Source organism: Clavelina lepadiformis, chromosome 4, assembly GCF_947623445.1.
Source record: "Clavelina lepadiformis chromosome 4, kaClaLepa1.1, whole genome shotgun sequence".
Lineage (NCBI taxonomy): Eukaryota > Metazoa > Chordata > Ascidiacea > Aplousobranchia > Clavelinidae > Clavelina > Clavelina lepadiformis.
The window spans coordinates 19,539,398-19,789,859 of NC_135243.1; the positions used below are offsets into that span (position 1 = coordinate 19,539,398).

General features: G+C 35.6%; 29 protein-coding genes and 1 long non-coding RNA gene across 46 annotated transcripts; 18 read left to right on the plus strand and 12 right to left on the minus strand.

Annotated features, from left to right (window-relative positions):
- Positions 1-3,413: 3,413 nt before the first annotated feature.
- On the minus strand, positions 3,414-10,442 carry LOC143453352 (uncharacterized). 2 transcript variants are annotated; one of them, XM_076954648.1, is made up of 14 exons: positions 10,104-10,442; positions 9,865-10,026; positions 8,871-9,351; positions 8,074-8,701; positions 7,739-7,930; positions 7,521-7,625; positions 7,031-7,216; positions 6,839-6,935; positions 6,026-6,388; positions 5,842-5,962; positions 5,507-5,627; positions 5,336-5,432; positions 5,003-5,177; positions 3,414-4,838 (listed from the first exon to the last, which is right to left on the minus strand). In XM_076954648.1, exons 1-14 carry the CDS (start codon positions 10,153-10,155, stop codon positions 4,019-4,021), a joined length of 3,600 nt encoding a protein of 1,199 aa, XP_076810763.1. In that variant the 5' UTR covers positions 10,156-10,442; the 3' UTR covers positions 3,414-4,018. The 2 variants fall into 2 exon arrangements, with proteins under 2 accessions (XP_076810763.1, XP_076810762.1); XM_076954647.1 differs by having other exon boundaries at positions 5,842-6,388; positions 10,104-10,438.
- A 7,681-nt stretch (positions 10,443-18,123) lies between these two features.
- Positions 18,124-20,352, plus strand: LOC143452387 (uncharacterized). Its single transcript, XM_076953338.1, has 6 exons — positions 18,124-18,189; positions 18,566-18,644; positions 18,766-19,034; positions 19,174-19,389; positions 19,536-19,698; positions 19,802-20,352. The coding sequence occupies exons 1-6, from the start codon at positions 18,162-18,164 to the stop codon at positions 19,893-19,895; spliced, it is 849 nt and encodes a 282-aa protein (XP_076809453.1). The 5' UTR covers positions 18,124-18,161; the 3' UTR covers positions 19,896-20,352.
- A 1,190-nt stretch (positions 20,353-21,542) lies between these two features.
- LOC143453522 (zinc finger MYM-type protein 6-like) lies at positions 21,543-22,494 on the plus strand. The gene is made up of 2 exons (XM_076954879.1): positions 21,543-22,229; positions 22,343-22,494. The coding sequence occupies exons 1-2, from the start codon at positions 21,626-21,628 to the stop codon at positions 22,384-22,386; spliced, it is 648 nt and encodes a 215-aa protein (XP_076810994.1). The 5' UTR covers positions 21,543-21,625; the 3' UTR covers positions 22,387-22,494.
- LOC143453521 (zinc finger BED domain-containing protein 5-like) lies at positions 22,390-24,123 on the plus strand. Its single transcript, XM_076954878.1, has 2 exons — positions 22,390-22,524; positions 22,701-24,123. The coding sequence occupies exons 1-2, from the start codon at positions 22,506-22,508 to the stop codon at positions 23,744-23,746; spliced, it is 1,065 nt and encodes a 354-aa protein (XP_076810993.1). The 5' UTR covers positions 22,390-22,505; the 3' UTR covers positions 23,747-24,123.
- Positions 24,124-24,253: 130 nt separating this feature from the next.
- On the plus strand, positions 24,254-30,614 carry LOC143453518 (cytochrome P450 3A25-like). Its single transcript, XM_076954873.1, has 15 exons — positions 24,254-24,412; positions 24,542-24,653; positions 24,845-24,894; positions 25,041-25,137; positions 25,368-25,447; positions 25,630-25,764; positions 25,894-25,960; positions 26,182-26,266; positions 26,573-26,709; positions 27,290-27,362; positions 27,444-27,604; positions 27,703-27,791; positions 28,006-28,143; positions 29,360-29,516; positions 29,850-30,614. Exons 1-15 carry the CDS (start codon positions 24,342-24,344, stop codon positions 29,934-29,936), a joined length of 1,539 nt encoding a protein of 512 aa, XP_076810988.1. The 5' UTR covers positions 24,254-24,341; the 3' UTR covers positions 29,937-30,614.
- Positions 30,615-34,386: 3,772 nt separating this feature from the next.
- Positions 34,387-47,626, plus strand: LOC143453519 (cytochrome P450 3A14-like). 4 transcript variants are annotated; one of them, XM_076954876.1, is made up of 15 exons: positions 34,387-34,545; positions 34,857-34,968; positions 35,146-35,195; positions 35,358-35,454; positions 36,148-36,227; positions 36,401-36,535; positions 36,648-36,714; positions 37,005-37,089; positions 37,200-37,330; positions 37,587-37,659; positions 37,741-37,901; positions 38,000-38,088; positions 38,293-38,430; positions 38,500-38,656; positions 38,939-39,604. In XM_076954876.1, the coding sequence occupies exons 1-15, from the start codon at positions 34,475-34,477 to the stop codon at positions 39,023-39,025; spliced, it is 1,533 nt and encodes a 510-aa protein (XP_076810991.1). In that variant the 5' UTR covers positions 34,387-34,474; the 3' UTR covers positions 39,026-39,604. The 4 variants fall into 4 exon arrangements, with proteins under 4 accessions (XP_076810991.1, XP_076810990.1, XP_076810989.1 ...); XM_076954875.1 differs by lacking the exons at positions 34,857-34,968; positions 35,146-35,195; positions 35,358-35,454; ... (9 more) ...; positions 38,500-38,656; positions 38,939-39,604 and adding exons at positions 43,146-43,257; positions 43,435-43,484; positions 43,652-43,748; ... (9 more) ...; positions 46,759-46,915; positions 47,199-47,626 and having other exon boundaries at positions 34,395-34,545; XM_076954874.1 differs by lacking the exons at positions 34,387-34,545; positions 34,857-34,968; positions 35,146-35,195; ... (10 more) ...; positions 38,500-38,656; positions 38,939-39,604 and adding exons at positions 42,713-42,875; positions 43,146-43,257; positions 43,435-43,484; ... (10 more) ...; positions 46,759-46,915; positions 47,199-47,626.
- Positions 47,627-49,335: 1,709 nt separating this feature from the next.
- Positions 49,336-59,765, plus strand: LOC143452210 (uncharacterized). Its single transcript, XM_076953081.1, has 14 exons — positions 49,336-49,690; positions 53,696-53,845; positions 54,056-54,208; positions 54,311-54,376; positions 54,750-56,063; positions 56,304-56,402; positions 56,610-56,699; positions 57,040-57,118; positions 57,363-57,420; positions 57,534-57,588; positions 57,679-57,768; positions 58,005-58,258; positions 58,404-58,592; positions 58,842-59,765. The coding sequence occupies exons 1-14, from the start codon at positions 49,492-49,494 to the stop codon at positions 58,914-58,916; spliced, it is 2,871 nt and encodes a 956-aa protein (XP_076809196.1). The 5' UTR covers positions 49,336-49,491; the 3' UTR covers positions 58,917-59,765.
- A 694-nt stretch (positions 59,766-60,459) lies between these two features.
- Positions 60,460-65,013, minus strand: LOC143453250 (ketosamine-3-kinase-like). Its single transcript, XM_076954498.1, has 3 exons — positions 64,761-65,013; positions 63,209-63,363; positions 60,460-61,741 (listed from the first exon to the last, which is right to left on the minus strand). The coding sequence occupies exons 1-3, from the start codon at positions 64,904-64,906 to the stop codon at positions 61,122-61,124; spliced, it is 921 nt and encodes a 306-aa protein (XP_076810613.1). The 5' UTR covers positions 64,907-65,013; the 3' UTR covers positions 60,460-61,121.
- Positions 65,014-68,256: 3,243 nt separating this feature from the next.
- LOC143452680 (angiopoietin-related protein 6-like) lies at positions 68,257-69,739 on the minus strand. The gene is made up of 5 exons (XM_076953732.1): positions 69,713-69,739; positions 69,467-69,563; positions 69,183-69,331; positions 68,828-68,959; positions 68,257-68,748 (listed from the first exon to the last, which is right to left on the minus strand). The coding sequence occupies exons 1-5, from the start codon at positions 69,721-69,723 to the stop codon at positions 68,562-68,564; spliced, it is 576 nt and encodes a 191-aa protein (XP_076809847.1). The 5' UTR covers positions 69,724-69,739; the 3' UTR covers positions 68,257-68,561.
- Positions 69,740-74,807: 5,068 nt separating this feature from the next.
- Positions 74,808-76,934, minus strand: LOC143451894 (solute carrier family 22 member 4-like). The gene is made up of 7 exons (XM_076952662.1): positions 76,900-76,934; positions 76,654-76,822; positions 76,160-76,387; positions 75,693-75,907; positions 75,432-75,614; positions 75,194-75,329; positions 74,808-75,088 (listed from the first exon to the last, which is right to left on the minus strand). The coding sequence occupies exons 2-6, from the start codon at positions 76,746-76,748 to the stop codon at positions 75,232-75,234; spliced, it is 819 nt and encodes a 272-aa protein (XP_076808777.1). The 5' UTR covers positions 76,749-76,822; positions 76,900-76,934; the 3' UTR covers positions 74,808-75,088; positions 75,194-75,231.
- Positions 76,935-77,585: 651 nt separating this feature from the next.
- On the minus strand, positions 77,586-78,869 carry LOC143451895 (uncharacterized). The gene is made up of 2 exons (XM_076952663.1): positions 78,605-78,869; positions 77,586-78,500 (listed from the first exon to the last, which is right to left on the minus strand). The coding sequence occupies exons 1-2, from the start codon at positions 78,785-78,787 to the stop codon at positions 78,231-78,233; spliced, it is 453 nt and encodes a 150-aa protein (XP_076808778.1). The 5' UTR covers positions 78,788-78,869; the 3' UTR covers positions 77,586-78,230.
- Positions 78,870-81,300: 2,431 nt separating this feature from the next.
- On the minus strand, positions 81,301-83,497 carry LOC143452681 (fibrinogen-like protein A). Its single transcript, XM_076953733.1, has 7 exons — positions 83,301-83,497; positions 82,968-83,133; positions 82,709-82,872; positions 82,461-82,557; positions 82,160-82,256; positions 81,754-81,888; positions 81,301-81,680 (listed from the first exon to the last, which is right to left on the minus strand). The coding sequence occupies exons 1-7, from the start codon at positions 83,370-83,372 to the stop codon at positions 81,494-81,496; spliced, it is 918 nt and encodes a 305-aa protein (XP_076809848.1). The 5' UTR covers positions 83,373-83,497; the 3' UTR covers positions 81,301-81,493.
- A 2,534-nt stretch (positions 83,498-86,031) lies between these two features.
- LOC143453561 (uncharacterized) lies at positions 86,032-89,569 on the minus strand. The gene is made up of 4 exons (XM_076954946.1): positions 89,447-89,569; positions 88,804-89,168; positions 88,256-88,322; positions 86,032-87,879 (listed from the first exon to the last, which is right to left on the minus strand). The coding sequence occupies exons 1-4, from the start codon at positions 89,520-89,522 to the stop codon at positions 86,417-86,419; spliced, it is 1,971 nt and encodes a 656-aa protein (XP_076811061.1). The 5' UTR covers positions 89,523-89,569; the 3' UTR covers positions 86,032-86,416.
- Positions 89,570-101,705: 12,136 nt separating this feature from the next.
- Positions 101,706-106,515, plus strand: LOC143453562 (ketosamine-3-kinase-like). Of its 3 annotated transcripts, XM_076954948.1 has the most exons (7): positions 101,706-102,158; positions 102,263-102,384; positions 102,649-102,789; positions 103,464-104,066; positions 104,447-104,630; positions 104,866-105,020; positions 105,301-106,515. In XM_076954948.1, the coding sequence occupies exons 5-7, from the start codon at positions 104,485-104,487 to the stop codon at positions 105,918-105,920; spliced, it is 921 nt and encodes a 306-aa protein (XP_076811063.1). In that variant the 5' UTR covers positions 101,706-102,158; positions 102,263-102,384; positions 102,649-102,789; positions 103,464-104,066; positions 104,447-104,484; the 3' UTR covers positions 105,921-106,515. The 3 variants fall into 3 exon arrangements, with proteins under 3 accessions (XP_076811063.1, XP_076811062.1, XP_076811064.1); XM_076954947.1 differs by having other exon boundaries at positions 103,464-104,630; XM_076954949.1 differs by lacking the exon at positions 103,464-104,066.
- Positions 106,516-107,171: 656 nt separating this feature from the next.
- LOC143453560 (amyloid-beta A4 precursor protein-binding family A member 1-like) lies at positions 107,172-110,807 on the minus strand. The gene has a single exon (XM_076954945.1). The coding sequence runs from the start codon at positions 110,735-110,737 to the stop codon at positions 108,266-108,268; it is 2,472 nt and encodes an 823-aa protein (XP_076811060.1). The 5' UTR covers positions 110,738-110,807; the 3' UTR covers positions 107,172-108,265.
- Positions 110,808-115,856: 5,049 nt separating this feature from the next.
- On the plus strand, positions 115,857-122,229 carry LOC143452670 (uncharacterized). Its single transcript, XM_076953723.1, has 8 exons — positions 115,857-116,243; positions 116,512-116,639; positions 118,001-118,089; positions 118,978-119,096; positions 119,736-119,780; positions 119,986-120,130; positions 120,313-120,482; positions 120,911-122,229. The coding sequence occupies exons 1-8, from the start codon at positions 116,186-116,188 to the stop codon at positions 121,357-121,359; spliced, it is 1,203 nt and encodes a 400-aa protein (XP_076809838.1). The 5' UTR covers positions 115,857-116,185; the 3' UTR covers positions 121,360-122,229.
- A 446-nt stretch (positions 122,230-122,675) lies between these two features.
- On the minus strand, positions 122,676-125,024 carry LOC143453020 (uncharacterized). The gene is made up of 6 exons (XM_076954172.1): positions 124,966-125,024; positions 124,817-124,896; positions 124,617-124,661; positions 124,231-124,372; positions 123,575-123,729; positions 122,676-123,344 (listed from the first exon to the last, which is right to left on the minus strand). Exons 1-6 carry the CDS (start codon positions 125,022-125,024, stop codon positions 123,007-123,009), a joined length of 819 nt encoding a protein of 272 aa, XP_076810287.1. The 3' UTR covers positions 122,676-123,006.
- A 6,524-nt stretch (positions 125,025-131,548) lies between these two features.
- Positions 131,549-134,923, minus strand: LOC143452812 (3-oxo-5-alpha-steroid 4-dehydrogenase 1-like). Its single transcript, XM_076953927.1, has 3 exons — positions 133,833-134,923; positions 133,438-133,650; positions 131,549-133,215 (listed from the first exon to the last, which is right to left on the minus strand). Exons 1-3 carry the CDS (start codon positions 134,037-134,039, stop codon positions 132,829-132,831), a joined length of 807 nt encoding a protein of 268 aa, XP_076810042.1. The 5' UTR covers positions 134,040-134,923; the 3' UTR covers positions 131,549-132,828.
- Positions 134,924-135,883: 960 nt separating this feature from the next.
- LOC143451881 (cytochrome c oxidase assembly protein COX18, mitochondrial-like) lies at positions 135,884-139,227 on the plus strand. The gene is made up of 2 exons (XM_076952645.1): positions 135,884-137,856; positions 138,273-139,227. Exon 2 carries the CDS (start codon positions 138,377-138,379, stop codon positions 139,187-139,189), a length of 813 nt encoding a protein of 270 aa, XP_076808760.1. The 5' UTR covers positions 135,884-137,856; positions 138,273-138,376; the 3' UTR covers positions 139,190-139,227.
- Positions 139,228-139,383: 156 nt separating this feature from the next.
- Positions 139,384-141,646, plus strand: LOC143451882 (proteasome subunit alpha type-7-like). The gene is made up of 6 exons (XM_076952646.1): positions 139,384-139,529; positions 139,833-139,959; positions 140,064-140,188; positions 140,276-140,398; positions 140,831-141,013; positions 141,322-141,646. Exons 1-6 carry the CDS (start codon positions 139,431-139,433, stop codon positions 141,421-141,423), a joined length of 759 nt encoding a protein of 252 aa, XP_076808761.1. The 5' UTR covers positions 139,384-139,430; the 3' UTR covers positions 141,424-141,646.
- Positions 140,778-141,345, minus strand: LOC143451883 (uncharacterized). The gene is made up of 2 exons (XR_013114917.1): positions 141,217-141,345; positions 140,778-141,113 (listed from the first exon to the last, which is right to left on the minus strand). It is a non-coding gene; the product is annotated as an uncharacterized LOC143451883 (long non-coding RNA).
- A 4,447-nt stretch (positions 141,647-146,093) lies between the features above and the next one.
- Positions 146,094-164,684, plus strand: LOC143452259 (uncharacterized). Of its 5 annotated transcripts, XM_076953152.1 has the most exons (30): positions 146,094-146,221; positions 146,536-146,784; positions 152,098-152,192; positions 153,248-153,356; positions 155,691-155,830; positions 156,837-156,985; positions 157,146-157,330; positions 157,538-157,681; positions 157,766-157,924; positions 158,441-158,520; positions 158,593-158,780; positions 158,906-158,999; positions 159,158-159,516; positions 159,696-159,824; positions 159,947-160,009; positions 160,153-160,278; positions 160,539-160,752; positions 160,973-161,054; positions 161,148-161,252; positions 161,377-161,570; positions 161,767-161,884; positions 162,133-162,232; positions 162,486-162,633; positions 162,865-163,027; positions 163,170-163,308; positions 163,550-163,674; positions 163,763-163,892; positions 164,007-164,139; positions 164,263-164,392; positions 164,531-164,684. In XM_076953152.1, exons 1-30 carry the CDS (start codon positions 146,211-146,213, stop codon positions 164,637-164,639), a joined length of 4,170 nt encoding a protein of 1,389 aa, XP_076809267.1. In that variant the 5' UTR covers positions 146,094-146,210; the 3' UTR covers positions 164,640-164,684. The 5 variants fall into 5 exon arrangements, with proteins under 5 accessions (XP_076809267.1, XP_076809268.1, XP_076809266.1 ...); XM_076953153.1 differs by having other exon boundaries at positions 158,441-158,780; positions 164,492-164,684; XM_076953151.1 differs by having other exon boundaries at positions 158,441-158,780.
- Positions 164,685-165,377: 693 nt separating this feature from the next.
- Positions 165,378-167,627, plus strand: LOC143451941 (uncharacterized). The gene has a single exon (XM_076952727.1). It carries the CDS (start codon positions 166,305-166,307, stop codon positions 167,412-167,414), a length of 1,110 nt encoding a protein of 369 aa, XP_076808842.1. The 5' UTR covers positions 165,378-166,304; the 3' UTR covers positions 167,415-167,627.
- A 6,146-nt stretch (positions 167,628-173,773) lies between these two features.
- LOC143453021 (uncharacterized) lies at positions 173,774-181,341 on the plus strand. The gene is made up of 8 exons (XM_076954173.1): positions 173,774-177,330; positions 177,629-177,737; positions 177,933-178,030; positions 178,121-178,186; positions 178,674-178,796; positions 178,856-179,062; positions 179,110-179,215; positions 179,316-181,341. Exons 1-8 carry the CDS (start codon positions 176,201-176,203, stop codon positions 180,495-180,497), a joined length of 3,021 nt encoding a protein of 1,006 aa, XP_076810288.1. The 5' UTR covers positions 173,774-176,200; the 3' UTR covers positions 180,498-181,341.
- A 654-nt stretch (positions 181,342-181,995) lies between these two features.
- Positions 181,996-200,680, plus strand: LOC143451728 (uncharacterized). Of its 2 annotated transcripts, XM_076952448.1 has the most exons (32): positions 181,996-184,306; positions 184,604-184,742; positions 185,433-185,585; positions 185,793-185,851; positions 186,031-186,088; positions 186,333-186,485; positions 186,625-186,692; positions 187,327-187,468; positions 187,720-187,796; positions 189,924-190,052; positions 190,684-190,723; positions 190,899-191,211; positions 191,372-191,492; positions 191,709-191,875; positions 192,334-192,516; positions 192,879-193,017; positions 193,254-193,511; positions 193,813-194,047; positions 194,287-194,338; positions 194,512-194,615; positions 194,760-194,957; positions 195,116-195,163; positions 195,553-195,682; positions 196,042-196,197; positions 196,684-196,880; positions 197,919-198,119; positions 198,497-198,658; positions 198,865-198,996; positions 199,318-199,464; positions 199,625-199,747; positions 199,906-200,090; positions 200,374-200,680. In XM_076952448.1, the coding sequence occupies exons 1-32, from the start codon at positions 184,188-184,190 to the stop codon at positions 200,477-200,479; spliced, it is 4,494 nt and encodes a 1,497-aa protein (XP_076808563.1). In that variant the 5' UTR covers positions 181,996-184,187; the 3' UTR covers positions 200,480-200,680. The 2 variants fall into 2 exon arrangements, with proteins under 2 accessions (XP_076808563.1, XP_076808564.1); XM_076952449.1 differs by lacking the exon at positions 195,116-195,163 and having other exon boundaries at positions 181,998-184,306.
- A 2,249-nt stretch (positions 200,681-202,929) lies between these two features.
- On the plus strand, positions 202,930-206,228 carry LOC143452037 (3-oxo-5-alpha-steroid 4-dehydrogenase 1-like). Of its 2 annotated transcripts, none has more exons than XM_076952858.1 (5): positions 202,930-202,970; positions 203,258-203,333; positions 203,613-203,844; positions 205,126-205,335; positions 205,547-206,228. In XM_076952858.1, the coding sequence occupies exons 3-5, from the start codon at positions 203,629-203,631 to the stop codon at positions 205,931-205,933; spliced, it is 813 nt and encodes a 270-aa protein (XP_076808973.1). In that variant the 5' UTR covers positions 202,930-202,970; positions 203,258-203,333; positions 203,613-203,628; the 3' UTR covers positions 205,934-206,228. The 2 variants fall into 2 exon arrangements, with proteins under 2 accessions (XP_076808973.1, XP_076808972.1); XM_076952857.1 differs by lacking the exon at positions 202,930-202,970 and adding an exon at positions 202,998-203,132.
- Positions 206,229-210,625: 4,397 nt separating this feature from the next.
- Positions 210,626-213,737, plus strand: LOC143453023 (uncharacterized). The gene has a single exon (XM_076954174.1). It carries the CDS (start codon positions 210,705-210,707, stop codon positions 213,735-213,737), a length of 3,033 nt encoding a protein of 1,010 aa, XP_076810289.1. The 5' UTR covers positions 210,626-210,704.
- A 5,229-nt stretch (positions 213,738-218,966) lies between these two features.
- On the minus strand, positions 218,967-220,404 carry LOC143452414 (uncharacterized). The gene is made up of 4 exons (XM_076953375.1): positions 220,181-220,404; positions 219,903-220,073; positions 219,572-219,718; positions 218,967-219,345 (listed from the first exon to the last, which is right to left on the minus strand). Exons 1-4 carry the CDS (start codon positions 220,290-220,292, stop codon positions 219,176-219,178), a joined length of 600 nt encoding a protein of 199 aa, XP_076809490.1. The 5' UTR covers positions 220,293-220,404; the 3' UTR covers positions 218,967-219,175.
- A 3,552-nt stretch (positions 220,405-223,956) lies between these two features.
- LOC143452903 (heparan sulfate glucosamine 3-O-sulfotransferase 1-like) lies at positions 223,957-228,700 on the plus strand. 2 transcript variants are annotated; one of them, XM_076954044.1, is made up of 6 exons: positions 223,957-224,562; positions 226,148-226,277; positions 226,369-226,499; positions 226,582-226,757; positions 226,910-227,084; positions 227,967-228,700. In XM_076954044.1, the coding sequence occupies exons 2-6, from the start codon at positions 226,160-226,162 to the stop codon at positions 228,519-228,521; spliced, it is 1,155 nt and encodes a 384-aa protein (XP_076810159.1). In that variant the 5' UTR covers positions 223,957-224,562; positions 226,148-226,159; the 3' UTR covers positions 228,522-228,700. The 2 variants fall into 2 exon arrangements, with proteins under 2 accessions (XP_076810159.1, XP_076810157.1); XM_076954042.1 differs by lacking the exon at positions 223,957-224,562 and adding an exon at positions 224,610-225,143.
- Positions 228,701-239,405: 10,705 nt separating this feature from the next.
- On the plus strand, positions 239,406-246,032 carry LOC143453270 (uncharacterized). 4 transcript variants are annotated; one of them, XM_076954541.1, is made up of 7 exons: positions 239,406-240,221; positions 241,455-241,540; positions 242,549-242,690; positions 243,554-243,698; positions 243,781-244,040; positions 244,108-244,171; positions 244,240-246,032. In XM_076954541.1, exons 1-6 carry the CDS (start codon positions 239,510-239,512, stop codon positions 244,167-244,169), a joined length of 1,407 nt encoding a protein of 468 aa, XP_076810656.1. In that variant the 5' UTR covers positions 239,406-239,509; the 3' UTR covers positions 244,170-244,171; positions 244,240-246,032. The 4 variants fall into 4 exon arrangements, with proteins under 4 accessions (XP_076810656.1, XP_076810655.1, XP_076810658.1 ...); XM_076954540.1 differs by having other exon boundaries at positions 244,260-246,032; XM_076954543.1 differs by having other exon boundaries at positions 244,117-244,171.
- Positions 246,033-250,462: the final 4,430 nt, after the last annotated feature.

Sequence of the window (250,462 nt, forward strand, 5' to 3'; positions counted from 1 at the left end):
AGCGAGCCGTAATTGCAACTTCCTAAATGGTGATACCAATGTTAATAATTTGGCAACATTTTGTAAATAAAATAAAAGATATATAAAACAACCGTTTTTTCTGGAAATCGAATAAATCATGTTAAGTCTATATGTTACCAAATTTACCGCACACTACAGTTCAAGTCAAATACGAGCTTTAGATATACAGACAAGGTAAGCCATGCAAACTTTGCACAGTATTGCCGAGTTAAAATATAAATATAGGTTTATAGAAAAAAAATTTGAAAAAATTATATAAGGAATTAAGTCCTAGTTAAATTTAGCAACAACATATAAGTGACTTGCTTTGAAACAGAAATAAAATGACGCTACAGCTTAATCTATTACTTTAATCGTCATTAAAAAATTATCAACGCACCAGAACCACCAAAAAACCATTTGCTGAAATATTATAATCTCGCCAGACAAAGGTATGACGTCAGACGTTTTGCTTACACTTGTTCAATCGTTTCAAGTTTTAATCGAATTATGGTTTTATTTGTAGTGACTTAATTGTATTCACACTATATCCAGTTATAGCGTGATGTTATTGTCGCAACCGACAAAATCTGTAAGAACTTAGTAATAGTCCTACAAATAACTTCTATAGACTTTTAATTTAGAAATAAATAACTGTGAAATTGCGTATACAAAGCTTGGTTTCAATTTCCTTTGCCAGTTTTATAGTTTGGCCGTTACATTTTAAACAATTATGCCCAGTATAGTGTAGTAGGTGATATGTTGATTTTTGCGAAATATTTTCCGAAAAGACTTACGTAGTGCGTCCACCAAATCAGCTTGCGAAATATTGGGGTTTATTTTCAGCAAAAACTCTTGAACATTCCGGTCTAATCCTTGCCAAAGGTCATTGAAGTCGATTTTGTTTGAACGCACTTGCAATGAAGTAACAAACAAAGCAAGCAACAAGATGTCACACTTCATATTTCTCACCTACGTTAACATTTGAATTTTGATTAAACCTACAAATCCATTTGTATGACTTGCTTATTTCTTACAATGTCGCCTTTTTAAATAAAGTAATATTTTTCACACGATATAAAAATAGCATTTTATTTCAGTGTGAAAAATTGTTTGAGAAATATAATTTTGCTATGCAAAACGTGCTGTATGCTCTAATTAAAAAAACCTTGTTTTAACACAACATATCAATGTATCTCTGATGATAATCCAATTGGTGCATTACAAGATTATTACTGACCACGCGGAAATGAAGAAGCATGTTTTATGTAGTAACTTTACTATATTAATCACTTAAGAATTTAGACGATGACTTCGATACGAGCTCAGGTGATAAGATCAGATCGTGCACTAACAAGTATGAATAATTACATGATATTAAACACGTTTCAGCTTACTTGGAGAAGACGACCTTTTACATCAAAGATTGACTACAAGACGCTCGTTACAGTTGTAAATCTTAATGTTATTTCTGAACTCTCGACCTGAAAGAAGCATGATAGATATAATATATATATCTTATAATAGGCGTTATATCCTTTGCTTTAATGACTGGTTTATAGGTCATCGGTTCATGTTTCATAAGTAAGATGTTTTGTGTCGTTTACAGCAACAGTACACTATACATGTCAGCTATCGGGCCTTGGAACCACCTATACAGCAAGATGTGCGTGATACCAAAAACCTTAACATTTTTTAAAGATTACTAAAAACGTATTTTTCCCACTGTGCTTTTGTATTGTAACGTTTTAAATATTGATTTTATTGTTGATGTAAAATATTTTCACGTTTTGCTCTTTTCAGGTTTTTATATTTTGTATGTTACTTAATGTTTTTGTCTGATGGCTGTGAAGCCCCACTGATAGCGTTGCATAAATTTTAAAGTCTGCCGATCCCACAACAAAAATTCGAAATTATAGTCTAGTTATTTATTTTTTCGAACTGCGGTTCATAACAGAAGTTATACAATTATACAAAAAAAACTATACAACAGCCAGTTTTCATCTACAGTATATTTCAAAAAACTTTTCATTCGTTGCAATATAGCCATGCCGTAGCTACATTGAGGCAAACGAAGCACTTATTACTGCTGCAAGTTTTCTATAATTCTGGCACAAAACATTTATATTGTTAAACCATATTTAACAGCACACTTAACCAAAGACTTACTTGACCTGTTTGCCTCTGTAAAAAATTATTTACCCCGGCTACGGTCTTATTGTGCTGCACAACAAGTAAAATGTAGAACCAAACCTCTGGTCATGTTTTGAAATAGTGTAAAGTACATATGGCCAATGCGTTTGGCAATACAGTAACGCATAAACTAGTTACTGACGTGTAATATGTTATGGAATAATAACTGTTCATGTTTTGTAACCCTTGGGACACCTTGAGGAGACAACTGATTGTTCAAGCTGGTTCGTTGGACCTGCGACTCTTCGAACAACAGCTCTTGGAACTGTATACTTGAAAAAAGTAAGATTTCTCTGGTTTTGTTAGACTCTTACGTAGGGTTAAGACAAATGTTTTTAAATAAATCAGAGTGCAGCATGGTTGGTGTTTTTAGCTTAGAAACTCCCCGAATAGTTAGTACGTTTCAAAGTTTCAGGTCGACTGGAATGAAAACTTGGATAGAAAATGGCACGAAAAAGTAGGAATGGTGCGCTTTTAGGTTGAAAAATGCACTTTTGACTTGGGCCTATAACGGAAAGTATAAATATGTAATTTTTGCATTATTCGAATGCGAGATAGTATCAGGCAATCCTAGTCCACATGCAATAATCAGATTTTTGACTAATTGCATTTTTAGTAATTTTACTATACATAAAGAAAGAAATTGACCCTTTTTTGAAATCCATACCTTCCTCTAGCACTACCCTTCTACCGATGAGCAATGCGCACCTTCCTTGGGCCCCAGCATCACATCGACACTGCCATAAGTGGCGTCTTGCGTATTCCGACTAAATTCTTTATTTCCATTGGAAAATCTTCCCTTCTCGCGGGAATTTTAATTGTTTTGCTTTAGGCCGGTTAACTGGCATCCTACTTAATTAGCAATTCCGCAACGTTTGATACACGTCCCTGCAATTTTACATGTTTTCATTTTATCTTGCTGCTCAAGTTAGTTGCAAGTGTTATTGTGTACTGTAGACTGTAGATATGTTGATTTTGCAGTAGCGTTTATTTAAGTTTTGCGTTTAATTATGTCCATGCCTATATAGCCTTGTTTAACTTAAATAGGCCCAGTTGTGCTGTATTAGATTATATATTAATGCACCGGTTGTAGAGCTAAACGGATCTGTTTTTTACCGTTGCAACTTTCATTTGTATCGGTGTTAGACCTTAGATCGGTGACCTCAAGCTTGCTCTCCCTGCAATGATTTACTGGATGACTCGATGCAACCCGGACAGAGAAGTTGTAAAAGCACTTGCAGTTGTATTTGCTGTCACACAACCTGCGTCTTTACACAGACAGCAACACGCAGCCAATTCATTTTAATACAATCTACCAGCAGTTTCCTCTCAAACCAATCTTCATTTCTTCATTGGTATGCCCAGTGGCAGGTCACAATGGCTGCAGTCATGAGCCTAAGCGAACTTCTTCACCTGCCCAGTGCCCATAGCCATTCCAAATATTTAAAGACTTTTCGATGAAGATCAGTTGGAAAAGTTGTTCAATGCCATTCAACGTGGCTCAAACATAAGCCTAAAGAGCATGGGAAGAAATGCCCAGACCTTGTATGAAGACATCTATCAGACATTATTACTTAAACATTTACAGATTTTGATGAAAAGTAGAGATCTAGTTACCCGGCGAATCTAAAATAATGTCAGCAGTACTTAAAATGACGAACATTTTTAACAATTTTGGTTATGCAATCGCTTTTCAAACATTACGTTTCGAAACAAAGTTAATTTTTATCGATTATTTTTCAGGTTGCAAGCAATACTAGACAACTCGTGGTTGAAATATTATCTGAAACTTTTTGCTATAGCAAATTACCGTCACTTGTTTCACTTAGCCCCAACAACTTGTATCTATACAGAATGAGCTTAAATAGTCGGCATTGTCTTTCTGTGCAACAACCGTTAGGGTTTCTTTGACGTACATATAGAATCGTTCTGAGTAAGCCTGACAAAAACATTCGGCTCGTAAATTTCCACAAATGTAACAGATTTTGTCAGATTCTGCCAAATGGTTTCCTTTTAGGCTGGTGATGTAGTCTCGCATTCTATGCCATTCATCATTACAAACACATTCTTCACTTTTGCCTTTACGACAAAAACCACAGGGTGAATCTTCCCCAATGAAGTCAATTTTACATTGATGTTCTATCATAACCTCATAGAGATTGCTGATTTGAATGAGAAATTCACGCTTACAGCAGCATTCTTCTTCGATGCGTTTACAGCGGTAGCAGGTAGGGAGACACGCTTGCAAGAAGCCAACTCGTTTTTCAAACTCTTCAAAACACCTGCAATCTTGAGGTAACTGTTTGCACCTGAAGCAGGATTCTACAAACTTCACAACCGGAGGTTGTTGAACGTTGTTTGACTGAAACAAATTGAGAGATCTTGTAGAATCTGCTTTGTGTTGTTTGTGCAGTTTACTCTTTGTTAGATTAGCCATGTCGTTCATTCCACGTTCATGCGAAATGTCCTGTTTCAAACTGTAATCGAGATTGACAGTATATTTAAAAAGTTCTTTCACCCTTGACTTGTTCAACCGATTTTTCTCTTTTAGGTTAACTAGATAGCTGTAGAGGATATCTGGGTCACCATCTAGAGACAGAAGGCTACAAGAAGAATCCGAACTTGTAAGTTCATGACAGACGGTCCTGCAAAACATTTGACAAATATTAGGCTAAATCTTGTATGCTGTTTGTACAAAAAGGTTTGGTGTACCGCGAAACTTGTGTTTATTGCAAAGTATAGTACTACATGTATATATATATATACTGTAACAACAGTGTTGTCGTAATATTTATTTGTTGCAACGTACATGTATATATCAATCAAGGGTGTGCTATCAATTATCTGCTGGCTTCTTCTGCCAGCAGCAGTCCTTTGATCGGCATCTTCTATGACTTGAAGGAGGTAGCTAGTTCTGTAGGGCCACTGATCTGCAAGTATCACCCAGAGAACAACGTCTTGGGCCAGATACACATTTCGGGCTTCTGTAGTTTGTCAATATGATAAACGACAAAAGCATTTGCGTGTAGTAATTCCGAGAATTACAGTATTTTGATCAGTATTATTATTAATTACAAGTACAGTATTTTTATCAATATTGATGAAATGAATATTGATTCGAAAGCATATGGAAAACGTTAACCTAAAATTTGTTGTTTTTGTTCATCTTCTTCGTGATCTGCAGATATTCCGCTATGTTCTCCTTCCGATATCTGACGGAGAAAAGTTTCTTTTTCTCTCTGAAATCGAAGCAGAAAACTGATAAAATGACCGTGAATGACCTTTACAGCAAAAATATATCCTTGTCACTCACCCTGCGTTGATGACATTGGATAATGGAAGCAGTCACGGATATGACGTTAAATATTCGTTTGATATTTCTTGGATTTCCCTGAAGGTGTTCTACAACCATACTGTTTTCCAACATGAAATCCCTTTAAGTCATAAACATAATGGCAATTATACACTATTAACATTGTCAGACTTGTGGTTTAATAAGGATTACTGCAACATCAAATGCTAGTATAATGCGAGCTAGTATCATTGGATGTGTTGCTTAGTAAAAACAGTATATGCTGCGTCGCTCGTTCTTAGTGCAATGTGCTTGTATTTTCAAAATTAACTGTAACTGCATCAAGAAAATCTTACCTGCATGTGAAGAGAAATCGATGGAAATTGATCGGAGCTTCAGCGACTTCCTGTTGGTTGTAGCTGTTGGAAATTGTTTTCAGGGCACTTAATGGAACATCACCATGAACAGTCTTTTTGCCTGCGGTCGTTGAAGCCAAAGAAATTACTGGACTAGAAGTGGAATTTTGAATGGAGAGTGTACCTGAGAGTGGCGATCCATGTGTTATGATTGGTTCTGTTGGGGTTGGCAAGGAATCCGAAATAGGTGTTTTAGGTTTCTTTATAGAAGATCCTGAAACTGACGGTGACTTTTGGACAGGCGATGAGGGTGGCGGCGTTGAAGTAGTCGACAATGTCATTGTGTTTCGGGACCACGAGCTAGACGATGACAATAGTGTGAACGTAGCACTTGGATCTGACATAGCACCTTTTAATTCAGGTTTATATGACGAAAGAGATGAATTAGATCCGGACTTAATATTTCTCAATTCACCGATCTCCTGATCATTTTCGGTTTCCTCGTTACCCTTAAATGCAACATTCTCGTCCAGCCACGATTGCTCATCTACGTCGGAAAATTGTCTTTGTTAGAATTGAAAAAACTTAAGAATAATTTAATGATGTAAAGTTACACGAAAGTTAACAAATGAAGAACAATTATGTTTTAAGGGTTGCATGTGTGACATTTATTACGGTAACGATATGCGCAGAAAGTATACACAAGAAACCACAATAACTTGGAACAATTGTATCATGTACAGACTACCGAAAAATAACGTTAAGTAATTCCCGCGTACTTGGAGCCATGGCATCATTTCTCTGATCTAAAATATCTGACATAAAAATACGCTTGTGCTTACAAAAAAAAGTATCGGAAATTTTGAGTGATAAGAAAAGCATTTCACCCAAAAAATCGCAAATTTGTTACAGACAATTGAAACACTACATCATGACAGTTAAGAAAACACTTCTTATTATGTGAATATTACCAACAGGTATGGTAAGCGTACTATACCTTCCTCCAAAACGGTCTTATAAGCTACGATATCTTTCGTGTAATCTGCTTCGTCCATTAATCCAGCCAAGAACTGAATTTTGTCTCCGGTATCTATCTAGAAAGCAGCAAAATAAGAATAAATAAACAAACATATTTTTTCATTGCAGTTCACGGTTGTACTGAGGTGTTTATTAAACTTCTCTGACTCACTTCTGGCAAACAAAAAGGTAAATTTATTATCTTTTTCAAATATTCGTATCCGTTAGTTTTTGAATTTTCCTCGGTTTCTTCCTCGAAGCAGCGAACAACTACTCTAGAGTCGACAGCGATGAGACAAATAAATGGACTGTGACGATCACTGAGAAGAATGCTGACCGCTTCCAGAACTGGCCTTACCTGAAAATCGTTTTTTCAAAAGAAAAATATTGTTTACAAATGTCGTTGGTAACAATAACGTTTTAAATAAATTTATGGCAGGTAAAATACGAGCAACTTAGTTACGGTACATTGACTTGAATCAATGTTGTATCTAGGCTATAAGTAAAAAGGCGCAATCAGCTAAAAAGTTTACAAGATAAGATCATGATTTTTGAAATATTAATATTTTCGTGTTGTTAGTTTTGCCTGGGCTACAGATTTAATTGGAGATGAATAAGAAAAAATTAAAAGCATATTAAAGCTTTGTTCAATATATTTGTACCTTTGACAGCGGTATGCGGTCTAAGTCGTCAATTGTTATAACCACTTTGTATTCAACATTGTGAGCAAACTCTATGCTGTGAATGAGGTCGCCCATAGCATGTACCTGTAAAAACAGGGTTCAAAAACATTTTACACATAAACTCACTATTTAGGTTTTTAAACCAAACAATTGAATAATCGAATCAGGTATTTTTATAACTTTAAAACAATTTTTACTTCGCTTTTTATTTTGTCCATGAATCCGAGTTCTCCTGCCAAATTTCCTCTAACGCCCTCTAGCGCTTTTTCGACACGGCTTCTTTGTGAGTTGAACATCGCCCAAATAACCTTGACAAATCCATAAAATATCCCAACTCCAGCAGGTAGCCACGACAAAATTTGTGTTACTATTGCAGCACTGCTGGATAGCTTTGGATTAAAAAGAAAACTTAAGTTTTTATAGGATATTCTTATAACCTAATCAGATTTAATTACACGAAACATATGTGAAAACACATCAAACTGGAAGATAAAGTTTGCCATAGCTTGGTCCATGTATGAGATATCCTTACCTCAGTTTCACCATTTTGATAGGTAGCTATGACGTACGAGCATATAGCTGGCACAAGCAATAACATTATTGAGAACAGGACAATCCAGGCTAAATTTGAGACCTTAAACGTTACTCGAGGGTGCTTGAGATAGTGTTTCCAAAACGATCGTTGGTTCTGACTTTTACCTGCCAATGAAGAATCAACATTTGGTTTATTTGCTTGCGGCTTATCTGTCTGAGCCTGTATTCCAAGGATTGATAATGTCTTTGTAGCAGCACTTGCTTCCCTTTCGCGATTGTAGCCAATTTCCCACCAATTACTGTCATTGTTTGTTTTTTTCGTAAATGCTGTGTGACGTGCTGGGTTGAAAAGTTTACAATGCCTCACCACTCCGTATTCTTTCATCATATTTTTCACGTCACATTCTTGCTCCAGTTTAGCGGGAAGTCGAACAAATAACTTAGACGATGTTGCTGTATTAACTGCAGTCTCTTTGTCTATCACGCTCAGATTGATAGTACGAAATAGTCGGGCTGTTAATTTCCCAAACTCATTTTCCACGCTGTCTGCCAGGTTGGTGACAATCCCTGCCCACAAGGTGTCACATCCAGCGTATTCCCAAGCGTTAAAGTGAACAAAAATGTATCTGTGTATGTTTGTATATAGTACTGTAGCTAATGGTTTGGTTAGCTTGTAAATACTATTGTAATACAATTATTTGTATTAAAACACTAATTATCATTTTGCGCAGTGTTTCTTTCCACTGTATGTGAGATGTTTTAATAAATTTTTGCTTAACATTTTGTCTGTCTTACCGGCGACGAGTTGAAGACTTTTTGGTTTCTGTATTATCCGTTTTGCTTTCCACATTTCCAAGAAAAGGCGACTTCTTTTCGGGCACTTCCCTCTGTCGTAACGCTATCTTTTGCTTTGGTGCTACACGAACTACAGCAGTTTTCTTTTCGCAAATCGGTAACTTGGTGAAAAAAGCATAAGGTAAAATATCAAAGTAACTGAAACTTCCTTTTTTAACCAAATCACTGCCCAATCTTTGAACTGCTAAAAGAAATAGAAAGAGGCAACATATCAAGCAGATCAACGATGCAGTGCGCAAGATTCCAACTGATGCGTTGGCAGTCACAAATTCCGGTCGTATGGATAGTATTGTGAAAAGGACGACAAAGCACAGCATAAACACAGCGAACACCAGGCTTGTAGAATGTATAATTCGATGCCCGTCTGGTGAATTATTTTCTTGTTCAGTTTCTTTTTGCATCTGCTTCATAGCTACTAAATCTGGTGAAAAAATTTGGAAAGCAATAACTTCAAATTTTATTTATTCAGAATTGCGTTTCGATATTTTTATGCGTAATGTCTATTATACATCCAAAGTAAATTAGTTTGTTCTTCTTGAACGTTTTTTACCGGTCTCCAGACAACGTTTGCACTATCAAACTGATTCATTATGACCTCATTTTATGAAAATGGCTATTTGCTGAAACTACGGCAAAAGCATAGCCAACATATACTGGCAACGTAACTAAAATGTACGGTTTTAAATGAAAATGTTTTATTAATTTAATTAAAATATTTTCGCAAAGACAGCTCATTTACAATTTAATAGACACCAGTTCTTTTTTTCCAATAAGTTGGTATGTTATCTTCTTTAACTTCACTATTTTAAATATTTTCTTCAAAACATAAACATTGCCTAAGCCCTAAAGTGTTCAAAGTTTCATTTAGGAAAACAAGATGTAAAACATTTGAACAATCAATTGCTTTAATTTTATTTTAGAAAAGCACATTTACTTGCGACTTGTTTCATAAGAAATGATTTCCCGCTGCCCCATTTCGCGAAAATTCCAATAGTCATTGGTGTTTCGATTCTTTCAATTTGTCGAACCAGAGCTTCAGCGTAAACCACATGACCCAAATGGTCGACGTCAGTACCATTGTCGTTTAGTATGTTACCTGTAAAAATTTTTATTTACTTTTACAGTTGACTTGGATTACAGTTGACTAAGCTTATTATTGCCTATTATGTTTACCTTGTGGTAGGATGGACTTAAACACTTCCGACGCATTTTCCTTCAGCGGCATCTTTGTAACTATACCTTCACTATACTGTACTTTTCACGTTTTATCTAATGCTTATATTAAATTACAGATAAGCATTAAATTACATATGCTACTAAGAACATCAAATACTTTCCGAAACGTATAAACAGATTCTCACAACATATCACACTTTTTCTTGCAAAAGCTGATTGATTGTTAAACCTAAATAAACACTCGCTATATCTGGTTTTGTACTCCCGTATATACTGAATACCACGTGCAGTAGGCAGTGTGGTGACAATCTAAATAAATTGATTGATTAACTAAATAATTGAAAAACTGATTATCAAATAAACTGAAACTAACCTATTTATAGATGTTATAGGTCAACTACAACGTTGTCCATGTAGTCATGTACCATTACTGTCCACACACATTGTCCACTCACCACACATGACGCTTCTGTTATAGCAATAGATTTACCGGGACGCCAATTGGGGTATTAAAGAATGAATGAAGTAAGCTAAGTTGGTTTCCTTTAGTGTCGAAATACTTTATGGATCCTGAAACGGATCAGGTCGATGCTGAAGGCAACGTAGAATGCGGCTTAGCAATCTGTTTCTAGAGTGGCATTTTTTCTGGCACCAAAAGCAGATGAAAGCAGAAGAGAGGACCCTTTTCTTCTTTTGAGCTTTTAAGTCTTCTCTTATCCTATTTACTTCTAACTGCTGGGTTTGTTTCTTCTCATATTCCAAGCAAGCGCATACGTCTTCACTTCAGCCTGTACTCGTCCACTGTACATTATAAAATCATCAATTTATTCAAGAAAAGCAGTTTTTACTTTATCTTGCCACTAGATGCCAGGAATACGGCGCATGCATAGCATGTGGACAGATGTAACTCATATTCATGTCGATGCTTGACACAAATACAAGCCTGCGATTCAAGCTCACTGTTCTTACTTAAAGCCTCGCCCTTATTGCGGCTTTTTAAAAACTTTTCCTTTGTTTGCTGTTGTTTCGTTCTCTATATTTATGCAGCAAAACTGTTCGAAATTCAAAAAATATCTGTCGGGAATTTACTACGTCTTGTTATATATTTTAATATATTTTTGTTGCCGTACGTTTAAAAATGCAATAAATCCTAACGAAATCAAACTTTTAATGTAATTTGACTGAAATAATCGAATTTTAACTTTTACTGTTTTGTAGCTTCAGTTTCCACTACACTGTATCGGATCTACCATCACTTGCATTATGTCTTACGTTCAACACAACCTACATGATTGCTATCCACTTTCTTTCTCAGGTTGTCACCTCGCAGAAGACGTGATGTGACTTTATCCTGAACATACGCGCAGAATATTGTTTTGCTGAATCAAAAAGGTCAGTTGCTAAATTTTAGTAGGGCCATTTTTATATGACCTTAAAAAATCAATAATATGACTTTATTTTTTTTTTGGAAATTATGACTTTATATGACTTTATGTGAAAATCGTGTATTTTTACATGCGAACAACGTCACTCACGGAACTAAAGAGTAAAACATACGCAACACAACAGTAATACACATCCATTTTTATTTTAAACCACTGTTGTAGTACAGTTTCATGTAGTGTGGAATGTTAGAGTCTTTAAAGTTACGATTTGGACGTAAAAATGACTTTAGTAAGGAAAATGAGCACTCCACAGACGCTGATGTGGGTTGACACTTCTGCAGTTTTGCATAAAGCGCTGGTGAAATGTCTTGTCTTTGTAACTCCATAATTTGTTTCACATCGTTTTTGTCCAATCGCTTCTTAATGTAATTTTTGTAGAACAGATTGTGTTGCAACACAATGCAATGTGTGACCTCATAAAATATAGGCCTGTGACTGTAAGTATTATGTAGGCTAATCCTACAGTTTGCCTTCGATCAATCAGAAATTGCCTTACTTTCTTAGTGCTTAATTGCTTCACCGCTTAAATTGGTACTTTTTATTTAAAGTATACAACGATATGACTTTATAACTCAAAAATATGACTATATAACTTAAAAAGCTGATTTATGACCTAACCAGGAAAATATGACTTTATATGACTTCATAACTTTCTTAATATACCTCATAGGGATGCGGTTTTTGCGTTAAAATTGATTTCACGACTTACTGATGCATAGAAAAAAATATGACTTTAATGACTTTAAATGGCCTTACTTATTACTCATGCCCCACTATCACTTTTCATATGATGATTACAGCATAGAGGTTAGAGGTTGTAGTCTACAAGCGTACAGTCTAGAAACTAAATGACTGGGCTATATTGTACTCCGTTTACGAATAAAAGGGGCTTTACGATGACCTATGTTGGTAGAAAACTATTTGATGCGACGAATATTGGTGTTGTTTGAACAGAACGGGATTATTTGCTCCGCTGATCACACGGCCACTGCTAAACAAATGACCATTCAAGTAGATAATCCCTATATATGACTCTATTTTTTAACTAAGAGTGCCGCTCTGTGGTTCTTTTTGCAACGTAAATGGACAGCTCTCACTGCCATTTAACTCACTGCTTTGTTGTATGGGTTGAGCTAAATTGTGGGGCTTACCATAATAATCATAATAGCTCTCCTATGAATGGTTTAGGCTTTTCCTATCGTGAAAAGATACACCACCTTACATATATTTAAAAAAATTATTCTAATACTCTGCGGCGCTACTCTAGAATATCGTTTTGAATTTGCACTTGCTACACTTCATATAAGATGAAACTTATCACGTGAAACATAGTATTATAGTAAGCATACCTTCACGAATTTAAAACGATGCAATAAAGGCGCAAACGTTTTATAGTTAAGTGAAATAAAGTGAATGGACAAAAACACAAACAAAAAAACAACTCTTTACAATTTAGAGCAAACGCGAGTCAGGTAAAGGATTAAAGCTTGTATTGTGTTTGACGTTTCTTTTATTTTTGTTTACACTTAAAGAGTTGTTTTACGTCAACCTGTGATTTCTGTCTGGTATAACACAAGCTCGAATTCACTGCCCTTCACGTATAACGGGATGCATATTTACCGCGATAAACACTGGTATTTCGCAAAAACCTTCAAACGCAAAATCCAGATTGTAATGAAATACGCAAAGATCGTGTTACAACGTATTTCAGGGGCAAAATCGCCCCAAGCAACAAACCGTTACGATGAGAAAACTTAAAAAAGATTTACGGTTAAAGACGTAGACGTAAAATTTAGAATGGAAACTGGCGCCGATGCCACATTCATTTCGAAGGATAATTTTAGGTTTCTGGCTGATACTATACCCTCATTCTAGCTGTAGATTATTTATCGGATCCTTAAAACTATCCACATTCGATAAAGGGCAAGTTCAAAGCTGAAATAGGATGTGGATGCGTAACAGTATAAGATTGTTCAGGATATCTGCGTTGTTCAAGGCTTGAACGAACCCTTACAAGGGTAGCCAGCAATTAAAACGCCAAGTATACTTACATTCCATGACAATCAATGCGACATGCCTATACCAAAAAGTATTTTTTGAGATGTAAGAAATTTTGTGAGGACACAAAACCACACTAAACCACACTAACCCCGAACGTTAAAATCTTCTGCATGAAAACCTTCACGTGTACCAATACTTCTTCAAATTAAAGTTAAAATACTGAGGGAGGCAGTTTATAAAGCTCAAATGGAAACAAAAGACTCAGCGACCTCGTATAAATCATGAATCGCATAAATCGAAAGTAAACCTTGAGAATAAACTGAATTGAACCTTGAAAATAAACTGAAAATGAACCGTCTGTAGTTCGTTTTGCTGAATTTCGATGATGACACACCATACATGACCGTTGGGAAAATCTTTTCTTAAACATTGAAGGGGAAGGTTTTTATACAGTCTAGTGGTTTGTAAGACAGCTTTGAAATAAGTTAGAAATTTGCGCCCTTTCCACCAACAATTCAGTAACGGCGAAGTACCCAGTTTGCATCGAGATGGCATTCAGCACTTGCACAGAACGTTCAATTCACATTTTTTGGAAGTGGAACAGAACATTGCAAATCGGTTTTCACTTTAGTAAAGCAATTCTTAACCTGTGAGAAATTTTGCAAGTTTAGAGGGGAAATTAATTAGTTATACAAAATTTCTTTGTGAACGTAAGTTATACGCACAAAAACTTTGTTGTAAAAGATGACTTATAAGCAATTAGACAGCTACGGAGAGCTAAACAGTGGCTCCAGTGGTGGAGTACGAAAGGTTACTGACAAAGACGAAAGTTTGATCATTTTTAATAGGTTTTTCACATTTCTCTGATTCCTCTTCTCGTGCCTGAACTTCCGCCTCCGCCAATTCTATTTCCTGCTTCGCCGAGGTTCGGATTTAAAAAGAGCTTGTTGCCTGGCATTTTGCTTGTTGAGCCAAACGTAAACGTATACGCGTTCAGCTTTATGACAACTCTTTGAGGAGCTCGTTGAAACTGAATCTATCTGCGAGCACTCTGAACGTACCAAAAGTTTTTTAAACCACTTTTCTTGTCCGTTTTTCGGTTCTAATTTGGTACAAAGACGTTCATTCCGACCATCGGCGGATTTGTCGTTTTTGCAAACCTAATGCCCATATGATCGAAGTAAGTCGGTGTAAGTCGTTTCGAGCAACGACAAATATTCAATTGTCAAGACAACGTTTACACCAATCAAGCAAGGTTATTGTCATCTGTTAGTGTAAGACAATAATAGCAAGACTGCGATGTCTTCAAACAATGCTGTATAAAGGAACTTCTTGCCGGTGTAAGTCCACGGGTTTGTTTGTGCAATTATTTTCTGAACAACATTTTGGTACCCAAACGGAACCGTATGAACGCACGACAGGCTAAATGACTGAGTTCGACAGTTAGCAACGAACTATCCCAGCTCAAAACGTTGTTGGACTGCCTCTCCTTCGGAGAAAGACCTAGCTCCAGTTCTCGGGAAATGCAACTGCAGGCAGCTCTGCTGACTACACGGGAATTATTAGTAACGGCCTTCGCGCACTGCTTGGATAATTGACAGTCGACACTAAACTCGCCAGGAGATTAAACAACAATCGAATGAAGTTTCTTAAAGCCGTGACACCAAGCGGCGTTTAAGACTTATGGTATTTGCTCTTTCCTACACATGATACAGCATCAGTATGGTACAACTCATGGACACACAAAAATTACACACAATTTATGAAGCCTTAACGAGTTATTCCGGGACCTGAAGTCTGTTGAGATTAGCGAATTCAAACTATAAATTAACATGAGATATCAAACATAAGAAGTTTGAAAATATACATGATTCTTTTTTTAACTACAAACGCTTTGGGCATTGGATTGTCAAGATTTCGCTCAGGTGAGTTGCATATGAATTCCTTTACGCGATAAAACCATTTGAAAATATGTTGCCTAGTTATTGTTTTACAGTGCATTGAAATCTTTACAATCCAATGCTCAGAACGCTTGTAATTTAAAAAAGGATCAAAGTGGGTCGACATCCATTGTTAAGTATAGGCAATAGAAAAACTCTTGCCACCCAGACAATAACTCGGAAAGGGTCTACAGCCCACTGGTTCCCAAAATTTTTCAGCTTGTGGCACACTTATAAAACGTTCGCGGCACACTTACAGAAGAAGAAAAGTTGCTTTAAAAAAAATTAATTTCACGTGTTAAGGCGATGGATGTGCTTATTTATCAGCTATTGAAGCAGTTAGAGCGCATTTTAGTCGCATGTGCTTGTCTGCATGCCTTGTTTTAAATATTCATACGGTTCTTTTCCCCAATTCCAAAAAGCTTCGCGGCACACAGTTTGGGAATCACAGGTCTATAATCTATAGTCTATACCATAAAAACTAAGTTTAAGCCAAATTAAGTTCGAGTTATGATTAAACTTTCTATTGTATTACTGTCAAAATGTAAAAAATTTCTATGGTTTGGTATGCTTTTGTTATATACATTTTACAAAGACCATGGGTCAGTACAGTACAAAAAGCACTGTTCAAATTAACAATCTCAAAAAACTCCCGTATATAAGTGATACATAGACGATGGTTTGGTGACACTTAATCACGCGACACTTAATCACGCGACGTTTAATCACAGACACATAATCACTAGGACATTTAATCACGCGACATTTAATCACACATTTACAATGTATATTTACATTTACAATTTACAGCAATGTTATGCATGGGAAATGTAAACAACTGCACGAAGATAGACTAAAATCTCGCTTGACAGATAACGGTCAACTGTGTTTTGCACGCGCAGTTTCAGTGCCTTGTACCGCATTGGAATAGAAGGTTGAGTACCAGCAATTCCTTGCAGAAACGTTGCACGTTGTGACAATAGAATAATGATAGATATTAATATTACATATAGGTTATACGTAGCAATACAAAATGACATGTTATTTCATGATTGGCTAATGTGTTTGTATAAAAACTAAGGTTTGGTTAAAATCTCTCCTTCTTGTCTCTACACATAATATCAGTTTTACCTTCTGGACTGTTCATTACTGAATTGGAGTTATAGTTTTGTTTAAATGTGAAAAGATGATGAAAATGTTTCTATTGCGATACAACTTACTTCGGATAATATAACAATTAGACTTTATGAAGCTGGTGTTGATTTAAAGAAACATTATAGAGAAAGCCGGCGCAACGGAGTCAAAGACAATTGTCGGGGAGTTCTAAAAGAAAGACTAATAGCCTTTGGCTTTAGGCCAACCTTAAAAGCAATCCACATCGCCATCCCCACAGAGAGATGCACACGAGCTTGAATTACTGAATTTTCCTCACGCTTTTCCGACATCCAAGTGATTATGTGTCGCGTGATTAAATGTCGCGTGATTAAGTATCGAAGTCGCGTGATTAAATGTCCTAGTGATTAAGTGTCGCGTGACTAAGTGTCGGTACACCATAGACGATAATGATTGAATACATTATTTAAAAATTAGCTGTGTGATTAGTTTCTCTATAAGAGAACAGAGACACACAGAGACATAAATTTAGTTTACTCCATATAAGTTTAACTGCACATAATTGCAACCAATCTTATGTAAAGCAAAGTGTAGGGAATAAAGACAACCGATCTACAGTACTGCAGTATTATACTCAACTTGGGACGAGTTCAATAAGTTTGTGAACGCTTTTCTTACAAATGCTACCGCTGTATTCAACTTGCTTTGTCGGCAGCACATATAGGCCTACTGCTCTAAAAGCTTGTTTGTTGCGAATCGGACTTAAAATGTATCTGTGCATCCAGTTTCATCTTCACAAAATTTCCAAATCATCCAGTTTGAAGACTCGCTCCAAAAGTGAGAACTAAATTTACACTGCTCTGTAAAATACAGTTTATGCCAAATATTTCTGATCTTTGAAATTATAACATTATTTCAAAACTTTTCATCAAAAGTACAACATTCAAGGATTGATAGTGATAAACCATATTAAAACACAGATTGGCCAATATCTTGCAATAATCAAGTAAAAAATTGCGCGTTAAAATATGTGTGTAGCTGTATACTGACATGAAACACCAGTAAATAAAACACCTAACGCAACACAATATTCCATTGCTCTACTTTTATGTTAGTTACGAAAATCCTTTTTTATTAATTTTATGTTAAAATAATTAATATATAGGTATGATGTTTCATGAGACTGAAATGTTGAGATTAATTTTGGTCACATGAAAACGTATAATCTAGTTTGGTAACTCAAAATATATAATCATTGTTCGCTGCAAATCAGTGTAAACATCGAACTCACAAGTGGGCGAGTTAGAATAAAGACGAGAGATAAAAAATTAGTTGAGGTGCAATTTTTCACCTTTCGCCCATGCTACGTAAAAGATAGGAAAAATTAGAAGTGCCATAGATAGATAGTAGGTGTAAAGTATAACATTTACTAACTCCAGGAAGCGCGTTCTTTTTAGACACAGTTTTCCTATAAATACCCTGAAAACTGGATTCGACCTCAGACACAATTATAGAACCACTTTCGTGATACACTTGTTGAATTTTACTGGAGAAAGATGGAAAGTCGTCGATCAGAATTTCAAGGTAAGTTGTGGTTTTCCTCAATAAACTAGTCGTCATGTTTGTCAATGTGATTTAATAACTGGATTGATTTGAACCAAGGTATCAATAGATATAGCAGCTGAGTAAATTTCAATAACAACCTACAAATGTAGAAATTATTTGATGATGTGTGTGATGAAAAGTTGAAGTTTTTCCTCAAATTATTACTCAATCAAAAATAAAGTTGCTAGCTCTTGGCTCACATAAACATTGCAATATAACAGACCGCCAAAGAGTTGTTTTAAAACGTCATATAACACACTTATTACGTTAGAGTGTTAGCATAGATTGTTAAATGACAAAGTCTAACTAAATTGGTCGCAGGTTCTCGTCAATTTTAATGACGTTTTTGTTATAGATTTTCCAGTCACATCGTTTGAGAATACGCATACATATTCCTCTGGTTGTAAAGTCAAAAAAAGTAAATTATGTCCAAAGTAAGTGACAATGACTTCATAGTTGCATAAAACTGTCATTAGAGTTAAGTTAGATCAGGCACAAGTCATGAATGAGTTAATCGACATCACGAAACGACGTAAATTTGTTTATATTTATCAGGTATCACGACGAAGGTCTATGTGAACTTGGACCGAACTGCAACCTAATTCATGAGGAAAAATATAATTACGTCAGTACTTTGGATCCTACAGTCCCCGAGTTTTTACCTCGCACAGCACAAAAGTCTTTTATGCCGTCAGAAAGCTTTAATCTTTGCGACGACACTTTGTCATGTGACGAAACTGATCTCGCATTACCAACAGGTCTTAGTAAAAGTTGGATTTTAATTGGAAGCTGCAATTTTGGCTCGGAATTTTACTTCGTCTATAGTAAGTTTTTAGGTAGTGCGCCGTTATATTTTTGGATAAAATATTTGTTTCAAACTAGCTCTAATTTATAACTTTGAGTTTGGAATGTTTCCGGTAATTATTGCTTCATCTATAATGATGTTATAATGTGCATGTTTAGGTAATAATGGAAGACGTCCTCCTGCAAGCGTCCTTAATTTTAAAACGAAACCGTGCACTAATATGTATGCATTTGGCAAATGTCCTTATGGGGACAAATGTACTTTTTATCACAACAAAGAAGAAAAGAATTCTCCTTTCTACAAGAATCGTCTTTGTAAAAATTTCACTTCAAATGGAAACTGCAATTTGAGATACAAATGTGTATTTGCACATAGTACGTTCTTAACTTTTGTATTCTAGCAGAGCGTAGGGCAGATTTTTGTGAGTGAATATTTACTTTAATGAAACTTAACAAATCATGGGTGTCATCAGTCATTTGTTCTATCGCAACACATTTCAATGCATTTTTTGCATTTTCAGGCGCAGATGAACTTAGCATGAAATTCAAAACAAAATTCTGCAAAGATTTACTTATAACAGGAAAATGCTCTTATGGACCACAGTGCAACTTTGCACATAACCTGTTTGAAAAACGGAAAGATTATTCGACAGTGTTCAAGTTTAAAACCCAAATTTGTGAAGGGTAAGTTGCCGCTTGCTTTAAAAGTAAAATAGATACAAGATAACTGTATGATTATGTTTTAATTGAAGTTATCAAACTAATTGAAACATTATGCTGAATTTAGTTGGATCAACGGAAATTGTCCCAGAGGATCGATTTGTACTTTAGCCCACGGACCAAGCGAACTTCAAGCGCCCAAATATCTGTCTCAACCATAAAAAGACATTTTGTTCAATGTATTGCTGTGAAACTGTTTGTTATTTCTGCGTTTCTCAAGTGAGTTCGTTTCATATTTCACGCAGATGAAAGTATCTCATTCTTTTAAAAGTCGTTACTCCTATACTTTAACAGTGGGTGATATTCCATATTTCATTTGGTTTTTTATGTCAAGAAATGCTGTAATCGCTTCTGTCCTTGTTTCAACGATCTTTCAGTTTTGAATTTACTGATTTACATATATGTATCCATGCTGATCGTATTGATGTTAACTGCTCATGGTTAACTGTAAACAAATATCGGCATAGCATTGAATAATCCCATAAATATATCTTAGTATTGCATAACCGGTGCCGTTGTAATCCGTGTACAATGTTCCCTCATCACGATTTTAACATTGTGCAAATTTTCCATTTGTGATTTTTATCCTGGTCGTAAAAAAAAAAGTTGTTTCTGTGACGTGATACTTCATAAATTAATTAGTAGTTAGTTGCAGAATTTTACTTGATACCAGATTTAACTAAAAACTGTAATTAAGTTCAAGTGCATACCTTCAGAAAATAGCGATAGGAGCTAATGAAATGACATTGAATACTTACCTACAATGTTTCATCACATTTAGAAAGGAAACACGTTTAACCTAAAATCTTTTTTTTGAAATTCCTTAGCCATTGTTAAAGATTAGCGTAACCATGTAACGTTACGTAACCATGGACGTCTTGTGACGCCGGGTTTTTCTCCAAAAAGACAATAAGTGATAGAAGGATCACGAGGTGTTATTTTGAAAGCTATAAACCCGTTGATAACTGCGACCATGATATTGTGAGCGAAAGCGTTTCAAACTTCTTTATATCGTTCTTTCTCTTATTTTCACGAAACAAGATGACAAAGTTCTGTAGATTTTAATCTCAATGGTTACCAAATTTGGTCATGAGCCTAACTAGCTTTTAAGATTACTAAACCAAAGCTGGTGTTTTTAAAAGTTATCTAACTTAGTTCAAACAAGTTGATTTGATCATAAGTTTAAAATAAGCGCAACTTTCCTCGCAAATTCTTACTGCCAATGTTAAGTATATTTTGTTCTAGCACTTGCTGAGTATAAGTATTGATTAGGAAAAAAGTAAGACTCAACCCAGTGAAATGTAGGCCTGGTAACAACTAAAATAAATTCATAAAGCTTTCAGCGTACAATGGACAGGTTGACTTTTTTCAGACTTTGTACTTTAATCAATAAAATCTTCATATAGTACCTACTTTTGCAGCGCACATTGCAATTGCTTTGTAGGCTATGAGCTGCTTTGTGATATGCTATAGCAAGGTTGTTCAAATGGCGGATCGCGATCCGGATCCGGATCTTTTCAACTTTTTATATGGATCTTTAAATGTAGCCTTGAAAAAAAAACTTTTGAAACTTCCTTTTTTTTTCAAAAAAAAAAGTTTTTTTTTTCAAGAGAAACTTTTTTTTTCCAAAAAAACTTTCACTTTTTATGTGGATACTAATTGCCAGGGTTGAAATTAATTTTTTGAATTTATAATAGCATAATTTTGCTCCCTCTCAGCATTAAAGCGTATCGTTTTTCGTTTACTCATTTACACACCACTAACTCGACTAACTATTCTCTTGTCTTCTCTTCTCGCGGTCAGCCGGTTTTCTGCACAGCGGGGGGCCGCGGCGAAACAAAAAACTTCTAGAAATGTATCACTTGTACAAATCATCAGAGTTATTATCAACATGGCCAGTAAGAAGCGGAAAATTGATCTAGAAAACAGACAATTCAATGGTGAATGGACTGAAGATTACTTGTTTGTGCTCAACCCAAGCAATAAACCCAAATGTTTATTGTGTGACTGCACTCTAAGCATGATAAAGAGTCAAAACATCAAACGACATTTCTTTACTCATCATAAACATTTTAATGAGAAGTACAAGCCTGGCTCATGGGCCAGAAAACAGAAAGTTGCGTGTTTAGATAAGTCTGCCAGCTCTCAGAAACAATGCCTCTCAACATTTGTGTCTGAGCAATCAAAAGCCACAGAAGCAACACTCAGCATCAGTCACATTCTGGGCAAGCGGATGATGACATACAGTGATGCTGAAGCTGTTAAAGAATGCATTGTTGAAGCAGTAAAAATCATGCATCCAAGTAAGAAAGAAGTGATCACCAGCATGACAACTCTCCCGCTCTCCAGATTGACATGTACATGGAGATGCACTGATATCGCTGAGGATTTGCATGACCAGGTGTTGATTGAAGTCAAGGACGCTGATTGCTATGCACTAGCTTTAGATGAATCAACAGATATTACAAAATTGCCCAGCTTGCAGTATTTGTTAGGTGAGTTGATATTATAAGTATAATATTGGTTGTAAATGGAAAATTTCATTGCAAGTCCAGTGTCAAAAACATTTTGTATATATTTTATTTTTTGTACGCAAATTTGCATGCAGGTACTTTCACCACGGAGTGTTCAATGAAGAACTGCTTGCACTGATCACACTACATGGCAATACTACAGCAGCTGCGATATATGATGCACTCATAAGCAAACTTAAGGAGCTTCAGTTGCCAATTCAGAACATTTGCACACTTTCCACTGATGGTGCACCCGCCATGATAGGAGCATGTCATGGTATGTCATTACTCATTACAGTTGTATGTATGTCATTACAAATGTATTAAGTCTAATAAATATTTCATTGCACAAAATCTAACATAGCATAGCGGCCATAGCCTAATTATTTGTATTGACATACCTCAAGAGGTAATATGACTTTACAGTAAATAACTCTTCCAATTTTTATGTAGGTGTAGTCACCAACTTGAGAACCGAGTACTGTCCTGATCTGATAGGAATCCACTGCATCATCCACCAATCCGTACTATGTGCCAAGCTGTCCGGAGACTTCCAAGAGCTAATGACTGATGCAATGAAACTAATCAATAAACTGAAAGCAAACTCATCTCTAAAGCACCGGCAACTAAGGAACTTTATAGATCAGCATAATGCTGAATTTTGTGACTTACTCACGCATAATAACGTGAGATGGCTAAGTAAGGGCAATGCTTTGAAAAGGCTGTGGGACCTTCGTAAAGATTTGGTCATGTTTTTAAATGAAAAGGGTCAAACTAGTACTCTGCTTGAAGGTACCAATCTATGTAACTTGGCTTTCCTTGCTGACTGTTTTACCCATCTAAATACTCTGAACTTGAAGCTCCAGGGCAAGGGGCACACTATCATTCAGCTGTGGTCAGCAGTGAAATCTTTCAAGCAACAGCTGTTGCTATTCGTTTCAGATATCACCAAAGACATGCTCCACTTTCCATGCTTGAAAGTGACTATACAAGAAGTTAGCTGTGATAATGATTGGTCATGCTTTGTCGAATTTCTGCAAAATTTGGACACTGAGTTCTGTAACAGGTTCAAGGAATTTTATGAAATCAGTTCAGTTATAGAACTAATTTCACATCCACTGTCTGCTGATGTTAATGGCACATGGAAAACACAACTTTCCACTGAATATGCATTGCTGGTGTCTAAAATGCAGGTAGAACTTTGTAATCTTAAAGGAGATGAGATTTGTATCGCAGATCCAAATGTGTTTTGGTTATCACTTGTAACCTTGGAAAGGTACCCAGTTATAACCAGGCTGGCTAGAAGAATCCTTACTTGCTTCGCTTCTACGTACCTTTGTGAGTCGTTGTTTTCATCAATGAATTTTGTAAAAAACAAGCATAGAACGAGACTCACAAATGCTCATCTTCATGAGCTTATGAGGATATCAGTAAGTGACAGAAAGCCCCGATTCGACGCTATTGTGAGATCTAAACGAACTCATCATTTTTCTCACTGAAATAATCTTGGAGCTGTAGCACACTTCACTTTTGACTATTACAAAGTTATTAATATGTTGTAGGGTACATTTTCATGAATAAAGCACCATAAAAATTAAAGCATGTCCAATATATTTACTATTCATATTTAGTGGATCATCATGTTGTCAGGTTTGGTTGTGGTGGATCATGGCAGAAATCATTTGAACACCCCTGTGCTATAGCATATGTTCATCGAAATTTGCACAAAGACAAGCTAAGGGGTAATCGGGAAACAAGCAATGAACCAATGAGAAATCGTGTCATGTAAAGGACTGCATTCTAAGAATAAAGACTGTGACACCAAACGATACCATGCAGCTTAATTCTACATTTATGATACATCATAGTTATTGTTTCCAAGCATAGTATCTGCAGCATACCGGTACTGCACGACCATATTGAGACGGGATTGCATTTTATATCGCAGCTAACCTATCAACAAAATAGATTATACCATACAGGATATAGCCATACAATACGAAAGCTAAACTGTAAAAGCAAATATTTTTGGTATTCATGAAACAAACAGGAGTTTAACTTCCAAGTGTCTGATTGTGTTAAGCAACTGATAGCATGTTGTCACCTCTTGATATACTATCCATTGAAACATGGATGCTGTTGATATCTGTAGTTGTCTTAATAAGGTAGAACAGTGTGATTTAGATATACGATAATAAAAGTTTTTGTATGGTGTTGAAACATTCATGGATTTGCATAATACAGTAGGTTACCATAATTTTTTAGTGATCAGATATAGTTTTTCTTAAATCTAGATTCTACATTCACAAGAAGTGGCAATTCTTCAAAAATCGTAACATCCCGCATGATCAACCTTCATTACTTGGTTTGGGAAGTTACATTGCGTTTACGGGGGACCCAGATGCTGTGAGTGGGATTGTAATTACAAACAACTTTAAAACCTAATTCATGTGGAGCATAGTGTTCATTTAAATCACATGAAAAAGAAGTTTCACATCATGATGTAAAGATGATTAATAACGCAAGAAGCTAATTAAGCCTATATGTACGTCATATACATTTTTAAATCATGCAAATCAACTTTTCACACTCTACAGATGGTTACTTATGATTTGGAACATAAGCAAAAGTATGGACCAATATTCGGGTATGTTAAATAATTCTATAAACATTATCTACTGTGATAGACATTTGAGACTCTGTTCAAATGATTGTTAAATCAATATCATATTCTGTTACTTTTAATTAGATAATCTAATGATATATGGGTAATGTTGGTAAGTTATTTTTCAGGGTATACTTTTGGCTATCTCCTATTCTTGTCATTTGCGATCCTGAAATTTTAAAGCAAATATTCATCAAAGAGTTTTCCACATTTCCTGACAGACAGGTACAGAACAAGACACTTTGTAATGGATTTTGTTGACACTTTGTAATGGATTTTTGTTGACCACTCAAATCGATATTCATTAAGTGTTTATTCCTAGTTATACTATTTTTGTCAAAGTATTTTATGTATGTTAATATAACTGTTGAAACGTTTGCAGCAAATTTCAGGTACGGTCATGCATCATGATAAATTACCTTATTAAGAAACATAATGTTAACATGTTTCGACAGAATAAGTTTCTAAAAGTTAATGGGAAAGAATTGAATGCTTCTCTGATTAGTACGACAGGTGATCAGTGGAAAAGAATAAGGTGGCCGATTATTGTGTATTTATGCTGACGGTGAAATGTAGCAAGATCACACTGATGTGTGAAATATATAGTACTTATTTATAGTAAGCTGGTTTTGTTTATCTGCTAAATTGCAAAGTTTTGTCAATGCTACCACATACATCTTGTGTGTCAAGTCAAGATTTCATGTAGTGCTTTGATAGGAGCACACTGACCCCAACTTTCTCCAGTGCTAAACTCAAGGCGATGATGGGAATTATTGAACAATGTTCTGATAAGACCGTGGAAAGTCTGAAAATGATTTCTGATACCAGAGGCGGACGTTTTGATGCAAAAGAGTATGGAAAGGAAAACTTTGTCTAAACTTTAAGCCCGTCTTTTGTTATTAAATATTGTCACTTTTTTTTGTAGTTTTCTGGTTTAAAGTTATGTTTTGTGTTATTTATTATTATCTTTGCCTTTGACAGAACATTTGGTCGTTTATCACTTGATGTCATCTGCTCTGCTGCTTTCAGTGCTAACGTCCACTCTCAGGTGATGAGGTTATTTCTGTATGTTTTAAGAGATTACCTTTACCCGAAGTGTTGATTTTATGTAATTTCTAAAACCATTGTTATTTCATTCTATAGTTAACTGCATTTATATGAATAACATTAAGAAATGTGTATGCTATATGCAAATTACATATTGAGATCGGATGGTGAAGGTCTTTTGTAGTGCGTGCATTGATATTAAATACAAACATTTGCTTTTAGGAAGGAGAAGAAACACCCAAAATTGTTCAAATGGCAATGAAAGCGTTTGATATTTCATCCACAAACCCAGTTATATTGCTAATTAGTATGTATTGTTAGCAAACTTGATACTTTAGCATTATATGGTTTAAATAATGTGAAAATTTCACTATAAAATAAAAATATATCTCTCTCGTAAAGTTATACCTTGGAATTTGAACCTAGTTCATTTCTGGAGTTCATTTCCCTTTCATTGCAATTTCAGGCTGGGAATAAAATTGTCTTTTATAATTGCTCAGATTTCAGGATGTGCAAGTCCTGGTGTATCAATATGCCTGTTAAATAAGAACTTGGATGTTGCAATGCACATCTCATTCATGTTATCATCAAAATTTCAAATCTTTTTTTTCAGTTATGTTCCCCTGGTTGGAATCGATTTTCCATAAATTTGACTACAGCATATTTCCCAGGGACATGCTGAATTACTTTAAAAGTCTTACTGAAGTATTAATCCAGAAAAGAAAATCTGGTAGCAGCAATCTGAAACAGGTAAATTCATTCATATATAATTTAATCAATCTCACATTTATTGGGTTCGTTCCAGGGACAAGAAAACTTGGAGAGAGGTACAAGCTAGTATGAAATAAATGACAATTTTTTTCCCTTCCACTGATGTACAGCATTGAAGCGATTTTACGCTTCTATGCCTATAAGCCAGTACATACCAGCATGCAAGTACTAGCTTAAACACACCACCGTCAGCTTAATTTCGTTTTTTTCAGCTTATGTTTTACGAATTTAACTAAATATGGGTTTAGTGGTAATTATTAACATAATTATTTTTGAGTATGTTTTAAGCCTTATCTACTTTGTCACTTTTTCCTGTTCATTGGTGTGTATTAGTAACAACTGGCTTGATTTTTTGTCCCAATCGTGCTTTTCACGAAAAATAGATTGACTAACAAACTATTTATATTATTTTTGTCTATTTGATCAGCTAAAATGTTTTTTCACCTTTACAGTGGTGTAGTTTACAAATTTACATTAATTTTACTACATTGCTTTTATGTTTAAAAATGTTATATGGTAAGCTATCCACTTGTGACAGTAAAATATTTTTATGTTCCAGAGAGTAGATTTAATGCAGCTGATGTTAAACGTTAGAGTATCTGAGGAGGATGTTAAGAATGGAGCAACTAAAGGTAACATTTCTTCATGATTCTGAAGTAAATTTTCTGGTTTGCAATATTTTCTTTGCTCTGAATAAATCTTGTTTTTTCCAGGAATGACTTTGAATGAAATCATTGGAAATTCAATGATCATGATATTGGCTGGATATGAAACTACTGGAAATGCTATGTTGTTTTTGGCATACAATCTCGCCACACATAAAGATGTCCAAGAAAAAGTTCAACAGGAAATAGAAGAAACAATAAAAGAATATGTTAGTACTTAAGTTAAATGTTTGAAACTATGCTGCACATATATAATATATTTAGTTTGTAATATTACTTTTTTAACTTAAACATTGTATGTTTCAAGGGTGAACTTACATACGATGGGATTAACAACACGAAATATCTTACCATGTGCATCAATGAATCTTTAAGGCTTTACACTCCTATTGCAAGGTAAGTAGCATCACCTCCTTGCACTGATGATTTGTTTATTTATGTATCTAGTACCAATAGTATCATACAATCCTTAAATAACAAACTGATCAAAATAACAAACTACACAAAATAATCAGTTTTTGGTATATAAACTAAAACATTGTCCTGTCCACTGTCAGTTGCTATTGGTTATTATTAATAACAGTTGCATTGACAACCTTTGTACTGACAGAAACGCCAGAATTGCTGAAAAAGATATCACAATCAATGGTCTGAATATAGCTAAAGGGACTGAAGTGCAAGTACCATTCTATGGAATGTGTCACGATGATGAATACTGGGATGAACCATTTGAGTTTAAACCTGAAAGGTTGGTTGGTTGTTTCAAAGTAAATAGAAACCCCAAAGCCTAAACTGTGCAAACAATTGCTCCCATTGTTAGCTCCACAATGGGAAAAAATTGTCACGAAAAGCAAGCATGCCTATGTGTTACAAAATGAAAAATACCTCATTTTTAAAGACACCTTACTTTCTGCTAAATAACTACTTGTGATTAAATCCAATTATAGTTGGATACAAAATCTTATTTCTTCTGAAGTCAAAAAATTTTTCCAACCCGACATATGAAAATGATTTTTTTTAAATGTTTTATAACTCATTTAGAGTTATTCAGAAACGATGTTATGCAGCTTTTAAATGAATTACAACGGAATATTTACACTTAAGCTTAAGACGCTAGTTTTCTGTTGCTTCATTTTCTTTGTGATCCGATGAGGTGATATTTAAGGCAAAAGGTTTCACATTACCTTTGCTTGCAACTGTGTTATACGACAGGCAGCAATGTTTGCTTGCTTTAAAGAGACCTAGTAAGCAAACAAAATTAATCTGAAATTGGCAATAAAACCATAAAAATGTTTTCCCCTTCAAATTTAATTATGTTTATGCACATAAATAAGTCAGTTTGGTTTTTTTAAATTCCACCATTGAAATCCACAACTAATCATGATTGCATGTGTCAATATCATACTTTATCTGTATGTAAGCCTCATAATATGCAGAACTTGTTTTCTAGTATATCAAACAATATTCCAAAAACCAGACCACGTTTACACATTACTGTGATAAACAAACACACTTACTTCATAATGTCTGGTGTAGTTGCAAATCTTGCCAACGTTTGTGCAAACTTGAATTACAAGCAGTCATACTATACCACTTGCATGTGATGATAACTTATCGTTTAAGTAGCAGTTTATTTTTGGGCTTAATAGGTCCAATCAATCATTTTAGCCAACTTCTTGCTGCAAAACTTAATTCTGGAGAACAGTAATTGTTGAACAGCATTAAAAAATATCAGACTTTTTTTGCAGATTGTTCCTCCGTTGTTATGCAAAATCTGTGCAATCAAGTTCATTTTTGGTTGTCACATAGCCGCACATCTTCACACAATTTGTTTTTGTTGTTATTTTTTGGTTGTTTGTTTGCTGTAGCCTACTATTTTTAAATTTTATACCATGACAAATTTTCACTTAACTCAACAATTCTGTGCTTACTTTAACTGTGATGCATTCACCATATTTTAATAGAATGGAGGACATGAACAAAATTGATCCAATGGTTTATATGCCATTTGGAGCTGGACCTCGCAACTGCATTGGAATGAGATTTGCATTGATGGAAATAAAAATGGCAATTTGCAAATTGCTTCATGAATTCGATTTAGATGTTTGTGAGGACACACCGGTAAGTTATCTAAATGTTCTCTTGACTCTTAATGATTTAGTATCTATATAAGTTGTTTGACTAGTATCGAAAAATATTTAAATTAATACTAAGGTCTGTGTGATAGCAAGAGAATTTACTTTTGATGATTTATGTTAAATCGCCAGTAAGTGGTACAAAAAAAGTCAGGTTAATTTATGTTCAATGCTGCGTTCAATGCAGCTTATATTTATAATCATAAATAATTTCTTAAACATTTTTCTGCATTGCAAGTGTTTTTAACAGTGCTTAGTAAGCACTGCTTACCCTTACATGTTTTCCATGTTTTATCTTAAATTTTTCAATATTTTACAGCCTGCTCCCTTGAAAGTGGTCTTTCGAGATACTATACAAGCGAAGGATGACATCTTTTTGAAAGTTACTCCAAGATGCAATCAATGAAAGATTTTCCAGCAAAGAAGAATTCATGGATGTCACTTTTTGTATCTTAGCATTTCTGTATTTTTTCGCTTCCTTTTTATCATGGTAAATCTGTAACTTTCCCAGCACATGCAATCACCTGTACATAGATCTGTAGTGGCTTGGGAGCCACATCCAATACCATTATATCGATTGTGGAAACGTATGCGCCATTTAATTATTGAAACATTGTTCATTGATAAAACTGCAGCTAGCATTTAATATTTGGCTGCAGATGTAATTTGGCTGCAGCTGCAACTTGATAAAACTGCAATCGTGATGTAATATTTGGAAACTTGCCCTAAATAACTTTATGTGAAAACGCCGTTTAGTGCGTTACCAGGTGATTTCATAACATCCTAGTTTTAACTGAATGTAATTCCCATTGCCAACGCTTTGCTTTTATCGTTCACACATTCTGAAATGTTCGTGTATATTGTGTTGAATATTTCCGTTCACATCGCACCGCTTTATAAACTCGAACTGATACGCGAGTAGCGCCGCAGACAGAGAGATACTGAATCGTACGAACGTATTACGTTAGTCGTGTTAAAATGTAATTCGTTAGACTTGTTTTAATTGGTGAACGCTAAGTTTGTGATTGTGTAATATTAATCGGAACCTGTACAGTTCCTACAATAAAGGATTGTTTCTGATAAACTGTATCTGTTAATCGTAAGAACTTTCGGCTAGTAACCGTAGTAACACATTAAGGTTAGAGAATTCTAACCGCACGCAACCACGGAGTCAGATCATTAATTCGGCAGGTAAATTAAGTCCGAATAACATAAGTTAAGACAAGCAGTGTCTCCGCAGATCCACACATAAAAACTCTACAAATAATTCTCACATTGATTGGAGTTTTAACAGAAGTGCAACATATTGTACAGTACAAGCTCTTTAAACTAATTAAATTTATTTAAGGGACTGAACAAATTACTTCGAAATACCTAAAGTTTGTGAGATTTCCAAGTAATTTATGTTCTTTAATCGGGTTATTTAATGTTATACACAAGTGTTCATGTGATTCTTTGAAGGTGAAGAAACAATAAATATCGCAAAACCAACGATTTTGCATTGTAACAAAGCATATCGTTATAAGGTTCACGTCACAATAAATGACGTTTCAATTAATTTCGAGATAACTGGCGCTCTTTATTCTTTGGAACCACAAAACCAATTCGGCCTAAACGAAACTTTAAGTTAGGTAGCTTGAGTTACGCGTAGTAGTTTTCATTCATTTTAATAGGGATTTGCTGGGAATGGTGAAACAACGGTGGCCGCAAACGTATTAGCAGTTATTGACAATAATTTCCACATTTTTCATTGCAATGGGCAATTGTGTAATAAATAAATGGACTATAAGTCACTGTTTTGTCGATCTAGATCAGCTTGCATCCCTTGATATCCTTTCGAGCTAAGTTGGGGAAAAATTATGCGTTCAAAGAAATACCGAGACAGGTCAGGTTAGAAATGCTCCAAAACCAATGATTACACATAAGAAGGTCTATGAATCGTTTGTCGCGCGGGTTAACAAGGAACGCGTTTGTGCTGCAGAGAGCTCGTTCAAACAAGAAATGAAATTGTCAGCCAAAAAAATTTTTGCAAAAGCGTCCCTTAGCAATTTTGAACGCTGCGCTACAAAGAAAAAGAAAGGTATATGCAAGAGACGCTTTGTCCTAATAAAAATGCTTATGGCAGGGGTATTACAGCTGGTAGTTCCCCTAATCAATTTTTTTGTTTTACTTTTTGCGAGGGTAATGAATTTAATTTATAGCGATAATATGCTTTTCCTTCCAATACAATAAGTTTTTTCAAGAATTCATCGGTAGAAGCGTCTGTACAACTGCCAAGAATAGTTTTTTAAATTTTTTATTACAGTATAAAATAAAAGATCATCAGATCAAAAATGACGCTATTTGTGTCGTGTGCTTTGTAGGACTACCACTACCTCAACCGATAAAATCGTACGTTGGACGCTACTTTTCACAGTTTCTTCTTTATCTAACTTAAATGTTATGATATATTTACATAACCTAAATCTTCCTTTCAGTTTAAATTTAACTTCAATTAAACCCTGAATAAATAGAATCAACTTTGTTCATAACGATTCTCCTAACCTAACTGGCTATAATCTCTAGTAACGGGCTGCGGCTACTTTCATTGAAACCCCTCTCATTTTATTGATATGGATATCGACCTCGTTTTGTTTGCAGTCGGACTTCAGACCAGTTTAAATTGATAAATATAAGCTTACCTGTAAATAGGCTAAGTTCAAGTGCATAGTTTCAGAAGTTAGAAAAAGCGGAAAATGGAAATAAAACCTTACTCAAGCAAAACGCATTATTTTATCAGAGAAAGAACTTAGGAAGCACGTTTGAGCCCAAAGTGTTTCTTTTCATTTGCATCAGCCAGTTTCATACAGACAAGAATTAACTCAAAGGTCACGTAATTAATGATGTCATATGCCGGATTAATGTCCAAAGAATGACGTGATGCTGTGAAGGTGACTTTTAAAACTTCTTTAAATCGCTCTTGCACAATTCTCATTTTCATGAAACAAGAACGCAAAGTAACCTAATTCATTATAAATCGTCACCAAATTTGGTCATTAAATAGTCTACCTACGCTTTAAAGTTACTTAACCTAACTTTTCGTTCACATAATAAGTTTGCTAACCTAACTCAAACAAATTTGTTTGATGATAAATAAATTTTATCTTAAAGCGCAAATACATCACCAGGACCGTATTAGGTAATAGACGCTATAGAATTTGTTTAGCCTTTTGTTTTATTGTCTTAGGATTTCAATTATTTTTCTGTCACAGGTTTATTATACTGGGATAAAGCTTTTCCCTCTACACTCCTCCCGTATTAGTTTATTGTCAATGCAAGCCTATCATACACTTCTCAATAAAAGTTGTCAATTGTTAAGATTTGTTTTGCATATGGTAATATGGTGGCAATATAGCAATATGACCCTATATAATTTAGGGCAGCCTATAGGTTAAGCCTTAAGGTAAGAAGGCATGGAAAAGTAAGCAAACTGATGCTAGAAGGCAGTCCCAGAAAAGAAATTTATAGGAATAAGCTAAACAAAATGCGTAATTTTTTCTGAAATAAAACTCTGCTCTATCAATGTAGGCCTATGGTACGCAGCCTATGCACGAATTGACAGTAAGAGTCAACTCTATTACATTTGATAGGCAACAAAACCGAGGTCAAGAAAATTCTCGATGAGTTTTGATTAAACAAATCAATTTTTCCTGAACATCGTTTTGTCTTGCTTCTCAAACCCTTTTATTTCTTGTAAAACATCATCTATTGTTTAAGGACCTATCTGATTTAAACACATATTGAATATTCGTGAAATATGATGCTAAATGGCTGGATATGCTTTCGCCTTGTTTTAGTGTTGTTTATATGACGTAATCGTCAGAGGTTTTTCGCTACTTACAAAGTCATATAAAGTGAACTTAACTGCACAATCGCATTTCTTCCTTATTTGGAAAGGTACGACGTGTGATGCCAACTTTTAAACGTAAAATATTGCGTCGTGAAATTATACTAACATAAGGGAGAAAACCAGTATTACTGTAATGTGGTTGTAGCACATTTTGATAGTTATGTCAACATCACAATGTTGGTAAAAAACAACAGTTCAAAACGGCGCTGTACTATACTAGGGACAAAAGCAAATAGGCTATGCAATCGCCGAAACGTTATAAATAGAATTAGGCAGAGGTGATCTTTCAGTAGGGAAAGTCGCGAAATACTGATGACAACCATAGCAAAGTGTAATTACGCTTATTTCGTATGGCCAGTGCGGATGATGAAATTTGTTGAAATTATGACCGATTACAAGGCTGCAAGGTTAGGTTGGGTTATTGGGATAAAAAAATGATTTGGACTATTTAAGGTTTTATTAAACATAGCCGAAGTTAATCCACACAACCTGCTTTTAAGAATAGGGTGGTGTAGGCTATGCCGGTAAGGTAATTTTGATTTCTTAGACGTTTAGGGTTTAGTTTAAGTTAGCTTTTTGAATAGTCAGTATAGACATATAGGCTACCGGTAGCCCTAGGATATACGTCTAACGTACATTTAGAATATTGCTTGCCCGTTTAACAGAATTTATTCTGATTTAGATTTACAGTGATAACCTAGTGCTGCCATTGGTGCGTTAATTCTACTATATTTCAAGCTTGCGTAACTTAGCCTATGATACGTACAAACTACTGACAAGTTGTACTGTTTTTATTATACAGTATAGCCTAGCTAAAAGCTATTATACAAATGTGCTAACTTTTCCAGATGTGTTAGGCCAATGTGGCCTTATGGAGGTAGAAATGCTTTTATATCGCATATTCTGCTGTATACATGAACAATACCGATTGCACCATATCATAAAAATGTTAACTAAGCCTAGATGTAAAACAAGTGTTTTTTGTTAGTTATTCAGAAAAATACCTTAAACTTTTTTCATTGAAAAAGCTGTTGCTTGTGTAAGAGAACGATATCATGCTGACACCTCTTGATGTACTGTCAGTTGAAACGTGGATCCTGGTGATATCTGCTATTGTCTTGTTAAGGTAGCTCAAATGTATACACTGTACAATGTATACACAAAGTAAACACCCCTATGCACTGAGTTGAAACATTAACGGGTTTGAGTAGTTCTATTGACATACAGCCTACTTTTATAGGCATTGTTCATTATTGGAGACTCTTTTACTTTTGCACTCCGACATGAAAACCTTAATGAGAAGGTGTTATGAAGTAACAGAAAATAAATTATAACGTAATAATTCCTCAACATTCGATACTGACATAGGAGTGCAAAAGCAAAGGAGACTCGTTGATTAATTATTAATCTATACGCAAGAAATATTTCTAAATTTAGGTTCTACATTCACAAGAAGTGGCAGTTCTTCAAAAGTCGTAACGTTCCATATGATCCACCTTCATTACTGGGTTTGGGAAATTTAGTTTCATTTTTGAAGGACCCAGATGCTGTAAGTATTATATTACTATAATTACAAGCAATTTCAAAGTTTGATTTATATAGATCCTAGTGGTCGTTTAAAACAGCTGTAATACTAATAATTTTACTAAAACTTACTTGTAAACTATTGATAGTGCAAAAAGGTATGTGATACTCAAACATTGTTTTAACTTCCTGCACTTAACAGATTTTTACCCACGATTTGGAATGCAAGAAAAAGTATGGACCAATATTCGGGTATTAATGATTTTCTTGATTCTGCTTTAATTTAAATACTACATACCATGAGGAACATGGGTTTACCATTTCTTTTAAATTATTGTTGTCGATTATAAATAGTTTAATACTCCTTATAACATTTATTTGATGTATATGCCAATAACACTCGCATTTTTTTAGGCTATACTTTTGGCTATCTCCTGTACTTATCATTGGCGACCCTGAAATTTTAAAGCAAATATTCATCAAAGAGTTTTCCACATTTCCAGACAGACAGGTACAGAACAGGACGCTTTGTAATGGGTTTTTGTTGACCACTCAATCCATCGATATGTATATATATATAATCAGTATATTATTTGTACATAACTAGATTACTGTAACCTGAAAACTCATTATTAATGAATCTGATAGCTAAACCATTTACTCATTAAATACTTTTAAATCAGTAACAAAGCTTGTTGGGATATGATGCTAGATAAACCAGGAATTTTCCCATATAGGTAGGCTAAGTTTATCCCAGTACAAGTTTAAGTGGATGACCAGACTGGGACAGGCAAGCAAATTTTAAGTAGTGGTGGCTCCTAGCTCACGTATTGTATGGGCTTAGGTGTAGCTAGCTCCCTATTTTTATAAACTGTGTTACCAATATCGATACACGCCCAATTGCCCATTTCATGAGCTAACCGTGTAACATACATTACAGTATCCTGAACTCACTCATGTAAAGGTTATTTCATACCATAACACAACTCATTCTTATGCATTAATCGTTAACTGATGAAGTGACTCAACTCATCCATATTTATACTGTATACTTATACATAAATACATTACTGTAACCTGAGAATTTTCCTTATTAATAATTCTGATAAAGAACATTTGCAGACCTTTATGTTTTTGCAACAGGATAAATTACTCTGTTGACAAATACTATGTTTATATGTAAACAATGGACATGTTTTGACAGAAACAATTTCTCAAAGTCAATGGAAAGGAAATGAATACTTCCTTGCTTAGTACGACTGGTGATCAGTGGAAAAGAATAAGGTGGCTAGTTTTTATTTGATTTTGTTGTGCTTGTGATTTGTAAAGTACTCATGCTAATGTTTGAAAATTGTGCTGTTAAAATGCAAATTGGTTTAGTTTATCTGCTGTGCTTCCTTAATTTTTTCAATATTGTCAACATTAGCAGTCAATTTAACTTGAAACTACCTTGATAGGAGCACGCTAACCCCAACTTTCTCCAGTGCTAAACTCAAGTCAATGATGGGAATCATTGAACAATGTTCTGATAAGACCGTGGAAAGTCTGAAAATGATTTCTGATACCAAAGGCGGACGATTTGATGCAAAAGAGTATGGAAAAGAAAACTTTGTCTAAACTCTAGCCCATTTGCATCGTTAGATATTGTCACTTCTATTTGTAGTTTTCCGGTTTAAAGTTATGTTTTGTCTTTGCCTTTGACAGAACATTTGGTCGTTTGTCACTTGATGTCATCTGCTCTGCTGCTTTCAGTGCTAACGTCCACTCTCAGGTGATGAGATTGCTGTAATTTTTTTGTTTAAGAAATGGCAATTTTGTTTATTTTTTATTACAAAGTGCTAAGCATGTTGATTTTACTTGAAAGCAGAAATATATTACTATTTAGGTGCCTTTTTGTGTTCAACTGCCTGTGTTAATAAAATAATTGTAATTGCCTTGTGCTTCTTGCTAGATATCAGACAATATGCATACATAGCAGCAAATAATAATGCCAATATATGTTGTAAGTCTACGTCTAGTGTGTTCACTGGCAGTATATTGATAACAGACTTTTGCTTTCAGGAAGGGAACGAAACACCCAAAATTATCCAGATGGCAAAGAAAGCATTTGGTATCTCTTTTTCCAGCCCAGTCATGCTGCTAATTTGTGAGTGTGCAACCACACTTAATATTTTGGTGTATATGCTGTTGTATGTATTGCTGTTTTACTTTATAACCGCACTTTATTGTTTATTAACACTTTCTTTTGTTTTTTAGTTATGTTTCCATGGCTTGAAACAGTTTTGAGTAAATTTGACTGGAGCGTATTTCCCAGAGACATGTTAACTTACTTTAGAGGTCTGACTGAGGCATTGATTGAAAATCGAAAGTCTAATGACTTAAAACAGGTGAAATAAATCATTTTTTAAATTACGCCGATTTTCCTCAACTTGTTACTTAAAGTGAGGGCTGAGGCGCAAGTCCAAAAACGAGTGACTTAAAACTACACTGATTTCAGGCCGACTAGTTTTTGGACTTGACCCTCATTTTATGGACAAAAAAGTACTTTAAAAGACACAAGAAATAACACTGATAAGAAAAACATATAAGAAAGTATATTAGTAAACAATCAACTTATCACAGAAAAAAAATTTTGTGTTCCAGAGAGTAGATTTAATGCAGCTGATGTTAAACGTTAAAGTATCTGAGGAGGATGTTAAGAATGGAGCAACTAAAGGTAACATTTCTTCATGATTCTGAAGTAAATATTCTGGTTTGCAATATTTTCTTTGCTCTGAAGAATTCTTGTTTGTTCCAGGAATGACTTTGAATGAAATCATTGGAAATTCAATGATCATGATATTGGCTGGATATGAAACTACTGGAAATGCTATGTTGTTTTTGGCATACAATCTCGCCACACATAAAGATGTCCAAGAAAAACTTCAACAGGAAATAGAAGAAACAATAAAAGAATATGTTAGTACTTAAGTTGAATGTTTGAAACTATGCTGCACCTATATAATATATTTAGTTTGTAATATTACTTTTGTAACTTAAACATTATATGTTTCAAGGGTGGACTTACATACGATGGGATTAACAACATGAAATATCTTACCATGTGCATCAATGAATCTTTAAGGCTTTACTCTCCTGTCGCAAGGTAAGTAGCATCACCTCCTTGCACTGATGATTTGTTTATTTGTGTACACAACACGAATATTGTTTTACAAACGTTTGATACATAAGTTATCACAACACTATCAGTTTAAACAAACTTTTGATTGAACAAGAGTTGTGTTCTCAAATAATGTTTGTCATTGGTTATTATTAATAGCAGTTGCTTTGACAACCCTTGTAATGACAGGAACGCCAGAATTGCTGAAAAGGATTTCACAATCAACGGTCTGAATATACCTAAAGGAACTTTGATTCATGTACCAGTCTATGGAATGTGTCACGATGATGAATACTGGGATGAACCATTTGAGTTTAAACCTGAAAGGTTGGTTGATTGTCACGACTAATACATTTGCATATGCTTAATGTAGATGCATTTACCATATTTTAATAGAATGGAGGACATGAACAAAATTGATCCAATGCTCTATATGCCATTTGGAGCTGGACCTCGCAACTGCATTGGAATGAGATTTGCATTGATGGAAATAAAAATGGGATTTTGCAAATTACTTCAAAAGTTCGATTTAGATGTTTGTGAAGACACACCGGTAAGTTATCTAAATGTTTTAGGGCCATACCAATTATAGAAGTTGTAAGCAAGTATGGAAAAATTGTTTAATACCCGAAGTGTGTTTTGAAAATAAAATTTAGTTTTTGAACTAAAATTATTTATCAGTGGTATAAAAATCAAGTCGATAAATGTTTGTTGCTTATAATTAATTTTTAAATGCTTCTTTTGCATTGCGAGTGGTTACAGGATCACTTGCTTTTCATTGGTGTGACTTTTTGATGATTTTCATGTTTTATTGTAAATGTTCAATATTTTTCAGTCTGCACCTTTGAAAATGCTTTTTCGAAACAGTATACAGGCAAAAGATGACATTTTCTTGAAAGTTGTTCCAAGATGCAGTAGATGAAAGATTTTCACTAAATTAGCAATGAATAATATTAGCACTTTTTAACTTGTTATTTTGTATCTGATCGTTGTTTTTTTGTACTTTATTGTGTAATTCCGTAAATTCTACTTTGATTGCAATTATCTGTTCAAGTTTATATTGTGTACACTGTAGATCCAACTAGATAAATATTGCTGTCATACATTTTGTAAAGCAGTGTAGTATAATCCCGTAGCAACGTTTATAATTTTTTATTCGCTTAATTTTGAATATAATCGATGGTAAATGGACATGATTTAATTCTCACACAATATCAGCATTGTTGGTTGAAAAGTTAAAAATTAATGACGTTTTTTAATAAAGGTCAATATCGTTACGCTTTCTGTTTCATGGGTAGAAATTATGATGGTTTAATACACCATTCATATGATGAAATATTCATTGAAATGTTTGACCGTTTTCATCAAGTGTATGTCAGATTGCAGCTTTCTGTTCTACTCAGCAGTTTATGTCTCACTGTTTCAGCATTTTTTCTGACGTTGCAATTCTAATCATTGGTACTTCCACTCATAGCGCACTATTAAAAATTGACTTTTATAACGCCGTGTTGTTATTTGTTTGATTTCAGTTGATCAGCTCAGCAATATTTTATGAACGGGCTATTTAAAGCTTGAGATATCTTGGAAAAAGTTTGAAATGTTTAACGAACGGCTGCCACTGTTTCGCCTGAAAAAAACTTTCGTTTCAAACTTTTTTCACGATTTCTTGTTAACCTTGTGACGATGACGTCACGATTCATGAGTTGTTACTTTTCTCTCTCACTTGTAAAGACAGCGCGGTGACGTCAGATAAAGTAACTCGCTTGAGCTGGTGTCGATATATACTTTTGTGTTGTTCGTAATCTACCCCTTTATTATGCTATTGATTTCATTGGTTACTACTACGCAATGTAACATGCAGTAAGCTGTGCCCGAAGGTGAAAGCCTTCGTGTCTGATAATAAATAAAATGGGAACTTTATAACTTAGTAATTTATATAACTTAGACATAATTAAGCAACTAACAGCATAGTGACGCCGTTTGAGAAATGAGAACTCATATCATCGAAGCAGAAGTTAAACAAATTATTATCAATCGTCCTCGCTCACATTCTAACAATTACCGCCAGCATACGCGGTCATTATGACTGATATATTTGTTGCGTAGTACTTTACACAAGTAATACACAAACGAACAAAAGTAATTTGTCATAACGACTCATAACCTAACGTAAATGTTATGACAAACCAACCTAAAGTTGTCTTCTTATTTCACTTCAATTAAACGTTAAGTACAGTAGATGAAATCAAATTTTTCCAAAACCTCTCGAATTTAATTATTTGCAAAACAATTATGGGGTAAAACTTCGTCAGAGGTGCCCTTTAAGATATTTTTCTAGGGGCAAGCTTGCTTCTTTTATTATTGAGAAAAATAGGGACTTCGAATGTTAGTTGAAATAGCTAGGCCTATTGTTATTTAGCAAGACTGCTTGACACTCTATAGTCCAACAAATATGAAATAAGTTACAAGGAATGTGACTCATCGAACACGCTTCCAAATACCATGCACATTTTGCACAAGGAGGCCATCGGATGTTTTTATTATTCTGACGAATACAAGTCTGATGTCATTGGAAGGGCGGTAAATGGTACTTACGTGAGAATTTTCCAGTCTCACTTCAAACCGCTTTGATTTTGTACTATAATTTAGGGATGGGCCGATACGAACCCAAACCCGAATAGATTCGCCGAATATCGTCTTTGTAGAAGATTCGGGACAACAGGAATGCCTACAATGCCGAACCTGAATACAATTTTACTTATAAATTTGATGACTTTGTTAAAAAATGATGATCTAGTTTCCTGACGAAGCTAAAGTAAAGTCAGCTATAGCCTACTTACAATGAAGGTCGTTTTCCTAACGATTTTGCTTTTTCAATGGATTTTTAAACACTGTTTTTTTTTAAAGAAAGCAACTTGTTTATCGATTACGTCATGTTACAAGCAAGACTTGACAACTTTCGGATGAAATTTTATTGTTTGGTTCTAATACGAATATATTCGGGATTCGTTCGTGTCGACCTTCATAATATTCGGGTTCGTACGAACCCGATATACTTCCTCGTCGCACATCCCTACTATAAATACACGAACTTGACGTAAAGACTGGATAAAAAATAATCTCAGCAAACAACAAAAACTAAGAAAATCCGTACACCTGTTTCATGCAAATAACTGATGCTGATATACATTAAAGTTCGTTAATTCTCGAAATTAAAGTTGGCCATATGCCAGAAAATGACATTTCGGAAACAGTTGTTAAAATTGGAATGGACATAACATGTAACCGGCAACATTTGATTTTTGTCGTAACGTCAATGTAGCTGATCAGGAGGACGCGTGGGATGTGGAACCTCTTGATCATTCACAGGAAGGAACATCATCTTGTAAAATCGCATTTAGCATGGAACAACTTAAAATGTCATCAACTTACTACACAAAGACTATGCTTACAACAATAACAACAACTTATTACTTGCTATGACAACTCACAACGTAAAATGAACTTTGCACCACATTTTTTAAAGAGTGCAATAACAAAGAAATCGAGTTGTTGCTTATCAATAAGTGTAAAAACAATTTTGTTTCTATATTTAGGAGAAATTCTGCAAATTTGTTTATATGACGTAATCGACAGAGTTTTTTTCCTACTTCGTAAACCATGTAAAGTAAATCTAACTAACCACCCAAGACCAATCGCATTTCTCCCTATTTGGGAAAATACGACTTGTGACAAGGACGTTTAAACGTAAAATATTGCGTCGTGAAATTTTGTTAACATAAAGCATAAGAGCAGTCTTATTGTAATGTGACTGTAGCACATTTTGATAGTGATGTTAACATCACAAAGTTGGTAAACAACAGTTCAAAATGGCGTTTTACTGGAAGTGGGAAATAGGCCTACACAAATAGACTATGCAATCACCAAAACGTTATAAATAGAGTTAGACAGAGGTCTTCTTTCAGGTATTGAAAACGTAACACAATGCCTCGCTAAGCAGACTTGAGAAGACAGGGAATCCTTCGGGATGCTATTTATAGCACACCTGAAAACAAAATACAGGAAGCATGATACATTATATTCAATCAGTATGATATAATATAATCCCATCATCACAAACACAACCCGCTTTTAAGGATAAGGTGGTGTTTCCTGGTATGGTAAATTTGATTTCTTAGACGTTTAGAGTTTAATTTAAAATAGCTTTCGGATTAGTGAGTATAGGCTTATTGGAGAGCCTTTTAAGCTAAAGGTTCAGACAAAGGTATGTAAGTAGATTTTCGTTATTAGGGCTAGCCCGTTTCACAGAATTTATTTTGCTTTAGATTTACAATTTTAGTCTAGTGGTGCCACTTTTGCGTTAATTCTACCATATTTCGAGCTTTCATAACTTAGCCTATGATACGTACAAACTACTGACAAGTTGTACTGTTTTTATTATACAGTATACCTAAAAGCTATTATACACTTGTGCTAACTTTTCTATACATGCTAGGCTAATGTAACCTTATGGAGGTAGAACTGCTTTTATATCGCAGAATCTGCTGTATACATAAACAATACCGGTTGCACCATATCATAAAAATGTATAACTATAATATAGGCCTCGTTGTTCAACAAGGGTTTCTTGTTGGTTTTTCAGAATAAGACCTTAAACTTTTTTCATTGAAAAAGCTGTTGCGTGTGTAAGAGAACGATATCATGCTGACACCTCTTGATGTACTGTCAGTTGAAACGTGGATCCTGATGATATCTGCTATTGTCTTGTTCAGGTAGCTCAAATCTATTATCATTAATGTGAATCATTAATGGGTTTGAGTAGTTCTATTGACATACAGCCTACTTTTATAGGCATTGTTCATTATTGGAGACTCTTTTACTTTTGCACTCCGACATGAAAACCTTAATGAGAAGATGTTATGAAGTAATAGAAGTAAAATGTAACGTAATAATTCCTCAACATTCGATACTGACATGGAAGTGCAAAAGCAAAGAAGACTCGTTGATTATTTTCTATTCGCAAGAAATATTTCTAAATTTAGATTCTACATTCACAAGAAGTGGCAGTTCTTCAAAAGTCGTAGTATTCCATATGAACCACCTACATTACTTGGTTTGGGAAGTTTAGTTTCATTTATAAAGAACCCAGATGGTGTAAGTATTTTATTAATATAAGTGCAAGCAATTTCAAAGTTTGATTTATATGGATCCTTGTGGTCGTTTAAAACACTTATAATACTAATAATTTTAATAAAACATACTTGTAAACTATTGATACTGCAAAAGGTATGTGTTAGACGTAAACATTGTTTTAATTTCCTGCACTTAAAGATTTTTACTCGAGATTTGGAATTCAAGAAAAAGTATGGACCAATATTCGGGTATTAATGATTTCCTTGATTCTGCTTTAATTGAAATATATACTACATACCATGAGCAACATGGGTTTACCATTTCTTTTAATTTATTATTGTCCATTGTAAATAGTTTAATACTTTTTATGACATTTATTTGATGTATACGCCAAAAACACTCGAAACGTTTTCAGGATATACTCTTGGCTATCTCCTGTGCTTATCATTGGCGACTCTGAAGTTTTAAAGCAAATCTTCATCAAAGAGTTTTCCACATTTCCTGACAGACAGGTACAAAACAGGACACTTCGTAATGGATTTGATTGACCACTCAACACATCGATATGTATATATATAAACAGTATATTGTTTATATATAATTAGATTGCTGTTTACTGAAAACTCATTATTAATAAATCTGAAAGCTGAACCATTAACTCATTAAATACTTTTAAATCAGTAACAATGTTAGGATATGATGCCAGATAAACCAGGAATTTCCCATATAGGTAGGCTAAGTTTGTCCCAGTACAAGTTGTTTAAGTGGATGACCAGACTGAGACAGGCAAGCAAATATTAAGTAGTGGTGCCTCCTAGCTCACGTACTGTATGGGCTTAGCTGTAGCTGGCTCAGTGTAACACACATTACAGTATTCTGAACTCACTTGTGTAAAGTTTATTTCATTCCATAACACAACTCATTCTTATGCATTAATCTTTAACTAATGAAGTGACTCAACTCATCGATATCTATACTATATAGTATATACTTATACATAAATACGTTACTGTAACCTGAGAATTGTCCTTATTAATAATTCTGTTAAAGAACATTTGCAGACCTTTATGTTTTCACAACGTGATAAATTACTCTGTTGACAACCGGTATATTTATATGTAAACAATGGGCATGTATTGACAGAACCAGTTTCTCAAAGTCAATGGAAAGGAAATGAATACTTCCCTGCTTAGTACGACTGGTGATCAGTGGAAAAGAATAAGGTGGCTAGTTTTTATTTGATTTTGTTGTTCTTGTGATTTGTAAAGTACTCATGGTAATGTTTGAAAATTGTGCTGTTAAAATGCAAATTGGTTTAGTTTATCTGCTGTGCTACATGAGTTTTAATATTATCAACATTAGCCCTCAATTGAACTTGAAACTACCTTGATAGGAGCACACTGACCCCAACTTTCTCCAGTTCTAAACTCAAGGCAATGATGGGAATCATTGAACAATGTTCTGATAAGACCGTGGAAAGTCTGAAAATGATTTCTGATACCAAAGGCGGACGTTTTGATGCAAAAGAGTATGAAAAGGAAAACTTTGTCTAAACTCTAAACTTTAGCCCATTTGCATCGTTAGATATTGTCACTTTTATTTGTAGTTTTCTGGTTAAAAGTTATGTTTTGTGTCATTTATTATTATCTTTGCCATTGACAGAACGTTTGGTCGTTTGTCACTTGATGTCATCTGCTCTGCTGCTTTCAGTGCTAACGTCCACTCTCAGGTGATGAGATTGCTGTAATTTTTTTGTTTAAGAAATGGCAATTTTGTTGATTTTTATTACAAAGTGCTAAGCATGTTGATTTTAGTTGAAAGCAGAAATATATTATTATTTAGGTGCCTTTTTGTCTGTAACTGACTGTGTTTATAATCTTAATTGCCTTGTGCTTCTTGCTAGATATCAGACAATATGCATACATTGCAGCAAATAATAATGCCATTGCATGTTGTAAGTCTACTTCTAGTGTGTTCACTGGCAGTTTATTGATAACAGACTTTTGCTTTCAGGAAGGGAACGAAACACCCAAAATTATCCAGATGGCAAAGAAAGCATTTAGTATCTCTTTTGCCAGCCCAGTCATGCTGCTACTTTGTGAGTGTGCAACCACACTTAATATTTTGGTGTAAATGCTGTTATATGTATTACTATACTACTTTATAACCGCACTTCATTGTTTATTAACACTTTCTTTTGTTTTTTAGTTATGTTTCCATGGCTTGAAACAGTTTTGAGTAAATTTGACTGGAGTGTATTTCCCAGAGACATGTTAACTTACTTTAGTGGTCTGACTGAGTCATTGATTGAAAAACGAAAGTCTAGTGAGTTAAAACAGGTGAAATAAATCATTTTTTAAATTGTTCAGCTTTTCCTCAACTTGTTACTTAAAGTGAGGGGCAAGTCCAAAAACGAGTGACTTAAAACTACACTGATTTCAGGCCGACTAGTTTTTGGACTTGACCCTTATTTTATGGACAAAAAAGTACTTTAAAGACACAAGAAGCAGTACTGATAAGAAAATATATTAGTAAACAATCAACTTATGACAGAAATATTTTTATGTTCCAGAGAATAGATTTAATGCAGCTGATGTTAAACGTTAACGTATCTGAGGAGGATGTTAAGAATGGAGCAACTAAAGGTAACATTTCTTCATGATTCTGAAGTAAATATTCTGGTTTGCAATATTTTCTTTGCTCTGAAGAATTCTTGTTTGTTCCAGGAATGACTTTGAATGAAATCATTGGAAATTCAATGATCATGATACTGGCTGGATATGAAACTACTGGAAATGCTATGTTGTTTTTGGCATACAATCTCGCCACACATAAAGATGTCCAAGAAAAAGTTCAACAGGAAATAGAAGAAACAATAAAAGAATATGTTAGTATTTTAGTTAAATGTTTAGAAATATGCTGCACATATATAATATATTTAGTTTGTAATATTACTTTTTTAACTTAAACATTGTATGTTTCAAGGGTGCACTTACATACGATGGGATTAACAATATGAAATATCTTACCATGTGCATCAATGAATCTTTAAGGCTTTACACTCCTGTCGCAAGGTGAGTAGCATCACTTCCTTGCGCTGATGATTTGTTTATTTGTGTACACAACACGAATATTATTGTACAAACGTTTGATACCAAAGTAATCACAACACTATCAGTTTAAACAAACTTTTGATTGAACAAGACTTACAAAGCTTTGTGTTCTCAAATGACGTTTGTCATTGGTTATTATTAATAGCAGTTGCATTGACAACGCTTATACTGACAGGAACGCCAGAATTGCTGATAAGGATATCACAATCAACGGTTTGAATATACCTAAAGGAACTTTGATTCATGTACCAGTCTATGGAATGTGTCACGATGTTGAATACTGGGATGAACCATTTGAGTTTAAACCTGAAAGGTTGATTGGTTGTTACCGCTACTACTTGCAAAATTGTTGTCACGACTAATACATTTGCATATGCTTAATATGGATGCATTCACCATATTTTAATAGAATGGAGGACATGAACAAAATTGATCCAATGCTCTATATGCCATTTGGAGCTGGACCTCGCAACTGCATTGGAATGAGATTTGCATTGATGGAAATAAAAATGGGATTTTGCAAATTACTTCAAAAGTTCGATTTAGATGTATGTGAAGACACACCGGTAAGTTATCTAAATATTCTAGGACCATAACAATTATAGAAGTTGTAAGCAAGTATGGAAAAATTGTTTAAAACCCAAGGTGTGTTTTGAAAATTAAAGTTGGATTTTGAACTAAAATTATCATTGGTATAAAACTCATGACGATAAATGTTCGTTGTTTGTAATTAATTTTTAAATGCTTCTTTTGCATTGCGAGTGGTTAAACTAAAGGATCACCTGCTTTTCATTGGTGTGACTTTTTGATGATTTTCATGTTTTATCAAAATTGTTCAATATTTTTCAGTCTGCACCCTTGAAAATGCTCTTTCGAAACAGTATACAGGCAAAAGATGACATATTCTTGAAAGTTGTTCCAAGATGCAATAAATGAAAGATTTTCACCAAATTAGTACTTTTTAACTTGATTGTTTTGTATCTGATCGTTGTTTATTTGTGTTCCTTATTGTGTAATTCCGTAAATTCTACTCTGATTGCAATTATCTGTACAAGTGTATGTTGTGTACACTGTAAATCCAACTAAATAAATATTGTTGTCATGCATTTTTTAAAGTAATTCAGTATAATCCGTAGCAACGTTTATAATTTTTTATTCGCTTGATTTTAAATGCAATCGATGGTAAATGGACATGATTTAATTCTCACACAATATCAGCATTGTTGGTTGAAAAGTTAAAAATTGCTGACGTTTTTTAATAAAGGTCAATATCATTACGCTTTCTGGTTTATGGGTAGAAATTATGATGGTTTAATACTGGGTTGTCCAAACTTTTTTCACTGAGGGCCATCTGCTAAAATGTGAACCAGTGTTCGGGCCACTCACTATGTGTGAAGATCGTTGCTTGCCTGCAACGCACTAACACCGTGTTATCAATAAAAACAGTAAAAATAAGTCGCAGTTGCAAGTATGGATATTTATTTTAATATAAAAATAGTTGAATACGAGTGTAAACTGGTGCTGGTTTGACTCTTGCCACTTTTTGGTGATAGTTACTGAAATAGCACTTTACTTACAATGTTTCAAATACAAGCAAACTAAGCTTTTAAAAGTAAAGTTAGTGGTATAGAATACTCCAAAAAATCTCGAATTTAATTACTTGCCAAGACATTATCGAGTGAAAATTTCATTAGTTCAAATTTCATCATTATTTCAGTGCCCATTGATTTCTGGGGGCATCTGAGGACAGCTTGCTTTTGTTAATGAGATAATTAGGGACTTCGAAAGTTGGTTTAAATATTTATTGTTATTTAGTAAGATTGCTTGACACTTGATAGTCCAAGTCCAACAAATGTAAGATACAGTACTAGAGATGTGACTAACCTTATACGCTTCCAAATAACATGCACATTTTGCACAAGGAGGCCATCGGTTGCTTGCGCTATTCTGACGAAAACAAATTTTAACAGCAGATTTTGTTGAACTCTTTAATTTGCATGAAATACAAAAATAACAGCAGAACATTGACTTTTCTTTTGCATTAGCGGTTGTAAAGGTGAGGTAGCCTATTAGTTACGAAAACTTTTGCAACTCTGGTACAAACTAAGATGAGGTTGATTTGTTCTCATTCGTCATCGGAGTGGCAGCTTTCGGCAAGACTGCCTGATTGGCTTGTCAGGTAGCCAGCTGTAGTTTGATTAGACACGTTGAGCAACGGACTCTCACGAATTTGAAAACGTATCACTGGTATTTCTATGAAATCCAATCCTTTTCAATGTGGCAAATCCCTACTGCATTCGACTGCAAAGTTTTCGTCATCGGTTTTGAAGGTGGAATTGTTCTATCAAGTTGATTTTTGTGTCGGTGTTTTGTTGGCCACACTTTACCGAATCAACGAAATCTCTTATTCTTTTTTTCTCAGTACCACTTTATTGTCGTAAACTGTAGAGAATATACAGTATACTGCAGAGCACTACTGTACGTTATGTTGTCGCACGGCTGAAGCTACTATACCATTAGATTTACATGAAGTTTATCATCGAATATACAGTATACCGCAATAGAAACCAAATTAATTGATCTAGCGATAAACTGCAGCTATGGTTAAGGAAATCCTTTAGTTTCAACTGCAAGTACAGTATGTGAAGTAGGTTCGTGTAACAGTGATTTTGCTATATGATATTGCTACTGTCGCTTCTACAGACCTAACAAGTCAGTCAGAGTCAGCCTATTACAAGATCGAGGAGCTGAAACCGGTTTACCATTAGCTTGAGCTATGCTTGAATGAACTGCAGCGTATGAAAAAAGACGACAGACTATGACGTAATAACTATTTTAAAACCTAGCGGCACGAAGGAGCGCATATGATTTCAGGCTAAGTAGCTACAGATTGGCAAGGAGTTGCTCACTAGCAGCATATACTTTCCTGAAGTAATTTATAATTATCTCAATTCAGTCGTTCCGATAACCGTTTATTGTTATTTTAGCAGTTAAGTCACCTTTAATGCGACGTGATAGATAAACTGAAGTGGATAACCGAACTAAAACTAGTTTGGTTTGGATAACACGTCGGATTCAAAATTAAGTTTGATACACGGCATTGTAAAGTCTATTTTTCCAGGCTTGACATTGCGTCTGTAGTATGAATGATGCTGAATTTGACACTGCTGATGGTTTATCTGCTGTAAGTAATTCGAACCAAACTCTGGACGCAGCTCGAACAAGTTTGCCTGCCAACGAAAATAATGGTAATGGACCGAGCGAAGTTAGCAACTTGGTTGAGAGGACCATGCAGCAAGATCAACAACGTATGCTGACGCCCATGCCAACAGACCATGAAGGTAGGCTATGGAGAAAAGCATACGGTTGTGCAATTTGTTTGTTATTTAATTCTGTTATGTGTGATGACTGATGAGTCAAGTGGAAGCTTTTACTTTTAAGATTTGCTATGGGCTGAAGTGTGGTTTTGTAATTAAATGCTGATTGTTTAGTTTCAAGCATTACATACAACCAAAATATTTCTAAACATATGTTAAGGCAGTCGTATCGTTTCTGTCCCAAAACATTTTTCTGCCACATTTGTAACGTCTGTTACAATCTCAGAAATGTGTTACTTCTGCTATTCCTGGTTCGAATTAAAAGTCGCTGAAATATTCTTTATCGTTATTCCCCAAGCCATTATCGTTTTCAGTGTTTTTGTGCGTGTTATGTCAGATAGGCATTACACAAAACTAAATGGCTGCAATAGCAGATGCTGGGAAATCTCAAGGGTGCAATGTAATATGATACAGAAAGTAAATATAATACTGGGATGGCTAAATCGAACACATACATAACGTGTTACACAAATCCATTTCCAAACACAGTACATTTTTCATGTCATAAAACCACATCGCTATTCACAGATGTATAACAACCGAGAATATTCAACGGTGTATTCAACATTCAAAGCGAAATAGATACGTCATAATATGCTTCGACGAGTTGGAAAAAGTGTTTTGTATAGAGTATTGTGCTGATTTTGTTTTTGATGATGCGATAATATTGCACAACACGCTTTAGTATGGAGAACTTTGACCAGCTATTGTAACTATAGAATTATACAATCCCGGAAACACGGTCGTTTGTCTTTGCTTGGTAGGAGATTATTTTTCATTTTGTTAACTGTCGTGATTTGACCCTAGGTGACACAGCCAGCATACTTTTCATTCAATATGAACATAATAGGCGAATATAGAATTCTGATGTCATTCTTAAAGGGCGGAAGATGGAACTTACGTGGAAATTTTCCATTCCCACTTCAAAACGCTTTGGGTATTATATTCTTGATAACAAAAATTCCGTCGCAAAGCATGGGCTGTACTGAGCGAAAACATGTGATGCGCTTGCGCATTAAAATTGTTTGAATCAGCGCATGCGTGACAGCCCTGTCTTTCGCAATATTTCGCTCACGCAAGTAATAAACATGTTTTTCCTTCCGTGTGGGCCTAGGTCTTACGACACTTTTCAATAGCATAGCCTGATAGGCTAAAACGTGTTTACAGTAATCAAATTCCCCTGCTAGCTTGTCGATTTGGTTAATTTTGATGCCAGGATTTAAATTCTTTTTTTTAAAACGAAGATATTCTGGTGGAGGCTACACAACATTCAGATATGAAAGATGCGTGCCCTAGAACCTAAAATTCACGAATACTCCACATTCAAACAACTAAAACGCCTATGTCTAGCTCTTTTGAGACTCTAACATTAACCGATAATACTTTATCAAATTCGTCATTATTTTAATATAATGTAAATGTAACTTCCACAGCAATCCATGATACGAAGCAATCAGTTAAGCATAAGTTGGGCTAGAGCACTTTTGCAAAAAATTAATATAAATAAAGTCTACAATTGTGACGCATAAATTATATATTAGCTTTCAATAAATCGCTTTTGTGTTATTTAAACAATTTTTGTTGGAAACAAAGCGAAAAAGATGTCATGGTAGCCATTCAAAAAAACAAAATTGATTTAAGTGAGGCATTGTTTAGCTTAGCATACAAGTCGAAATAACGCCCATGGCTATACTTAGCGCATTGTTTAAGTAAGGAGAATTTGTACTATAAATACAGGTATGTGACGTAAAGACTGGACAAAAAATAAGCTCAGCAAACAATCAAAACCAGTACACCTGTTTCATGCAAATAACTGATGTTGATATACATTAAAGTGCGTTAATTCCCGAAATTAACGTTGGCCATATGCCAGGAAATGAAATTGGAATGGACATAATATGTTACCGGCAATATTTGATTTTTGACGTAACGTCATCCGGTTTGTAACAACATATCACTATATAGACCAGCGGTGCCAAACTCAATCGCACCAGGGGCCAAATCTCAAAACTTATAACGCCGCGGGCCATAAGGATGATAACTAGGGCCATTTTTATTTTGACCTAAAAAAAATTTTTTTTGACTTTATTTTTATCAAATTTTGACTTTATTTTGACCTAACGAAATTGCTTATTTGTAGAGGCCACAGTTCTTCCTCCAGTTACCCAAACATAATATTTTGTCGATTTCAGACCCAAACGTAATATTTTGTCGAAAAGTCAAGGTGTTTTATGGATTATAAAAAGTGCGTCGTGTTTTTTGGCGTTAGATTTAGGTAGCTTGTGTTATTTTGTCCTTGTGAAAAGGGCACTTTGCCTCGATTTTCTCCGAATGGTAAATTCTAATAAACAGCAAATTAAACAGGGAAGAAGTAATGTAATCCCCTTCACGCGGCATAAGGATTAATTTATTTAAATACGTAACAATGAATAAACAATGGACAATTTGCGATAAAAGTTACTGCTGATCCAAGTGGGCATTGTGACTTATTTCCTGCTTTTATGGGTTAATATGGTTTAATTGTGTCGCAGTTCCTGATTTACAATGCTTACACGAGGATTTTTACAAAAATTACTCTCAAGAAACACAAAAACTTTGTCAAAAGTCATAATTTGACAAATTTTGACTTTATTGAAAATTTTGACTTTATTGTAAATTTTGACTTTATTTTGACCTATAAACTTCTTAGAAACAATCCCCTAGGTGCTGAAAACAATTTTATTCTTTGATTCGTGGTCAGACGAGGTCCTTAAAAATTTTTGACTTTTGCGGGCCCTAATGATAACTGATTGAACGTTTCGTAACTTGACGTGACTTGATTGACTGTATCCCGACACGAGTACATGAATTGGAACAGGCAGCGAAACAACACCAAGTTTTTGATGTTTAAAGCTCGGTGTATCATTCTTCTTCGAATACAAGTCCAACAAATATTGACGAAAAAAAGTAAAAATACATCGCACTCGATAATATACCCTGCCAAGAAGTAGAATAAAAGCTTACCTACCACGAAGTAGGCTTATTATTAAAAACAAGACTTTGGGAAAACCAGTGTATTTCACGGAAATTGGGCCGTGCGATCAGTGGGAACAACATGAATCAAAAACTATTTTGTTAAGTTTGTGCTGCATTGTTTGATGTTTAAAGAAGCCGCTCTCAAATACGAGCACGAAGTAGACCGATAAAATGAATATGTAAAAAATGAATGTATGCGGTTTACGGTATGCTATAACTATAAGCTCATACGCAGAAATGCAGTAATAAGATTCTGTCAAACACGACCGTACTACAGGTAGCCTGCATCAAAAAATGGAAATGAAACCATGCACAAGTTAAAATTAGAAATTGCATTAGATAGTTTGGCCATATTGAAAGGTGCCGTACTATTAGACTTGCAAAAATTAAACTGAGGCTGCTGAATAAGAGCAGTTTTAACTGGGCTGTTTTTAATTATTCTTATGTTACGAGTTACGACATTATGTTTCATTTATTGTGTCATTATTTTTCATTTGCAAAAGCATTAAAGAATTACCAAACAATAAAGAAAAGGCAGCCCAGAATACAAGCGATAGAATAAATCGATTTATTCTATCGTATGTTGAGGCAACTGCTGTGCTACTGTATTGTGCGATTTGTTGTTTACTGATCCGGGTGTTTGACACGTATGATATAGACAGAGCTTTTGACGACGATTATTGTGTAGCCTAAAATCGCATCCTGTGTTACTGAAAGTAAAATAACTTGAGAACAACATGATGAATGTTAAAATAAAAATGAAACCAAAAGCGATTTCAAGCATAGCTTTAGCAAAGATACGTCAAGTTATTTTTTTCTGATGGAATCGCTCAAGTTATTCGAAACTTATTGCGGTGATGACATTATTGTGTTATTGACGGAAGCTAACCCCCAGTTTAAACCAGTTGCTGTATGTGTGATGAAATTAATCCATATACCGTACTTGATTTGCAGATAACTCGCTTTCGTCGTCCGCACTTCGGCTTCCCAATGGAAACACCCAGATTGCACAAAACTTCATGAACAACGAAAACAATCTGACTGTCGCAAATGCGGACCAGTTTGAATTCAGAGAAATTGTACGGGTAGCAAGTCAGACTGGTGGTGAGTTGTGAATGATTTCGTCCATCATACAGGCCTGAGTGTTTTTTTATCAAAGCACAACGCTAAATATTGTGACATAAAATACGCTCTAACACAAGCATTTCTATAAAACTATAGTTAATTATGCCTTTAAATGTGTATCACATTGATATCAGGTCTTATTTGTACGTTATTTCCTGATAGTAATAAATTAATATGTCTATTATGCAGGCGCGCTGAGTATAACTTACGCGCCTCATTATGAGCAGCGCCACGATAACAGACAGTTCGTTGATCAGCGACAATTTCACAGAACTGATGTTGAGAATTGCTCCGATTTGAATTTGGGTTCGGGTAGCAGAGTGTCGAACGTTTATAATCCTGGTAAGCTGCATTTGTTTTCTCAATGGTTGTAGGTATTTTGTCGTTTTGGAAAACGTTTTGTTCGTTTTACTTTCGTGCTTTATGATTTTGCATTTTGTGTAGGCGGCCCAAGCGATACTGCTATGAGCAGTGAAAGGCGATCGTCACAGGAAGAAATCAAGAAAAAAAGTGAGTTACCGTCGTTTGTTATGGATATAACTTACAGTATTCATTACTTGAAAATCGTTTAACTTTAGTTTATATAGTAATCGTTAGTAGCTAATTTCATTTTTGTTACTCACGAATTGGTAAATGTGAGGCTGTATATGTGTCCAGGTTGTAGCCTATACCATTAAAGAGTAGTGTTGGGAGTTTCTACCTCTTTAATCTCTGGAGAATCTTTAATAAACTTTAAAAATTTTTAACTAATTTTAACTACATTTGTACATTTAATAAATTTAAAAAATTTGAACTAAAATATTGTACAGCGTTAATTAAATTTAGTAGGTGTAACAAATACCACGAATTGATCCAATTCATCATTACTTTTTGCGTTGCGCAGATGAGGAACTTGCCATCAATAAAGTCCTGGAGTTGCAGGAAAAGTATCGTGAGGATGACATTCAACTTCAAGGAATTGATGTTGCTGGGAGCGATATTCCTGAAGTTCATCCCACCTATGTGAAGATATCTTTTTATCAGGGAGAAGCTGCTCCAAGGACAGAGGAGTATTTGCCTTCAACCTCCACCCTTACAATCCGGGAAGAGCTCCAAGTTGATTTCGAAGACTTGCTGCAGAGCGAAAATCAACCTCATTTTATTTGTTTAATTGGCATCCCAGGATCTGGAAAAACTACCTGTGCCAGAAGACTTGCTAAGTCGGAAGAATTTACTTGTTTTTACATGAAGTTCATGGATATGAATTACGAAACTGATCTTACTCTTAAGGATCTGTTCATATGTAAAGCCTACCCAGATTTGGAAAAGAAGGTTTGCGATGAAGCTTTTCAATGGATCGTCCACAACCAAAAGCAGTGTGCATTTATATTTGATGGAATTGATCAAGCAGAGTGGACTTTAAAGGAAAAAGTGCCAAGACAAGATTACGACACCCCGTTGCCAGTGGCTGATCTTGTGTCCAATCTCTGCAACAAACGTTTTCTGCCTGACGCTCACCTGGTTTTCACATCTCGGCCTCATAGCGTCATCTTCCTTCCGAAATCTTGTAGACCAGACGCAACTTACTTGCTGGGCGACTTACCTTACGATTGCACGAAGGAGCTCTTCTATTCATATGCTGGTGATCAGGCAGGTTCCATGTGGGAAGCACTTGAATCTCATGCCCCTCATCTCATCAGTTTGTGCTCAAATCCACTCATGATTCAATTGGTTGTTGCTTCTTGTCTCAACCCATCAAGCAAGGTCGGTGACATCCTTTCATCTTCTGACAAAGCCTTCACACAGACGAGGGTGTTCGCTACTGTTCTTGACAACCTGAAGCACTGTGACAACACCAGACATGAGAATATCGAAGAACTGTCTGCACAGATTGGCAGAGTTGCATTTCAGGCAACGAGAAATTCAACCGTCGTCATCACCATCCACCAACTTCGTAACGAGGGTCTCAGTTCAGAAATGGTTCAAGACATCATAATCACTCTTCATGCTCACAAGGGTATCACAAGCAAGGTATTTGAGGGTGACACGAAATTGATCTTCTGTCACCAAACGTTCCAGGAGTACTACACTGGCTACCATATCACCCACAGCATATCGGTTAGAGAGTTTAAGGCTCTAGTGGAAGAGGAGCTTTTTACTGATCGCTGGGCAATGGTCAGAAGATTTCTATGCGGGCAGCTTGTGGATTTGACGTCTGGTGAGCTTTTTATGTATGCCTGCAACAACGTTTAGGTCTCTTTGTTTTGTGAGTATATTTTGTTAAGTCTTGCATTAGCTCAAGGCACTTGAACATTTTTAATAAAATATTCCAACTTACAGTATCTTATAACATTTACCAGAATGACAATTACGTGCCGGTGGCACTTGAAATATTTTATTGTCAACTTTATTTTATTTATTTGCATAAATCTGATGTAGTTATGCGTTTCGTTTGTAGATCAGACCCTAGAGCAATCTGAGACCGATCTTCCTGTTGAAGAGGAGGAAACATCGGATGTGGAACCTCTTGATCATTCACAGGAAGGAACATCCTCTGGTAAGATCGCATTTAGCATGGAACAACTTAAAATGACAACAACCTACTGCACAAAGACTACTTACAACAATAAAAACAACTTATTACTTGCAATGAAAACTTACAACGTAAACTGAACTTTGCAACACATTTTTAAGAGTGCAATAACAAAGAAATCGAGTTGTTGTTTATCAATAAGTGTAAAAACAATTTTATTTCTACGTATAGGAGAAATTTCGCAAACCAAAAAGGGGCGTTGTGTGGGAAACTTTCTCCGCAGTATTCGCCGAGCCATCGCCCATCCATTGAAAAGAAAAGGTAATATCGTGAATTGTTTAACTGTAATTTGGAAATTTTAAATAACAAAACTGATCGCAAAATATTAAGAGCCACCTTTAGCCTGAACATTTGCGTTAAAATGATTGTGTATTGAATTGGTATACGCACTGGGTTACATGTTACAGCAGTAACGGACGGCTTTTCTAAAAAAAAATGTCTTAATGTTTACATAAAATTGAAACTAAAAAACGAAGCCAAAAACGTTGGACATCTTTAAATGATGACTTTAAAATTTTTGCCCATATTTCATCCAAAGAAGCTTATATATATGTGACCATATATTGAAATGTGTATTTCAAACACATAAACATCCTTTCAGGAAACTCTACAAAATATGAGTGCGAACCGAAGACGTCAAAAGTTCAAAATGCAACGGATAACCAGACATCAGCGGACAGGTATACTTGTGTTATTCAAGGCACATAAATATGACAAGCCAGTAGTGCAGATGGCAAGGTTTTCTGTACATTAGGCTGTGCTAAGCGCAGCAAAATATTAATTAAAACAATCTTATTACGATGCAATGTAGATTTTGCAGCAACAAACCAATAATATCAGTATAGTGCCGCACAACTGTTGTAGCGTTATACTATTCCCATTCTATGGTAACCTGATTTTATCGTTTGTTTTTGATTTTTGCAGCCATAAATCAAATATGGACAAATTGCCGTCAAATGGGATCATTTCTGCCCAGAACCAGGTTAATACCATTTTCAGCTCATAAAGTTTATACGTGATTATAACCTAAACAACTTAGACATTGGTTTCATTTCCCATGGCTGCAGCTAAAACGTTAGTCTTGCATGTTTTTAGGAAATATGCCTACAAGTTGCTGCGCGCAACGAGCTTGACAGCGACGAAGATCCAGGTGACTTGCAGTTTTTACATAGTTGTCGTTTTTTCATATAATCTTGATAAAATACAGTGCATAACTTTGATTCGGCGTTCTTTTTCACAGAAAACACTCGTGGGGCGAAGAGGAATATCTTGGTTGACAGCATCATCGGAAAACTGGAAGAATTTTCTTCGAAATTCAGTGGCGATGCAGGTACAAAGTTTATCGGTTTAATAACGAAAAGTCGCCAGATACGCTGGTTTCTCCTGCAGTTTGAGATATCTAAGAATACCGTATCAACGATAGGAATGTGTTATAGTCTAATTAATAGAAATGTACTTATGACGCAGTCGACATTATACGACAACAATCATATTTGTGAACACGTTGCTTTTATTCGTAAAACATTTTCGTTTCTACTTCTTTTACTTTTAACACGTCCTATTTAGACAGCAAACGTAGATTGCTTGAGCTTTGGAGTGACGTACGCGAATGCAACAACGAGTTCGTTCGAAAAAAGGCAGCAGGGTATTTCCCCGCAAATACCAACCTTTGGGGAATCCCGCTAAACACCAGCCAAATCTTGTCGTGCTGCTATGTGCTGTCATTGGTGCAGAATATTCAATTTCTAAACTTGTCTAACTGTCATCTTGACAAGACCTCTTTTCGGCAGTTTTGCTCGGCAATCAAGCAAGTACCGTCGGTAAGTTTTTATCTTGCCGGTATTGCTTATTATAACTTACCTCGCCGTTGCTAACCTACACTATTATTTGGGGCGTAATATCAATTTATTGGGCTCACCATTAAGCCCTGTTTACAAATGTAAAACTTACTTTTAAAATTTCTAGATTGGCATGTTAAGTATCGTTGGCAATTACTTGGAATGTGAATCGGTGAGCGACATTTGCGAAATCCTTCCAAATATCAAGCACGAGCTCGGAATGGGCTGGTGTTTTTCTGGCGTCTACGGTCGAAGGACAGCGAGCGATGAGGAAAGGGCTCTCATACAACGAACACTCGACGGTTTGGACAACTCGGTAATTTTATTGTCCATTTATGCAACGTAATTCATGGCGGTTGAGTAAACCAAGACGGTCGTATTAAACGTGAAAATAATTCACGATGTGGTAAATACGAATTTGAAATACGTTAATCACATTTTGCTGAGTTTCTAAAATTAACAAAGTCGTTATTGCTTAATAAGCAATACGATATGTTTTAGAAATTCTCGTAGTTGTACATTCCTAACAGTCATTCTATAGATGTATACTTTGAAAACTTTTTAGAACTTGCAAGTTCTTGTTGAAATCGGCGTCGTCTTGAGACCACGGAAACCAATCACACCGTCCAATGAAGAATAGTTGCTTCAACGGACGTTTAAGAATGCACTTTCGTGTTTCATTCAACTCGAAGTTGCGTTTCGTGTCAGCAAACAAGTTTTTAGTTATAAATTGCCAACATTTTTGCAATTTCCAGTGGTTTATCAGTGTCTGATAAACGCACGGATTCAACAGGCGGTTTCAACTCAGTTAATTGAATGAACCGAACTCTTGGAATAGTAGCCTGATATTAAAGCAACTACTAATAGTACTATTATAGCAAACAGTATGACTATTATAGCAAACAGTATTTTTATTGAAGCAACGTTGTAGTTACAGGCTTGTTTGATATGAAACTTCAAAATATCTAAATTAACTTGAGTAGGGTTGAACTACTAATGAATGAATTATTTTATTCCCTTCTTCCTTTAATATAACACTATAGGGTACTTAAGTCGATGATCAACTGCTGTAATTCATTCAAGCTTTGATAAAGAACAAATGTTATTCGAAACATGTTACCGCTTTTTTAATAAAATGTTTATACCTGCTTCTGTGGCTTTTATTGAAACCACTTGGTATATGTAAATTAGTTGATTTTTTTCTGGATCTGATATATCTGCTGCAGAATACAGTCTTCAAAATCATTTGTCAAGTCCCAACCAGTTTATCTACCATGTATGTTTGCTCATCGACTTTTGCCGTACCTTAGGTGTAATTAAAGTACATTTAATCATCATAAATCATTTAATTGATCATCGTGTACATGTGTTATTTCGATGCACATGAGACTTTACATTACCTGGTTTGCTTTGCACGTGTTGCATGGATAATAACTAGCTAAGTTAAAAGGCTTGGTGATCAGTTGCAAAATAAAAATAACTTTGTACATCGAAAACTTGTTGATTTGGCACTGAAGCACCTATAACTGTAAATAAATTTAAGCTATCCGAAGATATAGATTGAGTGGCTTGAAACACCAGTGATGGAAAAATTATTGCTGCTATTGTGACCTCATGGAAGCGGTTGCTCAACTTCTTTGAATCCTACCATTGGGTTATATTACCCTGTAGTTCATAACAATTAATCCACACATGCAGCCAGACGAAATAGGATATTGTAAGCCTAAGCTTATAGCAGGCGAAATAGGGTATTAGTAAAAACAAGACTGGACACGTAATTGACATTTTGTTAACACAAGTCAAATTGCTTCAGCACAACTAAAAAGCTTGTTTGCACGCTCGGCGATGGCTTGAGCGTATGATAGTGATACGACCAGTAGCTTATATTTGAGCGCTGTTTGTGCTTCGGGTCATACGAGTTGACCCAGGTCTGTAGATAGTGACATTTTGCTGGGATTCGAGTTCAAGGTATAGTTGGTTACACATCAATAAGTCTTTTGCCACGATCAGTTACTCATAGTTAGCGAAAATTTAGTTAAAAGATACAATTCATTTAGAAAAGAAGGTTTTACTGTATATAGACTTTGCAATCTTTAGATTCAATAAGTGACTTAGGGTAGATGTTTAAGGTTTACTCTATGATGTACTACGTGTTTCTGGGTATTTACCATTCAATCAGATCACAAGAAACAATATATTACAATTATTCAGCTTTAGGTTTGCGTGACAAATGACCCATGTAGATGTTATTTGTTGCAGATGTGTTGTACAAGTAAAAGTTTGTTTCAGCTATGATAACAAAGTTTAATTCGCGATCTAATCCATGTATAAAATAAGATGTTGTTGTACAAAATTAGTAAAAAGACAAAAGATAATTAATCAGTAAAGTTTTGCGTGAATAATAAATACAAAATACGACAACAAAACATGGGAAAGATAACATCATGTTATAGACAACATACATATCTTAAAAAAAAGAAACATGAAGTGAAGCTCTTGAAGAATGCAGTAATATATCTGGAAATGCAAGCAAAACTATTGCAACATACGAGAGGCATAAGACATGTACTGAGGAAAGAAGGCAATACACTCACTATAATAAAAAATCACACAAGCAAAGGTGGAAATAGTTAAAAAAACAGATACATTTTAGGACAGAAGAACGTATCCTGGCTAATATATCACAAAAACACAACAAGTACTAACATGTCCAAATGTTTACAGTACCATTGCTGGATGCACCGTTCTTGATAAAATCTACATTTGTATGGAGGTAAAATGATATACGTATGAAAATAAAAAGAAATACATCGGAATTCTAAATGCGTACACGAAATAGTACTAATCACAGTTTCAAAATTTCATGCATTAATGAAATTGATGAAGACTTATATCCACTACCAAAATGATTCCAGTGATTAAGGTTATAAAATAGCTTGTACAGTTTAATGCGATTTTGAAAGCCTTCTCGTTTAGGTAGGATCTTGTGGTAAGCATTGTGAAAATCAGACGGAAAGCCACCAATTAAGTGTGCCAAGGCAAGATCAAATTCAGAGTGGCCATAACTACACGCAGGGTCAAACACACAAGGTTCATTGCCAACTTCCCCAGTGTTTCCCACCCAAAAATCACCATGAAGTAAAGACGGTATAATTTTAAAGTCATTTGGAAAAAAATTTGGTAACTTTGTTACGAGTTCATGCCACAAACTTAAGACTTCACGATTTTGATATGTGGCAGTGACTTTCTCAATTTGTGGTTGTAAACGATTAATAGCATAGAACTGCAGCCAATCTTTCTTCCATTCATTATTCATTGGAATGAATCCACAACAGGTTGTCACATCAAACCCAAAGCTATCAACGTATTTACCTGATGATTTACCAACAAATGACTGGTTTTTGGTTACTGTATTCTTCAAATTTTCATTGTAAAGATGAAGCTGGGCAAGTTTAGTTCCAAGATCTGTCAACATACGTTTGTAAATGGGTTTAGCAATTTCAGACAATTTTAAAAAGAGTTAGAGTCATAACATGCAACATCATGAAAATATGTTGTTTACTAGTTAAAAGCTATTGATGCATCAAATTACGTAAATCATATCTAAGAAGTACCTTTGGCCAGCCAATAACTATTGCAATAAAAAGTAGAATTCAGTAAGGGTTGAATGAACATTGGCTGCATTAGAAACAACGGTAATGTATCTCTCAATTCTATCTCTTACCCAAGCCATGTGTGGAGCCTTAATACGAGAAAGTTTGAAAGTGATGGTTATGTCCTTATGTGATTATCATGTTAATAATCAAAAATAAATTTGAATGCAATCTGAACATGACTGGTGAGCATTTTCTAGCAAGATTAAGCAAAAATGTTTAACAAAGTCAACTGAGATAGTTGTTGAAACTTGTGTGGATTGCAATTACTAGGTTTACTGGTATTTATTCATTAAGTTAAGGTATATGTTATAGTTAAAAATAAATGTTATAGTCTTAAATGGTAAATATTTAAAATGTTATAGTTAAAAATACAGAGTTATAAAGTGCTAACTACCATACTTCCTAACTGTCAATTGTTAAGTCCCGAAGTCAAGTGTGTAAACTGGTATGAAATCATGGCCAGAATACAATGCCCAAATAGCCTATTTTTAAACACACAAGAAATCTGAATTGGAGCTTTTAGAAGCTAATCATTTTCTATACAATCGCTTTAAACCACTGTTTAATGACAAAGAAGTCCCTTTCATTCATGCTAACGCACAATGAAGTCTTTGTGTCCTATGTGTTCTTTGTACACTAATTGGCTTTGTAGCAGAGCAGTTAGAGCACTACAGTGAAACTGAGGCTCAAGACGTGTATTGTATTGCAATAGTATCATAATGTCCTGGCCTTGGGCATCGCATGAACGATGCTTGCCCAGTTGCCCTTGCTCAAGAATCCTGGAAAACGGTTACAAAATCAAGTAACATGATATAAAATTTCTTAGAAGTGATCTTTCAGAACTTGCACAAAGAGATGTTCATTAACTGGGACTAAAACTGTGAGGAATCAAAGTTAAGTTTACGTCATGCACAGTCTTTCTACGGTCTGAGAATAAAAATTTTGATATCGTACCATACCACTACGTTCCCTAATAAGTACTCTGCACATTGTGCATGTTAAGCCAGTCGACATGGTTACTCTTGTTGTGGGTTAAGCCTTCAGTTTTCACCACGACGAATTTTTTGGCAGGAAAAATAATGTTTTTTTTTAAATACAATAACCTAATGAGAAAAAATGCTCACAGACAACCCTTGTTACCAGGGTTCGAGCAGTGGCAAATCACTATGGAATTAATCAGGCAAAGACTTTCATCTGTGTGTGAATCAAGAGTCGGATAAGCGATGCCATACTAAAACCAGTACAGCAAATATTTACAAATAGCAAATTTACTAACTTGATGCTTGTTTGTGAAGTGAAGATATTGCAAGGTGTTCCATAACAAGAAAAGATCGTTCGGCACGACTAAACACTTTGATGGGATTTGGAACTCTAAATATATTGGCCTCCGAATGCTTTACGAGACTCGCATATTCTCCATCAAACATTGTTCTGTGTAAAATGGTTGCATTACAATAAGAAATATGCTATTTATATATAAACATATTTATACAAGATTGACAAAAATGAAATCACTGGGAAAAATTTGTTTTTACTTCTACAGACTTAAAATGAAAGAGACTTTAAAAGAGAAATATTGAACTTGAATATTTGCTTAACTATGATATATACATATATACTTTTTTAATTTGTTAGCTGCCTAGAAGTTTCACTAAAGTTAACGTAAGAAAAACAAGCCCAAGTGTGGTTTTAAGCTTCACAACCAAACAGACAGAAATCGTTCACATCAGAAAACTTGCAATATTTGTAGGCCTAGGCCTGTACATCAATTGCTCATTTTGAATGTGCTCAAAACAATTAGGCAACTCTGACCGCAAAGTATAGCAGTGTTTGCAAAATTTGTGCATGCAATGAAATACATTTTGCTGTGATGAAGTGCAGTGAAGTAGTAATTCTACTCTATGCAAGTAGGTTACGTACAAACATTTTGAAACACAGCCAAACGAATGTCATAAAGAGTAATATATCATACTTTGTTTATCTGTTAAATTAGACATGTGAAAGGCCTGCATGCCGACACAATGGCATTAGGCTGACCGTTCTGCTGGCTATTTTTAGTAACTGATGGTGGTTGCACTGCCATAGACCCTTTCCGAGTTACTATCTATGTGGCAAGGTTTTTTTGGTCAACTATACTTAACAATGGAAAATGTCAACCCATTTTGATTCTTTTTAAATTACAAGTATTCTGGCCATTGGATTGCAAAGATTTCATTCAGGTGAGTTGCCTAAATTATCAAACTATGTTGCCTGGTACTTAATTTACAGCGGTTTGAGTCCTATGCACTGGACAAGTTCGATATGATGTCACGTTACGTGGTAAGCATAGCATGCGTTGTAAAATGCGATATGAGTTTGCATGATACCTGTGGCACGTTTGAATGTGCAAAAATAATTTGGTTTGTATTTACTTCTAGTTGATTATTTTAAACTTTGCTTAACATGCCAAAGAAAATTAGCGTGTGTTGCGCCACAGATAACACACAAACTCTTATGCATTTTATGTTGCATTCTTCGCTAACCACGTATCTAGATGTCATATCGGACCAGCCCAGTGCGTAGGATTTAAAGCACTATAAAAAGAGCAAGGCAACATATTTTCAAAACTTATTTTGCGTAAAGGAATTTATGTGAAACTCAACTGAGTGAAAAATTCACAATACAATGGATAGAACGTTTGGAATTAAAAAAAGAAGCAAAGTATTTCGACAGTTCACATTGTTAAGTATCAGCGATGAAAAAAATCTTGCCACCCTAAAAAAAAGGCAACAGTATCTCGAAAAGGGTCTATTGTTATCGAAAGTAACGTCCCAAGATACCATCTTTACCTTGATCCAACAGAAGGGTTTCTTTTAACAAACACTTTTCTACCATCCAGTGAAAAAACGCTCCCACTACTGATGCAGCCTCCAGAATCAGATCCACAAGATCTTACTTCACGACATTTAAATTCTTCTATGAGCAACTGCTCCATTCTGCCTGGCTGTCATACAAAGTAATGATACAATAAAACAGCAGAGATTTTTGGAAAATTTTTTAAAGTTTAAGGCTTCTGTTTGGGTCTTGTTTTTCAAGACAAAATCCCCTAAGTAGCGAATACACAAAACCATTTGCTAATGGGTTGAAATTGGATATAGCAATGCTTTCATAGAAATCAAATGTATGTAGTCAACCGTTTTTTTTACATAATTAGGTGTACGGTTGTACGCAGTTACGGTGATTTACTTGTTAAAGTAATATTTGGTCAGGCTATGAAATAAAATTTCGAAATTAAAGTTGTGCAATAAGGATGGAAATTTTTCATTGAAATTAGTTAGTTATACCTGTTCTTATTTTAAACGCAACACCCCCGTACATATAAACAAATGTTTTTACTAAAAACGCAAAACGACAGAGTAAGAAGACGGAAAATAGACAAAAAGTAAACAAATGATATACACGCATTCATGAAGTATCCAGTTCCTGTGATAACCATTTAATAGTCGTAGTTGGTTGCTTCGTTTTGCTACTTTGACTTCTGACACGTGGACATTATTAATTAACCGTACAGTAGCTTCTACGTGCGGTATTATTATTGGTATTAGGCCTATTTACTTTCATCAGGAAATGATAAAGCGTGCACATAATAACATAACTATATCATTTCGTTTTTGCACAATTGAATTACATGCGAGGGTTTCCAGGTCTATTTTTGCTCCGCCCAGCACCATGCATTTAGATCGAAAGAGGTCTTGTATAGTATTGCACGACGTATAGTACGTTGCGCTTTGGGAAATATAACTATGCGACTGTTGACTGAAAGTCAGCATGTTATATATCAGCGGATAGGATAGGAAATTTGCCTTTCAACAATTGCGTACGGAGCGTATGCAACGCCAATACGTCTGCAACCGTTTGAAACATTCAAAGGTTGCCCATACACACACACACCAATTTTACAGAATCAGCAAAACAGCTTCAGGTCACTGGTTGCCCTATTGGCTGCATCAAAAATATACAGGTTCGCTAGGATCGCCAAGTTTGCTTGAACCGCTTGGATCACTTAGATAGCTTAGATCGCTTGAATTTCTTAGATCGATTGAATCGCTTGGATCGCTTGGATCGCTTTGATCGCATTGATCGCATTGATGGCTTGGATCGCTTTGATCGCATTGATGGCTTGGATCGCTTGAATCGCATGGAAAGCTTGGACAAGTTTAACCGCTTGTTGACGGCTTGATAACAGTTAATACCACTTTTAAAGCTGTAACCTAATCAATAATCATAACAAAACTCAAAGAGCCGCAGTTTTTATTTAAGTTTAACTGAGTAACCTAGTTTAACTGCCTAATGTAATGCCCATACACACCAGGGTATTTGAAGGGGGTATTGGGACATGGCCCCCCTCTCACGTCCCCTATTTATTTAGGGACCATAGGCGTTTGTGCGTCTTAATCTTCTTCGTTTATCGTATTTTCGCGACTCTTTGTGGACCCTGACCAAAATGCGGTGCAATTGCAATTGCACACATTCCATAAAGCCCTCCTATTAATTATTTGAGTTTCCTTTTAGAAGAAACACACAAACACACAAACTTTGTGGCGCCGCTGTCAACTTCCTTTGCCCTAGTGCACCATAGCGCACTGTTTGAGAACCACTGCCTAATTTGATTCAAATATGAAAAATTTAATTATCTTTCTTAAAACTAAGTTATTTCAAATTTCAAATGGCCATTGTTTCAGCTTTCTCATGGAATACAGTTATTTATAAAAAGTTTTCGCAGATAGTAACGATTCGATTTCAGTGCATTGAAGTCAGTTATGAAGCAAGAAACAAAAGCTTATTTTTCAGTGTCAAAAAAGTAGAAAAGTTTGTTAGTTTCCGAAACCACCAAGGCTGTAAAGTGTAAACCGTGATATAAGTAACAGAAAACGATCAGAGTAACGTTCTCTGTTCTACTAAAAAGAATACCAAATGTTTGTCGGACGCAGAGTGGCAATTTGACAATGGACATTTCATTGACACTCCTGCATTACATGATTGAAAGCGTCTTGTAATAGCTGTTTTTTTATGAAATTAAATTGTGTGTATATTTTGTGCTGACCTTGAATTTAATAATAACAACATATAGCCAGAGTAATAATAAAATTACCTTTTCGTTTCTGGACGTTTTTTAGATGTAAAACAATCAAAATTTTTCGCTCTGCGCATTTTGACAAAAAGGACATACCCGAGAATTTTAAATCTAGCACTAAAAATTTTGCTTGCCCGGAAATAAATTTATAAACCTTTAAATGTAATGGTCATAGGCGCCCGCAGCGTATAGGCACAATGCACACGAGCTTATACCATTTTCAGCTGTGTTACTTACGCTTGTTTGCATTTGAAAACTTTCAGGCACTCGCCGAGTTGATTTCAAAGTCATTTTTATCACCACTGACGGGATAAATCATTCATAATTAGGCTACCACGTTTTTATAACTTGTATCACATGTACGTTACTCGTTCTATTTGATTAGTTTGTTCTAAGCCAAAATCTATAAAATCAATAGAGGTTTTCTTGCGTAATAACTAATAAGCTAATACTTTATAATTAAAACCAATACCGTATAGGTCCCTGAACCCAATCACGAACCCATTGTTTGGGAACATAGACCTTTTAACGTTTGCATGGGACAACTTTTAATCTTTTCGTTTCTTGATTGACCCCAGAGAGGATTTAGCATAACAACAACATGCACCGAACCATCAACAGCTACCAGCACCTCGCAGTTTCTTTAACTGCAAGAAAGCCCAACGTAAGAAATATGTTATGACACAAATTACGTCAAACGTGAAAACGATAATCATGCTAACTCACTAGGAATGGTCATCTCTATCTTGCGATGAAAATGGTTGATTGTTATGATAAGTCAAAGATTCACCAGCTGTACCACTTTGTCGTGTTGTGTTCAAAATGACTAAACCCAGGTAAAATCCTTTCACCCTGACGCTGATAAACGTGGTATTATTTAGTTTAATGGCATGTTATGTTCCGCAGAAAGCTAATAAGCCAGGTAAAATAGGCTGTGATAATTATTCCAACGTAACATTTCTCTTATCATCGCACGTAACATGAATTTTGAATTTTGTGTTGTGGAAAATTTTTATAGCAATATCTTTGCAATGATGCTGTTCTACACAAGTGTGACCTGTAACTTAGACCGACACTGAACTTAAAGGAACGACATGTTTTGCGAAAAAAAAGAACTTAGAATTACAATCGAGCCATCAGTTCGGAAATGTCAGCAAATATCTCAGCGTGACTGGTCGCAGTTACTGTACAGCTATTATCACAGTTCCAGATTACAGTATATACATCATTTATTGCGTAGAAGACAAATCCAACACTTTTCTCCGGATAAAAATTTTACACAAAAAAATGTTTTGCAATAATTTTTTTTATCTCCAGTTGAACAAATGTTAGAAATTTTCATATGCAACGCAGCGCTTTTCAAACACAACAAATCAAAAATACAAACGATAAAGGCACATCTAAATTATGTACATTACAAGGATAGTTTACAGGACGGTCAAATATGTTTTATTCACAATTATATGTTTAGAATGTTATATTCGAAAATACTTCAGAAAAACTTGTTTCAAACAACTTAATTTCCATCGCATCGAAATTTCATTTTGGTTGACCTTATATGCATCGAATTGCTCCAGTAGGTCCAATAAATCATTTCGTTTTGGACTCTTGATTGACCCCAGAGAGCATTTAAACTAGAATGACGACATGCACCAAACCACCAACCGCCGCCACCACCTCGATAATCCACGCAGTTTCTTGAACTGCAAGAAAGCCCAACGTTAGAAATATGTTATGGTTCAAATCACGTCAAACGTGAAAAAGATAATTATGCTCACTCACTAGGAATCGTTATCTCTATCTCGTGATGAAAATGGTCGATTGTTGTGATAAGTCAAAGAGTCACCAGCTGTACCACTGTATGAACCGATGTGAAGACGAAAGAGATTGTCTTCATCATCAACTGAAAACTGACTGCAATGGAAAATATTTCGACGTCAGATTGACATTTAAGAAAGCGATATCTAAGAAAGGCTTATACATAAGATTTCACGGCGTACTTAAAAACTTGGCTTTTGTTTAGTTGATTAAGTTTACTGTATCATATTAAATTAACGGTAAGTAATACTAAATTTTAAAACACTAAGACCTGTATAACGTAATAAAATTTATCTCATATAATCAAGCTAATTTGTACTCATAGTCTGCATATTTGTAAACGTCATCAAAATTCCAAAGTTCGATTTTCAATCTACATTCTCCACTCTGAGTAAGTCGATGAATCTTTTCAAGCCCTGTTAGTGATGATTCATCATTGCCATAAGTTCTCGATTCAAAAAATAAGACCTAAGTTTGTATTTTTAGCGATAGTTACAAAAGAGATATAATCAGCCCGCTTAGACACCTGGGCGCGTCTTACTTAGAAACTTCAATACACTTAACATATAGCTTTATAGAAAAATAGAATAAATTAACATGCACCAGTCCAAAACTCTCCATCCATTTGCCCAAACCCAGATCGATAATTATTCCAATCTCTTCGAAAGTCAACACTTCCATCGATGCGCCTTTGGAAAACCTGTTGCAAAAAGAGAACTTGCTTAAACATATTCATAAATCCAAACAACGTTAACTTAAACGAACTACTTGCTTGAGCTTCTAAGCCGAATAAAATCATTAAATACTGATCAGATATAAGGAAATATTAATGTTTGAGGAAACTTATACCGTCCAGCCATCTTCGCAAAACACTTGGTCACCATTTTGCAAAACTTGGACACCAGTTGTTGATTACGTGACACATGACGTCGGGCCAGGAGCTAACTTGGTCGTAGTTGTTAATGACGTGGGAGGAGCAGCGGTAGTTGTTTGAGTCATCAACTTCTCCAGACCTATCGATGGCAAAGAATAGGTTTCTGCACATTCCTATCATACCTTTAAATTTTATTGTTGCATCGCTGTAAAGAGGTGTTATTTTCATCTGCTGTCTATTCAAAGCCAACTTACGTGTTAGCTTCTCCATAATTTCGACCCCAAGTGACCCGAGAGCGCACGATTCTCCTTGGATCCCTTTATCACCATCTTCTCCGCGATCACCTTTGACTCCCTTGCTTCCGGCTTTCCCGCGACCTCCGACATCTCCTTTTTCACCTTTTGTGACGTCACCATTGATGGCATTGTCATTACACACAGTAACCTTGAAATAGAATCACCTTTCATAATTGTCTTGTCACCAGCCAAATCTATATCAAGTCCGACAAATTTAAAAGCGGAGTCGCAAGCAAATCTTTAAACTCGATTCGCAAGTCAAGTCCAGTCATTTGGCAAATAATAAGTCTAGAGTTAAGTCGTGTGATACCTGAAGCCAAACCACACAGAAAACAAGAAATCGTTTGTGTCAACAAGAAACATTTAAAATGTCTGAAAATTTCCTTAGTTTTGCGGCTCTGGACGCGTTCGTAAAGACAAACAAACTTCACTTTAAGTTAAATCAAAAGTTCGGACAAAAGTAAAAACAATAGTTTCATCTTAAATCTGAAATCTAATCAACAAGGAACGACTCGAATCAAGTCGAGACTTCAAATATTTACTCGAGTCAAGATAAATGTTTAATGTTATTTTCTAAAACGAGACTCAAGTCAAGTCTTTGCAAAAACTGAATCACAAACCCGAGTCATTACCATTCTAGTTAAAAGCTTTTATGAATGTAAAATATTGAAAGTATCGTTGAATGCTATTTACCCAAACATTACCAAAACAGTCAAACATTTTATTGTAAAACTCACCTGCCTACATTGTTGCGAAGAGGTCATCTTATAACAGAATGCGAATAAAATCAAACAGATTGCGAACTTCATAGCTTCAAGACTTTGAGAACTCTTTTCAGTGATATTACACCCACCAACCTGGCAAAATGTCTCTGCCTAAACTGTACGATTTCAGACTGATATATATAGCTAGTAGGTGGAGGAAAGTTTTGTTTCGGGTTGTATTGCTTATCAGTCAACTGGCGTCAGCAAAACCGCAAATTTCGACAAAACTGCTGAAAAACAACTTCTTTGAGCAAAATAACTTCTTTACGAAGCAATTGTGATAAATTTAGCAACTACGCATCTGTTTTTCTTTTGGCTAATATTCATGGAATGAATGAATGCATTCATAATATGTGTTATGTTTTTAGTGGGACAATGGGCTATTATGAAATCCTCTTGTTGTTTTGCACGAGCATGAAACCAATGACGAGTTTGCGGCGAGTATTCTGTAATTATCAAAACAACTTCACTGATTAAGACAAGATTTTTCAAGGAACTATGTGTTTGTGACATAATCAAGTTTGAACTTTAGTTAGGCGTACATCAGCCAAATTGATATAGTTATTGTTATTGGCGTAACATGTGGTCGCACGACTTCCAGTTATCCATGCACAGCAGGAAATAAAAAGTCATGTTTGGTATTAGCGGTTTTCATGAAAATATCTGCTGACCTTTGAAAAACGTTCAAATTAATTTGTAATTCTGCTCAATAAACCATCATTGTCATCATCATTGTCATCATCATGTCATCATCATTGTCATCATCATTGTCATCATCATTGTCACTTTTGTTAGCTAATTACCGTATATTCCGCTTGCGTTAGCACCAGGAAGTTTACGTTTTAATTTGTTGCCGACATGGCTGATGGAATGACGCATTATGGGTCGCCCTTAATGGTGAAAATTTGTTTCAACTGATGCTTCTTGTTCACAAACCATTTAATAATATTGATATCTGTGTAATGCAATGACTACGTTTAAAAAGAGTTTTTCAATTAAAGTGTCAACCGACAATTTTAAACTACTTAGCTCGCATACCTACTTTTAACACGCTCAGGTCTTTTTGTCTAATTTGTTGCTAAAACTGCACAACATCTGAATGTTCGTGGAATAATTAATCTAAAAGATCAAGGAAGCACAATTTTAACCGTACAAGCACTTCAAGAGAAACCGCTTCACGTCGGTTGTTACTTGTCATTGCGTAAGTAGACAATGCTTGCGTTAATGAATCAGCTCAATCAGCTCAATCAGCTACTGTCTTTCAATCGAACCAAACACATTGACGGACTAATCGTCGTTAATAGCAAATGACAGTATTTGCTTTAAACTTCCAGACAGTTTTGGTGGAAATGAGCTTATTATAGATTAAAATCTTACAAACTCAATGAACACGCTTGTGACGAAACCAGAATCCTTGAGATCTTCAATTTTCCCGAATTGCTTGGAGAAGTGAAAGAAGTTAAAAGACTGAAAAAATATAGTGATTTGTGTAGGTGACAGAGAAATTCATGCTTTTGCAAAATAGCTTTGTGCAAAATTAGTTCTGTTGTGAACTTTACAAATGAATTGATAAGTATGTCTAAACTTATTTCAATGATAATAGTATAAAACTGAAACCCTTCCCATGTCTCATATCGCTAATGGCCAGTCGCATCAGCCAATGCATACTAAATCGATCGGCAAAGAACAGCATATCAACGACCTCCTCGGTTGAGCACGAAAACCCAGGCTAAAAACTTAATTACAATTGCGTCATTTTTCTTTAGGGAACCAAAGAGCGTCGGTAGGTTAAGTTCAAAATGAAGTGCTTTAAAAAGTATACTAATAAACACGACACATGGCCTACGATGTGAAGCACTGAAACATCTTATATGTACCGTACAAAATGTTACATAAAATGACAAATCTCACATCGATATGTATATCGGCAATGTGTGGCGTTACAAGGTTTTTAATCTTGCGTGGGAAATAATGTTACCGGTTGAAAATATATTTTTGTATTATGTGGCGCAAACAATAAACTATCAACAAAACAGCTGGAAGTAACTTTAACTTTACAATGAAAATCTGAGTGCAGTATAGTGCAACATTTCGTCACAATAGTTTACTTTGCGTTACAAATCTTTCCCTGAGGACTTGAATGGGGAATCGTACATATGCCGTGAACGTGCTTGAAAGATTTTGATAAATGCAAAACTTTATTTTAACTCTTTTTTATAAAAAAGTATAAGTGTCCAAAGCCTGAACGGAGTCTTATCGAATTGTTGATAAAAATTATATGCTTCTGATGTTTTTGCTTCACATACTTCTGTACTAATTGAGGAAACTCCTTTGCTGTTAGTAGGCTACATCAAATAGAAATTTATTTCTAACTAACGAATTTCTTTCTAACTAACTAATCTAGGCTATTTCTATTTCTCTATCTAATGCTTTAACTTGTAAAATAAACTTAAGCAAAAATACAGCCTAAATCTATTATGCTTGTAAACATAAGTAAGTTAGGACAATCATTTTGATATTGAAATATTAAAAATGGTTCGCTTGGAATTGTACCCATGCGAAGTTGCATTCATGTGAAATTTAAGAACTCACTCACTTGATAAACTTTATTTTTGATAATAAATTATAATCAGTTTGAGGGACAATATTTACTCTTAATGTGGTTGCAATACCGTGGTTATACCATTAAAAACTTGTAGTGTGCGGTCTAACATGAGTTTGCAAATTTTTTTTCTATTGAGTTAAAGAAATGGGATTTCAGGTCGTGCACAGACTTGGACAACTAGATAATTCTAGTTGTATAATTAGACTAATTAGAGCGAAATGCCGGTAATCTAATTCTAAGCTAATTTTTGAAATGTTTCTTTGCTCTAATTTTAATTCTAATCTAATTTCTGGTTTTCCTGAAAATGCTACTTTGTCCGCGTCGTTTTCCAGCAAGTTATACAAGAATATCCCTCGCGCAGAGAAAACCAGTGCCAAGCCGCCATCGCATTGCTCACACCATACAGTCTTGGTAGTTATTGTGACGAATAGTAGCCATAGTGACATAGTAGCTTGTAGTGAGGTATGATATAATGCAGGCGGGCAACGCGGCAATGAATGGAGAGTAGGCCTACCGGTACCGGTACCTACAATAATCTCATCCTGCCAAAGACCTTGTAGTTTCGACCACAACCAGAACAGCAGCTCGTCCGACTCCGAAGAAAAAGAGATGGTTAACACAGACTTGTTCTCTTTCATGCCGTCAACTACATCAAGAAAAAAGAGGAAGATTGCTTCAGGTCTAACCAAAGAAAATATTCAAAGTGATGAAGTTGAAAGATGTTTCGCAGCAGAGCGTGAGAACATGAACTGCGATGTTTTGAGTTACGCGAAAAAAGAAAATCGTTTTCCTCATCTCAAGGCTGCTGCTCGAGAACTCTTAAGCATGAGTGCAACATCAGCTCCATCGGAAAGAGTTTTCAGCCATGCAGGAGAACTGTATAGTGGTGTACAGAAATTTGTCATTCTCATGCTTATGAGAATGAACTCTGATTTGATATGAACTGAACTTGATTTTTGTTGTATTTCTTTCTAATTCGGAATTTAATTCAATTTCCAAGTTTTTGCGAATTCAGTAATTCTAATTCTAATCTAATTTGGAAAAAACTGTGTAGCTATAATTTTAATTCTAATCTAATTTGGAAAAAACTGTGTAGCTATAATTCTAATTCTAATCTAATTTGGAAAAGCTGAAAATTTTCTATTTGTCCAACTCTGGACTCGTGCAGTGATCAACTTGAAATGCAAGTTTCAAATAACTTGTACGCCAAATCTGCGGTTAGAGAGAATACCACAAAAACATTGATGTCATAATAAAATTTTATTTATAACTACAGCATATTGCTGCATCATTATACATTTTGCGGGAATTTTGTAACTAACTGAGCTTTTTCCATTTAGTAGCGTCCGGACGTTGAGATTAGTATAGGTGCAAAAAAAAAAAAAAAAAAAAAAAAATAGCAAAAAAGGAAAACGTTCTCGCGTTCTAAATTTTTTCTCGGAATAAATCCGTCAACTGGAAAAAATTGGAAAGTTTCCGCTTCCGCGTAAATGTTAAAATGATGACAGCACACTTCGGGGTTTACGTTTACTTTTACACAGAATTTCTTCTAAATACAGTTCTATAGAAACTGAGGCAGGTTAGAGTTTTGTCTCAACCAGATATATATTGCTGGTTGACAAAGAACTTTCCTCCACTTTCTTTTCACTTTCACTGCTACCACCACAAAAGCTCCTGGGCAACAACCTGCAAATTTGAAGTTGTAGGCCTATATTTTATCAGAATTCATTATAAGGAATTTAGTGCGCAATTCCGAACAACATACGTAAATAAATTAAGAAAAATCTTAACCCTTTCATCTGCAAAGCATCTTCTACATTTTGTGGGAGTTATTGGTCACATGTTTCAGGTAGGAAAACATTTGATACGACCGAGAGAAATATAACAGCTGCCAGTCCGAGACATGGGGCAAAACTTTCACTTTCTCCTTTGTTTGATTAATAAAATTTAAGGTAGATTTTTCTAATTTGGACATATAAATAATCTTGATAAAAGCATTACTTGTGAGTACAAGCATACAAAAGTAAACCTGAGTGCAAGATAAATGGTGAAATAATTCCTCCAATTCTCCCGCAAGCCGAACAGATTCTCATCACCGTTTGCCTAGTAGGTGTTGGGAAGAATTCCACGTGGTAGACATAGACAACCGCAAAACCGATGCTAGCGGTAAATTTGCCAAACATGAAAAGAAAAACGACAAACTGCTCACCCCCTGTAGTATTAAATGAAGACCGGACACTTGACAAATAATTAATTTTCATACAAAAAAAATCTTATGTATTCTTTTTACAGATCGCTGCGGAAGGTGTTAGAGCAATGCCCGATGCGCAACACGTCATTGCCGCCATGTAAGACTTCCTTCGTCCAAATGAATCGATGATGATGTAAAATACACTGAGAGCCAGAACTTCCATGGCGCCACTAATCGACAGGTTCACAAATCGGTTTCCACTTAAATTGTTGACATTAAGAGAAATAGCGTAGTACGACATGTTTACAACGCACCTGAAATAGGATTTCAAAGCAAAGTGACATCACAGTAGCCTACTACAAATCTAATATGTGCGACTTTAATGCTTGAATTCTAGAATCTAATTTCCGTACTTTTCATTAACAAGTTACAGTATATACTCAGTGTCATAGTTATGTTCAGCATCTTAAGCATTTAAGCGTAAAAAACGTGTTTAAGTGAGCCCAGTAGAACATTTAAAGACATAAACATTTCTCCTTAGCTTGTATGCAAGCGTCACATGTTACCATGAAATACCGGCGACTAGAAGGCGTCCCATCATTGTACGATTAGATAATATTTCCAGGCCAGATTTGTAGCACGACTTGAGAGCAACTGTCTCGGATAGCAAAAATTTTGATTCTATTTTAGTTTTCTTATTCAGCTTGTTAATCCTGGCAACTTTTAGAAGAACTTTTTCAAGCTCTTCTTCTCTTCTCTTTGAAGCCAGCCACAATGGACTTTCATCAATCAACCTGTGATGTTTGGGCCGAGAAATGGTCAAGCTGGTTTAGTACAGGTTATTTTTAAGTGAATTGTACTGGAAAATGTTTTGCAAAGCAAGTTTTATTGAACTCATAGTCAATTCAATGTATTTAATGCTTTACAAGCGCAAGCAAGCTGAGTTTTGAACGTTAACTTATAATTTGATTTTCAGGATATGTTATAGACAGAGCGTTTTTTATGCGTTACCAAAAATTAGATCCAGGCTAAGAATACAACCATATTTAACTTGTTTTACCAATAGTAAGCAATATATGGAATTCCAACCAATCCTATAACACCCATAAACCAACGCCAGTTACGAGTGAAATGCATTATCGGCCCAAGCAGCATAAACCCAACTCCGATTCCAGAGCTCAGACAAAAAGAAGTAAACGATCGATAATCTGGAGGAACGAATTCCGAACCTATTTTTTGAAAACAAAATTATTTCTTACAGAATTTGCGAAGCTTTTCGCAAATATGGGTCACCATGAGAAATTACCAAGCAACGTTGCTGAACAGTAGTTCACAAGACTGGTCCATACTTCAGTTTACTTACTTCAGTGACTGCGCTGATTTCTACGCCATCGAAATGAAATTTCGAGCAGGAGACGATATCTTGGTCATGAGTTTTGTTACCTGTTTGCACAAAACTAGTAATGCTTGTATATTTTTAGTAATTTTCATGACGTTTCTCGTGCAAAAACATTTGCAAGTGAAATATGGATACTTTAGGTTCCGCGTATTATGGCGTCACAACGGTACAGTGATGTGGTCACTAGCGTTTCGTTTTCCGCAGACACAACTTATTGGTTTTTACCACCGCCCTGTAACTAGATTGTCAGCTTTATTGAGAAGTGGCTAGACCAATTTTTGTGGAAAACTACTTATACAGTAAGTGATAACAATTATTACTTACCTTTTTTTTGATGTCATTTGTGATCGAAAAGAAAACAAACATTATTAGCAATGTCTTTCAAAATTTGCGGAATGTGTTTTAGTTATAAAGAGGCATCATTCTTTTAACAATTTTTTTGTATATATATATAACATATAGTCAAACGCAATCTATAAAGATGTCCAAAATATACAAGTGAATGGAAGAAGCTCAGAAAATGACGAGCACGCAGGTTTTATTCAAGGGTTGATATTGGTGATCGTTACGAAGTTTTAAGACACCGCATTAAAGTTGTCTAAGTATGTGAAATTAACCATCGCTGCTTAAACTAATTATTTATTTTTAACAATGCAGATTTCACAAAACTCCTTTTAGCGGTGTAAAATTTGCCGCCAGACATGAGTTAAACCAAACGACAACTCACCGATAACGAATTTTTAGTAAGCGGCTTGCAAATTTACCGAAAACTAAAATATTTTCCTTCAAAATCGGCACCATTTCAGGCGGTACATTCCTTTCGAATAGAAAGTTGCTTTGAAACACGTTTTCCCAAAAAATTTCAAAATGCTTAGCCAAACATTGCATGCCAAACGTCATAACTAACGCCGACGTTGAAACATTTGGCAGGGAAACCTCCAATATCGCAACCCTGTGCACGATGGATCGCCTACTCTCATACGTCATCGCTTTTTTTCCTCTCTCAACAAATGTTGAGCTTGACGTACAGTGGCACAGTTAGTTTTAGTTAGGAAAAAATGTATGTAATGATAACACCAAATCACCAATACATTTAATTAGAACAAGGATTGAGCTTATACGTCAGCATACATCGTACAGGTAATTGCTATTTTTCTTCTGTAGGCTAATTGCTGAAAAACAATTTTTGGGAGACCGTTGAAAAACTTCAACAGACCTTTTCAGTCCCTCAAAACGCCTTAAAAAAACACTGCGCGCACGTACGAGCATATGTACAAGTACCAAGTTGCCGGTGACTGGGCCGTCCAACCACAAAGTAACAAACATTTGTCAACGATTCTATTCTTACTGAGTTTAGTCAAATTTTGAAAATATTCGAACGACACGTTGTATCTTTTGCAGGAACTCCTCTTGAAGATTTCAGTATTATTTTGTTCGTAAGGAATTGTCAGGTTCAAGAGATATTCGTTTAACTGTTCAGAGGTAATATTCATCTCTCTGGAAATCGCCTTAATTGAAGTAAAGCAATAAATTTTAAAATCTTGGAATAAACTCAACGGTAGTCTCATCAATAGAGATGAAAATTTAGAATGATTTAATGTTTATTGTTTACCTCTTTATTCACGTTATCCATAATCGATGATACATCACATCTATAAGGTGGTGTGTACTGGTTGACCAAACTTTGAAGTAATGGAAAAGCGTTTGGAATTGCTGACAAAAACAGAAGAAAACAAAGTCTTTTTTCATAATAACCAAAGTCATTGCTTCTGAAAAGTTTTTTCAGATTCTTCATGATGCGCTTGAAAATGATTGGCTGATAACTTAAGCAAGTAACGTCAAACTTTTAAACGATAAATCCATTTTTTAGTTTACCTGAAGACTTGAAATCAAATTGAAATTAAGTTGTGTTGGAAAAAGTCTTATTTTGGATTAATACAGAAACAAGTCTGTTTTATTTTCATAATTTCACCACAATCATTTCTATGTATTTCGTTAAATAGTTTTGCCTTGGTAAAGCTTATCTGTTTCCTTTAACGAACATAACACTTCTTTCGTAGAGTTGAGAGCAAGTCTAAAAAGAAGCTGATTTTAAATCAAAGAGTAGTTGTCAGTAAGTATACCGGAATTCGTCTTAAATAAAGGTTGGTGATTCAGTCAAAAATGCGTCGCATACAACGCAAATTCATAGCTTAAGTAGGACGTGTAATACTGTGTCAAATGAAAAAAAAACAAGCATGACTCATTTATTTGAAGTAGGTATGAATAGAATGCTTGGGTAGAATACAAGAAAAATACTACCATTATAGTCGCCAGAAAAAATTTGTATGTTCGAAGCAATTTTTCCATGTTTTGCCTAATTTAAACTATAATAAAGTAGCCTAAACATAATGTCAATTAAACCCTGACCCTCTATAATTCCATATTAAATTGAAGAAAGTGACTATTTCACCGAAAGTGGTTAACGCAGAATCGTTCAAAGATAGGCGGTTGGGTAAGAAGAATGAGAATGCGAACAAGTAATTTAACTTATTTCGGTTGTTATTTTAGCCGTTTAAGTTATCGAAGTTAGATTAAAATTAGAAGGTAGATTCAGATTAGGTTTAGGTTTCTCTCTTATAACATTGACGTCCGGTTAACTTGAAACTGTTAAAAATAACTTCAAATGCACGACATTTTCCGGTGAAAATAGCGGCAGCCGGAATTGAAACCTCAATCATCAAGCATGCTGCTGTTACATTGTGATGTCTGTATGGCTCCTACTCCGTCATAGTTATAGCCATGAATTTGCGATACATTTTGTGCTATAATTGCTTAACCCTTCGATAGTATTCCAAACTTTTTTCCGGGTTTCTTCCTGACAAATGTTCTTTGATTAAAGGCCTATTTGTTTTTCTACTCGCCTCTCACTTCAACCTTAGACCTTTCCTTTTGCTTTGAAATCTATTGGATGCGATATTGAGCAGATTAAGCGACAAAACTGAATTCTAACTGAATTCAAAATTCAAAAACGTTATCAGCAGTTAAGTTTGTTTTGCGTCTGCAGCTTTGCGGTTTCCTTTTCCGTTTTGCATATGTTTTGCAGTTTCCTGATTTCTTAAAAGCATTGCTGCATGTAGCTCCAAATTTCAAGGAAACGATTTTAGTTGTTAATTTTGCGAAACGTGCTTAATCTTGTAACAAAAATTAAACTCTTAATTCTGGTTAAACGATTTGTGAAATTTCTTTGAAGAACCTGTTTACGTTTTGTCGGTTTTGGGTCTTGTATAGTTATTGTTATATCCAGTAACTTAGGCAAATAAAAAAAAATCTTGAAAAAATGTCACACACCTTTTCAAAACCTCACTCTAAAACTGCATGGACCACTACCTTTTCGTAGCAGATAACCTTGAATGTCTCCGTAAAGTTTCTAGCTAAACTGGAGAAAACTTTGTTTTTAAAGTGATACCCATGCCAAGCCAGGCTAAAAGTAAAGAGTCAAACTAAAAGTTGTTCTAAACGAAAAATCATGAAACCGCACAAAAATGTCTGCCATACAGCATCTTTCGTCGCGCCGGTTAGCAAGGAATGCGTTCCCGCAATCCGTCCGTAAATGGAAACCCACCAATGCGTTCACTACGTGTTTGGAGAGGCGACTGGGGAAAGTGCAAAGTACAGAACTTGTACTTTTGGAAACCTTGTATACTGTGTGTATTCTTCCAGAACCTATCAAAGGCTAATGTTTGGAAATTGGAATGTCTTTTCTGTGACAGGAAAGTAGCAGAAACTAGTTGAAGAAGCCAAACGATATCACTTAGATATTGTAGGCATCTCTTTATCAAAGCGCCATGTCTCCAAAACTGTTCAGCTGGCTGGTAGACAGAAACTCTTCTGCTCTGGCGTCATTACAACAGTTATTTCTGCCCTCTCCTGTCTCAAAATATTTGCAAGTCTCCGAATGGCGGATTGTGTGGATGAAGGTAGGCCTATTTCTATAGGAGGTCGAATGTGCACAATGGTGAAGCTAAAATTAAAGGGAAGCGAAGCGATCTGACACGAGGTGGTACTTAAAAAAGAACATACTTTGTCCATTTACATGTACTGCATTTAGGCTCTACCAATTTCCACAGTATGGGATATATGTATTTTATCGCGTGTGCTAGTAAAGGTGGTTCTATTGTGGTTTGCGTCATAAGTTCATAAAATTCATACGAAAAAAGTGTTGTGATAACTAATTAGAACAAATTTTGTGAAATGAGTGAAATTTCTGGTTGTACACATATAGCTTATTGCAATGAAGGCAAACCAAGCACTTTTTTCAGAAGGAAGTACTTTACACACGTAAAATTGTTTTTATTTATTAAACATCCAGTTCAATACAATGATTTTCCAAATTTTAAATTTAAACGAAAAGTGAATTAAAAATATATTTTGAGCAATATTATGACAAAATGTGGTTTTCATTACACATGATTTAAAACTTATCATTTACAGCTCCAGAAAAATTTTCTTGTAGATGATTTTAATTCCCAACACATCGAAATCTCATTTTGGTCGATTTTAATCCAACATTGCTTGACCAATGCTGCCATAATATCTTTTCGGTGGAACTTCTAGTTCGTTCCCATAAAGCATTTAATGTAGAATGACGACAATAACCAAACCACCATCCGCCACCACCACCATAGTTGTTTACGCAATTCAAGGAGCTGCAAAATATGAGTATATCATGGATTCATGAAATTTACACGCAGTTACGTCATATGAATGGAGTCAGCATACTTGGTGTCATCGTTATCTCTATCTCGGGATGAAAATGGTCGATTGTTATGATAAGTCAAAGAGTCACCAGCTGTACCACTGTATGAACCGATGTGAAGACGAAAGAGATTTTCTTCATCATCAAGTGTGAAGTCACTATATGCAAAAAATTTAATGTTTTAGTAAAAAACGTTTGAAAAAAAAACAGGACACATTTAACGTTAGAATCAGGAATCTTGCATTTACATAAACTATTTTATAACACATAGTTATAGCTAATTTTCTGATTTAATCTTAATTTCTATGAACGTCAAACATCAAAGTTTATAAAACCATAGGCCTTTAACAAATGCGTTTCTATATGAGATGCAAATAATTTCATATGACAGGTTATATGTGTTATGTTAAGTTATGTTATAAGGCCTACTCATAATCGGCGTATTTGTAAACGTCATCAAAATCCCAAAGTTCAATTTTCAAATTGCAATCTCCACTCTGTGTATTTCGATGAATTTTTCCCAGACCTACATAAGAGTGCATGGGCGTTGCCAAAATTGCAAAATTTGAAAAATCTATACCGAACTTTATTACTTTAGCATTACGAATTTTGTGAACATATTTATTAACCAGAACCTTACGCATTCACATGATTACAGGTTGTTTAAAAACTTATGCAATTCACTAAAGACTATATAACTATATTACATAATATTGTATTAACTTTATACCTAGCCAAAACTCTCCATCCATTTGCCCAAACCCAGATAGATAATCATTCCAGTCTCTTTGGAAGTCAAGACTTCCGTCCATGCGCCTTTGAAAAACCTAAAAGTTAAAACAACATACAGTACTGTGAAATTAAATGATAAATAAATTAATAACTTTTTTGACAAAACTACTTTCAAGAGACAAGCAAATTCACTGAATACTGGCTGTAGATATATAAAGGAGCCTAAAATATGAAAGAGGTTTATACCGTCCATCCATCTTCGCACAGCACTTGATCACCATTTTGCAAAATTCGCACGCCATTTGCTGATGACGTGGAGCATGACGCAGGTCGAGATGCTGACGTGGTTGTCGTTGTTGTTGACGTTGTAGGAGCTATGGTAGTTGAGGAAGACAGCAATTCTTCCAAACCTATTGATGGTAAAGTTTTTGTAAATCCCTTTTAGTCACGTTGAATCTTTATATTTCATAATAACTATTTATTGTACACGTCAAAGCCAACTCACGTGTTAGCTTTTCCATAAGTTCGACCCCAAGTGATCCGAGAGCGCACGACTCTCCTTGGATCCCTCTATCACCATCTTCTCCACGATCACCTTTGACTCCTTTGCTTCCGGCTTTCCCGCGGACTCCTTTATCACCTTTTACAACATCATCATCGCATACGGTCACCTGGGTAGTAAGAAAATTGTTGTTAAACTCTTTGTCGAATCTCCTTAAATCTGCACTTAGTCCAGTATGGTTGAAAGTATTAGTAACTGTCAATTATTGAAAGTATCGTTGAATGCTATTTACCCAAACATTACCAAAACAGTCAAACATTTTATTGTAAAACTCACCTGCCTACATTGTTGCGAACAGGTCATCTTATAATAGAATGCGAATAAAATCAAACAGATTGCGAACTTCATAGCTTCAAGACTTTGAGAAACCTTTTCAGTGATATTACACCCACCAACCTGGCAACTTGTCTCTGCATAAACTCTACGATTTCAGACTGATATATATAGCCAGTAGATGGAGGAAAGTTTTGTTTCGGGTTATATTGTTTATCAGCCAACTGTCGTCAGCAAAACCGCGGATTTTGGTAATGCTGCTGAAAAACAACATTTTTCTTCTCCAAAACAGCTTGTTTACGAAGCAATTGTGACAAATTTTGCGGCTATGCACCTGCATTCCGCTCCACTTACTCTCTTCAACTGAAAGAAAGCAATCATCATGTCTGTCACGTTATTAGCGGAAAAGTACGGTGGAACGAAACCTCTGTGTTATTTTGCTCGGGGCATGACACCAATGACGATTTTGTGGGAATTATTCCGCAATTATCAAGATAACATCACCGACCGAGACGACGTTTTCCAACGAAGAAATAGTTTTGTGACATTATCAAGTTTGAACTTTAACTCTGCGTTATCACAATTGATATTATCATTGTTATGGGTGTAATATGCGGTGACATGAAAGACATAGACAGCAAGACATAAAAGGTCATGTTTAATGTTTGCGGTTTCCACGAAAGAATCTGGTAAATCAGTTTGTGATTATCGTTGGCTTTGGTCATTCTTGCTGTATTATGGCTTTCGTAAGTTAAGTACATCCCGCTTGTTTCATCACCATCCGATGATCATTGATGAAGTTAACGTTTTGATTTGTTGCCGACATATCTGATCGAATGACGCACTTAACGACACTATTTTAGTGATCAGACATATTCCAACTGGTGGTGGTTTTCCCGTAAACACTTCACAATATTGTTATCTGTACAATAGTAATGTTTTAAAAATAAAGGATTTCATCAAAAGTGTCCAATGACAGTTTATGAGTCCTTAAATCATATGCCTAATTTTTTAAACGCTCGAGGTTTTTTTCAAGTTTGTTGCTTTAACAGCCAAACATCGGTTGTTACTTGTTTCATCGTCAGTAGGCCTACTTGCAAATTTAATTATTATTATTGTTTATTTTTATTCAGAACATGATTGGACATACGTTGGACTTATAGTTCAATTAGCTTGGCCGCGACAGACACAGAAAAGTGTCTTTTTGTCCGTATAGTGTACAATTTTACTAGTGTGTTATTTACAGCGTTTTGTCGTTACGTCGATATAACCGATACTTGTGTTATTGTATTAGCTCAGTCCTCAAGATTATCTTTCAATCGAAACGAAAGCATTGACGCACTAATCGTCAAAATCTTATGACTGGCAGCTTATGCTTTATACCCCAGGCGCAAAAAATTTATGAATCATTATCTCATTATCAGAAGAAACGAAATACCTTTGGCTCTGATTACATGAATAATAGTTTCCTTTGCTTTGCAAATCTTCACTTTGAGTGGAACAGAAATAGGCCCTCCATGAGCTAGTAATTAATGGTTTTAAATAAATGCAGCAGTTTTTCTTATCAAATCGGTTTCCACATTTTGCGAAAGCTTTAGCTACTGCTTGTGATTTAAAGGAAGCAGATATCTCAAAGAAACAAACATAAAAGCTATAAGATTTCTATGAAAGTCCTAAATTTTAAAAGCTATATAGGCCTATATAGACGAACTATACCAGGGGTGGGCAAACTTGTTCAACGAAAGAGTCACTGCGGAAAACTACAAACACCAGAGAGCCGCAAATCAGTAGTGTCAATACAAATACGGTAACCAATGCATGGATAAAGAACAATAATGGGTATTACTATTCAGCTAGAGCAGCCACTAAAAACATGTCGGCGACCGGCAGTTTGCCCACCTTTGAACTGTACAGTGTATAGCTATATAGAAGCAGCTTGATAGAAGTGATTATCAAGTAATTGTTTTTATTCATTATTATGTATCATCATTTTTCTAACACAACGAAAAAACTTACATCTAGCGTTTCTTCGTCGAAATAAAAAAAATTGAATGTGAGCGTCTTTGGACGAGTCCGTTGATATCAAATCACAAATGATTTGCCTTATGGAATGCGATGTCGTTATAATGAATTCTATTAATAAAAAGTCGTTACAATCATTCTTAAATCGAAATTTCAAAGGCGATAAAAAAGACTTATTTGAAATAATGCCATATTATTTTAGTTTTTCAAGAAACATGAAACTGTAATAGCAATTAGAGACTTATTCTCAGAGAAAAAGCGAGATGGAGAAAAAGTTGGATGGTAAGTTCAGTTTGTATCTGTCTTCGTTTAAAATAGTAAAGGTACAAATTACTGACAACGTGTTTATATAGATAATATAGATTTTGTACAATTCTATTATATGTACAAGGCAGTTATATACCTTTATACAGTATAGTTTTGTTAGACTTTATGAAAATGGAATTTTATTTCGATTGAGGGTTACCATTAAAAAATCTTTTCAGTTCCAACAAACTGTAACACTGTTACGTAATGTTTTAGCAGAGAAATAACAATCTAAAATCAATACTAAAATCACAATGGTTTGTCGTGTTGTCCCATCATTGCTTACATAGTTATATTGCAACTTTCCAACATCTGGCACGCTTTTCATAATGTTATCGACTTCATACTATTCAGCTGTTTGCCGTTCAGGGTTTTGAAGTATTTATAATGTATTTTCAAAATTAAGTTCAATTAAGCGTGTTTATTCGTCATCACTCAAATACGCATAGACGAAAACATCGGTGTGGACGTTAAAGTAAAGATTGACAAATAAATTAACACTTACCAACAATAACCTTGACTACAATTAATTAACGCTGTTTACGTAATTATTTGCTATAAGCTTTGCTGTTTTAAAGCATCAGGCTAAAATAACCAATTATATGAAAAAAGGTTTAAAAGTTTTAGCAAAAAATGGGTAACCTCCTAACTTACATACATGCATGGGACAAATCAATTGTGATTGAAACACGACAAAATAACGAAAACACCAATTAACAAGGTCATGATTTTTCCGCGCACAGTAACAGTTAATGAACAGTTAAAGGAAATTACTGTAAAATTACTGGTCACTACACTTCCGTTATGACAGGAACAGCTTTCAGTCTTTCATTTTCCGGCATTTTTTTATTTCCAAGTTTAAATGCTAAGTGAAGTCTTGCCTGGAACGCGTGAAACATAAACGAAAACGCGTTGGAATAAATTAAAGGATTGACAGCGCTGTTTATAGGAAGAAGCCCTATAGCGGACGCGGCGTACGCCATAGGCGGAAGCGATATCCCGCTCATGCTAATAAAAGTCATGATGCAGATTGGAAGCCAACAGCACATGTCTGTTGCGATGAGGAAAGTGATGTTGCGCTGCATCACCGTAATTTGCTTCTCCTTTTGATCTTCATGAGAACATCTGGGTCTTGTTCGATTCGTTTTCCGGTAAATAGCGACGTAAGCAACCATTATAAAGACCATTGCAGAGAAGTTGAACGTTATCACAATTGACGAATAAGCGTTGACGTTGTATGACTGGCCTGCTGCCTTGTACACTCTAGGTACGCATAAACCGCTAGAGCTGTAATATCCGAAGTAGCCTCGACTAACGGGAGTTTGCTGAGGAAAAGTACTAGTTAAGAAATTTTCCAACGAGTACCAGTTATTTGGAATGTTTTCTGGTCTGTGACTGCCGTTTAAAGCAACCAGCATTTCGGCAAATCTTCTTAGTTCATTAAAAGTGATTTCGTTTTTGGGGAAGTACCGATTGCCGTTCTTAATCCACATTGCCGTCACCATGTTGGATGAAAACGACGGAACAAGAGGAATGATTGCCACGGCAATGGATGCCATCCATATAAAAGTAATCCAGATACGAACCACAAACACGCTCATGTTTCTGGCCGTGAAAGGACGGTAGACCCCGTATAGCCGGTAACTTGAAATACAAAGAAGAGTAAAAACAGATGCCAGACTCGATATGACCGTTAAACTACCGATTACGCTGCACATGATGCTTGTCCTCCACTGTCTCTCTTCAAGATAATATCTTCCGGATGTGAGCCTTGCTTTGATTATGATAACAAGCAAGATGATTCCCATAAGAAAATCCGCGGATGAAAGACTAAGGATAAGAAGCTTGTTTACCCGCGTTCTGGAGGACATCTGTTCCGTAAACGGCGCCCGGTTGGAGTTCCGGGCCAAGGTTCGAGCCGTTCTGACGATGACGGCAAAGTTCCCGCCCAAAGCAAGCATCGACATGAACCAGATGAGCACGCTAAGACCTGCGGATTGTATCAGTTCCTCTTTGGAGGAGATCGAGCTTGCAACAAAATACGAAGAGGAATTTTCATCCGAATGATCCTGGCAGTCAAAAACTCCGTCGGAGACGTTTGCCCGAGAAATAAAGTGCGGCATTCCGCTGTTGCAATAGAAATGAGTGTCGTCACCGCATCCTTTCTCGTCGTTTCCAAGCGGACAATCTACGTGGAGATCACATCTCTTGCTTAATGGTATTGAGCTGCTGAGTGGGATGTCAATTTCGTCACCTATAAAACACAAGTAGCCTATGATCAACGTCGGAAGGACGGTGAGTAACTTATTCTGCTACTGCATACTATACTATACTATAGTATACTACTATAACTTATCAAACCTACTGCATAAAGACAAAACTAAAAGACAAAATCATAAATGTTGATGCTTCGGTTTCGATCAATAGTTTTGCCGAAAGTTTGAAGCAAACATTGTTATAGATACATAGTTACAGGCTGCAGTGCCACATATGTTAAAACATGTTGTAATCATTTTTCGTTGCTTTATATCATTTGATTGCAATAAAACATATTTGGGTCGTTAAAAAATTGTAAATTTACATTTTATGAAGCATTTATCACTTATACGCTCTAGAAAAGCATATTGTACCTGTGTCGCACTCGAAGCGTTTATTTCTTTGATTTCTACCGGCTTTGTTGAGACCGTTTTCTTCAACCTGTAACAGATGGCTACATTATTAAACATAAATAAAACCACCGCAATTATTTATCGTACACGTTATAGCCGGCCCTACACAATACGTACTTGCGTGTTAAACATTTTCCATAATATACAGTACAGTATATCCATTTAAATTTAAGCTGATAGACTACTAACAAACTTATTTTATGTTAAGTACTTCCATTTGCACTGAACGTTGGTCGACATAAGTCTAAGCCTTCATTGAAAATAAAGCAGGTCTGCAGAAAAGCAAACGCTATACCAGTGGTTCTCAACCAGGGTGTCATTTACGTTTCGCAAGGGTGCCGCAAGTTATTGCGCACTAATCACTAGTCCAGGAAAACGGTTGCCAAAATTATTTTTATTTAATGCAAAAACTTTTTGGTTTGACTGTGGGTGCCGCCAAATCTTTTGGTTGTTTGCAGGGTGCCGTAAGTCAAAAAAGGTTGAGAACAACTGCACTATACTGTACATACGCGTTCTGCATGACTGGGTATGCACGTGGACTCATCCAAAAGCGATTGCGGGCAATCTACGTCCTCGTCACATACTTGGTCCCTCCGAATGCATCGTCCGTCACATTGAAGTGTTCCCATCGGACAACTGGAGCAGGCAGCCGACTTGTGGCCGTAACAAATCGCCTTGCAAAGACCGAGACTGGCTAGTTTAAATGATTCTGCACATGGGCATTCGTCCGATAAGTCAGGACAGTCAATAAATCCGTCACAAACCCTGTCAAATGGAATTGCATGAACACCGTCGAGGCAAAACGAAACATTTTTAGCAATTTCATTTTCTTTTCGATGGTTAGATGATTTTGCAACGTCATATCCGTATTTTTCTGCATAAATATATAAAAATCATGAAAACTATTATATTTCATCAGAAGTAACAGCCCTTGCGTTGCTTTAGATTGCAAAATAAGTTACATAAGATAACAGAAAAAGGTTTCAAAGATACAATGTATACAAGTGTAATGTACATCTATTGATTAAATTCTTATCCTTCAAAGTTGCAGTGAGCAATCTTGCACATTAAATCTAAATGTATTTTCTATACCAGAATATAAGAAAAACGTCATACAATTAATGTCATGCAAATCGCACAATGATTTAATACCTGTAGCTGGCTTCAGGGAAGCAAAGGCATAATTAAAACCAAGGAAATATCGTAATAACACTACATATTGTGCCATCGCAGAAATGTTATATACTTGGTCGTAACTGAAGACAAAGAAAGACATGCTTATTATGTTTTGTTAAAATGCAACCGTGCATGTTTGTAGACTTTTAACTACATATACATAGCATATGTAGTATAAATATAGTATTTTAACCCACATAGTACTTCTAACACATTGGTTCTCATTTGTTTCTGGTCATGGACCCTTAAAAAAATCTTACATTGAGTTGACGCACACACAAAAGATTGGAAAGGACCATTACATTATATGACATTTGTAGGCTTAAAAGGTACTTTTCCATTCCACAGCAATATTTTCCGCCAAACCATAACCGTTTTTACTCGATTACTGTCATTCTCGAATGCTAACTTACAACGAAAACCACCTTCGGGACTTATACACACGATGTATTAGGTCAAAAACCACTGCGATCTAAGCATTCTCCAGACGAAAACTCACTGCGTCGTTGTTTCGTTTAGCAACTGCACTTAGAAGATTTTCTTTTCGTGCTACAGCTTACGTAAACCAAACACTTCCGCAAGTTCTATTGTATTTTGTTTCGAAAGGTATTAAAAGCGGACTTGCGTGATGTCATGTTTTGGCTGTAATGTGTTTCACTGAATCGAGTCTGTAATCACGCGTCTGAAAATATCAGCACTAACGTTTCCCGAACCTGTGGATAGTTTAACTGCTAATTCATCCGGTAGACTTTTATCGGTTTATATAATGTTATCAATAGGCTGCAAATAGGCTTTTAACAGGGACAGCTGATTTTCTCACTATCGAAAATTTCAAAATAACAACAAAATTGTTTGACTCACAGCTTCATGCCTTGAAGCAGCGTGACGACTTGGTCTAATGGCCGGTTAATTCTCATGGGAGCAAAAGTTGACAAAGCGTCCAGCAAACAATTAATTAGATTATTGTGCAGTCCAGGGCCGTTTAATGCGTCATTGCGTAATAATTTTCAGCACAGCAAACATCTGAGATTTCAGTGGCGTTTGAAACTATGAATCCTGATATTTGCTTAAATGATAGCATCCTATTCGCCTCTACTGTGACGTCATCACCTTCCCAGGGCATCATTCGAGAAACCTGGTAATCAACGGATTAGCTGGGAGAGAGTTACATCATCTGGCAATTGACTAGCGCGTGACTGGGCCAAATAACGCATTCTTTCGCTACATGAATGCGTTTAAGGTATTTTCCTCATCCTGTTTAATGTCACTGTTTTCTTAAGAAATTATTCCTTCACTCTCGCCCTCTGTTTACGTTTTGCTGTCGCATTAAATTCTTATAATAACAACCTTGAATTACCTGGGTCTAAAACGTTGCTTTTCAAACAAATGGATCTTCGCTAATGTGCTTTTTGGTTATTGTTATCTTATGGCTGTGATTGCATACGAACACTATGTGTTCGATAGATTTGTATAACTATAAATCAACCTATTAGCTCTAAAACCTATCTCTCTTACTAAAGTAGAGCGCCGTAGGCCAACATATCCGGCGGAAACTTCACGACATAAAAGTTAACTTCACATATAGTGTGTTGTTTCAACGTTTGTCTAATCTAAATGCATTGTTCGTTTTACAATGTCATGAATAGTATTCAGTTACGGCCGGCGGAGTTACAAAAACCGTTATGCTGGCCTTGACTAGACTTTCCTTTTCATTAACTTAATGATAAAAGATGTGCGTTTTCTCCTGACATTTTCATATACGCATAACAACTTATTAAGTGTTGAAGGCCATACCGAGTTTTATTCCAGCCTAAACAAACCACTAAGCCTGTTTTTCAGCATTTAAAAATATGTTTCCGTTTACAAGTTGTAAACACTGATCGATAAAATGTTAATAGGTAATAAGAACAATCTAATGTTTAACGTTTAAACCATATGAACACAAAAATTCCGTCTTGGCAATAAATAGCGCTCTTTCGTTTTATTGGTCGCAAAAAATTTCCCCTTTTGGGAGACATAGACAAAATAATAACCTAAAAGGCCACAAACAATGCTTTAATACCCTTCGATGGGTCTAAAACGTTTTAACATTGACGAAAGATAAGTAGGTTTAGGTCAAACAAAAAGCTAACTCACTTAAATAAATTTAGCCAAGTATTTCTTGAAAAATCAAACACATAGACGGACACGCTTCTGCACTAAACCGTATGACTTCAAGGCTGAAAAAGTAAAGGTAGGCTATACCTGAAAACCTTACCGGACTAGTTCCAAAACAGTGCAACAATAATCTAATTAACTATGGGCAGACGAGGTGAGGTTCATTCCATGTAAAACTATTCCGACAGACTATAGCTTTCTGGCGCGTATTTGCCAGATTATCAACTGAAGCGCAAATCTGCTGGATATGAGTCATTGAAAACGTTCAAGTTACTTGCCAAATGAGTTTATTTGGACTACATGGCGTTGAGAATTGGTACAAGTGCGAAAAATGCTTTTGAAGTACAGTATTACTTTTTGACAAATGAATGGTAAAACGAAACCCCGCTCGTTTTCGCATCATTGTATAACTGAACCATGACGAACCTAGTCCTTGTTTCTTTAAGCCATTTTGACGTTAACAAATCTTCGTCATAAATAACAAAGACATTCACGAAATATGCTTAATCAAACTTCTTATACATAAACTTTCGCCAGCACACATTTTAATAGTTTGACTTTGTACGTTTTTTTTCACTTATAGAAGTACCGCTTATGATTGCTACGTTGACATCCTCGGTAGTTTACTGTGTACAAATCTTTTCGCTACCCGATTGCCACCGCATCGTTCAATTCAACTAAAACTTTTATAATGTCTTAGTACCTGGTTTCAGCTCTGACATTAGCTTTTTATAAACGATTAAATTAACAGTAACACCTTCGAGTTAGACCATACAGAATAGACAATAGCAATGGCTACAGACATCAACTAAACGACCCGGAACATAGTTTTTTGTAAACATCAAACTGGGCATTTGTTATCTGTCTCAGTTCTTTCTAAGCGTAACCTGCAATCCTAGGTCTATAGCCTATGGTATTTGCAAACAAACAAACCTTCTTTGAAATAGGGGGAATACCTTTAAAATATGAACTGCTTTTTCGATAACATTGATTGCTGATGGACTACAGTAAATCTAGTTTTCGGGTCTGACCTGAAAGACAGGAAGTAATCTCTTATTTGTATAACATCATATATCAACATGCAGCGGAACTGGAACTATATAGGTATTAGGTATTGCTTGTCACATCAAGAAACACGTTTTGACGTCTGGGTTAATTTACGATTGGAATAATTAAGATCAACACGAGAAAACATTCAAAATTGTTGGAATTACCGCATCTTTTTTATGGAACTACTTTGGCTATTTTTAACTTATTCCGGTATTGATATTAGATTATGCTATTGATGCAAAATATCGCGCCATCATTATGACGTATCTAAATATGAATTCAGATTTTGATCAAGATAAGATTGTAATTTAGTAGTATATGATCACGGAATTGTCAACTGTTAGAGTACTGTAATCGAAAACAAACATTTCAAAAAAAGTGGATTTCAGTGTCTGCAACCACAAAGAAAAAACATAAAACGACTAACAATTTGCTAAATACAATAACTAAACTGAGTTTAAAAACACTACAAATTATCAGGTAATGCAATAAATTCACCTGTGCAATATGGTACACAGATATGGGTCGGTTGACCTGAAAGTCGTGTACCAAATACCCATTTCGAGTTAAACAACAAATCTTTTCCCTAAAATTGAGTCACATTTGGCATTATGTACCTAAATATAGCAGATTATGCCATTATAAGTACTGGTAATTGCAAGCAATTACAGAGTTGTTGACTCGAATATTACACGTTAAATGTGCGAACAAAACTGTTCAACCGTGCATACATTAAACAGTTATTGGTAGTTCATTTAAATATATATTACCTAGAATAGCATTGTTGTTCTGCTAATCCAAACTGAACGCGGGTTAATGAATTGGTGAAAGATTTTGTAATGTCTTGGTCGTCATGCATCAAAGGTGGAGCGTCACATACATTGCAGACGAGCAAAATATACATGCACATTGTTTAAGAAGGTTTCGGCTGTAACCACTTTAGTAAATGATATGGTGGAAGTATTTTGATTCCAATTATTGAGCACAGTTGTTATCGTCCAGTGTATCCACTCATTTTCACTTTGCTCAACGTTTTTCTTCTTTTCCGTTTCCTGGTATAACAAAATAAATATGACGTTTGCCTCTTCCAGTGCCATTTCATTCTTCGTTTATAGTTTAAACGCATCAAACTGTTAATGTTAATTTCAGAAGGACCACCCTTGATCTCCAACAAGAAAACCTGCTCATTTTTCTCTTTCTGGGCTCTGTGTCTACAGTATATTAGCATGATTGCGGTGGGGGCAGCAGAAACCTTATAATATACTCTTACTACATCCTATTATATAGGCCTACTCGAAAATGAATCGTTCAGCTCAACAACACCACACATTAACACGGTCATAAGCCTAACCTAATGCAAAGCGTTAAGACGCGAGGACTGAAAATGTCACAACAAAGTTGCAAACAAATAACGAAACCTTATTAGTTAGATGGACACAGTCATAACACTCCACAATAATCACTTCAATAAATTACCACAAGAAATACAAACTAGTGAAAACGGTAATATTAAAAGTTAACAGACACACTAAAAATATGCAGTGTAATTACAGCGACTGGACTTTTTTGTGATCATATTTTGTATGAGCTAAGAGCATAGCTGGAGTAAGCCACAAGTGGCCCACCCGACCCGCTGTTTGGCCATCTACGTATGCATGCAGTAAAACATAAGTAGCTCAGGGAAGCAATAGCTCAGCAAAGCTCAGCGATCTGGCCACTGCTCTAAAAGTTGATACCAAGTTTAACCTAGAAATTGGCGTGGCGTCACGCGCCAGTTGCGCAGAAGTTTTGCTCATAGACTATAGCCCCGTACCTAAAACCATACTAAAGTACCACTGAGTTATAACGTATCGATTATATTTTTCGCCATTGATTATAAAGAGCGAAATGGCGGTAACCTTTGCAGCATAGCCTAATGGCAAAAAAATACAGCGTCACCCACCGAGTCTTAAACCTAACCTATGTTAAGAGCGTAATATCTCATCATGTGGTGTTGCATTTTTAAGTCTTATAAGAAAAATGTGGAGGGGCGGTGCTACTCCTCCCCTATAATCGTGCCAGGTCTAAAGAGTCTGTGGAAATCCCGAGGTAAGATATATTACCTGACACAAGAGGTACTTGAGATGCATAGGTGGGCAGTACCGAATCATTGTACCGTGGTACTTTTTCAGTGCCGATACCGGTACCTTCTGTACTTTTGAAATAAAAATACTAAATCTCTGTAACGAATTACGTTTTTCAGGAAATTTCGGTCGGTCCCGGTACTCGGTACTTTTTACGTGATTATTTCAACAACTAAGTTACATGCCAATTAATCCTTATCAATTTTAGCATCTGTTGATCTTTATTAATCTAGAAATGTCAAGTTAAATTTCAAACGAGTAACGTCACATATGTTTTAACTTGGAATAACCTTTACCGGGGGCATAATAGCGGCAAACATTGCTCTTGCAGCAGCATCTTTTACACAAAAAGTGCCGGTACCGAGTACCGAACTACTTTTTTAAAATAGTACCGAATAACGGAACCGTCGGTAAATTTTTCCCAAGTACCGGTACTTTCAAAGAACCGCCTGTCAACTTCTGTTGAGTTGTTTTTGATTGAGACTGAAACGCAAATTCAAACGCATAGGTTACGTACCCAAAGCATACAAGTGCACAACCGTATCGACTCCGACTTTCGACGCACAGCTTTGCTTACACTTGACCGAAGGAAACAAACTTAGTATCGTTTAATCTGGGAAGAATTTTTGTCGCCAGCAATGGCAATTATTTTGGTAAAAATTCAACGTAGCGTCACCCACAGAGTCCTAAAGTTAGCTAATGTTGATATGGTAACACCACGTGGTGTGGCACCTTATATTGGGCACAAACAGAATGCTGAACATTTACCTCTTCTTCATTTCTGTATGTTTTCGTTTTCTTTCATTGAGTATTATCTGAGATATACCACTTTACATGAACGTTGTTGTTTGGTTTGTAATTTTATTGGTGGCGTTTGTTGGATGCCGTGCATTGAGGTTCGCCTTCTTTTTCTGACGATTTTTTTTTGACCCTATGAGGTGATTACACTTCAGCCCCATTTGGAAGGGATTTAGGTTAGGGTTAGGTGAAAATTGTTTGGCGGAGTAAATATTAGGGTCATGACGTCATTTGTAAGTCATAAAGTTGTAGGTCCATTTTTGTTATTGTGGCGTTTTAAAAGCTCGAAGAACGCATTTTTTGCGTCTTTTCATGGGGATTTCCCCTGGAAGTTGATAACGTAACAACTAAGATTATATGTTTTTCCTGGCTTCACTTTTTTGAACCCAAAATATGATAACAGTGTCGGTGTAATGATTTCATAATTTGGTAACTCTGAGGTGGTTGTGCACTTTTATACTATAGACCAGGGGTGGCCAAACTGCGGCTCTCGAGCCGCATGCGGCTCTTTGAGCCTTTGATTGCGGCTCTTTAATGAATTAGCATTGTTGAATTAGACATGCATTTTCCCGGTCTAGACGAGTTGTTTGATCAGATTATGAAACAATGCGTTGTATCTCATGTAGTAACACTGGACTCATTGTTAGTAATAATCAAATTACACTCCAAAAAGTACATTACTGTACAGAAGTTTGCTAACTTGTACACTGTAGTTAAGTAAACTGTCAGATTGAAGCTGTACGTCAGGGCTGACCTAGTTTTAAATCTTGGTTACGGTTATACTAATAATTGCAAAAAGAGTTGAGGAAGCCCAGGTGGAGAGTGGAGACTCATAGTATCACCACGCAGCACTAATGTTTATCAATAGCTACACTTCGTTGTGAGTGAATAAATTCGTGTTTTTTATTGTGTTTGTGTTGTGGCTCTTTTAAAACTGGAATTTGTTATATGCGGCTCCAGCATGAAGCAGGTCTGGCCACCCCTGCTATAGACCCTTTTATCTTAGTTTGTTTAATATAAATGGCTGCAAATGTGCAAAAACTTGGAGCTCATAACTAATTCTATAAGTGCTCTACTGCGTGTGTCAGTGTGTTACAGTGGTTTTAGCTGATTTGATTGAACTTTTGATAAAATGTAGTAGGCCTGTCATAACTGTTGTGACAAAATCTTTTGTTTTATACCGCAGCGTGTCATAATTCAGATTTAGGTACTGGCTACCGGTAAAGGCTAACGCGATTGATAGGTCTAGGCCTAGGGTATATTGAAAGTTCTTATAGGGTAGGCTATATAGGTCTAGGCTAGTATCGACTCTAGTATACAAGTGCACAACCGCAGGATGCCTTTGTATGCTAGACTCCAGATACTCAAATTGTGACGTTGCCTGGTTGTACACCTGTATACTATCCTAGACCTGAAAATAGGCTTCCTGCCACTATTTCTCTGGAAAAAATCGTGCATTCAAAGTTAACTTAAATGTTATAATGTAGCCTAGTATTATAAAGCAACCTAAACCTAATCCAAATCTTTCTTCTAATCTTACTCCAATATAACCTTTAACACACTAAAAGCTTGAAAGATTGAAGGAGCTGAAAAGGCTGAAATTAAAAACAGATTTCCCCACTAGGCCTATTTTCTTCGTTTCAGGGTTTTAGTGAGATCCTAACTTTATACAGCAAAAGTATACTTTATACAACTTTTTACATAGGCCTACCTATATCCTCCTAACTTAAACACCTATCTTTAACTACAGGCTGCGTGACCTACATACAGTGAAATAGTCACTTCAATGAAAATATCATTAGTCTATCAAATTGTTAACCAACTTACTGTTGCAAATGCGTAAAAAATTCTCATAAACCCGATTAACACTAGAACGACCGGAAAACAAGTTTACCTCTAACGGCCGGTGGTGTCGAAAACGACACCATCCTTAAAAATGTACTTTTTGATTTAATTTAGCGAAAAACTCAAAACTAAATACTTCCGTAATGAATTTAGGATGTATTTTGCTTGTTCAGTAGAAACAAAAACTAGCATACCTACAGCAATTCGACCTTTGATGACGTTGCACACATTTTTAAGAAACGAAAAAAAAACAATATTTATGAGTTGAAACATAAACAATCATTATTCTGATGGTAGGTATCTTAACAAAACGCTAACTATTTCAGAAAAAGCTCATATGTTTCCTAAACACAATATGATAACTGATAAGTCTTTAGAGTTTACAGCAGGACCCATGTTGATCTATTTACGTCGTGCAGTTTTTGCATTCTGTAAGTTTTCAGTCGCTGTTACCACTCACTCCGCAAGTTGGCCTGCTGCAGTGACTTCAAACTGTAACTATATAATTTTACGACTTTCTTCCGCACATTTCCTTCGCTTTCCAGATGGTCTTCTCTGCGCTGGGTTCACTTCTCTTTGGACCACCTGCTTCCGCTTCACCGCGTAAGCATCCCTCAACCCCTCCATAAGCTGGAGTATGAAGCTTCGTCGGCCGATTTTGCTACCGAAACATTTTCTGTGCAGAATCCAAGAATTTAGCTCTACTATGTCCAGTAGTTTTGTTCAAACAGCCAAAGGTCATCGTCTACTTGCTGCATGAGTTGTGTATTTTCTCGCCGTTTGGTCGAAAACTTCCACGCCTACCTTGTTTTGTTTTGGCCTACTGTACAGTTTATAGCCTGGCTCTGCTAATAGCGTATGGCATACAATCCATACGTTGCACAAAAACTGTCGTGTGCATTTTACAGTTCGCCTTCGCTGCAAAGCAAAGCGAGTTTTTATTGTGCAAATGTACATGGACAAAGTACATTTGGGATGTCATAAACTCTCCGTAAAAGCTGTATCTAAAGGAGATAAACAATCATGTGAAAAGATAAAAACTGGGCTAATCTGAAGTATATGATAGTTGCTAGTGCAATCGTGCGAAGTAAAAAGATGTTGTAGTCTACTGAACCTCTAAAATCATCTTGGTGTCGATTTCGACACCTCGGCCGTTGAAGGTATAACAGGTTGTAAAAAATAAATCGAAAATCAAATTTCGGTAAATGTTACTTATCCATACTCTTTCAAGAAAGTTAGGAAGCTACTGAAAATTTTATATCGTTGCAATTGCTTTTACTAAAAAAAAATATACATCAAAATTCAAAAAGTGTCGATTTCGACACCTCGGCCGTTCTAGTGTTCAAGAGTAAAGAGCTTTCTGCAGTCATAACTCATCAATTTTTAATAGAACCGTTCCGACATTTTCCATTGTTAGGTATAAGCGATTGAAAAACTTTTGCCACCCAGACAGCATTTGGAAAAATCTATTAAAAAACGTTCCTTTTGTCATGTTGGTGAACAAAAGAATCATTTGAAAAAGTGGACATATGGACCGATAAAAGGTCAAAATTGACAAACATATGAGCTGATAAAAGGAGCAAATGCTAGATATTTTTTCCAGAAACAATATATTGCACAGACTTACTTCTTTTTCTTCCTTTTCCAGCATAAAAGGCTGCGCCTTCCCTATGACGACTACAAGTGAACACCAGAGTTTTGCTTCTTTAATCCCAAGATCTCGGCGGAAACTGCCATACTCTGCAGTCCGATTAACAGAAGTGCACATATAATCAAATGATGTCATAATGTAAGTAGTTGGGGATTAGTGGCCCAGAAGCCTATATACAAGTATGCATCGTTCACTTCTGCATGACTGACTACGTAGTCTCCTACATTGGAGAATGTGGCTCCTGCACTCTGAAGATTTATCTGCGTGGCTGGCCAACACTTTTGTCTTCACACCGATTTATAATAAATACCAAGGAAATACTGGTTATTTGAATGCAAATTTATAATAAATAAGTAAATAATTGATGCTTTAGTACATACCATGGAAGTTGATTTTTATCAAAAACTTTCGTCCTCTCCAGTGGGATGTATAGAGTCCAAAGTGCATTCCACTTGAGTTACGTCATAGACCTTTGTTGTGATCTTCAGCCAAGCTGCGTAGACTCGGTTTAACTTTGGTTTTGCACAGAGCAAATCATGTCTTGGCACAACCGTAGTAAAACAATGACAACTGAAATTCATTTTCTTTTTCTATTTATCTCTTGTTTAAAAGAAAGAGAGCACAGTGGTTTTTTTAGAGATTGCAGTTGGCACAGCACGTCTTTGACTTTGGCGTCGCTCGGAATGAATGCTCAGGATGGGCAGTTCACCATATAGGTAATAGGCCTACCACTCAGTCAAGTGGTTTATAGGTTATAACTGGACTCGATTCACTTAGATATTGTATGTATACATATTTTTATATATTTCTAGAAATTTTATCTGATAACATCAATGTAGGATCATAATGGCTGAAAAATTTAGTGACTTAACTCGGCATCGGTTCACGAAGTTTCACCCAACTCATACCACATCAACTGAAAAACAACTGAAGTTTCTTGAAGAGCAACTTATCTTCAAAGATGGTGACATCATGGAAGATGAAGAAGACCTCATCTTGGACATTATCCATTTACTGTCTTCAAAAGACCTCCGTGTCAAGAAATTGGTGTATCTGTACCTTTCACTAGTCAGGTCAGGTAATTCTGATAAAATGGAGCATGCTACGAACTCCATACTTCAAGATCTTGCTGACGCAAATGCACTTGTGAGAAGAACTGTTCTGAGATCACTTTCTGAACTGCGGATGTCTTCGCCAGTTTTAAACGGCATTCTACCATCAGCCATTATGACTGGTTTGGATGATTCCAGTCCAAACGTACGATGCATAGCGTTGGATGCTATAATTCAAATAAACCAGGTGAATGAAGATGCTTCAAGGGTATCAAATGATGCCTTTGAGAGCATGCTGAAGAAAACAAAGTTGATGATAACAAACGATACTGATCCGTCAGTTGTTGTGCGTTCGCTAGAATGCTTGGCAGTGTGCAAATGTGAAAACAAAATCATACAGGATTCACTGAGTTTATTACTGGACCGCCTTACAATTCTTGATGATTCCCTCGCAGTTTCAGTGCTTAACAGAGCTAATCTATCGCTCTGCTGTCGTAGTTTAAAAGAGGATGAAGTGTATGCGTTGCTCAACAAATTGGATCCATTAAAGTCGTTGTCTGTTGACTATTTGAAAGCGATTCAAACTATGTGTCTTATGTATTCCGTTTCTGCCAATGTAAATGATGTTAAAAAGGAGATAGTGAAACAGATTACAATGGCTATGCTATCACTATACACCATGAGCAATCAGGATGTAAAGTATATTCTTTTATGTAGCTTGCATACTATTGCATCACTGGAGTCATGTGCCATCAGTGATTTATTTGAAAATGAAGTGAGACATTTTCTTTTATTATCTTCAGATTGTACCGATGTCATGATAAAAAAATTAGAAATTTTAAGGTTTTGTTTAACGCACCACACCGCTGAACTTATATTAAGTAATGTACGCGTGTATTTGCACAAGTCACATTGGAGAAATGTTGTAGAAACTGCTTTTAAAACATTTGAAGACTTGCATGTTTTTTTACCTGAAAAGTGCAACAACGTTTTGACTATGCTTTTGCATTCTGCCACAAACGCTGTACTTGATCCACTTGTTCTTTGCGTGTATCGTATTTATTTCAAATATCTTCCATCTGATTGTAACTACAGCCTCCCACCACAGTTATTAAGTGCTCTGATGAAGTGTTATAAACATTTAAATCAAAATTCTTCTAAATGCTCTTTCTGGTGGGTAATGTGTGTAGGATCTGATATTTCTCACAGCAAACAATTGTCAATGATTATTAAAGATGAAATTGTTACCAGTTTCTCGAACGATAACTTGTCGTCAAGCACTTTCCATCATTGTATTTTGACATCAACAGTAAAACTATTTTTAAAGTGGCCGAAAACTTTCGTTAATCAACTAAAAAGTTTGTTTTCAACAGTCTTGACACTACATGAACACTGCAGCTTAAAAGACCAAGGAAAGCGTTATTACAAGTTACTTAAACAGAATCGTTCACTTTTGGAAAAATTGGTTGAGTCATCAATTAAAATGAAACTTCCGTCAGAATCGAAAACTATAATGACAAATAATCTTAACTCTCTCAGTCAAGTGTCTGTGCCTGTTTGACTATTTCTTGACCGTATTGGTTTTATTTAGATATTTCATGTAAGGTATATACTGTATTATATTTATTTGGTTTGAGGTGTTTTTTAAATCCTGATACAGCACTTGATACATTTCCATTTTCGAGTTTATTTTACTGTTTTATTAAATGTATGCAGTAGTCTGGTGATTTTTTAAGCATATTTGCTTAGCTAGTCAGCTTAGCATAAAATAAAAAGTATGGTTGCTTAAAAAAGGTTAAAGGTTAAGGAATTACCTTCAGTATAGCGCTGCTGTAGTAAAACAAGCAAATTTTTTTTGCAGGCTTGTAATCTATTTTATACGACTGAAAAATCAAAAAAATATGTTAGGAAATTTGTGATTGCCAGAAAATTAGCAAATCTTGAAGGGTTTTTCATGTATATTATTGAATGCTGACTGTCAAGGGTTTAAGTTGTTGCCACTCTTGCTTTTGGTAAGACAGAAATACCGGAGTTCTTTTTCATTCTTTTACCTAATATTGCCATAATTTTCTCAATTGTAAGGTGAGATTTTAGTTGCTTAAACTGTCTATGACAGGTTGAGAAGTTCGTGAAGCATTTTTTTCATGTAATGGGACTTCACTAAAATTTTTCTTTGAGAAAAGGAGGACTTGCTTAAAACGGAATTTAACAGCCAACAAGCATTTTTCTGCTGAAAAGGTACTAATGGTTTTGTTTGGAATGGTAGTGCACGCAAGCTGGATGATCAAGTGATTTTTGTTAAAGTTTTGTCTATACCGCTTTTTGGGTAAAATGCCTACTTTTTAACAGCATCTTTAAACTAAGCAGTAAGAAGATGATACTTTTCATGATTTAAAACCGTTTTTAGTCATCCGTGTGTTTTTCTTCTTTACTTTTGTATAATAGCTTCGAAATTGGTTAATTTACTGTTTCTTTTTCACTGTCTATAAATAATATTTAAAGGAGAACATAGAAGTCTGCAAGTTATGAAACAAATACCCTGAAAGTTCCTAAACCAATCCATTTGATCGAAAATGGCATGGAAAAAATTTTGGTAATGAAGTATTTTAATATGAAGCCAGTTGCTAACCAGACTGCAAGTTGGTAAGCATTGTTAGCTTTTATTATATGTAACATTATAATACTTTAGATATTTTTCTGTTGTTATGAATGCTTTAAAAAATTACAACCAAACTAAAATATTTTCAGAGGAGTCGTTACCCTTTAAACCAAAAATAATATAAATTTATATATAAATTTGCTCTCTTGGTAAGCTACTTAATGTTAGCATTAATCGGTGGTGGGCAGCAAGCTACTGCAGTGCCCAATTACTGAACCGTGATACTTTTTTACTGGTACCATTGGTAGTTTTGAGAAAAAGTACAAAAGTATTTCAAAGTTTTACGAAGTATGTTTATCAAAATCAAAAAGTATTTTTATTAATTCTTAATATCAATTTTAGCGTTCGCTTTTCATGTTTTAATCTACAAATGTTTATGAAGCCTCAAGGAATGAGGCTAGTTATGTTTTGATGCTTTAACCTGTACTGGGCCATAATAGAAGCAAAACTTGCACATGCAACAGGTTTTGCGATACAAAAAGTACCAGTATAAAATACCACAAACTGCCAAATTCCGTTTTTTTAAATCCGTCCCGATCTCATGAATTCCTTTTTATTCCAAGTGCCAGTACTGTTAACGACAGGACTTTTCTAGTGCTGACTGCCTATTTCTGGCATTAATTGGAGTTAAGCTATTTTCTTTCGAAAATGTTTGCAGAACTAGGCGAGGATTTGGAAAACCTGCGCTTACATAATAGAAGACTCATGCAGAAGTGTTTTAAGAACTCACAACCGGTTGGAAAATCAAGGGAAGTGACAAGTTTGGCCTTTATACCGCAACATGTCGTGGATTCATGCCAATAGACAATACTTGGAAAGCAGACTGGGTGCAATTTTTGTCTCATCCAGGCTGACCCTGCATCATGTTATGGCCATGTGGAGTTTGATCTTTTCCTGGCGTATATGTTTGGCAGCTTTCCTGCTGACTTTTATAACGGTTTTCATAGCGTAATTCCCATAAATTCATTTGAAATTGTACCACTTGTATGATTACTTGGGCCACTGGAACCAAATTGGTCAAGAAAAGTATAAATTACCCTCAGTCAATGTGTTAAAAAAATCTGGTTAAATTGTTTGCAAACATAAAAAATCGCTAATATTCCTAAACATGTGCCATGTTTATCTTTGGTGCCATTTTTCCAATGCTTTTTTATTTTGATTACATTATATATCTGCAAAATATTATAATGAAAATGCCATGTCCAATGATATTTTGTGTTGTCACGTCATGCAGAAAAGTACATTGAAATTTGAAAACTAGGTAAAGACATTGATTTTTTCTTCATTTTTGCTTTACAGTTAACGGTACTTTATAATTTAATCCAAAGTACTCACAGATTGATCAGATATTAATTTTATCGTCAAAACACTTAATAATGTCACGATGTGATCTGTGCTGCCAATATTTGCTTTTTATTTACTGTGTAAGTTGCAACTGTTAAGATTTTTTTCTATGTAAAAAAACTATGTCATGTACAAAGTGTACATTTTTTCTGTTTCTCAGTGCTGTGAATTTATCATTGGTAGTTGTCAAGCCTATTGTATGCAACATAAAGTGCCGATGCACCATTCTCTCAAGATAGATCCATATTTGTTTCTTGTAAATTTAAAATTCACGTGGCATTGATCTTTCTTGTTTAGATCTCGTGTTCTAATACGAATATTATGAAATGTAACAAATGGAAAAACTCCTCAAGGAAGAGTTTGGATGTGACAATGTCCAGCCAGCAGGAGGAGCTGGTGGGGGATGCATCAGCTCTGGAAGCGCATACTTGATAGATGGTGAAAAGGTTTTTGTCAAGCAAAATCCATCTCTTGGATCAAGGTATTGCCAGTAGCCTATAATATCATTATTTCTTAATCAGTTGTAATTTATCCGGTATTGCTGAGCCCAGGGTTAACTAGCTTTATCCATTTCTGCTAAAATTAAAGTTTTGAATTTTTATATCTAGCTGCAAGCAAGATATTGGTTTCCCATCCCAGCAGACCTTGGGCTTTTACGTGTAATTTAGTAGGACTAGAGTTCCTTTCATTTACTATATATCAGTAAATTTATTCAGGATCATGTTTGATGGAGAGTATGCAAGCCTGGAAAAGCTACATAAATGCAATATTGTTCGTGTTCCAAAACCCATCAAAGTATTTGGTCGTGGAGATGAGTCCTACTTTGTTATGGAGTATCTCAATATAAATTCACTTAGCAAGCAAGCTTCAAGTAAGATTTCTTAGCTGTATTGAAGAATAACATATATATAGTTATCTAAATAGATTGTGATTTGGTTTCATGACTTGTTACCTTTAAGCTAAGAAAAATGGGATTCATTTGAGGTTCAATGTCAATTAAACCCTTAACCCAACCAGTCGGTTAATTTCAACTTTATTCAAGCCGATAGGTGGAGTTTGAACATACTTGGCTACAGTTTATTAGGATTTAGCCAATTTTTTTTAATATATTACACAGATATGTTAATGTGCAAAACATCTATCATTCTTAGGTCTTGGAGAAAAAATGGCCAGACTCCATCTTCACAACAAACAGTTGAAAGTCGCTTCAGAAAAAGATGCAAGCTATGTTGGTAGAGCAACTGAATGTGTCATTAAGTTCGGTTTTCATATCACGACATGCTGTGGATTTATTCCAATGAATAATGACTGGAAAGAAGACTGGGTGCAGTTCTACGCCTGCAATCGTCTTCAGCCACAAATAAACATGGTGCTTGAAAAATATCGTGATCGCGATGCGCTAAATTTGTGGCCTCAGGTTGAACGTAATCTACCAAAACTTTTCCCAAGTACTTTGGAGATTGTTCCTGCATTACTTCATGGAGACCTGTGGGGAGGTAATGCGGGGGAAGTTGAGTCTGAAGCCTGCATTTTTGACCCCGCTTGCAGTTACGGCCACTCTGAGTTTGACCTAGCCATATCCCACATGTTCGGGGGATTTCCGTCTGCCTATTTTTCTTGCTATCATAAATTAATCCCAAAAGAGCCTGGATTTGAAAAGCGTCTTAAACTGTACAAACTCTTTCATTATTTAAATCACTGGAATCATTTTGGCAGTGGGTATAAGTCGACCTCAATGTCATTAATGCAAGATATTGCCAACTTGAAGTAAAGTTTATATGATTTAAACAGATGACTTTTGAATTCAGTATTAAGAAAACGTACAATATATTATGTGATTTAATACAAATGAAATCAAAAATAACTTCATTAGATCAATCTTTTTTGTATAAATGGATGTACAACTCTTTCATATGTATAGGGTTCCCAATTAGCATGACCTACCTTATAAATAACAGCTGACACTGCTGAAAAACATTTGTCAAACTTTTTAAATGCTTACTTATTCAACTATAGGCTTATACTTAACACTATTTTTGAGAGTAAAAGAAAACCTGTTTTTCATGTGTACCCAATTTGCAAAATTTCTCTGTTTCATAGCTCATGTAAATAAAGATTGTGGCCCAAATCTACTTGCAGGATACAAATTCAAAATGGTTAATATTCGTATTTCGGTATTTCAACGTTTAGATTAGTGTTTAATTCAACACACTCCTGAAGATTACCTAGCATATAAGTTATCGATATCAGGGTTTCCCAAACTTTTTTGTTCTGAGACTGCATTTTGGAAAAGAAATTTCTATGCACCCCTTTGATGGGTAGCCTACACGCTAACGATATTAAAACAATAAATATCCCATCACAAATGTCAAGTGGTGTTTTTTTCTCAAGCTTAAAATACAGATTTGCCCCCAAAAATGCATTACAAATATTTTCACTATAGGCCTGTTCTTAGGTATGAAGGTTACAAAAACTTTTGTTTCTGATGTATCAAGCCCATTTGTTCCACGACCCCAAACGGTGTCGCCACCCATGTCGCCATTTTTCCTATTTTGTTGTGGTTTTTGAAACAGAATTAGTAATTGAGGTGTATTGACAACCACACTGTTCTTATAGTAAGATGGCAGTTTTGTTTCCTAAGCTGTTAATAATTGGTTAAGAAATTTATGTACGACTTTATTCCATGTAATGGTACTTGACTAAATTTATTTTTGGATAATGGATGGCTTACTTTATATGAATATTAAAAGCAAACAAGCGTTTTTCTACGAAAAAGATACTAGTTGTTTTGCTTGCAATGGTAGTACATACCAACTAGACGATAAAATGATGTATAATGGCTTCGAAACTTACATTTTCTTTTTCGATGTCTATAGACCATAGAATAATACCTAAAGGAGAACATAAAATTTTATAAACGATTTATGAAACAAATGCCCTGAACGTTTTCAAACCAATCTTGGTAATGGAGTATTTTAATATGACCTTTTACCTAGTTTTTTAATGAATTTTGAGACAAAACTACCAGTTGAAGTGTATTGACAACTTAAATGAAATACAGCTTAGTGAAAGAAAAAAAAGATACAGTATTTTTACAAGCGAAGTCAGCCAACATGAACAGCTGTTTCACACAATTGGCAGCAATAAAAATAAGACCAATTAAGCCAGCTTTTGACACATAAAAACGATTCCTTCACTTCTAGATATTTTGTAATAACAGTCAAATAGGTATTTTAACCATTATTTTATGTCAAAAGTATTTCAATGTATACCATCCAAATAGCATTATTAATGCTAAATAACATTAGTGCAGATATAAATTTTATAAACATGTGCAACATTAAACAGTAAGATGTGGTAGTGTAATATTTATTTCAGTACAGTATAGCTAGCCTCTTTCCATCATTCTTTTTGTGATACCATATGATGAATTTTAGCTTTAGTAGGCAATTAATTGCTTAGATGAGCAACTTGAACCTTTTCAAACATACACATGGTATCAAAAACGCATTTATGAGATCATTCCATACTATTAGGGTTGCATGCTAAGCAATAATAGCACACATGCATATTGAAAATGCATGTGTCTGCACGACGAAAACCTGGTCGACTTCAGCCCGCAATGAAGACACAATCAATATTATAAGCCATTAATTCTACAACTGATAACACATAGCAGACCAATTTTGACCGTTTTTGCAGCCATTTCAAAGTTTTCATGCTGATTTTTGCAAATCTACAATATTACACATAAAATGACTAACACAATATAATATATATATAAAAAAATTAAAACCTCTATATAGAACATTTGTAATAGAGCGTAAACACATAACAAGTTGGTTATTTTAACACTGGTGATAAACAGTTATGTAGGGATGGCAATTACTTACACAATAAAAACTTTTAATAACAAAAATGCGATGCACCATATTGGTAGATCTATGAGTGGTGGCATAAATAATTCATTTAAACGGAATATATACCAAAGGATCCACCTCATACTGAGAAATACAATCAATGATATATACATATCACACGAGTACCAGGCATGCAGAAGTAACTGAATTACGTTTGGAAATAGTGTAAGCAGCATTCATTGCACCAGTAGTAAATTTAGATGTAAACTGGTTGTTCTTGTCCAGTTAGTAAGCGGTACATTGTACCTGGCATCGTTTTCATTTGGATTTCACCAACAGACGATACCAAAGTTTGAACTATTTTCTCATGTGGTGTCGCCACCACACTTTGGCCATTGATTTCAATTATACGATGACCAACTCTGACCCCTCCCCTCTCAGCAATTCCTCCTCTCATTAGACTGCAAATAATGCCTTCCTGTACAGAAAAGCCCAACTGGTATTTGAGGTCTGGGCGCTTTATCAAAACTGTAACCACAGGTGGGCAGGACACAATATTGAGACGTGCAAGAGATTGTGCACGAAGGCCTTTGATAATGCTTTGGCAGGTTGTTATCGGCAAGCCGACTAAGCTTGTGCCATTAACAGTCATTATTTGATCGCCTATACTTAGTTTTCCACACTTCTCGGCTGGACCGCCATGCTGTAGGTTGGCTAAGATGACGGTAGGAACAATGGATCCCCATCCCGATTCAACAATAACCACACCCAGGGCTTCTCCTTTTTTCTTTTCCACCCACACATCTTTCACATTTTCTCTGTTTGAATAATGTACCAGATCGTCGTGATACATATCTTGCATATCCAATAGTTCGTTGTAATCATCCCTCGTGAGAGTCTGTGGCTCAATTCCGTTTGAAATTAAAAACTGCTGGTAAGCGACATTAAATGACTGTCCTATAGCCTGTGCCATTAGGTTGGAATCTACAGAGGAAAATACGTGGCATATAATACGGTATGACCGCTGAGGCTTAGGGTCTCTCATTATCTGAGGTTCGTCAGGGTTTTCACTTCGTGGAGCCCTTCGCTTTGCCATGATAACAAGCAGTTTACCGATATCAGCTATGTATGATATTGACCTCAGAGTGTGGTCCATCATTGTCTCTTGGGTATCAGCATTTAAAATTTTAATTTTATCGGTAGAAATAAATAAGTCAACCTCTACGCTTGGCTGTGATTCACCTTCAGGTGCTTTAATGCGATGCACTGCTTCCTGAGCCTGCATCATTCGTGCATTTTTGCCAGGATTTCTTTCAGACTGTAACTGTGTAGAACCTAAGTAGTTGGCCGAAAATATGATGCCCTCTATGAGATCTGCTGGTTCACATGGACCTGCTGCTTCAATCAGAGGTCGAATAAGGGAATTGGGTTGTTGTGGTAAAGTTCTATCCTGTAGTTCCGAAGATGGTAGGTCTGGCTCTGTACTGGAATAAACAGGTTGATTAACTGGAATTGACAGATTTGTTTCTAGTGTTTGTATATCCGGTTCTACTTTAACCCATGGGTTATCCAACTCAGGAGTTGTAAGCACAGGGTGACTGTTTCGAAGTTTTACTTCGCGGACTGCAGCTTCTATATCTTCCACATTTGCATTGTCATCAACGTCTATCTTTTCGTTTTGCTTTGCCCTTAGTTTCGGCATTAACTGAAAAGGGGGATTATGATAACTAGATCCAGCCGTTAATAGAGTTGGGTGGTGATCATATTCCTGACCATTGCGTGGTTGATTGACAGAGCCAGAAGAGGAGAATGAAGGCAGCGATGAATTACTTGATGCCGATGACTGCATGCTGCTAATAGTAGTGTTGCTTAATGGAGATGTGCGCATTTGCCACAAATCTCCAGCTTCATCTAAACTATTCATATTGTTGAACGGGTTTACACGCTTCGATCGTCCTGCTGCAAAAGTTGTTGGCTTAATCACAGCATGGTTTTCTGGCATTGTCTGCTTAGCATTACTCGATGATTCATGCTCAAGTCTACCTGTTATTTCATCATAAGTATGAACTGAATTGTGTTCGACTTCATCATCATACGAAAGAGAATGTGCAGTATCATTTGTTTTGTGTGAAGCTGAGCTAATTGGTGAGGTTGGTGTTTCTGCGTTCAAAAATGCTTCTTTGTTGCTGTTTAGCATCTCTTCCAATTTCTCTTCTACCTTTTCATGTCTTGGTGACTGATATTGAGTCTGCATTTTACCATCTGCAAGCAACGAAGCCTCACTTGCTAATTTTGAATCATGATTCAATGCTCCTTGCTTGTTAGGGCTCACATCAATACAGTTATTTTGATTAGAAGCATTGTCACTTTTGTGAGCTTTGTCATTATCGCTGGTGACTTCAGGTACAGATAAGCCATGAAGATTATCTTCCCCTTTGTCACTCATAACATCTTCTGTGTTGGAATGGGAAATTGCTTCTTCCTCGTCTAGTATATGATGGTCATTTAGTATACGATGTTGGACAGGATATTGCTGTGTGTTAGCATCTGTCTCTTTGGAATCACTATTTGACATTGACAAACATGAAGCATTAACGAGGACATTTCTACCACTGTTTGAATCATTATCTTCTGGAGAGTAAACATCACCTTCGTCCTCATTGTCTGAATAACTTCCAGTGCTATGTTCTAATGGAAGAGCATCTTTGCCTGTATTTTTTTCAGTCATATTTTTAAAACGGAAAAACTATAAGTAGGGTTTCTACCTAAAGCATAACCTGTAAATGGAAAAGTATATACTGTTAATTAAAACTCTCAAATTTTTCCATAAGAAAACTTACGGTACATAATATGTTCGCCGAATAAATATATCGTTTTTGGAAATAACTCACAACCTATCTGTCAAGCAACCAAATCATAGCTGTGCCGCTGCCATACTCCCGATGGAAAGACTGGCAGTTCTTGCGTAATGCAAAATTATTTATTATGTATTTTATCATTTGAAACAACATTATTATTCTGACTATTAGTAACAATCACAAAGTAAATGTGTAACTTATACTTTTGTCATGATTTATCATAACAATTTCATAATATTTTTGTTATTTCACTTTGTTAACTACAATTGTTTTGTGCATAATTTCTGTTTTATTGTAACTTTCTCTTCTATAAAACCTTACAAAAAAGTTATAAAACCTTTATAAACCAATAAAAAAAACACTAACTTTTATCTCAGATTTCCTATTTATATAATTATTATTAGTTGATTTCTCAATATATTCCCTTTTTCATTGTAATTATATCTCCACTTATACCCACATTTTATTTTTATTTTTGGGTTTTCTGTCCCGATCTCGAGACAGAAAATCTATCTATCTATGTCATTTGACAGTACTACTAAATCGAAATGAATTTGAGATATCGCCTAACGTAACATACCATATTTTTCATTCCCCCACATACATTGCATGCAAGTGCAGAACCGGACTTTCAAATCTGTGGACTTTCAAAAAATTCCGATGTCACACCCAAAGCTCAGCCATGGATTTGTCGGAGAAAGTGTGTGACTGACCAATGAAATCACATGTGACGCAAAAAAAGAAAAACAATGTCACTTTTACAATTAATATTAGCTGCTTATTTACCCAAGCATATCATTATTTTTAATACGATGCCTGTCACATGGGTTCTACTATGAGCATACTTTTTCGAAATGCCCGAGGGGTGAAATAATGTGTTAATTTTCATAACTAGCCTTTATTCCTATGGAATTCTTGTTCAGATCTGATAATATTATAATGTTACTAGTAATTTATTTCGAGTGTGCCAGACTAACAAACAGTCGATAAAACATTAAGTAATTATAACTAAAACAACTAGTAAGAATACTGTCAGTTCGCACATCATGACAGCGTCACCAGTGTGCCAATTGACAGTGTTGTTACTAGTTGTTTTAGTTGTAATTACTTAATGCTTGATCGATTGTTCGTTAATCTGACTACATTGATATTAGTGTTCATCTAAAACTCAAAGACTAGTTGGGCATCACACAACAATAACCAAACTGTCAATGTTCTTGAATATAATTATATTATTGATACGAAATGGCTATTGCTTTTAGATTACAGAATAGCCATGGGTTCAGTAAAGTGTGAAACACTATACTGACATTGAAAACTAATGCATTGACCGTTGCAATAACGAATGACATAGTTCAGAAGTAATAATGTGTAGCGTAAACTAGACGCAGGTAAAATATTCAACAGCGCTTGCTGTTAAAAACACGAAAAAACACTGGTAACAGTACAATATCATCAGATCTGCACAAGAATTCCATAGGAATAAGGACTAATTATGACAATTAGCACAATGGACCAGTAGAGGATTACCAGCAAGCCATAGTGAAAATTTTGGTAACTGTATGCCGGACTGCAGAGTATGGCCGTTTTCAGCAAGATCTTGTGTGCACCAAACAACCAAAAATGACAAGTGCTAAGAACGAATGAAAGTGCGCACAAGTACACAGTTTGACTTATTCATTGCTCAACTCATTCACTTGAAAACTGAGTGCACAGAAGTTCTGTCAAAATCGTTAAGTGCAAGATAACGTTCCTTAAGTGCGGCACTGAAGCTCATGAAAAGCAGCATTGATTGCACTTACGCCAAACTCTGCAGTCTGACCTGCATGCAGACACAGGAGATTCATCAATGTCATCGCCTAACTTTTTTATCTTCATCTCAATTTATAATAAATCAAAGAAAAGCTGGCTGTTTGAACGCCAAATTATAACCAATAAACAAAGAATTGAAGTTTCAATGCATGATAAAAGTTGCATCTTCGCGCATACAAAGTATACAAGTGTTTTGTATACTTTTCCAATGCAAAATCAGCGGTTATGAAAATCCAATTACGTTTTATTTAAATGCATTACATTAGGCTAGTCCATTGCCCTAGGTTAGTTGCACATCGTTGAAGTACAAGTTAATATGTGATTATTATTGAGTAACAATGCTTTTTTACAGCTACAGCATTGTGTGACGACACATACGTGCGATGATTTTTGTTCTTTGTTGCAGACCCAATCGCAAACAAGTAGAAAGTATCAAGAATTGCGTTGTTAATCGTGCGGCAAAACATTAGGACGATTAGATCAATAAACTCAGTCATTTGCTTACATTAATCTAAAGTTTCCCCTAAATGCGGCCCGTAATGCTTTCCTTAAACCTTAATAGGGCAATGGCCCTTTATGATGGCAGTCTTGCCGGACACCTCCATATATCAGAAAATATTACGTCATAATTTCTCGTATTACCTCATAACTCCATCCTATTCACGCCTTCAAGTCGTCCACTGGAGTGCAAAAGTACAAGACAAAGGGACTCCAACTTGGTACAGTACACCTTGCCCTCCACGAACCTGATTCTCGTTAGCGAACAATGTCTGGCGAACACTGTTTGCTTGCTTTACAGAAGTAGAGCGGACGAACAAAGGCTGGCGTACAAAATATGTAATGGACAAACTGTTTTTAGATAAACCAAAAAGAGCAAAATACAATTTTTAAATCGCCAGCTCTCGGGTCTTAAATGCTAAAATGCCTAAAGCAAAATTTCATGTACGGTAATTCACGTCCTAAGCACTAGCGTATTTAGGGAGGGGGCATTGGGATATGGCCCCCCACACGACAACAACATTTTTGGGAGCCATATGTGTTTTTGCGTCTTAATCTTTTTCGTTTATCGTATTTTCACGACTCCTTGTCCAGTCTGACCGAGAAGCGTTACAATTGCAAATACTCGAAACCTTCCTATTAATTGCGTTTCCTTTTAGAAGAAACGCACAAGCTTTACGGCGTCGCTGGCAACTTCCTACGCTAGTGTGCCGAAGCGCACTGTTTGAGAACCACTGCAGTGTTTGATTCAAATACGAAAAGTTTAATTATTTTTCTTAATACTGTTTCAAATGGCCATTGTTTCAGCTTTCTCAGGGAATACAGTTATTTATAAAGAATTTTTGCAGATAGCAACGATTCAGTTTCAGTAAGACAGTGAAGTCAGCTGTGAAGCGAAAAATAGAAACTTAACTTTCAGCGTCAAAAAAGCGGAAAATCTTGTTATTTTTTTTAAACTACCCAGGTTGGAAATGGTGATGTAACAGCAAACAATCACAGTCACGTTCCCTGTTCTAGAAATAAGAACACCAAATATTTGTCGGACGCAGTTTCGTCATTTGACATTGGACATGCTGTACCATTGACACTCCTGTATTATATGACAGGAAGCGTCTTGTGATAGCTGTTTTTATGAAATTACATTGTGTGCATATTTTGAGGTGGCCTTGACTTTACTAATAATAACATTTAGCGAGCGAAACAATAAAACTACCATTTATTTCCGAGCGTTTTTAGTCGGTTTTCAGAGGTAAAAGCATAAAAATTTTTCGCTCTGCCCATTTTGGCAGAAAGGGTGTACACGAGAGTTTTAAATGTAGCACTAAAAATCACTTCAACACTTTGGTAAGTCTGGTCTGAATGAAACAAAATTTCATTTAGAATACCATGGAATCAAATGAATATTAACTCCTGTCAGCGCACAATTTTGTTCTGCATGGATATGTTTTGGGGCGATGAATGACATTGAACTAAGAATTACAGGTCTTTGTATGACATAAACACCTTTTTAAATGTGCTCTGGGTGATTTTTTCTTTTAAGGACACCAAGAAAATGTTAGCCTCTCCATTCTACGTACAATAGAAATGAAGTTGCTGCATTCATGACGACGATTTTTGAAGGTTTCTCACCTGCTTTTGTTTCCTGAACTGCTATGGTTAATTAATGTATAATGTTTGTTTCGTCATAGGTAAGTTGCTTGAGCTCCTTAATATGACAACATCAGGACTGGTAAAAGTTATAACGTGATTGTCATATGCGGCTTAGGCCTGATCATGATAGCGTTTTACAGTTACCGAAAATTGGGCCTAACGGTTAACGTACAAGTCCTTGTTAATTAATTTTGATCCATTCATTACTATTTTTCGTTTATATAAAAAGCGTTCTCTAGACATTGGGATGTGGGTTTGCAATGTTGACAATTAATTAGTTGGCTGTAAACTGCTTATATTTTCACGACTATAATTCATGTACTTAAGCTTGTCGTATAGCCGCTGCCCATAGGAAACAAAGGTTCCGTCCAAATGTTCTGTTTTAATTGTTTGTACAATTATGTTAACATAGCTAGAATGATTACGAGGTAAATGAGCTCAAGACGCTATGTTTCGGTAGTAGTGCAGTTTTTGAATAACAAGTAACACAATTAAAAGCAAAACAACTTAGACTGGTTTACAGGGAGAGAATTCCTACAGTCACAGAATGTCAGGCACGCGGTATTTTACTCGGGTGAATGGTGAGAGCATAACATCATGATTAAGGTAAAATTACTAATCGATGTATTTGTAATCATAGACATCTTATAAATAACGAAAGACCTTCGAGATGACATTTCTTCCTGGGGCCAAGCTCACAACTACTTCAGTAGTATAGATTATTATAGAATATTGATTTAAAATGTTTCTCGGTCGTCGTTACCTCGATCGTATGTTAAAACCTTTAAAATGCGTTTATTAACAAACAGTAAGCAAGATATGATATCATCTGCAAAATAAAAGATTACAAATTTTCCTCAACTCTTCACAAAATGTATCCCAAAATATTAGGCCTAAATTAATATAGCTTATGTATAACTATAGCGTAGGAAAAGTCCCCGTAAACAAAGCAATGCAATATATGTCAAGCCCCCAGGCTAAACAATTCGTGTTAACACTGATACTAATGCCGATATCAAAGACATTTCTGTTTTCAATTTGACATCAGTGATGGGTTAATAAAAGAGTTTCTAGGGTAGTTAATAAGCTTGTTACAGAATTGTCGCCTTTTCGTTTAAGCTCTTTAAATGTTTACAAAATTCGCGAGTGTGCAGCGGTGACATAGTTTCCGATTCACACCCATTCCTACACAAAACTTGAAGATAGCCTGCAGGCGTGAGTGTTACTGCCTGCCTCCACCTATATACTAGTGGGTGGTTGAAACAAAATGCTCCATCTTCTGTATAGTTTAGTTGTTTGAAAACATTTGTAACCACAAGCCGGTTTGCAAAGTAACGGAAAGTTGTCGCAAAGGAAGTATGTTTCGATATGCAATCTGGGTTCTTGTAGCAGCTGCAACGATTGATGTTAGTGTAGGTGTGTTACCCTGTTCTGTTGCTTTTAACTGGGGATCAGTTGTAGGTTTTACTCTTATCCGTTCCGCGTTACTTATTGCAATATTTCTTCTTATTTCGTTCCAAAGAACAGCTTGAACCAAAATGGCTTACTGATAAACTCAACTTGCTCAAAATGAAACCATAACCTAGTAAAGTTGTTTGACATGTTTTAAGTAATCACTAATCAGAGCACAGTAATCAGAGCTTACACATTTTACGGTAAGCAGTAGGCCTATATTTTCTTGTAGGATGTCATTCTCCGGAGCATGCTAGAAGAAAAAGACAAGTGGGGAGCTTTGAAGTTGAGGACTTGGCAGCTCAAGTGGAAAGGTCCACAGCGATGAGGGAGTTCTTCACAAACTGCCTTCGTGAAAAGGTAAAACATAATCTTTCAAAAAATACTGTTTGCTGATAAGTTGTTCAGCTAAGTTATGACGAACGCATTGGAACCAAAACGTTGAAATATAGTCGTTTTTTAATTCAGAAATCGGTCTCCCAATGCTCTTCTTTTTAGTAGTAATGTGTTCAGAGCAGAAGGACACACGTGTGGTTCCACTAAGTTACAGACTGATTTAGGCACCTAGAAAGATTATAGCTGACCACATGGGGACAATTTCCGTTGTACAACAAGAATAAAACTCGACGATATATTTTGGACACAACGTAGGTTTGCGCGCTTCCACTACCGTAACATATTTTCTCCAAACCAACTTTGTTATTTGTGTAGCTAGATGCCGTGGATAAGCTAAACACGCTAACAATCACAAAACGCTTAGCGATTAGTCGAACTTTGACATCCTGTTTAAACATTGTAAACAGGCTATGTCGTCTCTGGGGTTATGTTAAACAATGCCGATTTTTCGTTTAGTTATTCCACTTCAGGTAATGAAGGTTGCTAAGCTTCTTTGTAAAAGCTTGAAACTATTTACGATTTTCGGTCAGAAATTGTTACGTGCATGCAATATTGACAAAGAAACATTACAAATTTAACTGTAGCAGTTAAATTCCTAAGCGCGATTGAACTGTAAACGGTAACTTTCTTGCCTTCCAGCGATTGGTGTGTGTAGAAAAATTAATTGCTTGGTGCCGTTATACTGCAATAACATTGTAAATACGTACCCACGTACACTTACCACTTTATAAAAGTCCAGATTATAACAGTCAGCATAATAAATAATCAATAGCGCAATTAGTTTTCTTTCATTTCTTGAAAAATCGTGATTGTAAAGAACAATAGAAATAATAATCGGTCTGGAGAAATAATAAAGTGCGTTTATTTCCCACGTGGTTGCCACTCTTTGTTTCTTTGATTTTACTCTTTTGATGTTTTTCACTTTTGTGTTTTTATACAATTATGACGCGCAATCGGTTTATGTCTGTACGTGTGTGTACTTATATGGCATGATTTACTTTATTAATTGTTGTAAATAAATGTAAATGTTCCTCTTGAATGTCGAACTGTCAGTTATGTGTTATTAACCATAATATGACTATATATATCTCTCTCTATATATATATCTACTTATGCGTATTTATGTAGTCTGTTTTACTTTGTCAGTAGTTTCTCTTGAATGTGAGGTATATGTGTTATTAATTAATAATGACAAAACGCACATATCTTATAGCCGGTTTAAATAACACGCTAATAGGATCTTGAACTCTAGACTCTACTTAGGCTACCATTTGGGTCCAAAACGAATTTAACAATAATACATTACTTTTACTTATAACTTCTAGGCCGGCGACATTTGGGTATGGCAAAGCGTTATTGACGTCACTGTATTGGATACCCAGTGGTACTTCAACAGTGATTTGACAAACTGCAGGTAAAGTAACAACAAAAATCCAAATTATTTTTTACACGCTTTAATGTTGTAAATGTTATAGAAAATTGTAAACGTAATCTACTTCTATATTTGCTCGGTGTTTCGTCTTTACTGCGTTTTTGTCTCACGAAACATATTTAGGACAAATTTAAACACCGCGTGAATGTGAATGGAAATACTTTGTTCTGTGACTTGTTTTGTCAAATTTTCAGTAATTTTCCAACGATAAGTTTCATTCAACTGGCCAAGTCCAAGGCTGCTTTGTTTACACTCATCAATGACACGCCCTTATTTTCGGTTATCTCTATTACTATATTTTAAATGTAAATAAATTGGTTTTAATAATGTATCAACGCCTTACGCGTTTTGTTCGCGCCATGACCAAAGTAACATGCAATTTAGATAAAGCAAATTAAATATTTTGTAGACAATAACAGTATTAGTAAATTTTGACTCGTGGTTTCTGCTTTCTCCGTAAAAATGATCGTGGTCTGGTATATTTGTTATATAAAGACTGAATTTTGCCTGATTTGCCTTTTAACAAACTTTATTAGTTTTTTCGTTACTTTTGCCAAAACATTTACCGTTATCATATTGTAGGCTACTTCGTCCATATCAGATTAATGATCTGATGTGGACATCTTCGACAAAATGTCGGTAAACAGCTTTGATCATAGCAATTCTCATAGAAAAGTTAATAGAGAGACTTTTGCTTAAAGAAAATGTGAAGCCATATACTACATGACTTTTTTAGCATGCAAGTCCTATCTTTTATATCCAGATGTTCTTTTGCAGATATCTTATCTTCTTTGCATTGTATGCTATTATTATTATATAGTTGGCTCATTTTTACAATTTTTACATTTTACATTCTCACATTTCTTCCAGTGGGTTTGAAGACAATGCTGATTGCTGGAAAAATCGTCTGGATCAACTTCTGAAAACTGAATCTGACTTAATGCAGCCAAGCAGGGATTGTATTGACGAATATGCTATAAACGTAGCGAGTAAGAGTTGTAGAAATGTTTGAGTTATTTAGTATACTAGTTATACTTATTTTTTGCACTCATCTTCACGTTGCAAATGTAATATTTTTTCCTTTGAAGATGTTTTTGCTATAGTCTGACACACCATTCAAATCCTGTTCATCAAACCCGTTCAAGTCTTGTTCAATTCTATTTATTTTGACATTTGTCTCGCCGGTCAACCCGTATAAAAATTTTAGCCACTTTTCCATTTAATATATTAAATTGCCGATAGACGGTACAAACGCAGTGTCAGTTTTATTGGGCTCACTGGCGGCGTTTTATACCCCGGGGAAGTAAAGTCTAAACATGAATGTACAAACTGGTGACAAACAAACGCTTAGCAAAGTCGCTACAAATCAGACGAAAAAATCTAAATCAATAACATTAAATCGCAGATGTAAAAAGGCAATAACGTACAAACGTAATTCATTAGAGATTAGACTGAAAGTAAAAACACTTTATACTGGCATAAAGCAAACTACAATAACAAACGATAACATATAGACAAAAAAAGACTTGTAGTTGTTGCCACAGAGTGAGTAAAGGCATAAGTGACCAACATTTTAGCAAAAATATTGGTAACAGAAGAAGCTTGTCTAAATTGTTTTCTTTGTTTAGCTGGTCAATTGCGTAAGAAGAGGCAAGTAACACCGCAAACAAACGGTAAATAACTTCTTAGCTATATCACGCACTGTACTTGCGTTCTAGCAGGATTAATCTAAATACCATTGCTTTTATTTTATTCTCTCTGAACAAGTTTTGATCAATGTGTACAAAGATCATAACGAAATCAATTCCTATTAGACTTGAGGTTATGTTGTCACAATTAACTAAAAAAATTTATAAATTTTTTAATGTTCCAACGAAGCTCGTTGCACCAACTTTTTCCCTAATTCTCCACAAGTCCGAGCGTACACAGCCTGCTCCAACGATGAAGTCAATTTAACTCCTGGAAGAGCTGATGTAGATTTCCCCTCCGTTTCACAGTTTGTGGCCGAGGATGTAATTTGCGAGTAAGATATTTTAACACTTGAATTGGATTCTGTTAATTTGCAGAATTGTAGCAACCTGACATTTTCTTAAGGCAAATTTTAACAATATTCTTCAATTTACATTCTGATTTCTTATAGGCTAGTCTTAAACGCGCAAGGCCTACAATAACAATTTTTTACTCTATTTGGGAAACATTTTATAGCTCGGAGTTTTCAGAATGCGGAGCCAACGATGAGGAGTTGATATCCGGCAACGACCAAACCGTTCCTGACTTTCCTTACCGCTTTGAAGCAATTACTCGAGGGGATTCCCCGGTTAGAGATGCCGTCACCATTTGCAACGATCGGGTGTTTCCTCTGCAGGATCCATCCGGTAATTGGTTCACATTTTAACAAAAGATTAAATCTAATGAGAATAAAAGAATTTTACTAGATAAATGCTTTCACAATAACTCTGACCTGAAAAAGCGAGATGCTTAAACAAATTTCCATTTAATCCATTCTATTTCCAAATTTCACTAAGAAGTTAATGGCCATGCTAACACAAAAAGACAATGAATATATCCGAAAATGTTCATTGCAATTAAAACAAGGGCAATATTTGCCACGATAAATGCGTTTTAAAGTGAAATGTAGCCCTAATGATAACGTTACAAATTTCCTGATTGTTAAAGGTTGAAAATTACTATATGTTTTTTTTCTTGCATTATATACATGATTTTTTCCATTTAATTCATGTTGTGTCAAATTTATTTAATTTTGCAATAAATGCTTACTACAAACCCCCTTTACCGTTTGTAGAATCAAGATGTGGGGAATGGCAAGAGTGGAGCACCTGCTCTGCCACTTGTGGTCCAGGCTCTCGGTCAAGAATTCGCAGTTGTCCAAGTACATTCACAGGAAGCACCCAGGAGTCTGGATCATGCAATGAAGGATTTTGTAGGACTTCTCCCGGTGGAGTTGGTCAAGGTTCACCGCTAGGTTGTTTAACAACATTTATTCTGTTGCTTGATTCCGGTTTAGTGTCTGGTCTAGGCTCTGGTCCAAGCAATGGTAACAACTCTACGTTAAGCAGTTTATTTAACCAAGACGCTTTGATTTTGTGTGCCATTACTCAGCCACAAGTGCCGCCGATACTTTGTGCTAGCAAGCTGCAGACAATTTTTAACAGCGATACGCAATTTTCGGACGGAGGAAGTGGAAGTGGAAGCAATTCTTTACTATTCTCTGCACTCCTGTTTTGTTCTTAAATATAGCACATGATGTAGTACCCTGTCATCAGTTTCATGCTTAACTATTAATTGAAGTAAGTTGACAGCTAAAGAACTTAAGTTTACAACCACAGTTTGTGTTGTATGTTGCATTTTGTGGTTCTTCGATTTCTATTTACGTTACGTTTCATTTGTTTTATGTGTGTGACCCGGTGACTTTGGGTGCGACATTCCGTCGAGATTTCACGCTACTGGCGTAATGAGCGAGATACGTGGCAATTGGAATAAAGTATAATACCGTTAAACACCGCAAGCATGGAGTCAGAACTACGATTTGCCAACGAGTGCTTCAACCTGTTGATTCAGATTTTATCACGTCAAAGCCGCAAATCTATCCTCAAGAAGCCTTTAACTTCAACTAAACTCACGAATGGAAAAGATCACCGAGGTATTGAAAGCTATCGGCGCTTAGCCAGGACCTTGGTTTGGTGGCCTATGAACAACAAACTGGACTTCGGAAATGCATGCGGGTTAGGACTCGAATTTTCACGTTTGTGTGATGAACATTGGGGTTGCTTCCACTCTTTTTGAAACACCGCACTCTTCAAGTTAAATTTGACTCAACAAATATTGTAATTGTGACATTCAGCAAACAACCAAGTATAACTTTATGATATAACACCTCCTGAAATGAAATATGTACATTGTTATTTAACTAAATTGGAAAATGTTTTCATTTCCTAACTTTTTATAATTTAACTTTTTCAAAACAATGTGACAGCTCATACGCTTTCAATTCAATGTTAATTGTTCTTTTTTCGCTTTAACGTGGAAAAAAGATCGTTCGCTCGTCATTCTTTTGTGAGCTTTTTGCAAGTAAAGGGCTTATGAGCCTAATATTTTATTTGTCATGGACTTGTGGCGCATTGCGTTTCTGGTGATAGCAATTGAAAGATAATTAATTAAGCTGTCTGACTTTAGTCGAAGTTGCGCATTCTTCCCAGTAGTTCGCTGAATTAACGCCAACTAAAAGTGTAATCTGAACTTTTGGCAAATCAAAAGCTAACAAAGAATGTCACACAGAAGTAAAAATTAAAGGTATAAAAACAATTTTATCTTTTCAAAACATATTAATTTAGGCATGAGATATTTGTGTGGCACTGACCGCCACAGGCTCATTGGTGCCGTGGTTTCTTAGGCATCTGCTTAAGGTAGTCATTGTGTAGTTACGCCATTGTGTAAAGCATAAAATCTGTTAATAGGTTATCTTTAACGCAATTGAAATATTGAAGTTAAGTGATCAAACTATCAATTAAACTATAACCAATTAACTAAAAACAAACGTAACACAAAACTTCATTTGATAGATTTATTACCAAGCTATGAACATCGATAAACAGCAAGATAATACTTTTTGTGACGTCATTTAAATAACCAACTTACATGCATTTTTGTCCAAATAGTAAATGACGGAAAGCATCCCATAATATAATGATTAATGAAACAAAACACGCCCCGTACTGACGTTTTCACAAACAGAATATAGGTTGATATAATGCAAAAGAAATTAGTTACAGCTACACCAAATCAATGATAAACTAAACATGGTTAATATACATTGTATTGTTGTGTTTTATTTTCATATAGTTGGGATTAATCGTAAATGTTGCTGAATAAAGCAATGCTTCACAAAACAGAACAAAATAAAACTGCAAATTCTTTTGGTGCAAATCTTAATATTAAAGAAGGTAGAGGTGCAGTAGGTAAAGGTGGTAATAGAGTAGGAAATGGTATTACAGTAGGGTCAACTATAATGGGATCATCTATAACAAGAAGTGTAAAAAGTCGGTTTATACAATAACCCAGCGGTTGTTGAGGTTTAGCATATGAACACAAAACCCAAGCATCTCTGAGAAAACCAGGCGTGACAATTATGTCTCCAATACTACTGAAAATTGCATTAGACCTCAACAAAGTCAGAGTTTTTGTTGTACATTCTACAAAGGAAGTTTGTCTTCGTTCGCCTGTAAAATCAAGTTTGGTCACAAGACAACCTTGTTGTTATATATACTTATGGTAAAATACACAAGACATGTTTTTTAAGGTCTTACGTTGGGTTAACAGCATACTGTACCTTTTCGTTTTAATAACTTTCAAAGCAGAAGTGAGTACTGTATATTGTCCGCTATATATAACTAACGGAATTTTCGAATTACAAAGTTGGCTGGAGCATATCTCGGAATACTTTACATACCATAAGAATCTTGCGGAGGAGGTGTCGGCCGATTATTGCAAATCGCTAGTGCATCTCGAACAGGAGAACCCTCACGAGTTACTGCTTGCATGCGATAAAGCCAGTCGGGAAGGGTCACATCTTCATTATTTGCATCACATCCCAAAAATTCCGGACTAAAGGAATTGAAGAACATAAAAACTGTACAAGAGCTAACATGTTTCGGAGAAGAACATATGTCGTACATCAGAGTAGGAAACAGACGTAAATGTTAAAATCAAAGTTGAGTAAATATTGCTTTGCACCTGCTCTCGTTTACTGTATCGTTATGTCTGTAAGCTCAAAATCTACTGCACTTCGCGTTCTTTTTCTTTGCAACTACTTCCGTACAGAGTCGTAGTAAATACGAGCATTTACACAACTTTGATAGCAACATTTACGTCTGTTTCCTATACTCTGATGAACGACATATGTCCATGTCCGAAAAATGTTAGTTCTCGTGCATTGTCAATAAGTTAAGTTTTCTGCACTAATTGCTTTATTTGCAACTTTATGATATTTGAAGTAAACATCTACTCTTTTTACGTTATAACCTAAAAAATGTTTTACCAGCCATCTGTAATAAAACAGAAAAACAATCAAACGAAAACTTAAATCGTCTTTCACACTTCACGTACTTGCAAACCACATCTTCGTTGACGAATTGAGCAACGGTAAGAAAATCAACGTCGGCTCTTCCCGTAGGTAAATTGATTTCGTTGTCATAGCATGCGGTGTAGAAGCGAAACTGCGGAGAGTTTGGGAAGAAGCCACTCCGTTCTCAATTGAGACAATATATCATTAAAAACTTACTAAACATTTGTGTTCTAGATCCATAATAATAAGTCTTTTCCCGCAAAGTAGACTATATTTTGCACCAAGGTACATTATGCTAACAATTATAGTAAAAGGAAATAAACAACAAAATAACAATATAGTAATCAGACTAAAATACACGTACATGCAGTTTTCCAGTCACACTTACACACAGATATACTCAAGAGAGTAGATGCAAAATATTTACCATATACATTTGATGATGTTTGCCGCTTTGCGCGAAATCGTGCACCTAAATCAAGTTAGTGAGAAAAGTTTACATAAATATGCAACCTGCTTCTTTGTTAAGCGGCTGTTTAGTATAAATACAGAGATTAGAGTACAGCAAATACGGTCTTATATGAGATTTGTTTTAATCGTATTCCAAACACTGATTTACACGTTCACCTGCTCTGTTGCTTACGGCATATTCATCAATACATTCTCTGCTCGGCTGCAGTAAGTCGGAAGTAGTTTTCAAAAAATACCTAAGCGATTTTTCCAACAGTCAACGTTGTATTCAGTTCTAATGAAGAACGATGTATCAATATTAATACGATTCGACAGTGTGTTGAATACAAACCCGAACAGAAAAGTTTGACAGGAAAGTCAACATTTTTTATGTTCTCGCATAGGACAAAGTTTCATTTACCGGTTTAATTAAACTTACAATGTTGAGCCCCCGCGCAAAAATTTAAATCGCCTAGCTCGTAACATTTGTTGTCAATCACTGCTATAGGTAAATTATTTTCCAATGCACAGTTATGTTAGAGTTGCTTATGCAAAATGTTTGCATTGGTTGTTACCATTGTAGATGGCGATAACGTAATTGTCTGGCGACTAAGAAAGGACGAAATACGAAGAAAAAAGTCACTAAAAAGAGAAAAAGGTAAAAGAAAAGTAGATGTTATAAAACAGGAGTGTCCAAACCATGGCCCCCCCCCCCCGCGCCAACTACGGCCCGGCACTTGTTTATTATTGGCCCGCAGCCAACATTGAGTTCACATGTAACTTCGTACCAAAGATAACAAAACAAACGTTAGAAGTTTAAGTCTAACAAACTTTATTTCATTATGGCGTACATATAAAACTGTTCCACCACAAACTATTCAGGTGCAATTTATTTTTCGAAGCATTTTGTGGTAATTATTAACTTGCAGTCGTTAAATGTTAGATGACCTAAGTTATGGTACGTTATTGAGCATATATTGCGTAGAAATTGAAAATTATGTATCACAAGAACTTTACAACACTGTAGTTTCTTATGGTTCCATCTGTAACTAGACCCTGTAGTGCCTGTACACTGCAGTTAACTGTTAAGTGCTGTTATGTGTTACATCAAATATAGTAGAAATCGAGGAACTTTTCGAATGCACGTACATAAGCAAAAATCTTCATTGTTACATAAGTAAAAATCGAAATATACTGAGCACCAGAATCACTGTCAAGCATTTTTGTGACGTCTTCACATCGCGTCACTGAAAAACGTTGAAATATTGCAATCCTTTATCCGCCCATTTTGCATTTCATTAGATTAATTCTTCTATTGCTTTTTATTTTATATAGAGCTGGGCGGCGTAAACTTTGCGTTTGTGGTATCTGTTAGAGCTGTAAAGGCAAGCGAGTCGCTACAGTTGTGTGACTTTTTATTGCTTTGGATGATATTTTTCTCGGTTTATTATTAACATTTTCCACAAGGTAATGAATTTTACCGTCAATACCTTTGTTCATGGTCTTTACGGTATTTATTGCGTTGTAGGCAAGCAGCGATCTTCACACATAGTGAGTTGCCCGGACACTGGTTAACTTTTTAGCACGTTGCCCTCAATGAGAAAAGTTTGGACAACTTTGCTATAAAAGAGAGGAAGCATCGCTGTGGCCACATTATCACGTAGAGCCGTAGACCGAAAAAAAAACAAGTTTACGATTCAAAAACGATAACGTATTTGTCTTGTGACTAAAAAAGGACGAAAGACGAAGAAAAGAGTCACTAAAAAGAGAAAAAAGCAAAAGAAAAGTAGATGCTTTATAAAACACAGGAAGCATCGCTGTGGTCACATGATCACGTAGAAAAAAACATTATCACGAAAATAAAAGTTTACGATTCAAAAGCGATTTAAACAAGTTTAATTACCTTCAGTGGTAAAAAGCAAGCGAGCGATCTTTATCAATCTTAACCAAGAGCAACCATTTAGGTATTTCGCCTTGAACCTGCGCCTTGCACCCGTTATAAAGTTCATATATAAGCTTATATAGTGCACAGTACATGCCACGTGTAAAAGTTGCATTATAATGTTTCGACTGTTTTTTCTTAAAAATTTGCAACTTGTATCCAAGCATCCGTTATGCGGTAACTTATATGATAAACTGTGCTACTAAAACATTTCTTTTGCAGATTTTATTTCAGTCAAGTTTAATATACGTATATGCCGACAACGTAAACTTTGGACAAAGCCATCAAAGCACATTGCCACATACATACATTCACAAAATGCACTTTGCCAAAATTTCTTTGTTTTTCCTAATTAATTTTTATGTTTTTCACTATTGGTAAAGGTTTAGCAAAAGTCGATTGCCTGCATGGTCGTGTTCCGTAAAAGCTAGTTAAGTTTAAGTTTCAATAAAAAAAAACATTTTCTTGTTTCATTTGCTATGCAAGGGCGTATACGGAACCGATATCTTTTGATCTTATTATGGTTAACAAAGCCACTTGCAGTTACCAAAACGAAACTAATATTACGCAATATAAAACTAATGCAGAAGATTAAGAAACTCTTAGGCATAATTTTTCTCTTCATAATTAATTTCATTATTTGTGATTATATTTAAAATAAAACTAGGCCTAATACTGAGAAACACATAACGTTTGTGATGAGAGTGCAAAGAAAACAAAAAAGAAACTATATTAAACGCCAGTAGAAGGAAAGGTAGAGAAAAGTTTTGTTTCAGTAAATGCTTTGTTAGCTAACATAAATATACTATATTGTGAACTTATTTCATTTCTATTGTTTACTACACACGTCTTACTCAAACAACTTGCTCACCTGCAACTGATCAATTCCGAATTGAGAAACCACTGAGTGTCCAAGATTGTGAAATCCACAACACTCTCCCATGTCCACGTCATGCCAGTCTGTATCCGTTGGATTTTAAATCATTGCAAAATAGTATGTTATGTTAATTGATGTAAAATTCTTCTTTCATTGTTTGAAATAATAATAAAAGCGGCACAATCCGGGAATTTTAATTTTTGGTACCCTGGTAGTCAATTTTAAGCCTGAATGTGTTTTTGAAATGGCTTGGATATACTTGTTTCCATATAATAACAAATAAACAAAGGCAACCCACGGGTGCATTGATAACTTTCTTGCCTCGTCAAAATTGAAATGAAAAATTAAAACAAAAATTGAATGAACAAAACATCGCTTATTTTTACCTTCTCAAAGAGACAGTTTGTAAAGAACTGCCTCAGTTGGGAAGTTCTTTCTACTTGGGCAGTCAAGTCTTCTTCTACTTGAAAACTTCCCTCTTGACTGGAATCGTTTGGATACGGACGAGACAGACATCCTGGGAAAGCAATAACTTTTTACCAAATATTAATGAATATAGATATGATACAAATGTTGTATATCATGACAAATGTAATAACAAGTATATCATCACTTTTTACAAAAATAACTAACTTAATACAAAAGATAAACAAAGCGAGAAGAAAAGTCATTATTGCTGAGCGGTTTTTTCAATACAGACGCAACATAAATATGCTTTATACTTACTTATTGCTGTAACAGAAATAATTGACATGGTAATAATAACTTAAAACGAATAATGATCAATTATAGATGAAATTATATAAAATGTCTTAAAAACAATACAATTAACCTGTGCTAACATCGATTGTTGTAGCCGCTATCAAGACAATGAAAATCATCGGAAACATTTTGTCTTCACGCTTCTATCCGTGTTGTATTCAAATTTGAACTTGATTCGCGTTGAATCAAAATTTGAAGACGAAGCATTTTATGCCCTCGCAATGGTTTTTATTTGCATGTGGTGACATGCCGTGAACGCCACCCTGCTTGCTTCCGGCGATTCTCCGCTAAAGATTCTGCAAAATATTTCCATGCATGTCAAAAATAGCATGATACAACCATTGCCAGTACTGAAGGGTGTACATAAGTAATCGAGATCCTCGTTGAATCATGCTAAATATAGTAAAGCCTACGGCATTTATGTCTGCAATTGTGAATTCAAAATAAATTTTTCTGGCATATTTAATTTTAAATTTCAATTAAATGTATTAACAGCATTTGGTAATACTTGAGATTCAGCAAGTTCATCAAAGTGTTCCACAGTGTATTATTTTGCAAAAGAAAAAGTACAAAAACAACCATATTTTCAACCATTATCAATTAATTAATTTAGTTTACCTATTAAAAAAAATTTACTATATAAGCTACATGTCGTCAAGTCATGTCAAAGTTTAATGTTCATATCAAGTTCATGTTTAACGTCCAAAATAGTTTTTCGGTTGAAATGCGGTGGAATTAATGAACCCAACTTGTTTTGTTCATCGGATGTAACATCAATCTTAATGCTTGTTGTTTATGAAGACCTTGGCTTTACATATTTACTATTGATTCATTATAATTATACAGCATTTAAAAAAGAATTACACAAAATTTATGCCAAGGTATTTTAGAATAAGGTATAACTAAAGCTTGTTATACTGGCAAGATTGCTTTTGCAAAACTATATTATCTTCTTATGCGTTATGCCTATATGCACAACTTATGTTTTCACGGAACTCAAGCGAAATGAAGATTTGTAGTAAACGCTTTCATATTTTGTAAAAGCGGTTTATTTAATTTAAAGCGGTCTTTAACCTGAAGGCGATAACGGTTTTGTAGGTGGTACTACCTGGCTCCTCCTATCCGTTTCAAGTGCAGACCAAAAATGTATACATACTTACATAAATAGGCCTACATACCTTTACCAAAATGTTTACTGACCTGCATATCATGCCCTTCGGCAAATTGTAATATTTACCTGTTATAAAACAGATACTTTATTAATGATCAAACGGAAAAAATTGCTTTGCACAATTACAAGTAAACTAAATAAGCCATTTGACCTAAACTAATCTTTTACTCTTTTGTTGAGTGAAATTTTGTTAAACGCTGAGTAATGAAAATGGATCCAATGTCCTTGAACGAGAGTCATTGCAATATTTTTATTGTTTCAGCGCAGTTTTTTTGTAAGGTACCTGTACCGAATAAGGCCCACCTAACACTTTTTTGAAAATAACTCAAGAACCATAAATGAGAATAGACTGAAAAATCGTATTCTATTAGTGAGGGTATATGACTACAACATATTAAAACCACAATACCTGACAATCCCCCAAAAAATTTTTATAAAGAAATTAAAAATTCCAAAAAATGGGCCTTATTAGGAGCATAGGCTCCTAATAAGGCCCACCAATTTTGTGAGTATTTTGTGTATATCAATCTGGAGACATCAAGAATATTTGTCGGCTTGTTCACAAGCCCAAAATCTCTAAAAAAAAAAACAAACAGTGCATGGTATAATCATCTAGTCCCAGTTTTTCAGGACAAGAGCCATTCACTGGTTTATGCTAATTAGGCCTAGCTGTATTTGAAAAGGTGGAAACTTGTTTCAATCGGACCCCGGTGTAAATTGACCCCATCCTGCCTTGCTCAAACGATCACGTGAGAGCTTCCCTTTCTCCAACCCATATTATGCGGCTGTCTGTAGTCATCAAATTTAGGGTGTCCAAGTTTGACTTCCGCGGTGACCATTCCCCTATATTCAGAATAGGTTTAACACTTTTTTTGCAGAAAGAGAGTCAACGTCAGTGATTACCTTTCTAAGTTATTGCAATCAATTGAAGGTGCAGGAGTTGTAGCAATCTATCGTAGAATAATGTTTTGAGTTTAAATGGTCTAAAATGACGTAGAATGTATTAAGCATTGCTTTTTTTTCAAAAAACAGATCGTTTGAGTTTTGTTTTTGTTCTCAGTTTTTAACCCTTAAAATTTGCTCTAGCTTCCAGGCTGAGATCGACTGAACGACAGGAATATTCACACTTATAGGTAACGTTTGAATTCTATTCATAACTTTCACATTCTTCTTATTATGTGTGTAACGTACGAATTGAATTAAGATTACATAAAATTGTGACAGTTAGCGTAAGAAACTGCTGAGCTACATCGTAGCTTCACTACATGATGGGACGGTTTTGCACAAATAAAAGCCATGATAAATCATAAATTAAATGGTTTTAAAATTCTGGAAAATGGCGTATCTCGTCTCGCCGCTTCGTGGCCCCTCAAATTTAAATCACGCGGTAACTCGCCTGCTCCTCTCCCAAACCTAACGCCACTACTGCTGCTTCACCACTATAAATCAGTAAAAATCCGTTCTTCAGTAAGTTTATGAACTACTAACTGACAAAAATTTTTTGATTTAACTTCAACTTCTTTTTTAACTTGTCCTTCATTATAAAATAGAGGTGTAGGGAGTCTAATTCAGATGTTTGCAGTTTAATTTAGGTGCAAACAAAAACATTAGACCTTCGCCTTACTTGCGTATAATGCTGATAATAAAGCGGCAGTTGAGTAGGCCACAGCCGCCACACCTCAAATTGATCGAAGACATTTAGCTTAAATAATCATAAAAATTTGTTTAAATGAGAGAAATAAATCAATTTACACAAATATACCGGAAAGGCATTTTGAAAATCACAAGCCGAAAACTGCATTTTGTACAACATTCTTTGCATTTTGTAACTGGCCCAAAATCCGAGACCTCCAAACTGCGGCAAACGGTAAATTAGTTATCAGGTAATTTGTCGTGAAAAAATGATCAAAAAGGTTCGTAACATTTGTTTCGAGTTATGTTTTAAACTAGCGCACTTTGTTATTTGAAGAAACCCTGGATAGACGTCAAACATTGTCACGGAACTTTTCACCGAGTAGGCCTAATTGACACTAGTTCACTGACTTGACTCCGTGATTGTTATATAAACGTATACAATATTTCTCAAGCTACAAATTAGGAAAATAATACCACGATATACACTACGGCATCACAATACGGCGTCGTTGGGCAGCAGAGTGAACATAATTCTTACACTTTATTGTGATATTTGAAGATTTAAATAAGCAAAGATAAATAAAGCAAAAGTAATACCAGTGACAGTCAACAATATTATTTTGAAATTTCAACCACTTTTTCAAATTTTGTTTTCTATAGAAATATGTGCATGCATTTTTATGAAATACATCAAGTTAAAATGAAGAAATAATACTAGTGTTCATGAAGCAAAGGACTAACACATTCGAATATCATTACGTTTGGGCTGATATTATACATTCCAGTTTTGTAACTGTAGAATTTGACCATGATCTCTTCTAAAGTTAATGAAAAACTTAGTACAGAAATAAAACGACTTACCACGTAGTTCACAAACAACTTAACACCAGAAAACTACAAATGGAAGTTTTGTTGCTCTTTTGTGGCATTACTGGCATCAAGAACAACGTCCAAAGTAACTTGCTGATTTCACAAAAATAGCACCACAAACAGTAAATACCCTCATAGTCACAGCACATCACATAAAACACACACTGCATTTTCAACAATCAAAGCACACAATACAACGGTTTACCAAGAAAAAAAAATTTTTTATCCAGTCGTATAATTACAAATGGTCAGGTTTTTCAAATCATAAACATGTCATGGTGGCCAAATTTATTTCTTTGTAACGACCAACAAGAGAAGTTAAACCATATCGCAGCTTTCTTGAACGCTCAAATACACAGAAAAATCTACCGGCACATTCTAGTGAAATATGTGCAACATACATATATTATATATACAAATATGTATATACCATGTGCGATATCAAAAGTTACAGATGTTTTATAGTGGACATGACAACATTGGAGGCTTCAAAATTTTAACACCAAATAAGTTATAAATAGAAAAATTTGGCAGCAGTTTAAATGTTAAACACAATGTAAAAGTGACCACAACAATGCACGAATAAATGTACCAACATAGGAATAACTCCACCACAGAGGCAGTAGCTTAAAAATTGAAATTTGTCAATGGTTTTGGTATTTTTGGACAAAATTGTGTGTGTTTTCTTTTTCTCATTTTGTGATTTGGATTATTCAAGCGTTACGGTAAAAAAAGATAACCTCAAAGCAGAAGATTTCCCAAATCACATAACAGACAGTCAAAATATCCCGATAAAATCATATGCCAAATTCAATAGCAGCACAACACTAAGGTGTAGAAACTAGGTTGACTTCAACTTATGTAGGTATTGCTTATGCATGTAAAAACATTACCCTTGCAAAATCGATGCAAAAATCAAACTTAGAAAGGGTTCATATTAGAAACGGAATAAAAATTTTGCGATCCTTGGGATAATCTTCAAACTTTTTGAGATACCAAAGATGGTGAGAATAGCTTCTTGCGGACAAATATAAAACAGCAAAAGTAGCAAATGCAAAGGCTTGTAGAGACCAGCAAGCCAATGCCCAGCCTGTCCATTCCACAGCTTCACCCCATAAATTAGCCGCAGCAACATATTCAAACATCCAACCATGTGGGATTTTATACCCTTTGAAACCGGGTGGCCTTAGGTTCCTCAGAATTGAGTCACAACGCATATTTGTGTAAAAGCCAAATGCAAAAACAAGCATGCCAATCACAAAATTCCACTCCAAGAGCCATTCTGGCTTGTATTGTGAGTAGCGAATTAGAAAGGTTCCCTGTTAAAAAAACTATATTTTCATCTGTAGAATCCTATAGACAAATTTAATCTAATTCTAAACCATATATCATATGACCACTTTAAGAAATGAGATCATTAAAAATACACAGTTAAGGTTATGATAACAATCTGTGTATACTATAACATATTACAATTGCACGAATATATACTACCTTAAGCTAAAAGGCTACTACCACCAGCAAATTGGACGTCAACATACCTGCATGTATCCATTGCATATGCAGAAACATAATGCCATTAATAGTATTGACCACGGTGTTGGTTTGCCACCTTTAATTGAAAAGGAGTAGATAAACACTCTATTAAAGTAGTGTATTAGAAAGGCAAAAATAAGAATGGTTGCAGGCAATGACAAGTCTGTTGTATCAGTGTTAATGTACATGAAGGCAGGAATCATAAATGCAGGCAGCTCCTGAAATTCAAAGAAAAGTTGAATTTCAATATACGCATAAATTTTACCGTAGAAGCTATAATTATCCATTAAAAACTGATAAAATGATTTGTTAAAATGCTATCTTGTGCAATAGTACAAGAATGCAAAAAGAAAAATCAATAAGAATCAGTATGTAAGTACTGAATCAGAAAAGCAATTACCTGTAAAAACCATGCAAGTTTGCCATTTACAGGCATACCCCAACTAGACGAAGTGTAGCGACCATATGGAACATCAATTCCTGATACAACAATTAGATGGACAATTGGAGAAATTAAGATCACTAACCCAGCCAGCAAATCTATTCTTCTTAATTCATCCTCTCCATTTATTAAAATATTATAAAAGCTAGCTAAATATGCAGACATTTTTTACTGCTTTATAATAACTTTCTCATCAAACTTTCGGAAACTTCTTTGGTCTAAGAAAACATAGATATGCATAGTATGATAACTATAAATGTTGATTCAATTTTTTTGAGTTTGTTGTACTCGTACGTAGGGCTTTAAAAACATATTTACAACAATCAAGAGGCAAAATGGTTGCTGTTGTTTTCTAGCCTGGGAATTACCCTAGCAGTTGGCGTGCTTTAATATCCCAGGTCGGGACATTAAATTCTAGCGATTATTTTGCGCCTTTGTTAAAAAAGTTTGAATCATGTTTTTTGATGTCATTCTTCGGAATGGTAGTCGAAAGCATACCAAATTGACATACAAAATTTCAGAGAGCCCCATCGAGGATTTTTCGAGTAATCAGTCTTTTAGTAAATTTACTATGTAATAAAACAAACAAAGATTTTAAGGCATTTTTGGGTGTAGAACTGCCTGTAGGCTACTTTCCAGTTGGGGCCCAACAGGCCAAAGGGCAAGGGCATTAGCATTACAAGTCCGGTTGTACAATACGTCATTTTTCAACTATTTTGCACTAAACAAACTTCAGTTTGTAGCCTATATACTTTGGTAGATTTATTTATACTATAATGCACTAGTGGATTTATTTATGCTAGCAATTTTTACCTAACAAATCTATTTCAAGTCTTTTTACATTAGGCTATAGCTATACCAGTATAACGAGATCTCCAAGTTAGATATTGGCCTAGGTAGACCTATGAGATTGGCACTTAGCCTACGCCTATACTAAACGGTACTGTAGGCTAAATGCGGAAGTCCCTTGCATAACTATAGCGTTATATAACGCTCTAAGATTACATAATAATCTATTAATGGAATTATGCAACGTTCTTTTCGGCTCATTTGTCAGGCGGCTGAGCTAGAGTTCTAAGGTTTACTTTTATACTATCACTTAGGGTTGAGCACGTGACCGCCATCACCTGATTTGACCTGATGACCTTAAATTTTGTTGTTGTTTTTTGTGCAGCTGCCTCGTTACAGTACCACAGAAATCAATAGAAATTCAAAATATTGTCGAACGAAGATTTCAAGAAAGTTAAACATTATCATTAACTAATATGTATATAGGCAAAGATTCCCCCTTTGTGGCAATACTACAAATTGTGCCATACTGGCACATCTTAATTATTCCACCTTATGGAAATTGGATAAGCCGAGGATTGAAGAGGAGAAAGACATTAACTCCTTGGACAAATAAACGAGGTTTCATGCCGCTGTCTAGCGAACAGGATGGTGAACGCTACATTTCGTTTTATTTTTGCGAAGAATAGAAAGTGTAATGTAGGGTTCGCCATTCTATCCGCTGGATAGCGGCAGGACACCACGATTAGTTGCCCAAAGGATTATTGTGGTTTTCTCTTTATATTCCTTGTTCGCATTTCGAGTCAGTCGTTTTTTATACAAGGAGGCATACAGACGTTCATTTGAGACGTCTCTCCGCGTCAGGTTATGCCTATGTTTCAGCACACGTACGTTATTTGCCAATAAAATTATACAAATTATGTATTAAACCATAGCATATATACGAATTATTATCTACAATTGGTTGAATTTGCTTATAACATGACGTAACTGGTAAACAAGTTATTTTGCTTCTAAAGTATATAATAAATTTAAATTAAAAGCATAAAATCGTTTAGAAAATTTCTTAGATTTTTGTATTGCATTGTTTATTTATAAGGAATGCTCATCTTACCGAACCTTGACTTGTACTCTGCTTTATGATAGGTAATATAAGATGTTCATGAAACTCATTCCTTGCATTTTGCTGAGTAACAACTCAAACTCAAAAAGGGAAAACGTTTTAACATAGCATAGGGCCATAGGCCTACGTTAGGTTACAGTAATAAGAAATCTGCGGTCTAAGGCTAAGCACTAAGCAGTAAGGCATAGGCATCCAACATCAGCTGGGCGTACGTATTTTTGGGCTACGCTAGCAAGCAGAGCGAGCTTCAATTTGACTTATACAACTTGCATTTTAAAGGACACACTAAAAGCCTGAAAGGGCTGAAAAGACTGAAATTAAAAACAGTGCTTCCCATACTACTATAGGCATATTTTCTTTGTTTCAGCTGTTTTAGCCTTTCAGGCTCTTAGTTAGATCCCATTTTAATTGTTTTATTTCTTTATTTCCTTCAGAACCATTTGTATAGACAGGTTTGCAGAGGTTTGTGTTAGCCTATAGGCAGCTAGGGCTACCGCCTATTTGGTCTAGGGTTATGTAAAGTTTTGCACGACAGCCTGATACGGCGTGTACATTCACCACTCTGAAAAATACAGCGGTAAAAACCATTTTCACACAAAAAGCAGGATCATGCGAAATAATTGCTTTTACTGAATAACATTGACTGACCTGTCTGTATTTCATGGCAGGGTTCGCCGAGATCTCGATTGTGCAGACCCGGTGACTCAAGTGTGCAAGTTTGCAACGGCTAACCAAGTGTGCACTTTGGTCTATTAAATATTTCTTCAGAGCAGCTTTTCAGCTGTTAATTATGTCATGAACAGCAGCATGTCATTTGCTGAGCACTAAATAGTCAATTGCAGGATGTTATTTGAAAACAGCAGGCTGCTGTACAATAATACCAGCTGTTCCTATGATGACGCCTTTGGCTCTTCAAAATACTAATCAGCAACTACATGACGCCACCAAATGCAGTGTGCTACTCTAAAAAAATATGCATGCAATTGGTAACGTCACGAGAAAATTTTGGCATGTGCTCAGTTAAAACTGCTATTGGAAATTTGGCCTATTATTATAGCTGAATGTATAAAGCCGGCCATGTTCATTCGTCACACTTCCATGATTCTAAACATTTTGCAAATTTTGCTCGAAATTTTTCCTTGCTATGATTATGTCCTTACGTTATGTATTAGGCAAGGCATTGTGGCGTGTCGCTTTACTAGGTAGGGCCAACCACAAACGTAAATTGGTATTTTACATTTTAGACTGTTAGGTGGCCATTTATTTGTACGAAGTCAAGTGTGCAAAAAGTTTGCTTGCAATTAGTCTTGGTTGTGCAGCTGCCACGAAATACAGACCGGCCGCCTACTTATGTCACTGTGTGAGCAATAAGCACAATGTAAAAGCATCATTCAAACATGAGACATCACATATAGCAAATTAGACCAAGTCGTTGTGGTGGTGAGTTTACCAATCAAATATTGCATACTGTACAGACCAAAATCAGACGTTTGTAGGCCCTTTCCGAGTTACTATTTGAGTGGCAAGATTTTTTTGGTCACCTATAAAATAGTGTACTCGACAATGAACCATAGTCAGGTGGTGGAAAGTGTGGCAGCTGCACCCAGGAGATTCATCAACGTGTACGCTAAATTTTTTAACTTTCACATTGATTTGTAATAAACAAAGAAAAGCTGGTTTTTTGATGCCGATTTATAATAAATAATAATAAAAAGAACTGAGGCTTAAGTACCATCAAGCCAAAATTTGCGTCTTTGCATTTAAAATTTCTCATCGAAAACAGCCGTACTTCCCAGTCACATAGTCGGGACAATAGAAATTGTCGGCCATATTGATTCTTTGTTTAAATTGTAAGAATTCTAGGCACCAGATTGAAGACATTTCACTCAGGTGAGTAAAATATGAAGTTATGTACAGTACAGAAAAAGGTTTGGCGTGCACGTTGATGAACCTCATGTGCGCATGTGCCACACTTTCCGCTAAGATGGGACATCACGATACACCAGACTGGCATGGCACTTCAACGAGATTATGGGCATGCAGGATAGCTAAAATTCCCAATTTTAAAAGGTTCGTTTTTCCCTTCCTCAAAGAAAAAGAGAACAATGTTGGTTTTTTTTGGAATATATTTACAAAGGCCTTATACTATACAAAGATTTAAGGTAACATTGCGTAAAACCCTTTTTCAAAGTCGATCATACTCTCCAGGCTGACCTGTATGTATTCTGTGTATATATGACATATGTTGTTATATACTGCTATAATTTTTACAATGGTTTGTAGCTTTCATGTTTTACAAAATATTTAACTTCTGATAGACATGCAGGCCATTCGCTGTTGCCTGTTTTTACGTTGCAACTGTAATAATGCATCAACAGGATTCATTAGAAGTTCCACGTGTTATTCTATGCTTTCATTATCACTGGGTAATACACATGCCCAACTAAGAAATGTCAGAGTTTCACCAAATCGGCAGTATTTTTCAGGGAAAGATGCACCTGACTATGGAAAATATGCAGAACCCAGCAGATTGGAAAGTTTTTATGACTGGTTTGCTGACACTTCATGGATTCATTCCATAGAATCATATATGATTTCTACCCATGACCTAACTGGGTTGCCATGGTGGGCATCAATTGGAATTTGTACAGTATTTCTGAGGGTGCTAATTATGACTCCAATGATGGTGGTGCAGATGCGCAGCAACATAAAATACCAGCAATACTTGCACATCTTTCGTGCTCTCCAGCAACGCTTAACAACAGAAATTAACAAAGTTGCAAATGAGCAACATTGGGATGATTCCACAAAGCTTCTACAGTATCAGTTAAACCTTCAGCGACACAGGACCAAACTTATGACTAAATATAAAGTACCAGGTGTATTCAAGCGGTACCTCCTGCCTTGGATCCAGATACCAGTGTGGATATCAATGTCCATTTCTTTGAGACACTTAACATTAAGCCTGCCTTTAACCAATTCTCTGAGCCCAGAACTGCTCTCAGTTGCAAGCCAGATGTCACACGAAGGTTGTCTTTGGTTTTCAAACTTATGTTTGCCAGATCCATTTTATGTCATGCCACCGTTACTTGGCATCATTAATCTAAGCATTATAGAAATACACCGAGGTGATGGTAAAACAAAGACTGTTGGTTTTGGAAAAGTTCTTATTAACACAGCTAGAACACTGTCAGTTTTAATGATCCCAATTGCCTGCTACATGCCAAGTGGTGTTGTTCTGTATTGGTTATGCTCTAGTACTTATGGTGCTTTTCAAGCACTGGCTTTTCGTTCCCCGAATATAAGAACGTTTTTTAGAATTCCTGTTTCTAATATGGAATCAAAAACTCCATATCGTGATTTATTTATAAGACTTCCCTTCATGGGGAAAAGGAAATTATGACATATAATGTGGAGAATCAGAGTATCTGCCCTAGATATAAAACTATGATACCTTTTCAACATAAACTTTCACACTACTAAAAATTTTATGGTATTGACTTCTTTTAAATGAAATCTTTGTTTTTAATTGCTGTAAGTTGAACTTTAACTTTTCATAGCAGTTATCAATATCGATATTATGCGTTTCAATATAAAATTATGTTTTATTACTTTGTAGACAAAATATTTGTGTTACATAAAAAATGTCTCGTTATGATCGTGCGATAACCGTCTTTTCCCCTGATGGTCATTTATTTCAAGTTGAATATGCACAAGAAGCAGTAAAGAAAGGATCTACGGCTGTAAGTTATTTCGGTTCATCTTACATAAATAGAAAAATTTTAAAATATCCACGTTGGCCATAGCTAGCAAAGTGTGACAAGTTAACATAAAAAACTGTCTGTGACCCTTTTAATGTCACAAAGTTTATGTGTACCTATTACTGAGTGTAAGATTTGTAAAACACTTCTGGGATATTGCTTTAACCAGAGCAAGTGAATTTTTTTTTATTTTATTCACAACATATAGTTAAGCCTTCTTAGTAAGTTTACGTGACATACTATACACACATATCGATATATAATTAATAAATGTTGTTTTATCAGGTTGGTGTCAGGGGCAAAGACATCGTTGTACTTGGGGTCGAAAAGAAATCTGTTGCTAAGCTTCAAGAAGAACGTACAGTACGAAAAATATGCTCTTTCGATGACCATGTTTGCATGGCTTTTGCAGGTATGCAGAAGGAATAATCATTACTACAGTTATTTATAAAACAAATAATGAATAGTTTGTGAAACAGTTTTGAAGTAAAAAACCTCTTGAACTTGGTCTTATAGGGTTAACAGCTGATGCCCGTGTCCTAATAAACCGAGCCCGAATGGAATGTCAAAGTCATAGACTTACGGTGGAAGATCCAGTTACAGTAGAGTATATTACCAGATATATTGCCACTGTGAAACAGGTGTGAACTACATCATCGCTGGCTTACTGCTTTCCCAAAAATCTTAATATCTGACAACTTCTTGCTCATAATTGTACTACTTTGCAGAGATACACTCAAAGTAATGGAAAGAGGCCATTTGGTTTATCAGCATTAATTGTTGGATTTGATTATGATGGAACGCCCCACCTCTATCAAACCGATCCATCTGGAACTTACCATGCATGGAAGGTATATTTAAGTCAACATTTAGCAACACGAGCTTTGCCTCAGCAAAGTTTTCACTATGTATTAAAAATTTATTTTTAAAAGAATATTGGTTTCATGAAATTTAATATTGTCTTATATGTATATCAGGACGAGGCTGATATATCAATGTGGTATGACTAACTTGGCCTTTTAAATATAGGCTACGTTATATAAGTATCATAACTGAACTAATTCATTTCGAAAGAACAGCATACTTTAGGGACTTCAATAGGCTAGCAAGCTGAAGAGATTTCTCTGTACTGTATCTACCTAAAATTTTTGGTGTCGTTATGACAGAAAATGTTTTCACGAAGGACCAATTTTCTATCATATTACAATTTTGATGGGTATCAACCTCACTATAATCTACATATAATTGTTTTTGGATTCTATAATTTATATTTTACCAACCAGGCTAATGCAATTGGACGAAGTGCCAAAACAGTCCGAGAATTTCTTGAAGAAAAATATAACAGTGAAGTAGCAGGTAGCGACGAAGAAACAATTAAATTAACAATAAAAGCTCTTCTGGAAGTTGTGCAGTCTGGTAGCAAGAGCATGGAAATTGCAGTAATGCGACGCAATCAACCTCTGGAGGTATGAATTTTTTATATAGTATTTACAATGTTTGCCACTTGTATGATCTTTGTGATATTATTTCTAGTACCATCTCCCAGACAGTTACTTCGCTGATTACCTGAAATGCAAACACATTTTGTTACTATAGGTGTTTAGTTGCATGTAATTTCTCTTATACACTGTTAAAATATACAATCTAATTTGGATAATGACTATCTTACCTGTACTGTTTGCAACATTTCCAGTGCTATGCACTTCCCTGTTATAACCTGGTCTCAGTTTCTGCATAATCCACAATTGCCTTTTGCATGTTATTCTGTTTGCAGATGCTTGATAGTGACAAAATTGATGCATATGTAACTGAGATAGAAAAACAAAAGGCGGCTGAAGCAGAAAAGAAACAACAGAAGAAAGGAAAATCTACTTAAAATGTACATTTGCAACCATAAATTGTATTAATGAGTTCAGTTTTCTTTCTGAAATGCTGCTTTTGAGGTTCTTTGATTTGTTCTGCCGCAGCGGTGTGTGAATGTCTGCACAAGAATTTCGTTAAACAGACTTCAACCATTTCAAACTATTTGCAATTTATTGTTGTACAAGCTGTTATTCTCACACTTAGCACCAATAAAACATTGCATTATGTGCTGGTCACATGGCCTGACCAGGTCAGGAGTTTCAAATGAATAGTACCCATTTTATGGAATGTGGTGCAGTAATGGCTAAGGCTATTCTTATCCCTCAATTCACTTTCTGAGTGGGTAGAGAAAAGGCAAAGAGTCATGTTTGCAATTCAACTAGTCCTTTGTACGATTTATTGAAGTGATGCCCAGATTAGTCTTTGGTAAAACCAAGTGGTAATAATTCGAAGGAATAGTCTATCATCAGTTTACTGAACAAAAATAACCAAAATTTGAGTACAATTCCTAGGCTTCATAACGTTCAGTAAGAACATTAAGAACAAAACTTCACCCAATTCTTTTGGCCATAACTTTTGTAATTTAATAACACATTGCACTGACACAAATTAAATGCACAAAACCAAAAACAATCATAAAATATACAGCACCGAAAAATTGTTCTGTTGTAACTTAGCAATATATCTACAGTGCTGTAAGCCCAGTACCTATAGGCTTGACCACTAAAAAGCAGTCATAGTAAGTGTAGGTAAAAGATACAATGCTTCTCTCAAAAGAATAAAACACTAATTCCCATTGCAATACAGCAAACTGCTACATACGGGCTAAGTCTTTCACCTGAAATAAAAACCAAAACCTCATATTAAACGAAAGAAATTCCAAACCGATCATTTTACAAATACATATATCACACAGCAATACTTTTGCAAGTAGGCCAACAAATATGTATACTTTAACTGTAAGTATTGTGCAAAAATTTATTTACTAACCTATCCGAGCAAATTTCCAAAAGATTCCCAAAAAACCAGTCTTGTTTTTGTCAAGCAAACTTGGTGCCAGTGCTCTCACATAAGCGCATGTACAAATCATCAATAATAGAACCGCAAGCATACTTTGAAAGTTGAAGATTGCAGCCTGCCAATTACAAATTATAATGTGAAACATGTTGTGGCCAACTGAAGTTAACTAAAAAATTGTGTCTGACTCGCATATAAATCGTAAAAGAAAATGTCAATTTGAAATTTCAGATAATCAAACAAATACAGGTAATCAATGTTCCCTCTAAGCTGCGCGCGTGCGCAAATGCGCACTGCTGACATGGTCTCCGCGCACAGAAAATCTGTGCTGCGCACAAGAAAACAATCCAACCTAAATTAAAAATAAAACAAACGCATAATAATGGCCACAATGCGCACGTGGCACGTTTGATGTTGCTCACAGTGGTCCAAGGGACCGCTCAGGAAGTTAGTGTGTTTGCTCAGACTCGTGAAAAATTAGAGGGAACGTTGCAGGTAATCCTTACCATGATATATCCAGGTGGTATTAAACGACAATGAAAGTTTTCAAACTAATCTGTTAAACCGTTTTACATAAATTTACAAAATATTTAGGACTTTAAATAGCTATACGATAACAACCTGCAAAACAAATTTTAACATTGTTTATACAGTGTTTTTCAAAATTGAAAATCTTTATGTAATTTAAAAATAAACAATTGGTAGAACTTTGCAGTAAAATAAAAGGTATGTTTTCATGAAATTTCAAATTTTTTTACTTAGCAATATTCCAAACCATCGTTAGTAGCCAGGGTAGCAACATTTCCGACTCACCAGAGCATGAGCTCAAGTTTTTTCTTGGTTGACTAAAAATGGATTCTTTATCACAAGTTGCTGTGTTAGCAAGAGCATTGATGTAGATTGTTTGATTATTGTTATATTACATATATAATATAACAATATGTCATAATAATAAGAGAATGTTATATATATATACTATATTTTCCCAGTATATGTCATATCCAGATTTGGCAAACATGTTCCCCTGATCCACAGATCGCAATTCATGGACAAAAACATCTACCAATCAAAAAATTAAAACTTTGACAGATAGATTCCGGCTGAAAGTTATGCAAATTGTGATGTGGGGTGGATCCAGTAAAGGAGGACGAAAACATTCAAGCAAAAATCAATATTTTTGTTTATGAAAGCATCATGCAGCTAGTTTAGACACCTGGAAAATAAGCAAAACTTTGAAAATTTACAAATAGAAATAAGGTAAACAAAATGAATTTTTGCAGAATAAAATCGAGTTGTTGCCTGGCAACTTTTGGTGATCAAAGAATAATGGCATCTGTTAAAATAATAATATCTTTGTTTTGATGAAGCTGGGTTAAATTATGTCAGCCTTTCTTTGCCAATGTCTGTTGTTCCTCAACCTTGTTTGTAATGCACTGCATAGGCCAATATGAAATCATGTGGATGTATCCACAATCTATCGTTTTTCTAATAAACCAAACACATAAAATCCTTTCAAAATAACAATAACTAATACCAGTTTTCGTCAAAAAAACATTTGAATTACTTGTGTTAGTATTTACGTAACTTGGCATTTAACAACTGCCCCATATTCACAAACGTTTTCTGGTTACGAGCTAATTTATTTTATTTGCTGAGTTAAACCAAACGCATCTTTTAAGCCGGTGGATTCTAGTGTTTATAAATTTTTGACATACTGTATATAAATATACTTTTGTTTTAAGTCAGCAAATTTTTTAAATAGGCCTCCACTACTTTGATATAACACTGAAGTAGTTGACAAAAAATATTTTTACAGCTGGTATAATCTTAGACAGACTATGTTTGTCGATTTAACTATGGCGCTGCACTAGAGCTATGCATTTTATGAACTTGAAGTGTTCAGCAAATTTAGGGCTGGCAATAAAATTTGTAAATAAAATTAACGTGCTTCAAAAATGTTCTGACGATAGGGAAACTTCATGTGTAACATGCACGCCGAACACTTTTATCTTCGCACTAATTTATAATAAACAAAGAAAAGCTGGCTGCTTGAACGCTAATTTATAATAAATAAATAAAAAATTGAAACTTCAGTGAATCAGTGCACACCATCATGTCAAAACTTGCATCTTTGTATGCACGATTTTTTATCAAAAACTACCGTACTTTCCATATGGGTTAAGCTATCAGGTTTTTTGGTGTTAGGTGTAACACTTGGCCTACCCTTGTAAATTTTCATATTCTTGAGACCTTATTAGCCTATTCAACGCATTAACAACTTTACAACCTAGCCTGCTTGCTGCGCATTGCATTGGGCAGTAGTTGACTTGCTAATTTCTAATTATTTAATTATTCTAATTATCTAATTAATTTCTACAAAATGAGCAGTTTCAATCGCCCAACTGAAAAGTATGGCAGTTTTCGATGAGAAATCGTGTGTGCAAAGACACAAAAATTTTAGCGTAACGATGAGCATTCAAGCTTCGATTCTTTCGTTTGTTTGTTCATTAGAATTTGTTGTTCAAACGCGCTAATCGGAGTGACGATGAACAAAGAGATTTAAACAGTGAGTGTTTAAATCTCTTTGCGATGAATAAGCTTAAAGTGCACATTGTTGAGTGTCGTGCTTTCAGGAGCGACACTTTTAGACTCTAACAAATCCGTGAGATTACGAAATTCGGAAACGACCGCATATCTATAGGCTATAGCCTAGCCTAGTCAAAGCAAAACATGAGCCTATCGTATCATGCATACAGACAAGCTTAAAACCTAGAGCAAATCGAAGGAAATCATTGCCGAGTTTAGTCATGCATAGACTCTGCTACGTCCCACAAAATATTTTGAAATGCCATAGGTCTAGCTTACCACAGCACAATTTATAACTTTAGGCTTCCATAAACTGAATCGACTTTGACTTTTATTGTACAGTCCACTATTATCTCGTTTGCTTGAGTCACACCAAAGATTACTGATTAATCGGTCACACACTTCTTCAAGCAGAACGACACATAAACGAAGTGCATTCATTTATTTTTTGTCTTTAATGTGAGGAACGAAAAAATTGTGTTGACGCAGGCAGGTCATAATTTGAACAGGAAAATATGCAAGACCTCGAGGGCAAAAACGTGCATCACGGAGAATCAATCAGAGAATGTAAAAAAGATACTAGCGTCAGCACGGCCACCAAACCCAAAATAAACATCGCTTGGCTTCTTCGCTTTTAAATATATACCTAAGATAAATTTACTCTGCAAAATATCATGGGATGCAAAATGAAAGCATGGGTTTTTTCTTGTAAGGTATGTTGCACTTCACTCAGTCAGTTCATGCATGCCATGTTGATGCCATTATACCTACTACTAGCAAACATGCTTTTCATAAATTACACCACTTGACAAAAAAGGCGTATTTATAAACTGTTATATAAAAAAAGACTTACTTTTCTCATGTGAAGTAAATAAAACCGATAAAATTTCTAATTTTAAAAGTATAAATACAGTAATAAAAAATTAAGTTTACTGCAAAAGTAATATTCTATGAATTAGCCTACTGAACACACTATCCTTATTACTTGTAAAAAGGTATTGTTACGTCACTATTGTTATATTTACCATCTCGATATAATCTAATTTGCAAAAATGTTTTATGTAAAACCTACTTGTGGCTTATTGTTAATTGCAAAACAATTGCACAACAATCGTTATAACCGTGATATTCACTTAGAAAAAGTTTCGCTCTAAGTTTTGTCGACATAGCAGGGTCAACGGTTTTACCAAGAAAATTATGGAAAAGATGTAAGCAAGTTTCATTTTGTTAGTTTAACAGCTTTTTACATTTATACGTTACTGCCATATAAAAAAAATGTTAGAAATGATTATAATTTTGTGCTAATTTCTTTAAAACAAAAGGCAGCTTCTTTTTCTAACTAGCTTTAATAAGATCAGATCAATAACATGTAGCAGAATACCAAGACAAAGGCAAAAGTTTATGGAGCATATTTAAGTTCTTTTCTTTGTTTTACCGATTGGTTTTATTGAATATGCTTCCATTAATGAAATAATTTGCATTTCCTGTACCGGACATCGTAATAATGTGATTTGTTGTGCAGGATAAAGGTGTTAGACAATTTGACATCTCTCGAATTCGATGTGAAACTGGATGGTGACCCTGTGTTTCGAGATTATTTCAATAAATTCTGCTGCCTGCCCATATTTGGGCAAAGGACATGTTATGTTCCAAAAAAGACCAAGTTCTTCTTTGATCCGCCCCCAATGAGAGCTGCAGCAGGAAAGAAAAATGTGGCTTACGGTAACGTGAAGGACTGGCTGTGGGAAGAAAGATTTCCACTTTTTCTCAGGTATATGTTAATTTGGGCGCCTTAGGAAGGCAGTTCCCCATTAAATCTTAGCCTTGCTAGCCTTACAAAACCCAAAGATAGACTTAATGCATCTTCAGTAAAAGTTTCTACGCAAAAACGCTTAACTATTTATTGGTATAAACCATAAGTTTACTATTTTTTAGTTTGATAAAAACACGAAATACAATTTAATTAAAGCTTGTCTGTAATCAAATTTATTGCAGCTGCTATATTTTGCAGCCAATCCTATATTTTCTATTGTGTTATCAAGCTTGCAGTAAAGGTGCATTTATTCTCTTTCGTTCACACACGATTCAACTCAGCGTAACTCAAACCTTGAAATAGTAATACGTAATAAAGTCGTTTACGCATGACAATGAAGAAGGCCAAGTCCAGGCAAATCAGGACTCGGTTAGGCTAAACGCTGGTAATTAGCAGGCCAAGTTAGACTTACAATGGTGAAAAAGAAATGTTTAGGATCAATTATTACAGATGGAAATCTATATTGAAACTGAATATTGTGACTTCATAACTTTTTTCAGTTAAGAATTTCAAACTTTCTTATATGGTTATGGGTGTATAGGTAAGATAACTATAAGTTTAAAAGTATACAGCAGCTGATCCGATATTGGAAGCCTAAATAAATATAAATTATTAAACTCTTATCATTACGTTAAAAAATCTTAAAGCAGCTTATTGTAGCTTTGTATTTGTACATACAGTAGCCTACATATATTTGTATAAACGTTGATGAGTTCCCAATAAAAGCTATTCTGTCTTTAATGCAAACTATTAGGCTTCAAAGAAAAGAACCGTTTTTGGAGGCGCAATGAACCTTTTTACGCCACATATCACCGACAATATGGTATTAAAATCTTTATCTTCGGACTAAGAAAGAGTTTTGCACAAATTACTCGGCAATAGTTCCTCATCATTCGTGCTCTGTGGTCACCTTTTTGCGCAATTTCCGGTGGAAAGGCATTTTTAGTTCGTTCTTTTTCTGTTATAGAGTATAGACTTTCTATTGCCTGAATTCGAGACTGTTCACCGGGACAACATAAGCAAGCGTTGTTCCTTGCTCAAGGGTATTACAATGGTAGCGCAACTGGAAATCGAACATGGCCGGCTTATTTACGAGCCAGGTTAGCTTACCGCTCAGCTGCAAACCTGCCGAACTTTTGTATCAGGAAAGGTGCAAGAATCTCGCCGATCTATAACGGGGAGCTGCAAAGTTTTATAACAGTTGTGGAATTACACACTCTTTCCCGGTGTGTAACATATAGGGTCTGTGGAAATTTCTTAATAAAGAGATTTATTTTAGTAAGGCTAGCTTCTATTCTAGCTAGTATAACACGCCTGCACAACCTAAAACGGTACAAGGGCCGCAACAATAAAAACTGTTTTTCGCGGGCCGCATACTAACGTTGACCTAACACTAGCCTATGACTATCACTAAACTTTTATTTATACGCTTACAGTCACTTCCACTATTTTATACACATGACTAAACTATGCGCATTCTGCAGAGACAATTCAAGAAAGCTTGGATTGTTTACGCTAATTATTACTGCAATAATGTGAGATCTTGCATTACACAAGCAAGTCCGCACTTATTTAAAATCGAAATATTAAACCGAAAAATATTATTATATCGTGGGTCGCATTAATAGATTGCATTAAAAGGTCCCCGCAACCGCATGGGGAACGGGGCCGTATGTTGTGCAGACCTGTAGTACAGCATTCTTCAACGGTGATTCCGTGGAACCCTAGTGTTCCGCAAAACACGTAGTGGGGTCCCGTGGGGATTCCTCGTTTTTTAGGGGAAATGATTTCTTGCTTCAGTATGTTGATGCGTCATCGTCATGAAATTTTTAGATTACCGTGACACATTCAGCCTCCAAGTAGGCCATTTACACTAATTAAACAGGAGTTTTAGAGCAGTTAATGGCCGAAAAAGAAATATTGATAGTTGTTGCGTTGTAACATGTCCAGCACTCTAACCAATCAGCCACCTAGCCGATTAAATTTAGCTATATGCTAGTTACGATTTAATTGAATTATTGTTAATTATTATCGTTTTTAATTAATGTATTAATAACATTATTTATTATTATTATAATTAATTAATTAGTATTAGTTGTTTATTTATGATTGGCTATGATTGAATCCATTGTGCTACCGAGCCTACTTTTTTTAATTTTATTTTCTCGTTTCACGAAACATTGAAATTTTCGGAAAATGGAACGTATTGGATTTGATTATATTCAGAGTTGCCATACCGTCCTTATTTGTAAGATTTGTCCTTATTTTAAAGGTCCTGGAAAATATGTTTGACCTTTTTTTCTAAGAAGTGTCCTTATTTTCACTTGCGTCCTTATTTTCGTCTTATTTTTAGGGCAGGGGTTCGTATTTTGGGCATTTTGACACCTTTGGTATACCATTTTGTACCAAAGAGATACCAAAATTAAGAACATGCAGATAAAGTGTTGTTTTTTTAGGAACATTTGTTGCTTGCTCCTGTTGTGCACTGTTTATGGTGGTACTCGTCTTTCCTTTCCTAGTTGTGCTTATTTTTGAGTTGAGACCGATGGCAATGACGTATGAGACGTATGGCCCACCCACTCACCAAAACAATTTTTGGGCTATAGACCAGAGGTGGGCAAATGTATTCAATGGAAGAGCCATTTGCAGAAAATACAAGTACCAGAGAGCTTCAAAATTATTTCAATACAAAAACGGTTTCGTTTTGCAGTGTATGTAAGTAGACTAGACTGAGCTAAACCTTACTGTCTTAGCAATGAAATTGCGTTGACTTGCTGTTAACTAACTCTTCGGATTCTATGTCTCTTGTTACGTCATAAACGAAATCCTGACCTAAATAAAAGAAAAAGAGAGAAACGTTCATAAACGGTACCCTTGGTAGCCTTTACAAATTTTTTGGAATTTTATGATTCGACTAGAAGAGACACAAAAACCATGCCGGAGAGCCGCAGTTTGCCCACCACTGCTATAGACGTTTTTACGTCTTTGTTCCTTTTCATTTACTGCATTCCCTTTTTTTCGACCACTTGTCGACCATAGAAGAGGAAAACATAGAGCAATAAGCGGTGGTACGGCGTTCCAAAATCTTTAAGGGCGTTTAAGAATTGAGAAATTACATTTAGAGGCGTTTTAAAGCAAAAAACGACGTACAAAAAACAAATATTTGTACGAGCTAGAAAAACCCGGAAGTGTTAGCCTAGCTATCTAAAATATTTGGCTCACGTTTTAAACGCTATTCTAAATACGTCACTGCTGGTGAAGTGTAAGTTTTATTTTTTTGATGAGACTTGGCCGCCACAAACTAAAGGTTTCAATTGATTTGCGTATTTGGATTGAACAACTTCAATTTTTAAATATTTATTAAAATATATTTTAATTAAAAACGGGACAAAACAAAATATTATAAATTTTTTATTTCTTTTTAACAATTTACTTTGATGCTTTGTTGCTGAAATCTTCAAGGTCTCCAATTCTTTCATGTTTGCTGCCAAATAGGGAAATCACCGTATATGATACCTTGTTTAACATAGATCATTGAAACAAGGCCGGGACAGGACTTCTCAAACTTTTTAATTCTGCCACTCTATTCTAGAAAAAAAAATTTATATGCGACCCCTTGATGGATAGTCTACACGTTAATTGATATTAAAACAATAAACGTCCGATTACAAAGCTCAAGCAGTATTTTTATCTATGGCAAAATCATACAAATACACATAATCTGCCAAAGTACAGTAACTGAAGCCTACTGTCTGACAGTAATAAAAGAACCGCGTGATGGAAACAATAAAACGAATAAAACATTATCAAAAACAATTCAATTTATAAACATTAAATTTAATTCACGGCCCCAAACGGGGTTGCGACCCACAGTTTTTGAGAAGCTCTGGGCTAGATCGTATTGTGTTGTATTGTTTATTTTCTGCCATTAACTGTGCAGAGCAAAAGTTGTTATGATAATTTTTATTCTCGGTCTGAGAAAAGTCTTTGCACAAGGACGACTTAAACCCAATGATAATTCCTCATCGCTCAAGCCTTGGTTAGTGAGTTATTCTTTGTGCAAGTTTTGATTGCTGCATATTTTATGTTGTAGTGTTTTTTGTATATTTGTGGTGTTTTCTAGTATACAAATGCAATTTGAGTAACTGGGGATTTGTATACAAAAGCATCTTGTGGTTGTGCACTTGTATACTAAACCTTTTTTTATATAGAGGCCTATCAACGTGCACGCCAAACTTTTTTAGGTTCACGCCGATAATTTATAGCAAATGATAAAGCTTGTATGAAAATGAATTTCTAATAACTAAACAAAAAAGTAAAATGTAAATGTGTCAGCGAAAGACATACTGTGCCCGATTCTATGATGACGAGTATGTTGCAGAGTCTTTGGCTTCTACATTCAACCTTTATGACTTTTTCATATTGCGTTCACTTTGTTCATACGAATCTACAAAGAGTGTAATTTTTTGGTAATTGTTTAGCTTTTAGTTTTGTTCATAAATGTAGGAAAATAGCAAGTAAAAATCAAACATTGTTATGTAGTGTTTAGGTTGTTGGTTATAACAATGAAATAACTATGGTTAGCTCAATTGGAAAGTTTGCTTTCAGTGCGTCGGATAAAAAATGCCAATAAATGTAATGCAAAATATTGCACCATGTCAATGTAATGTTTATAACATCAAAAATAGAGTGAAACGACAATTTTCCTCCGGTCAAAGAATTGGCACAAAAGCCAACTTTCTGTGCCAGAGAAATTTAATTCAGATTAAAAAGATTTTAAAACAGACTAAAAAGATCCCACTTTATGGTATATACATAATATATAATACTGAGTTTGATATATATTATAGTTAAGTAAATGTATACTGTATATATTAGGGATGTACCAAATTGGAAGTATCAAACATGTAAGAATGATAGCCTAGCCCTAGATATTTCATATGAAACCCAGAAAGAGAAAGTGGAAAGTATCATATGACAATTTATGATAAGAAACTGTGCTCGCAAAGATACAAATTTTTGCGTTATAGCGTTCACAAAAACCTAGATTCTTTTTCCCATGAATAAATTGAAGATAAAAAACTTCAACATACTCGTTGATAAACCTATGGCGTGCAGGTACTAAGCTTTTTGCTGTAATATGAAACCAGCAACCCCAACTTTTTGTTCAGAATTTTATCATTTTGTTACTTATTTTCATTTGTTAGTTTATTCCATGCAGCCAATGTAGTATCAATATTTTTATGTGAAAGTATCTTATTTATTTTGTAGGTCTGTCGTCGGTGCAGAGTTTGTTTTATGTAAAAGCTTGTGTGAGCAAACATTGGTGGACGTGGATTTCACTGGATCTGAAAAGAATCAAAATGGTAACCGTATGCTTTGTTTTTGTGATTTTAATCTTTAATGCGCATCAAATCTGGGCTGAAATAAATTGCAGGTAAGATATTCAACGTACAGTGGGAATTTTTTATTCCGGAAATTACCATAATCTGAAACTCTTTGGCTGTTATGAGCATTATTCGATGAAGATTATATAAGAACAAGTTTCTTCTAATCTAGTTTTATGCATTTTATGTTCTTTTCTCTATTTCAGATATCTCGCTTAGCTTATATAACGCAATGCTTTGAAGACTAAATGGTTCAGATTAAAGAGATTTTAAAACAGATTAAAAAGATCCCGCTTTATAGTATATGCATAATATACAGTACTGTGTATATAAATACAGCAATGTACAGTTATACTCTATACATTAGTGATGTTTCAATTGGAAGTATCAAACATGTAAGAATGCAGTAATGCAGTTTAATATTTACCGTATATTGAGACAAGTTCAAATTTATAAACTTTATTTATTCTGCTTAATTTGGTGAAGTATGATATGTACACTATGAGCATATCAATCATGTTTGAACTATTCACTCATATGATATATATTTAAAACTGATGAATAATTTAACCTAATTTCTCTTGCATTAGCTTTTTAATTGTCTGTAATCATTTCACTGTAAACTGAAAACTTGTACAAAAAATCAAACAAACAAAAAAGCAGCTGCTTTTGGTTTTGATTGATCTTTTTTACTTCATGCAAACAAAAGGATTTAGTTGAATATACGTGTGGGAAATTTTTTATGAGAATAAGAGAAGTTATCGGCATTGATAGTATTTTAGGCAAATCATGTACGATTCAGCAAATTCGTGAACAATTACTATGTACACAGTATCTCATAAACAATTATGTGAAATAGTGATTAACATGCATGAGAAGCCTTTCGATTGGTTAAAATATGAACAATCTGTGTAAATGAAGTATGATCAAGCTGGGTTGTACATACTATACAAGTCCATGTTAATTTCTGTTAGCTTACCCAATGGTAATGTAGAAGTTGTAAAATGCTGTGAGTTTTTGTTTTTTATCTGTAGCATCCTATCATCACAATAAATCAAAGCTTGAAACTTTGTTTCGAGTTCGCCACATGAAGGAATTTGTTAAACTAGTTGAATCCTCAGAAAGCGACAATAATATTATCAGGTACATGCTACTTTCACAGTTGCAAATAATTTTCAATATGTATGCATTATTAAGTTCTGCATGAAAAACAAAACTTAACATATTCCGATTCTACATCAACTGTTTAAAATTACCTAGTCTTTGTTAATTTTTTTGTAAATCTGTTGTTATAATGCATAATAAAACATATGTATTTTACCCTATCTGATCTCGTGACAAGTGGTCTTGGTCAGGGCTTCTCAAACTATGGATATGTAAAAATTTCAGTTTACCAAAAGATTAAAAGAATCCGTGCTAATTAGTACAAGTCAAGTTAATATTAAAGGAGACTTCCAACAAATAACAATTGACGTATCTTCCAAACGGGTAAATGTATGTATTTGGAATTGCCAAAAGCTTAAGCTGCGTATTTGCAACACCTTTAACAGGTTTGGTGTTGATCGTGGAGTCAAAAAATAAAATTAATGTGCATCGTGGTTGGTGTTCAGTTAAAACCATGGGGCAGATGGGCTAAAAGTCACAGCTGTTGGTTGTCAGCGGAGTTATATTTTGTATTATGATTGTCGTGTAACAAAGCTTTCAATGCATAAGTATGTCATTGCTTAATGTCTTCTTGTACAGTACCGTATGTATAATTTGATATTTGGGCGTTGCTGTTAAATAGAAAAGTAATTTTCAAAAAAATTTAAAAACTTACAACACACATTTTTGAATGCTTACTTACAATAATTTTTTAATGTGAAATGTATTTTTTCATTTAATGTTTTTGGAATATAACGTTTTCAGTACAACGAATTATTATTGCTGTTTATTAATTAGCAGGTTTTCATAACGGAACATAGTAGAAGCTGCTAGAAAGAACTCAGTTGTTTCTAAAGTGCTTCAGTTTAGTTGAACAATGTACAACATAGAATATAATTAATGCGAAAAATTTGATAATCAAAAATCTCGCAGAATTATGTCTTGCAATGTTCCCTCTAAGATGCGCGCGTGCGCAAATGCGCACTGCTGACACGGTCTCCGCGCACAGAAAATGTGTGCTGTGCACAAGAAAAAAATCCAACCTGAATTGAAAATAAAATAAACGCATAATTATGGCCACAGTGCGCACGTCTGATGTTGCTCACAGTGGTCCAAGGGACCGCTCAGGGAGTTCGTGTGTTTGCTCAGACTCGTGAAAAATTAGAGGGAACATTGATGTCTTGTGTGTGTAGATTGCTTAACCAACATTGTGCATCATTATATTATCTAGAAAGGCTAGTATTTTTGCTATGGTAGGGCAGATATTAAGCCAGTGTAGTTTGTGATGATAATTATGACAAGAAAATCATCAAGAGCACAGCAAAAACTTCTAAAATTAGCGCCAAACATTAGCCTGCTACTGCAAAAAAACTAACAAGTTAAGATAATTGCTAACAGTTTCCTTTAGTCTGTTACAATGCATTTTGTCCGAAGATAGTGATTAATGTGAAAGCTTGTAAAATAACAATTCCAGAATAATCCAGCCAAGCCAGCTAGCAGGTTAAAAATAAAAAATTGTCTTAGAAATAATTTGGACAATTGGCAGATTTTATGAGTTTAGGACTGGGCATAAATTTTAAATTAAATTGAAGAGTTTGTCAAAGCTTTTTGATAGTACTCTTATTACATAGTCTGGATTAATTTAGTATCGAGATTAAGTTAGTGATTCCGTTAATGACCTGAAGATATTGCTTTTAGTCAGTTACTTTGCTCAAACCAGCGACCTAGAGTATGTGTCTGTAGTGTCTATGGATAATTATTGTAATTAATTGTTTACTTTTGTGCACACAGCACAAATCAACCATTAGTGCGAGGCCAATCATCAATGTCATCCTGCACATGCAGTGCCGGAATGTGGCTTTCTATTTAGGTTTTTGTGCTTTATGTTGCCCAACATTTTACGTTCAACAACATATTATAAGAGATGGTGTAGGTTTATGCACTTAAAATACTTTTTTAAATTCTTATAGATTATATCAATAACCATTAAAATGTTGAGTGACTTTTGAGTCAAAGTCATATTCGACATGAAAAATGTGGATTACATCGGCTGCCTCCCATGCAAATGCAGCTTGTATGACTTTATTTATGCTTTTGTGTTATATGAAATAGAATGTCAGTGCCACATAAATTTTTATTTCTGGAAAAGGTTTACAGACAAAAATATTAAAGAAGCCCTGGTCTATGTCACAATAATGTACGATGGTTTAATACCATAAGTTAAATTTATAAATTCCTGATTTATCAAATCTTTTATCTATAAAAAGAAATATCCAATCTATGTATGTATAACCTTTTGAACATATGAAAACTAGTATACACTGTAAAATTCAGGTTTTGGATTGATGCTTTTCGTTTACGACTTTGCAATCCTTGTCAACAGAAAATTAATCTCCGTGCTATACAGAGAAAATATTTCATGGCAACCAGTCCTTATTGCTTGCCATACTTCATTTTGGAGACTGTTCTTTGTGGTAATTACTGGCATTATTGCAATGATTTAAAAATTGTCTAAAAATGTGGTTTATATATGGCAAATGTACCAAAACTGTTTTTTTCTCATATGGAATTACATTTCGTACAAATTACACCCACTTACACTAAAGTAGCATTGTTCAATATTGCAGAAGTTTTTACGTAATCTTTACTATATACCATGTTAACATGTCAGTTTTATTTTTATGTTAGTTTATTTTTAAAAATTGTGAAACAACTCAAAACTGACCCAAGTAAAAAAAACAATTTTAATATGAAAAGAAATCCTAAAGTTGAGCTTTTTTGTTATATCGATAAACTGGAAGAAACATCCATCCTTTGACAGCTCAAGACACTATTTTTACAAATGTTCATGCTCTTTTTAACACTATTTTAAAAGTTTTGACACCTATTTTCTATAAATATTCTTTTCATTTGAAAGTTCAAGTCAAGTTTTTGTTTCATGTGTGTCACGTTTATTTATTATTCAAAAACTATAAATTTGCATTTGTCAACATTTTTGTTGCTGCCTCATTTATGATTTAATGACAAAAGAGAATTTTCGTGCAATAATCTAAACACAAAAGGCATAATCATCACCATACTAGAACAGTGCAAGCCGTCGACTTTGCTTTTGTTGATGGATGAAAAATGCTTTTTACTTTTAAAAATAGACACTTATTTAGGGACAAGTATTGAGTTTGATTGTTCGTTGCAGCACTGAGTCTAATGACTACAGGTGATTGGTAATTTTTACAATGAAAATTGATTAGGGAAATTTTATCAATTTGTTATCTGGCAGTATTAGTCTATCATGTTATCGGAAATAAAATTACATCCCTCATTTGTTTAATCTTACATTATTAAAAACGGAACCTTCTAGATCAGTATGGGTCAGTTTTGAAATATGTCTCATTAGTTTGTGGTGTAGCTTTAAGTTGTGTTTTGTGCTGACATTGACCTATTTTCAATATCTCCAACTTCATGGGGGTTTAATATGCTTAGAAAATGACGTAATTGAAAGTAACTGTATGAATTATGACACCACAATGAAACTGGCAAGCACTGTGTGGAAAAGATTGCAGTCATATTGGCTTCGAAGATACTTGGTTTCATGTAGCCGGCAAAGATCCGTTGCTGCACTGGATAGAAAAGCAAGTTGCAAAAACAATTTCGAGACAGTCTGTGAAATGTTTCTTTTTTCAATAACCAACAGACAACTAAATAGCAACATTATTATTATTGTAATAAATTAACTAAACAACAAAAATAACAATGCTAAAAATAACCGTCGCTTTGCCTATAAATTTTCAGCAAATGGTAATTTGGGAAAATAATAAAGAGGAACAAAAGCTTAAGGTTTTGCATCGTTCACCATATGTTCGATTCATACAAAACCCAGACTTGAAGCAAAAAGTTCTTCAAGAAGATGATACAGATGAGTACGAAGAAGACCTGGATCGCATTCCCAACATCCTCATCCAAGAACAGATGGAGGAGTAAGTTGTTAGCAGTCTTGTAATTGCTCGAAAACTTGACTTGACTCAAGGTATGTTTTTTTCTCAACCTGACTTGACTCAAATTCACAACTCAACATGACTCCACTTGAGTCGAGTCAGAAAAAATTACTTGGTTACAACGTCGATTGTTAGGTTAATATGTAGATGAATTTTTGCAGATAACGTTTGTATTTTTACTTGTCACAGAGAGATTTGGCCTGATGAATTGCAGCTGGAGAGACTTTCAAACCAACGTAAATCAGAAATGTTGGGAGTAGAAAACATTGCATTTATTCATGATCACATTTTTGCAAAAGAAACAAAGTTGGCTAAAGTCCATGACCCTGCACTGTAATCAATGGTTTTCATTTACAGAGTTTGAAGAAAACTGATTCATTTCAATGCTGTTCTCTTGTTATATGTTTTCAATTTTAGGCCGGTAGTCAAAGAAAACCGTTCTAAAACACGCGAACATTATGAGCTTGCACCTGGAAGAATGGTATCAGTGACTAAAAAGGACTTTGATGCTCATATTTCCTCAGATCAACATCACGCATTAAGGCGATATTCTGTTTCAGCTACTGTACACCCCACGTAAACATTGTTTGTCATTAGCACTAGAGGTGCACGGAAATTTGGCAAATTAATTCAGTCAAATGGAATAAAAAGAACAAGTTCTATTTTAGCCCGAATACTTTTATAAACCTTTTTGAAAATTTCTTCATTGCAGGAAAAACTATAGCAACTGCAGACATGATTGTTGCTGCACATAACAGAAAATCTATGTATGTCATTTACTTGCCTTTCTATTGCAAGTTACAACTTAGAACATGTTAGTCCAACTGTCGTATTTCCTAAATTTTAGATTTGCTTTTAGATCGAATCCAAAGAATAACATTTCGGTACACCTCTAGTTAATACGCTACCTTGTTAATATTTTTTTAAAATTTATACCATGTTTATGAAGCGTTATTGTAACATCTCATCATTTACATTTTATCGCATTGGGGTATATTACATAATTTTATTTTGTGAAGTTTTTACCAAATTTGTCATGAAATGGAAATGTCTTATGTTATGTACTATAAGTCATATTTTATTCCAATACAGATGTCCTCCTGTTTCACTAGAAGTTAATGAAAACAGAAGCGCATGTTCACCAGAAGATGATGAAAGGCTTATGTGGACAAGTGTGACACAATCAGTGAATGTTTTATTTATTTATTCCCCGCATTTAAATATCTACCATCACCCATTTACAGGTGTTGAAAGGAAAATGGAAGGACCTCTTTTGCCTTCAATCAATAATAAAGGGGCAGAGTCTGTAGCGCCTGATTATTCTATGTACTCGAGGAAGACCAAGAGCGCTGCTGTTAGGCTGCTGAGTGGGAAGGCTGTTAAAAAATCATTGTCTGAAATTGTGGATAGTAGTGATTCATTGAGTATAGAGGTGTGTGAAATTCTATGCATACTCTGCAATTCTCTTTTAAGAATCGAAAATGCTAAGTCGTGCAGAACGTGTTCACTCCTACGGCTTTTGATTTTCATGTTTTAGTGTTCAGTTTACTTGCGCAGGAATCGCAAACTTCATTATTTCCCCCCATAAATAGCGTCTCGAGTCAATCAACAGTTAGAGCAATATCTTCTGGAAAGTCAAACATTTCGTCAGGTTGTGTAACAAATACTTATCTACTAATATCTATACATCTCATATCTAAATCCCCTACTAGTTATCTATACACTGATAACACTTATGTATTTAAGCAAACATTATTCTGAAAGACACACTATTGTTTTAGTTTTTGAGAGGATTTGTTTTGACTGCAGTAAGATCCATTATGAGCGATGATTTTGACATCTTGTCCGGAAATAGTAAGAAGACACCATTTAATGTTAGCTCTCGAAGATCAAGCAGCACACCAATCAGCTTGCCTAATGTCACGGGAGAATACCTAAAAAGTGTAGAACCAGGCATGAAGTTAGGGGACATATTAGCAGCTGACGAACCAGCTGGATTCCCATTCCGTTCATATTTAGCAAAGTGTTGTAATGTTGGTCAAGACCCGAATTCTTGTGGCGACGCAGCATTGCTCATTAATTCTGTAACTGCTTTTGATCTATGGCGAGAAATTGAACATTTACACAGGAAATACTTTGCAACGGAGACAGTACCACTATCACATGAGGTGTTCTGGGGCAGAATTAACATAATAACTGAACATAGTATCCATGAAATTTTTGCCTAATTCACTGCAAATACATACATCTGTTTGCTTACTTTTCTTTACTCTTTAAGTAACTTTTTTATTTATTACTGAAATTATCTATGGCCTGAATAAAATATAGTTTTTATTATTTAATGCAGTTTAATTCATTGTTGAAGAAATTGAGAAGCCTAAACATTCCGCAGTATAGTTTTGTGACAACATTAAAGTTATGCAACGATGAGCCTTTTCCAGAAAAATTAATAAGTTTGCAAAATGATTTTGAAAATGTAAGTTTAACAAAAAGTTTTAGTGAAATATTTTATCGGTACACCTTTTGTGTAATTAGCACAAAATATATCAGCAGAATATCCGCGATACGTGTTATTTGCTCATTAATGTGTATATTTAGATGATTGAAACTGAATGGATTGAGTTTGCTATATCCGAACAGAAGACATTTCGAGACGTTGTGGTAAGTTCAATAAATTGTATCCTATAAGTTATAGTTTTCTTCAAGCCATTGCACAAGTAAATTGAAATTTTACTTGTTGTTGTTTCAATTGTTGTTAAATAAGGTCAATATGATAAAAACACATTGTTCACAACCATTAATAGGTTGCTACTGAAATAAAGACTTATAAAAGAAGATCTTCGTTTCCTAACTGCTTAGCTGAAGTTCGCCAATTGCCTATTCTATGTCAACCACAAGTAATAGTAGAGTCAAGTGAAGCATATAAAGAGGTGAATCAAAAATAGTCGTTTGTGACATAACTTACTGATGTGACGTGTCTGGTTATAATGGCTATGGAAAGGTACTAATAATACTGTACTAGTTAATGTAATACACCATCAATACTAATATTACCAAAGCACAACTTTTGTAATACATCAGAAGAGCTTAGCATGGGTTGAATTGATGTGATATTAAACCGCAAGCATTTATACTATGATAAAACGTAAATTACAAAAGCTAACAAAGGCTTGTGGTTCCTGTGTCTCAGTTTGAGAAATTTGCCAGAATGGGAAATTTTGGCAACCTGGGGCCAAACGGAACAAGTCACATGAGATATCGCACATCACGAGCGTATCATCTCTTGGTGAAGACGCGTCCCATAAATCTGAACCAGCATGCACCCAACGACGAATTCATCGGCGAGTTCAGTAGCGATGAAGAAGGAGACGTCCCGCCTTCGAAACCTAAGAATTTCTCAAAATGTAATTGGGATTTTTTACATATGCACAAAGATTGTTTTGACGATAACTATATTGTTAGATATTACAAATACTGTACGTTAGAAATGCTTTAATGATAAAATCAAAGTTTTCAGTCATACAAGCATTTTTGTGCACGTTTTTAGCACGTAAACAGATTACAGATTTATGCCAAGTGCTATTTTATGATCTGTGGAAATTAAAAGAATACTTTTTGTTTTAGTGTTAAAATTGGATACAAAAGCTATTGCCAAGCTAAGTGTCAGGCAATACCCGGGCCAGGGAATTGATTACGCAATGTACAAGTGAGTGACAGAAATGTTTGCTGTCAAACTGATAAAATTTTCTTACTTTTGCATATAAAACATACATTCAACCATTACACATTTCATATTTAGGCAGTTTCCAACAGTTGACCGCTATAGGGTGGATACAAAGCCACTATACTTGCGCCCTATAAAGAAGCATGGTGTACTCCTTAGAAGGCCTAGTGTGAGACCCAAGTAATACATTGGAAACATTTTTAGACACTTTTAAATCTCTTTGTACAGCACAAATATTTTACCTTAGCTCTACGGTAAACTCTTCACGTGGCGATGTATTGTGAGAGTTCTCTTTTCGGTTTAGGACTTTGTCTGAAGTGTTGCGAGATCCTCTTCATTTTGAGTTCTTTAAACGTTATATGAAGATGCATAAATCAGAAGCTCCTTTGCTCTTTTGGAAAGCAGTCGAGCTTCTTAGAAGGACTGAATCGCCTACGGTCAGACAGAGAAAAGCTCAGCAAATACTGAAGAAATTTTTTGGTCATCTCGCTGGCGGAGGTGTGGTTGTGGTTTTCTTTACAGCACCAATACTATCTTTCAACATATAAAACTTATTGATATTGATAGAAATTTGGTATTCAAATTCGAAGCTAAGTTTGAAAAATGAAACGTGCATGGAAAGCTTTAAAAAGCTTGCTTATGTACGTAATTGTTTCTACGCTTATAATAATTAACATTACATGTTTACCACAAGGCGCCATGTTGCAATGTAACGCGGACATTATAAAGGAAATATCAGCGGTGGACACTGTTACAACTTCAATGCTGGCCAAGGCATGTGTGGAAGTACAGAAGAGCATGGAAAGGAACTGGTTTGTAAAAATTTTCTTGGCCTGGGTTTTTCAAACTGGGTGTTGTTACCCCATTGTGGGTAGCGTAAAGGTTTTTTAAGGCTTCGACCACATTTTCAGCTAAATACTTCCAACTAGTAACTAGCGAGCGAGCGAAGTTTAAGCAGCTCTTGTGTACGCCGTACAACTCCTAACAGTATACATTGCGTTTGTAGAAATAGCGAACAAGTTGCTTGCAAACGTATTTAATTTATTGTGAAAACTTCCAGGGGTAAGAGATATTTCAGCACTTTTCCGGTCGTACCCATTGAAGAAGAAGAAGAAAGCCCAGAGAAGAAGTTATCAATGGCCGGCTTCAAGAGGAAACATGTATGTGAATAACTACCTATACGTTGTTCTAATCAAGCGCGCAATGCTTTACGATCGATAGCTAATAACTGTGCAAACTATGGTTCCTTTCGATACCTGCTATTCTCAGATATTACATTTGCAACGAGTGAAGTCGGTTATATTTTTGAGACGTGTTTGTTATCTTTAACATTAAAACGACATAAGTGCTGACTCCTCAGCACCAGCAGCATCATAAAGGTTCTTCCAAGTTATATGATTTATATCAATGCAGGGACATATCTGGGATGTTTTCAGTGAGTTTATGAGGAGGGCTGCCTGCTTCATCAAATCTATGAGAAGACCACATGAATATGAGAAGTTCAGTCAATATTTAAAAGGAATTCTTGACAGACCAGATTCTAGTGGTAGAGACAGTGGAGGTAGTGCTGTGACATGTGTATGTCTGTTAATTTTCCTTTTTAACTGATAATTTTTTTAAATGATAATTGCGTTTCTATGAGATCATTCTATAGTCTGTAAGAGTTTTGTTAAAGTGGATGACTTTGCTCGATGAACGTAGAAAATTTTATGCGGTTTTCTCAAGATCTTCTGGTAATTTTGCAAAAATTTTAAGCCTTTGAGAGTTAACTACTTATGTGTGATACTCACAGATGCGAGCGAGACTGCAATGGCTTTCAGAGAAATGCAGACAGTCATCTACAAGCACATGAATACTGATCTTAGTTTATCACACCGGTCTAGGAAGATTTTCGGTAAACAAGTCACTCTGAATTTTCTCGCCAACGACTTGACATTTTGGCTGGAAGCAGACAGGCAAGTCTTCGACTAATGAGTTAATGCTCGTTTGTTTGTTAAATATTAGTTCAGTAATAGACTTATTTAATGCATTAGTCGTCACAAAATGTCAAATTATTCTTCGAATTAAATTTCATTTTCCGTTTTCATCTATACCCAGGTATGTGACAATGGCCGACAATATACAAAACATTGTCATGGCAGGCTGCTACGAGCAATACGACACCGACATCGTGAAGGAAAAGTCAAAGAGAATCGTCAAATGTTTCCTCGATTCCAACGTCCCGCCTCGCACAAGAGTAAGTTTGAAACGTGTGCAGCTCTAATATCTGCGAGCCCTCAAAATAACGACTTCATTCCATTTACTCATTATAACACCTGGTTCTTCTTGTTAAGCAAGCTTGCCCGCCACTCGTAGGTATAGTCTAGGTGACCCGAATTTGGTTCGCAATCCGTGCTGGTTTTGGAAACGCTACTATATAGATATAGCGTACCTCATAGCCTACATCTACCCGTCTAATCCTAATTTCCTTTCTTCAGGTAAATGTTGAGAAAGAGTTGGCAGATACTGTAACCAAAAATGTCTACAAAGGCCTTTTCGATCGTGGGATATTCCACGACGGAGTGTTGTCGATATTTCCTGTGCTTCTGCATTTTTGGAAAACGTAGGAATTTATCTCAATCTTGCTTTCTAACGTATTTTCTGTTTCAAGGTGACTTCATTCCCAATTTTTTTCAAATTTTTACTTTAAGGTACAGGGAAGAACGTTTCCGATATGTTTCAAAGCAAGAAATTCGGGAGCATCATAGAAAGGAAGTGTTTGAGAGAAGGCGGCGCATTCTCAAGAGGACGGAACGAAGAAAAAAGATGTTGATGAATAAAGTATTTGTGCCTAGTACATGCCAACTCTCTCCAATATAACTCTCTCCTTTACCTCCCTGTATCACCGCCATGAGAAAAGTTTCAGTAAAGTTAAGTTTCTTTAAAAACCTTCAGGAAAAATTGAGATCAGCAGCCTCTCTAGACAGTGATTTAAACTTGCGACAGAGCAGCAGTCTTTTGTATCCTGACTACGTCAATGGACTGTGCAAGAAGAAGGAACCCTTTGAAAGAGTTAAAGGGTTGTTATGTAAGTAAAAAGCGTTACTTTTATAAAGCAAGAGTTTATGTAAAGAGAAACGGTCTTATAAGGTGACCTACATCTAATGCAAATTTTTCCTCATCGTCTTCTAAAATCTCCATATATCGGCAGTTAATGATCCTCCTACTCTTCATTTTACCCTGGAACATGGCCTCAAGTTGATCCTTCCTCCGCGGAAGAAACTCGTTGATGGTTCCTCTGATCCTCAGGAAGATCAATTTTTTCTCAGCGTGTGGACAAGGTGAATCAGCAGAATTTTATTCCCAGCTCATGCTATCTTATGAACGTTTAGGAATTCCATTTTATTTGTAAATTTGGCTCAACACTCGCTACATTTCAGACTTTAAAAATCTCATCAAACTTTTCACTTGCCGCGCAGGGGCGCCAAGGTGGTGAATGTAATCCGGGAAGGATCGGATCCGAAGTTGGTCAATCTTGAAGAACGACAGAAAAACTTCAAAGTCGAATGCGACTTAATCGAGGATTGATTTCAAGTGTTTGTTATCGCGTAATAAAAAACAAAATGCAAAATGCTTTACTCTTCTTTATCTTAATTGTAGGACTATACATAGGTTAGGTAACTTTTTTCCTTGTTGGCTGTTGCAGCAGAACAAGTTGTTGTTGTTGCTGGAAAGCGTTTGAGTGCTCATCAAAAACTAGGTGTGATCTAATGTTATCTGAATGTAAACTTACTAAAATTCTGCTTAAGGCATTAATCAAATTATCTTTACAAAGATCGAGAAGTGTTGTTTTAAACTACTATTACATTAAATGAGTGGGATTCCAACTCTAAGATTAGTGCCCGATACTTATATTTTTGGAGGAAGGAAACTAAAAAGATTCATTGAATTGAGATTGCTTATTATTTTGTAGAAGTATTTTAATGGACATGCGAATCAGCTATCGGTGACAATGGAGTGGATAGCAAGTACAGTTTACAGTTTAGTTTACAAGTGTAAACGCTTCAGTATGACTTTCTATTTAGCTGGTTTCACTACATATACAACAGCTCAAAGGTGAAAGTATCTTAGACTTCCTGTATGTATATAATGACGCACAATTAGTCATTCGCCCAGTTTGCTCCCCCGCGTGGTACCTTTTTCCGTATATTGAAGTTGGTTTATCGTAAATGAGACTTATCATGCACTTTTCCTGATCATCACTTCCTGCCATAGAACCCCAGCCCTTTAGGACAGGTCGCACTGCGTGATAGATAGTCTAGTACTCTAGTATGTGGTCTATGCTTTATAGTGGAATTTTATTATGGGGATTGTGATACTTCCACAGTACACAGTATTGCTGTGAATAGGCCAGGCGTAAAATGAGTTTTACAGGGAGTAACAACTTTGCAATGCTTATGATTCCATATTAAAGCTAGCTTGGCAGAAAAAAAGATACTTTGCGAACAGGCAAAAAAGTACCCAGACCGGCGATTGGGAAACACTGTTTCAGATGATCCTCTTACAATTGTTCTGAGTAACATCTCGGAATAAAAATCGCTTATATGAACCTGTTAAGTGTCATAATAGATCGTAGAGACGAGAGATTGTAACAAGAGTCTGTTGACAGAACGGACAGACGCATTTCCCTAATATCTATAAATAGGATATCTCTGTATAATGTCAAAGAATGCTTAAAAAAAAGGTTTCTTGTATATGAATAATTCATAAAAAAACCTTTTTTCACTGCGTTAGCATATTACTAAGCACACGCTAAGATAAAATAAATATCACTGTAATCAACATCCAGCAGGAAAGACCGAGGAAATCACGTCTAAGAAATGCGTTCTATCCGCCACCAAAGAACAGTTAATTGCCAAGTTGGCTGTTAAAGGTTTTTAAAACATTCAAAGCCGTAAAGTACAAACATAAGTCATTACCGTTAATTAATGAAGTGACAGAAAAATTTTGATTAGCTGAGCAATGAAACGACCAACGATGAAACGCAAAAGTAAAGATTTATAATCAAATTAAAATTGCAAAATTGTCGAACGTTATTGAAAATAGTAAAGTGTTACATAAACGCAGATATGAAGCAACCGCTTCTGTACTGATCAAGACGCATTAACCGCTTGGTACCACTTTTCTTTTGAGGCTGTAGGTTTATCACAAAGGCATAGGTCAAGAAACAAATTATTTACGACTTTTCATGAAATGGATTTTTACCATAACAACAATTCTTTACGGAATGAAAACATTTGGAATGTTACCTTGCCACCAAAAGCAGAAAGACTGGATTGGATTTTACCGGAAGTTATCAATGTTATCCTCATTGTTCTAACGCTCTGGATCATCATCTCATTGGTTCACTTTGGATTTCGAAGCGGAAAATGGAAAAAGACTACAAGAAATGACCAGAAATTAGACGGAGGACTAATTTATAGTTCCGTTATATTATGCGCCTTTTGCGTTCTTCTGAGGCTTGCAAACGATCAGATTGCTTTTCACGTAGGATATAGTGACAGTAAATACGACCAAAAGCTTTGTGAGATAGTGTTCGACGGTCTCATCATTATGTATTGTCTAGTGGTGTTTTCAGTGTACATTTTCCTTTGGCTCCGGCAGAGAATGTTTTACACGAATGATATGCTTCAGTTGAAATACAATCGTTTCATCAAAGTTGCAAGTCTCATCAGTCTACCCCTGATGTGCCTTTGCACGATTTCTGTCATTTTGGTTATGACGCTATCCATTAAACATCCTCCGTCAGCATCCGGATGCCAGTGGATTCCAACAGAAGGCGGCGTGCCATCCGTCTACTGGGTGACTGCCTGTGTTGCCATCATAACGTTCGCGCATGTAACGATGCTGGGGTTGCTCATATATCCCTTGCAAGCAAGTCAACGAGAAATGAAGTTGTTGTTATGTTCTTGCAATTGTTTCAAGAAAAAGCGTTCTCCTGAAACTTCTACTTCGCATATCGTCCTCAATAACGGTCCTGAATCATTTGTATCCACCAAGAGCGACAATTCAAATTTGATCGTAGATTGTCCTACGCCTATACGTCAGTGTAAAATCCCCAAGAAATCCAAGACATTTCAAAGCGTGCGAAAAATAATTTTGAGAACAACAGTTCTTGCTGTAATTTCGATTTCACTCGATGCTTGTCTTTTGATTTATCTTTATCTTGAATTGAAAAACGGCAAATTGGTGAGAATCGGGATGATCCTTTATGACACAAATTCTTTTTTGAGCTTGATTTTTGTTATTTGCTCTTTTACCGCTTACAAGAATATGCTATTTTCTCCGTTTAGAAGAAGTTGATATTTTTTATGACTGCTAATATTGACATAGTAAATCACAAAATAAAAATGCATTATTGGCATTTTATTAAAGCGTGAAGATAACCCTTATTATACGTTCGACTTTTATGACTAATCGTTGGTGTATATTTGAAAGAGTTGTGAAGAAATTTCGCTAAATGTAATGTGGACATCGTTTTATTATACTTGAGATACAATAAAATACTGCAGTGAACGAAAATCCAATGGAAGCGTATGTGTTGCCTGTTAGACTTGTTTATATCCAAGTAATAATTCAAGTATTTTTTTAAATCTGTTACTATACCAGGCTACAGCAGCGGTTCAGCGAGAAGGTTTCGCTGTTTTTAGTGGATATCATTTTAAAATTTTGTGGATGATAAGTGTTGCTGTTGGCATAGCAGAATGTATAGTTTAGTTTTTACCAAAATTAAATATAAACAAAGAAATAAATAAAGAAGTTAATAATGTCTTTGCCGTCGTTTCACAAATGGTTTGGCTTGAAAAGGAGCTCAAAAGAACTCAAACTTCTAATGTTAGGCGACGATACCCTTGTTATTTGTACCTGAAATTGGTGGTGATTTTAATGTAGTAATGAACATTGTAGAGAACTTTGCAAATAGTTGCACTGCACCATGAACTCGCGTAAACCTTATGTTTTTAAGTCAAGTCAAGGGTAAGTCCGAAGTTACGGAACGTCCGCTTTTAAATAAAGGCTCGTAATGGAAACAGGGCGCGAGTAACATAACGGAAAGTGTGGCAATTATTGCAACAAATTCCGCGCTTTGAAAGATTTCGCTCAAGTAAATTTTGTTTATAAATTAGAAGAAGAATTTACGATATTACTTTCCTTTTCTTATAGGCTACTTACACATATGGACAATGTTTGAAAACCCTCTGCTACACCATATGGTTAAAATAATGTAACAAATGTGACAATTCGTCACAAGATATATGGATATGTTTGAGCATTTTAAGTTGTTAAATCAATTTATCATATAGTTGTCTAAACTGCGTCTCATCCTTTTATGTGTTTCTTCGTTATACAAATATCATGAGTTCTATTTGTTTACTTGTTTTGTGTACCCATTCGTTCTGCACCATTGTGTTGTAATTTGTCTATTGAGCTGTGCTTCTTATGAAAATAATATAGCATTTGCTTTTTGTTTTTATTGACAATTATTATTGAGTTTTGATGCGCTCACATTTTTTACCCGCACCGCAATGATGCCACCAGTTTCCCCCGCTGATTGCTAAAATCCTCGTCGCTTTTCACGTTGACACGTTCCATGTCCAAGAGTTCGTTTCATCTCTTTTGACGTGTTACGTGATGCTATAAAGATAATTAATTTGACGTAGGCCTATAATATGTTGTTGGCTCGGTAATTCTTGCGTGGTAATGTAAGGAAAATTAGCAACGACCTTTTTTCAGCAACAATGAAAACAGAATAATGTTGATAAATTAGCGGAAATTATGCTAATTCAGCACGCTGTGATACTACACGTTTACAGCATTATCTTCTTTGCTCCTGCCTATCACCTGTTCTGCCAAAGGAAAACATGCGCATATGCGTAGGCCTACGTGTTGATAATTTCATCTAAGGTTTAATTAATGATTGTACACTGTAAGCCAAGGCATCATACAATGTGCTTTGAATGGAGAACAAGTTTGTTTTGAATTGAAGTTATGTCAGAAGCTGCTTAAAAATTGCTCGTTTGCCACCATAGGCGATACAGTTGAGAAATCATTGGTGTTAGTGTTGTTAACGGTACGACCCGAAGTTGAACTTTTTTATGCAGACTAAAAACCATAGGCTAATGTTACTTAAATTTCTATTTAAACTTTGTTTTAGTTGAATAGGACGTTTTAGGTAACTGGTCATAAGAATCATATCGACTAAGCTTTTTTATTAGTCTAGGCGCATAATTAATTTTAACGCGAAAAAGCTAAAAGGAAATAGATGTCGCAGGACTCTTAATTAAATGAAAATTGACTGCAAGCAAATACTGATGGACAGTAATTTATTGAGTAGCATTTGACGAGGAGTAGCCGGTCCGTCATGCAGCAATATTTAAAGACCACGAAGAAAAATCATCTGTACAGGAACAAGACTCGGTTTACAGAAATCATATCAGGCAAATATATTCCAGAATTAAAGTTAAACAATGTCAATTTTATCGAATCCATTAACCCATGTACGTATAATTTTGATCAGAAATTGTAAATGTTATGACCCTTTTTATAGTCTAGGTCAGGGGTTCTTAAACTGAGGTCCGTGGAAGTTTGTTTTGAATTGAAGTTATGCTACAAACTGCTTAAAATTGCTCGTTTGCCACCATAGGCGATACAGTTGAGAAATCATTGGTGTTAGTGTTGTTAACGGTACCCGAAGTTAAACTTTTTTATACAGACAAAAAACCATAGGCAAATGTTACTTAAATTTCTATTAAAACTTTGTTTTAGGTTAATAGGACGTTTTAGGTAACTGGTCAACCCTGTTCTAACTATAGGCTTGGCTTCTCCCGCACACAGTCATAGCAAAACGTGGCGTACAGTTGCATTGTTTGCTGTAGAAACTTGAAATTTGGTGACTTTTCCTAAAAAATGTTCAGCCATCTGTCCATGTTTGTTTGATAAAGTTGGATTTTGTAATTTTTGAGATATTGTGATATTTTCATAATTTTGCTCTTTCTCCGCATTGATGCGTATTACTCATTTAAGCACCAATAACTCGACTAACTATTCTCTTTCGTTCTCTTCTCGCGGTCAGCTGGTTTTCCACACAGCGGGGGCGCCGCGTAGCAAGAAGAATTTCTAGAAATGTGTCACTTTTAAAAATACTTAATTTACACTAAATTCACTTTCTTTAGTTTTACAATTATGATGTATACAGGAAGCCAGATGATTTTTCTACTAACCTGTAAAAATCCGATCAGTTTACGACGTATAGTTATTGAGTAATTAATGATTGAAAATGTGTGTGCGGTGTCGGCCACACCTAGTTTTTTAGTAAACTCGCGAGCCTGGTTAGGATAGGGTTAAGAATCATATCTAATACGCTTTTTTATTAGTCTAGACGCATAATTAATTTTAACGCGAAAAAGCTAAAAGGAAATAGATGTCGCAGAAGTCTTAATTAAATGAAAATCGACTGCAAGCAAATACTGATGGACAGTAATTTATTGAACAGCATTTGACGAGGAGTATCCGGTCCGTCATGCAGCAATATTTAAAAACCACGAAGAAAAATCATTTCTACAGGAACAAGACTCGATTTACAAAAATCATATCAGGCAAATATATCCCAGAATTAAAGTTAAACATTGTCGATTTTATCGAATCCAATAACCCATATTCGCATAAATTTGATCAGAAGTTGTAAATGTTATTTACAATTATAATTAATATTCTAGGTCAGGGGTCAGATCAGGGGCCAGGTCAGGGGTCAGGTCAGGGGTCAGGTCAGGGGTCAGGTCAGGGGTCAGGTCAGGGGTCAGGTCAGGGGTCAGGTCAGGGGTCAGGTCAGGGGTCAGGTCAGGGGTCAGGTCAGGGGTCAGGTCAGGGGTCAGGTCAGGGGTCAGGTCAGGGGTCAGGTCAAGTCAGGGGTTCTTAAACGGAGGTCTGTGGACCCCTTGGGGGTACGCCGTACGCGGACTAGTTTTAAAGGGTCCATGAAGGCCCAATGCCCAATCTTAGTGTATAATTTCAAAAATGGAATAAATATAAATAGAACCATGGCTGCTATAATCCCTTTTGCGACCTCATATTTATGTGAGTCAGTATTTTCATCCTCAGTTACTATCAAAACAAAGAGTCGAAACCGGTTGGATGCAAGGGATGACGTGCGTGTTGCTCTATCAAAGACGAAGCCACAATTTCATGTTCTTGTTGAAGACAAACAGCAGCATCCTTCCCATAAATGAGATTAAATCGAAGATATTGATAAACAAATTGCATTCGCTGTTCTTTAAATTAAATAAAAAATAAATTTTATTACCAATTCATTTTAATTTTATTGCGTTATGTCCAATTCATGCAGTTCAAAAAAATTTTCTCGGGCTAGGCCACAAAGGGGGTCCCACAAACCAAAAATATTTTTTAGGGGTCCGCGGTAAAAAAAACGTTTAAGAACCTCTGGTCTAGATACTGTATATTCTAACTTAACAGTATTCTGACTAAAGCCATTATTTCATTTCACATGTTTGCTGACGTTTTTAAACATTTCTAAAACTAACTTTTACAGTAAATGATTATTCCTAATCAATTTCAACTGAACAGTGAGCAGTCATTAATTAATTATTTAAAATTATCTTCTTTTTTAAAAATTTAATGTCTGCGAGACAAAAAATACGCAATAATTAAATCGAGTATTATATTAACTGTCATCAGTTAGCTAGATAAGTATTTTACTCGCTCATGTCATCAACACTTTGCAAGCTAAAATGAGATTGCCGTGATGAACTACATAGCCTTTAGTCAGTTTAGTGATTGATAGATATTATGACCTTATTCTAGTCCAACAGTGCGATTCAGAAATGCGTGTGATTGTTTTTCACTACAATAATCTGAATTTCGATTAAATGCCAACGGAAATGACTTGGTGTCTGGGCATAAACTGCTGTGGTTAAGTAGTTATAATTGTTTAGGGGGAATTTCAACATAAATATGAGTGCCAAATATTTACGCTTTTTGTGACGTTTATTTCTGTCTTAAAAAAACTTGAAAAGTTTCGTTAAACAAGGATCGTTAAACGTATTGTTTTGTGAAATTATTTTTATGCCCATGCCAAGCATCTATATACTGAGGTCACAATGGAGTGGATAGCGTATGTTTTTCACACACCACTATGGTGCCGGAATTTATCTAAGCCAAACGCTTCAGCGTGATTTCCTATTTTGCCAGTTTTAGCACAGTATGGCACATAAAAAGTTCATACGTAAACGTGCTTTAAATTTCCTGTTTATAATGACGCACAATTAGTCATTCGCCCTGGTCGTTCCCCCGCCTGGGACCTTTTTCCGTATATTGAAGTTGGTTTATCGTAAATGAGACTTATCATGCACTTTTCCTGATCATCACTTCTTGTCATAGAACCCCAGCCCTTTAGGACAGGTCGCACTGCGAGGTACCTAGTCTAGTATGTGGCCTATGCTCTATAGTTAAATACCTTTTGTCCTTATACGCTGAAGCTGTATATGTGCTTATACACTATATATTCTAGTTATATTATATATATTATTAGTTAGTTATATTTTAGTTATGTTGTATATTTTATTATATTAGTTATATTTTAGTTATGTTAGTAATTTACATAGTAAGTAATTTATAAGTTTGAGCAGAATTTCAAGGACCAAGCTGCTGCAGTTCTTGCCACCCCGTGCCACATAACGCGTAATAACTTTGCAATCACACAAACAATTAACATTTTTGAATTAAATTATAAATAATTTTACGCGGTTGGTTCAGGCATCATTTATGCTTGAGCTCGAAAGAATCTCCGCCGATCCTCACAATGTTTACCTTTACCCAAAGAGCATGGACATTCAGTCCAACACTGATCAGAACATATTTGCATTTACAGTACTTCAGTAAAATACTATGTTTATGAAACCTGCTTTAGACACACCTTTTGCTAGCACCCGGTATTTTTATTTTAATGCCAAAGTTTTCGTACCGCATAATTGTCAAGTGCTTCCAAGTATTTCCAAAGAGTAAAATGTTTGATGATTCTCTGTCATTGTGTCTGCGTTGTGTCTGTCTGCCTGTCGTTGTTGCTGGCGCGGATTCACCAAATTAACTGTATAGTAGTATCTATACAAGATCGATAATAATAGAGCAGATATGGTACGAGACGCTGTTGTGACAACACGACTTGTTTCATTCATATTTATGTCGTTATGATATTGTGCCATTAGGCAACGGTGCTTATGTGTTGCAATCGATTTACATAAAACGATTCGAGAGTAAAAACACTTATTGTTGTTCTGTTGGGTTAATGAACTGCTCAGCTTATAATGATGTTAGACCTGATAGGGTTTCAAAGTATTATTATAGCCAAGATATTAGTTTTTAAACTGCCCCTGTCAAGTTTTTCAAGCAAGTCTTGTCACACAGCAGCTTTGCCGTTGCTGCTGTGTGCTGCTGATGCCTAATTATGCAGGCTACTTATGTGGTCTAGTTGCATCCACCAACTTATGGCGTTGTTGAATAGTAGTGGCTGTTTCACCCTATATGGGCTACGTTTTTTGTTCTTAAAGATTGATTTCTTAAATTTGAACAAACGTTTTGCAAAGAGTGGTTTTAGCTATTTATGGTAACCTTGAAGTCAGGATTCGCCTAGACTTGTAGAAGATATGTTCAGGTTACTTAAGTTAGTTTAGTTTAACTACATTAGTTTCTTAAAACCTTTTAAATTAGGTTAACAGAAAGCTACAAAAAAATCACTTTAAACGTGTTTTTTTTTTTCGTGACACAGTAACAGACACAAGCGCTTTTATTGGTTCAAGTAAAGAATGCACAATAAAGTGTAGGAATTACACCAGAGTCGATCTGTTTAGTGCTTTCATTTGGACATGCAGCTGTGTGACTTTTTTTCCGCTGGCATCTGATGGTGTAGCTTAAATCTGTAATATCAAAACTCCATCACCACCATTTTGCTCGTTCTCTTTCATGAAAATAACTTAATATGCGCTTTGTTTAACCTCGTTCCTGCATGTATTGACAAATGCTTTGCGTGAAGAGAATCGGCGTGCATTTAGCGACGCGTTTATTTCCCCATTAGAAGGAAGCGACCAGACAAAGCGGGATATGTCGTTTGCGGCGATAGAAACGAATTGAAAGGGCTGCACGATATTACGCAGATCGTCTGCAGTTTACTGCAAACATATTTCCCTGCAACTACGGTGCAAAGGTTATCTATTTTAGAATACCAAGTCGAATCAAAAACGAATATGTAGTTATTCGAGTATTTGAATGTAAAGAATCTTCTTGTTATGATTTTCGATTTAAAGTGTCGATAGGTTTACAAAAAACGCGCTTATTTGTTGAGAACACGACGTTAGCGAATTCCATCTTTTGCTGAGGCTTCATTTATTAGATCATGGTGACATGAATATGCATTGCGGCTGCACTAGCATTTCACTATTATATGCGGTTGATTGGCAGTCAAGTGTTTCTATATTCTATATTCGAATTTAATTAACCTAGAAAAAACAGAATAATTAGACGTAGCAAATTATTCGTATAAAACATCCCTGTAGTGTGTGTGTGTGTGTGTGGTCACGCAGCGGTTCATGGTAAAGGTAGGAAAAAGGTGCCCATTATATTAATTTCATGAAAGGAATAAGCCCAACACCGGAACAAAATCAATAATGGTGGAATAAACCATCACCAGAAAGATTAAAACTTAAATGGATTTATTTAAGCTGGTTAAAATTTATTCCTGTAATAATATTATTCTGTTGGTGACTTGAAAATACGTTTACGATATAAATAAGCTGTCTTGAAAGGCTAAAAATGCTGGTACTGGTAGATAAGTTTTAGTTAGAAATAAATTGATGTGTTCAACACATTTCAGTCATAATGTTATACTAGATTACGATTTAGCCAGTGTCCTGCTGCAAGCTGTAACCTTCTTTGTTTAAATAATCTGACAGCTTGCATTCACCAAAATAACGCCATTCACCGGTTGCAGAAAGGTTGAGTTGATTTCTATTGACAAGAGTCGATTGCTATTGATTTATCTGAAATTCTAAACTAAGCTGAGCGCTATATCAAGTGCGAAAGAAAATCAACCATTTTTGTCAGATAAGATATATAAGCTCATTTTATAAGAGTGCAGGACGAGGAAAACATTCATGTTATGTCAGAAAGCCATGAGCTTCCATTCCAGATAGATGGAGCACATAAATACCTGCGGTTTCCCTAAAACGTAAAGGAAGGTCTTTAAAAGCGTTTCATTTGCATAAATTATTGATAAAATAGCCCTTTTTCTCATTGCGTAAACATATTGCTAAGCTTGCTTTAGATAAAAATAACAACTGCATTGTGACTAACAGGCGACGAGGAAGGCCAAGGAAATTACTATTGAGAAACACTTCCTACTTTGCCGACAGAGAACAATGACCGAAGTGCACGTGAAAAATTTCTATAAGCCATAAACCATACAATGCAAGTGTGCTGTAGGTTATAACAAAAATTTTGATTACTAAATGCTTGAGCAGTGAAGCGTGCAGCCAGGAAAACACTTAAGTTGCAACTTTATTGATATTTGCTGAACAAGGAAATCGTTTTCTCAGCCTACTCAACCCTAATTAGAACTGTCTTTCATCACCAATGTGTGGAAAGCAGGCAACATTTGAAACACGCTTTGACGAAACATTCAAGAAAAAAACGAAACAATTTTGCTTTGTTTTTTGAAGTAAACCTTATATAGTATATGTGTATATGTTTTCTTAAACAAACTACGATTTTTGTGTTTTTAACACTGCGCGGTTGACAAAACGAGTGTAGGCCTACGTATAGAGTATAGACAGTCATTTTTCGCTCACAAACGTCGTTGTGAATACCGAAGAACATATTACGGTAGTATTAGATATACTCAAAATTGTTCTGGTAATTATTGGTGCAGTTTAGTTGTTAAATGAATAGATGTAACTCATCAAAAATCGCTGTTTTTGTGATCAAAACATCTTAACCTACGTTGTTTACTATTGCACCTATTATTCAAAGTCTCCAGGTAAAAGATTGGTCTAGGTACAAGGTATAAGTGATTAACATTTTTTTGTGCGATGAATGTTTACAATATCAACGATTTTTCACTTAACGCTGATACTTCCAATGTCACCTTGCCACCTAAAGCAGAAAGACTGGATTGGATTTTACCGGAAGTTATCAATGTTATCCTCATTGTTCTAACGCTCTGGATCATAATCTCATTGGTTCACTTTGGATTTCGAAGCGGAAAATGGAAAAAGACTACAAGAAATGACCAGAAATTAGACGGAGGACTAATTTATAGTTCCGTTATATTATGCGCCTTTTGCGTTCTTCTGAGGCTTGCAAACGATCAGATTGCTTTTCACGTAGGATATAGTGACAGTAAATACGACCAAAAGCTTTGTGAGATAGTGTTCGACGGTCTCATCATTATGTATTGTCTAGTGGTGTTTTCAGTGTACATTTTCCTTTGGCTCCGGCAGAGAATGTTTTACACGAATGATATGCTTCAGTTGAAATACAATCGTTTCATCAAAGTTGCAAGTCTCATCAGTCTACCCCTGATGTGCCTTTGCACGATTTCTGTCATTTTGGTTATGACGCTATCCATTAAACATCCTCCGTCAGCATCCGGATGCCAGTGGATTCCAACAGAAGGCGGCGTGCCATCCGTCTACTGGGTGACTGCCTGTGTTGCCATCATAACGTTCGGACAAGTCATGATGCTGGGGTTGCTCATATATCCCTTGCAAGCAAGTCAAAGAAAAATGAAGTTGTTGTCATGTTCTTGCAATTGTTTCAAGAAAAAGCGTTCTCCTGAAACTTCTACTTCGCATATCGTCCTCAATAACGGTCCTGAATCATTTGTATCCGTCAAGAGCGACAATTCAAATTTGGTTGTAGATTGTGCTACGCCTATACGTCGCTGTGATGGGCAAAGGAAATCGAAGACGTTTCAAAGCGTGCGAAAAATAATTTTGAGAACAACAGTTCTTGCTGTAATTTCAATTTCACTCGATGCTTGTCTTTTGATTTATCTTTATCTTGGAATGGAAAACGGCAAATTGGTGAGAATCGGGATGATCCTTTATGACACAAATTCTTTTTTGAGCTTGATTTTTGTTATTTGCTCTTTTACCGCTTACAAGAATATGCTATGTTCACCGTTTATAAAATCGATAGAAATGATACAGAGTCACTCGTCTTTATGAGATTTTGCAACATATTTAATTTTTTAAGTGCATTTGTTGTTCAATCATATATATATAATTGGATGTACATTTTATAGGAACGTAAAAAACATGGTTATGGTTTATGCAACGATTAAACAATAATAAATTCGAGGAAAACAAGCAAACTTAACGATTTTTTATTTTTAAGAAAACAAGGCTTAACTACGGCCGTTGCACCGTTATTGCATTGTGTGTGGCGTTATACAGTGTTATGTGTTTATATTTTTCGTTGTTTTTAGCCTCCGTTAATGTTGTTATATTTCTCAGAATACACAAATGCATCCTAGATAAGCGATATATATATAAATATCAAGATTTATATTTTACATTTTGCGTATGCTTCATCGCATACGAAAGCCCACGATTAGAAGCAAAGGTATTGACGAAAACTTTAAAAATGTTGAAGTATACTAGAAACAGTGGTTGACAATTTGCGCTACAAGAAGTCGTTTAATTAATCCAAGTATAGGCTATAATAAAAGTTAAACAGAATTCAATGGAAGCGTATATAGTAGCTTGTTTGACTAATTTGTTTTAACAAATTATTCAGTTTAGTTTCATTTTACCGCAGCTTACGCTACCTGCAGAAACCCGCAGTTTACGCTACCTTAAGTGGTCATTTTTATTAAGCTTTTCGGCCAGGAGTTGTCGCTGTCGTCCTGGCAGATTGTACCGCATCGTTTGTTTTTCGCCATTAATTAGTTATCAGTGTTATCACTTATCTGAGGAACGAAACGTATGATGTCAAATTTGTTGTAGAACGATAAGAAAAGGATTCCGCTCAAAAACAATCAATGAACGCCCCGAGGGCTTTAAACGTGCAAGGTGTTCAAATGTCAATTGAACGTTCGGCTGCTGATGAACAGCATATGTGATTGCTTGCCTATGATCCTGCCCACTAATTATTCTGAAAACCCGCAAGCTACTTAAGCGCTAACAGAAAGATGGACGAGTTTATCAATAATTCATAAAAGGAGATGTCTAAAAGAATGCCTTGTTACTTAACCGAAAGTACGTTCGGCTGTATTACATGGAAATCAACTCCGTGATGTTTGATTTACTAACATTTAGATTACGGCAGTTGAAGTGTAGAGATAAATTATATTATTGTATAAAAGCGTTACATTTTTATTGGTTTAATGTCCGCACTTTTTAACTCTGTTTCTTTTTACAAGTAATAGCCCTATACCTATAGCTTACATATTCTAGACTCTTACTAAACTTATGCTGTATGTCAGTACCTGCAATCAATTTTAAGAAGCGTCAGGTTTAGTAAAAAGTACATATCTTTACCCTGAACACCGTTACTTAGGGTTGCGCCAATGTCAGTTCTTTCCTTAATTGATCATATTCATCAGTGGTCCAGCCATCACAGGCCACGTTACGTCATTCTTATTTTCAAGAGTATGCAACCCTTTGATTACGGTGATGTGTTGTGACGCGAAGGGAAAGGAAATGTCAAAAGTAAAATCGTATTCAGTCGTATGTTAACAGCTGCGTTGGCGAATTAAAATTACAGCACAGTATCATTAGTCGGGCGCACAGGCATACGTCAAAGACATTACGAATGATTCACCTGTTGGTTATGAATAATATATACGAAAGTGTCTGTCGCCGACCATACATAGAATTAACCGACAAGGATTTTTTGCTGTTTTCAGAGTCACTTCAGGGAGAAAATCCTAGTAATCAAAGTAGGCAGTTTAATAAGCATTGAAAGTAGGTTAATTTTTCTTTTTTGCCTCAAGGCTCGAACTATTATTTTTGCTTCCTAGATTACTTAAAATCTGGTTTTCTGATACAATGGATATTAGGAAATATTGTAAACATGAACCAGCCTCACCAAACTACCAAGTATATTAAATAATAAATACTTTATTCTGAGCGATTGCAGGATTAAGAGGGTTTAAAACTTTGTCATGCTTATGTTCTGCAAGTAGGCTTATACCCATAGGTTTTCATACGACAGTATGCGGACTATTATATAGGACTTGAACTTGTTTTAATTGAAAATCCTCAAAAAGTACTCACAAGAATGCATTTGCATCTTGATGGTGATCAGTTATATTCGTCTGAAAACATTTCAAATACCACAAGGCTGCCAAGAACGAAGCGGCTGGATTGGATTTTACCGGAAGTCTTAAACGTCACTCTTCTTCTTCTAACGCTCTGGATCATCTCGTCCTTGATTCATTTTGGAATCCGAAGCGAAAAGTGGAAGAAGACGACAACTCGAAAAGACCAGAAAATGGACAGGGGGGCAATTTATAGTTCAGTTATATTATGCGCCGTTACGGTACTTGTGCGGCTTATAAATACCCAGATATATCTCCATATTGGATTTACGAAAGATGAACATGCATTCTGCGAAGTACTTTGCGATGCCTTGGTTACCACTTACTGCGTTGTCTCATTTTCGGTGTATATTTTTCTATGGCTTCGGCAAAGAATGTTTTACACAAACAAATTGTTTCAATTCAATTTCAGTTGTTTTCTGAAAGCAGTTAGCGTGGCCAGCCTACCATTGATGTTTGTTTTCACCCTTTCCGTCATCGTAATCATCACTATATCTACCAATCATCCGCCATCAGAACTTGGTTGCCAATGGCAACATGGTGAGAAAGGTGTGTATCCGGTACTATGGGTTACCGCTTGTGTTGTCGGGGTAACGGTTGGACAAACAATGATGTTGGGTTTACTCACTTATGCCTTAAAACTAAGTCACGGCGGATTGAAATTCGCATTTTGTACATGTTGGATCTATGCTCGCAAGAAAGCAAAATCGGAGACGGCCAATGTCAATACCATCGTTCTTACGAAGTATCGCGATCTCGGAGCCAAAATCGCGGTTGGTGAAACTTTAAGACGCGCTGAATCTCATGTAAAGGCGAAAACTCGTCAAATATTGCAAGAGATTATCCAGAGAACCACGATTTTTGCTGTAATTTCGGTTTTGTGCGACGTTACGCTTGTAGTTTTCCTCTATCGAGGAATGGACAATGGTGTTAAAGTGAGAATTGCAATGGCACTTTACGATTTAAATTCATTTTTAAACTTAATTTTTATTATCTGTTCGTTTACATCTTACAAGCAGATGCTGACTTCTCCATTAAATCGATTTCATCAAAAAGGGTAGTTTTGACACATAAAATGCAACCGTAGACACTTACTTCCCTGTTGTAATTTTCAACGCTATTTTACGCAATCCATTTTTGGAAAATGTTTATTGAACAAAACAGTAGGCCTACATGTATATTAGCATTAGGCTACTGCATTTATTCACGCAATGACAACCGCTGAAGCCTTTGCTTATTGGTAACCTTTATGTATAAGCAACAATGTGTCCCACATGCTCTTGCTGACAAGAGTTGCATATGTTATTTGAAAACGCTATATAAATACATGCCATTGCCAACAATGGTGGACCTGAAATATTCTTGCGGTTTAACATTTCTGCACTATTCATTAATGGTCCGTTGATTCTGGTAATATCACTTGCGTAAATAGAAATCGCTGTGTTACTTACTGTGTTATATATGGATTATGGATTAACTTGATTTCTGTTTTTGGAAAATAACCAAATTTGATCACCACGTGAAATATTCTAATCAATTTAAAACTCTTATAAGTATATATAATATAATATATAGCCTATATATATATTCTTACTGAAAACCGAAATTGTTATTGTAACTATAAGTTATATCATAGGCCTAACTATAATAACTTGGACAAAAACACTCAAACGGTTGTATTGAATTCCAGATCGGTTACAGTTTGTCTAATACTCTTGGAAAATGCTTTAATCCAAAAAGTAGATAGAATCATTTCTTTAATAGGCTTAGCATGAAGAAATCGGTGCATTAATTTGAAGTTAACATAAATTTTATGTAGTTTAAACAGTATATTTTTTTAATTTTGGCTTTAAAAACTGCTAAGCAATTTTTAGAGACCGCAACTTTTAAAGACCCTTTGTGTAGTTTCAGGTTAATTGATTGTTGTCGATACAAAAGTATAAATTTTAAGAGACAGTTGGATAAATTTAAGAAGTCGTTTCGGTCTTTAGAAACGCCATTGAAAGTACTGAGTGTAAGTAAAAACTAACTGGGCTAGCCAGTGGCAGGCGAAGACCATCTTCGCTCAATGGTGACTCCAAGTTGAAATGAACACGCAGCCAAATGCTGATAAACGGAGACAATCGTCTGTTGTTCCAGGCTCTCTCATTCACTCCTGGCTTTCATCATAGAAACATGTTAGCGGTCTTACAAGATGCTCTTATAATGGCTGATGCAGCTCTTCAAACATCGCCAGATTCAATAACATCGGTAATATCTTCTCCTCGCAACAGGAGAATTTTTGGTGCGCCCCAGTTTTCAAGATAACTCTAATTGGTACCAAAAAAAAACAAGAAGTTACTTCCACAGATCAATTCATAAACGAACGGATGTTTACAACACAACCTTTCAGGTGTGAGCTGGTCACATCTGTTTGGTTTTAGCTAATCACAGGCAGGTGAGGACTATCATTTCCTGCTATAAAACAAGACATTTTTGGAATAGAAAGAAATCTAAGTCACTTCGTGTTTTCTTCTTTTGTCTATTTGAGCTAGTCAGTGAATGAACTCCATAATTTTGCGCTATTAAAAGACCTTAGGTCAATATTAAAAGTTAACTTTTAAAAAGCTTTGTACAAAATTATATTATCATAGTTATATGGTATGAGTTATATGATAGTTATACATAGTTATCACAGAATACGTTATAATTAAATTGAACTATAATTGAAAACGAATACATTTGGATTAGAATGATGAATGAATAAGAATACGTCACGTAAGCTGTTAGTGTATAGTAGGGATGTGCCGCGAGGAAGATTATTCGGGTTCGTGCGAACCCGAATATCATGAAGGTCGACACGAACGAATCTCGAATCTATTCGTATTAGAACCAAACAATAAAATTTCCTTCAAAAGTTGTCAAGTCTTGCTTCTAAAATGACGTAATTGATAAACAAATCGCTTTCTTTCGAAAAATAGTGTTTAATAAACGATCGAAAAAGCAAAATCGTTAGGAAAACGACCTTCATTGTAAGTAGGCTACTGCTGACTCTAGTTTAGCATTGTCGAGAAACTAGATCAACCATTTTGACGAAAGTCAGTAAATTTACTATTAATATTGTATTCGGGTTCGCCATTGTTGGTATTCGTGTTCGCCCGAATCTTCCATAAAGACGATATTCGGCGAATCTATTCGGGTTTGGGTTCGTATCGGCCCATCCCTAGTGTATAGTTTAGAAACGTCAACAGCAATAAATTACTAAAAGCTCACGGTGGGTTACTGCCTTGGGACAAAAAATTCAAGATAACTTTGGCTTGATATTATTCTTGTTTGTCGAAGATCCCTTTACCCACCGGACAGAATGAGAAAATCTTATGCTTAAATGATTCTAAAAACATTGACAAGTAAGCATGACAAACCTTTTTTTCTTAAATTCTGAAGAAAACCGTTTTTTTGTTTTCCAAATGGTGGTAAAAGACTCTACCATGCTGAACACTTTTGATAGCGTTTGTACTAAAAATTTTCGTATCTCCGATTTCGATGTTTTCTAAATGGGTTACTTAGCAACATATGATTGGGAATCCCCTTACACGGAATATGAAAGCTAAGTTTGAATGTGAAATTGTTGGTAACACTTGACAATGACATTAAAAGGGTCTATGTTTAAACTAGAGTTATAACTGGGCTTGGCAAAGGTTATACCTTCCAGGCTATAGAATACCGGATGTGATAATGTAATAACGCTTGTGTAGTTTTTATTTAAATTGTATAAATTATCGGTTATTGCAGTCTAGCCTAAACAAGTGCAGTCTAGAATGGTTGAAAATATAGGCTAGGGCGCTACGCAGATAGGTGGTCATTCCACGCTTTTCGATAAACAGCAAATTTTGTCATGTAACGAATTCGATAAAAAGTGGTATTGATATCTCGGAAATAACGAATCGTCAACAAGAACAGTTTGTTATATAATGTCCAAATTTGTTACATATTTATCCGGTATTTCATGGCATGATTTGCCTATATCTCGAGTACGCAGACCCGCAAACTCAGGTGCGCAAGGCTAGCCAATTGTGCACTTACTCACTCTTTCTCCAGTGCATAGCTAGACTAACATTTATAAGAAGAGATTTATCTAACACAATATCAAAAATGCCTTTGGCCTGGTTAGGTTTTCTATCGAATTTGGATTCTTATCGAATTTTAGCCAATCATTATAGGCCTATGGGTAAATGTATATATGTTAGCTTTTTCAGGGAATATAGGGGATTTTAGCAGTGATTTCGGTACAAATTGAAATCGGTATGCTTTTTGGATTAGTGGTTTTATCACAAGATTTTTTCTCTTTTATTCTCCTCCCTTCTCTCGTTATTTTATTTCCTTCTTTCTCTTCACGCGCCCTATATTTCTTTGTTTTCACTGATGGCAGATGTTTTGTTTTAATGCCATACGGTCCCTTTGGACATAAATACTGTAAAACAATGGACTTATACTGAGATTTACTTATGTTATTTAGACCAGACATCTACGTACGTATTACTCTGATTTCATAACAATATTTTTGACTATACCATACTTTTAAGATTAACATTTAGTAACAAAATAATAATACTGGTACGGTCCTCTCCTCTTATTGAACCGACACCTACACTGGTACGGAATCACAATATTTTTTCTTATATTTTGTTTCCTGTTTTCAGTTTAGTCACACGTAACTGTATGTTAAGATAACTTATAACCATAAAAAAATTTATAATGTAACAGTAGTTAGCATGGTTGACAGAGCAGAGAGTCGTATAGGAACTGCGGATTCTTCTCAACCTCCAAGTCCCATTCCACCATGGCAACAGAAAAATTCCCTGCGAGCAAAACAACTGTGGGATCTTTTAAGGTGCAATTAAATTTTGGTGTTCTATGCTTTTATTCATATACTTGCACTATGATTGTATAAATTTATTTGTTTGGTAATTACAAACATTAACTTCATTGTTTGCGACTGGCATGTCTACTGGGCTTAAATCCTATGGAAGTTATGTATGTATTATATTTTACTATTCTTCATTTTTCATGTAGGCAGGGGTTAAATATCGGGTCTATATTCTGTATAATACATTTCAACATTTTCATATTACAGTAACATAACTTAGTTAAATTACCCTTCTTATTGGTATATTCTTCTCTACTGTAGGAGGTCAGTTAAGTTATCAACCGATCTTGTAAAAAAAGCTGATGTCCTTCCTTCAACTGTAAGCCATGGTGTTCACCACATTCGGAAGATAAATCATGATGAAGAAATTCTTGACATTGCGTATAATCCTACTTCTGAGGTGTGTATACGTGGTATCTTCTGCAAGTGTGCTAATAGATAGTGGTCACCGGGGTGATATGTGTCATCCATTACAAGTTACAACCATCCATATACCCATACACTCATTGCATCTAACTCATTGTTAGTTGTCCTAAAGCAAAGGTCACTGAAAAAAGAATGCAAAAAGATGGATGCGGGTGCTATTATACCATTTAGAAAATTGTTAAGTAAACAATGGGTGCAATGTGCAAGATATACACGAGTGTTGGCTGGACTTCAATATATTTTGTATTTTCAAGTAATGATGAGTATATATACTAAATGAACAAAGTATGGCAGTTATATAAGAAAAAGTTATTAAATTAAATACATAATAATGGGTTGCACGGAATTACCTTACCAAATCAAACCTTTTATCAAATGCTGGGTTTTTCAACTAGGTTTTTACTGATCTCCGTAATCTGTAAAATATTCAGTGAAGTTTGATTACTTTTAAGCCGTAGAAACTGTTAGAACATGATATTTTATTGTCTGCATACGAAAAGCTAGCATTGCTTAAAAGTTTTGCCTTTAAATTTTGATTAAGTTTTATTTAGTTGTTGTTGTAACTTGTATTTAAGGGCTCTCAATTGCTGTGTCGTAGTGATTTTATATAATTAAAATTGAAAAGCTATTTCACTGTAGTGGGTTGATATGTACAACAATTCAGGAATTCATCACAGTTGACCAGCAATTCATTCGTATTTTTTTTGATGATGGTCGTCGTAAAGATATTATAGACCTCGGAGAATCCATACGTCGCCTGATTTTGTGCACGCAGTCCAATCAATATGTTACACTGACATCTTTAAACGAAATGAAGGTGAAAGCTTGATTTTAGATTTTGCTTTTTCTTAATAAAAACATTTTGTGGGATTTTGTGTTCAAAAATGTATTAGATAATTATGTTAAAGTGATACTTTTGGAATATTGTTAAACATACTTATATAGTTTTTATTGATTACTTACTATTCTACCTTTTTGGTGTTAATTCAGGAGAATTTATGATATTAATGTCGATTTATTCTAGCTTTTCAGTAGTGAATTTGAATTGCTGTCAGCTGCTAAAGCCCAATATAAAATTAACTGGTAAGTTAAACAAATGCTTGAGACTTTATTTAACTATGGCTATTATTGGAAATGACATAAAAGTTAACTGCATAGTGATATCAAACCAGTCCTCAATTCAGGTTAATTAATTATACCGTAGTTGGTTTTCCGTTTAAATTGATTTAGAATGACTATGATGGTTATTGTTATGTCCACAGTTTGATGTACAATGAAAGCACGAATGAAGTTGTCACAGCAGGTCCAGGAAATGTTGTGGTATGTGTCAGATATTTTCTGGATTGATATATTTGAAACTTTTCTCTTATTATGTCATTTATAAGTTTATAAATTTTCATTCGTAAGATACCATAAGACACACTGCAACTTCTGCATGATATTTTTAGGAAAATGTTTACATATCATCACGACATTTTTTATGCTGGAAAAGTGCATTTATGTACTGAGTACCTGTACAATCAAGTGTGATATTTTGCCAATTTAACGCTTATCGTTTTTACAGACATGGTGTTTTCGATATGGCAATCGGTATTTAATTCCTCATCGTGTAATTACTGAAGGACTGACCTGCAAGGACACATTTGACAAAATAACTTTGGAAAATACACAGAGTAATTCTCAGAGATGTTACGCTGTTTGTGGCACTGGTGTTGCTGTAAGTTCTTGTTAGCTTGTCTCCTACTGCGATTGTTGGTTGTCTAAGTTTACAAGAGTATGTTAAGAATGTTTTAGTTTATCTAACTCTAACTTTGTTGTACTGCATAAAGTTATTATCTGATTTTGTTGCTTACCAGGTATTCAACTTATTCCACGCTTCTTTGCTGATTTACAAAAAGGACTTGCATGTCAGAAATATTACAAGGTCAGTAGTCTAGCTTTGGAATCTCTTGCTGTAGCACTTAGTAATGCTGTAATGTTTGTTAGTGATTGGTACCATACTTCGATTGTGTTTCGTTTTGGTGTTATGTCTGTGAATATGTTTGTAATGTTTATCAGTAGTTTTAACTTAATTTTGCATGCTTGGCCTTTTGGTATTGCTTGATATGGAATGAAATATATATTCTGCATTGGAAAAAGTCTTTGTATGACTTAAAATTGGCGAAAATTCTTCAACACGTCCTCAAGTCTGTGTTATCATTTTGGTTTTTGTGTGTATTGTCTCGTAGACTCATTTTTTGTGGTCTGAATCCAGCTTTGTGTTGTTGATTGAGATCACTGCATAAAATGAGCATTCAGCAAGCCGTCGTTAATGATTTGCCCATTACAACTATAGCATAAAATTCATTATCATGACAGTCGAACTTGGTTTGCATATTCACGAGTTCAGTCAATACACTGTAACCAATGCACAGCCTAGTTGAAACTGTGTATTTGCTGTAAATTTTATAAATATTGGTTTTCAAGTTGTGAAGTTAAAACAATTTCAGATGTTTTAGTGACATAAACAGAATTCTTATGACTAACGGGAACTTTTAGGAAAAGTTTTGTCATTGCAGCATTCTCTTTTTCAATCCGCTCAAGTATATAGTGACTGGGTCACGCGATGGTTCAATTAAACTGTGGGACGAGGATTTTCACATTCAACTGGTTTTTGTTGGACATCATGGCCCAGTCAGTTCTCTTCAACTTTACCCACAAGTAAGTTAAATTAATTATTGTTCATGCTTTCCCAATCCCAATTGAAAATACATAGTGCATTGATAAAATAAATATTATTAGAGTAATGTGTAAAATAATATACAATATAACAATAATATATAAAATATATACAATATAATTTTATACAATATTGGTTGGTCGCTTTTGTAAAAAAATTTCCTAATTAAAAAGTATTATTTATAAACAGCTGATTCATAAACTGTTACAGGGTTTGTAATCTTGTTTTCTAGGGCCCATACATTATGTCTACATCACATGATGCTAGCATCAGGGTCTGGAGCTTGGAAACTAGAGATGAAGTTGATCTGTAAGTTTTTATTTTGTTTGAAAGAAAAACTAAGAGTAGTTTAGATTTATGAAGGTCATATTTCGGGCTATCATCTACAGCAGTGATTCCCAACCGCGTCTCCAAGCTAGCCTTCTTGCGGCTCTCATTGACCCCTGAAAATCCCACAAAAATATGAAAAATCTATTTATAATAATTAGGGCCATTACACCATGTAACACAAAATTTGTCCATGGGTTAAAACTATTATTTTCTGATTTAGTATGGTCTAAATCAATAAAAATGAGCATTCAAAAAGTTCAAACTTTGGTTCTGACTTTATGAGATTAATTTATTGGAATTTTTTGACTAGTTTTGCTTTTTTAATGCCTTTGCTCCCACTATATTTTTTTGAATCAATAGAATGGAGTTAAATCTAATTTTAGTTGTTGTTGTTGGCTTTGTCATAATGAAATAATAACGGAAAATGTTGTTTCCAGAATCTATTTCTAAAAAATTACATAAAGAAGAAAAACACATGTATGCAAGGCGATTTTGCTACACAAACACGAGACAAAAGCCTTAAGGCCTGGTGCTAAAGGTATTTATTCAAAACTGTTACAGAGCAAACCTACGCTGTCAATTAAAGCACTCAAAACTTATAACTTAATCACAAAGAAACATTTTTTCGAGATTGGCGACGATATGTGAGTTCACTTTCACGTAAAAGGTTCCATATATAGTCCCCCATCATATTTTCGTTGTACTGTCCTTGATAGCGTTCCTCAAAATACCTGATATCTTGATGAAATCTTTCACCTTGTTCTTCTGAGTAGTCCCCCATGTTATCCTTAAATTCATCAAGATGAGCATGTAGTACGTGTAGTTTCAGCGACATCTTGCATCCCATCTTCCAATACGCATCCACAAGTTCATCGACAAGTTCCCTGTAATTCTCTGCCTTGCGATTGCCCAGGAACCCGTTAACTACAGAAACGAAAGAAGTCCAAGCTCTCCGTTCAACCTCAGACAGCATCTCTGGAAAATTGATGGAATTTATCAGTCGCTTCACTTCATCTTCTTCATCCAGTAAGTCCCATTGCTTTAGTCTGGAAATGAGTAGCTCAGCATTCGACTTTGTCAATGACAGTTCCCTGACAAGATCGTTCATGTCTTCTTGGTTGGGGTAGTAGGGACACCTTTCACCGCCAACTCGGTGTTGAAGATAAGCAACTGATGCATCCGTTTCTGAATCTGTAGAGAGTGCATCTGCTACGAAATGTTCATCTCTCAAGGGTGGTTGTGGCACAGGCATGTCAGTCGTGTTATGGGGTACAGGTGCAATAGATGATGGAATGTCAGGGTAATTGATGGAAGGTGCATTCTTTCCCTTCCGTTGTTTGCTTGGATCCACCATACAGAAGTAACAATCTGTGAGATGGTTTGTGGGCTCACGCCAGACACGGGGGATAGCAAAACGCATTGCCCTCTCCCCTAAACCAACCTTCTAGAGTACGACGGCAGTATTCGCATATGACGTGTGGTGCCCAATGTTTATCTTGGTCACCGACTGGCATGCGAAAGTATGCATGATAGGCTTCTTTCGCACGCCTGCAACTCTCCAGACAGTGCTTTTTTTGCAAAGAACTCACCACACACATAGCAGAAGGAATCTGCTGAGTACTTGCAACCACGGCGAGCCATACCACACTTTTAATAATGGCGATAGAATTAAAAAATCTGTAAAGATTCAACAACCGAAGTTATGGTGGTATAACTAAGATTTTTCATGTTTTTTCGGCATAAGCAAACAGAATATAGCAATTATTTCCCAAGGACAAAGAATTTTTTTTTTGTTACATAGTGTTATTTTTTGACTTGTCAAAAAAAGTCAAAAATTGGTCAAAATTGGTCAAAATTTGTGTTATTTTTCTTGTTAGTGTTGCTATTTGTTGGTACATGATTTTATGCTTTAAAAATTTCGTTATAATTACTTGAGTATTTTCATGCGGCTCCATACGTACTCTGAAGTTTGAAATTCGGCCCCGACACCAAAAAAGGTTGGGAACCACTCATCTACAGTCTTATACTTTAACTCGGAAGTTATTATATTATACTGGTATTTGATGTTTTAGCTCTTCGTATAATTTGGTGAAAAATTATGTGCAGGATCAAAATGGATGACCCTGTGCTGGGCTTAGGAACAATCCCTCATAACTGTCTACTATTTTCTTATTCAACGTACACTGTAGACCTATGGACCATCACGCATGTACACCAGATTTTTACCACAATTGGGTTGGTCTCTGTTTGTTATTGCTCCAAACCAAGGATATGTTTACTCATTTAAGTTTCTCCATTTTATCTAGTTAAGTTTCTTTTTGTGACATTCAGAGTAAGGTTTAAATTCATCTGAACATTGCATTATATGCTGATTCTTCATATATCACTCATGCTTGCTCTTTAGCCCATTCATTTACATCAACGTGGTCCAACTTCTTTTCATCACGGGCCAAAATCTGAAATTTTTTTATCTTGCGGGCCAATGTTTTTAAATTAGAACTGAAGAACAATGTGACATTGATATTAGAACTGAAAAAAGTTCTCTTTTTTATTAAAACTGAAATTAGAATAGTTCAAAATTTAGCTGATAAAATTTAAATGCTGATCAATGTGACATCTGCGGTCGAGGTTCTTCCTCGACAATAGCGACTATCAAAGCTGACTATCAGTTCGCGGGCCAAAAAATCGGTGCTCGCAGGCCAACTTTTGGCCCGCGGGCCTGCAGTTGGACCACGCTGATTTACATATAACCTTAGAATTTTTGGGGCCAAAATTTTGCTGGTGGGTTAGTTGATGATTATGGTTTGAAATGTAATCCATTTCTATGTTTTATATCAATTATATTTCTAAAATTTATTATCCTCAGATCACGTGTCCAGAAACTGAAAATGTCATCCTATTACAAGGTGTTTAAAATATTTAGAACATAGGAAACTTGATATTTGGATTGGTTGGTGTGGAGTATTTTATATGATGCTACAATTATACAATGTGTGTTTAAGCAAACATTTTGCATCTTGTGTCATTGTCATATATGTCTCAACAGCATATTAGTTTGAGATTTAAATGCTTATTCTACAGCTCGTTGATCGTGTCGTGTGTCAAAGTGAAGATGGCACCATTCGCCTCATATCACCGGTAGATGGCACCGTAATAACGACCGTTTTACCCTCTTCTGCCAAATTAGCAATTCCTTCCATTGAATCCTCCGCGAGCAGAAGTACTTCAACTGGATCAAGCAAACGACATAAGCATGAAGAAGTTTCTCTAATCGATGCTGTTTACTGCTTACCATTTGAAACAGTGTTTGCAGCATTCTCGAACGGGAATGTTGTCAGAGCAAGCACCATTGTTAACCCAGCACAGATAAGATCAGTTTGGAAATTCGAGAAGGGTATGTAATATAAATAGCAAAACAATTATCTAAATTCATCGAAATGTTTTTCAAGCTATCTTTTTGTCTTTTGTTTTTGTGCTTTGATCTTAAGTGCAGAAGCACTGCATGTTGTAAAGCTGAAGATTTTCTATTTAACATAATGATTGTTATGTTCTAGGTGAAAAACCGAATTGTTTGTGTTTGTATGAATATATCCTAAACACGCCCGACTTACAGAAGACATGGGAAGACGTGAAAGCAGGTGTTAATGTCAGGAAGAAAAAAGGAAACAAACCAGAGTAAATACAAAGTTTTCCTGGCAATTTACGGATGCTTTTCGAGTCATAAATATTTTACCTTTTTGGTTATATGATACATTTTGAGATTTTATTGTGTAACAGAAAACAGTTAGCTCCGATGTACATTTAACACATTTGTTAAGAAACAAACTAATTGTAACTCGCTTACGTGCTAAGCAACTTGTAACTCTGATGCAAGAATGGTACATTTTGTAGGTATGGTAATAAAATGGTCTTACTTGTTGGACGAAAAGATGGTTGCATTGCCAGCCTGGACATGGTCACTGGGAAGGTTTTATTCAAAACAGAAGCACACGGAGCCAAAGGTGTTATTGGATTGCTTTCGAATGTGCGACATGACCAGGTGGTTAGTGCTGGTCGAGGTAATTTATTTATTTAATTATTATTTGAAAATAAATAAATATAATTATAAGTAAATTATATTATTGAATTAAATTATAAAATTAAAATAAATTACATATATAAATAGATTTGATTAATATTTAAAAGATTAATTTTGGTATGGTCAAAAGATTCAGTCTGTTAAATGTTTGTAATGATACTGCAAGATATTTGTGATACAGTAGTTATATATCACAGTGTCAGGTATATTTACTGTATAGGTTTGGTTTTCTGTCTTTCTGGTATTGAAGTAAAATGAATATATACTGTATCGTCAGGAATGCATTAGGATTGTTTTATTTTGTTTACGATGAATTTAATATCGACTGAGATATTGTTTTTTATAATCTTTGCTATATTTCTCTGTTTTTTTATGGCATGTTCTTCAATACTTTGCAAAACCTTACACAAAATTTTAAGGTGGTATCGAAAATTTCAGATAACGTTGTAAAGGTGTGGAAAATGTTCCCTCACACCAATGATGCTCTTGGACTCCTGATGTCATTTTACTGTGCACACACACCTCTTCACATGATCATCTCAGGAACACGATTAGCAGTTGCATTTCAACAGGTTGCCACTGCCACTTACACGGTTGTCATGTATGACTTGCAAAGCAAAGGTTTGTGTTTTAATGAAGTTGCCGTTAAATAAAGTAATTTAGGTTTCAGATAAAATAGTTTAATTTAAAAATATACTATTGTTTATATTACCTTTTATACCCACACATTGAATGCAGAAGTTGTAGGGATAGTTTAGTTTATATAAAATATTAAATGAAAAACAGGGTAAAGTTTGGCACTCTGAAAGTAACTTTATATTTTTCGATATGAGCTTTCGGAAGCATAAGCTTGCTTCTTCAGGTGTACTATGAAAACATGTAGTTCATATGTTATCATGATTAATATAATCTTTGTGTATTTTTTGAAAGTTTTCAGAAAGTCATTACTCATTAGTCATTACTGTTCCATACTTTACATACAGAACGATATGACCACAGTCCAAATTATGACCACACCGATCAGCTAACTGGTCTTGCTTGCTGTCCACGGCTCAAGTTGTTTGCTTCGGCAAGCAGAGACGGTACAATAAAAATTTGGAATGATGTTAATGCCTTAGTGAGGTAAGATGTCTTAACAATTTAAAACTCAATCATGGTACTTGTAAAACTTTGCGGTTCAAGTTGGTTTTGTGTGACATATCAAAGACTCATTTGGTTTTTGGAAGAATAACTTTTATTTTTTTAATGAAAAGTTAACGCTGTTGCAATGTGTGTCTTAAGTAGGCCAGAATCATGAAATGTTGACCAGCTTTGTTGGTGAACCTTAATCATGACTGAAATATCAATATTTTAAATAGATTACTAAAAATTAATGAAGAACCCAAAAGCATCGCATTTTCTACCCAGCGTGGCGATTTGCTCATTGGTCTTGGTAGAAATGTTCACTTGATAGAACACACCAACTACCTTCCCAGAATGTTCCTCTTTAAAATGGTGTGTATGGAGTTCCCGACTTTGGTGAAAGAAGAAGCTCTTCCTCTAAAACAGGAAGTTCTGGCTACTTACGAAGATAATGTTGTTAGAAAAGTTACGGTGGCAAAATCTTCATATATGAAGTAAGAGCAATTACACCAACAAGAACAGAATCCTTATTGTACCTCAAATTTGATGATTTCTAAGTTCTCCGCGATTAATATTTGTAATCGTACATAGAAGCTTTAGTATTAACAAGATAACCAAACAACAAATACATAAATTGCATTGTAAGTAAAAGTCATGTGTTGAATTTTCATAATTCCAAACTCCCTAGTTTGTCAATTTTCATTACGTTTTTGTGTTCAATCTCCTGTGAGTGGGCGTGTGATAACTTTGTTTTGGTTGTTGACTGAAACCGAATGGTTTTTCTGTTTCTTTTAGAATGGATTATGCTTGGGATCCAATGACCAATGAAGAACAGGAAAAGCTCTCAGAGGAAGAACAAGAACGAAGGAGAGAATTTGCTCTTCTCTCTGCTCGTGATGCCGAGCTTGAAAAAATCCGTGATGGTGTTTTAAAACCAAAGCGAGCAAACAGGAAGCCAAGCAAGAGAGCAGAGTCTTTGGCGTTTAAGAAATACATGACACTGTTTTACAATAGGCCTAAAAAACTAAACGTAATTGAACTCATGCTTAGATATAATTTTTGTACTTTTATTATTTACAAAGCATTTTTGCCAATCAGCTGTGTAATTTGTATCCATTTAAAAAGTTTGTTATGGACATTGCATTCTGTGTTTGAAATATGCTCATTAATTATGGTGTGCTTACATAAAAAAGTTTTAACTGCATTTCAAGATAGGTCTTTTGTTCCTTTACGAAGTCTCAAATTACCGTTGTAAATGATTTTGTTCAGATACCCGATGAAGATGATTTTGATCCTGACCCACCATTTGTTAGACATCCAAGTAAGAGCGACCAATAAGAATCGTTTTGTGTGCTATCAAGTTGTAGTTTTAAATATTTTCAAAATTATGCTTCGGTTTTGTTACAATCCTCTGTTTATTTATCCTTTCAGAAGTGTTAATTTTTCTCCAATTGTGGCACCAGGTTGTAAAAGACTTGATTGTTTGTTTTACAGCACCTGAGGTTTGGCAAGATGAGATGAAAATTGGATTTTTCCCTCCGATCAAAGAAGCTAAACCAGTGAAAGATATTCTCGATGGTGGTGTGGAAAAAGAAAAGGTATTTTTTCAGAAAGTAAACCAGTGTGTCAACTGTGTAACATGTTTTGTGGATGATATGATTTTTTATCTACAAGGATCCCATCCAAGCAAACAATAATGTTTTGACTATGAGAAGGGTGACAGCGTAAATATTCATTTCCAGCATTGGACTGAATCCGGTCCCAATTATGATCCTGTTCAAAAGTACATTATCAATCCTTGCGGGTTTATACCGAACTCAATTCTCATAAAATTATTGTGGCCTCAAGACCAAGTGAAGAAGATAGCTGAAGAAACTTACAAGCCTCCAATGCTGTCTGAAGAACAAATGGAAATGCTGCAACAAATGAATACAAATCAAGTAAATGCTGTGTCATGCTAAATGCATATGAATAGTAATCTTATTTCATTGATTACTAATTAATTATTAATAACATATTTCTCATAATGAACTGAGTTATAATAAGAAATGTTAAGTTTATGGTTTACTATAAATATCAAGTCGTTGTCCTGTTTTAGCCAGACGATGAGAGAGATTTGGATAATCAAACACCGTTAGTATCTCAGGTATAGTGATGTCAGTATTATACTTAATTCTCAAGGCAGAATGATATGTTGTTATGTTAGATCTTTTAGTTGAAAAGGCTTTTGAGTACTGGACGGAGAACATTATGGTGATTAGAATCATTTAGTTTGATAGAAATGGATATTTTAGAATGCTAAATATGTTTTAAACTTGAATGGTTTTAAAGATATAAAAATCAAGGAAGTGCGCTTTAGTGATTAAAATAAATATACAGTTCTCATCCATCGTAGTAAAAATTGATGATTGAGACAGTCTTTTTGGACAGGAGAGAAGTAGTTTTTAAGATCGATTTTCCGTAAATGTCATGTAATCATAGTGAAGTCTGTTTAAATCACAATGCTGCTCTTTCATATAGTTGTAATGAACACAGGGAATTATTTCTCCATCCCAAGAAGGCGATGATGATGCTTTGTTCTTAACGGGATCAGAATCATCTACATTTGAAGATGAGCAACGTGTTTTGGACTTTGGTGATGAAGGAGGAGCAATTGAACCATCATGTTTGTTTTTTTGTCATGATATATCTGAGTCGTTTAAACTAACTTTTAGAGGCAATAAGCGGTCTTCAACGAAATTTAAAAGTCTAGTTGATGTTAAATTTAGTAACTTCTGTTGAAGCCTTCATTCTTTACCAGAGTTTTGCTAGATAAGCTTTACGTCTCATAAAGATTCGCCTATGAAACATGGAGTGTTGAACTTAAGTACACATTGCAAAGTCTCTCTCTGCCCATTTATTTTAAGTAGATGCTTTTCAGGCGAACCGATTATTAAAAATCACTTTCGTTTTGCATTTATGGAACATTTCTTCTTAAAATTGCATCAGTGCTTCTTGCATCTTTGAATTATTATAAATATGCAGCTGGCTTGAAAAAACAAACCACTCGAAAGAAAAACAAAGCGAAAGCGGTGGAGAAAAAGCCTTCAGCGTTGATGGAGAAGATGAGGAAAGCGATGGAGACTCCTCCACCTCCTCCTAAGGAGCCAACTCCACCTCCCACTCTTCCTCCACCAGAACGTAAGCTAAGATCATCAAAGATTTTTTAATGTTATTCCGATTGTCATGCGATTTTTTATTAATAACGGTTATGATTGATAAACCTTACATACTACTAATATCAGTAGTTGGTTAAGTATACCAATTTATTAATCGTTATAATGCTATGGTGCATATAAATAGGGATAGGGCAAATATAATTTCAGTCCGAATATTCTATTTAACATTGGCATATTTCCAATATCCGGAGTTTTTCGAGTTTTACCCAATATTCGGCATCGTGCTTAGTGTTGTTATATATAGCATATTTCCATCAATAACAAACATTGTGACATCATACCCGAGTACTCGACCGAATAACAATGCAACTTTTTGGATTCTACAAATACCAATGCTCCACCCCAACCTGCAAATTTATTTATTCTTACCATAGTATATGTTCTTTAGTTTTTTCTTTCGATGTTGTTGTTAATTTTGGTTTCTTTCTTTTGAAACCTCCATTTTTAGAACCAAAAATAAAGGTTCCTACTCGACCCACAAAACCCATCGTTAAATTTGTGTCACGACCTCCCCCTCCGAAAGATCCAACACCCCCGCCTCCAACCCCACCACCCCCGACACCACCTCCAACCCCGCCACCCAACTATCTGACCCAGTTTGAGGGGCTTCCTTGGTATGAGCGCCACAAGGACTACATAATCCAGGTAGGATTTTATCACTGATAGTTTAATTGCAAGTTGTTTGAAGTTGCTAAGTTAAAGCTGTGATTTTAACAAAAACCGAACGCTGTGTAATATGGTAATAAGATTTCAAATTTGACCCTCGCTAGAGCTGAGTGTATTTGAGGATTTTAGTTATAATGCAAGAATATTACCTTAACTTGTCACGTGTTATGGAGAGATGTGAAAGTCACTTCTGTGTGATTATGTCGCATCACTTTTCGTTTAAATTAGAAAACGACGCCATCGCAGTAGAAATTACGTTGTCGTTTTAAAACGACTCGTTAAAAATTTCGTTCATACATCTGCTGAACGCACCTTTGCCTTGCCTTTCTTTGTAGCTGCCATGGTATCTTGCCGGAAGTAATTATACAGCTGTAGTAACCACTCTTATTTTGTTTACAATTTACATCATATCAAATACCAACTTAAATCTATTTCATTTTTTTCTTCTACACACTCAATTTGCTTCAATTTGATCCCAAAAAAAGTAGATTCAAGTTTTCGCTTGTCGTGCATGCTACGTGACCTACTTTATGCAAAGCAGTAAATTCAACCGTGATAGAGAATATAAACTGTCGTTATGTTTAGCGTAATCTCTGGCGTTTGTAAACGAACGGTTGTTACTATTTCACCAGAAAAAAAGCTATCGTGCGTTCAAAGCCATTTTTATGGATATTGTTAAACAAACTTTTATGTTATATTATTATAACATAGTAGCTTAAACCTAAACTTAATATTCTGTTTTAATCTAAATCTAACTTCATTTCAACCTTAAATAGCTTAAATTGACTCTTTGCAAACCCATTCTCCCAACCTAATCGCTTATCTTTAACTATGGATGATACCTGTTGCTGTTTTTTTACTGAAAACGTTGTCAAAACAATTTTCTGTTTGGTGTAAAACTTAGTTTAAAAATCAAACCTTGCCCACTCATGAACGTTTTTCCAATGAATTAAGTACATTACGTATTAAGTACATATTGCCACATCATTAACTTTGTGTTATTTTCCATTTCAAAAGCGGTTACTGAAACCATATTCCGCTCTTCAATTTTTCAACGTTTTATGTGACGTCATGGGAATTTCCATTGACTGGGATCATCGTTGTGGAATAGTGAACGCACTTCTCCTGCTCTGGCAGCAAGAAGGAATTGCGGAATCACGTCACGTGGTGGCTTCAATGGGTGCAATACTCAATGCTTCTGTTCCACCTACGGCAAAAGTATGCAATGTCATGTTGTTTGAATTATGATGTGTGAAGCTAAGTTAAGGTTTAAGACTTCCATTGCCTGTTGTTGTAACTGAAATTATAGTCGCCAAAGTTTTTGTCGTTATTTTACCTTTCTTAATTTTATTTTTGGTGGGGTAGGGATCTCACCTACTGTATCATGTCATTGAAATGAAAGTGAATGTTTATGTAATAAAAGTGATAATACTATGTTAATCAATTAACATAGCAAGTTAACTAATAAATTAATTTTTGCGCAATTTAATATTGCCAATAATTTACGTTTAAGTCTAGATCAAAAGTAATTTCCAAACATACTTGAAACCTATTAAATTAAATTCGACTGAAACGAAATTCCTGTGAAATTGAAGGAGCCCAATCAAGCCCAATATCTTCGAGTTGTCCTCAAGTTGTATCAGACTGTGAATGGTGGATCGGATGACTTTGTTATCGAGCTCCTCACCAACTTCCTGGAAGGAGATCAGCATCACCGGAGCTACATCCGGAGCATTCTCATTGAGCAAGGACTTCAGGTGTGTCTGCTATTGATCGAGTTTAGTCACGGTTTAACCATATCAATGATTAACGATTTGATGGTGACAGAAAATAAAAAAATGTTTTGTAAACTACAAGCAGAAATTAAAACCCTATTCGTTTATTTCGTTAACAAGCGCTTTTAGTCAGCACTTCAGCTGCTAACCTCAGCGTTAAAATGATCGAGCAAATTAATGTTTCGTAGGATCCCCATCAGTTCTTGAAGAAAGAATTAGAGTCATGGGAAGTGTGGAAAATGGACGAGACGAGAGCGCTGAAGCCACAAATGCGCGACATGGTGCAAAGATGGTTCGATGACTGGAAAACCAGATTCAAGGTTGGTCAGCTTGTCGTTCTGATGAAAGTATTAGAGGGAGCTTTGTGTCGACTCATACAGTGAACAACATTTCGCAAATAGAATACAAGAAGACGTTTAATATTGTATGTGGACACCTGTGTAATTTTAGTTTATTCTTTATCTGGGCGTGGGCGTTTATCAAAAATAATTTCTTGTAAGTTTTCTGTTTTACTTTTCCCTAGTTAGCATTTACGCATCTTTCATACCTACAAAACACCATACATATTTGTTATGCTCATCAACAAGTGGTAACGTTTGTATAATATCAGGGCATTGGAGTAACTAAAATGTATTATGCAGAACCACATTGACCAAACGCTTGAGCAATTAAAAAGAGGGGATGTAAGAGGCAAAATCCGGCGTCCCGGTTTAAGTAAAACGGCTGAAGGTGGTAAAAGGGTTCAATTTGCGATACCAGATGGATCTAGAACCGTTGCCGCCATGGAGGTAAATAACATGGAATTTTTAAATGTGGGTAGAATTCTTAGAAAGCTTTTAAAACAGGTTTTCTACCCATTGCTAATTACGTGTTTCCTCACAACCTAAAATATTTCGCAAATTTTAATGCGTCAACTGCTTATAACCGGTTATGGCTGGCTTCACTTAGGTTGTTAACTATTTTTGCGAAATAATGGTGGAAGAGGAACTGGAACGTGTGCGATTGGCCAACCTTAAACCAGAACCCACGAAGAACACTGTACTTGTTCTGCCTAAACTGGAAGGAAAACAGGTAAAAACCGCTTCGAAAGCTTTCGCAATCGCAGTAACGTGCCAAAATTATCACGCGATTTTCCTTCAATTTTAAAAATTTTGGGTAAGGTAAATGTCATTTTAATTATATCGCGTGACGCACAATGTGTCGCAACTAGTGACCAATTACATATTTAGGCGATAGTTCGTCTCGGTGAAATGCATACAGCACGCAGGGTGCGTGAACGTCTGGAACTGGCGGTTGAATACAAACTTAATCCACTGCTGCGGCCCTACCCCGATCTGCTAGCAGCCTTCACCAACAAGCTTCACTTACCAGCCAACAGAGTGCACATGAATCCATTCCCTAGCGAAATAGACAAGTAAGTGTTGTATTTTATGTACTGTAGATAAGTTATTGTCAATGGCGTAATATGGCGTTGCCTGTGCTGTCGTAAAATTGTTTAGCTTGAAACGGTTATGACATGCGACAGGTGCCAAGTTAATAGCAAGCTGTTTCTGTTATAAACGCATATAACAGAAAAATTTCAATTGACTTGTAGCTGTAGACACCTAACACCAGCAGTGCTATGAGACATTACAGTTTCCCTTGTCTAATTTACGGTACATTTTTCTCGAATTACTAACACTATTTTGTATGTTTAGATACGATGAAATGAGTGACATGTATCAACCAATCCTGTTAACGCTGAAATCCGCAGCACATCAGAAGTACTTCATTCCAGAGAAATCTTATGTTCATATGGCTTGACTTTGTTTTTGTATCACTGTGATGTGTCGTCTTTACGTTTCCTGTGTTTGTTTTCGTAAGCAAAGTTTAGTTTTAGCCCAAGGGTAAATTTTAGTGTTGTCTTTGATTATTGTGCTTGCACTTAACAACCTCATTTGCGATGAAAGATAGGCCTATGTCAATAAATTCCGATAATGTCAACGATAAGTTTCGTGTCTCGCTTTTACAAAGTGTATTCAAATCTATAATAAGATAACATGAGAATCAATAAGCGACCTGTTAGATAGCCTAAGCAACTAATTGACTGTTATCAATACTCATTGCAGGCCTACAGTTTCAACACCTGAATTGGTTACGTCCGGGGTATCCGCAACGTCGATCGCAGATCGTTCAAAACTGTTTTCAATATTTACTCATAACCAAGTTTTCTTTTATTTTCATATTCAATTAGTATATTATCAATTACTTTCGTAGTCAATCATTTTGCCTTTGCAAAAGTTGCAACACGATTAATTACGACGTAACAAATTTATTGTGCAATCACCACAAAAAGAATGCTCTGTCTACGATCGAAGCTTCGCTGCTTTTCAAGAAGCATCCAGCAATTTAACCCAACTGGATACACCAACAATCAGGTTAGGGTTAATCTTATGTTGCAGGATCGACTAAAGCAGAGGTTTTCAACCTTTTTCGTTCAACGACCCATTTTGCAACCCACTATAATCAGAAGACCCCCTTCTAAAAATTTCCAGCTAAACATCTGTAATGTTGTTGTTCATTCACAATAGCAAAATAAAAACAAGTAAATGATATTGCTGTTAAACAAAGACTCATGTATTAACTTTATACTCATTGAAAGCTCTCGCGACCCCTAAAAAAGGCTAATGACCCCCATGGGGGTCGCGACCCCGAGGTTGAAAACCACTGAACTAAAGTTTCGGTTTCCAAACAACTCGACATCGCCGACACAATGTTTTGCTAAGCGCATGGTTGAAAGTAGCTGGCGTGCAGTTGGGTGAAAAAGTTTAGACACACATCGTTGGGCTTCAATTTAGGGAGAAAAACAACTCAAGAATAACTTAGTGCTTAGAAGTCAATAATACATTGTCATGCTTTCGTCTGACAAAAATATCTTGGCTAGCAATATTTCACCGGAAAAATTATGCTTTCAAAGCTAGTCTTCACAGTTTTTTAATTTACCTGACCTAACTTAAATGTTATGACATAACAACCTAAATCTAACTTCTAATCTGAATCTAATTTCTATAAAACCTTAAACAGCTAAAATCAACTATTCGCATACCCATTGCCCAAACCTAACCGCCTACTTGGAACAACGGGCTGCATGACAAATATTTTTGTGGCATTATCCCTGCTTAACCTTGATCATCAAGAAATGTTTCTAAAACTGGTAAAGTGTTTTTGCGTCCTGTTCACCAGGCCCATAATTATACTTGAGCGAGGAAGTGTAGCTTTTGTAGGTTCTGTTGAACAGGACATCAAACGCCACTTAAAGCGATAATTATGCTTGTAATAACTAAACTAACCAACCTATAACTGTGCATTGTTAACATGGGATTGTGATGTTTGGAAGCTTATGTTAATATCTTGCCTATTATAACCTTGAGCGTACAGAGATGTTCCTTGAATTGATAACATTCTGAGTCTTCGCAACTTCAATCATGAATGTTTTTTTTATGGACCTTAATGTTGTACGGCAGCTCTTGCAGAAAGTTTCATTGCTGGAGGAATATTAATAAGGAAAGGCTTTGCAGGGAAATATGTTTGAGTAGGTGATAAATCACATTAACTTTCAAAATTTAATTTCCCCAACTGATTAATTATTTATAATTACTAGAATCAATCTATAAATTTTTACCATGCAATCAGGGTGCGCGAAGAATCCCACAATTTCGTTGTTGACTTAATGGTGCGATGCCATTTTTTGCCGTTCAAATATTTCCTGATTTCAGATCAACAAATACTGTGGTGCGAAAGCTCAGTCTGCGTTGGCCTATTCCCCCGACGGCAAACGTGATCTGGCCTTTTGACCGTTATCAGGGAGCGAACACCACACAAGCCGATAAACTTGTTTTGAGTAAATCTTACCAGAGGCCAACCAAAGTTTACCAGACCAAGTAGTACTATAAATAATTGCGTCAGTGGTTACTGACACAGTTCCTGTAAACGATAATAATGATTAGCGTTAAACCCAACAAGAAAATGCGGCCTGTCTAGATCTCTATGGCATTCTGCAAGGTCTTATCAACCACAACATCTTGTCTTTGACAGGTCAAGCCTTTAATGAAGGTCACAACGAGTTTAAGTTTCAGGAAAAGTGTTGTCTGAGCGTTGGGTGAAAAGTTCAACATTTTTAGGAGAAAAAAATATGTCGCCAAAAATCCTTGTATGCAAACAAGGCAAGATTATTACGACTAATGAGTTTAAGAATTAGACTACTGAAGTTATGGTTACGGTTATCTAAGTGCAAGAAAGAATAAAAATGTGCAATGTACGAGAATCTTTACGCAAATAAAGTAGTTAAATTTTGTTAATAACGTGGCTAGTTTAATTTTTTATTACAATGTTTTATTAGACGTAGTTTGGATTAAGTAAGGTATCAAATGATACCTTACTTAATAGGTTTAAAAATATTATAGAATAATTTGGCAATGTAAGTTACTTCTTGCATATGAAACATGCAAATATTGGCTAAAAATACATTTCAAAACATGCAACGTATTTCCGTTGGTAAGATTGTCTTCGTCATTCACAAATTAACCGTCTTTTTCTGTTCAGTTTGCTTTAAATCTATTGCGTCCGTGCCTGGAAGATGAGCAAGTAGACAATTTGCTTTATTAGTGAAACAGAACAGGTCAGGTATTTATGAGCATAACTTACACCACTATATTAACATACATAACTTTGTTCAGGACAAAACTAAATTTAAAGAAAACTGGTCATGCAAATGATAACAATTTTGAGTCTTTATGACAAGGATAGCTTTTACCATAGACAGTGACTAAACGATAAGTTGTTAAATACGACGAGCGAACGCTTTAGCAACAACCATTTTATATTTTAAAGAGATAGCTGTCAAGAAACATGTTCAATGTTAAAATATAAACCGTATATCCTTTTTTAAAATATACAGGTGAATTAGTTACGCCATGGCTGATACTATATTATGGCGATCATGCTTAGCGTTTTGGCCAAGTCTTGACGAAAAGCGAAGGGTAGAGCTACTTGCAAGCGTGATGATTGACTGGGCGTGTGTGGCCCCACTAGTTATTATCGGTGGGCTCTTACCTTACGGAAGATACGCAGTCAAGGGCAACAAGACTCGATCTTTTCACATTAATGCCAGACTTGCATGGATTTTACAGGTATTTTATCAATGTTAATTTATTTGTTAGTTTTAATGTTAATTTTACGAATAAGCCATCTTTCTCTGACAGTTGTATGTTATAAGTTTGAAACTTCCGATCAACATCACTAAATTAAAAAAAAATTTTCATCACAAAAATGGAGAAGCACCAGAAATATTTAGAGTATTTATTTCGAAATTTATTTTTTATATATGCATAGATCAGCTCTATGTATTGGCGTGACCACGGACAAAAATGCAATGTAGGCCTATCTATTGCAACTCTCTTACAAAAAGTTAAGACAGAATAATGCAATAATAGCCTACGCATTTGAGCGCTGTTCTAACGTAAGCTTAATATCAAAGAACTGTACGTAAGAGTTTTGTAGAAATTTTCACTGGTGACTAGACCAGACATATGAACTATAAATATATTCATAGGTGTCACGTTTAACGTGATCGGTTGCCGTAAAAAATATTCTCGCCCTTTAAACACATGCTAGCAACCTTTCATAGTGTATAGATCTGATATTTGCGAGAAATGCGATTTTATGATCTTGTTGTATTTAACACATGTTATTGTATTTACCTTTTCTCAACAAATATGTGGTATGTGTCGTAAATGCTGCAAAATCCGCTTTTCCGTCGGTCTTTGGGCGTCAGTTGTCTGTTCACGTTCTCTCAAAGTCGAGATTACGACGTAAACATATCTGACAATTGCCCTGAATTTGACCCAGAAAACATGAGGATTATAGGAGCATACAAATAATAAAAGAAATGAACGCTAATAGCAAAGTCGTATTCGTAGTATCTGTTAACGTAGCGTTTAGGGCTAGGCTAGGGCAATAGAGTGTCGAAAGAAAAGAACTATATACACTATTTTGATTGCTTTTTTGCTCAGGACAATGAAAAAGCTTAACTTCAAATTTCCACAAGCTTAATATCAGGTCTTCAAGACTGTTCTATAGAAACCATTCGTCTTTCATTATCATTGGGACCGATGTTCTTCTTATTTTAATGGCCGCCCGCCAAGATTTGTAATCGGATGTTTTCATGATATAGACGCGGCTTCATAATAACCTTAAACTATAGTTTGGCTTCAAGCATTAATTTTACGAATATTACACACCAAGGAGCAAAAGACGCTATTATTATTTTAAACTTTCTTCTAACGTCAAAACCTCATTTTGAGACATCAGGTTACTTGATCAGACTTGTGGTAAAATCAGTAAATTTTATAATCTGCTGTTTTTTTTAGACCTTTATATCCATGGTTTAAAAATTAACATGATTTTGTCAGGAGCTTCCTGCATTTGCGATTCCGCTTCACGTCTTGATGACAACTAAACGTCTTCCGTCAGTCCCAGCTCTTGTTTTGATGGGAAGCTTCCTTCTTCATTACGGATACAGAGCGTTGATTTACAGTTTTTCAATACGAGGAGGAAAACCATCTCCTCTTCCCTTCTTCCTGCTTGCAATGTTCTTTTGCGCCTGCAACGGTTACATGCAGGTCGGTAGGAAAAAATGGAACTGCTTTTGTGCTTTGCACTTTTTGCCTTTCCGACTTTATAGAGGAAAAGTTTACGTGACAAACACAGAAATAAAGAGTTAATATTGCATGTCGGAAACAGTGTTTGCTGCGTGTAGGGTTACAGTATGATTTTTGCGCAATATTTACAAAAAAATTTAAATTTAATCGATATTCATTTTAATTTGTTTAGGCGAATTATCTTCTCCGTCATTCCAGCTATCCCACATCGTGGTTTTCGGAATGGAATTTCATTCTTGGGATGTTTGTCTTCTTTTTCGGATTCTACACCAACATTCGATGCGACAACATCCTCCGCGGTCTGAGGAAGCCGGGAGAAACAGGATACAAGATTCCACGGGGTTGGATATTTAATTACGTATCGGGCGGAAACTATTTTGGCGAGGCGGCAGAGTGGTGTGGCTGGGCTTTGGCCTGCTGGTCACCGCAGGGTCTTGCTTTTGCAGTGTTTGCCACCGCCTTTTTATCAGCCAGAAGCTATTCACACCATAAGTGGTATCTTGCCAGCTTTCCGAATTATCCGAGAAACCGAAAAGCTTTCGTTCCATTCTTGTTGTAATAATAATTAGCTTTTTGTTTCAACTTTGAAGTGTTTGTGCCTTACACGCAACCAGCCCAAACATTTAGATGTTTTAGTAACGGTGCGTTTTAACCTATAAAACTCCTTGTAAAGAAAACGTTTTTATCCAGCAAGTTAGTCTGAAGTTTTACAAATTTCTTCCCATTACTTGCTTATTGATGAATCTTAACGGACGGATTGGCAGATCCTCGGTTATTTGCAGATAATAACTGTTGTCGTCGACAATTTTACAAGCTTTTAGTATAACTGCATAAATAAATTTACGTAGGCCTCTCGTGAAATGTGAAAGAAAACACTAGGCAATCGCAAAGTATATCTTTGAAATAACAACGTTTTAATAAATGCAAGAAGAACTATATTGTACAATAAGACATGTGATGTTAACAAAGCATTATTCAAATTGCATTTTAAGTGATGATAATCATCCTCTAGGGACTTCTGCCTTGTCATGACAGAGGAGCTTGTGTGCCTCGGTGAACTTTCGAGTTATACTGGAGGAACTCTGTTTCCAAAGGTCTACCCATATTAGGATAGGTCGAAAGTAAGAGGTCAGACTAAAAGTTGTCCGAAATAAAAACCATGACTACGCACAAGAATGTTAGTAATGTCGCTTCGTTCGTCGCGCGAGTTAATAAGGAACATGTTTGAATTTTAGGCAGAGGGGCTCATTCGAAAAGTAAGCGACATCCTCCCACGAAAGGCGTCCGGAAACGGAAACCAACCAATGCGCTTGCCACGTGTTTGGGAAAGCGATCCTACGCGTGTTCGCTTACAAATCTGTCAAAGGCTATCAGTTGGACTGAATTGCTAAACTGAAATGTCCTTTCCCTGACAGGAAAAGAGTAAGAACTATAGTTGATAAAGCCAAAAGGTATCACTTAGATGTTGTAGGGCTTCAACAAAGTGCCGTGAATCCGGAGCTGTTCAGCTGGCTGATGGATGGATGGATGGATGGATGGATACTATTCTACTCTGGCGTTAACCCAAAAATCTCTGCCCAGGCGGGTGTGGGGATACTCACAAGTCCCCGGCTGACAGATTGTGTAGATGAATTGATTCCTTAAGGAGGTCGAGTGTGCATTTTAAAGCATAAGTTGAGGGACAAAGCCTGTTTTGTATACAGGTATATACCCCAAACTCATCATCGCAATATCTTGAATTTGTTCATGAATTGAAAGGTGCCCTGCAGAGAGTGGCACCCAATGAATCCACACTTCTATTGAGAGACTAAGTCTTGGGAATAAGCCAAAGATAGCTACGTTTGCTTTGTTGGTCGTGAAAAAGCGTATCATCGAGTTCCTCGAGATAAGCTCTGGAGAGTGTTGCAGGAGAACGATATTGCTGATAGCTCGTTAGTAGTCATTAACTCAATGTACAGTTGCCATGGAATTTGTGTCCGTTTGAACAGCTTTAAGTCAATATCTTTCACTGTGGATGTTGGACTCCACCAGGGGTGTGTGCTGTCACCTCTCCTTTTCATAGTTTACATGAACTGGATAGACAGACACAGCCTTGTCGAAGAGTGTGTTATGGTAGGAAGCAGTAGGATCAGTGATTTGCTGCTTGCAAATGACCTAGTTCTTCTGGCTTCTTCCAAAACTGATCGTCAACGTGCACACCATCTTTTTGCGACTGTTTGCAGTGATACCGGGATGAAAATAAGCATAAAGAAATCTGAGTTGCTCTGCCTCTCAAGAAAGCCTGATCATTGTTCAATGCAAATGTATTGAGAAACACTGAAACAGGTGGAGAAGTTCAAGTGTCTTAGAATGCTATTTACGAGTGATGGAAGCAAAACACTGAATTAGACCCTCGAATTGGTAAATTAAGCGCAGTCATGCGTGAGTTTCAACGTTCGATCGTGTTGAAGCGGGAGCTTTCTAAAACCGCAAAGCTCTCAATTTATAAGTCAGTTTTTCTCCCAGTTCTCAACTATGGTCATGAATCTTTGACAATGACCGAAGAAAGCGCTCAAGGGAGCAGGCATCAGAAATTGGATTTTTTAGAATGGTTTATGGTGTAACGCTACTACATCAAATGCGGAGCACCAAAATCCGTAAATCTTCAAGTATTGATACCTACTTCTTCGACTTGAGAGGTCCCAACTACGATGGATTGGTCTTGTCACCAGAATGTCCCAGGGAAGACTTGCAAACCAAGTCAAGCTTTCCACACCTACCAATAAAAAACTAACGGATCGACCAGTAACCAGATGGTACACAATGACATCACTGACCTGGCCTGGTCACGACTAGGTTCAGTATTTCTTTAGCCGAACTGACAGATGTGGCGAAAGATCATGAACTGTTCCGGGAGCTCCTGGAGCTGCTGCCCCCACGACCCACCTGAGAGGAAAAAGTGGGTTTCGAGAAAAGAGAAAGTGTGTGATGGTAATCTGTGATTAATGAGTCAATGCTTATCACACCGGGTACATTTATCAGACCTATTTAACAATAGGCGTACCGAACAATAACCTAAAAAGAATACGGACAATTACCACATTGTTAAATGTGATTTTAAGTCGCCTTGCCCTACAGGTGACGTTTTTAATATGTTGGATTTCATGATGTAGCTGGAATTGACGTTTTTACGTTTTTACCTTCCAGCAATACTAGAATAAATGAAGAATCTGGATTCATTAAACTTTCCGCAATTTTGTTTGCCATCCTAATTCCAATAGTAAGCGCTTGTTTATGACGTTTTACCTACTTGTTTTGGGGTGGGTGTGTCCCATTTATATCTTCGCTTATTCCTAGTAGTTATCCAAATTTCTGCTCCATAGTGTATGGGACACATATTATATTCTTAGTTCTTTGAACTCTATACTTTATGTGGGAATAAAATGTCAATATTTTGTTAGGTATAGAATTAAGGTTCAGCAATTTTATAAAAATACCTACATTCTGATTTGGTTGCTTTCAACCAAGCAGCCTATCCGTTACAACTATTGATGGTTAGTGGCGGTTGGCGTCCTGCCACCCAAAGAACGTAATATCGATGATGACGTCACTCGAATCTGTGTAAAGAAACTGCAGACAGAAGCGGCGAAACAAAGAAACGGATCGCTTATTTGCAGATTAACTGTTTAGTTTAGTAAATGGGTTTAGCCAATTTCAAGCTCATATTATAACACATGCAAGTTGTTTTACTTGCTTGCTTGTTAACTGTTTTGAAATACTGAATGATTTATTGTTCATAGGACGACGATATATCCGTTCTGTTGATTTAAGTGATATTGTTGTTCAGTCAAACCCATATAACTTTGAAAGCCCATATCAAAAAAAAATAATTTCTTTACTTTGTACCAAGTGCAAATATAGCTTTGTTTGCGAGCTGGCCCACCTGATGTAAAGTTAATAGTTAACCCCACGTATTTAAACGTTGGTAAACGCTGCATATCTTATCAAACCATGAAACTGATTCTATGATGAAGGCTGGCTATGTACATTATGAATGAAAGTAAACATTACCAATGCGTGGTCATGATATAGATTGCTACATACTGATAACAATTTTAAAAATTTCTTGTTTTCAAAATGGTTCAATCTAATTCTAAAACCGATTCATGATAATAAGGATAACGAAAGCTAAGCTGTTAAACGACATTACATATCGACGTATTCAATAGTAGTCTATAGCTGTTGGCGTAATAAAAGAAAACAAGAAGGTTGGTCCGAATTCCTTTAGATGGACAAATAAGAATGAATTCAGACTGAATTGAAATGATTTTGAATGAAATGAATTTAACTTTACTTTTTTTGTTGGTAGAAAGACAAAATACTTTGTGGTTTGTTTTGCAGCGCTGTTGCATCCAAGGACTAGTTAGCTAGGCATATGCAATTTTATCCATTAATGAAAAGCTTGTATCTTACCTGTAACATCAAAATTTTTAATTAATTTCACTTGAAATCTATACTTTAAAACATTAGGCCGATTAACTAAGAAAAAGGAGCCGACACCTTCTGTCTGTCCTTGCTTAGCAACATGTTCTGATTAATGCAAACAAACAAATAAAGCACAATCTGCCATTACAGAGCTTCTACTCGAAAGGTTCAACAGCACATGACAAGAAAAACGCGACTATTAGAGCATACGTCAATGGACTATATTCACGATTTCACGTTTATGTATTGACTATGACTAGATTGAAGTGGCAATAATAACATTAAAAACTTACATTACTTACATTCCAATAGGAAACAAATGCAATACAGTTATTTGATACAATATGCCTTTCGATAGAGAGCTTGTTTTAAGTTAATGGATAACTTGGATATTGCGCCATCTGATATCAAACTACAATATATAGCCCTAACGCAAATATACAGAGCGTAGAATGGTTGGGAAGCGCGCAAGTGAAAGGAGTTAAAATGCAGAAATGTGAAATAAGTTTTATTGCAAACAGGAGTATAAGATGCTTAAAATGTTTAACATATAAGGATGACCTTGAAAGTCATGATGGAAAGTAGCACAATAAACATATGGGGCATAATGTTTAGGAAGAGAGTTGTATTAGGTGGTTTACAACTTATCATATACTGCACAGTGATTGCCAAGGTCTTGTGATCTGGTCTAGTGATAGGCAAGGTCTTGTAATCTGGTGTTTAAATGGGTATAGGGCTATACAACTAGAGCTATGACTAAAATTTCAAATTTAAACAACAGGTTTAACCTACTTTAGCAAATCATATGCAAACCTATTATTCGTTAATTGCTATCTGTGGATTTAGAGCTTGAAAAAACTAAAACCATGGACAAACAAGACGATGATGAAAAAGAACTGATAAATGAGCTCAAGAACGAGCATTGTTATGCTAATGGGCGGGAAAAAAGTCCCCAGGAAGCGGCCAAAATATTTCATAAACTAGGCCTTGCCTACATGAAGAAAACAAATGACAAAATTAGTTTAATTCAAAGTGCAGCCTTGTTAAACGCAGCTCTTGCCAGGATTCCAGATAATGTTGAGGGAATTGAAAGCGATTTACGTCATCTTTGCTCGCTCGTGTTAAAGGCGGCAGGTGCTTATGATCAAACGATTGACTTGACAGAAAAAGCAAAAATAATTGGAGAGCAAGTAAAACAGATGAGGGACAGAGTTAACAAAAAACTGCCAAAACTGAAAACAATACCTGATGACGTTGATGATGAAATTTTGTGCACATTGGAAAGTTTGAAAATTGCCTTTATGAAACGATTACAAAAAGAAATTACAAAAGATTACAAGTCTATCATGGCTCAGGTTTATCAATACTGCATTGACATAATGGGGGAATCCCCATGTCTACATGCATTGTCCGGAATGGGGTCACTTGCAAGAGGCGAAATAACTCCTTATTCTGATTTTGAACACATTATCGTCTTAGAGGAAGGTGTACAGCATATGGATGACTACAATGAAATTCAGGAATATTTCCGTTGGTTTTCCGTAATTTTTCAAATCATCTTGATTTGTTTGAACGAAACAATTCTCCCAAGTGTTTCCATCCCATTCCTAAATGATTTCTCAAGTGAGGATGAAAACTGGTTTTACGATGCTCACACCACAAGAGGTATTTCATTTGATGGCATGATCCCGCACGCATGCAAATTTCCTCTGGGTAGACCGGAAACGGAAGCAAAACCTTGGAAAACTGAATTAATTAAACCCGTTAGTGAAATGGTTATGTATCTAGAGCAGGAAGAAGACTTCAAAAATGGTTATCATCTGGCCGATATCATGACCAAAACTTGTTACGTTTCAGGCAGTGAACAAGTTTATTCAGAATTTTACAAAGCATCACGTGATACATTACAACAAAATGAAGCCTCACTTACCCAGTTAACAGAAGAAATCTCAGAGGATTTAGATAATTTTGCAACCAGAATGACTCTTAGTAGCTTAATAAGCAAAAAAGAATTTAATGTTAAAAAAGTTATTTACAGAAGCACTACCTTATTTGTTTCGGCTTTGGGACGATTACATGACATCGAAGCTACTTCTTGTTTTGATATTATCAACGAATTAAAGGAAAAATCCGTTTTGTCACCTGGTTTTGAACACAAACTTGCTTACGCCGTGGCAGTGGCTTGTGAAGTCAGATTGAAAGTTTACATGAGCAAAAAAAGTCAAGACGATTGGTTGAATGATGATGACACATCCAAGAGCGAATTAAAAAGGTTATTAGAAGCTGTTGGTGAACGAAGCTTGATAGAATACTTCAAGATCGCATATTCACTTCAGTATGACTTAACAAAATACTTAAAAATTAGAGACAAAGAATTTTGGTCTAACCCAGTTTTGGTTAGTATCAGCATTTTTTACTTTCTCAAACTTTATGACAGAGCATTGGAGATTCCGTTGTCTTCACTTGCAAGGCTTCTTCATTTTAATATTCAAGGACAACTTCCGGATCAGTTTACGCCCGACCCGCTTGGCAACAACCATATTGGAGAATGCTTTCACATGCTGATTATGGTGGACAAATTGATTAAGCAAACCATCAAACAAGATGCCAGAAGCAGAAACAAAAGCAGCAGTAATGAAGAAATGCTAAATTTGCTTGTGCTTGTTGCCAACATTATGAAATCTGTCAATAAAATAGATGAAGCTTACGAAAATTATTCAAGAGCATTAACATTGTGCGAGAAAATACAGTCAAGCGAAGAAATTATTTTAAGTCTTCACTTGGCCATAAGTGACTGCCTAAGATGTATGTGGAGGATTGATGAAGCACTGAGTCACGCCCAAAATTGCCATGAGTACTTAAAACTCACTTGCGGAAATTCAGCAAAATTCGAGGATGTTCTTAAACTTGCCCATGCAAGTTATAGCTACGGTAGCACACTGCGAGGAAGTAATAACTACATTGAATCGATAAATATCACCAAAGAAGTTCAAACACTTCTTTATAAAATTCCAAAATCGTTTAGGTCTAAACAAGTGCAAACATTGAAGACACAATGTGTTTCATTAATTGGTGCTTGCCATGCGGGTCTGGAAAATGTTGACAAGGCATTGAGTTATCTCCAACAAGCTCTTGACTGGTATCTTAATAATACGGAAATAGAAAACTTTGAAAGAAATGCTGCTTTTACTTCTTTGAATATTGGTAATTGTTTAATGAGGCAGAAAAGTCCTAATCTAGCCATGTTGCATTTTCAGAAGAGCTTGGACCTTCACAGAACATTTGTCAATAATGAAGAAACCAATCTTGATATTGCTTTTCTGAGAAATAGTTTTGGTCTCTGCTGTATGCATCTTGGTAAATGTCATGAAGGACTTGAATATCTAAATTTAGCATTGAAAGCATTTAACAGCACCAAAAAATTTACCAACAAAACCACCATTTTAAGCAATGCGCATTGCCTAGTTTCCATCTGTCACGTAGATGCCAGAAATTATAAGGAGGCTTCTAAACATTATACAGCAAGCTTAGCGCTTGTAAATAATCATCATTCAGGAAGGACAGAAAATACCGAAGCAATTGGAAAGTTTCTTTTCGATATAATTGACACAAGTTTTAAGGAAAAGAAATACAACATCGCATTGACGAAAGCAAAGTGTGCACTTCGATTCTGCAAGAGAATAATTTGTTCAACAAGTGAATTAAACATGAACAACATATTTGTTTTTACTCACAACATTGGAAAAGGTTTGATGAAGCAGGAGAAGTTTGAACAAGCCCTTAAACCGCTTAAGGCTTGTTTGGACATGGCAAGAGACTTACCATTTGCTGAGAAAAACAAAGAAATGATCGAATCAGACATTATACTTTGTAAGAAAATGCTTGGCAATCAAAGCTAAATTTTGTAGGAAATCTTATGAATGTTGAAAATTTTGTTACATCCAGTAAAGTATCTTATTTTGTAACACTTAATTCTTACAAATGTTTAACCTTACGTAGAATTTTAAATACTTCTTCCGTTAATTGCCATTCTGTATTTTTGTTAATATTATCAATATTTTTTACTCCATTATCTGCATCATTGAAAAACCGAAATTTTACTCGATAAAGACTCGTTGGGGGAATATTACATATTTTGCCTCTACATATGGTTTATACTAGTTATTGTGGTAAATAAAAATTCTATATATATCAGCGTTTCTCCTGTTAATTATAAAACATGCTTTACCAATCAGGTATTAGTCTAACGTTCTATATTACCTCGATTCTGCGCATTTTATAAACCATGCAAAAACTAAGCAAACTGTAACAAATCGCCATTTTATGTATGCCGCACAAAGTATATGCTTATTATATAATATTAAAAGTGGCTAGATATCCTTATTTTACCAAAATTACATCAAAAAACTTTTTGTCATCGTGCTTGAGAAAAAAGGTCTCTGTAGGTAAACTTGGATTATTCACCACGTATACATAAGGTTTGTTACCATTCAGCTAAGAGTGCGCTATCAAGGCAGTGGCTGACAAACTTTCAGCCGTGCGATAAAATCACGGATTTTGGTAAAAATGTGCCGTATTAAGATATTGCCATTATTTTATTGCTTTGGCGAAACTATGATGCCTTATTTTCGGATTATATTTGAAATCGACAACGCAATCAACATCTGTCCCGTCAAAAGCATAATGAGCGGAGTTGTATGCAATATCATCATATGCACTGCCCAAATAGAATAGTTAATATGTATAGACTTACTCCTTCTTAATTCAATCTATTCTAGATCATTTCATCATCAGCGGACGAACAACTTCCTGCGGGATTTACCCGATTTTGTAACAATCATAACAACTCCACTTTAGGGGATGGTTTTATTTTGAAAAATTAAATGGTCGATGGTAGTGCACGTGACTATTTTTCACTTTCTGATTTTGTGTTAACCACAAAGTATATGTTATGCACAAGGTTATATAAATATGTCGGCACGTAAGCAATACAATACACAATACCTGTAATTGCAAATAAAATTTTAATTCTTGAATTAAATCAATTAAAACTTTGATCACGTCTAAATACGGGATGACAAACATACCGACCTTTCACATTTTATATTATCATAATAACAGTAATACATGTTTTATTCGATCTGAAAGTAGTTTTCAATCTAAATTCGGAAGGATAATGTGAGGATAATTGTTTCCGCCAGGACCATTTTACGTCATTCTTGCATGAATTGCCATACATGCAAATAAAGCCAAGCGAAAAAGTTTCCAAACTGTTAGTACATTTCCATTATTTCGTTAATATCTTTTAAGATATAACTATATTCACAGTAAAATTAACAGTTTTTTTGACCTAATACGCAAATGAGTTATACTCACTTCCTGGTCATTGCACGTTGTAAGCTTCTTTATTGCATTATTTGCATGATTTCATTATGCCACTTTGCACACAAACCATGACTTGGCAATTAAATATCTTTTTATGATGTTTATGAATTCGTTTTGAGAAACTGTCGTAACCGATGATACAAAGAATTTCTTCCATATTTTGCTTAATAAAATAAAGTCCTTAGCTTTTCAAGAGGACTGCAATGTTTTTCTTATTGTTGATTTAGGATGTTTCTTCTATTCCCACTAGATTATTATCATTTTATACCTCGGATTATGTTCGTATTTACACCCGATACTTTCTGTGACTTGTGCATATATATTGTACAAATACAGTGAATGAGATAAATGGGATTCGTCACGTCCACATTATCACTGTAATGATTCGTGGCAATACCATATGTAGATACTATATAGGAAGATAGGATTACATTTATGAAGCTTGCCCATGCAGTATACTTATCATTTTCTTTTTTTATCTTGATTGCAATTTTCTTTTCATTGCTTATCATTACAAGGTGATGGCCGGGTCACCTCATACAGACATTTACTCGAGTTTAAAACATATAAAAATTATGCTGTAAAATTTTAATATTGTTCAAATTCCGAATGACGGTAAACGAAGATTCGTTATACTGTTGTAACGATCTATTTTAATTTTAATTTGTGTCTATTGTTTGAGTATTTATTTATGTGATTGTGAGTTTCACAGTATCAGTTTACTGCACGTTATTTTGAAAATGAGGTTAGACCCTATACCGTTAGCTTCTTTCGTATTGTTTTATTTCTCGCCTCTTTTTGTGCATGTATTTTTGACTGTGGTGCGTTGTTTTTCCTTGTGTATCTATGCTTATGTTTGCATGAAAGTTTTAGTTGCTTGGGCCTATAAGGTCGTCACTCGATTTTCGTTCTCCCTCTTTGCTTGATTAGATCGGCGTACCACATGCTAAAATGGGAAGGGCGGCTGACTTTGAGATGAGCTTTATTCTTGATTTGACTGGATGGGGTACAGGCGTTTTTATGGTTGTGGCTGCTGATCGATTATATTTTAGCCCACATCTCAGCCAGCAGAAAACGTTCCACTCGTTGTTTCTGCTTTATTAAATGGTGGATTTGACCGTGTGAGTTAATTGCAGTGGTGAATGAAGAAAGCCCGGTTGTTGCGGCAGCCGTTATCTCGATGAGCACCAGGCAGTGTATTCAATTGACTTATCCATTACACTGTTAAACACTTTTACAATGTATTAAAAACATTTAAGACATAAAGGATTTTATGAAAAATAAAAAATTATAATTTAAAAGGAAATTTAGAACGCAATGCAAATGAAGTAACGAGAAACTGAATTGAATTTGCTTTTCTCGTGCCGGGGGTTTGACAGCGTGACAACGGTTTTCTGTAATTATCGACACATCGTTAGTTGATGTATTAACGTGATATGCTTAGCCTTCGTACTCGATGATACCTATATGTGATTTCACAACAAAAATAGCTTGGGTTACTTGCTATCATCAAAAGTATTTAGGGCCTACACTTTTCATACGTTTGCGAAATAAAATAATGTTTATTCCGACGGAATTAAGGTTCGTGCTATAAAACATTTTGCATTTCTATAAAACATTTATGATGATTTGTATCAAGTTCTTGCGCATTAAACAAATTGCTACTTGTTGCGTCATTATAATTTGTCACGACGAATGTAATCACGTATATTACTATGGTAACCATTACTCTGCGCTTTTATGTCGCTGATAATTTTGTTTTTGGAAAGTTTTACGTAATAACTTGCTCTAAAACACGCATTTGCTGATCTTTTCACTATATCCAGATCAAACTTTAGCTGAACAAATTTTCTTGTCTGGATATTATTATTTTCCTGAGACATTTTAGCAGGACTCGCGTAATAAAATATTCATCAAACCACTATTTATACGTATGTTCCATAACGTGACTTTTAGCTGAAGTAAAAGTGAAAGTTTTAAATAACAAAATCAAATATCAAAAACGATATTCTTATTGTGTTCGAAAAAAATATTAAAAAGTTGTAATCTTCTCTATTATCTTTTGTGCTTTGAATAGCTTTAACTGACCAATCACATACCCAGACGTAAACAAACTTAACATAACAGATATTTTCGTTTTCTACAAAGATACTGATTTTGTTAGTTGTAGAGTACTTAGTCGTCTAACTTCACTAATGGTTGCCATTCACCCAAGTACAAGTCAGACTTAATTGTAACTCAGTAAACGGAGAATGGCTTTTGTAGCCAACTGCAATAAGTTAAACTACAGGAAGTAGGCTACACATATTTTTTGGCGTGGTTACTGTCCATAGTTACACTATCCATAGGAACACTGTCCATAAGAACATTACTGAGCTCACACTTTGTGTGAATAAAGAAGCACATAAAAGTGTGCTGTACAAGGGTTTACTTGATTACAACGGTGGGCAAATAACTCACAAGAAAATTCAAATAACACGTAGCACTATAAATGGACCACAATATTAGCACCATCCATAAAAACAACACATAATGATAAAACAATGATAAAAGCAACAGTATAAGTTACAAATTTGTGTAAGAATTCCAAAAGAGATTATCGCTTGTTAGCAGCAATCAGCACAATTTGATGATACTTTCCATTTGAAGGTTCAACTAAACAACGAAATTCCACCAAAATGTTTGGTAAATTGCAACTGATAGGTCGCACATGAAGATATAAAATTATCATCACGCAGTGAAAAGTTTGAATCGAGATTGGTTTTGCAACGAAACCTTCTTTGTGTCAGGGGCTTTCCACTATACACCATGTTTCTTGTTTGAAGCTTTCTGCGTGCAAGCTTCACGTAGCGGATTGGGGAAACCCATTTGACGTCATGTTGCTTAAATGGACCTCCATCTTAATTTCAAAGTCATAAAAATCCAAACTTGATAAAAAGAATTTTTATCAATTGTTTTGCAATTTTGTATCATTACTAATTATGAATTTTGTGTTAGTGCTCATGCATTGTACAAAATTATCAAAAGTTTCAGAATTATTCAAATACGTAACGACATACTAAGTTTTGACTTGCCATATTTTGTAAAACAACAGTTTATCTGTAAAACTAAACCTTGCTCACAATGACTATTAACTTTTACTATACCAACTTTTTAAAATTTTAGAAAATGTTCATTTCTATATTTTATACGCTTATAAACTTTTACAACATCATTTACAATTATTTGTTACAAACTTCTGTTAGAGCCTATAATTAAGTTCCGTAAGTTTTAGATTTAAATTCAAATGTTTTTAACATACTGCAGTTTATCAAACCTAAGACACTACTGGTTAATACAGAACTTCATTGTCTACCGACGTTACATTAACCTATTCGGGTTAACTTCATCAGGGCAAGGCATCTGTATTCACCAGTAGTGCTTTATACTTGATGATTATTATGCCTAGTGGCAACCATAGTACATTGCAGTTTATTTCATGGTTTAGCCCATGGTGTAATGCAGCCTTTTCTGTGATTTCAATAACTTTTGAATTTGATGTACTTTTAATGAGACCGATATACTTGTAAGCTCATAACTTTTGCAATATTTTTTGAAATACTCGTTTCTTTAAAAAAAATAATAGGTATGGACTTGTCCTAATTTTATTTCTTATTTTCAAGAAAGGTTTAAATATTTGTAAAGTTTAAACAAATCTAATTTCCAAGTTATTAATAACGTTTTAAGTGCAAAATATGTTTTGTTTTTGCATTTTATTTAAGACAAAAATATTACACAAATACAACAATTGAAATAATCAAAATATATTATGACACAAAATAACTTTTTACACTCATGAAATAAATGAAATCTTCTCAAAAATAAATAAATAAATAAATGTAAAACAATTAATGAACTTAAATACTTTGCAATGATATGTAAAATGATAAACATGATAGTAAGAATTTTTTTGTTATTCCGGTCTCGGTGGAAGCGTGAGGCCTTCTTCTTCAGGTGGACAGTAAGTGCAAACTCCACACGTACGTCTGCAAACCTCGTTACGAACATCGGGAAATCCCTTTTTGACATCACAGTACTTCTGCTTGTTCCAATAATCACAGGAATCATTTGTATCTTTACAATCTGTTTTCGAACATACTTAATATAGCATTTGATTTCATACATTTATCAAAAAGAAAATATTTTTGAAAGTATAATTAACTGGACATTTAACTATTTATTATCACGGGAATCAAAGTTAACTTAATGATGGATTGCAATTCGTAAGTTTGTATGTACCAAGTTGCTAAACATATAGCACGTTCATGTATATAAGATAGATGTAATATTGGGAGTGATTTTTGCTTACCAGGGGTGCATGGAGGAGGTGGTGGCGGCAGTTTGCATGTTCTACACACATCACATGTTTTTCTGCAAGTGTCTTCCACCGCGTAGCAAAGATTCCTTTTCTTGTATCTCTCACAAAGAACCGGCTCCCAAATGTCTTTGCAGGAACCTGGATACGAAGGTGTTTGATTTTTTTACAAATAGTTTACAACAAAAATTCATGATTTACATCAAAATCTTTCATCTTAAAATGAAAAAAGAATTATACATAGAGTTAAAATATTGTCAAATAATTGAATAACTGCTGTTTATCTATCCACCTATATAATATCCCACACCATGTCTTAACCTACCCATTTCACATTCACCGTCCTTTGCACTTCTAGGACGTCCAGGTTTCAACACCTTCGGACATTGGTCGCAAACTCCACAAGTCTTGGCACAGTAAAGTTGCAGCCCGGGGTTGTTTTCGCAATTGAGGGCAAAAACAGGACATAAAAGGTTTTTGTCCTTGCATATTCCTCCTAGAAAGTATAGCCGTTAATTTGTAAATCGATTTACAAGACATCATGTCGAATATTTTACAGTTTATTTGTTAAAGTTTTGACTGAGTGTATATTCATATACTTACTGCACAAAACGGCAAGTTTCTGCTGCGCAACATTTCTGATAACATTTTGCGAAAAAGATTCATTCGCAGCCATCAGCAGAACGGCGCTGATGATCCAGAAGTACTTTGTCATATTGGCGAAATTTAAAGAAGTCTTCTGGTTTTTAATAAATATTTAAAGTTTCCTGTTCTTGTCGATGCAAGATGTTTCTTCGTTGTCTACTTGCTTGTTCTGATAACTTTCCAGCATGTTGCTTTCATATATATAGTCCTCTCCGTGCATACAAACACGTACCACCATTCAATCAGAGAAACTCAAAACGTGATGAGCATGGTGACGTCAAGAGTTAATTCTTGGCGGAAAACCAAATGGTAATCAGAAAATAACTTCATACTCCTCTATTGTCATGGTTTCCGGTATTGTTTTAATTTTGATCTTATTAGGTGCTGAGTCATCTCCTAGGTTGTTTTATCTATTTTTTTTTTATTAAGAATGCGTTTTAAAATTTTCTGTAAATCATAATCATAAGCGTAACACCGGAAATGGATACATACGTCGTGAGTCCGCTATATTTTCATGCAGAAGTTTATTTCTATTTTCAGGTTACTGTTGATTTCAGTAAAAGCAAAAAATGATGAATTACCTATACCTTAAATTTAGACCACATGCATATGAAATGACGCAAAAATGACCAAAGGTTGATTTCCCGAAGTACTTCCGCTCTGTCAAGGAACGATTCACAACCCAGCACAAACTGTTTAGTCATTTTGTATTATACTTATCGCATGACAACCAATCCGGCACTTATGACGTCATGTCGTAATGCAAATTGATTGTAAACCTTGTGCACGGTAAAATAAAAGCATATTCTTGCCCATAGGGGATTTCTAAAACGTAATCCGGAAGGATGCGATTTTCAATCCAATTAAAACCCATTTGACCTCGCACTGATTGCGTGCAACTGTGCAACTGTGCAACTGTTTAAGGATATTCAACCATAGAAATTTTCCCAAACATTTTACAGGATAGTAAATGAGTTTCACTTCCTTTATATGTCTTTATTGTGACTATGCTTTGATTAGTCCCAGAATTTTGTACCTTTTTGTCACGATTTAACCTTACAAGCTTCCGGTCTATTAAAAATATCGTTATAAGTCGCTTGATTTTCTAACGTCACGGCAGGCAAGGCGCAAGTAAAATGTATTTCTTATTTATGACGTCTTTGGCAAAGTTAGCAAGCATAACTCTGTGTACCAAATTCTACGATATTTTCACTAATAATAATTTAAATTTCAACTTTAACCACTTCTATCGATGATGATTGTGTTTGACGTATGTTACTCACTTTGACAACTGCCTAGTCACGTCATTTGTACAACGTAATGACGATTCGAAGTAAGTTTGTGGTGGGTCTTATCTTCTTCGCTAAGTAATTCTTACTCTCCAGTACAAATGAATTAGATTTAGAAAAATTATTGAAATGAAAGTGTTGTTATAGAGTACATTTCAGCCTAGAGAACTGAGTCATTTACTTACGAAAGGCTTTGCAATATCATCGCATTTTTATTTATTTGTCAAACCATCGATAACTTAAACCAGGCTGCCAACCTGTTTTGAGCCTTTTTTATTTAAACATTTCCACAAAACTACACTTTGTTTATGTCTGAAAATGTGTATCTTTTCAATTTCAATTCGTGTATAGGCTGCAGCTGGTCCGTGGTGCGTTCCCACCACTGCACTAAAATGCCAGACTTGATTGCGGATTACATTACGCGAGGCGGTTTAAAACCATAGCTGAAGCCAGCTAAATAAAACAATGATATGCAAAAGACATGAGTGCCGTTAAAATAACGTATACAATAATGGAACACAAAGCACGAAAAACTACTGAGCTTATCTTTATAAAGGGAAAATGGTAAACGTTTAATCCATAGAAATGCGGTCAATGTGGGAGGGCAAAGCAAGCCGTTTTTGATTCTACAACAAATAGATATATAGACACACCTTGAAGTGAGGGCAAGTCCAAAAACAACTACTGTATGTCTTAAAGCCAAGAGTAGATGTCAGTAAATAAACCGGTGAAAAGAGTTTTAGTAATATGTAGTGGTTAAGCAGTTATTGCTAAAATTGTATCGTAAATTTGGCCTCCTATTATGACGGGACGGCGGACTTGGTGATGTCACAATGTAAAAACGATATGTTTGAGAACTGGGGTTTGTATTAGGTATGATGGTAGTGATAGGTTAACCAACGTGTTTTGGATGGAATCCATCCCCATAGGAAAGTGATTAGTGGCAGGCAATGTTTTATTTTCAGCACAGGAATGTCACAGATGACAGTACATGAACTGAAAAAGCAATCTTGTGTTTACTGCAGTTACCGGTATCGGACCAGGCTAGAGCCAAGACTAAACAGACTGTTGGTTAGCATGTACATTAACCGAAAGAAATACACCAGTGGTTAGCTAATTTAGAGTTATTTAAAGCCAACTTGTTTTTGGACTTGCCCCTTACTTTAATGATAGGCCTACATCTATTTAATACAAAATGTTCCTGTTATACACTTAAGTACTCTATAATTATACCTATTATTCTTTACTTGTCTGTCACTACAAACATTTTATGTATAATTGATCCAAATACCTGAGTCATCCTTATTTTTTTTAAATTGTGACAAATTAAGACCTCCCATCTTCTTTATAATCAAGCAATGAATGCGCGTTTTCTTGCCACGTATTGATAGCAATAACTGCTTATAACCACTACGTACTAATACAACTCCTTTCACAAGTATATTTACTGACAACCACTCTTTGATTTAAAGCCAACTTGTTTTTGGACTTGCCCCTCACTTTAATGATAGGTCTACAGCCATTTCCTTGTAAGAAAATGTGTGTGAACGATACAGTTATTGTTTTTTTGTTTTATTAACAACTTTGCAATAATAAAAGTAATATTTTTATAGATGTACAAAAATTCTTAACAATTATTTTTAAAATGATAAACAAATTGCATTTTTGAGACGGTTATCGGTCGGTTCCACTCTAGCTCCCGTTACATAGGTATAACGTCAAGGTTGGATACTTGGGCCTAAAAATACGTATTCCCTTATTTTTCATGCCAGTTTTAACCTGCTTTCTGTAAGCGATCTGGATCGTTGAAACGCGCCAACTGCTAGGGTAATTCCCTAGCCAGGGAATTCCAACAGGTTTTTTGAAGCCTTCTGTAAGATTGTAACGAAATCATAGGAACCTTAATTTCTGACCCATATGCCTCAATAATCGTCCTGGGTTGAGTCATCTGTGTGTTGACTTGGAACCTTTTGAAAAACAACAAAATTATCACTTGCCGCCGTTAAGTTTACAAGCGCATTTCTAATACTCGGATAAGATTTGAACTTACTTTGTTACATACTGCAATATAACTAATATTCTACAACTAGATTTTAAGATAAAACATTTATACATAGTAAACTCAACCATTAAATAAGCATAAATCTTGCTGAACATTAATTTGCCGTTGATATTGTTACAATGAATGAAATTCTGTACAACGCGCTCAAAAGAGATCAGAAAAAGTTGTCATGACGTATAACTTGCCTTAGGCAAAAAACTTACATTCAACTTTTAAGTTCTGCCCCAGTCTACACGTCATATTTTCGGAAATCGATATCTGTGAGTAGTAGACTTGTATTTGAGCTTAATGGTGTTGAAAAACGCTAATAGTGAACTGGCCTGTCACCATATATTTTTTGTGGTTTCCTGAGTTACATAAAGTTTTTAAAGTTTAGTTGTTATAGTTTATGTTATCTGAACCGTGTTAACCAGATTTTAAACTAAAATAAAAAACAGGATATAGTTTAGCACTCTGAAGGTTAACTATCTATTTGTCGACACGAGCTTTCGCAAACATAAGCTTCTTCAGGTGTACCGAGAAAATCAGTGAAAATTGCTATGGTTTGTAACTGCAGTGCTCTTATAGATTAGTCATTTACTTCATTTTCAACCTAAGTTGGAAATATTAACATTAAACTCTTTTCCATAAAAAGCATGACGGTGATATCATGTACAGTAAAGTCAGTTTTTGATGCACTTCTTCTGTTGGATATACAGTAGTATACACTGAGTACATAGTGTCCCGACATTTGATCAGCTTATGAGGTCGAAAAAATAGTAGTACATGTAGCGACAGAGTGTAGGAGCTGAAAATAGCAGCTGCATAGCAGATAAACTATCGATTGCAAGGTAAAAGTGTAGGAAAAGATTTTACACCTGTCTGAACTAGGTATTTCATTCAATCTATTTCTGACAAAGATGTTTCATGTTTTGCATGTCACCTAATTTTCATTGCTTCTAAATAAATTGAAGAAACGTGGTAGAACCATAAAAGCGCGAGGACACGAGGTGAGGCTCTTTAACCAAAACCAGTTTTTCTAGATTGGTACAATTACGAAACACCCAGTTTTTGTAAGGGAAGTACATACGTCATTCATGTCTAGGCCGTATTACTTCTCGTGTACTTGCTATTTTAATTATGGGCAGTACAGAAGTCGTTTTGCTATTTCTAGCCAATCGCTTAAATAGATTTTGTGTAATCAACAACAAAGTTTTAGAAATTGTACAAAATACTTATGTAATTATGTTATGTTAATAAGAAAGAATATAACGTTTCCGCGTTAAAAGACTTAAATTTTGATGAAGAATTATGATATTGTCTTTTACTTTCACAGAGCAATATATATATTTGGTAAATAGCAATGTTTTAGAAAAGAAAATACTAACAAAATAGTCCAGGGAAAAGCGGTTTAAAATATTTCCCTAAAACCCATTGTTTGTTTTATGTGAGTCTTGGATTGTAAACAATATAAAACAATATCTTCTATGACTCGGTAGTGTTGGATACGGTAATTACAGAAAATTCCTGGAAGCTGGAACTAGATGTTACAGAAAGGTCATGTAAGGTTATTATAGTTAGTTATTATAAGGTAAGTGTATACGTCATTAATTTCTACGTCCTTTTAGTTTTCTCTTGTGTAGTTGCTATTTTAGTACAGCAGTACTACAGTAAAAGTCCAGTAGTAAAAGTACTATAGTATTCAAGAAACGTTGTTACAAATTAGTTTTGCAATGCTTGTAATGAAAGTTTAAATGTGGGCAAGTCACAATTATGTGTATGTCGAAACGAGCAGATTTACTTCATCGTAGGTCCTTATCAGTCACGACAACGTAACCATCTTAGCTCAAACCCAAATATACAGTTTTCTTACACGCAAAGTGCTCGTAATGTTTGCAGCCTACTACATATATCGTTTGGTCATGTGGTTATGGGCTTATGGCTATAGAGAAAGTTCAAAATTGTTAACGTGTTTGTACAAGCATCGCGTAAGTCCATCGTAGGCAAAACGCTCGCGGTGGTAATTAATACTATACACCGTTTATTTTCCCAATGCATATTCTTATGATATGGTATTACGTTAATACACTGATAACGCGTAGAGTGCAAATATTTTTGTGTTCAATATGTTTTTATTTCTGATGTAAGTCTGCAGCAAGCGACTTTCATTTAAAATATTATATTTCAGTGGTCGTTATTAAGTTAGTCAGGTAGATGAGAAAAAAGAATATAAATAAATATAAGGTAAAGGTCTAATTAAGTTAAAGCGACAAACCGGCGATCAATGTGATTGCTTAAAAAAGAATTTTCGTTGGAATAATAGAGATTCGAGTTTTTCCAGTGGAAGAGTGGCAATAAAATTTGTAACCAAAAGTGTCACTCATGACGTAATAGATCTACTTGAACACTAAACCATTGTTTAAAAAATAATATTTCGTTAGTATTTCTAATTCAATAAAAAAGCATAGGCAAAGTATATATGGCATACTCAATATACTGTAATTGTGTTTACGTGTGTGCAAGGGTATTTATTTTAATTGCAATTTTCCTGAAGTGTAGCCTGTCAAGTGTTAAACGTTTCTTGCTTTTTAATAGGATTTCAATATTATGGTCTCAAGTTTGCGGATAACGATTGCTGTTTTGCCTTTCATTGTACTTTTATCAGTATGTTATGTAATAATGGAACATGGTTTGACTCAAATTGAAAATGGAATCATCAGGATTGGTAACGTTTTGCATTCGGCTCAGGTGTTAAGTTGACTTAGCAACTGTAATAAGAATGAATTAAATCTGAACAGAACTAATTATTTTTGAAGATGTCGAGTCGTTTCAAATCCACAAAAATCCAGAAATTAAGGAACGGGCACAAAGAAAAGAAGAAGATAACGTACGAGAACAAGCAAAGCGTCATTTATGGAAACAACTTGTAGAATCGTGTGAAAATAAGGTGTTATTAATTAATAAAATTATGTAGATTTAAAACCATTTTATACAAGAAAGCTATATTCGTCAGCATGTCATGTTACCAGACACTGGCAAAGTACTTGCCAAGAATTATTGGGATTGGCGTGGAAAAATGTGGAACAGGCGCCTTGTATCAATTTCTAGATCATCACCCATTCATTCGAGCCTCTTCTAACGTGGAAGCTCAATACTTTGATTTTGTCCCAGGAGCTGACAGGGCAGAAAATCTTCACATATACCTGTAAGTGGCTTTACATTTAACACCAAAGTAATATTTAAGTGACCAATACATGTCTAATGGATTTCAGAAGCATTTCGTAAATAATCGATTAACTGACTTAATAGAATCGTCAAAGTAACCTCATATTATACTTTAACCTTATGTATTTATAGCGATAAACTTCCACTTGCCGAACCTCATGCATACGTGTTTGAAAAATCTCCTGCATACTTCTCATTTCCACCTTATGCAATTCCCGCCATGATCAAAAAAGTTGTCCCTGAAGCGAAAATTTTATTAATTTTGTGTGAACCGGTCGCTCGGGTTTTGTCAGATTTCGAGCAGCACGTAAGTTGAATTAATACAAGCAATTCTTTCGGTGCAATAACGTATACACTATAAATGCTTCCAGTGGGAGCGAATCCAATAAGCAAGTTGGTCTTAAATCAACGAGTAAATAGCAGTGAGTAACTGAGTATACTGGAGTGAGATTTTACTTTGTCAAACGGTTTGACAGTTTAATAGTAAGTAAGTGTCAAAAAACGCAATCAAACATAAACGGCGTCTCTTATTACGTTACAATATAAAAACAATAGACATGATTATTGTGCGTGCATTTGTGCTGTTGATTGTAGATGCTAAGATACACCTGAACAACTTCAGCTTTGGCTGTAACCTAGACCGATACCGGTAACCTCTCAAGGTGAAGAATACTTGACCAGTACATGTACTGTTTTCTGTGACATTCCTATGCTGAAGATAACAATTTCCTGCTACGTACCTGTAGAGTCGTATTCCTTCAAAACGGCGTTAGTTAGCCTAACACTGCTACCACGGCTAATTGAAACCTCAGACGTCAAGCATGCTGTTTTTAATTTGGTGACGTCATAAAATCCTCGATCTGCGTCATAAAATGGGCCAAACTTTCGGTGATAACTGCCTAACCACTACGTATTATTAAAAATCCTTTCTCATGTATACTGACTGGCAAATATTCTTTGATTTTAAGGCCAAAATGTTTATGGACTTGTCTCTTACTTTAGGAATTTTGTGTTAGTCTATATACTCTATGTATTTTGACCGATTTTGGTGTGCACGTATATTGTAAGGTAATACAAAGATGATACTGTACCTACTGTACATTGATCTACACGTGTACACTTCTAGTAGTTTTTAGAAGTCATTTTGAATCCTTATCTGTGAACTGCTTTTCATGAAAATCAACTTTAGGTTGCTATCTATAAGAAGCGTGGAAAACATCCGAAAATAAAATATTTCCAAAATGCCGACGAGTACGTTGCTAAATACCTTCCAATAGTGAATCGATACATTGGAAAATGGGATGAGAAAGAAGCTCTTGCAAAAAGTCAGCAGTTGTTGTATTATCACAAAACTGACTTCCTGACAGGAATCATAACCACAGGACTGTACGCGCTACATCTAAAACGATGGTTTCAGCATTATGATCAAAGCAACTTGATGGTAATTGATGGGGAGGATTTGTTCAATGATCCTGGATCTGTTGTTGAAGATGTTCAAGAGTTTGTCGGTTTGCCGAAAGTTTTGTTGAAAGAAGACTATGTCAGAGATCCGGAGACGGGATTCTTTTGCTACAAAGACTGGACAAATAATGATAACCTCGTATGCTTAAAAGGTCCGAAACAACGCACCAGAAATGGAAATAAAAGCTTAAACCATGTATCTATAAGCGAATTAAAGTACTTTTATGAAAGCCACAACGAAGCGTTGTTTTCTATGATTGGTCGAAGATTAAAATGGGGCTGAATTTAAGTTTATTTTGGAGTTAATTCTAAATTATAAAGTTTACAGTATTGGTTTTTATTTGACAGTTTGCAAATAAATGTGTAACTCGTTTTATTTACATTTCATTTATACTTCTTCCGCTTATATGTATAAAAATTATTCCGGTTTTTGCTGGATAAATAAAACAGTTTTAAACCTAATAGTAACCGACACTTTTTTCTTATTTTGAAATAGTCTTAATGTTGACGATGCGGTGTAGAACATGCAGAATTAATATTGTTGCTGATGTAAATACGAAGAGAGTTGTGACACCACAGTTTTTCGTTAGTTGCTATGGCCGCATGGCCAAAGATGAGGGAGCCACGTCATTTCTTCACTAGAGTTAAACATTAAAATGCTTTAATAAGATGAGGACACGCAAGCTATAAGGATGGGATTACGGTGATAAAATTTCAAGATCTCTTTGTCAATTAATCGACACCAGTGGTCGCTGCTGGCAAGCATAGCGGGCATATGCTGTACATCTAAACATTTGAAAGAACCATTGGCGAGTATATCCATTGAATAAGTATCTTTACAGCACAGCAGATCTTTATAGGTTGGTCACAGTCTGAACGAGTGCGTGTCGCGAATCTAGACGCATAAGGTCTATCACCATCACCATTTTGCCAAAGTTTGAGAATTTGAAAGTAGCGGCATTGAGAAACAAATTGACTTAATTATACCATGCAAGTCTATTTTATTAAAAACATTTCCTACAAGTGGCAGGAGCATGTTGTCACACTCATTGGGGTAATTAGTTAGTTATTCAAAAGACAAACGTTTTGCAAGCATTTTCTTTTGCGTAACCTATGCAAATGTGAACATGACAATTCGATAGAATAGGCAGGTTTTACATATTAATCTTACTTAAGACAAAAAGGTTTTAGTTATATGCGTCTTACTCTATTACTAAGTACAGTAGGCCTTTGCACAACGATATAATGTTTGGATACTTAACAGCCTTTACTAACGAATAAAATAAAAACTGGCTCTGACAACTTGCCCCAGGCTTCCATTTGGAAAACTGTGAAATGTCACAGGAAAGCTGACAAAAAATTTTCAATCGACCGGATCATAATACAGAGGGAACATTTAATGAGCATTATTCCAACAAAGCTTATTCTACAAGGAAGCAAATATCAAGTAATTCCTTTTTGTCGGAGACTAAAGTATTCTGTTTTGCTGCTCTTGATAAATATGTAAATAAAAAAAACCAAGCTATCCTTAAAAAAATGCTTCTTTTTAATTAGTAACATGTAAAGAAAGATGGCTGGTACTTTAGCCATCTCAGAAACATTTTTGTGACAACTTTCCCTTTGCCTTGACGATAATGCTAAATAAATGAGTGTACGAATTTATGCAGTAGAAGCTTACCATATTTAAAAAAAGTGAAAATATGATTCCAGTTTTTGTTTTTCTGATTTTTGTGAAAGTTTATATTTTAAGGGCGCGACAGAGTTTTCGGATCCTCATTTGTGAAGTGTTGAGCAAAACTGACCAACGCGGGAGGCGAGTTAACAGTAAGTACATTAGGTTATGCTGGGCACTGGGTATATATATTAGTCTGGTCATGTATTATGTATACTAGCAAACCACCAGGAATACATGTCCAGAGTGCATCATTGTTCCGCACTCAATGGATGTGTTTTTTTGCGGTCGCGAAAACAGCTAAAAACCTGCTAAAGTAAGTGCTAAGTAATATGCAAAATGTTACAGGTTACTAGAAAGTTGTGCGTCCCGCTTACTCGGCAGTAACTGACAAAGTGGCCCGCGACTGCGAATAGGTTCGTCACCCCTGCTCTACATCGTGCCTTTACCCTAAACTCGCTGGCGTTGTTTTCCTGGAAAGCATGATAGGTATTGAAAGGTGGGTGCAATAGGGGTTTCAGTGTACGCGCCCACTCACCCACAATCCGCGGGGTTTGCCACTTTCCGGTTTTACAGAGTTGAGCAAAAATACCGTTATGCCGATACCGTTACCCGATACCGTTATGCAGGAGCTTACACTATACACAGGCCCTTCTAAGCAAAGAAAGTTTGGTGAGGTGGAGTTCGGCGTCGGTGGTTAAATTGTGAAGGTTGACAGAACAGTTGTGCTCATAAAAATTCCATTGTTAACGAGCACAAACAGCTACATTGATGCTTAGATTCACGGTGCTTTTATACAGTTTCAGATGCAGATGAAACAAGCCTGTGTCGCGATTTTTTCGTGTAGCTTGTTATTTTAGGAAATTGGGCCTTATTATACATACGGTTTGGGTATATTCAGTTAAATCACTGTGTGTTAAAAATAAGGCCATGCTGTTAACAAATGCAGGCTGGTTAATAACTGGTTAAGCTAAAGTACATTTCATTGTACGTGTTTCACGAATCTCCTATCTCAATCATTTGCATCGCAAGGATTCAGTAAAACAGTCTAAAACTTTTCTGTTTTAAATGCTTGTTTCTCTCGTCGCATGCTAGCAGCAAATAGCTAAAACGTGGCCTTCAATAAAAGGAAAAACTCTGTTTTCCTTCGCGAATTTTTGAAACAATGCTGAATAAGTATACATTTATTTCCTTAATAAATATAGGTCATTTTTTTGAATATAGAGCCTCTCCAGCGACCCAGTTAGGAATACAAGCAGGTTACTCGTAAAAAATAGTAACTCTTATTTATCATGTTTGTTTTCACTTTTTATTTTTGATGTGGTCATCGTCGGCTGGACGAGGAGTTCAGATGTCAGAACACACTTTTAAAAACCACCTACTGGTATCTTTATCGATTTTTGTCAGACCAACCCTGCCGGACAGGAAGCAATTGTTGCGGGGATATAGTGATGTGCAGAACACTGTTTCTCTGCACTACAACGGCGGAAGACAAAATCTGACAGACTCTAATAATTAATGAGTAAATATGCAGGTGAGATTTAAACCGTTTTACGCAGATTCCAAAACGATTTAGCCTGCTCCAAAGAAGTTCTTTGAGTTATACTCTGGATGGTGCAGATGTTGGTTATAAAAGCGTGGAGACAGGATTGCTTATTGAGGTTATTGCTTTATTTTGTAACCCAGGTGTTCTGGGTCCAGTTTTGGAATTAATGGCACGAGCCAGTAAGGTTGGTGGTGCTAGCACAAATGGGTGTAACGATCTTATACTCGCTGTATCAGGGGCACCCGTAGAATTTTTTCCAAAGGTACGCACTAAATTATTTTGTTCCAGTAATGATACAATTTGTGATGTGCTCGACATAACAACCTTGCGTCCAGGGGCGTTTATTATTGTGCTGAGGGGTTTGAAATTCTTTGAAAGCCCTGTCTAATTTTCGCTTTTGCTAACGCTCAAAATAGTGCAAAAAACTTGCCCTTTGACGCCTCAAAACAGCTAAAAATGACTAGAAATGAATCGCATTCTCAAATGTTTAAGAATAGTAGCTGGCAAATTGCTTTGGGTGATTTTGTAACGCCGGATAACCCGTTTTTTAGGTTTTGTAAGAGCAGCAAAGTTTTTTCGTAAACTAAGTGTCCGTTACAACGTTACATTGCTTTTATATCAACATCGCATCTCACTTGCTGTACAGGTGTTAAGTAACCGCTGTTACACCGCGCAAAATAATTGTGATTGTAACGAAGCGAACGATTTGTTTGATATGTTGTATGTATTATTCAAAAATATGTTGTAATCATTAAGTAATTATAAAGCAATAAAACCTTTGTTGATTTCTTAGATTTTAGGCTTAATAAGTCAATCAAAAAGAACAAAGTAACCTAGCCTATTTGCGATAAATGTGAATCCAATCAGTAGCGATGAATATAACACTGAAACCAGCACGGCGACAGCCTGAAAATATCCCAAGTGAAAAGCTTTTTAAAACGTAATGTAACGATAGGTATCACTGTAACGGCCAGACGTGACACCAGAGGCTTAACAAAAACAACGGTAGAAACTCAGCAGTAAAACTATCAGTTATAAAGAGAAGCGGGTGGACATAACTACAAACAATAGGGTCGCGGCTATTACATATAGGACATGACAAATAATAATAATAAGACATAACCAACACATAAGTAAATTGCAGTCTAGAGAGGTTGCCGTGACAACAAAACGCTCTACGTCAGAAGAAACTAAAACATCCCTCTCCCTTTCTGACCAATGCTAGTTTGAATATAAAGGTCAACACAGCAATCTGGATGGCTGGGAATGTAGTGATCAGTGACGTAAAGATGGGGAACGTTCAAACTTTGTGCGGTGCACAAACTCAATCTTAAACAGGCAAGAGTGTCGAAGGCTAAAACAAAGGTGAGAACGGCAAACCTAAAAACATAATTTAAATTGTTAAAATGTACAAAAGAATCCTTCCCGCCGTGATGTTTCCCGTCACGTCATCGTTGTCAATGTTCCAGAATGCGGGTTTCACACCCCCGGAAAAAAGTCACTCCTGGGCCTTATTCAACGCCAGGGTAGGACCGTGTCTGCTTTTGCACACGCCGTGGTCACTGAAGCAGCAGCGTCTGGCAATTCGCTCCAACCGGACTTGAGGTATCTCCACTGGTCCTTCACCTGCTGGAGATTGTGAAGTGAAGGTCGTTCGGTGAACCTGCTCTCGAAAGGTCCAACAGTAAACAGAGTGGCCTTCCGTAAAGGAGGCAGTGTGGTGACACACCGGTGCTTTCATGAATAGAAGCATTGCAGGAAGCCACAAGCGCAGACAAAGGTTCATCCCAGCACTTACGATCTTCCTGGATATAAGACCACAGCATGGAAAAAGGTCAGATTATTCCCCTAGACTCCACCATTTCCAGAGGGAAGTTTAGACTTGGTATGTGTTTTTTCGCATCTCATAAGTTTGAGCAAGCCTTTGAAAAGATGGTCTTCGAATTTCGCCCCCTGGGCGCTAATACTGCAGATGCGTCATGCACCGTCAACCAACGATGGTAAAGGACACTAGAAATTTCACTTTCTTTTTGAGTTATCAAGGGCCGTTAACCTGTACTGAAAACTAAAGGCCACGAGAGGTAAAGGGCCTATGATATCAATCTCGATAAGCTAAAACGGCTGGAACTCCGTTAATGGCATCAAACCTGGACGCAATTTGGTGATTTATTTCTTATATCGTAACCAAAGATCACTAGAACGGCAATGGTTTGTAACGTCTTGTCGCCACCCGGGCCAAAAGAACTTTTCTGCAACTTTCGCACGAGTTTTAGCAATACCCAAGTGTGCTCGTCCGTCAGCGTCGACATGATTTCTTTTCAAAATATCCGAAACTAGGACGCGTGGTGTCACCAACTGAGGTACACGTTCGCCAGGCTGTGAAGTCCTCGTAACTTGCTTATGAAGAGCACCATTCAGCAGAATTAACTGGAAAAATTCGATGCCAGATCGTCAGGGCATCTGAGAAACTTGTCGAAGCGACCTTTGGATAGGAGCTTTTCCCTGTTTAATCCATTCGAAATCTGGGACTATCCGAGAATCCTGCTCCTGTACCTGGCGTAACTCATTAAATGATCGACCCAGAAGCATCCGGCAGTTAATAACTTAAGGTGGTCTTGTATGTTGCCGTTAAACGCTATTCGACTCGTGGTGGCAGCATCTTGTCGTGGAATCTCGTCATCTTTGATCGAGACGACATGCAGGAGGTGAGTTAACGTGTTCACCTTTATCTTTCAATGGGGTACAAGTACGTCGAATATGTTGCGCATCACCACATGAAAAACAGGTACGTTACTTACGTTGCGGGACGCGAGTTTGCGCAGGATCGGTCACCTCACTCCTAACATCGATCATGTCCTGTCGAAAACTGGGGACCGTCTCTTCAAATCTCTGAAAACGGGTTTGCTGTTGATGCATTATATCCCGCATGGTTGTTGTGAAATCCTTGGAGGTAGCTCGAATTTCGTCGACCATGATGCAGGTTGGTTCCATTCTCGCTGTACTGTTAACAGGTAAAGTATTGCTGCCCTCGCTGTCGGCCGTCGTAACTAAACGAGCAGCCTTGTAAAAATTTAGACTTCCACGTAATTCGGTTTCAATCGTCTGCGCTTAAGTGCCGTCTTGCAGAACCTTTAACAATGTTAAATACGGCAGTTCATTTTCCGATCCTTATCTTCGGACTTAAGTTGAGCAAGGTTCACTAGATTTTTAATCTCATATACGAAATGTTTTCGCTTTTTTGCCGCAGTTACAACCGGCCGTATAGTTCATCTCGTGCCCGAATTGTGCGTCCATTACTGTTAGACAGGCTTCTAGCACGTTCGACAATTTCTTCATAGCTCAGAGCAAAGGTCGCCATTAGCTATTTCCCATAAAAAGTCTTTATCAATATACAAATGAAATAACTATTTGTTCCACTCATTAGTGGCCTTCATACTAGCGCAGCATGAATCAAATATCTCTAGAAAATCTTCTATTTTATATCCCAGTCGAAAAGAGGATAGGGGGTACAACAAACTGAGCAGCAATAGCGAAATCTATAATTACAACCAAATGACTGTGATATCCTGGCGCCAATTTACGTTACGATAAAAGGAAGGTAAAACCAGGTTTGTTATCTCTATGTTCGTGTTTCAGGAAGTTCAGAGAACACAACCGAAACATGGTACGCACAATCGCACATACGTACAGTGCGTAGTCACTGGCACACAGGGTGATTCCATTATATGGAGCTCGGGCTTAGCCACTTTGTTGTGAATATTGAAGGCTCTCGATACCAAGGCGGAAAAATAAAGTAGAGTGAAGAAAAGACACATCTGCTCACCAACTATTGAAAAAAAACTGCAGATGTGTGAAATGAATGTGGTGAACCTTGTTGTACCGATCACAATGATAATATGCAACGAGATTTCTGTTTAAAACTGTTGTAAAGTCGCTGTTAACAATTTCTTGCAAACAAGTTTTCTTTTCTCGGCCTGTTCTGTTTTGTGCTTATTCCATTGTTATATACACATAATTGTTGTGTTTTGTAAAATGTTTTTTCACTATTTTCGGGTTTAATATGTGACTTATTTTTATAGTATTTACCTTTAAAAGAAAATAGTATGGTAAAGTTGCAAACATTTTTAAATAAATCTTTTTTAGGTATTGCTTTAATGCATATAATGGCGTTGTTATTCAGCAAACCAAGCTAGATAATGAGACATGAGTCCAGCAACCGCACTAGCACTGCGTCGTGAATTAAGATATCACATGCATTTAAAAACATGCGTTTACTGGCCGTGCTAGTTGTCACCAGCAATCTTAATTCTACTTAACTCAATCTACTTAATTTTGTTTCTAGTAGTCATTTCGGCTTCTTCACCTATTCCCGTTCATTAACGCATGCTAATTGGATTGAATTTTTGTCCATACCGCGTTTTTGACAAACAATAAAGCGAAGTGACTATTTTACCGTATGTCGGTCACGCAGCCTGTTGTTGAAGTTAGCCGGTTAATTTAAGAAAATGGCTACGCAAAACGTTAATTTTAGCTATTTAAGGTTTTATTGGAGTTTGATTTATATTGGAAGGAAGATTTCGGTTCTGTTCATGCAGGTTACTGTGTTATAACAGTTAAGTGAAGTTAGCAAAAACTGTGAAAAATAGCTTTGAACGCCCAATTTTTCCCGGTGAAATAGTGGCAGCCAAAACGGTGCCATCATTACAAGCGGTTAAAGCTACACCATTACAGTGTTTGCCAGTTCTCATTTGAATAAAGTTTAACGGAAAGGCGAAAGATATCTATTTGCTTACAGTTAGGTTGCACCCTGACCGTCCTGAGCAGCCTAAGTTCTATGAAAGTTGGCGTCGGTGCTAAAGTTGCAAAGTTTGGCACTACTTTACTGCAACTATGACACTATGTGCTCCATTTTTGTTCTGTCCAACGAGCCGTATTGATGCTTGTATTTTTTTTCGCTCTAACCGTTTGTAGTGCCGCCTGTAAAAATGAGTGTCTCGATCCTAGATGCTGGGAAAGCATACTGTATTCGCTGAGGCAAAATGCTTTGAGTAGAGCAGATAGCACAACCCAGCAGGATGAGAAATTTCTGCAAAGGTGTACATACAGATATTAAGCCACAGTACGTTAGACGTTGTTTATGACAATGTCGATTTCATTGGTGTGGGTAGGCTACTGTAAACACCGAACAGTTGTGCAGTGCATAGCATAGTAGGGTTGCCATACCCTCCTTATTTCTAAGATTTGTGCTTATTTTAAAGGTCCCTGTCTTAGAAAATATGTTTGTCCTTTTTTCTAAGAAATGTCCTTATTTTTAATTGCGTCCTTATTTTTGTCTTATTTTTAGAGCAGAGGTTCGTATTTTGGGCATTTTGACATATTTAGTATACCATTTTGTACCAAAGAGATACCAAAATTAAGAACATGCAGATAGTGTTTTGTTATTCCTTTTTTAGGAACATTGGTTGCTTTCTCCTGTTGTGCACTGTTTAAGGCGGTATTCGTCTTTCATTTCCTAGTCGTCCTTATTTTTGAGTTGAGAACGATGGCAACCCTGCTATAGGCCTAATAGACTAAATCCGAGGCTGCTGTACGAGTGGTAAGAAGCTTAAGCCTACACTCCTTAACTCTTCCTTTCACTCTTCTCGATTCCTCCTTTGAAACAGCACGAGAAGTAAGTTTCTTGTGTACTGATTCATTGCGTCGCCGGTACGTGAAAGAACCGTCAAATGTTACCCCGATATACTTGTGATCGGTCAAATTTGGTTTTCTTGTTATTAGGGTGATAGGCTGTCGACGCCATCTTGGTTTTTGTTGAGTTTCAGTTTTCATTTTTGAGGTAGCCGATAAAGTACTGTAGTCATGCTTTGGCAAAGTTGGCGCCTACTCCTGGTCACTTTTACCTATTTTCTTTTATAACAAACAATCGCTAAGTCGTTCACGTGGGAGCTGTTGGACAATACTGTGTTCGATAAACCATGGGTATAGATAAAGTTGAAAATGGAGGGTTGCATAAACGCTTCTTATGGGGCCTGATATAGCCTGCTTCACCTGTCAGTTAAGCTAGAGATAAGCTCCGATTGCAGAGAACCATGTGTACCATGTGCTTGCAGGTGAGCACGCGGAGCAGCTTGCAGCAAGATTGACCATGCTGGATCGTCACTGTTACGTCCAAGAGAAACGTTTCAGCGTCTTTAGTCTCGAACATGCCCTCCATATCTTTAGTCATAAGAGTGAAGACACTACAGTTTTATGATTGTAACTTTCAATTGATATGAACATTGAACACTATTGTTGGTTGAAAATTTCGTTTCTCATAAAGCCGCTAATAAATGAGTTCAGACGGAAGCATGCTCAATTGCTCACCCGGAACAGCCATGCCGAGGTTGGAAAGAGATAATCCCGGGAATTAGCCAACAAATTAAGTTTATAATTTCTTTACCTATCCTGTTAAATACTACGATCCAAAGCATTGTTGACAAGTAAGCAACCGGTTTGAAATAATGCATACTGCACAATCGTCTAAAAAAGCCTTTCGTTCCAACCAATCGGCTTGTGCTTATTTTCACACGCAATGATAATTGCATAATGCATTTGAGCGTGTTTTGAACGTGATAAGACGTAATCAAAAATTGCATTTTTAATTGAAGTAAATGAATTTTGTTTTTCCCATTACTGCTGTCAGTTTTAACGTGGCAAAGCATATTGCGGATACATAACGTTCGATATTTCTCTACTTTCATGTTGATCGGGTTGAACCCACAAAAACTGAGTATGTATGAAACCAGGCTAGCAATGGAAATCCCATTTTTGTTGGAATAAACAAGTATCCTATCCTACCGTCTATCCCAATAACGCAAGCGTCGGATCATACATCGTACAGAATGTCCTGCGGTAAGTAAAGTGATGTTTGAAATATTATCGAGAAATATAACATATCACAGCCATTATAAAATTTCAGCAAAAGAAACCTTAATTTACAAACTGAGCACGTTTCTTTTATTTTAGCTTAAAAACCATGAAACCCATAGTATAGGCCTACGATCTATGCTGCCGAAAACAGAATTGTAGCTTATCTGGAAAGAATAGATAGAATGGCACACTTTAAGCATGTATGAAATATACTCTCTGCATTGTAAATAAGTTATAATAAACAGTGCTACTGCTTTTTACGCCTATATTGTTGGAAATGTGTTCTTGTGTAGCTTACAACATGGTATGACATACATTTCCGACGATGTCGATTGTCTGCCGCTTCAGCTTTCGCATCATCTCGAATTTCTACTCCAAACTCTCCTCAGCTGGAAGTTGAGTCTTATCAATGACACTGCGGGTGACAGTTTCGTCAGTAAAATCTCTGCGTGAGACCATTCTCAGGTTTGAAATTAAAAAAATGCATGGGCCCAACGTCACGTCGCTTTGCTGCCCACGTGCTTTGTATTCAGGAAACAAACGAATTGCGCAACAGATTGTGACCAACGAGTTACCTAGGCAACAGCGATTGCCTTTTTCCTAAGTTCCCGTCGAGGTTTCAGTCTTTACATTGTGCCCTCTTTGTGTCGTTTTTGTGGTGATGCATTCTTTTTAAATGTTGCTTACGCATTTTAACGTTAGCTGCTTCAGTTTAGCGACATGAGTGATTCACTTGGATCGTTGAGCGTTCAAGTTACGCGCTTAATCCCTTGTATTAAGTGTAACAGGGCATTCGTTATATATCGGAGGGCGAGTTTAGGATTCGGATCCATTTTAGCGACAGATAGTTATAACGTATAAGGCAGCGGAAACAGTTCTTGGTGTGGGTACGTTTTTTCATGTAATTACGGCCGTAGCGTTTGCTACAACTGCATGTACTTTACTTAAGAAAATAGCACGTATGGTATTTTGTATAATTCAATTAAATGAAACTAATTAACTGCGCCTTGCCGGTAACACCTTTGGCTAGATTGCAAGTTTATTACCTTTTTTGTACCATTTAGTTATTATAGCTGTATAGTATGGCTTAGTCCATTGCTGGCTATTTTAAGATTTGTTACTGCGAATTCGTTTTCTGCTGAAGATGAATAATGTCGAATTCCATGATTATCATCAATACTCCCCCGTTAATACGTTCTGCAGTTATAACTATGCTGATGCCTCTCGATCTGTTGCTTACCAGAGTGCAGATCTTCAGGTTCACCATTCTCACGTGGAATATCAACGTGCTGTCTCAGTAACAGACAGCGGCAGGCAAGGTTACGTGGGTCAATATGAAGATCAACAACACAATGCTGCTGGTTCTTCGTCTTTCGCATCTCCGCCCGAGTTCCTTGCGTGCAGTACCAGACAGAATATTGTGCTTCAATATGAAGATCAACAACATAATGCTGCTGGTTCTTCGTCTTTCGCATCCCCGACGGAGTTCCTTGCGTACAGTACCAGACAGAATATTGTGCTTCAATATGAAGATCAACAACATAATGCTGCTGGTTCTTCGTCTTTCGCATCTCCGACCGAGTTCCTTGCGTACAGCAGCAGACAGGATGTTGTGCGTCAAAAGGAAAATCAACAGCATGATGTTGTCTCTTTATATCCTGCAACTACGCCGAAATATCATAGTGATGTTGGTGTTTGTTCGTCTGACCCCGTTTCTGTTAATGATGATAATTTAAAGTTTCCAGCTTATGCTCAGCACATCTCTAATGCTCACGATGTTGGTAGTCTTCAAGATAAAATCGGTCGAATTGGGCTAATTTCTTTGGATGATATTTTACGCAATATACCTACTCGAGGTGAGGACTACCTATTAAAAGTGTTATTAGTTTGTACGAAAAACAAGTGTTACTCCTAAATACTGAAAACTATTTGTTCTAAAAACAATTATTTTGAGTTAATAAAAATTTAACTGGCAAAAATATAACTACAAAATTAAGCATAATAAACTAAGATTCCACAAAATTTTTCAAGAAATCTTTGCGCCGCTTTAATACCCTCTACTTCAGGGGCGCCCAACCTTTATTAATCCAAGGTCTACTTTTTAAGTAGCCAACCTCCAGCGGTCTACCAGTTCAGTATGAACATCGCAAATCCAAACACATCATTTCCTGTGTTTCTTACTTGCTACTTTCAAACGTTGTCAAATCCTCCAACATAACCTTCCACGTAACGTAAAGTACATAGTAGTTTCACAATGAAATTTCTATAACAAACTTAACTCGGACGCAAAATTCGAACCAATGAAAATGCGCTCAAAACCTTGAAGAAAAGGTTAAATTTCTTTATGAAATTAAGACACGTTTAACCTATTTAAAAAATCATTAAAATTTGACCAGTGGTTTAGCGGGTAAATAGATTTTAATATTAAAACGACATAGTTGCAGAAGCAATAAAACTGAAATTCTCCCATTTCCTTCATTCTCTTGTTCAAACAATAGTAGATATCATTTCATTGGTAGACATCACGTCACAAACCTAACCTCTTTCAAGTACATGCATCCAGAGAACCTTCTAGAAACGGAGTTAAGGTGATTCGTTTGTCGTAAAGTTAGTCAATCGTTAGCAGTTTTGGTAATCAAATTTTATTCGAATAAATTGATCAGGTTTCGCCATTTGAAGTCGGTTTATTAGTGGATTGTTTAGTTCCTAACAACATGGCAATCGGTTGATTATTCAATTTGAAGGTTAAGCAGTTTTGTGTTTGACACAGCAACTAATAAAAAGTTGTGTTGGTCACACCGTTAAAGTAACAATAGAAACATGATGTAACACTAGTCCACAACAACTATTAAAAATTGAATTAAACAAGTTATTTAACTCTTACTCGATTATTTGGTAGGCAATCTGTTACACATAAAAAATTTTTATTTTTTCTAATGACCTCGCGGTCAACTTGGGATCTGTCCGTGGACCACTCGGAGACCGCGATCGACTTGAGCACTCCTGCTCTACTTTGTATTCAGCTATCGACAACTCGATAACATTCAAATGTTACTATTACTGAGATTTTCTTATCTTTTCTTTAACAGTTCAGATTCAGTTAGTCCCTTGCATGGTTTGCGGAGACAAATCATCCGGAATCCATTATGGGGCCATTACCTGCGAAGGGTGTAAGGTAAGCAAATTCGTGGTGTCGTTTTGTTCTGAAATCACGCCGCCGAAATATTTATTACTCATGAAACATCACTTAGTGTTTCAGTCTCGTATATGTCAGAATTACGTTGTCATTTGACGACGATTTGTTAGAGAACAAATTTGCTATTTATTAACCTCTGTGCAGTGAAGCTGGTGGGAACGGATTCAGCCCATGTTGTGTGGAAATATATTTCAACCGGACCAAGTAATGCCTGTATTCCTTTCATTAACATAACTCAGAAAAATCAATGCATTTTTACGTGTTCAAAGCATGTTTGTGTAATCGCGCCGTATTTGATTTTATTGTTTTTAAAGTATTATAGTTAGCCGATAAGGTTTTTGTTTCCTTGAGACAAAGGTTTTGTAACAAAGAAGATAATGAATTAATGACTAACAGGTTTCGTGTATGCCAACAACCTTATCTTCGTCTTGTCGACCTCATTACCTACTTTAAGTCGCAAGTCGCCGTTCACGTTCGTTTCACAAACAATGCTGTCCGGTCTCATATCAAGCTGCGATTATCTGTCATGACAAAAATGTGCTGTGCTTTAGTTAAGTAGCTTTGCCGTTGACTTTTCACGCAAAAATAATGATCTACATTGATCTCTGATGATGAAAAGACGAATATAAGAAATAAATGCATTATATTTCAACACAGTTTTAAAAGTCGGTTTTATTTAATCCTGGATCGTGTAACCAGGCTTGGTGAAAATAGCCAGTTTAACGTCGGGTAACTGCAGCATGCAACACATCTGCGCGTTATAATAAAATCTCCAGCCTGCGTCCATTGTGTCGGTCTCGCATGTGGCATGTTGTCGTACAATTCTTTTCTGGCCTTAATATTAGATCGTTTATTTGTCGCTTCATTCGATATAATCTTGCTGAAATATTTACGGAATTGTTTTGGAAAATTTGTTTAATAAAGTACGCTAATACTAGAATTTTTAGTTGCTTTATTGTTTGTTGGCACTATATTGTATTTGTGAAGGGTTTCTACAGAAGATGTCAACAACACATGCAAGAGTACAATTGTTCAAGAAGCGGAAGGTGTAAAATTAATCGCACGACCAGGAATCGATGTCAGTTTTGCCGTCTACAAAAATGTGAGGCGGTGGGCATGAGCAAAGACTGTAAGCACACAATTAATAATGTTTTGAATTTGTGTAATTTGACTTTATCTGTTTCATGCATTTCACTTATATATATATATATATATATATGTATATATATATAACAGGCTTTACAAATATGGTATGATTCATGTTAGTGATTGTCACTGATTGATCATGCCGAAACTTGCGGTAGCTGATTAAGATATTACAACAAGAGATATTAAAGCCTATTTTACCAGAAACGCCTTAATGTGTTTTAAAATCTTTCTCGGCGGTTGGTATAAATTGATGATTGCAGTAACGACAATCTTATCAGTTCTCTGGTTTCACGAAATTACTTCGTCACCACATCGGGCCTTTTAAGATTTACTTTTAAATTACGTTGTGGATTGCATTTCTACTTGACTTTTTTCCTGTGATCAAACTAATAGCAGCAATCGGTGCGGCTGCGACTTTGTTTGATGTTAGTATTAAATTCTGAAAAGTAATTGTCTCACCAACGTTTGGCACTCGATCACAGAACTTTGTTTACAATGTCGCACTCTTGGTGCGATAAACAATTCAGATTTCTTCTTATCAATGGTGGTGAATTTTGCATAGATTTAGTTTAACTTCGTGTTTCTGCTCGTAATACCAATTGTTCTGTTTATTGTTTCTTACTTACCGGAATATTTCAACTAAAAGATTGCTCCACCCAGTGCTATGTCCAATTTTTGTTAAAGATTAGTACTTCGTTTTTACCCAAAGTACAGTCTGTAAAACTATGTTTAACTTACATATTTTTATACATATTGATTTTGTGTTATATTGTTTCATTTCCGTTATAACATTGAGATTATTAATTGGAGTTTTTGCATTTGATTAAACAACATAACTTTTAGGTGTAAAGTTTGGACGAATGTGTAAACAGCAGCGAGAAAATCTTGCTAAATTGGTTTTCTATTATCAGCATCTACGACGACATGGACTACAACATGACCCTTATTTATACCAACAGTTGAAATTCGTAGGGCCCCACCCGTTCGGGTATATATCAAAAAAATTTATGGTAAATTTAACTTGAGAAGTATAACGACCATACTTACCCTTTTATATTTTTTATGAATAGAGCTAGCGGTGCACATGCCGCATTGTTTTACGCGGCTTCAGGTCCAAATGTGGCGGCTCGTCGACCGTCGCGTAATAAAACTCCGGCGAAGGTCGATCCTTTACCAGTTTTGGCGAAAATGCAAGAAATGGATTTCCTGAATCTTCCACGGCTTAGAGTTTCTGACACTAGCAATTTGGTTGAGTTTGAGAGGGACATTGATCTTGCGTGCTTAGAGGTGGACCATTCTGATTCCTGCAATGGGACTTTCTCCGACAATGGTAAGCTATTTATTCATGGTCATCTATTTGCTGTAGCTCAAAGATTGCTATTTATTTTTTGGTACGCTATTGACAGGGCGTTCCGATCGAATAACTTCAGAAATAGATATCAATATTCAAAGTTCATAAAGGTAAGTTGTTGAGAAATATGTTTGGTGTCTACAACAAAACATGACAGTATACTAATTATATTGTAAAGCAATGTAACGTTTATTTCAGTTTTCGACGTCTTATCTGATAGTGATGTGACATCATCAGCTTCATACCAATCAATGTGGAACAATGTTAAGTTAATTTTCGCTAGTTTTTAGCAACAATCAGAAAATCCCTTTTTTGGAAACTCAAAGCCTTTTGCGTGAGACCTTAGAAACTTTGATTAATTCTGCAATTCTCTCAAATAGCCTACTGTTTGCGAGTGTATGCGACCGCTTAGTATATAACCACATCTTTTATGTTGTCACTAATAACTTACAATTAATCGTTGTAACATGAAACAACTGTATATCAACTAGGCTTGTAAAGAAACATGGCCTATTTTTAATTTGAACGGCGAATCTGCAAAGGTTTATATAGAAATTACAGCCCACAAACTTGCAATTATAAAATATTCAAAACTCGGTTAAAAATCAATGCGCTGTAGTTATTTGTTGCTAGACCTTGTGTTCTGTTTTGACATGTAAATTAAACGTCATGACGGCTTAATTATATCCTAACGTATTTATATAGAATACTAATAAAAAGAAGTAACCGTTTCTAAAAAAGAATTTCATTCATACGAAGGGAGAAATAAATGCTTTTAAAGATTAAAAAACCACGAAACAAAATATCTTATAACAAAAATCCTTTTACAACGTAATGTACACTTGTGCTGTTAATAGTTTAGGCCTAACCTGTAGTCGCCAATAAACAACGTTTACATAAACTTTAGCTTATGACGTAAGCCCTTTCTTAATACAATGGTTAAGACTAATATCTTCCTCCTTCAACGAACAGTACGGATTGGTTAATATTTTCGATACTCCCCTGAAATACGTTTTAAGAAGTTTGATACGATATGATTTCTTTTGGATGTTAAAAGCAACGTTTTTGCCCTCAAACTAAAAACTTTGTTTGTGTTTGAAATAATAAGCTTACAAGTAAAAATTTCAGGTTCGTGACCCCTAAAACTGCCAAAGAATTTTTAGAATCTTGTTCACCCTTTTAAAATAGACTAAAATTTTTACATAAATCCCAGAATTTCCGCGTTTCGTAAAACCAAACCAGGAAAATATTTTTCATGGTCATTCCCAAAAAAAACATTGTAGTTCTTATACAAAACGCTCACGTAATGCGAAATAGCTAAACCTCCCAATATTCCAAAATGTTGTTGAATTTTGAAAAGCTTACTTGTTTGCAACATATTCACTGTTTTTAATCGACTAGATTTATTTGCTAAAATATAGTTGTTTCATGTTACAACACGTCACTCCAAACGTAAGGGCCTATTTATGTCTGTTATTTATTTGCTTGGAGAATTTAATTACTTGCCTTAAACCAGGGCTTCTCAAACTTTTTGATGTCAGGCCCCATTTAAAAAAAAAATTTATGAAACCCCTTGATGGGTAGACTACACGTTAATGGTATTAAAACAATAGACGTCCCGTCATAAATCTCGGGTGTTGCTTTTGTCCATAGCGAAATCTTACAAATATACATAATTAATCCACGAAAGTAACTGTACAGTAAAGCAAGAACCACGGAATGAAAACAATAAAACGAATTACCAAAAGAAAATTCAATCTAGAAAAATTTCTTTTGTTTCACAACCCCAGTATTACATTTTGCGACCCCAAAGGGGTTCGTGACCCATAGTTTGAGAAGTCCTGTCTTAAAAGATAGCCTAATTGTTTCCATGTGATTAAACTGGAATGCAATTATGTGTACTAATTACATTTGCTGAGACTGAACGTGTAAGCACCTTCGGGAATAAAATGTGTTTGAATCTTTTATAAACATGACATTGTATTATTGCAAAACTGGCAGATACTAAAGTCATGATTTAGACACCTAAACACCTAAACACCTGTTTAGTTCAGTTGTTTTAAAGTAGGTAACTAACTTAGCTAGTTGGTTAGTTACTTGGTTAGTTTGTTTACTAGTTGGTTAGTCAGTTAATTTGTTGGCATTCAATGCAAACCTAAACCGGAATAGAAGGTGTAAAGAGAAATTTCGTGAAATACCTCAACAGGAGAAAAACTGTTTTGAAATTGTGGTGCAGCAGTATAGTCACTAAAGATTGGATACAAACAATGAAAATGTAAAGCTCAAGATTGTTGGTGTGGGGCGGGTAATTTTGTCGATTGTTTGCTGTGCTGTTTTTAGTAAAGCTGTTGTTCTTTTGTTTTGTGCTAACGTTTTTACATTTACCTCCAACATTCCGTAAAGCAATTCTAATAATTACCTCACGTATAATGTAGACAACAGTAATACAACAGTATGCAAACAAACAAATCAAAAGATTTAAAAAATTGATTTTTATAAAACGTGTCGTATGACCGTCAACAAAAGTTACAAAACCATGAAATAACGTCACGTGCAACTTGCATGACCTGGAGTAACCCGACACCAACATTATGATTCGGTCAACAGCCATGGAGCATAAAGCGAAAATTTTGCATTGGATTCCTAATAATACTTCAAGCATTTGCAGGTTAGTCTACAGTGGAATGAAACACTTCGTTTAACAACTAGCTAAGCCATTGTGTCACACATACAGTAATTACTGTACGAAGAAAAGATTTCACAATCTGCCTTTAAACAGAGGTTCTAATTGCCAAGCGCAAAACTAGACTAAATCTTTAGGGTAAAACAGAAAACAAAGTGCCGACTTGATTAGTACGCACAGTGTTGCGATAAAACGTTCCACGCATCAATTGAGCCTTGGGCAAACAACAGACTAGTGTATACAGGGCACCGGAATAGGTAAGTAAGTAAACAGCAATTTATTCGCACAGGGGCTAACTAATTTACAGCTGAAGCAGATTGATTACGATAAACACCCTTTCTGAAAAAATGTTCTCAAAGATAACATTTCCATGCTCTCCTTTTAAAACGACAAACTGAATAACGCAAGAAAAATAACTTCCTTCGTAAATGTAGTTGCAGTCTATGGTGACTAAACCGCAGTTTCTCTATTTACAAATAAACCAGGCTAAATGACTTAAAATATGTCCGCTATTTCTGAAGTGATGGTTTAAGTTAGGAGATTTCCATCCCAATTACTGGCCACTCGACACTGCATGCAACAAATAACGTCTGTCAAAACACGCAACATACGACAAAGTAACATCCAAAATCCAATATCGGCGACTTCACGCAGTCCTCTATCCAGCACGTAAAAGGTAGGCGGCATTCTTTGTTCAAAGTTGAGTATTTTCTTGCTCCGAACCCAACAGCTTCTTTCTGGCGCATGTGCGTCGAATCGTCACTGGATCACGCCGTCATCCAAAGTTTGCAGGCCATGAGATTCGTTAGATGCATGGTAAATAGAATAGCAGGTTGTTCGCAGTGTGCTCTATCTGCGCCTCTCCCACAAGTCGCGGAGTTTGCCTGCATTTGTACAGAGTTGAGCGAAAACGCAAGACACAGGTTTGAAAGCAATTAAGCTGAAACCGAACCAATCTGGGTAAAAACGTCCAATGAGGTGGGATTCATCGTCGTTGCTGATGAAGTTGCAAAGTGTAGCTTGACTTTCTGCTACTTCACTTTTCATTTCTGGTCTGCCCAACAAGTCGCTCAATGACTGGGTTTCGGCTTGTTCTAACAGTTGCCGTGCGGCCGGGACAAATCGGTGTCTTGATTTCAGTCATCGAACTTGCTTTGTCGCTGAAGCAAAAAGCTTCGCATGGAGTAGTTGGAGTGGCGCCGATATCGATTCGCGAGACAAAAAGTGGCTCCATCTAGCCCAAAGGTCTGGGTGATGCTCGCGAGGAGGGAAAGATTGCTGAATGGCATGGGACGTAGATATGCAATGATATAAAGCATGTATGACCCTATATTTGTTAGTGTTGATTTGGTGGCTGAGTGTGCTGTGCACTTAAGTGGGGGAGTAGATTTAGGCTACAGCTGCGGTACACAGAGCAGCAGCCCAGCGTCTAAACCTAGGCCCACGGCAAACGGCTGAACACATTGAAAGTAAATTTAATAAAATGAATTTAAGAATGCAATTCAAAAAAACTTTTCTTACCAGAGAAGATTTGCTATCCACAGGATGGTGGGTCCTCTAGTTATCAAATGTTATAACTCTTTCACGTCTTAAGGTGTTTTCTCATAAAGTAGGGCAGGTAAAATTCTGGAGCACGACTTAGTGAGCCGCTCCTGTACCATAAGCTTTGAAAGGTCGTTGTACGAATGTTCGGCGTTCCACAGTGACACGTCTAAGTCCTATACATGCTTGACATGACTGCGTTTGGCCGACATTCAACTTCCGGTATTTACAACGTAGCGTTCGTAAAACGATAACTTTATTGTAAACAAAGTCTTGGCGAAAATTATAGAGCAGCTCAATTGTAGCTTGTATTTAACTTTTTCCCCACACAAAGAGTCTCACCTGCTTGCGTTGGTTGCTTTAAGGGTTGCGTTGTCATTTTGCTAAAGGTTTCAGGAATGAACGAACGCAATACAATGTATAACAGTAAGAGAAAAATCTCCTCAACCCTTGTGGCAGATCTATCAATTTATGTGCAGCAAAGTATTCGCAACTGCGACAGATTATCACGTTATGAAGTGAATTGAATATATGCGATAATAATAGTTGTGAATTTTTACCCAGTTAATGGTTACCAATTTAATTATGGTCCTTGTTGTTCCAGTGCAGTTTTGTTGACCTATGAGTTGTTTGACAGATGTTGTAGACAGGCTACACAAATACTGGCGTTCATTGTCTTTGTTGCAAATTTCGTGCAATATTTTCAGCACTAATTCTAAACACCTGCCATCTAAAGCTGTCATTCCTTTCATTTCATTAGGAACGCCGATTACAGTTAAACATGTCACGGATATTTTGACTTTCCAAAGCTGTTTTATGCGTTAATTGTTGCATGAAACTTTTTAGCAAGGCTAGCAAACGCGAAATCCAACGCACGAACACCAACATCTTAACCTTATAGGTATGTATAGCCTATCGTTAAAACCTTCAAAAGACCTCAGAATCGAAACAGTAGACTTTAAAGTAAAAACAAATACAGATGCGTTCATCAAGAAGTCTTCTGAATATCTACTATCGACAGTTGCAAGGTGTAATACAGTTCCCGCCTCGCCCGCTCAAAAGTATTAATTAGTCGCCTTAAGCGACCGAGGCAATCGGGATCTTTTCAAAAGCCAGGCCGGTGATTAGTTAAGCATTTATTAAAACCCTGGTAATGCAATAGGAGCCATTTAATTTGTTCTAATGCCGCGATATATTAGATCATTCGGCTGCTCATCCACAATAACCGTGCAAGGGTACACAAAAATTCCATTGTTCAAATGCCAAGTATAGTTAACCACCAGATCTAAGTGTTTTCTGTTCTGCATCCTTTATTCATTCCCTCCAAATAGCTTTGCTTTGATGAGTAATTAACCGTTGTCTTTGTTCAGATTGATGAAGTAACTTAACAATAATAATCCATACCGACTAATGAAATTGTGCTTAATTTTATGAACAATCGTTGTTGCATTCAAACCGTGTTTTAAGAAGATAACAGTGATAGCTTGCTTAAGCACAATTTACATTTTCCATCGAATTTGAAAAATGACGTCTAGATTAAACCTTTTACACAAAATATGGCGAGGTTTATTCAAAGACCTGTTAATACCTTCTGTTTTCCTATTTGTACTGTTAATTTGTGTTGATCGTGGTTGAATTAAAAGAAACTTAGTTGGAATGAAACCGGAGTGTTAATAGGAATTTAAGTTCTTTTTTATCTCATAGCTTATTCTTATTAGGAAACGCAGGGGTCAGACATTGTGCATTACAAAATAGTCTAAATAAGATGGTATAAAGTAAAATATATGCTGGCCATTGTAGAATTCAGGAAAAATTTGAATTTTTACTTTAATATTGAGCAATTCTTCTGACTTTAACAGTTTGCAAAACATGAAATTGATTATTTGAGATAGGCTACCGTTAACAGTAACAAAATCGAATCTTTATAATAAGGGTGCATATCAAGTATCTACAAAGTATGACTCTATCAATCTAATTACAGTCAAGCAGTGAATACAGTCAGAAATACTTGTGTGCAATTCAGAACATGGTATAAATATATTAACAGAAGGGCCGATTGTTTGCCGCTTCAGCTATCGCATCTTCTCCACATTCATCTCAGCTGGAAGTTGAGTCTTATCAATGACACTGCGGGTGACAGTTTCGTCAGTAAAATCTCTGCGTGAGACCATTCTCA

What these genes read in the sequence shown, in the direction of transcription:
- LOC143453352 (XM_076954647.1), bottom strand. Translation starts at nt 10,155, where the DNA reads ATGCCGCTGAAGGAAAATGCGTCGGAAGTGTTTAAGTCCATCCTACCA. An exon ending in TAAGTCCATCCTACCACAAG is followed by an intron (nt 10,027 to 10,103) that starts GTAAACATAATA and finishes AAATTTTTACAG; the next exon opens with GTAACATACTAAACGACAAT. An exon ending in TGGACAAAATAAAAAGCGAA is followed by an intron (nt 7,626 to 7,738) that starts GTAAAAATTGTT and finishes CTGTTTTTACAG; the next exon opens with GTACATGCTATGGGCGACCT.
- LOC143452387 (XM_076953338.1), top strand. Translation starts at nt 18,162, where the DNA reads ATGGAAAGTCGTCGATCAGAATTTCAAG. An exon ending in AAAAGTAAATTATGTCCAAA is followed by an intron (nt 18,645 to 18,765) that starts GTAAGTGACAAT and finishes TATATTTATCAG; the next exon opens with GTATCACGACGAAGGTCTAT. An exon ending in AAAACCCAAATTTGTGAAGG is followed by an intron (nt 19,699 to 19,801) that starts GTAAGTTGCCGC and finishes TGCTGAATTTAG; the next exon opens with TTGGATCAACGGAAATTGTC.
- LOC143453522 (XM_076954879.1), top strand. Translation starts at nt 21,626, where the DNA reads ATGGCCAGTAAGAAGCGGAAAATTGATCTAGAAAACAGACAATTCAAT. An exon ending in CAGCTTGCAGTATTTGTTAG is followed by an intron (nt 22,230 to 22,342) that starts GTGAGTTGATAT and finishes ATTTGCATGCAG; the next exon opens with GTACTTTCACCACGGAGTGT.
- LOC143453518 (XM_076954873.1), top strand. Translation starts at nt 24,342, where the DNA reads ATGTTGTCACCTCTTGATATACTATCCATTGAAACATGGATGCTGTTG. An exon ending in TTACGGGGGACCCAGATGCT is followed by an intron (nt 24,654 to 24,844) that starts GTGAGTGGGATT and finishes CACACTCTACAG; the next exon opens with ATGGTTACTTATGATTTGGA. An exon ending in GTGCTAACGTCCACTCTCAG is followed by an intron (nt 25,961 to 26,181) that starts GTGATGAGGTTA and finishes ATTTGCTTTTAG; the next exon opens with GAAGGAGAAGAAACACCCAA.
- LOC143453519 (XM_076954876.1), top strand. Translation starts at nt 34,475, where the DNA reads ATGCTGACACCTCTTGATGTACTGTCAGTTGAAACGTGGATCCTGGTG. An exon ending in GGACGATTTGATGCAAAAGA is followed by an intron (nt 36,536 to 36,647) that starts GTATGGAAAAGA and finishes TGCCTTTGACAG; the next exon opens with AACATTTGGTCGTTTGTCAC. An exon ending in CCCAGTCATGCTGCTAATTT is followed by an intron (nt 37,090 to 37,199) that starts GTGAGTGTGCAA and finishes TTTGTTTTTTAG; the next exon opens with TTATGTTTCCATGGCTTGAA.
- LOC143452210 (XM_076953081.1), top strand. Translation starts at nt 49,492, where the DNA reads ATGAATGATGCTGAATTTGACACTGCTGATGGTTTATCTGCTGTAAGT. An exon ending in GGAAGAAATCAAGAAAAAAA is followed by an intron (nt 54,377 to 54,749) that starts GTGAGTTACCGT and finishes TGCGTTGCGCAG; the next exon opens with ATGAGGAACTTGCCATCAAT. An exon ending in CAATCAAGCAAGTACCGTCG is followed by an intron (nt 58,259 to 58,403) that starts GTAAGTTTTTAT and finishes TAAAATTTCTAG; the next exon opens with ATTGGCATGTTAAGTATCGT.
- LOC143453250 (XM_076954498.1), bottom strand. Translation starts at nt 64,906, where the DNA reads ATGGAGCAGTTGCTCATAGAAGAATTTAAATGTCGTGAAGTAAGATCT. An exon ending in AACCCTTCTGTTGGATCAAG is followed by an intron (nt 63,364 to 64,760) that starts GTAAAGATGGTA and finishes CATTTTACACAG; the next exon opens with AACAATGTTTGATGGAGAAT. An exon ending in ACTTCACAAACAAGCATCAA is followed by an intron (nt 61,742 to 63,208) that starts GTTAGTAAATTT and finishes GTATGTTGACAG; the next exon opens with ATCTTGGAACTAAACTTGCC.
- LOC143452680 (XM_076953732.1), bottom strand. An exon ending in GGATGGAGAGTTTTGGACTG is followed by an intron (nt 69,332 to 69,466) that starts GTGCATGTTAAT and finishes ATACAAACTTAG; the next exon opens with GTCTTATTTTTTGAATCGAG. An exon ending in GATAGAGATAACGATTCCTA is followed by an intron (nt 68,749 to 68,827) that starts GTGAGTGAGCAT and finishes GCTTTCTTGCAG; the next exon opens with TTCAAGAAACTGCGTGGATT.
- LOC143451894 (XM_076952662.1), bottom strand. Translation starts at nt 76,748, where the DNA reads ATGCTGCTTGGGCCGATAATGCATTTCACTCGTAACTGGCGTTGGTTT. An exon ending in CCATATATTGCTTACTATTG is followed by an intron (nt 76,388 to 76,653) that starts GTAAAACAAGTT and finishes CAAACATCACAG; the next exon opens with GTTGATTGATGAAAGTCCAT. An exon ending in ACCATTTATCTTGCACTCAG is followed by an intron (nt 75,330 to 75,431) that starts GTTTACTTTTGT and finishes AATCAAACAAAG; the next exon opens with GAGAAAGTGAAAGTTTTGCC.
- LOC143451895 (XM_076952663.1), bottom strand. Translation starts at nt 78,787, where the DNA reads ATGAAGAATCTGAAAAAACTTTTCAGAAGCAATGACTTTGGTTATTAT. An exon ending in TGGATAACGTGAATAAAGAG is followed by an intron (nt 78,501 to 78,604) that starts GTAAACAATAAA and finishes ACTTCAATTAAG; the next exon opens with GCGATTTCCAGAGAGATGAA.
- LOC143452681 (XM_076953733.1), bottom strand. Translation starts at nt 83,372, where the DNA reads ATGAAGTTCGCAATCTGTTTGATTTTATTCGCATTCTATTATAAGATG. An exon ending in GTTCGCAACAATGTAGGCAG is followed by an intron (nt 83,134 to 83,300) that starts GTGAGTTTTACA and finishes CTTACTACCCAG; the next exon opens with GTGACCGTATGCGATGATGA. An exon ending in TACAAATACGCCGATTATGA is followed by an intron (nt 81,889 to 82,159) that starts GTAGGCCTTATA and finishes TTTTGCATATAG; the next exon opens with TGACTTCACACTTGATGATG.
- LOC143453561 (XM_076954946.1), bottom strand. Translation starts at nt 89,522, where the DNA reads ATGGCACAATATGTAGTGTTATTACGATATTTCCTTGGTTTTAATTAT. An exon ending in TACCCAGTCATGCAGAACGC is followed by an intron (nt 88,323 to 88,803) that starts GTATGTACAGTA and finishes CATCTGTTACAG; the next exon opens with GTTGAAGAAAACGGTCTCAA. An exon ending in ACGCTTCGAGTGCGACACAG is followed by an intron (nt 87,880 to 88,255) that starts GTACAATATGCT and finishes TGTGTTTTATAG; the next exon opens with GTGACGAAATTGACATCCCA.
- LOC143453562 (XM_076954947.1), top strand. Translation starts at nt 104,485, where the DNA reads ATGGAAAAACTCCTCAAGGAAGAGTTTGGATGTGACAATGTCCAGCCA. An exon ending in AATCCATCTCTTGGATCAAG is followed by an intron (nt 104,631 to 104,865) that starts GTATTGCCAGTA and finishes AAATTTATTCAG; the next exon opens with GATCATGTTTGATGGAGAGT. An exon ending in ACTTAGCAAGCAAGCTTCAA is followed by an intron (nt 105,021 to 105,300) that starts GTAAGATTTCTT and finishes TATCATTCTTAG; the next exon opens with GTCTTGGAGAAAAAATGGCC.
- LOC143453560 (XM_076954945.1), bottom strand. Translation starts at nt 110,737, where the DNA reads ATGACTGAAAAAAATACAGGCAAAGATGCTCTTCCATTAGAACATAGC.
- LOC143452670 (XM_076953723.1), top strand. Translation starts at nt 116,186, where the DNA reads ATGTTTCGATATGCAATCTGGGTTCTTGTAGCAGCTGCAACGATTGAT. An exon ending in GCCGAGGATGTAATTTGCGA is followed by an intron (nt 120,131 to 120,312) that starts GTAAGATATTTT and finishes AACATTTTATAG; the next exon opens with CTCGGAGTTTTCAGAATGCG. An exon ending in TCCTCTGCAGGATCCATCCG is followed by an intron (nt 120,483 to 120,910) that starts GTAATTGGTTCA and finishes TACCGTTTGTAG; the next exon opens with AATCAAGATGTGGGGAATGG.
- LOC143453020 (XM_076954172.1), bottom strand. Translation starts at nt 125,024, where the DNA reads ATGTTGACTTTCCTGTCAAACTTTTCTGTTCGGGTTTGTATTCAACAC. An exon ending in ATTCAACACACTGTCGAATC is followed by an intron (nt 124,897 to 124,965) that starts GTATTAATATTG and finishes AAAATCGCTTAG; the next exon opens with GTATTTTTTGAAAACTACTT. An exon ending in AACATCATCAAATGTATATG is followed by an intron (nt 124,373 to 124,616) that starts GTAAATATTTTG and finishes GTCTCAATTGAG; the next exon opens with AACGGAGTGGCTTCTTCCCA.
- LOC143452812 (XM_076953927.1), bottom strand. Translation starts at nt 134,039, where the DNA reads ATGTCTGCATATTTAGCTAGCTTTTATAATATTTTAATAAATGGAGAG. An exon ending in AACTTGCATGGTTTTTACAG is followed by an intron (nt 133,651 to 133,832) that starts GTAATTGCTTTT and finishes TTTGAATTTCAG; the next exon opens with GAGCTGCCTGCATTTATGAT. An exon ending in TATGCAATGGATACATGCAG is followed by an intron (nt 133,216 to 133,437) that starts GTATGTTGACGT and finishes TTTTTTTAACAG; the next exon opens with GGAACCTTTCTAATTCGCTA.
- LOC143451881 (XM_076952645.1), top strand. Translation starts at nt 138,377, where the DNA reads ATGATTTCTACCCATGACCTAACTGGGTTGCCATGGTGGGCATCAATT.
- LOC143451882 (XM_076952646.1), top strand. Translation starts at nt 139,431, where the DNA reads ATGTCTCGTTATGATCGTGCGATAACCGTCTTTTCCCCTGATGGTCAT. An exon ending in TGTTTGCATGGCTTTTGCAG is followed by an intron (nt 139,960 to 140,063) that starts GTATGCAGAAGG and finishes TTGGTCTTATAG; the next exon opens with GGTTAACAGCTGATGCCCGT. An exon ending in ATATTGCCACTGTGAAACAG is followed by an intron (nt 140,189 to 140,275) that starts GTGTGAACTACA and finishes ACTACTTTGCAG; the next exon opens with AGATACACTCAAAGTAATGG.
- LOC143452259 (XM_076953151.1), top strand. An exon ending in ATCTGAAAAGAATCAAAATG is followed by an intron (nt 152,193 to 153,247) that starts GTAACCGTATGC and finishes TTTTATCTGTAG; the next exon opens with CATCCTATCATCACAATAAA. An exon ending in AGGCCTAGTGTGAGACCCAA is followed by an intron (nt 161,253 to 161,376) that starts GTAATACATTGG and finishes TTTTCGGTTTAG; the next exon opens with GACTTTGTCTGAAGTGTTGC.
- LOC143451941 (XM_076952727.1), top strand. Translation starts at nt 166,305, where the DNA reads ATGGATTTTTACCATAACAACAATTCTTTACGGAATGAAAACATTTGG.
- LOC143453021 (XM_076954173.1), top strand. Translation starts at nt 176,201, where the DNA reads ATGAATGTTTACAATATCAACGATTTTTCACTTAACGCTGATACTTCC. An exon ending in GAGGGCTTTAAACGTGCAAG is followed by an intron (nt 178,187 to 178,673) that starts GTGTTCAAATGT and finishes ACCGTTACTTAG; the next exon opens with GGTTGCGCCAATGTCAGTTC. An exon ending in CCTAGTAATCAAAGTAGGCA is followed by an intron (nt 179,063 to 179,109) that starts GTTTAATAAGCA and finishes TTTTGCCTCAAG; the next exon opens with GCTCGAACTATTATTTTTGC.
- LOC143451728 (XM_076952448.1), top strand. Translation starts at nt 184,188, where the DNA reads ATGGTTGACAGAGCAGAGAGTCGTATAGGAACTGCGGATTCTTCTCAA. An exon ending in CAACTGTGGGATCTTTTAAG is followed by an intron (nt 184,307 to 184,603) that starts GTGCAATTAAAT and finishes TCTCTACTGTAG; the next exon opens with GAGGTCAGTTAAGTTATCAA. An exon ending in CACTCTTCCTCCACCAGAAC is followed by an intron (nt 196,198 to 196,683) that starts GTAAGCTAAGAT and finishes CTCCATTTTTAG; the next exon opens with AACCAAAAATAAAGGTTCCT.
- LOC143452037 (XM_076952858.1), top strand. Translation starts at nt 203,629, where the DNA reads ATGGCTGATACTATATTATGGCGATCATGCTTAGCGTTTTGGCCAAGT. An exon ending in GACTTGCATGGATTTTACAG is followed by an intron (nt 203,845 to 205,125) that starts GTATTTTATCAA and finishes TGATTTTGTCAG; the next exon opens with GAGCTTCCTGCATTTGCGAT. An exon ending in CCTGCAACGGTTACATGCAG is followed by an intron (nt 205,336 to 205,546) that starts GTCGGTAGGAAA and finishes TAATTTGTTTAG; the next exon opens with GCGAATTATCTTCTCCGTCA.
- LOC143453023 (XM_076954174.1), top strand. Translation starts at nt 210,705, where the DNA reads ATGGACAAACAAGACGATGATGAAAAAGAACTGATAAATGAGCTCAAG.
- LOC143452414 (XM_076953375.1), bottom strand. Translation starts at nt 220,292, where the DNA reads ATGACAAAGTACTTCTGGATCATCAGCGCCGTTCTGCTGATGGCTGCG. An exon ending in GGACGGTGAATGTGAAATGG is followed by an intron (nt 219,719 to 219,902) that starts GTAGGTTAAGAC and finishes CTTCGTATCCAG; the next exon opens with GTTCCTGCAAAGACATTTGG. An exon ending in ACCTCCTCCATGCACCCCTG is followed by an intron (nt 219,346 to 219,571) that starts GTAAGCAAAAAT and finishes GTTCGAAAACAG; the next exon opens with ATTGTAAAGATACAAATGAT.
- LOC143452903 (XM_076954044.1), top strand. Translation starts at nt 226,160, where the DNA reads ATGGTCTCAAGTTTGCGGATAACGATTGCTGTTTTGCCTTTCATTGTA. An exon ending in TAGAATCGTGTGAAAATAAG is followed by an intron (nt 226,500 to 226,581) that starts GTGTTATTAATT and finishes TCATGTTACCAG; the next exon opens with ACACTGGCAAAGTACTTGCC. An exon ending in GAAAATCTTCACATATACCT is followed by an intron (nt 226,758 to 226,909) that starts GTAAGTGGCTTT and finishes ATGTATTTATAG; the next exon opens with CGATAAACTTCCACTTGCCG.
- LOC143453270 (XM_076954541.1), top strand. Translation starts at nt 239,510, where the DNA reads ATGAATAATGTCGAATTCCATGATTATCATCAATACTCCCCCGTTAAT. An exon ending in TTACCTGCGAAGGGTGTAAG is followed by an intron (nt 241,541 to 242,548) that starts GTAAGCAAATTC and finishes GTATTTGTGAAG; the next exon opens with GGTTTCTACAGAAGATGTCA. An exon ending in TGGGACTTTCTCCGACAATG is followed by an intron (nt 244,041 to 244,107) that starts GTAAGCTATTTA and finishes TTTTTGGTACGC; the next exon opens with TATTGACAGGGCGTTCCGAT.